The sequence below is a fragment of the Myxocyprinus asiaticus genome, chromosome 17 (assembly GCF_019703515.2).
Source record: "Myxocyprinus asiaticus isolate MX2 ecotype Aquarium Trade chromosome 17, UBuf_Myxa_2, whole genome shotgun sequence".
Taxonomy (NCBI): domain Eukaryota; kingdom Metazoa; phylum Chordata; class Actinopteri; order Cypriniformes; family Catostomidae; genus Myxocyprinus; species Myxocyprinus asiaticus.
The window spans coordinates 17,397,451-17,629,279 of NC_059360.1; the positions used below are offsets into that span (position 1 = coordinate 17,397,451).

General features: G+C 37.9%; 3 protein-coding genes across 5 annotated transcripts; 1 reads left to right on the forward strand and 2 right to left on the reverse strand.

Annotated features, from left to right (window-relative positions):
- Positions 1 to 6,363: 6,363 nt before the first annotated feature.
- Positions 6,364 to 7,267, reverse strand: nkx2.9 (NK2 transcription factor related, locus 9 (Drosophila)). Its single transcript, XM_051722309.1, has 2 exons — positions 7,129 to 7,267; positions 6,364 to 6,890 (listed from the first exon to the last, which is right to left on the reverse strand). Exons 1-2 carry the CDS (start codon positions 7,265 to 7,267, stop codon positions 6,364 to 6,366), a joined length of 666 nt encoding a protein of 221 aa, XP_051578269.1.
- Positions 7,268 to 50,912: 43,645 nt separating this feature from the next.
- On the forward strand, positions 50,913 to 60,236 carry LOC127455546 (paired box protein Pax-9-like). The gene is made up of 4 exons (XM_051723533.1): positions 50,913 to 51,104; positions 51,671 to 52,303; positions 55,239 to 55,378; positions 59,144 to 60,236. Exons 1-4 carry the CDS (start codon positions 51,101 to 51,103, stop codon positions 59,396 to 59,398), a joined length of 1,032 nt encoding a protein of 343 aa, XP_051579493.1. The 5' UTR covers positions 50,913 to 51,100; the 3' UTR covers positions 59,399 to 60,236.
- Positions 60,237 to 64,068: 3,832 nt separating this feature from the next.
- On the reverse strand, positions 64,069 to 218,141 carry LOC127455045 (mitochondrial 2-oxodicarboxylate carrier-like). 3 transcript variants are annotated; one of them, XM_051722599.1, is made up of 12 exons: positions 218,019 to 218,141; positions 217,717 to 217,797; positions 111,208 to 111,256; positions 92,234 to 92,317; positions 79,100 to 79,166; positions 78,135 to 78,194; positions 73,628 to 73,735; positions 73,336 to 73,500; positions 69,292 to 69,473; positions 65,153 to 65,205; positions 64,962 to 65,057; positions 64,069 to 64,754 (listed from the first exon to the last, which is right to left on the reverse strand). In XM_051722599.1, exons 2-11 carry the CDS (start codon positions 217,781 to 217,783, stop codon positions 64,996 to 64,998), a joined length of 897 nt encoding a protein of 298 aa, XP_051578559.1. In that variant the 5' UTR covers positions 217,784 to 217,797; positions 218,019 to 218,141; the 3' UTR covers positions 64,069 to 64,754; positions 64,962 to 64,995. The 3 variants fall into 3 exon arrangements, with proteins under 3 accessions (XP_051578559.1, XP_051578558.1, XP_051578560.1); XM_051722598.1 differs by having other exon boundaries at positions 64,069 to 65,057; XM_051722600.1 differs by lacking the exon at positions 78,135 to 78,194 and having other exon boundaries at positions 64,069 to 65,057.
- Between the last annotated feature and the right edge of the window lie 13,688 nt (positions 218,142 to 231,829).

Below are 231,829 nucleotides of genomic sequence, written 5' to 3' on the forward strand. Positions count from 1 at the left end.
CAATCCCAGAACAACAGCAAAGGACCTTGTGAAGATGCTTTACTGTGGATCTATATCCACAGTAAAACGAGTCCTATATCAACATAACCTGAAAGGCTGCTCAGCAAGGAAGAATCCACTGCTCAAAAACCGCCATAAAAAAGCCAGACAGCACATAGGGACAAAGATTTTACTTTTTGGAGAAATCTCCTCTGGTCTGATGAAACAAAAATGTTTTACTGTTTGTCCATAATGACCACCGTTATGTTTGGAGGAAAAAAGGGTGAGGTTTGCAAGCTGAAGAACACCATCCAAACCGTGAAGCATGGGGGAGGCAGCATCATGTTGTGGGGGTGCTTTGCTGCAGGAGGGACTGGTGCACTTCACAAAATAGATGGCATTATGAGGAAGGAAAATTATGTGGATATATTGAAGCAAAATCTCAAGACATCAGCCAGGAAGTTAAAGCTTGGTCGCAAATGGGTCTTCCAAATGGACAATGATTCCAAGCATTCCTCCAAATTTGTGGCAAAATGGCTTAAGGACAACAAAGTCAAAGTATTGGAGTGGCCATCACAAAGCCCTGACCTCAATCCAATAGACATTTTGTGGGCAGAACTGAAAAATCGTGTGCGAGCAAGGAGGCCTACAAACCTGACTCAGTTACACCAGTTCTGTCTGGAGGAATGGGCCAAAATTCCAGCAACTTATTGTGAGAAGCTTGTGGAAGGCTACCCCTGTATTTGGCTAAGGTGTATGTAAACATGAAGATTGGGTTACATTTGTTTATGGAGTTTTGAGACCTTTTTCATGTCCTCTGAGAGGAAAACAGATCAAAAAGAGGAGCAGATCAGAAAAGGGGGCTTCATACTAAAATATGATCAAATATACTTATCAGAGGGAATTAGAAATACAGACCTGTCTCTAATATAAGCTTGATACAAATTCTCAATGTAATCTCAAATGTTGATTACATTCTTTCTCTGTTCAATGGCAGCTACTGCCTTGCACTGCAGGCCTTTAACCACATTGTATCACCGGAACAAATTAAGTTTTGCATGTCTATTTTAAACAGAATACACAAACCAAAGCACCTCAGAATAATTAGCCTATAATACCTACATTGCAGACAATTTCAAAATGTCCCAAATTTAAAGCTAATGGTAACTAAAGGTGAACTAATGTGGAGATTTGAACCAAAAACTCAGTACTCTCTTTCCAATAGAAATGTTTTTTTCACCATAGAATATAGCTTCGCCTACCAAAGAAATATATTAAGAGGAAAAAAATATTTATTTTAACTGTGAATGAGTAAGAAATTACACAGTTATTGTTAGACACATCTTAAATACTCACGAAATTAGAAGGACCCGCGTCGAAAGTTACCGAATGGCGGCAGAAATATGTATATATATATATATATATATATAACAGTGGTGTGAAAAAGTGTTTGCACCCTTCCTGATTTCTTATTTTTTTGCATGTTTGTCACACTTAAATGTTTCAGATCATCAAACAAGTTTAAATATTAGTCAAAGATAACACAAGTAAACACAAAATGCAGTTTTTAAATGAAGGTTGTTATTATTAAGGGAAAACAAAATCCAAACCTACATGGCCCTGTGTGAAAAAGTGTTTGCCCCACCTGTTAAAACATAACTTAACTGTGGTTTATCACACCTGAGTTCAATTTCTCTAGCCACACCCAGGCATGATTACTGCCACACCTGTTCTCAATCAAGAAATCACTTAAATTGGACCTGCCTGACAAAGTGAAGTAGACCAAGAGATCTTCAAAAGCTAGACATCATGCCGAGATCCAAAGAAATTCAGGAACAAATGAGAAAGAAAGTAATTGAGATCTATCAGTCTGGAAAAGGTTATAAAGCCATTTCTAAAGCTTTGGGACTCCAGAGAACCACAGTGAGAGCCATTACCCACAAATGGCGAAAACATGGAACAGTGGTGAACCTTCCCAGGAGTGGCCGGCCGACCAAAATTACCCCAAGAGCGCAGCGACGACTCATCCAAGAGGTCACAAAAGACCCCACAACAACATCCAAAGAACTGCAGGCCTCACTTGCCTCAGTTAAGGTCAGTGTTCATGACTCCACCATAAGAAAGAGACTGGGCAAAAATGGCCTGCATGGCAGAGTTCCAAGATGAAAATCACTGCTGAGCAAAAAGAACATAAAGGCTTGTCTCATTTTTGCCAGAAAACATCTTGATGATCCCCAAGACTTTTGGGAAAATACTCTGTGGACTGACGAGACAAAAGTTGAACTTTGTGGAAGGTGTGTGTCCCATTACATCTGGCGTAAAAGTAACACTGCATTTCAGAAAAAGAACATCATACCAACAGTAAAATATGGTGTTGGTAGTGTGATGGTCTGGGGCTGTTTTGCTGCTTCAGGATCTGGAAGAATTGCTGTGATAAATGGAACCATGAATTCTGCTGTCTACCAAAAAATCCTGAAGGAGAATGTCCGGCCATCTGTTCGTGACCTCAAGCTGAAGCGAACTTGGGTTCTGCAGCAGGACAATGATCCAAAACACACCAGCAAGTCCACCTCTGAATGGCTGAAGAAAAACAAAATGAAGACTTTGGAGTGGCCTAGTCAAAGTCCTGACCTGAATCCTATTGAGATGCTGTGGCATGACCTTAAAAAGGCAGTTCATGCTCGAAAACCCTCCAATGTGGCTGAATTACAACAATTCTGCAAAGATGAGTGGGCTAAAATTCCTCCACAGCCCTGTAAAAGACTCATCGCAAGTTATCGCAAACGCTTGATTGCAGTTGTTGCTGCTAAGGGTGGCCCAACCAGTTATTAGGTTTAGGGGGCAATCACTTTTTCACACAGGGCCATGTAGGTTTGGATTTTGTTTTCCCTTAATAATAACAACCCTCATTTAAAAACTGCATTTTGTGTTTACTTGTGTTATCTTTGACTAATATTTAAACTTGTTTGATGATCTGAAACATTTAAGTGTGACAAACATGCAAAAAAATAAGAAATCAGGAAGGGGGCAAACACTTTTTCACACCACTGTATGTATGTGTATATATATATATTTATTTATTTATTTATTTATTTTATTTATTTATTTTTTTGGCGGCAGAAAGTTCCGGTTGCACAGCTATAGGTAAGTTACAACTTAGCCAGTTATAGGCCTACATAAGTTACAACTTAGCCAGTTATAGGCCTACATAAGTTACAACTTAGCCAGTTATAGGCCTACATAAGTTACAACTTAGCCTAGTTGTAAATACTCACGAAATTAGAAGGACCCGCGTCGAAAGTTACCGAATGTCGGCAGAAATATTTATTTATTTATTTATTTATTTATTGGCAGCAGAAAGTTCCTGTTGCACCAGCTATACGTAAATTACAACTTAGCCTATTAAAAAAAAAAAAAAAAAGACATCTGGTTATAAATGTATAATATTTTAATTGACCTAAAATGAGTGATTTATGGTCATCCAATCAATGTCCATGAGCACTTTTTTGAGTGGACTTTTAGATAAGGATGCTTTTGGGTAACGCGTCATATAGAGATTATTACTTTTGTGTATACTAAAGTTATACTAAGTGTTTCGGAAACCCAGCTTTATTTTGATAAAATAATCTTAAATGCTGCAAACTGGAAACCCAGCCGTAATCCTACTATGCCGAGTAGTCTACTTAGAAAAAGCATGCTTAATAATGATAACAATAATCCATCGTAGCTAATTCATTTCTAGTCTCATTTAGCCCACTATATTAATCATATCCCGAAGAAACATTTTGCAGGCTGTCATCCTATTCAAACTTTCACTTGAGCCAGATTATTTAATATAACTTTCCATAACAGTCTTATTTGACATACTAAAACAATTCAGTATAGTCCTACATTTTTTTTTTTTTTTTTTTTTTTTTTTTTACAGAGGAATTCCTGAAAGGCCTTTCCGTTAATGTTTCATCGATGCACATGTTTTTTCCTAAAACAAGAAAATAATGCTACACAGAAAACAATAACTGCATATGCGGAATTGTTGCGTTTTAGGAGGACTACTACTTTATAAGAAGTTGCTTTGGTCAATTCTCGCCATTAACCTCTAAAAGTCTGTCTTTGTCACTCCCCAAACCCAACGACTTTAAAAACTCCATTGTCCTGTTAAAGCCCATAAATTTGTCACCCGGGACTGATTAAACATCACGAGAATTGAGAGGCTGCAGATTTTGTCTAGGTCCCATTGGTAACCACACAATGCTCCTTTCAGAAGACGACACAAAAAGTGTTTAAGGGAAGATGTAGCAGAGACAGCGCTTCGGTCAGTCCCCTCCATATGTAGTACAAGGTGGCCTAAAGAGGGGACAAAAGACCAGGTGACAAAGATGATACTAACTGGGTCGCAGGAATAATTGGGATATGCTTGGTGTCGAGAAAGCATGAGAAACACGCCTATAACATTAATACCGCAGCAATGATCACTCTCTTTTAAAATAAATAACGGAGCATGCAGTGAGTCATAGGCTACGTAAAAAATAAATAAATAAATAAATAAAGTAAATTGGTTACCGTTAAATATACAAATTGTCATATATTTAAAAAGACAATACTGTAGTTTTACGGTCAAATTTATTTTAAAAAAAAATTAATGTAAAAAGTATGATTTCACGTATGAGTAACGGTAAAAATGTATCTTATGTTTAACAAGATAGTACATGTACTTTTTACGGTAAATTATTAAAATTATTTTTTAAAATTACGGTAAAAAATTGTAATCGTGCGTTCCCAGAATTCCCTACGTGACCCATTACATTTCATTATATTTTATGGGAATAGTTATGTTTCTTCTTATTTTATCAGTTATATACTTTGGTGTGTTCTGTGTTATATTTGATGTAGTTTAGTTAATGTGTATTACATTATTTTAATTTCACTTTAAATTGCTCCTGGAAGGGCCACTATTGATGAATTTCATGTTATCATGTGCTCTTTTGTAATTACTATGGTGATAAACAATACATTATAAAGTTAAAAGCAGATTTGTTCAGTTTCAGAAGGTTTATATATTAAGTGTATCATTTAATAATATAAACGATGGTACTGCACTGTAAAATACACCGTAAAACAACAGTTATAAACTGTAAAATACACCGTAAAACAACAGTTATAAACTGTAAAATTTACAGGTTGTTCTGTAAAGTTGTTTACATTTTTACTGTATTTTTTACATAATTATTCTGGCAACCAGAGCTGCCAATTTGTATTTTTTAAATTTTTTTTTAATTTTATTTATTTATTTTTGTGATTAAAAACAACGGGATTTGTGTGTGTGTGTGTGTGTGTGTGTGTGTGTGTGTGTGTGTGTGTGGTAAAAACAACGGTATTTTTATTTATTTATTTATTTATTTATTTATTTTTACCATTTATTACAAAACCCTGGACGCTGTTTGGTAAGTTGTTTTTTTTTTTTTTTTTGGGTGTATGTTTTTTTTCTTTTCTTTATTCACGTATGCTTGATATAAATAAATGCTTGAAACACGGTATAGAAATGATCACTAAATAGAGGAAAATTAATGTGTGAGTTTCAAATTTAACAGGCGAGATTCAGCATCCATTTTCATCCTTGCATCTTATATTTCGTTCTTAATGTTTTAAATTACGTCGAGTCTCAAATTAGGTTTCTTTCGTTAAACTGGTAATTTGGTCTGTCCGTTGGGTGAAAGTGAAGGTCTTAACATTACCAAAGCCACTCATCTCTTGCTGCGCGCTAATTCTCATACCTCTTTCAGTCCGATGTGAGATCTTTTAAAAAACTGATAAAAATGACTTCATATGGCCATAAGAATGAAAAAGTTTCAAATCTTTTCCATTAAAGGATTCACGTGTAGCCTAATATCTGTAACAATCATTTGTAGGCTACTGACAATTAAACAGAACAATAAATTGCAAAGAGAAATGTTTATTCTCAGCACTTTTTTGGTAACAATACACAAAGAACGAAAACTTTCCTGGTTCTAAAATGATGCCATGTCATCAAAATTATAACACTAAATTATTCACTTTTTTATCTGTATATATAAACTTTTGTTTCAGAACAATACAAGTAAAAACGCACTATCTAGGCAATTATAAACAGCAGTAGTAATACACATACATTTTTTTTTTTTTTTTTTTGCAAAGCGCGTCTGATCAAAACATTAAAACTAGATCATATAATATGTGCAAACAGCATTTATTATCAACGCTGAAAGTTTACTCTAATAAACCTAACACCTTATATAATAATAATAATAAAAAAAAAAAACAAATGTAATATTCTTCCAATTTAAGATGAAAATGCGCCGTCCTGTGGGGTAAGTCCATATAATAGTTCGTGTGGTCCTCTGTAAAATCTCACCAAACACAAAAGTGGTGACGGGAGGCAGTTGTGTTGGCAAAGTGCTGCTGGTATGTGGGGAAAAGCGCAAAGGGTCTCTGCTGTTGTAAAGACTGAAAACCTTGAACCCCGATAAATGAGGATGGCACTGTTGGTGGAACGATGCAGCTTCCATTTTCTGCATCAATAGTACAGCTCTGATACGGTTTGCCATCCCGGACTAGAATCGGCACCACAACTCTGCGCAACACTGGAGGCTGACTGAGGTCCTGAGAGCACTCTATCCGCGCTCTCTTCATTTTGTATCTGTGGTTTTGAAACCAGATCTTCACCTGCGTTGGCGTGAGATACAGCAGGTGCGCAAGCTGCTCTCGCTCTGGAGCGGACAGGTAACGCTGCTGACGGAAGCGCCTTTCCAACTCAAAAGTCTGAGCCTTGGAGAATAACACGCGACGCTTCTTCCTCTTTTCATGTTCTGTATCCACGGAGAGCACATCCGGCCCGGTGGAGTTTGGTGAAGCCTCAAGGTTGCTCTCGTCTGACGCTAAAGAAACATAATGATGGAGATAATGAGCCTTTATCCAACCCAACCCACCAACGTGTATGCGCTATACATTTACCAAATATTTCAACAGAAAATCTGTCCAATGTGATGGTAAAATTGAGATTTGTGCTTCTTTTATGTTGGGAAATGAATAACAGCATGGACATTTTAAATGTTTCACCTGACTGATAATCTGTTCTTAAGCTGAATTGGAACAGGCTATTTTTTAACTACTTACATATGCAATGACCTCTGTCTTGTTCAGTCCAGACGGAGAATGAGTCAACTGGAGAATGATGGGAGATGCTATCGGTGTCATTTTCTGGCAAATCCAAAATACTTCTCACGGTGAAACTGAACTTGTTAGAAATAGCCATTTGTAGCGCTTGGTTGCTTTTAAATCCAGTAACGATTCAAAGTCTTGAAGAGCTATCCTCGGTTGCGCAGCGTTGAAGTGATGTGTGAGATTTCACACCAGACGCGACTCCAAGTGACAATGTGTACACTGATGTCGCAGTGTTTATATAAACAGCACTTGGTCGTTGCTTTGAGGCCTCTCCTCCTTATGGGTGCTAAGTACCTCAATGACTCCAGTACTTAAATCCCTGTAATGGTAGGTGTGAACTCGGCAAATAATGGCCCGTTACTTTCACAATGACGCAGGGTAACACTCTTCATCATTACTGATTCGTCCGAATTCGTGAAAAGTGGGAGACAGATAATGGTAATTGTTGAGGCTGAATCACGTCTTGGGTGGCAAGTGACAACAAGAGCCCCCCTTCTTTCCCCCGCTCAAATAACATATCGGATATTTGCATACAAAGTGATCCATTAGCGTCCAAGAGTTGGTTTTCCTAATTCGTTTATTGGCATATTGTCGTTTATAATGCAGGTGTTGGACACAAACACAGGCTAAATGTCCACTCTGTCGAGGGGGTGATATTTCATTATAATTCAAGAAAGCTAGTTCGATGGGCTCAAGAGTAGACTACATGCTTTTTAGTAGCCTATGCGACTGTAAAGGCAAAACAATGTGCATTGCTAGACATTTTCGATTAGAAATTTAAATGAAACCCCAGCTTTGTCCACGGATCCATGCATTCGATGTTACGCTATAATATTCCTCTTTTTGCCCTATCAGTTATAGCCTAACCACTGCAACCCGAATAAGTTAGCAGAACTCCAAAAATGGAGGTAATCAGTTTAATCAAATTTTTTAAGTTAATAAATTAAAAGTTTAAATAAGCAGAACTGTACGATTTTGTACCACTCGTGCGTGTTGATTGCTCTTTAACTTGAAATATTTAGTAAGCCAACTCATACATTTTGATGGCAATTAAAACGTAACTCTTTAGCTGAACTTATAATTAACAAGTCATCTCAACTTAAATTCTTCAGAGGAAACCTAGCTAGTACAGTGAACGCTTGCATGTTGAATGCGTGTTGAGTGGCAACACTATGCTTTGATTGCTCAATGATTAAAGCAGTATAGAATTTTTTAAAAACTTGTACCTGTCCTTAAGCTCAAGCTCCACTATTCACCATAATAGTAACCCCCAACACTTAAACATAACAGAAACTCTTCTAAATAACACAACAAAACATTAAACACTAACAAGTCTCCCCCTTTACATTCATCTTGCACAAACACACTTCATATTACACTTTATTTTAACATTTACCCTCTCCGTGGAGTGTCATGCAAAGAGACAAGTTTATTAAACTTAAAACAATAAAACAATTCAGTTTTCTTTAAAGGTGTCAGTTTCGTGAACTCAAAAGAAAGAGAAAGTTGTAAATACTCATCAAGGTAAATTGAATTATTTTGGGTGAATTCATTTTTCCACCTATTCAAAACAATGAATTATTTTGAGCATTAGGTTATACCAGGTAGTTTTACAATAGCCTATATCTTAGGAAATATCGCAAAACCCGAAATAAGATGAAGAATTAACTTTAATTGGAAAGGGGTCCAGAAATGAAGGCCACAGTAATATTTCTATATGGGCTCGCACCCTGGACCTCACCAACCAGCAAAGTGCATGGAGCATCCCATTGGGTTCAGAGACTGTCTCGTCTTGAAGCGGCTCTGGATGGCTGCATAGACAGTCCCTCCCTAACAGAGTGGGTATCCGTTCTCGTCTAGTCATCCTGGGTGGTCGATCGAAAAAAGGAACACAAACACATGCCAACCAGCGACCGGGAACAAAAGAGGGAAATGTAGCCCCGCGTCCGAGACCCGTTGGAAGCATTTGTTTCAGTCAAGATTTTGCATTTGTTCAGTCCTGAAATAATGCTTGATTGACGCCCCAACACAATGTCCTTTAACTTTCTCAAATAAATCCGTGCTTGTTCCTAGTTGTCATGGTTTTGAATAGGGTCGAACGGGATCCGGGCAACTATCTACTGCTGCACGTCTACTACTGCCTATTTAATAGGGCCTACTGAATTATTAGTTTTGCGTTTCCAAACGGAATCAACATAATGTCAGGTTGTCTCCCAATGGCTTGCGTTTAATTAAATACTTTAAGGAACAAATCAATATTTAATTACTCTAAATCACTATTTGAAATATAACAACTCCCCGATTGCAAACTCTTCCGTATCCAGAATATTACAGTAACAATGACGAAACAAAATTTCGGAATGCCTGATTTTTAAAATAGCTTTTATAGGCAAGTGTCTGATTACATTCAATAACTGAAATCATGTTATACGTTTTCAGATGGTATGAAATTGATGCACGCACTCTAATCCACATATCACTGTTAAACTGTATAAAGAAAAGGAACATGTTTGCCAAGCTCTTTGAATTTAAGCACACGCTCTCATAGAATAAATATAGCCCTGTGTAGGTACACAGTTAAGTTTCTAATGACCTCTCGTATCTCCTTAATCTATTAGACACCCACACAGAAGCATGCTTCAGGAAAAGTGTGCACTCTCAAATCTCCAAGAGCTCTCTAGTGTCAAATATTTACCCTTGCTCTTTGACTTCTCAAACCCAAGGAGACACACGATAAAGGAAATCAGAGAATAATCTACAGAAATAAATGTTGCTCCTTGAAGTAGCCTACAACGCATTTTAAAATTTACAAAAATGTATGAAATACAATTATAGCTGGTGCAAATAGGTATTAGAGCTTGATCTACTGGTCGGATTTAAACTTATAATATTACATATACTTTTTCAAGTATGTAAAAAAAAACCCAGCATCCTGAACAGTGCATGTTCCTTTTGAAGAAAAAAAAAAAAAAAAAAAAAGAAAGAAAAGAAGAAGCTGGTTGCACTCAAGTGTATGTCCTTTACGTTTATATTTAATAAAGTAATTAATTAATTATTTAAAGTGTTTAATAAAGGTATATTATGTTTAAAAATACTCATGTAACATGTAACACCAAAACCATGTTTTAGACAACACAAGTATGTATTTAGATGCTTAAACCACACTTATAATATTTGATATGATATTTGGTTTTAAATATATAAACCAAATATTGGTATAAATATATAACCCAAGTGTCATCTATTCTAGCAAGCAAAGTAAATATGTTTGTTAGGTTTTAAGTGAAGCATATGCTGTTCAAAGTTAAGACAAACTTGGAATAAAGTGGAAAATGTCTATAGGGCACCTTCATGAATTTTAGGGTAACTGACTAATCTCCACTAAGAAGAAAAGTGAAGTGAAAAGAGAAACACGCTCAGGAATGCGAACATACAATTACCTTACAGAGCACAGGGCAAAGGTCAAAAGTTCTAAGATACACAAATTAACTGAATAAACCATGGCACTTAAACATGTAATCAATTATGCTCGTGTAGAACACAGAAGTAGGCCTAATGTATAATACACACCCGTGTCCACAAGGCTTTCGAGGAATGGCAATTTTTAAAGTAGTTCAATATGACAATGTTGAACTGATGTTTTTTTTTTTTTTTACTTTATTTTACGCCATAAATCAGATCCTCAAAGAAATAGATTAGGGAGAAGATAACGTTGAAAATCACGCTCTTAAGATCACAGTAATGTAGTATTTAGCTTGTAAACATTCCTAATCCCCTCCTGTAAACATTTTGCGGAAAAAAAAAAAGAAAAGAAAAAATAAATCTCGATTTGAAATTTAAATGAACCCCCAGCTGTTTCTATTTAACCTTGCATCCATGCATTACACCTTTATATTTCTTTTTATGCTTTTTAATAGCAGGTACTGTTATTTGTTGTCTCGGCCTAAGCACGCGATAGAAGGGGGCTGTTCAAACTGAACGTGTTTTTGCGTCCGCTCGCGCTGTTTTTCAATCGTTTTCCATGTAAACATTTGCTAGATGGATGTCTTTTGACATATAATGTTTATATATATATATATATATATATATATATATATATATATATATATATATATATATATATATATATATATATATATTTTTTTTTTTTTCTAAATTATCCAAAAAATATATAATGCTACTGGGGAAAGCCAGTTACGCATTTGTTGCGGCCAAAGCCATATTTATACACCCTTAGTACTTTGTTTTATTCTATTTGATCTTATTCTGTTTAATTTTAATATTCTGTTGTATTGTTGTTATAATTTTTATTAGGCTAATTTATTGGTTGGGTTAGAGTCATGTAGAGATGCTGGAAGAATTGTGAGCTAAGCAGCCACTTAAAGCCACACTATGTAAGATGCTTTGGTTAAAAATGAACAAATTGCCTTTATTGATCAAAACAATGTCCTTACATTACCCCGATTCACTACTGTAAGCCTATAAACATGATTTGTATTTTGAGCAGTCAGGTTCGATTTGGCATGAAATCGCTGGCTTATGACCTTCATCCTTGCGTCATTACGTCATGTCCACACACACAGAAGTAGTGCCAGCTGTCTCATGTTCTGGCTGGAGAATCTAACTACACTGTTCAGTTCAGTTCAGTAACACTCAAACAGTTCAGGACAGCATCGTTGCAGTCTAGATGGATGTTTATATGTTATAAATTTGGCAAAGTTGTTTATCTGCTATATTGCTTGGATCTAGTAGGATTGTTGAAGCTTATATTGCTTGTCATGCTTTTATGAATCAAACATTACTCGTGTGTTAACCGATCGCGATGTATCTAGTGATGTTACTGTGACATGTTAAAAATGTATGACTTCTGTAATTGACTTCTTGTAATTGTTATATAGTATATTTAAGTATGTTATTTTTACATTTAATAAAGTATTTTTTTATCCCCATCATTATTGAATCCTCATTTTATGTTTTTAGTTCACAGTGTTGTGCATTACTGAGGAGGTTCCACTGTTCTCTTTTTAAAAGTGATTTGAGTGTAGTGTCAGAAAAGCGATTTAAGTGTAAAATTCATTCAAACATGTAATTTTTTAAAATTTAATTATAATTGTATTTATTTATCACACATTATACATTTGCACATTTACAGTGAATTTCTTTTTTTCACATATCCCAGTTAAGCTGGGGTCAGAGTGCAGGGTCAGCCATGGTACGGCGCCCCTGGAGCAGACTGGGTCAAGGGCCTTGCTCAAGGGCCCAACAGTGGCATCTTGGCAGTACTGGGGCTTATGTAAATAATAATGTAAATAAGAGTGTTGTTTACCTTCATCAAAGCAAGTAATATTTCCGTTTCAAATGTTTAATCATATAACATAATATCACCATGAAAACAGCATGTTATGACTCCAGCTCCAGTCATGATCTCACACACAGGTGGTGTCCAGGTAAACTCAAATTGGGAGATTCATCCGCCAGAAGAGCAGTGCCAGAACATGACTGACGTAATGTATTCTTCCGCAAATTGCTTGCAATTTTAAGTTTCAACCACAGATGTCGCTAGAGAGCACAAATTTACCTTGTGCAGCTTTAAAGTTTACATGTTGTTATTGACGGTATGCTAAATATTTTTCCCGAACTAATGGATAGATTTAAAGAGGTAAAGATTGCCTATTTTAATTATTTTCCCCCCTCAGAAACCATTTTATTCCTATAGTCTATTTAAGAATCGATCACTTTTCGACTACATGTGTGTTATTTGAACATGACGAACTATTTAAGGTTGTCAGAGGTCGCTTTGACAACGGAAAAACAAGTGAGTATGGGTTGCAATGTACACCGGAAATGTCATGATGCACCTGTAACAGTCTCTTCCTCAGAGGACAAACGCAACAAATGTCAATATATGAGGGCAAAGCCTATTGTTTCAGCCTTTAAACGAGATTCATTATCTTTCATAATGTGCATTAAAGCTGCATGAAAAGACACCCCTCATGTTTATTTATTGCAATGTTCTGCAAGTTTGTAATGAGGTACTAATATTTATATTGTAAGCATTTGCATTTTGTGCTATGCTTTATTAAATGTGTTTAAAGTCAGAATACCATTAGTCTGTACATCTACATATTTTGCATAAGTGCAGAGGCCTAATTCATAAAATGCACACCTTGTCTTAATGTTGATAAATACCACGTTTTACTGTAGGCCTGCACAATTATTTGAAATAAAATCGACATATCTCTATATGGTCTCTTGCAATTCAACCACAAAAGATTGCAATTTAATGTGTTTTTCCAACCCGATCTCATGAAAAGTTGTACACAGTTTACGAGTTGGCTATTTGGTATGGTCTTGCATGATGTTGTTTGCATAAACTCATAGGACTTCATCACGTGCAAATTCCCGGATGTCTAATGCGGAATTAAGCGTGAGTTCTGAGGCGTTAAGGACATAGTTATTAATATTATGCCCTAACCCAAACCCCTTATCTAAACTTAACCGATCAGTAGAGTGTGTAAACATGATAGGACGCTGTTGTGTGTGACAGAAGCAAGTAATTGTCGCCTATTAGATGGAAACGATGTCCAGCGACATCATTGGCTGTAGTGAAATCCGTAGGAATTAAAACGAGTGCAGTTGCACATTATCAGACGTACGAATCCTGACGATTTCGCTGTGAGTGTGTGTTGCATTTTTCAGGGTTTCATGACCCTTTAAAGTGTGAATCTTTAGACCATCGGGGGGCCCCAATGAGCTGAAGATACTGCAAATTTTTATGCCAGTTACAGAGAAATGTGGAACACTTGTTTCGCAGTTGTTATTGATTATTAATTGCCAAATAATAAGAAATAATGCTGCATAATGAGACACACAACTTCAAGGTGAGGGAAAAATGCAGAATGTAAATCAGCAAGATAAACAAAATGCATGTAAAAACCACAGGAGGAAAGATTTGTCCATACTTTGTCAATGAGTCTTGAAGGTCCTGACTTTAAAGCCATTTATGTACTTGCCCATATATCTACAGTGCAATGTGATAAGCACAGGTAAGATCATGGATGGCTCCTCATTACTGTGGTTCAGTTAATGTAAACTTAAAAAAAATTCCAAGTTGCAATATTACCAAATCCCAGGAATGACCCAAATAGTCTTTCTAAAAAAATAAATTATAGTAGGCCTATTTGTTATGGAACAGTGTTGTTGCTTTTCCTCATCAGTGCTGTTAATAATTTCTGGGCTGTCTAGATGTTGGACAGGTTTAACGTCTTCTGCTTTAAACTGTCAGTAGAAAATTCTCTGTTGAATTCAGATGGATCGCATAAGTTTTGTGATATGAGCTGCGATATTGAGAGAAGCTTACTCATTCGCTCTGAGCTATCTTATCTCTGGAGCTTGCATGCGCATTTGTGCTGAACAATTTAACTTGTTCTCTGTATAAAGTACCCTGTTACTATTTTACAGTGTAAGAATCTGCTCCAAATGATTCAGTCTGTGCAGGCCTGGCACCACAAGGGGGCAAAAGGAGGCATTGCCCCCTTAGATCTGATTTGTGCCCCATCAGTTTTAGTTTTGCATTCATAGTCTACATAAACAGTCATTTACACTCTTAAAAATAAAGGTGCCAGGAAGAACCAAATAGGGTGTTTTGCATAGTTGCCATAGAAGCACCTTTTTTGGTTCCACAAAGAACCTTTCAGTGACTGGTTATTTGAAGAACCATCTTTTCCAAAGGTTCTTTGTGGAACCACTCATAAAAGGGTTATTTATGACCCCAACTGATCCATTACATACAGCATATGTGTAATAATGATGCTTGTCTTTTGTCACCTGTGGGCTTCCTTATTTTGTGGGCTGGGCAAAACAATCCATGTAAACAACACAGCCTGTAAAATGTGAATTAACGTTATGAGGGCGGGGTTTTGACAATCTAACCGCAAAAAAAGTGAAATATTCACCTTATGCTCCAGAGAAACTAGCGTGTAGCCATCTTGTAAATTTTGTCTTTGAACTTACAGTCTAGCGTTTTCTAGATAACTATTGTGTTGATATCAAAATGTAATTAGCTAGCAAAGTAAATTTACGGGATATGGAGATGCCAAAAGTTATCATGAGTATTTTAAAGTGTTCAGGGGATGTCATAGCAACAGGAAGCAGAGTGGGCAAACTTTAAAACAAGAGAACTTCATTAATAAATACACAAGATCCTACCTTCACGCTGTGAACGTACTGATATGCCTCTGTGCTCATGAAAAACCAAGAGACAACACAAAGTTGTGCAGATTTTTTGAGTGTTAAACCGGGATGGGAAGGGGTGCCAGTGTATTCATTTACACACACACTCACACATAGGCTATACATATGAAAGTGTACGTTTTATTTTATTTTCTGTTTACAACCATTTTAATCATTCTTAAGCCTATTAATAATGTTGGGTGACAAATACATTTTAAAAGTACAAATATAATTTTCCTTTAATGTTATGAACTTGCATGTGAAATAATACGAGCCGTCACTGTTTGAAATTAAAACAACTACACATTTTAATACAAATTATTAACAAGTTGAAACCTAAAAATAAAGTAGAATTACATGTATAACAATAAAACGAATGAAAAAGTACAATGTTTCATAGCTGTCTTAATATGATCTGCAGGTCCATTTCACCTCCGTGAGTGTCAGAAAAACACATTTACAGTAACAGCAAAACACCTCATGAGCATTTTCACATAGTAGAGGGGTGATGTAGACTCAAACCATCAACTCCTGGTGAAAAATACTTTCTGTGCTCTCACATATAATGCATTTTGATCAACTCTTCGCAGTAGCTTTAATGCAATCCGGATATTAAGAGACAAAACACGGAAGCGCGGCGCAAGGCACAGGTATAGCACAGAGGACATGTTGATGTGGCGCAGGTGGCAGTCCAAAGCTGTGAATCTAGTCACTGTGCACACAAAAGTTATGAAGGTTTTTGTACTTCTTCAAGAATGAACAACATGACGTTGATGAGTTTGCAGATTAGCATATGAAACTTGTGCAACTGCTCAAATTGAATGATTGGAAATGGTGACATTTATTGTGCAATCTCTCTTTATTGAATAGGCTTCATTCAGAATCAGAATCAGCTTTATTGCCAAGTATGCTTACACATACAATGAATTCGTCTTGGTGACAGAAGCTTCCAGTGCATAAACAATACAACAACAAGACGTAGATAATAAAAAAATAGAATAAAAATAAAAAGCGAATAGAAAATATAAGAATATATAGAAATACACAATAAAACAAATATATATATATATATATATATATATATATATATATATATATATATATATATATATATATATATATATGTACTTATGTACAAATACAAATCTGTTATATACAGGTAGTGCAAGGGAATGTAATGGCAGAAGATAAATATAAATAGACTAAGCTGTGTATTGCACATAATCATTGCTCAGTGGGACCGTTTTATCTGTTCATGAGATGGATGGCCTGATGGAAAAAACTGTTCTTGTGCCTGACGGTTCTGGTGCTCAGTGCTCTGTAGCGCTGGCCAGAAGGCAACAGTTCAAAAAGGTAGTGGGCAGGGTGAGTGGGGTCCAGTGGGATTTTTTCCAGCCCTTTTTCCTCACTCTGGAAGTGTACAGTTCTTGAAGGGAGAGCAGGGGGCAACCAATAATCCTCTCAGCAGTCTGAACTGACTACTTTGTAGTCTTCTGATGTCCGATTTCGTAGCTGAACCAAACCAGACAGTTATTGAAGAGCAGAGGACAGACTGAATGACTGCTGAGTAGAACTGTGTCAGCAGGGGCTGTGGCAGGTTGAACTTCCTAAACTGGTGAAGGAAGTAAAACCTCTGCTGGGCCTTTTTCACAATTTTCAGAGTCTATGTGGGTCTCCCACTTCAGGTCCTGTGAGATGGTAGTGCCCAGGGACCTGAATGACTCCACTGCTGCCACAGTGCTGTTTAGAATGGTGAGGGGGGTCAGTGTTGGGGTATTCCTCCTAAAGCCCACTATCATCTCCACCGTTTTGAGCATGTTCAGTTCAAGGTTGTTTTGACTGCACCAGACAGCCAGCTGTTCAACCTCCCTTCTGTATGCAGACTCATCGTCATCTTGGATGAGGCTGATGACTGTAATGTTGTCTGCAAACTTCAGGAGCTTGACAGAGTGGTCCTTGGCAGTGAAGCCATTTGTGTACAGGGAGAAGATTAGTGGGGAGAGTACGGCACCAGTGCTGATTGTACATGTGCTGGAAGTGAATTTCCCCAGTCTCACTAGCTGCTGCCTGTCTGTCAGAATGCTGGTGATCCACTGACAGATAGAGGTGGGAACAAAGAGTTGGTTTAATTTAGTCCGGATAATAGCTGGGACGATGGTGTTAAAAGCCGAACTGAAGTCCACAAAAAGGATCCTTGCATATGTCCTTGGTCTGTTGAGATGTTGCAGGATATGATGCAATCCCATGTTGACTGCATCATCCACAGACCTGTTTACTCAATAAGCAAATTGAAAGGGATCCAGAAAGGGTCCAATGATGTCCTTCAGGTGGGCCAACACCAGCTGTCAATTCAAGCGGTCAAACCTCAAAAAAACCTACTTGTAACTGAAAACACTTTGTGTAGGCTATATGAAAGACTATGATGTATCATCTAGTCATGGCTAAAGTAAATACTCTATATCCTTTGATAACGATTTGGGTTGAATTTAATGGAAAACGATGGGAATGGCGCTTCGTGGCACTGCAGAATTCTTTGTGGTGTTATCAATCCCATTGTTTACAAACATTGCAGCGCATGTGCAGTAAGTGGTAGCAGAAAGCTGACAAACTGTTGTGTTAGATTCAGTAATCGCTAAAAAATAATATAGAATAAAATTAGCCTTCATGGTCAAAGCTAGCTAGGTTTGGGTACACTATAGCTAGTAAAATCGATTATATGAAAGTACGACACAAAGCCATAATAAATACAGAAATATTCTTAGCTATACTATTATTATAATGATATGAGTTAATAACATACCTGTAATAAAATGTTCATTGAAAAGCCTTGAGTTGAAAAAGATTTCCTCAGTTCAGTCAGCTCTGTTGATGGAATCCGATAAAAGTGAAGCCAACAATGCAGCATGACATCTTTTTGACAGCCAACAGCACTGGTTCTGTCTGTGACGTAGGCGGTGACATTGCCGAAGTACTGGTCTATCCACAATATTTTCAATGAGTCCACTGTATATGGACAGGTGGGCAGAATTAATGGTTGGGTAGCAGAGAAAAGAACTGCTGTCAATGGGTATTTCGCTGATATCAAGCTGAAAACTGCGCAAAAAAGTGTTTGGCAAATTGTTGGCACTGCAGCACTACATATGGCATAAAAAGGGCGCTGCATACCAACATGAAAACATCATCCCAACGTTGAAGTACGGTGGAGAAAGCATCATGATTTGGGGTTGATTTGCTGCTTCTGGGACTGGACCGCTTGCCATCATCGTGGGAAAAATTAATTCCCAAGTTTATCAAGATATCCTACAGGATAATGTCAGGGTGGCTGTGCGCTAGCTGAAGCTCAGTAGAAGTCTGGTGATGCAGCAGGACAATGACCCTAAACATCGAAGTAAATCCACTACAGAAAGGTTTCAAAAAAAGAAATTCCACCTTTTGAAGTGGTCCAGTCAGAGCCCAGACCTTAACCCAATAGAGATGCTGTGGATTGACCTCATGAGAGAAAACCAGCTAATTCCAAAGGGTTCACATACTTTTTGTTTACACTGTATATTTCTATTAAATTCTATAAATATATATATATAAAGACATATCTGTTTCCCCACAAAAAATGTAATACAAACTTAAAAAGATATTTAAAAACATGACAATTTCCAAATGTAGGTCCTTTTAAAATATGCACAAATTACTTCCTGATTTGATGCAGCACAGAGAAGAATGAACAATGTTGGGCAAGCTAATCAAAAAATTTAGATAGCTCAGCTACTACCAACTGCTCTACAGAACAATTAGCAAAGCTGAATGCTGCACTATAAACTACACAAGAAAAGTAGCTTAATACATTCAGGATTCATATTATAAATATTATATATTAAAAGTAAAAACTTGTGTGTGTGTGTATACTGTACACTAAACGATACTTTGGGGACAAATTTGGGATGTCCTCATTTGTAAAAAGGATATATAAATTAAGTAAATAGTATTTTGTATTATTTATTTATTTTTAAATGCAGAAAGTTTTTGGTTAGGTTAGGGTGTGGGTTAGATTAGTCTAGGTAATATGAGCTATACATTTGAACACTTGTATAATTAGCTGTATATACTATTACTGTTTATGTGTGTGTGTGTGTGTGTGTTTGTGTGTCAGTGAAGAAAGTGGGGAGTGTTTAAAACACTGACTAGAAGCAAAGCACATTCTATCAAAGACAAAGCATCTCTAAAATACATACAGGTGCATCTCAATAAATTAGAATGTCGTGGAAAAGTTCATTTATTTCAGTAATTCAACTCAAATTGTGAAACTCGTGTATTAAATAAATTCAATGCACACAGACTGAAATAGTTTAAGTCTTTGGTTCTTTTAATTGTGACGATTTTGGCTCACATTTAACAAAAACCCACCAATTCACGATCTCAAAAAATTAGAATACATCATAAGACCAATAAAAAAAACATTTTTAGTGAATTGTTGGCCTTCTGGAAAGTATGTTCATTTACTGTATATGTACTCAATACTTGGTAGGGGCTCCTTTTGCTTTAATTACTGCCTCAATTCGGCGTGGCATGGAGGTGATCAGTTTGTGGCACTGCTGAGGTGGTATGGAAGCCCAGGTTTCTTTGACAGTGGCCTTCAGCTCATCTGCATGTTTTGGTCTCTTGTTTCTCATTTTCCTTTTGACAATACCCCATAGATTCTCTATGGGGTTCAGGTCTGGTGAGTTTGCTGGCCAGTCAAGCACACCAACACCATGGTCATTTAACCAACTTTTGGTGCTTTTGGCAGTGTGGGCAGGTGCCAAATCCTGCTGGAAAATGAAATCAGCATCTTTAAAAAGATGGTCAGCACAAGGAAGCATGAAGTGCTCCAAAATTTCTTGGTAAACGGGTGCAGTGACTTTGGTTTTCAAAAAACACAATGGACCAACACCAGCAGATGACATTGCACCCCAAATCATCACAGACTGTGGAAACTTAACACTGGACTTCAAGCAACTTGGGCTATGAGCTTCTCCACCCTTCCTCCAGACTCTAGGACCTTGGTTTCCAAATGAAATACAAAACTTGCTCTCATCTGAAAAGAGGACTTTGGACCACTGGGCAACAGTCCAGTTCTTCTTCTCCTTAGCCCAGGTAAGACACCTCTGACATTGTCTGTGGTTCAGGAGTGGCTTAACAAGAGGAATACGACAACTGTAGCCAAATTCCTTGACATGTCTGTGTCTTGATGCCTTGACCCCAGCCTCAGTCCATTCCTTGTGAAGTTCACTCAAATTCTTGAATCGATTTTGCTTGACAATCATAAGGCTGCGGTTCTCTTGGTTGGTTGTGCATCTTTTTCTTCAACACTTTTTCCTTCCACTCAACTTTCTGTTAACATGCTTGGATACAGCACTCTGTGAACAGCCAGCTTCTTTGGCAATGAATGTTTGTGGCTTACCCTCCTTGTGAAGGGTGTCAATGATTGTTCTCTGGACAACTGTCAGATCAGCAGTCTTCCCCATGATTGTGTAGCCTAGTGAACCAAACTGAGAGACGATTTTGAAGGCTCAGGAAACCTTTGCAGGTGTTTTGAGTTGATTAGCTGATTGGCATGTCACCATATTCTAATTTTTTGAGATAGTGAATTGGTGGGTTTTTGTTAAATGTGAGCCAAAATCATCACAATTAAAAGAACCAAAGACTTAAACTACTTCAGTCTGTGTGCATTGAATTTATTTAATACACGAGTTTCACAATTTGAGTTGAATTACTGAAATAAATGAACTTTTCCACGACATTCTAATTTATTGAGATGCACCTGTATGTCACAGCTTTGGTTTAAGTTCCTCAAAATTACCTTTAAATGATTATGGTAACACCATTGTACTTTTGGTATGTATAAGGTGCTGGATGATTAACATATTATCATGTACCATTATATTTACAGGTAATTTAAAGAACAGAATGGTACTGCCATGTGTAGGGCTTTACTGGTTGTTTAGATCAGTGTTATTATCAGAAATAATTAATAATTATTTATTTAGTTATTAATTAATATTTAAATTAATTAATTGAATCTAACTCATTAAAACCTCATATGGGGCTCCAGTAAATGTAGTGTGCTACGTTTAGGAGCAAGTTTGGTTATTAGCAATAATTAATAATTATCAAAGATAATTATTAATTATTAAAATCAATAGAACATTGATGAGAATCAATGTTAGCTTTTTTAATCCTTTGAATCAACAATTATCAAAGATAATCGTTAATTGTTAACATCGATGAAACATTAATTAAAATTAACACTAGCTTATTGATCATTCAAATTCAACAATCATCAAAGATAATTATCAATTATCAAAAATCAGCAGAATATTAATAAGGATTAACATCGATGGGGCACCACCCTGGAATCAGGGACTAATAACCAGATAGCATAACAGTCTCAATATTAGATTGTTTTCTTAGGAAAATTGACATCCGAAGAATATCGATTTTCGGGAAAAAACAATGAATGAAGGCTTGAATCCAAGCACTGACATCCCGTCAGCATCACACAGGTGTATGCAAAACAAACCAAAACACTTCTCGATGTAATATAACAAAGTTTATTTATGCAGTAATATTAATTAATAATTAATACAATGCAGTCAATAAACTTCCGACTTACAAATACAAACTAAACAGTGATATGATTAGATATGGAAATCAAAATAATCCTATAACACATGAGGGTGTGTGTGTGAAAGTGTGTGTGTGTGTAAGGAGGGACGTGCACAAAATGGCGGACGTGACTCTCGTGGAGAGTATGTCACGTGAGACTTCCGGCCAGGGAATATGACCGCGAATGTGGGCGGAGAGAAACCAGTCAGTGGTAGCTTAGGGACAAAGCTGAACTTTATCACGAAGCTATCTACTAGCCAAAAATGTGTGCCAGAATGTTTGTGAGGGGTCGCGCGTGTGTGTGTGTGTGTGTGTGGTTAGTATGACAGAGAGAGAGAGAGAAAATTAAGTGACAGCCCCAAAGCCGATTTCGCGATCGTGGGAGAGAAAGCAGCTGTTAGTTTATCACTCAGAGACGCGGTGGACGGTTCGTAAAAGTCCCGCGTTCTTTGATTCTTTAATGGATAAACTCAGTTTGCTGGTCTCACCCGCAATGGTGAAAATGCACAACAGTCCAATTTGGTTGGACCACAATACAGCAAATCAAATTCGTGATAATTAATACCCTGAGTATTAATAATGAGCGGACATGGCGGTCCGTAAACTGTACAAGCAAAAACCTTGAAACACAAGAATAACACACTATAATATTCTATCTCTGCCCAGACGTAAACCTCTTACTTGAATCGCATGAGGATGCAGGTGGAATGTGTGTTCATCCGTCATTTAACTCAGACTCGGTTCCTCGAGGCTTGGTGGTACGGCTGCTGATTCTCGGCGGGCTGGCAGAGAAATCAGAAACGTCGACTTGATTGAAGATGGAAGAGAAATCTTTTATTTCTTCACTTCTGCAGGCAAACGGATGAAGATGCGGATTGCTCGGCAGTCTCCTTCGGATCCGTTAGAGTTTTCGGTTGAACACAGAGTAATCTCAACTCATCCAGCGAGATGGAGATTGTATGGCCACAGTTTCAAGTCGGACGTTACTTCCTTGTGCCACGAGACTGCACCTGAGAGCAGCGATGAGCTGTGTCTACCCACGGCGAGCAAAGTTACTGGAAGCAAATCCTGGAAGCATTTCAGAGGTATTTCTACTCCTGATGATGTCATGGTTGGGGTGCGTTCTGTCGTGTGCCTCACCCAATAGGAGTTGAGAGTTCGATCCTTTAGTGAGCAAGGCTTCATGGGATTTGTAGTCTGTTTTGGACTCCCTTTGTTTGATTTTGGCGTGGTTTTTATCAGTAAGATTTACGACTTGGTATGTGGGGGCCGGAGTTAGGTTTTACGACTGTGTTAGGCCTGCCTTTGTCTTCTATCTGACTACATGAGGCCCAACACATGCATGTGCAACTTTTTTACTTTCGTATATGGTTAATGTTTCATATTCTTTTGGTAAAAATTTTAATTATCTGCAATACAGAATCATTCACAAACTGCACATGCAGGGGTTGAAATAAATAAGACATTTTTTCATCATTGAAAAAATGGACAACTGAAATTTATCCTTTCACACAAGAACTGTCAACATTTTATCTTGTGGAGTGAACATTCATACATGTTGAGATATGCACATCAGTTAAATTGTGATTGGTGAATACTTGAACTGAGTTTTTGAAATCCATGAGTTGACAATTTGAAACTTGAACAGAAGGAAACCTTTTCTTTGTGATTTACAAATGTTAGCTACAATGTTGTTTTACAGTTTATTTAATTCATTTTATAATTCTTTGTATGTGAAGAAAGAAAAGTGTCCCTGGTGAGGTTTGGTTTCAAAATAAGAGTTTAAATCTTGGTGGTACAACTAGAACAACGGTTAGCTAACAGTGCATTTAATATAAGATTAATTAATAAATCTCAAACAGTCTAATCTAAGAGATAACATTAAACTATAATAACACTTAAATTTAACTTAAACCAAAACGACTAAAGTGTGTAAACTGAAACTTGTAAAGCTCATAGATAAAGTGTAAACATTAAGGAATTTCACTTACCTGTAAATCAAACCTTCTTTACCTAAGAAAAAGATAAATCAGTTATTCATTGCTGTGAAAGAATTGAACATTATAGAACATTTGTTGTTTTTTTCTCATTGTTATTTATTTATTTTTATTTATTTATTTCTCAAACTCCAAAACATTTTCTTATCTTTTCAACCATCAACCCCTGTGTCCGTGTGCTTTTTCCCACCTTTATTTTGTTGGTCTCTCTCTCCAAAGCCAAGTTTAAATCTTCTGAAGCCTGGTCCTAAGCGCAAATCAAACCGTGTTACATAGCCATTGCTTATGTGAGGCAAGGGTTACAAAAAAAAAAAAAAAAAGAAAGGTGATGAAGGGGTGTGCAGAAATAAGAGCAGCTTTGGTCAGGAGGAGAAAGTGGAAAGGAGAGAAACCAGCACACTCCTGAGAGTATAAAAACATGTGCACACTGAAATAAAAAAATAAACATTTGAAAGTTGTTGGTATTCATTACAATATTGGCATTTGACATAAAATGTTGGATATTGTATCTCACTATCTCAAAGATTCAAAGCCACAGAGCTGTAGAAGCAAAAATGAATTAATCTCATTTATCTCTATAAAAATTATTAAAACATTATTTACATTATTTTTTTTTTTTTTTTTTTTTTAAACAACACATTGGAATAGTTGTTTCACTTATATAAATATAAATAATATTTAATGAATACTTATAGCACACATTTGTACATTTATAACACAATGTACACAATTTTAGTGTCTGAAAATAAGCTTTTATGTAGCAACTATCGTATAAACTATCGATTTTTTATGTCTGCCTGTGTATTTAGTAATTCACTTCATGAAGCACTTCTCTCATAACCAGTGTACAATCTTTTATCATCTGACTTCAGTGCAGTTTAACATCTCTTTCTCTACTCCTATCAGTGTGTCCAGGGGCCTTTAGGAGCTACTGGTATTCAGAGGCTGCAATGTTTACAACAATCGAGTCAACTTCAGCCATACCAACTTCCATAACATGGAAAAAGATGACACTGACCACCACTATTTCATGAATCTCCTTTCATTTAGTGCACCATGTACATTTTTGATATATAATAAATATTATCTCTTTTTTCTTATTTTTTATATATATTTTTTTTGCAAATAAAAGTTTTAATTTAATTCTTTATACGTATTACAACTTCTAAAACAAATTTGTTCCATATGTGATCATTTATATACAACTGATGAGCCAAAACATTATGACCACTTGCCTAATATGCTGTTGGTCCTCCGTGTGCCGCCAAAACAGCGCCGACCTGCCGAGGCATGGACTCTACAAAACCCCTGAAGGTGTCCTGTGGTATCTGGCACCAAGACATTAGCAGCAGATCCTTCAAGTCCTGTAAGTTGCGAGGTGGAGCTGCCGTGGATCAGACTTTTTGGCCCAGCACATCCCACAATCGGATTGAGATCTGGGGAATTTGGAGGCCAGGGCAACACCTTGAACTCTTAATCATGTTCCTCAAACCATTCCCGAACAATGTGTGCAGTGTGGCAGGGCACATTATCCTGCTGAAAGAGGCCACTGCCATCAGGGAATACCATTGCCATGAAGGGGTGTACCTGGTCTGCAACGATGTTTAGGTAGTTGGCACATGTCAAATGATGTCCACATGAATGGCCGGACCCAGGGTTTCCCAGCAGAACATTGCCCAGAGCAGTGATTTTGATATAATGGTGCAGGGGTGGAGCTAGTCTCCAGTTACTGCCAATAGGAATACTCATCACTGCTCTCTAATATCATTGGCTCTCCAGTACTGTGCAAAAAAAAAAAAAAAAGAAAGAAAAAAGAAAAATATAGATTATTTATTCATTACATTTTTCTTATATTTTCTATATGAAAGTATATATTTCTGAAATAATCCATTCCAAATTATGAATTAACATAATATCTTCATTATTAACTGTGTGCTATTATAGCCATTAGTAACCTAACCAAATTGTGCCTTGCACAATTTTTTTCATTCACAATTTTTATAGGCACAGTGGAGAATTTTTCTTTCATGAGACTTTTTTGTTGTTATTGCACATTGTTATTTTTGCATGCACACTTTTTACATTTTTATAGGAACAGCGGAAAATTGGAGACTGTATTTGCTTGGTGACAGAGTGGATAGAGATAGAGGGAGAACTGAATCAGGGCATCTTCTTTCTCATGGGACATTAGACAAAGGAGATTAGAGTGGCTAAAAGATGACAAAGGAGATTAGAGTGGCTAAAAGAAGCTATTCTGAAAAGCTGAAAAACAAGTTCTCAGCTAACGGTCCTGCATTAGTGTGGAGAGGCCTGAAGGACATTACCACCTACAAGACACCATCCCCCAACTCTGTAAGGAATCAACAACTGGCTGATGATCTGAATGTGTTTTACTGTAGATTTGAAAAGCCCAGTCTCACACCCCACACCCGCTCCAACCTTCACATCACACAAACATTTACACCTCCTGCAACCCCCCTGCTCCCCTCTCCTGGCTACTCAACCTGCACTTAGGATCTGTGAAGAGGATGTGTGCCGGGTCTTCCAGAAACAGACAACAAGGAAAGTACAAGTCCCAGATGGTGTTTCACCCACTTATCTAAAATCCTGTGCTGACCAGATGGCCCCCATCTTCACACAGATCTTCAACAGATCACTGGAGCAGTGTGAAGTTCCCTGCTGCTTCAAATGCTCCACTATCACCCCATCCCAAAGAAAGACAAAATCACAGGATTTAATGACTACAGACCCATTGCTCTGACATCTGTGGTCATGAGGTTATTTGAGAGACTGGTGTTAGCCCACCTGAAGGACATCACTGGACCCTTTCTGTATCCTCTGCAGTTTGCTTATCGTGCTAACAGATCTGTGGATGATGCAGTCAATATGGGACTGTATTACATAGTTCAACATCTAGACAGACTAGGGACATATGCAAGGATCCTTTTTGTGGACTTCAGTTTGGCTTTTAACACCAACAACCCCACTCTCCTATGGACTAAATTAACACAGCTCTCTGTTTCCAAATCTATCTGTCAGTGGATCACCAGCTTTCTGACAGACAGGCAGCAGCTAGTGAGAATGGGAAAATTCACCTCCAGCACATGTACAGTCAGCACTGGGACCCCCCAGGGAGGTGTACTCTCCCCACTATTTTTCTCCCTCTACACAAATGACTGCACTGCCAAGGTCCCCTCTGTTAAGCTCCTTAAGTTCGCAGACAACACTACTGTCATTGGCCTCATCCAAGATGACAATAAGTCTGCATCCAGAAGGGAAGTGGAACAGCTGGCTGTCTGGTGCAGTCAAAACAACCTAGAGCTGAACACACTCAAAACAGTGGAGATGATAGTGGACTTTAGGAGGAACACCCTAGCATTAGCCCCGCTCACCATTCTAAAGAGCACTGTGGCTGAAGTGGAGTCATTCAGGTTCCTGGGCATTACCATCTCACAGTACCTGAAGTGGGAGACCCACATAGACTCGATTTAAAAAAAGGCCCAGTAGAGGTTATACTTCCTTCACCAGCCACAGGAACTGCTGATACAGTTCTACTCAGCAGTCATTGAGTCTGCCCTCTACACTTCTATAACAGTCTTGTTTGGTTCAGCTACTAAGTCAGATATCAAAAGACTTCAAAGGATAGTTCGGACTGCTGAGAGGATTATTGGCGCTCCCCTACCCACCCTGCTAGAACTGTACACATCCAGAGTAATGAAAAGGGCTGGTAAAATCACTCTTGACCCCATTCACCCAGCACACTTCCTTTTCGAACTGTTGCCCTCTGGCACAGGAACAGTTTTTCCCTCAGGCCATCCACCTCATGAACAGTTAAAACTGCCCCAAAATACTTTCCTTTTTGTCAACACAACCTTGTGCAATATTCAATCCATCCATTCCTACATATATCTATAATTCATTTATATCTTTTAACATATCCTACCTCTTCTTCAATTCATTACCTCACCTGCACATAACTGTATATCTGTATATAAAATATTTGAACAATATTATTGCTCTATTGTATATATCTCTATTTATTTATCTGTTATCTTATTTTTTATTTTTATGTCACTATATGTATATATGTTTAAATGTATATGTTTGGATGTATGTATATATGGTTCTCTTTGCACTGGAAACTTCTGTCATCATGACAAATTCCTTGTGTATAAGCATACTTGGCAATAAAGCTCATTCTGATTCTGATTAAACCAAAGATGGTCAAGTATTTTTTCCAAAGGAAGCTGCTTTTTTGGATTGAACTGCATGCAGGAACATATCATATCAAACAGCTCTGGTCATCTTTGGTCCAGACATTAGTATATATCCAGTCCAGTTCATATATATCTGGGAAACAGCCACACACCATCCTAAACAGCATGATCCCCAGTGACTGTACAGTTGTTGTTTTGCCATGGTACATATTGTTGATGTTCACCTCAGGGGGGCAGTATGCATTTGTGCCACAAAACCTCTTGTAGTGGAACCACCGCAATGGAATCTATCAATCTGACTTTCATGGTGTCATTGCTGACCAGCAGATTTTGGAGTGATGGAACATGCCAGTTAGTGCCCACGCAAGAACTGCTTGCCGCATTACAAAATGTGCTGTTTCCTTATTTATGCTTCCTCCTTTGCAGTGTACAAACTGAAACATGTTTTTGCATAAGGATACATTTTACATTACATTTATGCATTTGGCAGATGCTTTTATCCAAAGTGACTTACAGTGTACTTACAGTGCATCCAGAATAGTATTCACAGTGCTTCACTTTTTCCACATTTTGTTATGTTACAGCCTTATTCCAAAATGGATTAAAGTCATTATTTTCCTCAAAATTCTACAAACAATACCCCATAATGACAACATGAAAGAAGTTTGTTTGAAATCTTTGCAAATTTATTAAAAATAAAAAAAAACGGAAAAAAATCACATGTACATAAGTATTCACAGCCTTTGCCATGACACTCAAAATTGAGCTCAGGTGTATCCTGTTTCCACTGATCATCCTTGAGATGTTTCTACAACTTGACTGGAGTCCACCTGTGGTAAATTCAGTTGATTGGACATGATTTGGAAAGGCACACACCTGTCTATATAAGGTCCCATAGTTAATGGTGCATGTCAGAGCACAAACCAAGCCATGAAGTCCAAGGAATTGTCTGTAGACCTCCGAGACAGGATTGTATCGAGACACAGATCTGGAGAAGGGTACAGAAAACTTTCTGCAGCATTGAAGGTCCCAATGAGTACAGTGGCCTCCATCATCCGTAAATGGAAGAAGTTTGGAACCACCAGGACTCTTCCTAGAGCTGGCCGCCCAGCCAAACTGAGTGATTGGGGGAGAAGGGCCTTAGTCAGGGAGGTGACCAAGAACCCGATGGTCACTCTGACAGAGCTCCAGCGTTTCTCTGTGGAGAGAGGAGAACCTTCCAGAAGAACAACCATCTCTGCAGCACTCCACCAATCAGGCTTGTATGGTAAAGTGGCCAGACAGAAGCCACTCCTGGGTAAAAGGCACATGACAGCCCACCTGGAGTTTGCCAAAAGACACCTGAAGGACTCTCAGACCATGAGAAACAAAGATTGAACTCTTTGGCCTGAATGGCAAGCGTCATGTCTGGAGGAAACCAGGCACCACTCATCACCTGGCCAATACCATCCCTACAGTGAAGCATGGTGGTGGCAGCATCATGCTGTGGGGATGTTTTTCAGGGGCAGGAATTGGAAGACTAGTCAGGATCGAGGGAAAGATGAATGCAGCAATGTACAGAGACATCCTTGATGAAAACCTGCTCCAGAGCGCTCTGGACCTCAGACTGGGGCGAAGGTTCATCTTCCAACAGGACAACGACCCTAAGCACACAGCCAAGATAACAAAGGAGTGGCTATGGGACAACTCTGTGAATGTCCTTGAGTGGCCCAGCCAGAGCCCAGACTTGAACCCGATTGAACATCTCTGGAGAGATCTGAAAATGGCTGAGCACCGACGCTCCCCATCCAACCTGATGGAGCTTGAGAGGTCCTGCAAAGAAGAATGGGAGAAACTGCCCAAAAATAGGTGTGCCAAGCTTGTAGTATCATACTCAAAAAGACTTGAGGCTGTAATTGGTGCCAAAGGTGCTTCAACAAAGTATTGAGCAAAGGCTGTGAATACTTATGTACATGTGATTTTTTTTTCATTTTTTATTTTTAATAAATTTGCAAAGATTTCAAACAAACTTCTTTCATGTTGTCATTATGGGGTATTGTTTGTAGAATTTTTAGGAAAATAATGAATTTAATCCATTTTGGAATAAGGCTGTAACATTACAGGGACAATCCTCCTGGAGCAACCTGGAGTTAAGTGCCTTGCTCAAGGACACAATGGTGATGGCTGTGGGGACTGAACCAGCAACCTTTATGATTACCAGTTATGTGCTTTAGCCCACTATGCCACCACCACTCCATAAAGATATTGAGTGCTACCTCTGCAGGAAAGGGGTCGTGATGGCCAAGAATGTGAATGTATTTCATTCCTTTCATCTTGATGACAAATTTCAATGCCACTTGCAGGCCATCCGATAAATGATGTTCTTCAAACACACTGATCCAAATCCACCTTGACCCAACATTTTCCCAATTTTGTGATGACTCGTGACACTCTCTTACTTCTTCCCTTTGAGGCAATTTGTTCAGTTTTCTTTCATGATCACTGGCCGTTGTTTCTAGAGGAGGTTCAGCTACCTGCTCTTGCTGTGTGAGGTGCTCTTGCTTTCTATCTGTGGCGAGTGGACTTCATGAGCTGTGTGCAAATTATCTTTCTGATCTTTTTTCTGAGATGAGTGGACATTGTTTCATTTCCCTCATCCACTTTCTCTACCAGACCTGAACTGTTCCCTTCTCTGCCCTGATTCTATAAACTTTCTTCTTCATTTGCTCCCTCTTTGCTTGCCCTTTTCTCAGGTCTGTGTCAAAAAAGGCGCCACCAGAACTTCTTTTTAATTCTGCAAATATTTCAGCTTGGAATCAATTGATACAAAGTATGGGAGAAAATATTAGCGTTATGTGCTATCTGTTTTTATTAGCCTATTATTAACTTCATACTTTTTATAGAAAGTATGATTAAAGTGTGCAAATCTCCTATTGGCATACACATTTTGCAATTAGAATTTTGAGGAATATTTTTAAAAGTTAGTAAAAAGGTTTAATATAGCAATAAGTTACAATAGGGCGTGCGTTACAATAAAATAAAATAAAATAAAATAAAATAAAATAAAAGAATGAAATATAATTAAAACAATACCCGTGGTACAATAAAGCAGCCTTTTAAAAATAAATAAATAAATAAATAAATAAATAAACACTCAATTTACCAGAAGTGTTCAATCGTATTTCTCTATCAGCATAATAATGATGTAAATAACACTAATAATACTAATAATAATGCAGAACAGTTCTCATTTATTTGCTTGCTTTTTATAAAATTTTGTTAAACATAATTGTAAAATAATTATAAAATAATTTGCAATTATTATAAACATATTTAGTTTCATCTAACTCATTTAGTTCTTTAGCTTATTACATGGGGAGGGTTGGGCATCCACGGGAATGAGCGATTTTAGGCCAACCATGTTAATAAAAGCAATAGCCTGCGCATCAATTTCATCAATTTATGTAAATTAACTTTTACCAACTGTTTTTGATATCAGCGGGACAATCAGACATTTTTTTCTATGCTTGGTGTTTGTTCAGTCGCTGTCCATTTCCAGAGGTGCTGAAATGCGTGCGTTTGATCGGCTTCTTTACGCTCTCTTTTCTTCATATTTGCTGAAAACTGGTTGCAGTAAGCTTTTTCATCTTAATTTTAAACAAATGTGATCTATGTAGTAATTCTCTTTTTATTCCTGTTATTTCAGTCTGAATCTTCCTCTAAATCACAAACATTTTACACTTCCATCCTCCCTAGAGGCTATCCTACACTCTAGTCAGTATCGGATCCTGTAGATTGTGTAAGGCACCTTGCAGGATAACTTGGCGCTTATGCTTCTCACTCCTTTTTCTCTGAATCTAAGCATAGCTAAGCTAAACCTGTCTGTCACAGATCACTCAAAAGACAGGGGTTTCCCAACTTTTTCCATTCCAGGACCCACCTAGAGAGGTATAATCTACAGTATCTCGAGACCAACCAAATTGTTTTAGAGTAAAATATGAGAATTCACATATGTTCTGTTTTAGTTTACATTCTTTATTTTCCTTGTCATAAGTAATACATTGGGTATTACATATTCCATTGCATATTCCATATTAAATTGAATTACATTACCATAAGGCTTAAGCTAAGTGTGTAACCTACAGAAAAAGTGCAAATAAGCGCTCAGCAGTCTAATTGCTATGCTGGGGGTTGTGTGAGCTGTTGGGGAGTTTGCTGTTTGCATCTAATTGTAAGTATATTAATGCCTCTTTTTTTATCTCTTTTTACAGGATATATTTAGGCTAGCCTATACAGTTAGAAGCACTAAAACAGCTTATTTCTTATCGCTTATACTTCCATATTTATTTATGCATATACATTTAGCAGACAATTTTATCCAAAGCATCTTACAAATGAGGAATACAACAAGCAATTTGTCATACAAAAGTCAATATCTGCAGTATCACAATGTAAAGTTCCAATATTAGATGGAGTGGTGTAAGCTAGAGAAGAATTAAATAGATTAACTAATTGCAAGTGGAAAACAATATTAATATATTATATTATTATGGCTGTTTTTTGACATGGACATTTTTGTCCTTGAATGACCTCAGAGTAACTTTTTTTATTGACGCACAAGGGTTAAGAATTCACAGTAAGCCATCTCTTGATATCTAAGGCAAATATGGCTAGTTTGCTGAATAGACATATTAGAACAAGAGAAAAACTATGTCCATAATTAGTGTAAAATTCATGGAGGTCCAGACTTTCAACCCCTTCATTCTACATTGTACTTGCCCTTATAAATGTTTAGCATACCATTGTTCTTTCATTGCTTAACTGTGGCTTTTGTAACAATGCGGTCATAACGACATGGCTTCTCATTACCGTAGAGAGGTCAATGTAGCTTGTCTTTCTAAAACAAATATATAAACCTTAGTATTTATTATGAAAAAAACCAAAAGCCTAAACACATTTAGAAACTTTAACCACGTACATAATAAAGAAGAATAATAGTAATGACATCTAATTCATTACTAGAGATTTCCCCTAATAGATTTAATATGAAATTATAAATTTTGTGTCACTGTTCCTACAGTAAAAACATAATAAATTAAAGGATGAAGCCTTGTCATTGATGTTATTACACTCCTCTTTACCATGTCAGTGCTGTTTATAATGTAGGGGCTATGTAGCAGTTTCAGAGGTTTGACTTGCTCCATAGTTCAACCACAACACTCACCTATATGGGCAAGCGGGGCAGTGCACCCCACCAAAATATTTATCCACTTAAAAACATAGATTCGTACTATAAATTGCCAATAATGTCATTCTTTAACTCGTAAATGTGTTCAAAATGCTGAGACGTGTATTTAAAAGCAGGCCGGTTACAAGTTTTATTCTATTTCTAGGTCATACTGTTGTCGAAACATCCCTTACACTTTGTACAAGCATATGGGGCAAAGAATCTGCTGCCCACCAGAGCTCAACAACGCCCCTCCCATTTTCCAGTGGAATTCTGTGGTTAATTATGGAAATGCAACAAGCCCTAACTGACAACCATTGTGACAGAAATTAGTCTCGACCCCACCTATAGGCTATCTGGGGTCAGGACACGCTACTGGTAATTGATTTTGCAGATACTGATCTAAAGCCAGCATCACACTAGCCGATTTTTCCAGTAGGTGAGAGACAGACAGTGCATTATCGTCCTCCAGCGGGAGGTCGTTAATCTCCTTACTGAGTTAATGGTTCCAACAACTGGAAAAGCACATCAAAAAATTATTCTGTCACTGGGCCGGGCACTTGTTTTCTCATCAAGTGTAAATAGTAACTTAAGTAACTAATAAATCAGAAAGCAGAGACTCAATAGGTCGGTTTTAATTGAATGTAATTTCTTTACTCACTGAAAGATGCATATGGACTTACACTTTCTACGGCAAGCCCCAGAGAACAAATAAACAAATCACAACCATTCACAAGGTACAGTTACTCCATGAATTACATCATAAATCACTCTATCACAAATGATTATGCTCAAGGTACTAAAGTTTCAAGGTATTAAAATCGATTTATTAAATGTGGGTTTTTTTTTCCTAAGAAATTGTTTTAAATTATGAAATCCCAGGTGCAGTTTATAGTGCAACCAAAATCCCAATAATTACCTGAAAAAAAAAAAAAGAAAGAAGATTTGGTGCATAACGCGGGACTTTTAACCATAAGACCGGAGTCTCACCAGATAAAGGGTTTTTATATAAATTTACATTCACCAGATGACTTTTTTAATTATTATTCACCAGATATGAAGTTGGAGATGTGATGCACTGATGAGGCACATTTCCTCAGATTTTTCTGTGCATGCATCAAATTTGATACCAATGATTATTTAATCAAAATAACAAAATATGCATTAAATTGAGGATATAAATATGGATGAATATTGCCAATGGAGACAGATTTAAACACAGCAAATCACCATGAGGTGTCAGTGATTGTTTATATTTTACTTCCAGAGGCTGCAGCTGTACTGCACAACCATCCAGCGAAATAAACAATCTGTGAAATAGCGGTGTTCATTTTTTATAATAACCGATAGTTCAAAAAGTAGCTATTGGCACCGATTAATGAGCAAAAATGATTATCGCTGGACCACCACAATATTAAGTGAAGGCTGGTTAAAACGTTATTCCAGAGCTCTGGCTATCCTATCTCCAGTGTTGGGTAAGTTACTCAAAATAGTTCTCTACATATTACTAAATACAGTACTTTTCTAAAATTGCAATCAGAATACTGACTTTACTGATTACTTGATCAAAAAGTAATCACATTACATATTACTTTTAAAGGTGTGCTCAGTAGGGGCCTAATTCTTTCTTTATTAAAAACATTATACACTTTAAAAAATGTATTGCAATTTTGAATTATATGTGTAAAATCATGACCGTTAACACACTCTCGCGGCGAAATCATCAGGATTCGTATGACTTTTCTAAATTTGGCTAATTCGTATGATATCGTGCAACTGCACTCGTTTGAATTCCTACGACTTTCACTACAGCCAATGACGTCGCTGGACATTGTTTCCATCTAATATGCGACAATTACTTGCTTCTGTCACACACAACAGTGTCCTATCATGTTTACACACTCTACTGATTGGTTAAGTTTAGATAAGGGGTTTGGATAAGGGCATAATATTAATAAGCATGTCCTTAACGCCTCGTGCGTGGAACTCACGCTTACTTCCGCATTAGACATCCGAGAATTTGCACGTGATGAAGTCGTACGAGCTCATGCGAACAACATTGTGCGAGACCATACAAAATAGCCAACTCGTAAATTATGTACGACTTTTTATAAGATCGATGAAGACTCCAGTCATATCAGTAACCTTATGAAAGCTTTTAAATCTACATGGAGAGGGTCTCCTCATGGGGAGAGCCATGTTATGATCTTATGACCAGCCAAATACTACTGGCTTAATCTCAGTAACCGCCCTGTTATTGGACAATTTCACTCATGGATTAAATTAATCATGGCTGACTGTGAATAGTGAATTTCTACAATGGCATTGTTAACTGAAAACCTCTGAGTATGAATAATGCTGCATCCATGCCCTTAGGTGTCAGAGTCTAAGATGACATGCATAAAAATTTACTAAGAGCACCTTTAAACTACTTTCTAAACCACTTTTCACAGAAAAACTTGTTTTTCTGCACAACAAATTCAAAATAATGTCTTTATTTCCTTCTCTTTCATTGTTAGGTGGCGCACACCCTTCAGCTGTCACAGAAACACAAACCGATGTACATATTCACATAACACATTTTTTTAATGTATTCTACATAAATAATATTTTAGAAATGTGTAACCCAAGTAATTAAAAGTAATTAGCTTAAAGTCAGTAACTGTAATATGATTACAAAAAATGTAAATGTAATACACTACACTACTTTTTGTAAAAAAAAAAAAAAAAAAAAAAAAAAAAAAGGAATAAGATTACAGTTAATTAATTAATTACTTTGTAATTAGATTACACTCAACACAGCCTATCTCTGGAGCACATTTGTGTGCATTGCAGTAGATCACGAAAAAACAAACTCAATCGTGCCACGCAGATGTGCGTCTCATGTTGGAATCGCAATTAAAGTTCTCTCATCATTTATTCACCCTCATGCCATCCCAGATGACTTTCTTTCTTCTATTGAACACAAATGAAGATTTTAAGAAAAAATATTTCTGCATTGTAGGTCCATACAATGCAAGTGAATGGTGGCCAGGACTTTTAAGTTCCACAAAGCATATAAAGGCAGCATGAAAGTAATCCATAAGACTCCAGTGGTTAAATCTATATCTTCAGAAGTGAAATTATACTGTAGGTGTGGTTAAGAAAAAGATCAATATTTAAGTCATTTTTTACAATAAATCTCCACTTTCACATTCTTCTTCTTTTGTTTTTGCCTATTAACATTCTTTGTGAATATCGCCACCTACTGAGCAGGAAGAATTTATAGTAAAAAAGGACTTAAATATTGATGTTTCTCACCCACACCTATCGTATCGCTTCTGAAGAAACATATTTAACCACTGGAGTCATATGAATTTCTTTTATGCTGCCTTTATATGTTTTTTGGACCTTCAAATTTCTGGTCACCATTCACTTGTATTGTATGGACCTACAGAGCTGAGATATTCTTCTAAAAATCTTGTGTTCAGCAGAAGAAAGAAAGTCATAAACATCTGGGATGGCATGAAAGTGAGTAAATTTTCGTTTTGGGGTGAACTATACCTTTAACACTTAAAGCACAGAACTCAAATTGAATATTATCCATGGCCTGAAAAGCCCCAAAATTAGAGTCTCACACTATGTTTTATTTATTTTTCATTGAATTATGTTGTCTTGTTTTTTGGCATGAGATTTACAGTATTTGCCAAATGTCTAAGTTAATTACTTGCCAAAGACCTCATCATTGAGATGAATGGGAACGCTAACGGATTGATCACTCTGTGTATGACAGCCCTTATTTCTAGCAACTATCCTGTTGATGATCTTTCATGTCCAAGACAGCATTCAGGGAAACATTTTTAAATATAAAATACAATTCTTCATTTTAAACTTGTAATAGCCCTCCAAAAATCATCTGATATAATTAAATATTTGTGATTTAAATGTTGCTTGCCAAATTTATTTAGCTACTACTGAATGGCTGTCAATGGAAAAAGCTGCTTATTGGCAGCAGAATGTTGTAGTTACATCCTGTTCTAGCAGAAGAATTGGTTTGAACAACAACTAAACCTATTGACCATGTCAGCATGCTTTTATGATTTGCTGATTAGGTGTTTGCATTAACATGTATGTGTTTAGATGTACAGGTGTACACGTTTTGTCTAGTCAGCATTGTCCAGTTAGACTACTCATCTAGTATTGAAGATTCTGTGCGTGTATGTGAGTGTGAAGTGGCCCAGAAAATTACGTATGAATACTTACTCTACTCAGCTCCACCACCCGGGTGCCCAATGTCCTAAGCAGTGGATTCTGATCTTGAGCCGGGTTTGCCTCACCTCAACTGGACACTCCCCACTTCTGCAGTGTTCCTGTGTTTTCTCTGCCACTTTTTACATTAACTGTTCAATAAACTTTCACTAAGTGCTTTCCGCATTTGGGTCCTCATCTGTTCCGTGACAGCATGTTCACACTTTTCAAGCAAAACATTTGACAAAAATAAGCTTGTTAGGTTTTAATGATAAAAGTAGAGATAAACTGTTTAAAATTAAGACAATTTGATCATTTAAGATCACTGTTTAAGTGTTATAGTATTTAGCTTGCAATACTTCCCTTCACAAAAGTTCTTGACAATTTCAGGGCATAGAATCAACAAGTTTCTGTAAAAACTGTGGTAAAAGTTTCCTCCAAGTTTCCAAAGCTTTCAGTTCACCCACACTAAAACATCTATGATCATCCCATAGGTGGTGGTTTAGGTCTGGGGTCAGGGAGGGTAATTCTAGGACCTTTTTTGTGAAGTATTCTTTCAACAGGCATGCTTTGGATTGCTATCCTGATGAAAAATCCTCTTAAGTCTCTTAAATAATTTCTTTGCTTATTACTGCAAGTTTGCATCCAGTATTCCTCTGTACACTTTAAACTTTATGATTCCATCTCTGAACACAAGCTCACCGACACCACTATAAGAGAAACAGCCCCAGAATTTGACATTTACACCTCTGTACTTTACAGTGTCCTTACTCTACCATCAGATCCATGCATGTTAAATTTGAACTAATCTGAAAATAAGACAGTTCTCCAAAAGCTACTGTCTTTCTGTGCATGTTCTTTTGTGAGTTTCATCCTGAGTTTCTTTAAGCTAATGAATGATTTTTGCTGCATTACTCTCCCTTTGTACCCATAAACATTGATCCTGTTTCGAATTGTCTGTGAACTAAGTTGTATCTGGTAATTCTCATTGATGTCCTAGGTAATCCTTGATGCTTTTTCTTGCCTATTTCTCATGATTTTACTCACAATTATCCTATCCAATCTGCTTGCTGCCTTTACTGTTCTCATTCACATGTCCTTCATCTTTTAACTTTTTTACAATATATCCAACTTTGTATAATGTAAGATTGAGTTTTTTATTCATCTGGTTATACACCGTTTAGCCACAACATTAAAACCACCTGCTTAATATTGTGTAGGTCTCCCTCGTGCTGCCAAAACAGTGCCAACCCCCATCTCAGAGTACCATTCTGAGATGTTGTTCTTCTCACTACAGTTGTACAGAGTGGTTATCTGAGTTGCCGTAGACTTTGTCAGTTCAAACCAGTCTGACCATTCTCTGTTGACCTCTCTCATTAACAAGGCGTTTCCATCCACAGAACTGCCACATCACTGGATGTTTTTTGTTTTTGGCACCATTCGGAGTAAATTCTAGAAACTCTTGTGTGTGAAAATCCCAGGAGATCAGCAGTTACAGAAATACTCAAACCAGCACGTCTGGCACCAACAATCATCCGTGCGATTATCTAATCAGCCAATCGTGTGGCAGCAGTGCAGTGCATAAAATCATGTAGATGCGGGTCAGGAGCTTCAGTTAATGTTCACATCAACCAACAGAATGGGCAAAAAATGTGATCTCAATGATTTGGACCATGGCATGATTGCTGGTGCCAGATGGGCTGGTTTGAGTCGTTGAGTGCTTCTCATTTCTAAAACTGTGCATCATTGTTTCCTTTCCTTGTTTTTCTTTCTTTGCATCTTAGCTCCTCCCTATTAAAACGTGAAAAAGAGACAACAAAATTTACAGAACAAAATTTAGAACCATGTGATATTTTACTTTTCTTTTGAAAACCCATATATTTAAAAAAAAATGTGAAATACGTCCTTATAAAAGTTTATATTCACAAAGCAAGAGTATACTACATTTTGCACAAAACATTTTGAACTTCTAAAGCTTTTCAAATTCACTGATTGCCAATTTATTTATTTTACTTATTTTTGTTATATTTTGTTTATTTTATTCCATTTATTCTAATATGTTTTTATAATTAGTTTTATTAAATACAGATTTCTGCAGTTTTTTACTTCTTCTTCATATTCTCTGGACTGCTTTATTTGCCTACTCTGTTATATTACACATTGTTACTGATCCAAACACAAATAAAGTTTAAAGAATCGAAGCAAGGTATATTTATATGCCCTTGCTTACTGTCAAAGCGCAGTCTCTGGCAGTTGCATTATCATGGTTTGCTCGGTCTGCTGTCATGTTCTTGAAACTTGATTAATCAATAAATTCTAACAAATCTTAATAAAGCAAGACACATTGAAGTATGTGACATTTATGGTTCATTTAAACTGCAAAAGGCAAAACGTGAATTAAAACTCTTGTGCCAAATGTGAAGGGGTGATTCCCATCAAATTTATCTCTGACCATTTCTTCATCCAGTTTTCTCTCACTCTCCTTTCCTATTTACCTCTCGCTCCACCTAAGGACTCCTTCCACTGCAACCTTCACTCTCTCTCACCCACTCACTTCTCTTCCATAGTCTCTGCATCCCTTCCTTTCACTAATCATTTAACTTCACTTGATTTAAATGAAGCTACAAATGCTCTTTGCTCAACATCATTGCTTGGACCCCTCCTCTTCTCGATATACACAACATCACTCGGACCGATCACTGAGGCACATGGCTTTTCCTACCACTGCTACACAGATGATACGCAGCTCTACCTGTTATTCCAGCCTGATGACCCTACTGTCTCAGCTTGTATCTCTACCTGCCTCTTGGACATTTTGGCCTTCCGCTCATCCTTGCCAAAACAGAACTCCTCATGATCCCAGCCAACCCATCTGTTGACCACAACCTCACTATTCATCTTGGTTCAACTACACTAACACCAACCAGAACAGCTTGGGACATGGGAGTGGTGGTAGATGACCAGCTTAACTTCACTGCCCACTACAACATCAGGAAAATCAGACCTTTTCTGTCTGAATATGCTGCACAGCTCCTGGTCTAAGCTCTGGTCATATCAAGACTGGACACCTGTAATGCTTTGTTGGCTTGCCTCCCAGCTAAAATAATTAAGCCACTGCAGATAGTCCAGAATGCAGCAGCGCATCTGGTCTTCAATCAGCCAAAAAGGGCTCATGTCACCCCACTCTTGATTTCACTTCACTGGCTACCTATAGCTGTCCACATCAAATTCAAGGCTTTGACTCTGGCCTTCAGGACAGTCAATGGAACTGCGTCCTATTACTTCAATTCACTTCTCCAGGTCTATGCTACAACTTGCTCTCTGCGGTCTATGAATGAGCAGCGCCTGGTGGTCCCATCACAAAAAGGCTCAAAGTCTATTTCACGATCGTTCACTTTCTCTGTTCTACTGTGGTGGAATGAGCTTCCAAACTTCACACAATCTGCTGATACCATCTCAACATTCAAGAACCAGCTGAAAACACATCTGCCAATCACACTTGACCAATCACACTAATTGCACTTACTATTGAACTTAACTTGCACTTCCAAAAAAAATATGTATATATATATATATATATATATATATATATATATATATATATATATATATATATACTGTATGTACTCCTGTCTCTTTCTTCTGCATTAGCACCTATACTTCTCCAGCCACGTTGAGAGCACTGTAGATATTTTTGAACTTTGTATGACAAATTGCTTGCAATGTTCCTCATTTGTAAGTCACTTTGTATAAAAGTGTCTGCTAAATGACTAGATGTAATGTAAATTCAGGACAAATGTAAGAATTTAAGACTCCTGCATAGGACACCAGTGCATCCTCACTAATAGCTCCACTGCCAGTGTCCTCTCTCCTCATTCTTTGCCATTTCGCAGTGCATTTAGAGAACTGATATGTCATTTTTTATTGTGGACTTTAGTCCATTTCTCATGTCATGCAATATTCAGTTCCCCCTATAGAATCCTGTCCCCCTTTGGACACCAATGCGATTTCATTGGCTGAAAAAAAGTTGTTTTGAGTATTCTATTCGGTGCCTGATCAGAAATCCTACAATTTGCTTGAAGATTTATGTAATCTTAATCAGGAAAATACATCAGTCAGTGCTGTGTAAGCTATATATGGCATTTCCAAAGCAACAATTGGTCAAATTAAATGTTTCTCTTCGTGTTTTCAGTTGGCATGCTAACTGATTAGCCTGTGTAGCTAACATTCCATCCCTATATGGTTCAATTATCATACTAAGCTAACATATCCAGCATAATGTATTTTGCATAATTCTATAAATGGTATATGGTAAATGGAGACTGACTGTATTTAAGTGATCAGCTATAACAGTCATTTGTAACACACACTTCTGAGCAGACATTACAACAACTTTGGAAGGGGAACAGGATTCCATAGGGGGAATAAATATTGCATGACACCAGTGAGGTGATATAGATATTGCATATTACATTTACATCTGGAAATAGTGAAACAGCAAGCTTTTGTATCGTAATGGTCCACCTTAACAAGGGGAGTCAGGTTAACACAAATTGCGATATTTAAAAAACGACTAGTGGATTAAATATGCGAGCATGTAGGGCGATAAGAAATAAATAAATAAATACATTTTCCAGTACCACTGGTGACTGGCCTCACCAGTGGTACTTTGATGGCATATTGTCATTGTGACACAACGGTGGCACAGATGAAAGTCAGACAAAATATCAAATCGGCATGCACTGCATCAAGCCAGGCACCGGCATGCATAAAGTCAAACACACCAAACTTACTGGCCACTTTATTAGGTACACCTAAGGAGGTCTTTAACATCTGGAGAGAGTTATCCTTTAGCATTCCCATAGTTGATATGCTGACAATGCTGATATGCTGAAGGTACCACAAAATGTGCACCGTTCCAAGCCCTAAGTTAAACATGACAGCATATATGTTTAATTCACGTATATTGGGCCACTTTTTGACAGTCATCTCATTGCATAAAACAAACAAACAAAATAAAAGGCCAAAAAAAGGTCCAATTCATCAGAATGCTTTTTAGGCCAAATGGTGCCCTATGCAGTAAGAACAACACTCAACAGTAAAGCATCTGAAATTGATAACTGTTAACACACACACTTTCTACTATTTAAATTAAGATGAGTGTCTAAATTAAGGGTCTGATGAGTGATGTAAAGGGTCAAGTATTTTCAGCAGCTGTTCAGCTGTATTTTAACAGGCTTCATTGGACAACTAAGGCGGAGAAGCCTAAATAAGCCCACAGCACAATTTTGGTTTCACTGGCTCCCACTGTACGTGACACTGACGTCCTCAATGGGAATATGTATCCAAAACTTTTATTTTTTTATTATCGCTCAACATAGGCAGAGTTATGCTGAACATGTGCCATGCACATAGTGGCTCATGTCCTTGTCTTCTCATCCCTGTACTCGCAAAACTTAAACAGCAGGAGGAGCTACTTTCCTATCAAAACGGGTACAGGCACTTGGTCATTTCCTTTTCTCAAGCAGAAGTTGTGTGGAACCACATTAAATAATCTTGAGATTGCATTTGAAAGTTTTCCTACCCAACGCATATCATGATAGGAAATAGGCCTACGACTGATGTTTTACTAGGTTATGCCATCTAATTTTTTTTTAAAGAATGTCAAAATTAGACAATACATTGCTGATAAGCTAAATGAACTTCTGAATGAATATTTCATTCAAAATTATTTTGATATTCACAAATTAAAGAGAAATGGGAAGTATTAAAATAATTATTTGTATTAGTTTAAGTATAACATTTTCAACCTAACACCCACCATAAACTCAACAGCACTTGAATTAAACAGTTTTTTTTTATGTCTGTGCACAATTTGTCGCCATTAAAGCTTGTTAACTCTTTTATGGAAATGAAAACCTAAATGTTGGCTTTTATATTCAAAAACTACAGTAGGTTATTTTAATGAAATCTGTAATGAAGTCAAGGTGACGAAACTTTAGAGCTTCTGATGTGATCGAAGCTTCAAACTTTGTTCAAATGTTGTTGGTTTTGTCCCTCTTAATACTAAACTGGCCCTAAACACCCACCTTTCACCTGTAATAGTCCTCATTACGGCCAGACTGAATTTACAGGTGTAGTCACCCTTTTAGAGGTGTAAACTTGCAAAACAGTTAATGGTGTCAATGCCATTTGGAACATAAAGGTAATGGTCATTAATTGATCCTTTTAAACTGTAAATAATAAATGCCGAGTAATCTAAAACAGACTTTCGTAAAAAATTATATAAAATAGAAACAATACAGTCAGTCAACTTCTATAAAATATCTATCTATCTATCTATCCGTCCATCCAGCCATCCATGCCAAATTTACTTCAAACCTTTTTACCTGTACCTATGATAGATATAGTTTTAATCCATGACATATTAAAAAAACAGAACAGTATTATTACTGCTTAAAGTGGTTCACTCAAAAATTATTTCATTAACTCACCCTTATGCCATCCCAGATGTGTATGACTTTCTTTCTTCAGCAGAACACAAATTAAGATTTTTAGAAGAATATTTTAGATCTGTAGATCCATACAATGCAAGTGAATTGTGGCCAGAACTTTGAAGGTCCAGAAAGCATTTAAAGGCAGCATAACAGTAATCCATACGACTCCAGTGGTTAAATCCATATCTTCAGAAGTGATATGATAAGTGTCTGTGAGAACTATTAATCTCCACTTTCATTTTTTTTATTTTTCTTCATTTGTTTTCGCATTCTTCGTGCAATCTACTTTTGGAGGAGAATTTATAGCAAAAAAAAAAAAAAAAAAGGACTTAAATATTGATCTGTTTCTCATCCACACCTATCATTTACAAGACACGGATTGAACCACTGGAATCTTATGGATTAGTTTTATGCTGCCTTTATGTGCTTTTTGGGGCTTCAAAATTTGGTCTCCATTCACCTGCATTGTATGGACCTTCAGAGCCAAGATTTTCTTCTAAAAATCTTCGTTTGTGTTCTGCTGAAGAAAGAAAGTCAGACACATCTGGGATGGCATAAGGGTGACTAAATGACGAGAGAATTTTCTTTTGAGGGGTAATATTAGGCCACTTTAAATAACTGCACAACTCAAAATACAAGCTTATGTATTGTTAAAGCTTGTATTTTGAGTTGCTTCATATATGATTCCTTTATATCTTTATGCAATAAGGTGTGCGTTTAGTCGTGTCCTTTCAAAGGAACACATTCAGTAAGGCATTTAAATGTACTTGTAAGATGACATTTCTTTCTCTAATCGGGATCAGTCCATCATAACGTTCCTCTTGATGCACGCTCACAAGTATTACACTGGCGCAGGAACAGAACTGTAGCTAAATCAAACTCAAAGACTCAGAAGTTTGATGATTCCGCAAAAGCGAATTCTGTTTTACTTTCATCCAAATAAAAATGTCCCAAAACAGAATAGACATTCAGACCCTAATGAAGGAATTCATCTGCTCTATGGGCAACTCCAGAGCGCAAGCCCACTTTCAGTGTACTGTAAGGTACAGGCACAATTATTTATTTATTTATGTATGTATGTATGTATTTATTATCGCCGTACATGCTCGCTTATTTCATCCACTAGTCGTTTTTTAAATATCGCAATTTGTGTCAACCTGACTTCCCTTGTTAAGGTGGACAATTACGTTACAAAAGCTTGCCGTTTCACTATTTCCTGATGTAAATGTAATATACAATATCTATTGAAATATACCAGTGTGCGTGCTGATATGTTTCCTCTGCTTCGTGGTGTTTTGGCGTGTTTTATATATGACATTTTAGCACCAGCGCTCCTGTGCTTATCACATGCTATAAGCTATAGAAGAAACGACCCAATACACAAAAACAGGGCCCACTTTTCCTATCTAAAAACTAATACCACGGTTGGTTTAACAAATAACTCTTTCTCTCCAGAGACTTTTGCATTATTAGGCATCTTTTTCCCCATCGTAGATCCCGAAGCCTATTTTGATTTATGCTGTAACATTTGATTGATAATCAATGAACAGTTAAAAACAACAAACAATTATTCTGGAGTAGGAAACGATTAGGCTGAATGTGGTAGATGTTGTAATACTGATAAACAGGAACTAACCTGTGAACAGATATTACAATAATGATTGATTATCGGGTACGCAATACTGCATATTAATGATTGCGCAACCAATTCATAGAGCTCAGTGGGGATGCATGAAGTCTCTTTCTTTAAAATCACATTTAAATGTATATTGGCAATTTAAAAATGTAATAATAACACTACTAGCTATTTGTCTGTTGCTATATTTTCCTCCTGAAAAATATGATCTATTTCGAACATTCATCCATCCATACTGGACATCATTCAATCAATCCCATTTATTTTCCTGATGTGTGGACCACTAAACGCAACTGTTGCCGCATTATAGTGTATAAAGGACATAAATCTGTATTCCATTATTAATAATCGCGCAGAATTTATGAACCAATTAATCGGAATTTATATCGACACAAGTAAAAGGTTTGCAGAATCATTCTCACAGCAAAGTACAGAAATAGTTTTACGAAATTGAATTTTGATTGGGAAAATCTTATACACTATAGCCTAAACTCTTCTTTGGTCTTTATACAATTTTAAAGCGTTTTTTAAACTACATTCCTAGAGGAATGGATTTTCAGTGAATTGACTAACCCCAAATATCATATCACTTTTAGAAAATACAACGAAAACTGAATTGATATTTTAATATGCTGTTTGTAATGAACGAACACACACACACACACACACACACACATATATATGATTCATTTGAACAAAGCAAGTGATTATGATTCCGCAATATTCTTGTCTATTTCTTTGAACTGTAACTTTATATTCATGATTGCAACTCATGACTTCCTTCAGCAATGTCTCTGGCATTGGACACGTTTCTGTGCATGCTCACATTTGGATGATTAATAGATCCCCCTCTTCGTCCAATATCGCATTTCAAAAGACCAAGTTACTGTACTAAACATGGTTCTATAATAATTACAAAGAATTTTCAAAGAAATGAACATGCTAAATCACTTTTGTCTTTGGCTAAATTAATCAGTTCACATGGCAATTTTTTTTTTTAGGCTGTCTTAAAACCTCTTTTCATGTTTTTACAGAGATTCTGTACAGTTCTGTAAATAGAACTGCTTATTTAGACAAACTCCACAGGAGAAAAGAGGATGACAGTGAGTCGAACCTCTTCAGCTTGATTTTTTTTAAGGCCTATGCCAACGGATAAATGGCAAAGACTATATTTATCACAAAAAAAAAAAAAAAAAAAAAAAAAAAAAGTGTCTTGTTCCCTCAGGTAATCTTTTAACAAGGGATCTTGTCGCTCATATGATTTCCCGAAGTATGCTACATACTGCAGTTCACTCCTCGATTGGGCATGTTTGATGATGAAATATCAGCGCATCATGACCCCCCACCGTCCGCTGCATCCATGATTAATGACATCGGCTGACTCTAAAGAACACAGAGAAGAGGAAATGACTGAGATCATTTCCGCATTCACTGTTCTCTTAATTTCAAGAAATTCTCTGAGCGTGCTTTTCAAGAAGAGACAAACTACTCTTAATGTACAAAGTCATTACTACGAGAGGGTCAGATGCATTCAGGATGAAAGGCTAATAAGCGCACGGCAATCGAGATGTGTATAATGAGTCAAAATAAACTTGACATCCCTCTCAGGCAATGTGTATTTACGTCGTAGCCTATGTGCAACCAGGTTTGAAGATTAGTCGAATTATTTGAACTTTTCTACGCGTTAACTGTGCAGTGTCTTTAACTTTTATTGAGCAATTTAGTTTTTTTTTTTACAACAATAATAGCAAACAATAACAATAATAAGCTAATATGTAATAATAATAATGATATGTATGTAAACTTAGGCCTATTATTGTTTTTTTTATTATTATTATTATTATTATTATTATTATTATTACTGGCATAAGCCTAATATTTAAAGCCACGTTTATATTTGTTGATCACATTTTGATTTTTTTAGCAATTATTATTTAGATGTATAGACTACGGATAATAAGAATTCTGCGCTCCATAATAGGATATGTTCCGGTCTTAATGATCTAATTATGATGGTTGAAAAGGCGGTTTGATGAATTTCTCTAGCGAGGAAAGATATTAATCCAGCTGTTTAAGGACCAGCTGTGAAGGATATTTATACGAATCTCTAAATCGCAGAACAACGAATCTAAATTTGTAATACTGTAAGCAGCTAAACGTGTTTATTTAGTCCGGCTATTTGATCAAACTGGGATGTGTCAAAAAGAATATACACGATTATTTGTATGAAAGTTATTTATGCAGTATTTCATATATAAAACAGATATCATCCTCGAAATACGGAAACACACATTAGAAACACGTAGACTTTGGCTATATAATTTATTACTAAGGATGCAGTCAGTTGCGTCATCCAGAGCTTACTTAAAACACATGACTTAATAAACTGGCTTGATGCAAATCATGTCATGTTTGTAATTTTAAGTCTTAAAAAGACACGGCATGGGATGTCATTAATAAACAATGTTACTCCACAATCAGTGCACCAATCTGACTGACCAGACACAAAAGGCAGAAAAAAATCAGCGTGATCTAGTGAGTAATGGATTTCATGTCACCTGTATGTAGACTGCGTACTCTTATTCGAGACACACAGCTTTATCCGCTATCTTCACGCATATACAGCCATGTTCTGTATGAGGTAGAACACATTTATTCAAGCTTACTGTGCCTAATAAATTAGCAACTCTACAACAGCTTACAAATAACAACTGCTGGCAGGAATTGTTCATTTTATGTTATTCTTATCATAAAATATAAATGCAATAAAATAAAAAAATAAACAGCTCTCAAACTGGTTAATAGTTTTTCTATTAGGCTCTTATACGCTATCAAGTATCCTATTCAAATGCCAGCTATCAGTTTATTTCTTATTCTAAAATAAAGCAAAATAAATTCTAAATAGTCTCTACCTACGTGCATGTTTAAATACAACTGAGTCATTTCTTATGCATCTACTCGTGTATTATTATCATTGCTATTATTACGAAAGAATACATATTTATATTTTTGATTTCTAATGTCTATTTCCAAAAGCTCATGATACCCTGCACACACTTAAGAGCGCAAATATCATGTGAATCTCTCCCACGACAAGGCTAAAAGTGACTGCCTTTCACATCAGCCTTCACACCTCATTAACACATTCCTTTCTCTATCTTTCAGTGGTCAGTTAGTGCGCTAAATTTATGCTCTGTCTCTTCAATAACAGCAAAAGACGCAAGAGAACTTTCAATCCCACTAACATACTATTCCTTCATTAACATACGCTTAAAGATATTCAGCTAATCCATAGAGAGGGTACTCTAGGTGTGCCTGAGGCATCGGCTCTTCGCCCTTTCTATATGCATCTCTAGAGACATTGGCACAGCATGCGATCAGTTTTAAATCATTTTCTTTCGAGGTCTCCGTCTCCATCATTCGGCTAGAAAGGGAGAGAAAAAAGCCATACAAGCATGCCAAATCCATGGTGTTTACTGTGAAAGAATTTAATCCAAAAGTAAGCGTTTTATTTGAGTATGCAAATGTTTTGAATCTCCCTGCATGCGTGGACTTTTTTAGGCACATTGGTAGGTGGTTTAAGGTAGGCCTATCTCAACGAATGGGAATCATTTTTGAGACTTTTCAGTGATACAGAAGAGCGGTGCCTCAACAATCAGACGGATGGAAAAATCCTGCCTTAGTGTAGGTAAATGCTTAGCAAAAATGTTATAGGAACACTATAAATGAATTTCTGTTTGGGACAACACTGCACGCGCACGAACCATGCACATGATCTAACGCTAATTCGGTTCTTTATACATCCACATTTTGTGAAGCGGATTGAGATAACTCTACGAGATCCGAACTAAGTAGAAAGTGAAGCATCCTGCACATTTTTGATAGAAATACTCTGAAAAGTAAAGCAAACGATGATAATGGAAAAAAGGAAACAATAATACAAATAACTTGCCAGTATCTTTGCAATGGCTATCAGTCTGTTCAAACAAGGATGAGCGTTCATACACATACATACATTAGAAAATACACACAGGAAAAAAAAAGAAAGAAACTTTATCAAATATGCATTGGCCTATATTTCTTTCAGACATACTGTAAGACCAATAATGCACAGCCCACATTTAGTGGCATACAGCAACCACAACATCTAACATACACCAGACTATTTTGTTTACACTTTACAAAAAATAAGTCATCTCAATTGCAAAGCAGACTTCATTGATCCATGTTTGGCTGTCATTGAATTATAGGCTAATCTAACAAAAGCATAGCCTATCTCATTCAATGGCCTCATAACTTCTGGACTGTCCACTAAATATGACGTATCTCGCACGAATAAATTCATTGTGGCAGAAAAGTTAACGTCTTATGACAGGTCATACACAATAACTTTTGGGATATGTAAAATAAATATCAACACTTGAGTGTTGCGGTATTTTGTAAAATATCAAAGCTTTATATCACCTTAAAATAACACTGGGACAGTTCCATAGGCCTTTTATTATTATTATTATTATTGTTATTATTATTATTATTTTCCCAGATCGAAAACATCAAGTGCAACCATGAGTTCTAGAACTTTACAGCAAAATAAAAATGCATCTGTAAATATATAGTTTATTATTATTATTATTATTATTATTATTATTATTATTATTACGTGAACTACTTAAAAAAAAAAAAAAAAAAAAAAATCAGAACCATTTCAAAATGCATTCTCAGGGCTCGTGATATAACAAAAATTAAATACCGATCAGCGATTTTCTCCCTGGACTAGTCGACGAAATAATTAGAAGTATGCTTATGAAACAAAATGACAATGCAATGTTGCAAAAAAACTTACCATTCTTAGATCTGGCTAAAAAGAAAAGCAACACTCGGGTAACCCTGTCCACTAGTTCAAAAGCGAGAGGGGAAGCTTAGGCCAGTGAGAACGCCTGTCATGTCAAACCTGTCAGCCAATGAAACATCAACATAGGAGAAACGCGCAGTTTGATTGGCTGACAGAATCTCGCCTTGGAGAGATGTGTGTAGGTCCAACCCATCATTTTCTGGGATTGAAATGTAAGCCTGTGCTCCCTGCCATCAGGAAACAGAAGGCGAATTTTCCTCTCTTGCAAGTAATCGGTATCGCAATAATCGCATCCGTCTCGGACGCTCAATTTTCATCCACATCGGCTTCGGCACAATAAAAACCTGCTAAACTGGACTCGGAACAGTTTAGAACAGGGCAACATTCTGAAGTTTCTTTTATCATCGGGAGGCTGAACGCAATGGGTAAGTTCTTCGATCCATATTTCATGCTTTTTCTCGTATAGGAATTGGCATGCATAGGCACTTTTGACAAAAACAAAAAAACAGAAACTGTTACAATACTTAGTCATGCATGTTTCAGATCTCGATTCAAACCGTCACATTGTCTGATGCTTTGATCGTCATTACGGGGGAATAGAAAAAGTTGCTATATAGGCTACTTTATTGGCGCTCTGAGAGTGGCACTTTGCCGCGAATAAGATTGATCTCTTCCAAAACTATTTAATGTGCAATTTCGTTTATCATGACCTATGTGTCAAAGAATGCATTACATTTTTGCGGAGTTTGTGGACTAAGGATGTTAAAAGTTTTTGTTCCCCTTATTGCATTGAACTGAACACAGACTTTGATTAAAAAACAAATATAAACAGACAAATCACAAGTTATCTTAAGGCATTGCCTGTCATGCGGACGAATGAAACATTTATCCATAACCTTAATGTGACGCATTTGATGGCCTAGTAAAAGCTGATGTTTTAATCGGTCTGTCTGTAATTATTATTATTTTTTTCTAAATATATCTACATCAGAGCCAGCCTTTGGGGAGGTGAACCAGCTAGGCGGTGTTTTTGTGAACGGAAGACCCCTGCCCAATGCCATCCGACTCAGGATAGTAGAGCTGGCCCAGCTGGGCATCAGGCCTTGCGACATCAGCAGGCAGCTCCGCGTTTCTCACGGCTGTGTAAGCAAGATTCTGGCCCGGTACAACGAGACCGGCTCGATACTTCCCGGCGCAATCGGCGGCAGCAAGCCAAGGGTCACGACCCCGACCGTAGTCAAGCACATTCGGACTTACAAGCAACGGGACCCTGGCATTTTCGCTTGGGAGATTCGAGACAGACTGCTCGCCGACGGTGTGTGTGATAAATTCAATCTGCCCTCTGTCAGCTCGATCAGTAGGATTCTCCGTAACAAGATCGGAAATCTGTCTCAACAGAACCAGTACGAGTCGACCAAACAGGGCCCTCATCACCAGCCACAACCCACCCTGCCATACAACCACCTGTACTCGTATCCTACTCCAATCGGAGCCACTGGGACTAAAGTACCAACTCCGCCTGGCATGCCCACTCTTCCTGGACACATGGCAATGCATAGGATATGGCCTTCCTCTCATTCTGTTACTGATATTCTGGGCATTCGGTCAATAACGGAGCAGCAAAGTAAGCACCGTCTCAGTTTTTGGTAATAGAAAGACACACGTGTTTGTGGGCATGCTGTTGGTCATGCGAAAAGGCACTGTTGGGTCTCAGGCCTATCAAAGTGTGTTTGAGATTGTGTGTATGTTTGTGTGAAACAAAGAAAATGAATGCAATAGAGGAAAAGTAATGGAAGGGCCAAATGGTATAGGCTATCAATATTAAGCTATTTCAAAAGTTCATAATGTTAGTTTGGACACTAGAATTTTGGACTAAACATTTGATTTATCATGTCTCAGCAGGTCAACAAGAGAAATAATAAAGCAAAAAGGAAACGATTTTTTTTAATTTTATTTATATATATATATTTTTTTTACAGCAGGTGGGATTCAGGGTTTTTTGCAGAAGCTCCACTAATTCAAACACTAATTTGCATTGAAACAGATGGTTTAAGGCTTTTAGTAATAATCGAGCAGGGGATGTGAAATATTTTGGAGAAGGAAGAGTATGAACAGCAGAGAATTTGGCATCAGGGAATTTGCACATGATGATGATGTCCTGCGAGTTTAGGCGAACAACATCGTGCGAGAATATACGAAATAGCCAACTCGTAAATTACGTACGACTTTTTATGAGATCGGGTTGTTTAACACCTTACAACACAATTTACTTGCAACTGAAGTAGGCCTTCACAGAAATGTTTTTGATGCAAAAAATCACTTGGAATTCACACCAAAATTTACAATTTAATAGCATTTTAGAACAAAAACATATGATTTCTCCCAAGCAATGGTGAAATCTGGTGAATATTAAATTCATCTCAGAAACTTTGCTCTATGGAAATGGATTTAAAAGACTAAAAGCAAAATCGGGTTGAAAGTCAGTTGCCCCTCCGTTCACTTTAAGTGTGCTCTGTACAGTAAAGCGTGAAGGCCGCAGCCGGTCCATATTTAACTGCAGTTCTTTGCCTTTTTTCAAAGGCTTTGTGGATAATAATGCTTCAAAACGCAGGGGAGGATACTGCATTTAAGAGGTTTTTATAAACCATTAACGCATTTCAAAATTATTAGCAGATGTTTACGGCAGCTTTTGAAAACCGAAATAAAGTATCATGTTGGCTCAGTTCAATAAGGTGTATTCTGCAACTATTTCACCATTCAAAAAGTGTTTTTTTTTTTTTTTTTTTTTTTTTTAAGTGCGCGCACACACACAATCTGCAAACACACTTTGAGGACGGTTTGACTGGCATAATGTGTGTCACTAACTTCTGGACAGTTTGTCATCATTTAGAGTCTAGTTACAACCAATAGGCCTCGTACAATTCGTATGCATTAGTCAAACTGTAAAGAATAAACTAAAACATGCCGGCGTTGTGGTGTATTCTTGCTTATTCGTTGTTAAAAAAATATAAAACAAAATAGATGGATTCCGCTGAAAAACGACTTTGTGGCCCTTACAACACCGGTGGGCTTGCTTTTCCAATTTCAAACTTTAGGAACCGTGTATAATATAATATCCATCATGCACAAAGGGGAAACGGTTAAAGTAAATCAAATTTGTCCTCAAAGGAAGACGCTTGGTAAATGTTCTTTATCATTAGCCTACACGAAGGCATCCATGATACTGTGAGCTTCATTTATAAACATGCGAACTTCATCATGATCTTAACCCTTGTGCGTCAATGTAAAAAAAGTTACTCAGAGGTCCTTAGAGGACAAAAATGTCCGCGTCAAAAAACTGCCATAATAATATTATATATTAATATTATGAGTTAATTTTTTTAACCAACAGCAGTCCTGACCATAACTACCAAATATTCCTTAATTTTCAGGATTTTAACCCTTTAAATGCCAGTTAGTTTCTATAATGCCACTGTTGTTTTTTATGAAAAAAAAAAAAAACATAAAATGAATTATTTTCCATATACTAATTGCTAAGGGGATTTTTGGGGATGATCACAGTCTGGGATATGACAATGATTAGCAGCAACACTGATTCTGATGCATTTTTATTTTTTGTGCAGTGTTAGACACAGGACCTTAGAGGACAAAAATGCCTGCATCAAATTTTATATATTAATATTATTTTCCACTTTCACTAAGATTTTTTAACCAACATCAGTCCTGATCATAACTACCAAATATTCATTCATTTCAGGATTTTAACCCTTTGAATGCCAGTTTGTTTACACAATGCCGCTGTTGTTGTTTTTTACACACACATTTCTCAATACACGCATGCAAAACACACTCTGACATCCACACCAACACACCCACACAATTTTAGCTGCATTATTTATTCAATTGGCCTGCAGTGCTCTATAATACAGCAAACAGAAAATATGAAAAAAGCATGTATTTACTCCATAGGCTAAACATGAGAAAAATGGCACCATATGAAGGAAAATATAAAAACTTTAAATTTTGAAGCCAAGGCTCCAGAATGAAAGCATAATATCATAGAATTCTTGATTTTATGCTTTAATGGCACTGGGAGCAAATATTGCAGTTTTAATGGGTTTCAATGGGGACATTTTTGTCCTGAAGGTCCTGAGTGTAACTATTTTGTGTACACAGTGTATTATAGATGTATTATAGGAACTGAGGTTGAAATATCAAAATTCCCCGCAAAATACACACCTTTGGCAAAATGTATGCCGTTGGCGTTAACACAGCCAAAATTATCGAAAAAACAAAAATGAAAAAGACAAAAATGTCCCCAAGGTCGCACAAGGGTTAACATACTTACCAAAAATGTGCCTAATCCGTTTTTACAATACATAATGCACACGTTGGGGTTATATCTAGACGTGCAACACCAGTATTGAGTGAGTCTGGTGAGTTTGAGATAGTTGGAAGTGCAGACGGCTTTACAGAATAAGTTCTTCTGCTGTGGCAGTCCTGTACCCCACGCTTGTCCTATCTGACTCCAGTCTTCCATGTCTCTGTTTTGCCCCCAGTTAGTGACAGTCCGTCCTTTCCCAGCGCCAAACTAGAAGAATGGAGCGCTAATAACAGGAGTAATTTTTCGCCAGGGAGTTCTACACTAGTCAATGGCGTGGATAAACCTCACTTAAAACCTGAAGCAAAATACACACAGGTAAAGAAGCCTCATATGTTATCAGTGAGAAAGAATCAAAACCAATTCTGGAAGCAGCAGAAATGTTTAAAAGAAAACCTGATTCAGCCAATTAGTTGTCATTGTCAGGAATAGAGGAAATCCATATTTTTGGCAATTCCATGTGTGTGTGTGTGTGTGTGTGTTGGACAAATTATGCCCGTACATGTTTCAATAAGTGTCTCTTTGGCGTGACCGGCAGGGCCTTGTGCAAAGAGTGTGAGCCACTGCGCTTAAACATTTTGCTTTCATTTTAAAGTGTAGGCTTCAACTTTAACATCACAAATTTCTCTATTTTTAATACGAACGACAACATTTACTTGGGTGCGTTTTCGCACAGAGCTGTTGATGTGATGCTGTGCCTCCCGGAGGCTTTTTTTTTTTTTTTTTTTTTTTTAAGAAGCAAAGGTTAGGTATATAAAACCCACGAATATAAATGTGTTTGCATATTTAAATATTTCTATTTAGTGAAAACAGAATTCTGCGAAATACAGAAGTACAATGTAATACATGTTTTGATCCTTATGCATCGTTTCACGTTAATAAACATCTAAACTATTTATATATTTTTGCTCGGGCTCTTTTCTGATAAGGAAACTTTTGTAAAAGCTCTAGCCGTATTGAACTATGACTTTACTTGTCATAAACTTTTTATTTTTTATTTTATATATATATATATATATATATATATATATATATATATATATATATATATATATGTGTGTGTGTGTGTGTGTGTGTTATGTATTTATATTTATAACATATTTATAACACATTTAATTTTCCGTCAGAAACATATGCAAAATGAGCATATACCACGAAGAAAAATTGAATCAACGAATTATATTTTTCATTATTACTATTATTAATTTTAATAATAATAAAACTTAAAAAAATAACTTTTATAAAACTTTAAAATAATAATAAAAAATATGCTTAATTGTTGTACAGCTAAGTTTTAAACTGTAGTTTACTTGAATATTTTGATTATGTGCTCATTAACTTATATATATATATACATGTTCTACTAAGTCTTAAAAACAGGATATATATATATATATATATGTACCTGTCCATTTGCAGCTTGAAGCTAAAACAATATTGAGACATTTTTCTTAAATCGTGGTTAGCCTATACATTTGTCTTAAACACGTAGATTATTAAATAATTTTAGTTGGCCCAGTCTATTATTTAACAGAACCCAGAACCTGCAGCTTTTTGGAAATCAGTACGAAGAAAGATCCATCAACCCCGAGGGCAAATCCTTATTATTTACTATGATTAATAATGAAAAAATGAACTCGAACTGAATTAGTATAAGGTTGATTACACTATTAAAGTCAAGATTACTTCAGAATACATTATGCTGATTTTAAGTTATATTTAAGTCAACTTTATGCTCTGCTTAAACAACTTTCCATCTCAAGTTGACCAAACTGAACATTTTAAGGAAGCACGAACACTTACAGTTTAAGTTGAACAGTGATTTGATAGAGACTATTATGAGCTTCATTATTAGATTGGCTCGTGGCTGGTTGTGCTACACTGACATGTGAAGACAAAAGTTCTCCTATTAGTCGAGAATCTCGTGTACAAGTGTTTGGTTTCTGGTGCGCGCGGTTGTGTTGCAGTTGAATGAGACTGGAGAGAGCTCGCGGATAACGCGCGTGCCATCCGGCTCACACGTTCAAATTATTTATCCGTGCGCTGCTGGGCAGCAACAAACACAATGACTAATCGTTTATTGTGCGGTCTAAGAGGTTTATGCATCGTGGAATACGATGGAATAAATCTTTATTACCAACGCTGAAACATTGCTTTGGCGTGTATTCTGCGTGTTCTGACTGAAAACGTAAAAATGAGTGCTTGAAACAGGTTGTCTAAGAAATGAAGATTGAAACCTTCAAAAAGATGATGAATAGCATTGACTGCTGAGTGTTTGAGTCTGTCATCTTGGATAAATGATCAGCTATCACGAGTCAGACTGCATTACGCAATTGCTAACTGAGGATAGCAAATAGACAAAGCCTCTGAGACAGAAAAAACGCAAATGTTTAATTAACAGCCAAGAGGAGTCATTGATAAATGCTTTGTAATTCACACGATTTTAATGAGCATAGGCCTACAACAATATTCCTTAAGAGAACTGCACTTTTACAGTGAATTCAGGTTGGTTAATACCGAAATAATCACTAAGTTATTGCATTATTGTTCCAGTCTCATTTCCAAGAACAACCTAAATTGATCCTGAGTTCATAAAATTATATATAGTTGACTGTACATGTGCTTAACCTCTGCGTTTTGTGAAGTTGAGCATAACGTTACAGAATAAAGCTAAGTGTAATATGTTTATTATTTGACACACGGACCATTAACATATACTATAGATAGAAAAGCGACTTCATCATTTAGAGATAAAGGGGGCTGACTGAAACATCAAGTTCACTTTCCATAAAGTAAAAATAAATAAATAAATAAATAAATAAATAAATAATATATATGTATATAATGTCGGAGGAAAACAAAAATAAAATGATCTGTTCATTATACAAACAGAGCATAAAATTTACGATTAAAGAATTCAATGTTGTGGCATAAATCAGACGATTTCTTCTAGATTTCGTAATATTTTCTGTTTTGTGACGAAAATAAGCTGTCATAACACTAGACTACTATTTTTTTATTTTTTCAGCTGCTCGGTGAAATTGTGCTGGTGTTATCAGGAAATATGAAGATTTATTTGAAAATAGTTTAGCAAGCATTTCATTCTACATTTAATGTAATAAAGAACAACAGAGCAGTAACTTTGGTGCTTCAGTTCAATACATTTCTTTTAATTTTATTTTTTATTTTTTTGTATATTGCATAAATAAGACACATAGGCTACTTTCTAATATGCGCAGGATTTTTGAAATTTTAGGTCAAGATAAAAAAATGTTGAGCTCGGTAAAAGACACACTGTTAACGGTCTGTAAAAGTAGCTACATCAGATAATGTGCATTTTGACGCCACAAAAATAAACTAATACTAAAAATAGCCGTCTAGACTGCCAGAATATTCATCGATAGGACTTTGTCACATTTTTAGCAAGTACCCGCTGGTAAATGTGTGAAGTATGGACAACTTCCCTTTAAATTATTTAAACTCTTCATCAGTCCTTCATCAGTGACCAAATAAGATGAAGGGACATCTGAATGCTTTTCTTTATTCCGGTATTATCCTTAAAAGTTTCATTTTTATCTCATTTGAGTTTTTTTATTAGCATTTTCTCTATGTTCTTTACTATGTATTTAATCAATTCAATTTTACTGAATAATACTTGTAAGCTATGTATCTGAGGGCTAGGGGTCAAACATGTCATAATGAGTGAATAAATCCTAAACTCTGAAACAAAAGGGATTTCATCTGTATAGTCAGAGACCACCATGCATCCAGGTGAATTCCTCCTTCTGAACTGACATTGACATTCAGCCAAAGAGTTACAGCATCCATGCGCATGCATTTCTCTTGATATTGCTTTTCCGTTTTTGACAAAATTGTTAATATCTGGTCCTTTTTTCCCTCGTTTACGACATCTCTGTTCACAGACTGTCCAAGAAAGTCCAGGTTTCCAGCTCCATCTTTTTTATATTTGTATTCTTGCCCGCTGCTCTCTTATCCTCACTATCAGGATAACTTTATCTCTTCGGCCACCTGTGTTTTATCTACTCAAGCACAAGTCTTACACACATTACTCTCTATTTTCAGATGCCGAATGGATTGCCCACAGTGAACAGTTATGTCACAGCTCCCAGCATCCATCCTTACCACCCTCCCACCCAAGTGTCACCCTACATGGGGTACAGCGGCACCACGTCGGCCTATGTGACCGGCCCCACATGGCAGCCGCCCAATGGCAGTGCTCTCTCTCCCCACAGCTGTGACATCACCGCCCCACTAGCCTTCAAGAGCATGGCTGCCATGCGAGACTCTTTCCATCCTGTAATGGCCTCTGCTCTGTGAGTTTTGAAGGAGCGTGTGGGGTCAAAGAGAGACAGCAAAAGAACAGAATGACAGAAAGAGAGAGATGGGGAAACACACGGCAATACGGACTTCAGACCGACTCTCTCTGGATGGACTAATGTTACTAATGTATGCCTTTACAATATTTATGAAAGACTTGTCAGACGAGCCATGTACCATTCTGAATGCCCGTGATCTCCTGCTCCGTATCAGCATCGCCCACTTGTCTGCACAGGAAAAAAAAAGAGATTAAGAGTGAGAAAATGCAAAAGCTATCCTCTCTGATCTGAACCAAGCAAAGGATTAAGTAGTAAAGAACGTCAGATGCTTTATGGTGTTCAGTACACTAGCCTGAGTTCAATGTTGGTGCTTCTCTCAGTGAATATATTGTTCTTGTATGTTTTCAAGAAAATGAGTCAAATATAAATGGTTGAATAAGCAATCTCATGTAAAACAACTGACCAGTTTGCATTTACTGTTTTTCAGGGTGTTATAAATTGCTAATGTCTAGATGTTCCGCTTTGTTTCTTTTTTTATTGTCGTTTTTTTTTTAATCACTTTTTTTTTTTGTCTTTTTGGATACCAGTTTCACTTCACTAATAATGTATGCCAGAGCTCTTGGGAAAAGTTATTACGTTTATTTATTAGACGGTAAGTTACGTTGAATGAAGTGCAATTGATACAGATATGGGGAGAAGAGGCAACATGTGGGACATTGATGCACATTCGGAAAACAGGAGCATTCATTCATGCAACATTAATTATCAGTGAAGCTGCACACTTCCAGACATTGCACAATGAAATTGAATGTATCTTATTAAAAGAGACATGTGTAAAAGCCTTGTTCAGTATAATTTTATTTTGTTTTAATTTTTACCCCATTTCTTTTTTTTTTTTTACCTTAAAGTGATCTAAATGTGGTCAGTGATAATTCCATTGCAGTCCTTGATGATACTATTAATACTATGAGTGCCTCTACTACTACTACAACTAAAATGAATAAACAACTGTATATAGATTATAAATGAAAAAAAAATAGATTTTAAAATATTGTATCTTTATAAAAAAATATTCTTTAACTAAATAATCTTACTGTAGCCCATATAATATTTTATATCCTTAACTATAGCTCATCAAAATTGTATTACTTTAAAGATAATGATTTGCTATAAACTGTAGTTATTAATTATGCAGAACAAACTGTTCAGTCAGTATCATTTCTATGCGATATAGAAATTACAGCAGTGTTCACTGTTGCTCTCGATTTTTTACTGAACGACATCATATCATCAACTTAAACGACCTTGGTCTTTTTCCCCCCGCAAAACTTGAATATTGCCAAAACTCCGATTATGGTTTTGAATCAAATGGTCTCTGGTTTTACAACAACTTAGAACTGGACAAACAATGTGTCTTTTCACTTCTTTATCAGACCTCTACACAAATGAATACTATTCATGAAGGATGGTAACAAAAATGTCCCTATTTATTTGCTTTTGATGAATTTGAAGAGAGCTCTATTTGATTTTCTTTAACTTGAATGCGTCTTGAATATACCAGGCTAGGAAAAATACACATTTACACAAACACGTGCATTGACATGAATGCGCACACACCATTGTAAGCCCTTTCACTCAGGTGTTTCATGAATGCAGACACATTCCTGGGGCCTTTTGCTTCTGAGCTTTGTCTAAAGCCAGAGTTGATGTGTAATGATAAGCTTAAGACAGAAAGAAAAATCTTATATCACTATGGACTGCAACTGCTTGAACACACACTGCCTCTTTTTGTTGGTGCACTAAAAGGGAAAAAAAAGGCAAAGACACCACATTGTCACCATTATGCAGTATTAAAAAGTGACTTATACTGAACAAAATGCCTTTTCATTCATTAACCCAACTATACAGAAACACACACCACCTTCACACACTCTCTGTCCCCCTAATGTTACGATATACGCAGTCCCCACATGTTGCAGTGCAAACAGTCCTGCTGGCACTGCTGTTGATTTGACTTGGAAAACACTTTCACCCCAACCCAGTGGTCACGGACCGTTGCTTTGGGATCGAGGTGCTCTTTTCAGCACATTTAAACCACCAAAAAAAGGCAGACACAAACCACCACATACAGAGTGCATTACATGTCACAGTCCACCCCTCAAACTCCGCAGACCCTATTCTACTCAAATGAAGAGCTTTGAATGCCATTTACCTATGCGCTGACAGCACTGATACGGACGTTGGCTTTACTGACATTACAGATGCATTTACTGGACACACATATCACAGCCATGCATTAATGCATTTAATACAGGGTCAACAGACGTAAACACACTTAGAAAACAAAGACAAACACACCAGCCTTTTTGAGAAATCTACACGGCCATGGTGCACTTCTGTTAGAAGATGTAGCATATGATTTGTTTGGCGAACGTGGTCTATGGTCCATCCCAGAAGCATATGTGTTTGTGGTAAATAGTATCTGTGCCCCCCCCCCAAAAAAGGCACAAAAAATACTGATTAATCTATTTTCACTTTGATCTTTGTGGAAAATGTTTAAAACAACATGGAAAAAGTATATTTTTTTTTTAAAGAGAGCACCGCACGCACGAAAAGTTATGACAGCAGGAAACATGACAAACACCTTAATCTTTCTTAAAGCCACCATTGAAACAGGGAGGAAAGTGAAAACACACTTGCTCACGCGCATACATCTGTTTAGAATTAATTCCTATGGAAAGTCAAGTCAAATGTCACATGGTTATCTTTAGCTGACTGTGTGCAATCAGGCTGAAGACAGGAGCGTGGAGCATGGTTACACTGCACAGGGACTGCGTGTGGACTGACCGAGGTGCTAGCTTGATTTTAAAGGGCAGCTGACCATAAGCAGACCGTTTTCCCTGGTGTATTAGGACAGTATGTTTTAAACACACAAAGTTAAGGTCTAACTGAATGTGGATCTGGCTGTTCGACACTATGCCGCTGGCTTGAAGGAATGTTCTGGGTTCAATACAAGTTAAGCTCAATCGATAGCATTTGTGGCATAATGTTGCTTACCACAAAAATGTATTTAGACTTGTCTGTTGTCTCTTAAACAAAAATCAAGCTTACAGTTAAGCACTTACAGTACAATGGAAGTGAATGGGGCCAGTTCATAAACTTTAAAACACACACTGTTTCATAAGGATATCCTCAACATATAAACATTACATTCTTTACATGATTTTAGTGTGATCAAATCAGGGATTTACTGATGTTATGACATTTACCAGATTACCAGTGTTATATCGTCATGACAACAAAGTTGTAATATTGGATATAACTTTACACAGGTAAGGTTAGTAAGTGATTTTATCACACTAAAATCATATTAAAACAAATAATGTTTACTTTTCGTGGCAATACGTTTGAAACTTTGTGTATTTGAATGTTTATATGTAGGCCCCATTCACTTCCATTGTAAGTGCAATCACTGTAACAGTGTAATTTTTACAATTAACAAGGGACAAGTCGAAATTATATTTTGTGGTAATCGACATTATGCTTCAAATGCTGTTGACTGAGCTTAAAATGTATTGGACCCGTAATATTCCTTTAACAAGTACCATAGGGGAAGCCCCAACATTTACATTCATAACAAAGAAAGGTCAAACACAAAAAAGGGAGAGAAAGGTTAAAAGATTGTATAACAAAAGACAATTCTTATTAATCAGATATAATGCTTCATGTGACTTGAAAGAGGACTTTTTAGTGGAAAACAATGAGTGCAGTCTGAAAATGTGTCTGGCGAAGCTTTTGAGAAACTTTAAAAGGCTGTTGAAAGGATTGACAGGGTACGACCAATCAAGAGTTAATGCAGAGGCTGAGAGGCTGAGGTGCTATGACAACCCAGACTGACATATGCACACTGGATTCCAGCATTAAACAGAGTGTCTGAGTCTCAGTCTCTGTGCATAACAAGATGGGTATAACAAACACCTTCGCTGTATCTTTTGAACAAAAACTAATGCGATTAGTAACTCATCTGTCACCTTTAATCAATGAAGTGAGATAAAACATGACCTTTAAAGAGAAAAAGGGACCATGCGAGGGGAAAAATGCACACTGGTCAGGGTGGAATGCAAAAGGTGATTGTCATATTGTTTAAAGTCATCCAACGGGTTGTCTTAAACCTCTGAGCAATAAAGAGCTGAAAGAATAGGTGAACAAAAGTTGAACACAGCACAGTGTTCATATTTTTATTATGAGATCATAGAGAGGCAGTCCTGACTGTTTATATTTTATTTGCATTTTTCAGTTTCATTATTTCAAGTTGTGCTGAGCTTTGTTGAATCACCCTGCAGAGTTTGGTACGGAGGGAGAAAAACAATTAACTTAAATAAAAATAAAAATCAGGTGACTCATCATCGGAAGTGATTAAAACCACAGAGATTCCACCTCCTTCTCAACTGCAATTTGTTATTATTAATAACAAAGAATTACAATCCAGTCCAGAATAACAAGTTACAACTCCCCAACATTATGATGATTTCAGTGTTGCAACATTTCAATAGTGATTTTACACTGAGAAAGTGTTATTTCTGAGGGCACCAAAACAATTCCATAAGTTCCTCAATTTATCATGGATTAGTAGCATTTATAAGTACATTACAAACATGATTAAATGTAAAATTTTGGGGTACTTATAATTGCTTTATTTTCTTATAATTGCTGTTTTACAGTTATTATTTTTTTCTTCACAAAACAATTTTGGATTCCCCAAATTAAGAGTAGATTTGAATGCCCATAATGTGATATATACACTGTAAATAAATAAAAGATAATTTGTACTTTTTTCAACATTACTTCGCCTGGTTATCTATTTTTTTTTTCTTCATTTATTAAATCTAATTACATACATCAAATAAAAAACAAATCATGAAAAAGACATTTCCAACACCTGTCATTTTCTTAACGTGACATCTTGATATAAATATAGTTGTCTCTGAATTTGAATTATCAACACTGCTAAAGCTATTGAGACATGAGACCTAAAGCTGTTTAGATTCAAGACCTTGAGAGGATGAGATATTGTAGTCTCACAATGGAAAGTCACGTATGAATATAAAAACATATCTGATAAAGTAACAGTCCCGAGATGGCCTTCTAAAGATACAGTAGACGCTTTTCTTCGGGCTCAGTGTAATTTTTGTGCTGCTTGATCAGAATTTTGTTTTTAAGTTCAAAACGACATGCTGAATCTATTTTGTACTCTATTATCTCTTTGGGTGTGGAGCACTGCAATGGTTAGTATTAAATATGCAGGCATGTGGACAGGTAACTCTCTCAGATATTTCTCAGTAGTTGTGTTCTGACACCTGTAAACAAAAAGTTGGAACATCAAACGGATTCAAGAAGGTGACTGTGCTGTTGCAATGTGACAACGGTGGGAAATCTAGTTAATTACAGGACATGTTTGAAGATGCAGATGAAAACTGAGGTTAAGCTAAGTGGAACCGAAAGTGATTGTTAAATGCAATAGTTGCATTAGTGATGATACAACCAGAGAAGGCTGTAGTACAGACCCCTGCGACATGGTTGGTGAAGAGGTGTCGATTTTCACCAGTTCTTTTGCAGCCAGCCAGATACATATTCATAAACCAGCAACATGACTGCGCCTCCTATATTCAGGAAGTAAATATGAGTCTTTCAGTCTACTGGCATGAATAACTGACATATGTGAATATAGGAAGGTTCTTTAATTATTTCATGTTACCTGGTCCAAGTCTCATAATCTTGGGAATCAGTCCTTTGTATAAGGCAAGATATCTGCAGAAAAAAAAAGATGGGCATTAGTTACATTTATAAGAACAAGTAGTAGTTTTAAAGGAATTGTTCTAAAGTTTGAATAAGCACAAGCACAAATGAGATATGAGAGCCATAAATAACGACTGAGTGTGAATGATAATGAATTTCAGTCTTTTCCTCACACAAAGCTATTGTATGGCTTCAGAAGACTTGGAATAACAAGTCGAGAGGACTAGAGTTCTTTTAAAATGCTATTTTGGAACTTGTTCACTGTATGCTTTTGTTGTATGAAAAAAGCAGCATGAACATTCTTCAAAACACTGGCGTAGACACAGGTGGGCCGGTGTCACCCATTGGGCATTCACCCAATTACTGTCTTAAGCCCCTGTTCCACCAAAAGCTTGCTGGACTCGAACCATGAAGTGCTAACGTCAGAAGTTGTTGGGCTGGATAATGTTGGCATCAAAACTTTCAAAACAACAGCAGCTCAAAAAACATTATAACAAAGCTATTTACACTGTAAACATCTGTTGTGGTGATGAGACGTGCATTCAGTTGATGGGCATCCTGCATCGTGCAGCGGCTCCAACCACTTTATTTTCTAATAAAATATTTGTAACAAATGTCAACCTGTTTATCAAAACCAGATTGAGTTGACATAAGATGCAGAATTAAATAACTTTGGATGTTAAAATGCTCTCAAAACTCCTAAAACTCTACAAACATTCACTTTATTTTTTAAGATAAAATAATGTTAATTCCAAACACATGTATGAACTGATTATGAATTTTATTATAACTGTTATTCATTGCATCAAAATCAGCTCATGACAGCATAAATAAGCTACTCTGAAATAAATTATTTAGAATGACAAAATATGTTCTCAAACAAATTTGTTCCTGTATGACTAAAATAAAATTATATTATTTCCAAATATCATATGCATGAATTTATTGCTATGAAATGTCATAACTTGGGGAAACAGTCAAAGGCGTAGATAGCTCCTATGGCAGCAGCATTATCTCTCCTCCACTTTAAAGTTGCAACGCTGTGACACGATCAGAGAAAAAAAGTAATTTTATTTACAGTAAACCACAGCGGAGACATACAGTAGATAAAAATGACAGAAATGGGTATTGTCACTGTCATTTTCATCCTTCAAAAGACACGCCAGCAAATTGTGCTGGGAAAAACTCAAAAAAACTGGTCCATTCTATGGAAAAAATTGTCCATTCAGTTTTTTACATTTTCAAAAATCGCCATAATTAATAAATAACTGTTCTCAGCCACAAGGCCTCCTAACATTCCATATGTTACGAATGTAAAATAAAAAATAAAAATGTCTGAATGTACTCAAAAATGAATATTGTTGATTGATCTTTTAATATTCTTAAAGAAGACAATGTTTAGAAGCTAAATAAAAAATTGTCTCCCCTGGAAACAATTAGCTAAACATTAAAAACGTAAAAAAAATAAAATGAAATAAATAAATAAATAAAATGTTTACAGATCTCATGCAATCAAAAACTTTATCTTGGCCCACCCACCCAAAAGTTTCTGGCTACGCTACTGCTTTAAAACATCTCATTTTGTGTTCTATAGAAGTCCTACTGGTTTGGAATGACATGAGGGTGAGTAAATGATTACAGAATAAAATTTTGGGGTGAACCTTTCCTTTAAGGTAGTGCTAAGTGATCTCTCTCTCTCTCTAGGTCGGACTGTCTATGATGCTGAAACAGGTATTGGCCACTAATAGCTGACCCTGTTGTGTACCTGCCCTAATGCATTCAAGCTGATTTCTGGCGGTCTCCCTGTCCCAGCCTCTGTCCTCTGCTTGTGCTGGTGTTAATAAGGCTTGAGCCACTTCCTCTCTGCCCCGCTGTCTGATTAGACTGACCCGCTGAGCGCCGTGCGCCTCGTTAGGACCAGCTTAACGACGTCTCCCATAGGGACCACTAATTAGCCAGGACTGTGTCGTGTTAGAGGGCCGGAGGGATGGGGTACCTCTCAGCACCCCTAAAACTAAAACAGCTTCAGTGTCTCTCGCTCTAACTCACATACACGCACACACACTCTATACCTTGCCCAAGATCAGGCCTGAATTCCTTGACTCTAATAAGGAACGAGTCGCGATTGCCTTTGTACAGAGTGAACGGGGCCAATCAAGACCATGAAGAGCAATAAAACTACTGATTCTCTTTCACAGCTTCCCCATGAGGCATGTCAAATCACAGAATGAAAGAGAAAGAGCGTGAGAGAGAGAGAGAGAGAGAGAGAGAGAGAGAGAGAGAGAGAGAGAGAGAGAGAGAGAGAGAATGTGGGCACTATTAGAGCCTCCGCTCTGAAACAAGCACTCACATAAGAATCAAAATGGTGTTTTCATATATTTTTATGTCCGAAACATCACTCTTATTGCATAAAACCTTGCTGAAATGCCACCTTGAGAAAAAAGTATTCTTTCTGTTATAATATGCTAAAACATTTCTAAAAAAAAAAAAAAAAAGAAGAAAAAAAAAATCATTAATGGACTCTTGTCACAGGCTGGTGATGCATTTCTGCCTTAAGTTAGCAGCGTAAATCCAGTGTAAATCAAACTTTTTTAGAATTAAATTTTTTATATTATTTAATTTAAATTTAGAAAAAATGTCTTAGTATTACTGTATATTATCCTGGGATTAACAACATAAAAAAAAAAAGTAAACACTGCTGCGAGGGGGTTTCAAATACAGCTGCTGAGGGAGTGACAGTAAATTTGGTATCTTTCTCTCTTCTGATTGCAGTAATCCACCAATTAAATTAAATCCAGAAATCAAATACTGCCCCTTAATAAATTTCTGACACTGGTATAAATGATCTATTTTAACAACTAACAGAAATGACCTACCCAAGGAAGCAATGTTCATGAGGAGTAGTGCATGAGCCAAATGTCAGTACTCTTTTGGGGGGTAAATATAATATATTTGGATAGTTAATGCATAGCATTTTTTAATCAACATCAATATTTTAGGTTAAAATGTTTATAAAGGGAAAGTGTATATTTTGGGTGCTTTGGTAACCATTAATTTTAAGTTTTTCACTATTTGCAATCTTCTTTTTTTTGTTGCCTTGATTTAAATAATCCTGCAGTGTGACACACACATTTAAAAAAAAAAAATTGTCCTCCCCTTTTCTCGCCGATTTGGCATGCCCAATTCCCAATGCGCTCTAGGTCCTTTTGGTGGCGTAGTGACTTGCCTCATTCCGGATGGCGGAGGATGAATCTCAGTTGCCTCCGCGTCTGAGACAGTCAATCCGCACATCTTATCACGTGGCTTGTTGAGCGCGTTACCGCGGAAACCTAGCGGGTGTGGAGGCTTTACGCTATACTCCGTGGCATCCAGGCACAACTAACCACGCGCCCCACTGAGAGCGAGAACCACATTATAGCGACCATGAGGAGGTTACCCCAACGTGACTCTACCCACCCTAGCAACCGGGCCAATTGGTTGCTTATGAGACCTGGCTGGAGTCACTCAGCACGCTGACAAACACATTTTTACAAATATTACATTGATTAATATGAGGTCATAAAAACTGCATACATAATCATTCTAAAATAATTCTAAAAGTTAAAGAATTTAAAATAGTTTTTTATGGAGTATTGCATGACACCGTAGTCAACTTCCCAAAAGTATTTCATTTTAACTACACATGTCCCATTCATCTGCATTCAACAAGACCAGACTCAATAATACAGTCTTTTAATTCCAGTAAATGTATCCAGATTCAGTATAAATTAACAATGAAGTTTATATAAATCTGGACAAACTGACACAAACTACATTAAAGTGAGCTAGTTCTTAAATTTGTCTCATTCCTGCATGAATTGCAGCTAATAGTCAGGAACAAAAAGACTATATAATCACACAGACATTTAGAAGGTGCTAAAATTAGTTGGTTGTCAAAACCTGCCCTCTTGTCCCCCATGGGCAGAGGATAAACATAAAATGTTGTGTAATATTTCTTGTAGGTGAACCTCGTAGCAGTTCTGGTTGGTTTAATGCCTCTTGTCAGGTCTAATTTTGACACCTGTAGTTGTTATTGGATGGTGTGAACTCAGGCCTTACCCCTCCTCACGGTACACAAGGCCCATGGTCTGAAAGCAGCTGCAGTACTTGATCTCCCCTGGAACCGGCTGAGGACCCTGGATACGACTTTTAGCTACATCAAAAGGAATGTTCACACAGGACGAGACTGTTCCTGACACCAAACCGATAGCAAACTTCCTCATGAACTCCAGTCTAGGGTCCTGGCATAAGGAAAGAGAGCTACATTGAAAGAAGCAGATTTTAAAGACAGAGAGAGAGCGAGAGAGAGAGAGCTTTGCTGTAACTTGAGAACTATGTTGTGTTTGTTTATAGGACAAGTAATGGTGATCAACCCACAAATTTCTTGTATTTGACAAATGCACAAACAATGCTCTGCTTCAATACTTGCTAAATACTTAATGATGAAGTGTATAATTTCTGGATTACTTGCATCACCAAACAGAAATGAAAAATAATGTCTTCATCCACCACTAGCCAGAGAAACAGTCCCACCCCAATCTGATGGCACTGCATGAGCAAATGTTGCTGTATTGGCTGATCTGGATACTCAAACAAACTAAAGTACTGGCATCTGCATATTAAGCTGGGGTAGGAGAAAGTATTTAAACATTGAAAGAATAACATCACCTTTAACCTTAAAGACAAGTAAAATACAATAACTGTTTGATGACAGTTTTACAGGAAGAGCCATAATATTCAAAAATCGGAGATAACAGACTTGTTGATATGAAAACGCAAATTAATGAACATGGAGACAACGTAAAGCTGGTGAATAATAAGCTAATAAGGACAGATATGAAAATTGAGGTGGAGAAAGAGATAGTAATAGAGAGAGGGAGAGTAAAATTGTGAGCAATCATGTTAGCCTATATAGAAAACACATATGGAACACTTGAACCTGATTATTATATTTTGTACCTGAAATGCTTCAATATATTAGATGAAAAATGAACATGCAAAATTCATAAAAGTTTCCAAGTTTCTGGGATAAAAGCGCAGATCATTTTATGGTAGTGGGGTGCAGATAAGCGTTTCATGAGAAGAGCGAGGCTCAACAATTGGCTGAACTGGGTCACGTGACCAAGGGCAAATTTTGGGAGGGGATTTATAAACAGAGTTTATGTAGGTAGACTGGGAGGCATATGGGGACAATTTAGGTAATTGGGCTGTGACTCGACACTGGCATATTACTGTACCAAAAGAAGCCCAAACCAGTGCAGCTCTGACATCTAATTGGCCAGGATATTTTTTTACAAATGACAGCAACCCCACTGAAAGCAGCGGACACCCTGAACGACATGCTACATCAACAGCTAGACCTAAATGGTGCAGTACAGGGGAGGAGCATTGCTTTGCACAAACAGCGCTCTGGCTGATGTATACTTTCCACACTAAACACTCCCTTCAATACCACTACATTTGAAGCACACTTCTTCCCCTACCCTCATAAAGAGAAAGGAAATGTCAGTTTTAAAGCAAATTCTCCTTATTTCTTCTGTTAAATGGCTATTAAATGGTTTCAAAACCCTGAAGGAGAACAATTGGTCATCAAGATGAATCAAAGTGGAGCTTAATCCCTGCAGAATGACCAGCTGCTTTGAAAACATTGAGAAAAATGAGATGCTCCATCTAAAACCTCAAAGTCCAGCTCTGCTCTGCCAGACACTTTTCTCTTTTTTTTGTAACGGACAGTCAAATCAGGCTTGGTCAACTCAGCTCTTTCACATGATTGAGCACTGGAGGCTTCTAGCTTCTCAGCCAATGACAATCTTAGCACCAGATGAAGAAGGAATACCAATCCTCAAGTAAGACTTTAACTGTAACCCCCCCCCCCAACAAATACCTCAGTCTGCTTCCAATTAGTTCATTTGAGTTAATCTAATGCTCCAGTTTATACATGTGGAGCAGGCGTATGGTAACATTTCCATTAAACAAAATTAACTTTTGTTTGGGAGTTGAGCCCTGCCGGATGTGTAATTTGAACCTTTGAGGATGTGATGGAGAGAAAACAGCGAAGGTATTAGTGAGGTTTATCTTAGCACCTCCTCTCCTTCTCCTCCCTCCCTCTCTCTGGTAATGTGCATAGCTGATCCCCTACATTAATTTGCAATGTTACATGTTCACTCATCACTCAGTGGATACGTATTAAACATAAAACTCTGGATTTCATATTAGGTTGAGACTTAGGCTACCTCCTAATTGAAAAGGGTTTACAATAACTTTATAAGGTGGACATCACTGCCAATAGCAGAATGGTATATGTTCTGTTTATATCTCATAATTGCAGTAGGTGTTGTACCATGAAATTTGCACATTCCATGGTATGCAACTTGCATAAGGGCCTGTATGAATCATATCCAAGGATTATAAGATTGTATGTGAAGGAAAATTTTGCTTGAATGTTCAAATGAAACATTCACTCATTAATACAACATTTCTGTTAATATATTGTTCAGCCAAAACATCTAAATCATCTAAAACACTGCAACTACAAAACTATGAGAATGTGCAATATGATAGACAGGCAGAATGTGTCTTTTTTTTTGTTGCTGTTTACAGAGTCTAGAGCTATCACAGAGACTGGTGAGATAGCTACGGACACTTATTTCATTAATATCTTTCAGGGAGTAGTCAAATGTTTTGCATACCTTTCCAGGGAAAAATCACTTACAGCACCTTTAATACAGCATAAACACTGGTTGGAAGGGCGGAACATTTGCGATGTGCCGATGTGTCCACTCGGAGTCATTACACTGATGCACACACCACAAACACACACAGCAGTGATTCAGTGTCGGTGATAAAGTGATGGGGAAAGGAGCTCTTAATGCTATTTGTTGTACAAAACAAGTCTAGATGGAACTTGTGATGGAAATCAAGTATTTTTTCAGCCTAAGCAAGGCACATTTTAATTACCACAGAAGCACGCCAAGTCTTAACTATCACCAAAACGCAGAATGAGAAGTTTTTTCTGCAAGCGCTTTTCATGTGGATTTCAAAGCTGCGCTTGATGCTGGTGTTAACGCCCTGACTTGAATCATGAACACATAACAAAGTGGATAGCCACAGTCTGCTGGCTTATTAATATTGTGGAAAATGAGAGTTTCAGAGATTTAATGCCCATTGCAATGAATATGCAACCTATGTGGGGACTAGTTCTTTTAATTAGTCAAACTCCCACTTAGACTTTGGGAAATATTTAATGTTACTTGAATTGGTGCTATTTTAGTGCATTTCTATCTTTATACTGTCTTTGTTTGGAAAATGTTTTTAAAGCATTATATTGTTACACACTGTTTTGTTTTCTTTCCTAAGAAGGAAATAAAGGCATTTTGAAAGAAAAAGAAGTATATTAAGAGTCAAATTTCAGCACTTTCATAATATACAATTAATTACGATTAACTACAAAACATTATGCGATTAATCGCGATTAAAACATTTAATCGACCGACAGCACTAATATTGACACATTTTAGATACAAAATATAATAATCTTTAATTTTAATTGATCTGTTCCATATGTGTTTCTTTAAGACTGCACAGGATGAATGGCATCCCCTAAAATGTTATCAGAAATGCAGCAATGACATTTAATATATGTAAAATGTTTCTATATTATTTCAGCATTTTAGTAAATAAAAGTGTAAAGAATCACACATTACTATCACACTATTCATTCAAGTTATGTAATCCACATTTTTTCTACATGAATAAGTCAGAGGAAACATGGCCCATAGAGCAATATTGAATTTGTGCTTCAATGGGAGTCTATGGGAGCTTCATGAGCGCTATTTGCGTTGCACTGGAAACTATCTGATTATTTATTGGTCATTGGGCTTTCAATCAATCTACTTTTTGCCTAACTGGCCATTTTAATTATTGCAAAAACAGTTGGTCAATTATTCTTGTTATGTGTTTCCACTATTTGAGTAATAGCTTTTGGGAGCAACATTGTTGAAACACACACAAAAAAGATTTCAGTATCATTGAGTGACCTGTGCTTCCCCACTCTTGAAAAGCACCAGCCGCCACTGACATGATCATGTATCTGCCCCTGTTTACCTGACTAGCAGGTATGGCATCTTTAACATTGAAGTAGAAACCAAAGTAGATCATGTTGAAGATGCCATGCCGTCCCAGGGTGGAGGTGAGGCCCTTATTAAGCCCACGGAGCCCAAAGCCGTCTGCATTTATAATAGCGCGAGCCTGCGCAAACGTAGAGGGTTGCTGCATGGGGGAAAAGAGAAAAAGCTCCAACTTGAGGAACCACAAAATGAACAAAGACACGTGACATCAAAAAGGAAAAAAAAAGATTGCAATATCAGGACATAACTAAACGGCTGCAGCGTCTTACCACTTTGAATGAATCCCTGTTGGCTTGTAGGCTCACTTTCACTACTTCAAATGGATTTACAACCAGTGCCTCGGTTAGCCCTGACCCCAGGCCAGCCACAGAAAGAGCCTAGCAGATTGTGGCAGACAGAATTACATTACAAGAGAACGTGATATCACATGGCAAACGAGAAAGACAGAAAGACAAGTTAAAACAATAGACAAAGACAATAAAGTAAGCCACTTCATGTCTAATTCATAACAGACTTTGTTTCTTAGATGAGCAGTTGATGCTAAAAGTATGTCACAGAAAATACCATAACTCAGCATGAACAATGCTACTGTGACACTTAGCCTTTTAGAAACATGTTTGTCCAGACAGAGAGCTTGACTTTAACCCACAAATGAATGAAACAGCCACTGTCAATCATTTGTAGAGTGCAGAAAGGAAATGCAGACAGGACTGAAAGATGAATGAACCGGCTCAAAGAAAATGACTGGGACAAAGATGAATTACTTCATATGTTGCAATAACAACTCTACTGTATGACGGGGCAACATGGCAAGCCGAACAGACTTTAAAATCAAGTGCAGGATATACATTTTAGATATAAACAATTAAATTGTTTCTAGTTAAAATGGCGATTCTTTATATCAGGAATGGAAATGCTGCTAGTGAAAGTGCACATTTTGATATCAGTAATTATATTTGTGCTAGCAAATGTGTTAATTCTTGGTATAAAAATGACAATTACTTGCGTAAAGACACATTCTTGATATAAAAAATGGAACTTCATCTAGTTAAATAAAAATCTCGATGCATTTTCACTATTAGAATTTCACAATTATCTTTCACTCCTATTCAAAACGCAATTAGAGATATCTATAATAAATGTCTTCCAAGTTGAAATTTCCTTTTTACACTGTATCAGCAATGCACTTCATACTAGTAAAAATAATCATTTTTATATCAATAATTACATTGTTACTAGTGCAAATGTCCTTTCCTTTTATCAACAATTAAATTGCAACTAGCAAAAATGCTCATTTTTCATATCTGTAATTTGGTTTTAACTAGTACAAATGTTAATTTCTGGTATCTGTAATGTGATTGTAACTAGTAAGAAGGCCTTTTAAGATATCCGTAATTACATTCAAATTCATTGATATCTGAAATCTATTTCCAGATATCTGAAATACCAAAACTAACGTTAAAATACATTGAAAATATACTGAAAAAAAATGGGATGGTTTAAATTAAATTGTGGACATTGGTTCCACACAATGAAAATGAGTTTCTTTGATATTAAACTAAAATGTAGGATCTACTCAAATACTTTGTGTAGCGAAAATCTAAATGAACTGATTTAACCTAGCTTAACTTAAATTTGATCTGTTCAAATAACATTGAACCTTGCAGCTTCATGCTAGCTATCAATAAACACTTATTTTTTTGAGTGCATAATTTATTTAGTACTAGTTGGAATTCCAAATATACATATCAGCTATGTACTATTTCTCAGTAAAAATGATAATTTTTGGCATCAATAATTACATTATTAGTAGTACAAATGTAAATTTCCAACATCAACAATTGAATTAAAACTAGTAAAGCAAATGCAAATTGCATATATTGTTTTTTTTACTGTAACAAGTATGGTGCTCCTGAGAGTTTACAGATTCCCAATCAGTCATTATACTGATGATCCCTCAGTATTTGCTTCATGAGAAAAGCAATGCACACTGATCTTTCAGGGGTACTGTACCCAACCTTGATCTAACCATTAGCTTAACTCCTCTCCACAATGGTAACCTCCAAAAAAAATTCAACATAACAGAAACTCCTCTAAATCCCAACATAACAGAAAATGAAACACTAACAAGCTTCCGACTTGTATAATTTTGTGTAGAAATACATTAAAATAACATTTAATTTTAAAATTTACTCTCCAAATCCAGTCCCATGTAAAGCATGCTGGTAACTGGATTTCCCCTGCCCAGTTCTGCAATACACTGACGCAACAAATATTTTTCACATAGTCCCAACACAATTTGATTAACTGAACAGATGGATTGTACACAATGAAATTAAGTTGAAATCAAATGCTAAAGAATTGTGTTGCATTAGTTCATTTTAAATAAGTTAACTGAGCAAGTAGAAAAATCCTGTTGAGTTAACACCATCCGTTAGAAGACTGAATCCATTTGAACATTTCATAGCAATGTGATCATATTACTTTTTGATGACTGTGTTGAATATCACTTAGACTTTCTGCAATCTAATTATGTTGTCATCTCAAACATATATTAATTAAGCTGATTTCAAATGTACTGGTTTAGTGTTTTCAATAGAGCTGCTTTCCTTTTTTCAGTGCAGATATATATAAAAAAAAAATAAAAAAAAGCATTTTCCCTAGTTGCAATTCAATTGTTGATGTCTGAAATTGACATTTGTACTACTAACAATGTAATTACTGATACCAAATATGATCATTTTTACTGATAAATAGTACACAGCTGATATGTATATTTTGAATTCCAACTAGTACGAAATTAATTATAAAAAAAATGATAAATGTTTGCAGGTTGTTCAGTTTACTTAATTAGAATGAACTAAAGCAACACAATTCTAGAAAATTTTGCCACAACTTGATTTCATTGCATTCTATCCAATTAAATGAGTAAAATGTAAGTTTATTTAATCCATTTGAGTTTGGACTACATAAATACTTTTGTAGCACTGATGAAACTGGGCAGGGGATTTCCATTTCCTAGCATGCTTTGCATGGGACTGGATGGGGTGAACAAATGTTGAAATTAAGTGTAATTTTGAATAGGAGGAGATTTGTTAATGTTTATGGAGATAACCATTGTTTTGAAGAATGGCGTTTGTGCTAGGTTGAGGATGGACTTTCACTTTCATGTGATGATTGATTCAAGTGCTGTTTAGATCTATAAGCAGTTGCTTTTAAATTGACAGTGCAACAGTTTCACTGTCCTTATACTTGCTCACCTGGCATATACTAATGATTAATAAAATAAATTAAGTTGGACCAACATAAGAAAATTAATTAAATAAAACATTAGTAAATTTAGTTTGTTGAACCTAATAAAGTTTAGTTAAAACTACTATAGTACATTGATTTGACCTCATCCAACTAAATTACATTGGCTGAATAAAACTGACTTAATTTAAATGAAATTAAATTGCTTGTAAAAAGAAATTCTCAAATTCAATTAAGGGTACTGACTTCATTTTTTTCTGTCATTGTGTTTTGAATAAAAGTGAATGACAGATCATTGTGAAATTCTACTAGTGAAAAGTTTAACAAGATTTTTTTTATATATCAAGAATGTTTATTTCTGCAAGAATGAATAGTGCAAATGTAATTACTCATATAAAAAATGAGCACATTCATTGCAGATATCAAGAATTAGCATTTTAACTAGTCAAAATGTAATTGTTGATATTGATAATTCATAACCTCCACATAATTAAAAGTCTTTTCAGTTTGTCATAGGGGCTAATGCTTTCCAATTTTCATACAAACCAAAAAAGGAGCCTCATTTGGTTCAAACAGGCAAACTGTTTGGTAGAATTTTATCTTATGATTTGTGTCGCCCATTTCAAACACTTGACCTATATGTCAGCAGGCTTCAGGCCTACTTGAATGGTGACAGAGGAGATCTTCGAGTGTGTTTGCATTAGGTGAGCTGGGGATAGTACACACACACCCTCGATTAATACCTCTAAAATGTGTGTGTTAGTTGACTGCACTCGCAAATAATGTATTTTTGTGTGTGTCTGGGGCTGTTTGTATACGCGAAGCCATGTATACATACATGTGCATACAGTGGAAGAACGTGTGTGAGCCTCATTTCTTATTTTTAGGAATCCCTGAATTTCCCCTGCTTGTCAGAAAACAGACATCGCTTTAAACAGGCCTGCAGCGTGTTTACAAAGCCAGCCATCCACTCTTTCATTTTTTATTTGTGCTATTACTGTACACGTCTTCATTAATCATTCTGAGGCATTTCAGCTGGGGGGAGAGAAGGGGGTGGGGCAACAGCTCAAATATGCTCCTAAACTCATTTACGCCTGTTTAGACCATCTTACTTAATTTCCCTGCCTCACACACTCCATATATCACACTCCATAAAGTGCCCGCAGGCTCTGTAAAAATTGATGTCTCTAGTTAGAGTGGGTGGAGACAGGAGTGATTGATAAGGCAGGTGAATATTTTGCCTCTTCTGGCTGCACAAAGAGGCTCTGGATGTGAGATGTACTGCAGGGCTGAGCCGTTGGGCAAGGGACATCCGTCAAGACTGCCAACATACTGATAGACCTCTGTCAAAGTAATGGGCTATCTCTCACATGCCTCACCAAGCAGCATTCATCTCGATTACACCTCATTCCCGTTGCCAGTATGCAATGTAATGAGGAGAGTGCTGCGCTTGACTGTGAATGTGATTGTGTGTATAGTATCAGTGACCGTGTGTGTGTATCTAGCATGTATCAGATGACTTACCATTCCTGGCAATAATGGAGTAAAACTCAAGAGCTTCTTGTACTGCTCAAATGTGAAAAACTGCAGAAAAGATTAGGACAGGGTGTCAGTATTAGGAAGTGCTTTCAGACCTGATACACACACACGCACACACACGAGCATGCATGCACGCATGCACGCACGCACACACACACACACACACACACACACACACACACACACACACACACACACACACACACACAAGCTGAATGCTCACACCCTAAGCAAACACAGCTCAACTGTTGTAAATGAGGACACTACGCAAATATAAATACTACTGGTAAGATGCCATATCACCCTTTACTAATGTAAAGCTCTGCTCAAGCTTGACAGATATTAGATAACCATCCAGTAAGACTGATGGAGGCCAAGGCCTATAGAATACACAAAGCCTGTTTAGTAAGTTTGGATTAAAAGACGTGGAGCATTCAAGAAGACTCACGGATCTCGTTTATCATCAATGTTAAGGCAAACCGTTAAAGCATGTTGAGTCTTTCGAATAATCTAATTAAACCCCTTCCACATGTTTTTTGGATTAGGCAAAATTAGAAAGTGAGACATTATTTATGCTCAGCGTCTCCTCTCAGACACCTATGCTGAGTTGCCCGTAAACCAACGGTCTAAAGCCAGATACAGTCAGAGCTCATCTGAACTTAAGACTGTATATATGTACTGTTTATACATAATACTAAAGAGCGGCCGGTAGCAATCTCTGGCCATGTAGGTCAATATTGGGAGCTCTCAACAGCAAACACATGTGGCATGACGACAAACACAGAGAGGGGATGAGTGTTTTTGATCCTGCTGGCCAGGGCCGTTGTGTTGAGGACATACATACGTGGTCTGTGTGTGTGTTTACACTCGGCAGGCCAGGTTGCAAAGATCAGAGCATGTATGGTTTAAGTGAGGAGTTCGAACTTGGAGTCAAATGTGGTTCCTGTTACCTTCACTGCTCTCTTTGGAGTCTCGGCCAAAATGGGGGGAAGGATTCCTTTGTAGAAGCCATACAATCTGTTGAGGGAAAGCGATCAGTCATCGGATCTGAGCCACGTGATAATGAACAAAGATTTCAAGGACAAGCAACACATCTGAACATCTGAATGCCCAATCATGTATTGATGATCATTTACAGAGCTCAACAAAACAGCCATCTATCATTTTGACTTAATTTTGTGCACCAAAGAAACAAAAACTTGTTTGCATTTCACTGCAAGTTACATTCAAGAATAAATGTTTAGCAAGGCAATCTGCAAGCTAGGCCACAGGCTGAATGGGTGGGTTGCAAAAATAAGGATTAAATTAATCAGAGTTTAGAGCTTATTTAGGATTTGTTGATCTAGGTTATTTTAATTTGAGTTGGGTTGCACCACTTAATGTTGAACAGTGCTAAACAAATCAGTGAATAAAACTTATGGAACTTGATTATAAACTTCACCTACAATTAGTTTTGATTGTCCATGGGAATTCACAGTGCAAAAAAAAAAAAAGCAATAATGTTACTCTTTCACTTCCTTTTTGAGTGACAACCAGAAATGGCCTGGAATATAAGTGGCTTGTACAAGTAAAGGAATTTAAAAATGTAAATTTTCAACTGTCATTATTATCTGCTACTGAGACAGATTGTTGGCATAACAGGTTGACCAAGTAGGATGAGAAAATCTTGCAGCAGCGTGTATGCAGTTTGATTTTCACAAGCAATGATTAACAAATATTTGCTACATCAATTAATGAAATATGGAAGAATAATCTAAGGTAAATGGACATATAATGGATATTGCCATGTTAAATTAGGTCCATTTTCTTTTATTATAAATACTTCTTCTTGAAATTGATCATAAACTCAACAGGTTTGATCTAGTTCCTTATTTAATCTTTTTACTAGGACAATTAAATAAATGCTGCCACCAGCTGCAAGTTTAAAGTTAATCCCAAATTAAAATGTAAATCTGAATTTGAAATATTGGAACAACAAAATTAATGGTAAACTAGGTTTAATGTGAAATTAAAACCAGGATTAAAATGACAGTTAAAATGTTACCCTGGTTAATTTTAAACAAGGTTTAACATTTGATGCAATTGAGTTATTAGATACAACCTGGATAATCTAAGTTTAAAGGAGTAGTTCACTCAAAAATGAAAAATCTGTAATAATTTACTCTCATGTCGTTCCAAACCAACATAGCTTGGTTTTTTATATGGAACACAAAAGCAAAGTTTTAAGGAATTTCACACTCCATCTTTTCAATACAATGGTAGTGGACAGGGTCTCATTTTACATCTTAACAAAGACCCAAATGTATCATCAAAGCAGTTCAAGCAACTCATGCATCATATTCCAAGTCTTCTGAAACCATAAGATGGTTTTGGTGAGAAGTCATTTTTTTTTAGCAAAAACTTTGACATCTGTTGCACGTTCATGAGCGCAATGATAGAAGCTTGTTTACAGTGGCTCATGTTCAAGTACAAACTTGCACTGTTTTTAGCACTATACAGCACAAGTTCTCAAATAAGAACACAAGCCACTGTGAAATGGCTGAGACCAGAGAAAGCTTAATCCTTACTGGTGCAACCCACCTTGGGTATCAAAGTGGCTTAAGTAAATTACCAAGTGTCTTGAGTATATTACTTAGACATGACATGTTTGCAACCATTCCACTTCTTAATCAGTGAAGCCATACACAGGAACATTGAATCCTGCTTTTGTTGTGCCAGTTCTATGGAAATCCACCCCCTTCATCATACACTGAGCTCAAAACAGCTTCAGTTGCGCTGCACTATTGTTTCAAGGGTACCGTTTCTAAACTAAAACAGGTTGAACTGGTCCAAAAACACAAACAAGCACTTATATATGAAAAACAAAAGCTTTCAATGAAAAGAGCTACATTTTAAGGTTTTATTTGTCTAAAAAGTTTGAGACAATCAAAACATCTCTTGGCATTTCTGCCAAAACGGCAAGATTCTTCAGCTGCTACCATGCAATTAAGAATGAGTTCGCTGGAAAACGGAGCTGTGATGACAGAATCCTTTCAAAGAAAATAGCTTCAAGGGATACTAATCAAAATATAGAGCGTAAGTCGGAATTGCAAATAGACATGCAGTAACCCTTTTCATTGCTATGATAAGCAAATAAACCACACTTTTCAATTCATTATCGCCAACATCTTTTCTCATTTGAATATACATAGAAAGCTAAAATAAGTTTCGCCTGAATTAATCTAGATATTATTATATATAATATCATGGCAACTTGCATATCTGTCGCTGATACGGTTTCAACAGTGTAACGGCAAAAACTGTACATCAAACTTTTGATGAGTGGTTCTTTAGACAAAACATTGTGTGATAGTTTAATTTTTCATTTCAAATATCAGAGAGGACGTCATAGACGTTCACGGCCTGCTGAAGCAAACATCAAAATAAGTCTCCAGTCTGAATGCTTCAGCACACTCACACCACCCTCAAATGCAGACATGTGCACTCTGAAAATCAGACATTGTTTGGAGAGCACACGATACTTTACTGAAGCTGAAACCCGACTCTGTTTTGCTTTCTGTCAATCTAAAAGTCAGGACAAGCCCGAGCAAGAGAAACACCTGAGCTTTTATTTTAGTTCCTCATTCTCTCATTCAAAACCCTTCCAGTATGGTAAAGAGCTAACATTTACCTAGAACTGTGGCTGTAGTTTCGGTTTGCAAAACTATTATGTAGAAAACAAAAAGTTTGCTATTTGGTTTTTGGTTTGACTTGATTGGTTAGAAGGAATGATAACAAATGGTGATGCTTGAAATTGCCACGTCATCGATTTTGGATCTTTTGATCCTTTTGTAGAGTTGTACCACCTAAGCCTTACTTGCATACTTACTTGCATAGTTTGATGCCCAGATAATAACCATTTTTAATTTAAATAATTTGGACTTGGAAGCTAATCTCAAAACATGCAAAAAGTCAAGTCGTTTTTATTTGTATAGTGCTTTTCACAATACACATTATACAAAAGCAGCTTTATAAAGAAACAGATTAAGTACAGACATGACTATTATATACACTCACTGAGCACTTCATTGGGAACACTATGGTCCAAATAAAGTGCCCGACGTGGTCTTCTGCTGTTGTAGCCAATCAGCCTCAAGGTTCGACGTGTTGTGCATTCTGAAATGCTATTCTTCTCACTACAGTTGTACAGAATGGTTATCTGAGTTACCGTAGCCTTTCTGTAAGCTCAAACCAGTCTGGCGATTCTCCATTGACCTCTCTCATCAACAAGGCGTTTCCATCCGCAGAACTGCCGCTCACTGGATGTTTTTTGCTTTTGGCACCACTCTGAGTAAACTCTAGAGACTGTTGTGCGTGAAAATCCCAGGAGATCAGCAGTTACAGAAATACTCAAACCAGCCCATTTGGCACCAACAATCATGCCATGGTCCAAATCACTGACATCACATTTTTTCCCCCATTCTGATGGTTGATGTGAACATTAACTGAAGCCCCTGATCCGTATCTGCACAATTTTATGCACTGCACTGCTGCCACATGATTGGCTGATTAGATAATCACATTAATAATTAGGTGTACAGGTGTTCATAAAAGTGCTCAGTGAGTGTAGATGTTTATTAACAAACTCAAACAGAAACTTTCTGTAAAATGTAACCTTTGTTTACTTCGCCTGTCTGCTGATTTCATGAATTCAGTCCCAAAGGTATCTGATAACTAATGCTTTTCATGTAACATCCCATTGGTGTGTCTAATAGGATCCGATCCAACCCTCGGAGAGAATGAAAGCGACTTTTCAATATAACTTCAAGGGTGTATTGATACTGAACACACGTGTGTGTAAAGGGTGGACAGAGTGGCGTGACAGCCGCATGTGAACTCCTTTCAATTTATGGTGAAAACATGCCCCAGTAGTCAACAGAGATGTTCTTAGCTGATTTAGTTGGGGTGTAAATATTATTGTTTCTGCAAACAGAGATGAGGCGATTAGTGTGAACGCAAGGCCAATTTGCCCAAGCCGTGACCGCCACTCAGAAACCTCTAATTACGGCTAATTACTTCTACACATCTCATCGGATGACAAATAATCTCTATTTCAGCAACATCATGATGGGTCAGATGTCACAAGCTTCACTTGTCAGGCACTGGTGAAATGGCAACAGAGCAGCATTGTGTCGAATGAAAGTGTCTGGGAGTATCGAGAGTGGGATTGACAGCACTGGGCTTTTCTCAAAGCGGCAGGAGTGTCTGACCAAAACGGAAGCCCCCTCCCCTCACCCCACTTGCGGTGCATGCAAACGCTGGCCATATGCTTCCCGGGTGTGGTCAGTCTAAGAAACATCAGGTGGTGAGATAAAGCTCCAATTTGTTACACATACACTCAAGACCCCATTTGACTATGCCTGGTTTGACTATGCCTGAATACCAATTTGACTCTAAATGTAGGCACGCAGTTGGCCCTCATAAGCAAATGCTCGCACATTTAGATATGTGTGGGTCCAGCTGCCAGTGTTTGTAAAGGTGTGATTTGTCTTTAATTTACATAAAACCCCATTTCTCCCATTCAGCACACAGCCACATCCTTCAACATAACAAAAGGAGAGGAAGGAAATGGTACATTAACCAAATTGGATAATGGGGCAAAAATGTTTGATCCCTGTTATGGGACTGACCCTCAATGAATCATTGGCTGATGGAGAAACGTATGAGGAATTTTTATGCTTCGCTGTTTATCTCTTGTAAGAATATGCGTAAAATTGTAATCTTACACTGCTGAGAATGCGGCTTGCAGCGGAGGCCCAGGTGACTTTGAGACCTTCCTGTCCTGTCCCTTGTCAACAACCTGAATGCTTGATTTGCAAATATTGTCATTTGCTGCGTGAGGCTTTAACCTTGACATTGGTTTGGGATGCCGCATCGGCTCCAGGCTAGTAAATCAAGAAGTGAGAAGAAAAGAGGCAGAGCCGTTTCTTGTGCTTTTGTTGTTACAAATCAAACATGACAGAGTAGAGAAACACCAGTTAATCAGACATAATGAGAGATTTGCTTTAGTGATAATTGCTGAAAAATAGTTCGGCAACTGCAAAATCATTTTTATCAATTCATAAATGGCATCTGTGTTTTGCATTTTAAGAAAGAGAACATTTTAAACAAATGTACTTATACGTAGTCATTATTTAATTATTTGCTTTCAACTAAATTTGAAATTAAGGAACTGAAAGTAAATGGGTGCTGATTATTTCAGCCTTACAGATAAAGTAAGAAGTCCCTTCTTCACTTAAATAGACAATCCACTCATAACACTTTGTAATAGATACATTAGCTGTAGACTGGGAATTCTGGGAAATGGACTGTAAAGTGCACTGAAAAAAATTACTAGTAAGATTTACTTTTAGTACGATTTTTTAAATAAATCTTAATGGTATAAAACTAAGTAAAATCTACTTTTTGACATTATATTGGTTAAAGTGTGAGTAAATCTAACTTAAACATTTTTGCAAATTCAGTAACTTTTACTTACAAATGGGGCTGCACAATTAATTGAAATAAAATAGAAATTGCAATATGTCCTCGTGCGATTATTAAATTGCTAAGGGCTGCGATTTAGTTAAATAAGCTCGCTTCAAAGTTATTTGCGCTGCTCTGTCCAGTCTATATTAAGTTAGAACATAATATACAACATAATAACTTACATACAGTATAATAAATCTATATAAAATATTTAGAAACTATAATATAATGCATTATAAAATGAAATATAAGAAAATAATGAATACAAATAATTCACTGAAATGGTGACAAACTAACCAAAATGTTCACTTTAAGTTTAATTACACCAATGGGTTTTCAGTTCAACTTCAGTTTGACATTAAGCCTCGATCTTTAGGACTATCTTATATACAGTAGAGAATAGTTTGCATAAGCCCACTTGTTTTTAAGGCCTAGAATAAAGAGTACAATTTTATATTTTGTATTTATTAAATTATTTACCCAACCAACAGTATTTTTGACAGCAAAAACTAGGCAACAACTATGGTATTACCAACAGTGAAATTCAGTTAACAGGAACTACGTTTCCTTCCAAGTGTTATTTTGCGCCAAATGGTGTAGCGCATCAAAATGTTTACTGATATAGCTGATGGAAACGCAAATTATCCCTAATTTTTCACGTGTCAACATAATATTTTTCCGTTTAACTCTAGCGCATCTAGTCGATACTTCAAATGTGGTGAAATACTGGTTTAGAAACACTTTTTGTCAAGAAAATTAGCATTAACGCAAAAATGTTGTATCACATGACAGAATTTACCACTATCGTTAGCCTGTGTTAATTATGACAACAAGGTATACATCCTTGAAAGCCAATTTACTGTACGTGAAGCATTACTCACACTGTTTTGGATTGGTCTTAACGGCATACCTGCACAGATCCGATGCAACAAACACATCTGCGTCATGACATTTCCAGGGGTTCCAACACAAATATCTCGTATCATGCACCTGTCATCGACAAGTGCATGGAGAACAAATGAATGGCGACCCTTTGCGATTAATTTAATCGTGGTAGACATCCGTTCATTTATTAAAGTTGCTTTTCCACACCCTTCAAAATAATAGATGGCAGTCAAGTCAAGGAATTAGCCCATAATACAAAAAACATATCATTTCTGTGCACAAAGATGTTTTAAATAAAAAATAAATACACAATACTAGTAGAAAAGCATCAGTGTGCTTTTTTTGGAACACTAACATTGTTTAGCTTACTTTTGAAAAAATGCCGGCAAAATTCCCTGTATTAAATAAAATAAATTACCAAACGAATAAAAACATTAAATTAAAAAAAATAAATGACCAAACGAAAAAATAATACTGTTAGGCCTATATACTTGCCTTTTCTTTACACAAACTTAAATTAGCCTTACCCTGTTCGGTAGAAGAAAGAGTCGGCTGAATGACATTCTCAGAATGTTCTACACTTTTTCAAGTCTATAAACTATCAGAACTATTTGTCCAATGCTGAATTCACTTTCAGAAAACGAGCTTTTGAACATTTTAAAACGTTTAAATATTTTAAATCTAACCCTCTTTACCTTGGATCGCATTTGCTGAGCTTCTTCAGAAAATGTAAATTGCATTATGATGCTAAAATACATTTTAGATGACAGTCAAGTTCAGTTGGTCGTTAAAAGTTGCTGGACAAATATGCGGGACATAATGCAGTTGTGATGGCAATGCTTTAGATTAGATGATTGTTCAAAATAGCCTATTGAATATCAGGAATGTATCATATATAAACCTGATATTACACTGCATCAATTTTTCTTTAATAGCTGTGCACACAGCATATACACAATGATTGATGGTCCTTATACTAAGACTGAAAGTTTCCCCCACTACTTGGTGCAGATTGCCAGCTTGAACAGGGCATGACGATTCACTTTTGGGCTGGAACCGGTGGCAACCTGCAATAGGTGCAACATCAGGATCAATATTACAGTCCTATCAGAAGGGCAAATGTTCCCTTTTTATTGCAGTTCCTCATCTTCTGATTGTATTTATTTGTGAAAATAAAATGACAGTAAGCTGGCTAATTTCAATAAATTCTCTCAATACTCTCCCCATTTTACCAAAACTCCAGGGGAAAAATAATTAGGGACATCTGGGAGGCAAAAGGTAAACAATTAGCGACATACACACATTTCTGTATGGAAACGGCTTAAGGGCAGATTTTTTTTGCGATAAACCAAAACTTATGCGACAATGTGTTTTTTTAAGCATGGGGTCATCACGCACACCATATTTATCCATAAAAGACCATTTGAATGGAAACAGGGTGAAGACAGTAAATTTCGCAAACATTTGTTTTTATGCATTTTCACTTTGTCGATAACAAAATAGCGCAAAAAGTGGATGGAAACCAGATTAATGACACTGAGCAGAAAGCTTACATACTGTATAACCAGTTTTGACAGAGCTGCTGATAATAAGTTAAATGATCAGCATCGGACGATTAGATGAAAAGAAAATTGGAGATCGATATCATTTGTTAAAGTTCAAATTGGAGCATCCCCAATATTTAAGTTGACTGTGTTTCAAAAACTAATGATGATGATAAGTGGGCTGTGTCCCTATCACAAAACTGACAAAATACAAGTACACGGTGGATGGGTACAATTTGAATATCTAAGCGCTCTGTTGAAAGTGACAAATGATTTTATTAACTGTGGACTATGTGCCATTCTAGTTTTGCTAGATCTCAGTGCAGCATTTGACTCGACCGACCACATCATCCTTCTGAAGCGTTTACAACAGTGGGTTGCAATTCAGGGTAGTGTAATTAATTGGTTTGCCTCTTACCACAAAGATATGACTTTTTCAGTTGAGACTGGAAAATCTTCTGCATCTATTACCTGCAGAGTACCTCAAGGATCCATGTTAGGCCCTGCTCTATTTTCTTTATATATATTTCCTTTAGGTGCTATTTGTAACAAACACAACATCTCATATCAATGCTATGCAAATGACACTCGGCTGTATCTTCCGATAGAATCAAATGATGTCTCTGCCTTACAATCTTTGTTTGATTGACTTGAGGACATTAAAAGCTGGATGGCACCCCAATTTTCTCCAGTTAAACAAATCTAAGTCAGAAGTCCTAGTTTTTGGCCCTCCTAATTCCATTACAATGGTAACCAGTAATTTGGGACCTTTATCTTCAAACTTACACTCCCGAGATTCAGCTCTAAAATTTGATAGACAAACTCTGTTTTCAAAGGTAGCTTTTATCAACTTAGGACTATCGCTAAGTTAAAAACATTTCTAACTTTTAAAGATTTGGAGACTGTGATACCTGCTTTAATTTCTTTGAGACTTGTTTATTCTAATGGACTTTACTTGGGTGTTTCTCAAACCTCTTTGCCACGCCTTCAGCTGGTTCAAAACACTGCTGTTAGGCTTCTGACCGGTGCCAGAAAAAGAGATAGTATCTCTCCAGTGCTGGCTTCTTTCCACTGTCTTCCTGTCCAATACAGAATCCAGTTCAAAGTTTTAATGTTTGTTTACAAGGGCTTGCATGGTCTGGTTAATTAAGAGTTAATTTCTCTTCATCATTCCTCTAGACATTTACAGTGATAAAATAGTTTACAGTTAACTGTTCCCAGATCAAGATTAAAACTGAAGGGTGACTGAGCCTTTTCAGTTGCAGCACCAATGCTTTGGAATAAGTTGCCTTTACATATTAAGTCTGCTCCAACTCTTGATGATTTTAAATCACTTCTTAAAACACACTTGTTTGTTTTAGCATTTCATACTTTGCAAGTGTAACATTATTACTTTTACTGTTTTGTGTATTGTTTTTATCACTTTTTGTAAATGATCTGTTCTGGTATTCTTGTAATGCACACCTTACTTTTTAACTAGTTTAATTGTGCAGCACTTTGACCAACAGTTGTTGTTTTTAAATGTGTTATATAAATAAATGACACTGACTGAATATGAAGAAGACAGTGTTTTTTCTTTGTTTCACGGTTTATTATATATTTGTTTTTGGGTGAATTAAAAAAAAGGTCACAGTTTGGTTCTTTTTAAGAAGACTCAAGTGTGAAAACCCCAGTAGCCTTTTGGCAGTTGAACATGTGAAAAACATGACCATTTTATTCGCATCATATTCGGAGTTCAAATTGCAATCGCAATATTTTTCTAAATAATCGCAATTTGAATTTTTGTCCAAATCATGCAGCCCTACTTACAAATATGATATACATAGTACTTAAATGAACTCAGTAAAAAAAACAAACAAAAAAAAAACAACAACATCTCATTAGAACACATCACGTTTTGAATTTTCCTTTCAAACATATGTTTAATCATACACTACATGACATTCAGAAGCCTAAAACAGGGAAACTTAATCCATGCTACGTAGTCTATGAGACAACATACAGAGCTGCACGTGCAGACCTCAACAATTGGTGCACAAAACATCATGATGGTGACAAACAACAGATTTTGAGTTGAAAATTAACTTAAGACTACACAAAACAAGAAGTTACCAAACGTAACAACAAAATTAACAATATAAACGCTTTAAGTAAAACTGGCAAACTGTGAAACCATGCAAGCCCAGTGCATACTGGAAACACCAGCTTCAAAAAGTTAAGTACATTTTACTTATTTTATTTACCAGTGAAATTTACTTAAATTAGCCAATAAATACAACAAGATTTTTTACTTTAGGATTAACAGATGATGACAAATGTAAAAATAACAAACAATTATAAATAGAATTTACTTATAAGCTCGAGCACTCATTTTTACGCTTGAATTTAGAATTTACTTAAATTTTTCAAGTTCACACTTTAATTATTCAATGTAGAAAGTACTTAAATCTTTTCTGCTATATTTACTTAACCACAAAATATATTTCTTTCAGTGTGGGAGATCCAGGATACTAATAGAAAATAACTTGAGGTATAATTTTGGTTCAATAGGTCTGCAAATCTTGTTTTATGCTTATTTATGTTGCTCTTCTGCATAAGTCACACAGATCTGTCTTCTCATTCAACAGTAGATTTGTTTATGTTCTGTCATTAATCTCATAACTACTGTACGTTTCATTCAATGAAAGTGGCATTTCATGATATGAAACTTGTATAAGGTAAATACAGGCCTGTATGTAAATGCATGTATTGTTAAAAACATTAGGCTTCCTTGTATGTTTATAGAAAACAGCATTCATATAACATCGTTATTTGGATAATGGTTGACAAAACATGTACATCAAAAAAGATGAATTTACTAAGACTTTTGTGTTGGTGTTTTTGATTGACATTTCATGAAGAACATATAAGAATCCTTTTCAATTTTAATATTTCTTTTTTTTTTTCTTTTTTTTTTATACAGGACTGAATCAAGACTTGTTTGCTAACTGAGCTCTGACAGACAGCAGACAGGCTACCATTGTACAATGACATCACATCTTGTCAATTAGGAGTTTTACTTAAAGGGATAGGTTCACCAAAAAATTACAATTCTGTCATTTACACACTCATGTTATTCCAAATCGGTATATTTTCTTTCTTCAATGGAATACAAAAGGAGATGTAAGGGAGAATTTTAGGGATTGATACTTTTAGTCACCATTCACTTTTGTTACATATCTGTTCATTTCATTGATTACTTTAAATTTTTGGATAAACTAACCCTTTAACCTTTTTTTTCTTCGATTAAAAAAAAAACAAACAAACATATGGCACCAGGAACAGACATACACAAACTCACTTACAAAATAAGACCAAAATAAACTGTTAATTTCAGCTCTCACTGGATCAGGATTGGTGCCTACGCCACTTACCTGCTGCTCAAAACGCCAGAAAAAATGGTCCTATAAATTGTTAAACAATACACATACTGTGAAATAATTATGAAAAATCAAGCCATTTATATAAGGGATCTAAAACAGTTAGTGTTTTCCCTCTATGATGATTCACACATGCTACATCATAACACAGGAGCATTTTCATAACATCATTTCAAACCGACTCAGAGCCAATTCACAGATGGATCTCTTGCTCTGAACTAATTGGTGTGTGGAAGTCGAGGAGCTCGGGTTTCTACCACACAGGAGGAGGACCGTACCAAAAAAAGGACCAAGAGCAAAAGTGAATTGCTGGCCCATAGAGCAAGAGTGTGTTTATTTTCAATAATAATTTCACAACAGTGACTCCTACCACCATTTGTGTAAATTAAAACTAAGTGGTTCCGCCTGGGGCTGATCATACTACAGCTACTGGCTACTGTGTGGTGATTCCAGTCACATCACAATCAGAGCGAGGGTGATAATTGGTTTGGAGAAAAGAAGAGCTGTAATCTGCAGGGAAGGGCTGTGGGATACAGCTGATGACAGCTCAGCAGAGACGAAAAGTAAGTTGGTAAAGCTGGTGAAGGATCTCACAGTGGTGGACTGTCACACATGAGCGAGAGCCGCAGGGTCAGTGTCACCCGGGGCCTCACGCGCACATATATTCTCACACCTTGCAATGGATCCGCTTTAGATCCACTGTAAAGCTGTCATCTTGCAATAAACAGACCTTTAAATCTGCACACTGTCTAGGATCTGAAACACGTTGCAGAGTTGTTTGCATGTCTTTGTGTGTCGGAGGGAGGTGAGGAAGAAAAAAGCAAGAAGGAATATAAGAGACCAAATCAGTGGCAGAATGATAAAGACAATGATAATAACAAACATTTATTAATAATGAAAAAAAATATATATATATTATTTAATTTTAACTTATTTAAAATGTATTTCATTTTGTGCCTTTTTAAAACTCAAGGCAACATTTATTCATTTATTTAACATTTTAATTTACTTTATTAAGGCTGTTTTTAAACAAAAGCAATAAATACAAAGAAAACAGGACAACAAAATAAAACAAAACCGAAAAACTTCAAAACAGCAATTTGCATGTCTATGTATGTGTCGGAGAGGAGGAAGAGAAAAGCGATAAAATGAGAATGAAAGAGGACAGATCAGTGGGGGATAGAAAAAAAGAGAAGGAGAGACAGAAAGAGATAAATCTTAGCCTCAACCACGCTGCGTCAGCTAGCATGGCACACATTGTGCCAGTGACTGCCAAATGCATAAAATAAACCTATGACTTCACTTGCTTGCCCTGCATGGACATACAATACACTGCATATTCCATGGCAAGTAGGATTAAATTTTGTGATTTTTGTACAACAAGTTTCCTAAAGCTTTAAACATTTTCTGCCACCAGATGCATGTTGTTGTTACAATGCATTCGCTACACACAACAGAAATCAGTGCCTGTTTTACACTAAATACAACACCTAAAACAGTAGATGACATGAGAACAGAAAGAAAAGAGAAACCCATAGTAGTAAAAGTTAACGACAAGGTGAAATAAAACTTGCGACATACATCATATAAAAACATATACAAAATATGCAGACGAGCACTCAAAGAAAATTTAAAACTTTTTGTTAAAGTTTTAATTCTAATGTTTTTAATTAGCTTTTTTCTGAATAGTATAGGGAACTGCAATTTATTAAATTTAATTTTAACTTACCCCTCATTGCGAAATATGGTTCTGAAACAATCTCCAAGGCCTTTATAACTAGTTGGATCACCCCTCCCTCTCTGGATTTGAAACCTAAAAAATGAAATAATGATAATAGTCATTTTTCACAATTTTAGTAATGTTTCGCAATTATAGTTAAAAGACTTGATTCACCAAAAAACACTATTTTACAAAATTCTTGATTATTAAACCAACTTTTCCAACCACTAAGCTAATACAGAACTGGATAATATACAATTGGTTAATAATTCCTTATATTATCAATAATCCATCCAAAATATGATAATGAAGTAATTTTTATTACTGTAAAATTAAATGAACAGATCTCTTAAAATCAATGAAGCTTTCAGTCATTTTAATTTCTTTTTTAATGACAACAATGCTTAGTACCAATTTACCATTGTTTTACTGTATTACAATAACTGTAATATCTTTCGTGGTTATCATGGTATTTTTTGGAAGGTATATGTTCATACAGTTTGTGAAAATTCTTATGAATGGAATATTTTAAATACATATGGATGAACTAAAGAAATCACAAGTCCAGAATTGCACATGACCTTAATGATATCACAAGCCTTTTAAATTCAAACTTGTCATTGAGGAATTTTACCACTGTGTTAATGAGTCATGCTCTTCTAACTCTATAAAAACAGCCAATTCATTACATGTGAAGTATGGTTGCACATCCCACTTGACAAAAATAAATAAAAATTTAATCAGCCAACATCGACCCTACACTGATCTATATTTTTCAACATAAATAATTGTGAGAGATCATAGAGCATGACCAACATATGCTAACAATTATCTGCAGTCAAGAAAAAATGTGGGACATTTGCTGATCTGTGCAAAAAAAGCCTTTCTGTTCTCCGGCCTTTACCTCAAGGCTGCACTGACTTGCCCGGTCCCTCTAGCACAGCGGAGAAGTCAAACATTTACTTAACCCATCCTTCCCAATTAACACGGCATCTCCCGTAGCCAGGCCTTCTAGCTGCTAACTCTGCCGCTTACATGCTAGTAACCTGTAAAAAACAGTTCTGCAGTTCTGTGTAAATGTTTAATACGATACAACTGGTTAAGAGATGTTTTTGTAGTGACCAGCATGCTAGTAACTTCCTAATAAAGGGAATCCTGCACTGCGTAAATGTTTAACGTGGTATCATTGCTGAGTACAAGTTTGGGGAAAAGGTTTTACTGCTTCCCCCTCCCAATGGTAAATGCAACATTGATGTGTTAGCACTAAGAAGTGGACAAAACAACTGAAGGACCTTTGGAACTTTGACACCACACGTATTATTATTGGTTTATAGTCCTACATACCAGGAAATTTTACAGTTGACCAGGCTGGGTATCTTTTTGGGCACTGGAAGACGATAAATAAAGCAACCTTTGGCCTCAGAGTGTAAAAAGATGAACCCAGAGCAAGCTCTGAGAGGAAGACACAGAATGAGAAAGATTCTCCTCATATGGCTTTGACTGCCAGGTCAGGAGGTCAGCAGTAAGTCATCCAGGAGGGTGCCTGATGGGGCCATAAAAGTGCCCTGGTTCCATCGGATGAGGGGTTTACTGAGGTGAGCAGCCTTTCATATCGTCAACAGATTAACATCTTAGAGGGGTGTCCCCAGCATCCAATTTTGTAGATTCCCAAATAGCTTGTAACTCGTGCCTAAGAACCAGTTAAAATAGGATCATAAACGAATGTCCAACACCATATTAAAGAGACAGAAGAAAAAAGGTACTCCGAAACGGCAGGCAGTCAAGTAAGGGGGAATGTAGGGATGGGGGCACAGAACTAAAAGATTTAAGACCAGTGTAGCTTGTAAACAAATTTAAATCGGCCTTAATTAAAGGCACATGAGAGCAAGGTAAAGGAACCAAGGCGGCTTGTCCAACAATCGCCCGAGTGTCCATGTTCAGTGGTACTTTGGGATGGCCCAACCCGCACTAACCCAGAGGTGGCAGGACCATAGTCCACTCTCAGTTGCCTGACTCCACTGCTGACCTTGGGGTCACCTCATTTCCTCATGCCCCTTGCCTACCCTGCCATAAAAGACTTGGACCCAACAGCACGGCCCAGGGAGTAGAGGATAATGGGGAAGACGTGAAGAGCTCTTGGCAGTAGAAGATGCCTAGGGACTCTCAGAAAGCATTTCCATGTTGCTCTCTCACACTGAAAAAAGCTGAGAAGAAAACGCAGAGGCCATGGACACGAAAAGATCTGTACATAAGGTGTGCTTTTTTATCTTAATAAGGATTCCCTTATCCAAAAGTTCAGGAGAGCCCCTTTAGGCAGATATGAACCTGAGAAAAGTAGGTGAGGGCTGATTCAGCTGGCCTTGAAGCCAAGCTCCCGGTCGTAAAGTCAACAAACAGAGGAACTGGGGAAAGCCCAAGGGTTTTGTTAAAGAATCCCTTTCAAACTAAACCCAGAAAGAAAAGATATACTTACAGGTGATGATATCTGTGAGTTCATCAAAAACCACCACTAACCTCCAGTACCCCGTTTTTATAGGACCAGAGCGCCATCATGAACGGCAAGGTGAGGGTGAAGGTAAGGCCAAAGTGGAGCTTCTATGGGTTAAATAAGCACCAGGGGGTAAATAACCCTACCATCTCCATCTGACCCAGTAACTCCATGTAAAAGAGCTAACTCTGAGCACTCATACAGGAAGGTTAATGAAACTAAAGAGCAGGAGAAAACCTCCTCTTTGTATTTTTATAGACAGGAGTGAAGTTCTTCAGGGCCAGGCCGAGTGCTTGGGCCTTGTCCCTTCTCAGACCCCATATGTAATGGGCCAGCACCAGGTCCGACAGGGGGGGCTGTGCCCCTCTGGAAGACAAGCTGATGGGTAGAGGCCTAATAATGATGGTATTAAAAAAAGCCCTGTAGGAAGGGCGGGAGGCTACTAGGTTGATCAAAAGGCTTGAGTTTGATGGGCTTGCCTTTAAAGGGGCAGGCCAAACTTCTAAAAAAGGTCTCTTAATTTCCCCTTGTTAATATGGGGGGTATTCCCCCATAGTGCAGAGTGGGAATTGCATTATTTTATTTATGACTAGAAAATCAATGTCATGATAAACAAGATCCGATGAGTGAAAAACCATCCCGCAAGTACTGCGTATGCACCATTTATAGCTTTTGCAGTACTTTCTTTCTTGTTATTGGACTTGAGACAGGAAAAATTGGCACTTGGCATTCGAAGTTGGCCGTCTAAAGTTTCCAGTCTGTAACATAATTAATCAAAGATTGCATGGTATATGTAAAGGCAATTATAATGAAGAAGAAATATTGAGAATGAATATTCACAAGATTTATTTGAATTGTAAATTATACAGTAACTCTTTACAATAAGGTTGTTTTCGTTAACATTAGTTAGCGCAATTGCTAATGAACAATACCAGTACAGCATGTATTAATCTTGGTTAACGTTAATTTTTACATATACTAATACATTTTTTACATTCAAAGCTGTATTTGATAACATGAGTTAAAGGAATATTCCAGGTTCAATAGAAGTTAAGCTTAATCGACAGCATTTGTGGCATAATATTGATTACTACAATACATTTTTCTTTAAAAAAGCACAAATCTGGGTTTCAGTGAGACAAAGCGAATGGGGCCAATCCATAAACTTCAAAATACTCATTATTTCAAAAGTATAGCCACAAAACATAAACAATATGTACATGTTAACATGATATTATTGTGCTAAAATCACTTACTAACCTTTTCTCTGTAAAGTTAGTCAATTTTACAACTTCACATTTCTGCCTTTAAACCGTCCAAAAAACCACCCCATTCACTTCAATTGTAAGTGCTTTACTGTAACCTCGATTTTTGCATTTTATTTAAGAAAAGCAGGGACGAATGGAAATAATTTTTTGTGGTAATCAACATTATGCCACAAATGCTGTTGATTGAGCTTAACTTGTACTGAACCCGGAAAAATTCATTTAATCAACTGAATTATTTACCAGTGTATTTAGTTATGGTCATTGTCATGGTATTTATTGATTTTAATTCTCAGGCTATCTTTAATCCTTGGCAACATTAACAATCATTAATATGCTTTCCAACACCTTTATCAAGAGCTAAACTGAAAAGTAAAATTAGAAGCGAAGCATGCACATGAGCAAGGTTTCTTTGACACTCTATCAGCGGTACATAAGAGAATCCAGAAGGCAGCATTAAAAGGAAATCTCTTTTTTACAGCCAGACAGTTAATTTTAATGAGCAGGATCATAAAGATGGCAGACGTCCATTGCATTGGTGCATGAGGTTAAACCTCTCTAACCTAAATGCTCCAACATGGCAGATGCCTACATCCAATCAAACTCAGAGCAGAAGCGGACCAATCATTTTTAAGATAAGACCTCCATAAACATGCTACACATAAATATTAAGTATTATTGCATTACTACAGTAATCTTATTGGATTGTACATAACTGAATTGTACGCAAGCAAAATATCACTGATGCTTGAGTGCCATGGTGGATATAAATGCAAAACTAATGAAATGTGAAGCTTTTGGAAAACCACAGGAAAAATATCTCTCTTAAAACTGCCTTGATTCACAGCAGACATGCGTAGCTGCTTTCCACTGTTCTGATGTCTGTTCAGGCAGAGTATTACCGCTGGGTACATGGCTTGAAGTGGCCCATAAAGCTAAGCCTTCGGAGGCAAAAAGAGAAAGTCCAGGAGAAGATGGAAGATGGGGCAAAGGGGAATTGATAAAGTCGTGGCGCTTGTGACACTGCAGGCTTCCAGGTCTCGGTCTGGGTTTGGACAGCTTGGGTTTCAGTGGCACCACAGGCCCCACTGTGACTTGGGGTAATGAAGCTGTCCAAGGGGGGTGTGTGGGGTGATGTCCTCCCTCAAGAGGATCTGTGGGACAAGGTTTAACCCCACAAACCTCAGGTTGGGCCTCAGGTTGCCAACCTCTGGCTGACCTCTCTTGAAAACATAGAAAACTTTGTGTCTCGCTTTGCCAGGACAGTCCTAGCACATCTGAAACATCTACACATAAAAAACAGCTCTGATCAGTGCAGTTATTTAAGAAATAGTTCACCCGAAAATGAAAATTATGTCGTTACAAACTTCCAAAAAAAAAAAAAGCCAAAAGCCAAAATGACAAATTTTTCCATAAAAGATAAAGGAGACATTTTTAAGTATGTACTGGGTTCTCTTTTCCATGCAATTACAATGAATGGGAAGTGTGGCCTTCAAGCCACAAGGAAGACACAAAAGTGTTCCATTTGACTCATGCACTATTTTACAAATATTCTCAATTAATATGGTAGCTTTGGGTCAGTGAGTTGAATGAAAACAGGATCAATCTAATTCGTGAGCATATAATTCGGAATGGATTTGTAAATCAGATCAACCAATTGAAAAGATCTGACACAAAACAACAATTTGTTCATAAATCGGATATCGCTACTTCTCTCATGAACATGCCAAAGAGAGTTAGGGTGGATATTAAGATTTTCAGTGAATCAAATTACATTTTGGTCTGTTTATCTGTTGGTCTGTTTTGGTCATGCTATCAAATGACTTCAGAAAACTTTCAATATACTGTAATGCACTAGTATACAGACTACTTATATGAAACTTTTATGGTGCATGAACAAGAGCAACCAGTCCATTCTTCAAAATTTCTCCTGTGGTTGTTCACAGAAGAAAGAAAGACATGGGCATGCAAATGAGTAAATTATGAATCCTGCAATATTTTGAGTGAACTCTTCCAAAGATTGCAAAAAGGGTTGATGATAAAATTGTCTTAATCAACAAACATTGTTGAGATAGTCATTTCAGATTAGGATAGTCAGGATAGTCCTGCTCAGTTCAGCATATTTACAGCTGCTTTTGAAGTAAGGAAATGGCTGGCTCAGGATAGTGGAAACTCCTTAGACAGCAGGAGACTGGCAGGCTGTTAAACTGGCGGCCAGGACAGTGCAGAGTGTGGTCATCAATACTCTACTTGTTGGTTTTTCAGTGAGAAACATGAGTCCCTGAATTACAACTCTCCATTTGCAATTTTCTCACCCCCTGCCTGGTAGGAACATGACTGCTGCAAAACTAAAATGTGAAGGAGTGGGTCACAGATGCTGTGAGGCGTCTGACAGACACTGGAGACAAATGAGTTTTTATCAGGCACTTTACTGCTTCTCTAAAACGGGTCATTGCAGCACACTGGGACATTTTTGCTTTATTTAGTATGTTTGTAATGTAATGCATTTGGCTGTTTTTGACACCTCCTTTCAGCAAAACCCGGTCATAATGTGCAATGGCAGTCACATTAGCAGGAGGTCACACAGCCAGTACAAGGCCTATAACTTTTTATTTTCTAAATGCTGTTGTCACACTTGAAATAGATTTCTGAAGAAAATGTGAGATGCTTGTCCATGCAAAACCAAACGCAACAATGTTAGGGTGTTGTGGGTGGTTTCCTTACTGGTCCAAGTCAAAAGAGCCCACCCCAAAGTCCGTATGACTCTGGTCCCTAAATATGGATTGGGTCCATCCTTCAACCTCCTGAGACCCGAGTGTGACTGCTGTGTGCATTTTCCATTTCCCTTTTGATTTATAACTAGTAGCACATAATGAACATAAAAAATAATAAATAAATAAAAATTAAAAAAAATTCTAGACCAAATAGTTTTCCTAAAAACTGATGTTAAAGAGCACCTATTATGGTTTTTCAAATATTACCTTTCATGTAGTGTGTTATATAGCTGTTTGTGAATGTAAGAAAGTCTGCAAAGTTTCAAAAATCAAAGTGCACAAAATATGGAGTTATTGACAACCAAAAGAAAGAACCGATTCTGAACACCTGAAACGAGTCGTTAGTAATTCCAGACTTACTTCCTAACCTACGTAATTTGGTAACAAAAAACCCGTCTCTGGTCTGTTTACATGTACAGCCAGTGCACGCTGTTAGCCTGTTAGCCTCTGTTAACCGGCTAACTCGCGTTATTGTCAAACTACATATAAACTTACCACTGAGAAACATCCTGTTCTCGTCGTGCTTGCGATGGTGTTTTGGGTTGATCTTTCGATGTATCACTATTGGACTCGGGCTCAAATTGGTAAGGTAAAACAGATATTTTATCAGACGTAGCTGAAACTCGGATATGGTAGTGGGCTTTTCCTTTCCGACACGTGCTGTAAGCGGTAGACCAATCACAACAGACTGGGACATTTGACCAATCAGAGCAGAGTAGGCTCTCTGAAAGGAGGAGTTTAGAATGAATCTTTTAGAACAGATCATTGAAGGAGTCGTTTTTGACACTGGGAAAAAAGGTAATGCTGCAATTTAAATTATGAGCAAATTAAAGTGTTTTTTGACCTTGGATGCATGTAAATCTATTGTATGAAACCTTTAAAACTAAATTAGGCACATTTAAAAATCATAATAGGTGCACTTTAACATATGTGGACAGCAGGACTAAGTTGCGAAATTGTAAATAATACCAAGCTATAAAAAGTCAGATTTTTATAATGTTTGGAGTGGAGTGTTGATTATTCATGTTTTTGAGACATTACAGACATTACATCAGAAATTAGCAAACATTTCAAAGTAATGGCCAGCATCATCCAATCACTGCCAACCATGTTTAAATAAAATTATACATTATAAATTCTGAATCTATATACTGATTATCATTGTCCCATGTCTGCCAAACATGTTGAGTGGTCCAAACATCATCTGCAGCCTGAAACTGAACTGTTGGTCGGATATTAAGAGTGAATGCACTTCGCTGCATAGGAAAGCTATAGGATGCTCCCTTGCTCCCTATTTAAAGAATGACTTAACCTCCAGTGTGCTGTCTGTCTGCACTGGTCTCAGAACAGTTCAAATACAGCTTATTTATATCCTACTCCATATAAAGCCTCTGAAAGCAACATTTTTCAGCTTTTGGATGAACCTATTGATTCTCAATGTGATAATGCACAGTAAATATAGGGATAAAATGGGCTAAAGTACGCTACGCTGATGACACGCAACTCTACTAGTCTTTCCACCCCAACGACACCACAGTGACTGCTCGAATTTCTGCATGCCTGGCAGACATCTCGGCCTGGATGAAGGAGCACCACCTGCAACTCAACCCAGCCAAGACTGAACTCCTTGTCTTTCCAGCCAACCCTGCTGTTGAACACAACATCACCGTGCAGCTGGGTGCAACTACAGCAACACCTTCCAAATCAGTCTAGGGGTAACCTTTGACAAAAACTAAATTTCACAGACCACATCTCAAAGAGCGCAAGATCATGTAGATTTACACTCTACAATATCAGGAAGATAAGACCCTTGCTCTCTGAACATGCAACACAACTGCTTGTTCAGTCACTTGTCATAACTAGACTGAACTACTGTAATGCTCTCATTGCAGATGTAACGATACCAGTGTTTCTGCAGTACCGGTAGTACCGAGCACCGACTCTGTCTGGCACCAGCACGCAATATGACTGACACACAACAGCTTTAAAATACTCACTTTTAGCGCATGCTCTGTTCCTCCTTTTACACTGAAATGGACAATGATATGTCCTAGTGTGATTTATTCAACCACTGAATGCTGCAATCTTAGTGTGGATGAGCTGCGTAATTTAAATGATTGTTTAAATCCAACCGCTCAAACTCTGGAAACTCCACAGACATTGAGAATCATTTGTGTTGTTTGAGATGACAAAGGAGAGAACTTATCCACTGTGAACCACAAGTAAACTACATATTTATATAATTAAATCACAGCATTTGCGCTTTAATCTCAACTCAAACTTTATATCGCATTTAAAACAACAGAGCTGACCAAAGTGCTTCACAGTGTCCTGAACTGTTTATCTGGAAAAGTGAAGCTTCCGGCAAAAAACACGTCATAATAAAAGCACAATTCAAAATAACAGCTAGATGCTTGAAATTGAAGAAATTAAATACAAAATTCAATAAAAATATATTACAAATGTATAGTAAACTGTAATATTCTCTGTTACAACAACAATAATAATAATAATAATAATAACAATAATTAATACATTTATCACAAGCAAGACAGCTGGTGAATAAAGGTTTGGCAAAAAAATGCATTATGTTAAAAAGTTATATTTTCACTTATTAAATGTTTTAAGAATTAATTGAATAGACACCGTTTTGATGATTAAATTAAATGAAACTTTAAAACATAAAAAAAAAATTTTATTAAAAAAAAAAAAAAAAAAAAATGTATGTTCAATAGCACATTATCATATTAGCATATTTTTACTGTGGTATCAAAATTGGTATTGAGAACCATGAAATTTCACTGGTATAGGTACTGACTACTGAAATTTTGTTACCATGACAACACGAATCACAACTATCAGTATCAGCAGATAAGGTCAAGCAAGGCCAAGGAATGGACATTCTTGGACTCGAGTACTTATTATTTTATATGATACCAGAACTCAGGGCATTATACATACAGTCATCATGTCTTTATTTTTATGCGATTTAGTCTTTGCTGATTACCTCAAAACATTATTATAGTTACTATTTATCCTACCCATCCAGAATGAATAATACTAAAGACTCATGACACCTGATTCTCCAGAGATCAGTTTTTAAGTATAGCACTCACATTGCTCTCTGTTCACCCTGCTGAAGATGTTGGCCAAAACATGTCAGTGGTAAGCCACTAATATAAGAGCTTTTTAATTCCCTTTCTAAACCACAAATAGTAGTGCTTGGAGTTATTTGGAACTAGCTTTAGATTTTCCCTTTGTAATGAAACATGCCACAACCCAATATGTTCTATTAAGAGTTTTTTTTCCATTGAAATTGCAAGTAATTACTGTCTGTCACCAATATGATTGGTGTACTGACTTCCTAAGCACGGACAGCTACAATCGGATACCTGTGCGCATTTTACTCCATCGGGGCCGCCAGCAAGGGCAGGGTGGGATTAAGTAATCACTGGAGCACAGCTGAGCGGCATGCTGCTTTACTGGGCCGGATCAGCTCTCGGGCCTCAGAGCTTTGAGCCCTGCTGTTTAAAGGCTGGTTGAGGGATTCCATGAAGAGTGCACCAGGGTTCAGCCAGCAGTCGGGGGTGGAAGCCTGTGGGCTCCTCTCACACTGTCACCCAGTCCTGACAGGGCAGGACGTCATCTGTCACTGCCCTCGTCAAACAGCCCCTTCTAGCCCCCCTCAGAGAAGCTCCCTTTCAAGCGTGCTGGGATCTGACGAAGGTTGTGTCATCATAACGACCGCCGTGAGGTAACCCCAGGTTTTTTTTAATCACCTACTGGTGGGGGGAACGTAGATAAGCGTGTGTGGAGTGATGGCCAAAGAGCCAAGATGTAGATCACTCAGCATGGACAGACACAGAGACACAGGCTGTGTGCTTGCTTTTGTGCCAGTAACATTCACTTCTCTGAAATTGAATATTTAAAATACTTGACCTTCTTGCCAAGTGTTATTTTTATTTTAAATACAGTGGAGTTCAAAAGTCTCAGTCTATATTGAAAATCTATGATTTAAAATCTAATTTAAACCTGGAAATAAACAAAGTTGAAGGATTAATAAATAAAAAATAAATTAATTAAAAAAAAGAAATAATCATGACAAATGAATAAGAAATATTTGAGATTCCTTCTAGGTCACTAATCAAAGCAAATGTCATTGACCATGTTATTTAATTTGTACGAAAAGTCCAACATGATTTCATGTATTCTTATGTAAAGTGTGGTTTTAGCACACATACAGAACATTTCGTAAGTTTAACAGACATTTAAATGTACAATATTGATGTATTGACAGCACCTTAAATGTGATAATTTTACACACAAACAACTTTAGAGACATACAAATGTTACAAATCCTTATCAGTTAAATTAGTGGCAGATAATATTTGCAACCCTATTTAAATACTTACATACAGCACTGCAGTGTTTATTGTGTTTATTTAGAGTCCCTAACCCTAACACTACACCAACTCCTACCCCTAAACCTAACCTTCTATAACAAATATTAACCATGGTTTTGTGCATCTGCTGTGTGCTTGCTGGTCTGCTGATGCCTTTAACACTTTAAAGCACTGTTACCATGTCAACAACTGCGTCTCCCGCTGAAAGCGTTTAAATGCGCTCCTCCCACTGGGCCCCATGGGAGTTGTAGGCCCCTGGGCTTCAGTGACTTTCCCAAAAGGAATGATACAATCTACACAAGAGTGATGTTGAGCCGTGGGAGAAAGCCATTAGCCCTCTCGCCTGAACGAGGAAGGGAAACTGTGCTATCGACAGACCCTGCCAATTCCCCGGATATCAAATCCTTCTCTCAACTCTCCAACCTTCACCCTGACCAAATCACTGCTATGAAATCAACCATTATTTTCATTTTTATTCATAATTCTAAGCAGTGTCAAAGGAAATATTAAAAGAGGAGATAGGACACATGATGGGAAAAAGAGTAGGACAAAAGTTGGATTTGAACCCGTGTCGCTGGCACGAAAAAGCACATTCATATAGTCATTACATCCTATGCCACAGATGCTACAATAATACAGCAGTTTGTCATAAATTTCTTTGTTAACACCAGACTAATGGAGTGCAAATAGATACACTGTGTGGCAAATGCAACCTGGTGCAAATAGTCGCTCTGTATTTATAATTAATGAGATTAATTAAATGTTCAGTGCCATCACTTTTATTTAATGCAGTTGACACACTTATCAAATGGTTTCTTTTTGTTCGGTGTAATTTCTGGTGCCGTATTCCACCTGTCTCAAAAGATTATATACTTTAACCAAGACTAAACTTTAAAATGTTAATGTGCAATCATTTAATCCTTACTTAATAAATTGTATTTTGTTTGCCGTGGAACACAAAAGGATTTTTCAACATATGCTGCTTAAAAAAAAGACCATAAAATAAGGGCTGTCAACGGTCCTGTATTAGCCTGGAACATCTCGTATTGGCCAAAATTAAGTCCCGTATTTAAGAGGCAAAAAGCTTGAAGGGAACCCCTGAAGCAAACAAGATGCTCTTAGGAACATTCTTAGATACTGGGATAACATAGATCATCAGGTTTTGTACAAACTTGAGTCCATGCCAGCTCGAGTGCATCTCAATTAAAGCAAAAGGGGGACATACCAACTACAAAGGAATTCTCTAATTCTTGTTAATTTTTTCAATTAAACTTTTCACTCAAATTGTTATACTGATAATATAATTTGTAACAAAAATAATAACTAGAAAAATGCCAAAAGAAGCATTTTCACAAGGGAATGTTTGAGGATTATGAATTAAACTGCAATGTGCATTTTAAGGTAGTCACTTAAAATCATTTTCCAAAAAAAAAAAAAAAAAAAAAAAAAAAAGACAAAGCTTGTAGTTGGGGTTTTGGGGCGTGTTTGGGGTGGGGTGAAGCGATGTAACCGGAGCCCTTCAACAAGAGTAATGTAAGCTCATTCCTGGTCTCTAATGAGTGCAGCAGGGCGGCCGGCATGCTGATCAGAGTCAGATGGGGTGCCTCGAGCAGCTGCCCCCTGCTGAAAGTGCCGCCTGACACCCTTTGTTACCTCCAAGTGAGCTGAGACCAGCCCATGAACCATGTAACTAGGTGGTTTCCAGGTTAATGAAAAGCTGTAACTCCAGTCTCACTGTCTCCTCAGAAGTCTAACTAACCCGCGAAACCCCCTACCCACACCCCAGTCCAGCAAGCCCCCCTTTGAAAAAAACAGCGACATTCTGACCTAGAAATGAGCCTTGTTGAACGTGAGCGCATATGAGACACACATAGACCTGTCCGCTTTTAAGAGACATTTATTTGAGAAGGCTTGCTCTCGTCTGAAAATACGGCAGTGGCTTATGATGGTGAGAGGAGGTGAGACACATAATTTTAAGTTCAGCTGGAAGTGCTTGTTCCTGAATATAAACACATATGAAGAATGGTAGTAAGACTTTAAAGTAAACATTGATTTAACCTTACAAACAATCATGGCCTTGAAATACATCCTCTTAACGTTCTCTTAATCTACTGCCAGATGTTTGTTTGCGAGTTTGTGTATGTGTGTCTGAGAGCCGTGGCCCCCTCAGCCATCTAATTGGTCTCCACCTCTCCATGGTTCCAGCACCCTCATTTGAACAGGGTAAATATGTACTTCTAAGTATACATTTTGTCAGGTTACCCTCAGCAAAAAGCCTTTGATTCCACTAAGGCGGCTTGTTGAAGAGAGCAAGAAACAGAGAAAGAGAGAGAGTGAAAAAAAAAATGCTTCACTCCAGTTGGCATCCAATTTGGAGCAACAGACATTAAAGCGGCAGCCAGTCGCTAATAGGAGCCATTCCTGCAACTAGCGTCAGAAAGGAGGTGTGCTTGGAATTAGAGCTTCAGCAGCCCTCTGAGACCTATGCTAATAGATTTCAGCTCTACTAACCCTTCACTCGCCCAATTAGCTTGCTTTAGTGTGACTGAAAAAGCCGAAAGTGTGTGTGTGGGGGGGGGGGTTGACCCAAACAAGTGTGTCCAACTATTTTTTTTTTTTCGTTTTTAAAGAAAACATTAGGGATTGAAAGTACTTACTGCCATGATGTTAGGGAGTTCTGGTTGCCATGAAAACCAATGAAAGATAATGACAGCCACACTCACATAGTATACAGAGTTGGCCTGATGCACTCTCACAAACCCGCACACAACAAATAAATAAAACTACTGCTCTTTACACACGACTTTTACCACTTCTTGAGGAGGAGCATTACAAAGAAAATAGAGAGTGCACTTTTAACCCTGACCCTGTGAGGAGAGAGTGGCCTAACCTGTAATAAACCTCTAACCCAAGCACTGGATCCTAAATCACTCATCAGGTCTCTGGAGTATCAAATATCGCCTCATACAAACGTACACGCACAGCCGCAAACAAACGTATGCAAATAGACACCAAGAAACACAAACACCCCACTCTGACAACTACACTTCCTCCTCAGAGTACAAATATATCATTATCATTTCAGAAAATTTACTGAAAAATGGTAGCATAAAATGTGAAATTTCAGAGTGTGTGAGCGAGGGGTGTAAGTCACAGAGGCAGAGGTCTTGGCAGGGCACCCAGAAGCTGTAAAGGTTTAGCACCAGCCCACAACCTGTTTACTTCATACTGAGCAGATCTACTGTGAGGGCCCTGATCCCACACCATTGCACACACTCTTTCCTTTTCTCTTCCCCTACTTTCTCTCGTTCTTTCTACATACTAGGGGTTATAGAGACTAGTTGATAAGCTATGCATATAGCATGACACATGTCAGCCTCTTGCATAACAGTGAAATAGAAAGCAACAGATAAATTCCTATCTCTGAATATTGTCAGTTGAGCTTGCTTGAAATTAATGTTGATTAAACCAAAGAATTAGCTGTTCCCAGCAAAAAGCAGAAATGAATTAGCTGTTCCAAACTTTTATACTTAAACAATACCCTGTCAAAACAGTTAGCTGTTTTAAATATACGAGAACTTACATAGTCATCTTAATATTATAAAAAATATATATATATTTTTTTTAAAAAGTGCAGAGGTTGCATCTAATGAGGAATTAACCAGTGTGGTGTAAGAACATTTTAAAAATTGTGTACAAGAATCCTGTAGAAGGGATTCTATATTTGAATATGAATTGAAACCTGTGTAAAAGAGAAATGTTAATTAATTATTGTGTGTATATATTATATATATATATATATATATATATATATATATATATATATATATATATATATATATATATACACATACACACACACACACACACACACTACCGGTCAAAAGTTTTGAAACACTTGACTGAAATGTTTCTCATGATCTTAAAAATCTTTTAAAAATTTTGATCTGAAGGCGTATGCTTAAATGTTTGAAATTTATTTTGCAAACAAAAATATAATTGTGCCACTATATTAATTTATTTCATTATAAAACAAAAATTAAATTATTATTATTTTTTTTTTTAATTGATGACTTGGACCAAATAATAAAGAAAAGCAGCCACTAAGTGCCCAGCATATAGATGGGAACTCCTTCAATACTGTTTAAAAAGCATCCCAGGGTGATACCTCAAGAAGTTGGTTGAGAAAATGTCAAGAGTACATTTCTGAAAATTCTAGGCAAAGGGTGACTACTTTGAAGATGCTAAAATATAACACAGTTTTGATTTATTTTGGATTTTGTTTAGTCACAACATAATTCCCATAGTTCCATTTGTTACTCCATAGTTTTGATGACTTTACTATTATTCTAAAATGTGAAATAAAAAATTATAATAAAGAATGAGTAAGTGTTTCAAAACTTTTGACCAGTAGTGTGTGTGTGTGTGTGTGTGTGTGTGTGTGTGTGTGTATATATATATATATATATATATATATATATATATATATATATATATATATATATATACACACACAGTATAATTAATTGTTTCAAGTTATTAATGTCCTGACTATACATTGTGATCAGTTGAATGTCACTTTGGTGAATACAAAAGTACCAATTTCTTTCCATAAGAGCAAAATCTGTACATTATTCCACTCTTTAGGCCGCCAGTGTATATATATATAAATATATATATAAAAAAAAATTATATTCAGATAAGTAAAATGCATCACATTATTGTGGCAGAGGAGTTAAGCATTGATAAGATAATTCAAAAAGTGGCTTTAGAATCCAATGTATTTATTTGCATATTATTGAACACTGGCCTACATTTCACAGCAATCCATTTTGTAATTGAATTTGTCAATCAGTCCGAGATTTATTATGAGGGCTTGTATTGAACTGCACAGGAATATTCCTCATAACAGTCCGGGGACATGATTAATTGCATAAATTTTTTTAACATGTTATTTTTAATATTAAATTGCACTGTATTAGTGCATTAAATCGACAGCCCTAATATATATACTGTATATACACTAGCAGCCAAAAGTTTGGAATAATGTACAGATTTTGCTCTTATGGAAAGAAATTGGTACTTTTATTCACCAAAGTGGCATTCAACTGATCACAATGTATAGTCAGGACAATAATAACGTGAAAAATTACTATTACAATTAAAAAAAAAAAAAACATTCAGAACTTCTTAAACTACTTCAAAGAGTTCTCATCAAAAAATCCTCCACATGCAGCAATGACAGCTTTGCAGATCCTTGGCATTCTAGCTGTCAGTTTGTCCAGATACTCAGGTGACATTTCACCCCACACTTCCTGTAGCACTTGCCATAGATGTGGCTGTCTTGTCGGGCACTTCTCACACACCTTACATTCTAGCTGATCCCACAAAAGCTCCATGAGGTTAAGATCCATAACACTCTTTTCCAATTATCTGTTGTCCAGTGTCTGTGTTTCTTTGCCCACTCTAACCTTTTCTTTTTGTTTTTCTGTTTCAAAAATTGATTTTCTTTTACAATTCTTCCCATAAAGGCCTGCACCCCTGAGTCTTCTCTTTACTGTTGTATATGAAACTTGTGTTGAGTGGGTACAATTCAATGAAGCTGTCAGCTGAGGACATGCGAGGTGTCTATTTCTCAAACTAGAGACTCTGATGTACTTATCCTCTTGTTTAGTTGTATATCTGGGCCTTCCACATCTCTTTCTGTCCTTGTTAGAGCCAGTTGTCCTTTGTCTTTGAAGACTGTAGTGTACACCTTTGTATGAAATCTTCAGTTTTTTGGCAATTTCAAGCATTGTATAGCCTTCATTCCTCAAAACAATGATTGACTGATGAGTTTCTAGAGAAAGCGGTTTCTTTTTTGCCATTTTTGACCTAATATTGACCTTAAGACATGCCAGTCTATTGCATACTGTGGCAACTCAAAAACAAACACAAAGACAATGTTAAGCTTAATTTAATGAACCAAATAGCTTTCAACTGTGTTTGATATAATGGCAAGTGATTTTCTAGTACCAAATTAGCAATTTAGCATGATTACTCAAGGATAAGGTATTGGAGTGATGGATGCTGGAAATGGGGCCTGTCTAGATTTGATCAAAAATGACTTTTTTCAAATAGTGATGGTGCTGATTTTTTTACATCAGTAATGTCCTGACTATACTTTGTGATCAGTTGAATGCCACTTTGGTGAATTAAATACCAATTTCCTTCCGAAACAGCAAAATCTGTACATTATTCCAAACTTTATGCCACCAGTGTATATATATATTAGGAATGTGACCGAAGCTGAATACCTTATTCGGAAAGGCACGAATCACTTATTCAATTCAATCACTTATTAAGAAGTGGAAAATTTGGGTATCTTTTGATACCAAGCCAAGGTCAGGTAGACCAAGAAAGATTTCAGCCATAACTGCCAGAAGAATTGTTCGGGATACAAAGAAAAACCCACAGGTAACCTCAGGAGAAATACAGGCTGCTCTGGAAAAAGATGGTGTGGTTGTTTCAAGGAGCACAATACGACGATACTTGAACAAAAATGAGCTGCATGTTTGAGTTGCCAGAATGAAGCCTTTACTGCGCCAATGCCACAAAAAAGCCGGGTTACAATATGCCTGACAACACCTTGACATGACTCACAGCTTCTGGTACACTGTAATTTGGAGTGTTGAGACCAAAATAGAGCTTTATGATCACAACCATAAGCTCTATGTTTGGAGAGGGGTCAACAAGGCCTATTGTGAAAAGAATACCATCCCCTCTGTGAAGCATGGTGGTGGCTCACTGATGTTTTGGGGGTGTGTGAGCTCTAAAGGCACGGGGAATCTTGTGAAAATTGATGGCAAGATGAATGCAGCATGTTATCAGAAAATACTGGCAGACAATTTGCATTCTTCTGCACGAAAGCTGCGTATGGGACGCTCTTGGACTTTCCAGCACAACTATGACCCTAAGCACAAGGCCAAGTTGACCCTCCAGTGGTTACAGCAGAAAAAGGTGAAGGTTCTGGAGTGGCCATCACAGTCTCCTGACCTTAATATCATCGAGCCACTCTGGGGAGATCTCAAACGTGCGGTTCATGCAAGACGACCAAAGACTTTGCCAAGACATTTTGCCAAGACAAATGGGCAGCTATACCAACTGCAAGAATTTGGGGCCTTATAGACAACTATTACAAAAGACTGCACGCTGTCATTGATGCTAAAGGGGGCAATACACAGTATTAAGAACTAAGGGTATGCAGACTTTTGAACAGGGTTCATTTCATTTTTTTCTCTGTTGCCGTGTTTTGTTTTATGATTGTGTCATTCTGTTATAACCTACAGTTGAATATGAATCCCATAAGAAATAAAAGAAATGTGTTTTGCCTGCTCACTCATATTTTCTTTAAAAATGGTACATATATTACCAATTCTCCAAGGGTATTCAAACTTTTGAGCACAACTGTATATATATATAGAAATTTGGAATTACGAGAATGTTGAAGTTAAACTGAAGAGCTTTGCATTCCTAAGCCAAGTGTTGTCCACAGGCTGACAGAAGCTATAAGCGAGTGGAACATTTGCACCATTCTTGACAACACTAACAGCATCAATGGAGATATGCAAGCTTGCGTTTGTCACCCACATCATCTCAACTGTGTGGGGCACATTCTGGCAGCTGATGGCGTGTCCTTTAAAAGGGGAACATTAATTCACCAGCTAGTCAACTAGTGTTGTGTCCTGTGACATACTATCTTTTGCATGATACAAAGATTCTGCATTGCTTGGTATACAAATCTCTTTCACTTTTAGAACCCCATGCATCAAAAGAAAGGGTAGGATTAAATGAAATAATGAGGTAATTATGTGAGCAATTTGAGAACATTAAAAAGCATTACGTAAACATTGTGGAGAAATTAGTAAATGATGCATTTCATTTTCCACAGAAAAATTTCAGCTACTGCCTTGAGCGCACACAGAGTGGAACACAGGCCTTGCCAGCACTGAATTAAGAAAAATAGAGAATGGGAATGTAAAAGAGAAAGAATTGCATGATAAATTGTATTTACCTGGTCTTCACAACATCCAGAGGGTGCATCAAGCAAATCTCCACCAGACCTATGGAAGACAAACACCATAAGTAATTACATGTCTGTCTCACTGCTCTGTTAAAACTCCAGTAAATCAGTCACTGAAATGAGACATGAGTACAACTAATATCTTGCAATTCATTCACAGGCCATTAAGCTTTCATTACCAAATGCCAAGCTTTCTTTATTTCTCTTTCACTCTCTCGTCATATTTCACTGAGCTGTTTAAGTAATATTTTGGTTTAATTGGATTCAAATCTGGTATTTAACTTATTCATTCAGACCATTCTACCCTTATGGCGTTGTGTAGTGACTTTAGCTGCATAATCATTCCTAATACAGCTTAATTTCCTCAAAACACAGCACTTGAAAGAACTGCAGGATCCTGCCAAGCGCAAAGTCTCCCGAGACTGAAACGTGCAGCCTAATCCACAAATATTTCACCACGTTAGAAATGAGACATATTATACACCATGATCCATACATTTTGTAAATACAAATAAAAGTCACAGATGTCTGCAAACCACGTGTGTGCATGATTTCATTCTCTGTCGGACTGAATGCGATATTTGTGCTTCTGTCTTCGGTAAACGGAGGGTTTTCCCCTAAAAAATTCCTATGTAACAGACCCCCAAACTCGCATCCGACAGGAGCTGCTTGGCCAGCCGCCACCTTTGTCACTCTGATCTTGTTTTTGCCTTCTTGCCATTCTACTGCAGCTGACAAGCGTGCGGTAAGGGATCTGGCAACAAAATGGCCTCCATGCAGAGAAGTAGGAAATTGTGCTCGCCTGGCCTGCAAGTCATTACCATCATCCATTTTATTCTGTTCCAATGTGATGATGGACTTAAAATCCCAAAGCATTTTGAATCCTATTTTAACTGGACCAGCCCATAGAGACACTGCCGTAATGGCCCATTTAATGCCAGGATTCTGTATGTGCTCAGGCCATGTCTGAGGGGGTTGAGCGGTGTATAAAATGCCGAATAATAGTGATTTCACACTACAAAACGCAGTGGATACTTCGGCTCTGTTGTTACCATGCAGATCATGTTCCATGAGGTGATTAGTTGGTGTCTGTGATTAACAGTTGAAACCGTATCTGTTGGGCCACAAAATATATTAACAGTTAACAGCAAGATTTAATGTCTGTTCTGCGCTAAACAGTACATGACAGGAAGGCGTAGACAATGTTTTTGTTCAAGGTAGCTGTAAACACACTGATACGACTCTTCAAAAACAGACTGAGGAAGTACTACGTAAGTGAGATGAGTGTGATCTGTCTCAATGAGAATGTAGATGAGGTATTTTTGCACAATTATATGTCAGCGAAGCGATTCTCAGCTCCTTTTTGCTGTTTAATTTAACGGCTTCCTTCACAGATTCCTCAATGTGTACACAGCTGCTGAGAAGTACAGTCCTATTCTAATTTCCTCCATTAAATGTATTGTCCAAAAACAAGACATTGCCTCCTTGGAGATTTTTCAGGAAAGTAATTACCATGAGAAATACCAGAGAGGAATTACAGTCCACCATTGTGACTTAATCTAGACATCGCTACACTGGCAGATTAGAGGGCAACTATCATAAAGCAAAAGATACAAAGTTGTTAAAAGAGTGTGAGTCTTTTTAACTGAGGATGTAGCACAAATTAATCAATTCTACTCTTCTTAAACAGTATCTTTGTCTTGTTTTCCAGTAAAAATCAAAACAGTCTTAAATCAAGATACATTTCCTTGAGGAAAAACAAAAACAAAAAAGCCATTCCCAATAGGTAAGAAAAATAAACTTGTTTCCCTTTGAATTTTGTTTATTTTTCTTACCCCACTGGCAATTCGTTTTTGTATGCTTGTTTTAAGCATGAGCCTCACTAAATTGTGTTATATTTCTCTGAAAAAAGCAACATGATCACACGGGAAGTCAGGATGTTGCTTCTGAATGTTCCAGTGCACTGACATCAGCCCCATTTTTGCATCGGTTCAAGCATGTTTACCTTCTGTGGCGCGATCTATGTTAACCACGGGGTTGACTCCGATTCCTGTCTCGCATTGAAATCAGTAATCGCATTCTCATAATCAGTGACCAGTGCAATTCAGGGGTTCCATTTTTCTTCTAAGAATACATTTTTACTCCATTGACGGTAAGGTTTGAGGAGGAATGCATATTAAAAATATGCATTCCTCTTCACTATATTACATCCTTTAAAGCAAAAGACAACTCACTTTTGGCGCCCCCCTGCGGGCATTTCACCCAGAAACTGGAGCTTGCATGAGAACTTATGTTTAAAACCCTTCTCGTTTCGGACACTAGGGACACAGCTCCAAATTTCTATAAGCACAGACAGAGTTTAGCTCAAGAAAAGTCAACCTACTATTTATGAATTGACTGTGACTTCAGTTTGAATAAAAAAATACTTAAAAGCTTAAGAGTAATTTTTGCGCCAAAAGCTTCACCAAACTAAATTGCAAAAATAATGACGGTCCCCTGTCTGCCATCGGTCAGTTAAAAAGATAGCCCACCACAAACTCACACTATTGGTTGAGACAATGTTTTGTCGGCCTAGTCAGGATGCTCAAACAAACTAAGCCATGTTTTAATAGAACCACCAAGCCACCGTGTTTATGCCTTTCAGGGAATCTAAACCTAAAAATGTTTACTTATAGTTGTCTTTGCATATTAAGCTGGATAGGAGAAAGTATTTTAAAATCGAAAACATTACACACTTCGGCTTTAATATCTTCCGTAATTTTGCTTCTTATGTAAATGTATCTTATTTTCAGGATTTTTAATTTGTTTTTCACTGGAAATCAAGACAGAAATACTGGAAAATCCTTCAGAAAATAATTTTTTGTAGTGTAGCAGTAGGACAGGGTGAAGTGCTGTGGTTCATCTCATGTCCTACTGATTTCAGCTGGTGGGAAGCTATATCGGGAGGGGGAAAACGAGGAAAAAGTGGGCAAATTTGGTATGTCATTGTCTCCCTGTCTCTCAAGGCAATATTACGCAGTAACGTTTATCATTAATTAATCATGGCTGCTAGGACATCACAGGGGAAAATAATGTTACACACTCGGGAGACACATGTTTTCCATTTCAGGGCTCTACCCATCCAGAAGAAATAAAAGAGAAGGAGGCCTGGGAGAGCCATCTCAGCACAGCTGGAGGAATCCACCCACCTATACGAACTTCATTCAATCATAGAGTTGCTTACAGTATGTGTTGTGGTATGTTAAGGGACATTTCCTTTGAATGTGCCATATCACTTGATAAAGAGGTGAAAAATGAAACACTCTCATAACCGTGACTGCATTATGCCCAGGGAATACAGAGCAATCCTGAATTCAAAGATTACAGACTGAAACATGCATTCCTGGAAGCTTATTGAGATTTCACCAAGTCAGACATCTTCCTTGTCAACATCCTTGTTGGTCCTGGAATGACATGCTTATCAACCAATCAGATTTCCAGGTAAGGGTTGGTCTTAAGGCTGGGTTTGGGCATTCTTATCAACCTATCATTTCCCACTGATTTTAAGTCAAGAGAGCATTTGTGAGAAGGTCTAGAGATACCTGGATTTGTATAACTCGAGTCTGAAGGAATATAAAGACAACTTTATGGGTCTAAACTCCTGAAGAAAAAAATCCAGTGTCTCATGCATGTGCCAAACGCCTGTGTATGCGTGCATAGTATGGCGTATACTTTGACAGGCTTGCTTTCGACTGTATGCAGACGCTGAGCATTCACGTCAAAATGGAAGTATACCTAGGGCTTTAAGGTTGGAATTAGGGTTATAGTTAGGGTTAGGGATAGGGTTGGGGTTAGGTCTATGTTTGGCAGGAATGATGTTTCAGGACTATGGAGTGGGACATGGTCATGTGTCTGTCACTGGGGAGATGCGGTAAGGGCCATCAGCTGGTGATTGTTAACACCAAACACTTGTGTCTCATTACAGTGACGACGGAGACGGGTTCCTCCACCATGGCCCCGAAAGCAGTGATGAAGCCACAGCTGCTGCTCCCAAAGCTGGGCCCCCAGGACGAGCCAGAGGCATTCCTGAGTTTCTTTGAACAGTCGGCCACCGCCTGCGGCTGGCCGCGAACCCAATGGACCCTCCACCTGCTGCCGCTGCTTTCTGAGGAGGCCTAGCTCGCAGAGCAGCAAGTACCAGCTGAGGACCACCTGGACTACATCAAGCTGAAGACTGCTGTCCTGCAATGGGTTGGCCGCAGCCCCGAACAACATCGTCAGCGGTACCGTTCCTTCACCCTGAATGACGCCGGCCGACCGTTCCTGTTTGCCCAGCAGATCCGTGATGCCTGCTGAAGATGGGTGCTGGCCAAGGAAGGCCGCGGCGTGGAAGATGTCATCGAGCTGATGGTGCTGGAGCAGCTAACCGTTCGCATGCCCAGAAGAACCGCGGAATGGGTCCAGTGCCATCGCACCACGTCAGTGGATGACGCTGTCCAGCTGGCCAAAGCCCACATGGCGGCCTATCTGGAGCCGGTGAGCAGCAGTCCAACTCTCTCTTTCTCTCTCTCTCTCTCTCTCTCTCTCTCTCTTTCGCTTCTCCTCTTGTCCCTCCCTCTCCTCGCTCTCACCCTATACCCGCTCCCCGGAAACGGGGAGTGGTTCCACCCAAACCAGCACCCCGCCTTCAAGGGCTGCACTACGCGCCGGCCCCCTACCCCTCTCCGTTGAGGTTGATGTCTCTGCTGCCACGAGTGCAGCTGGGAAGCCTGGGCTGGTCTGTCAGAGTTGCTGGGAACCGAGACACGTCCAAACCCGGTGTCCAGTAAGGGAGGCGGAGACGTGGATACGGGTACCCGACACACCACAGACTGCCCCTGATCGACCAGGGATGTACCGTATACTGGTAAAAATTAAGGGGCGTAGAGTGGAGGCCGCAGATAATTCTGGCCAGGATTTAAAAGATTATTAAAAGCGTTATGTGTGGATGGTCCTGCAAACCAAAATCTCAGTGTGTGTCGTGTGACGTGATGGCTGAGGAGGCGGAGCCGGGGACGACCACATCTGCTCAGTGTCAGGATGACACAGGAGGGGAATCCTCCGGCGTTCCTATCCTTAGGGAATTCCCGGAGGGGGATTTCCCTCTAGAGCAGTCACGTGACAAACCCTTAGGCACGCCTTTGACCAAGCGAGAATAATCAATTGCCAGCTGCTCCAGCCTGATGTCTCCCTCACATATCCATATTTTTCAATTATTAGGGACCGGTTGTATCGAGTGACGCAGGACACTCAAACCCATGAAAATACAGTTCCTGTATGGTTGTCAGCCCCGCGGGGTGCTTGACGTCATACAGGAGGCGTGGGAGGACGGACCTTCCCAAAGCAAAAATTAAATTCAATATGTCCTTGATCTTCAAGCAAAGCTACACACACTGGGTCAGTTGTCACAACAAAATTTGCTCCAAGCTCAAGAGACACAAAGCCGGCTCTATAATAGGGGTGCTCAGCTATGGGAATTTGCACTGGGAGACAAAGTACTTGTATTACTCCCCACATCGAGCTCAAAATTACTCGCCAAGTGGCAAGGACCCTTTGAGGTTACACGGCGAGTCTGGGATTATGAGGTTAAACGAACGGATAGAGGTGGAGCACGTCAAATTTACCACCTCAACCTCCTTAAATTATGGAGAGAGGCAGTCCCTGTGTCCATGGCGATGGTAGTTCCGGAGAGGGCAGAGCTCGGTCTGGAGTTGAAGTTCAAAGCCAATCCATTCACCCCGGTCCCTTGTGGAGACAACCTCTCACCATCCCAGCTCACGGAGGTGGCCAAGTTTCAAAATGTATTAGTGGATGTGTTGTCTGCTCTTCCCCCGGCCGTACTAACCTCATACAACACCATATCGAGACCCCACCAGGAATGGTTGTGCGTAGTCGGCCATACCGCATACCCGAACATAAGAAAAAGGTGATTCGGGACGAATTAGAGGCAATGCTCAAAATGGGGTTAATAGAAGAATCGCACAGTGATTGGGCCAGCCCGGTTGTTCTTGTACCTAAGAGTGATGGGTCAGTCCGGTTCTGTGTTGATTCAACGCCTAAATTTGAAGCGTACTCAATGCCCCTAATTGACGAGCTGCTCGATTGGTTGGGTGCAGCTCAATTTTACTCGACACTGGATTTAACAAAGGGATATTGGCAGATCCCCTTAACTCCAATATCCCAAGAAAAACTGCCTTTTCCACACCGTTCGGATTACACCAATTAGTCACTCTTCCGTTTGGTTTGTTCGGGGCTCCTGCCACGTTCCAGCACCTAATGGATAAGATCCTCTGGCCACACGCCGCAAATGCCGCTGCCTACTTGGATGACATTATCATATACAGTAAGGATTGGCAGAAGTATATGCAGCATCTAAGAACCATACTGAGGTCGCTGAGGCAGGCAGGACTCACAGCAAACCCGAAAAAGTGCGCAATTGGGCAGGTGGAAGTATGGTATCTGGGCTTCCACTTGGGTTATGGGCAGGTATGACCCCAAATTGATAAAGCTGCAGTGATAGCGCCCTGCCCATGTCCCAAGTCCAAAAAGTAGGTGAGACAGTTTATGGGGCTGGCTGGCTATTACAGAAGGTTTGTGCCTATTTTTTCTGATGTCTGAGGTACAAGGACCAATATAAGAAGCTGATCCAGGAGAATGTCCAACATGCAAAATCACAGTTACAGTTGAGGTAAATAGTTGCTTTTCCACCATCGGGCCTGTGCGAACCAGGGCTACCAACTGGTCACCCGAGACCAATAGCTTTGGACCTTGAGCTGCGAGACCAAAATCAATCTGCATTACCCATCGGGCCAATAGCATTGCCCTAAAACCTGCCCTTAAGGCAACATCACACACCCTGCACACCATTTCACATGCAAGAGGGAAACTCAAGTTGAGATATCAGACTCTGGAGACAAGCCAGCCCTCGAAATGAACACACATTTGTACTGTGCCCGCAATTTGTTTTTTAATTTCCAGAACTTGTACCGTTGTGCACTGAATACACAACTGGGCAAGTTCGGCGACAATATACTTAATAAAGTTTTCATTTAGGCAGATGTGATCAGCCCAAATGTTCAGAAGAACCCTGATTTCGTCTACTGGTCAGTAGTGACAATTTGCCATTATCCATTGATTTATTGAGGTAAGCTGGTGGCTAGATATGAAAAATTGGGAAATGTGTCTCTTGCTGCTGAAACCTCTGACCTGACTCAACGAAACTCTGCCTTTGACATTGACCCCACCTCAATACCCAATGGGCCTTTTTTGGCCCAAGGGTAATCTGGGGGCCAAAGACCATTGGCTGTTTGCCCCGAGGAGGCAGTATGAAACCCCGGAAGAGACACTTGGAACGTAACTGGCCCTGGCATGCACTAACATGCCCACTTTTGGCCCGATAGTGGAAATGCGACTAATACAATGTGAAGGAAGCCTGTATCTGTTTGAACCCTGTTGCCGCTAAGGGCTGTATATGAGGGGCTCATAGAGGGTCATAGGTAGGAAGCAGCGAGAGGCTGAGAAAGCCTGTCACTCATTTAAGTCTAATGAACTCCATGTTTGGGGGGAAAAAAGAACACCCTAATTAAGCAGTTGTCGTCTTAGTTAACAGAGAGGGGAAAATGCACGAACAAGGTGTGAAGGGCAAAGAATAAATTACAGCCATTATTGGCATGTTTCATGAGAATGGATGTGAGCAAAAAACAAACAAATATAAAGACAAAGAGAGGGTGGGGGGCTAGAGATGGATACACTGAAAAGGGAAAGTGAGACATTTCCTTCACACCGCTATGCAGGTAATTAAAACCCTTAAAGTGGATGCAAGCTGTGCTCTTGAAATGAGAGAGGCCCTGAGCTTCAGCCACACTATTAGAGGAAATGACATGATGATGTTGTTGGCCAAGAAGTTATTGGCTGAGATGGGGAACATGATGGAAACAAGATCATTTTTGTAGATTGGACAACAATCACACAGCTCCGCTCAGCAAGTTTCTCTGTGTTAATACAATGCAAGGTTCAGCAATGTTGTTGAGCAACCTTACCACCACCACTAATATCTACCTAAAATAACAATGCAAATGCTGACCTTTATACATCACCACAGAATCAATACAAACTGTTGGCTGCAACAACAACTAAGTTTGAAGTCCGACGACAACCTTATCTAATAAATTGTGTCACTCATAGTCCATCAAGAGAAGCATAGACTAAGAGTCTGCTACTCCAAAAATCTCAGGTTTTCCCATCCAAATGTTGAGTTGCACCCTGGGATTTCTGAGACTATCAGCACATGCTACTGTTTGATCATGTCTCTCAAGTGAAGTGGAGATAGCGTGGAAAAATAGAAACTCTCTCTGCCTCTCTGAAATATATCTCTGTAATATTATCATTAAGCAAAAGTGTAGGGAGAAATTGACCTGCCATCTGGTTGGTGTTTTAGGCTTAGTTCCGCCTGAGTGAGTGACAGATCATTGAGTTCCATTATTTGGCGTGTCTTTTGTCTCTGAATCACAATAGCACTGACAGTTTCTGTCATCCGTGGCTTCTACATCTGCAGTTACATGTGAGCAAACAGCCACACACACTGCAACAAATTGGCAAGGCGAGGCAAATGCCCTCAAGACTTACTCACTCGATGTCACAAAACCTCACTCGGCAACAAAGAAAGCAAGCATCTTTTCGATTTTAGCAATCATGACATCATCTATATTGACAAGAAGCATGTGTATTATGTTTTAAATATTTAACATGCATAGAAATTTTGGCATAAGTTTCTACTGAACGCAGGAGAGGGAAGATAATATAGGAAGTCATTTAAGCCAAAAGAATAGAATTAAACAGAATGCTCACACTGTGAATTTGACGACAGTGGGTCTAAAGTTTTGCTGCTGAAATCGGTCGGTGCTGATCAAAAATCAAATCACTGCCCCCAATGGACAAAGTTGGAAGTGTTGTTTAACGTATGGGCTCTTGTGAGTTTCTAGGTGAAATGTCCACAGAGTGGCACCAAAACGAGTTGCATTTTTAATTGTTAATGATGTAATATTGTCAACAGGAATGCATATTTTATCAACTGTATCCCCTAACCCAAACCCCAACCCTAAACCTAACAATCAGTGAAGTAACATTTTTATTTTAGAGCAAGAATGCTACCTCTGAATGCCACTTACCATTGATTATGTGTACACGATTACTTCCTGGTTTCCACAGGACCAGATTATGTGTCTCCGAGGTTGCTCTTGTCTGAATTGATGCAAAAATGTCTGATGGGAGATGCCATTTGTCAGTAATTTGGCTGATGAGGATGACTTCAGGGTACGTGAACTTTCGGAAGCAACACATCGATTTCTAATGTGATCACGTTGAATTAAAAAACCAAACTTGCTAATGTGTGGGACATGGAACACAGGTTTTCTGTATCTATGTTGTGGTATTGTTGTACTACGTGTTGCCTCAGACATCGATCATTTGTTGGGAAACCAGGTATTGTGCTTCCACAGAGTTAAGAGTAAGATAAAGACAGTCGATACACATCTTAGAAGATACCACATTGACTCAAGAGACCAGGCAACTGTTCGGTGTGTATTTATAATAGTCTGATATCTTCCCTGATAGGAGTCCATACATCACCACAGTTGAGATTGCTATCTGCAGTTGGTCTTGGCTCGGGCAAGAACCTCACTCTTGCTCCCACGCAAAAGTGAGAAAGGAAAATAGCACAGTGACAGTAAATAATTGCTCAATGTGCACAGGTGTCATCAATCATCCCGAGACAGAGACTTAGCAAAAAGATTTCCCAAAAGTCTCTGAGTAAAGGTTAGTGTAGACGTCATGAGAGGGTATGGAGGTTCACATCAAGTGCAGTGTCGCAAAGGCTGGTTGTCTGCAGCCAGCTGCAGTTGTTACCAAGGCTAACTACCATTATTAGTGTTACTAGTCTAACAGCTGCTAGCATTGCCTCCAGCTACTTGGGTTAAAGTCACACTTGAGTTACTTCAAACCATGCAGAAATTATTCTTGGTCCTGTCTACTTAGAGTGAGTGAGATAACAACCACAACATCTTGTATTGGACATTCACATATCTTAGTAATTAAGGAAAGTGCTAATTGCTTCCTTGTTGTTACATTGTCAGTGTGAATGGCCATGCATGACACACTGGAAATGTCACATTGTCCAGCCATTCATGAACTAGCAGTGCTGGTTTTGATGGATCGCTACCCACTACACTCCTCAAAACATTTTTTTACCAAATCATTTTAAAAAACGTTTCTTCTGTGCGCACATAAATCTTGTTGACAACAATATTATGACACCTCACAAACAACTGTATAGGCTGAACCTTTTCTCCTGAGAGGCTTATGCACGGTCTTTATAGGTGTTATATCCCGAGTCTGTGATCTGGGAGTTGCATATCAGGCATGTCTTTTTATGTCAATCCACAGCAGCGCCGTTTGGCTGCGTTCCTGATTCCACCAGTAGCTAATTGAGCACACCCTTATCATTGGTGACACCTCCACACTAAACTTCATGAATAAGGCTGCTAAAAACACACAGACACAGGAATGCTAAACATACAGGCAGTATGACCATACTGCACCATTTGTCATCCTGAGTAACAATGAACATCTGATTAGCCATCAGAAGCTCAACACCTCACACCTGCATCAGGTTCCACTTCTGGTTGACCGAGGAAAAACACCATAGTACAGGAACTAGGTGAAGTGTGAGCAATGTAGATAACATGCTCACTAGAATCTGTTTCTATGCATATACATACAGAAGTGTGCATGAGAGACAGAAACATTCATAGATAGTAGTCATTTGATTCTAATCCTGTAAAATGATAATTGTCATATAAAAACATGATCACTGCAAAGAAAGTTATATAATAGATGGTTCCAGTCCTGGATACTGACTGGTTAATACAGTGCTCCAGCTGTTCTAAAATACATAATATCAGAATCAGAATGAGCTTTACTGCCAAGTATGCTTACACATACAAGGAATTTGTCTTGGTGACAGAAGCTTCCAGTGCACAAACAATACAACAACAAGAGAGATAATAATAAAAAAAAATTGAATAAAAATAAAAAGTGAATAGAAATATAAGTATATATAGAAATACACAATAAGACTATATATATATATATATATATATATATATATATATATATGTGTGTGTGTGTTATACATACACTGGCGGCCAAAAGTTTGGAATAATGTACAGATTTTGCTGTTTCGGAAGGAAATAGGTACTTTAATTCACAAAGTGGCATTTAACTGATCACAAAGTATAGTCAGGACATTACTGATGTAAAAAAAAAAACAGCACCATCACTATTTGAAAAAAGTAATTTTCGATCAAATCTAGACAGGCCCCATTTGCAGCTGCCATCACTCCTACACCTTATCCTTGAGTAATCATGCTAAATTGCTAATTTGGTTCTAGAAAATCACTTGCCATTATATCAAACACAGTTGAAAGCTATTTGTTTCATGAAGTGAAGCTTAACATCGTCTTTGTGTTTGTTTTTGAGTTGCCACAGTATGCAATAGACTGGCATGTCTTAAGGTCAATATTAGGTCAAAAATGGCAAAAAAGCAACAGCTTTCTCTAGAAACTTGCCAGTCAATCATTGTTTTGAGGAATGAAGGCTATACAATGCTTGAAACAGCCAAAAAACTGAAGATTTCATACAAAGGTGTACACTACATTCTTTAAAGACAAAGAAAAACTGGCTCTTACAAGGACAGAAAGAGATGTGGAAGGCCCAGATATATAAACATATATATATATATAAACTAAACAAGAGGATAAGTACATCAGAATTTCTAGTTTGAGAAATAGACACCTCACATGTCCTCAGCTGACAGCTTCATTGAATTCTACCCACTCAACACCAGTTTCATGTACAACAGTAAAGAGAAGACTCAGGGGTGCAGGCCTTATGGGAAGAATTGCAAAGAAAAAGCCACTTTTGAAACAGAAAAACAAAAAGAAAAGGTTAGAGTGGGCAAAGAAACACAGACATTGGACAACAGATAATTGGAAAAGAATGTTATGGATCTTAACCCCATTGAGCTTTTGTGGGATCAGCTAGACTGTAAGGTGCGTGAGGAGTGCCCGACAAGACAGCCACATCTATAGCAAGTGCTACAGGAAGCGTGGGGTGAAATGTCACCTGAGTGACATGCCAAGGATCTGTAAAGCTGTCATTGTTGCACGTGGAGGATTTTTTGATGAGAACTCTTTGAATTAGTTTAAGAATTTTCAAATTGCAATAGTAATTTTTCACGTTAGTAATGTCCTGACTATACATTGTGATCAGTTGAATGCCACTTTGGTGAATAAAAGTACAATTTCTTTCCATAAGAGCAAAATCTGTACATTATTCCAAACTTTTGGCCACCAGTGTATGTACAAATACAAATCTGTTACATATACAGCTATGATGCAACACACCTGTTCATTTACTGTGTATATCACTGCAACATGAATAGAGGCCAGGCCAACTCTTAACCTCAGTTGGTTAATATATGTCATGTCAGGGACTATATCTTCTGGCAGAAGGATGGCACTTAATGAATTTGATCACTTAAGATGTAGTTCACCCAAAAATTCTGTCAATATCTACTCACCCTCTTGTTGTTCCAGACTTGACTTTCTTTCTTCTGTGGCACAAAAAAGGAGATTTTAGGCAGAATTACAGTCTAAGTCACCATTTACTTTCATTGTATGGGTAAAAAAAAGATGTACTGAAAGTGAATGGTGACTGAGGCTCATTCTGCCTAACATCTCCTTTTGTGTTCCACAATAGAAAAAAGTCATATGGGTTTGTAACTACATGAGAAATTATGATAGAATTAAAATTTTTGGGTGAACTATCCCTTTAATAATGTTTTAATTAATACTTTAGTATATAACCATTTTATTAAAGCAATAAAGCATGCAATGCTGTTCTTTATAGTGAATATAGTCAAAATGGAGAAGTTGCAAGCACTCCACTTCATGTCAAGCCTAACAACGCCCCTTTGCTGTGATTATATTCACAATACAGCATAGCTTCTCCTACCTCATTGCTTAATAATAACTTTATTTGGAGGAGCAAAGCATAAAAATTTTATTTCAGGAGTAAAAGCTCATGTACTGTACATCACTGACTGGATATTAAAAGTGAATTAAAACAAAATGAGAAAATTAAACAGTAATCAAACAAAACCAAAGGGAGAAAGACTATCCATTAAAAAAAAAAAAAAAAAAAAAAAAAAAAACACAAGCATTAAGTTAGTCACACAGGCACTTACATATAATAAAAAGACATTTAAACTATTTAAATATGGTGACATATTTGTCATCAGATGGGGTGTTTACTGGAAGGAAGAATGAAGAGTATGAAGGAAAGACAGGAGGAATGAAAAACAAATAAGCTAACTAGAGTCATTTTTCTTCAAACATCTTGATCATTCACTCCCTTGAGTGAGAGTAATTCTGGCCTTGCAAAGCTCTGTGGGTTCATGAGTAAAAACAAGGGAAGTCATCTTTAGTATCAAAGGGGATTTTGAATGTGAAGTTTCTATCTAGCTGAACACTATATATATATATATATATATATATATATATATATATATATATATATATTGGCAGGTCAAGAAACATTTCTCAGTACAGCCTATTCTACAATCTTCCTGCAGGAATTGCATTATGCCCTATGTTTACTCAAACCATCGGACTTAAGAGGCATGTTGGTAACTTGCATGATAAAAATTCACTGCTTTCTTTAAAAAGTTCTCTATTTATATAGCCTGCTTTATTCCACATTTGGATTTGTGTAAAAAAAATAAATTAAAAAAATAAATAAAAAAAAAACACCAAAGAGTACGATGGTATTTTCATATTGTTTTGTATATGGTACCAAGTTAAAGCTTGTACATATATGGATATGGTAACAATGTGATAATCATTCAGTATGGTAAATATCAAAGTCCCATTGTGTTCTTAAACAATGTCCCATGATAGATAGTGCTTCCAGGGTAGAGTATAAATTTAACGTGCTCTATGGTAAAGGATGTGTTCTATTGTAAGGGCACAGAAGTAATGTTTTAAATATGAAAATTTGTTTTGAGTTCAAATCTAAGCACCTTGCACCAAGAGGACACAAGTTAAATACAAAAATACACAACTACACCAACTATCAAAACACAGTGCTCTTTTGAAGTTATTGTTAATAAGTTCTACAATAACATGACCTTGCATGATCCTGAATTTACGTAGTGCACTTGTCACTCGTTCTTACAGCTAGAAAATACCTGAGATCAAATTTCACAAAACACAGACGATAAGATTTGTATCAAAGGATGCAAATACCACTGACTGCATATAAGCACGTGAGGTACAGAAGAAAGGTTGGCCAGGTTAGATGCAAATTCTGCATTAACTGGTGCTGACAAGGATACTCGAGATACATTGGGTACATTTAGGTTGTCTATTCTTTGGAAAAGTTTTAAGCAAATAAGAGAGCCACCAAGTTCTTGCTAAAACTAAATACAGCTACAGTTAATAGTCCTATTTGTGGCAAAGGATACAGTTCAGTTCAAACTCCACCTGTCGAGCTAGCTTAGCAAGTTAGCAATAACAAATTAACTCTAAACCTAGCTGTAACCTTTGTAGCTCAATGATTTTGTTCAACGATCATCGTAGCCTTGCAGATGAACAGCTACTATTGTTTAGTGAACTCTAACACCTGAATAAGTTAGAACAACAAAGCACTATATAAATGCGAAAACTCTACCCCATTTACATTAATATTTCCACGGAATATACACGGATGGAGCCGTTGAAGTCAATGCACCGTTTCCACAAACTAACCCAGTCAGTTTCATGACGCTTTTGTGCGCTTGAACGGTTTGTCTGTGTTTTTAAGCTAATTTAGTGTTTTTCATGTTGGTTGGGCATGCAGTTGGAGACCTACCTCAAAGAACATGCTTATTTAATGCAAGATTGCATACTGCTCAACACGTTTCAGCCAAATCCTCAATTATAAAGGAACAATGCTGTTTTAAAAAAAATTACATAAAATAAAATTATAGCTTAACTTGGATAATGCAACTAATTATTGTAAATAGAAGTGTTTAACTGCAAAAAAAGAAAAAAAAAAAGAATTAAATGTATTAATTAATAATAAAATAAATAGCAGATGAGCGCCTGGTGCACTGTACTGCTGTGTAAAGGCAAAATACAGTAAGCATATATGTAAAAATGTAGTTATGCAGGAAATTTTCTCTTAGACTATGATCTGTCCTGGCTCAACTATGCTCAGATAAAAAACAAATTGCAGCAAGTACAAAATCCACACTGAAACAGGGCAAACCACATTTCTTACAGTTGTTTGGGGTAATACAAAGGCAGGCTGAAGTATCAGCATTTTTGAGGTCATGCATCAAATCATTAGTCATGGCTTTGATGCAAAAAAATTACTCCATGTACATATCTATTCAGTGCATTACCAAGCAGGGTCATCACTAGTGGAGGCCCAGGGGGCCCACAAAAACTCCAGTAGTTGTGCTATAAGCCCCTACACTATGATTAAATGACAGCTTGTTTGCCTAATAGTTAAACAAAAAAAACTACAAAAACATGCAATATTAGTGAAATAAGTCTCCAATTCAATGTCACCCATCTCCCCTCCCTAAAAAATGGTTTAGTCCAAATGTCCCACTAAGACAACAACAATAGTGTCAACAGAAAGAGAAAACAACTATCTGCCCTTGGCTGGATAACTTTAGAAGCTTTAAGTATAATTCTTATTTTATTAATTACCATTTGTCTTGAATAATTGCTTAAAACAATGTTAAGAAATTATTGAAGGCTAAATGTCATTGGTTTGATGTAATATTTATATAAAAAAAGTGTATACAAATACAGTGGCATGCAAAAGTCTGGGTACCCCTGATCAAAATTTCTGTTACTGTGAATAGCTAAGCGAGCAAAAGATGGCCTGATTTCCAAAAGGCTTAAAGTTAAAGATGAAACATTTCTTTAATATTTTAAGCAATTTTACTTTTTTATATTCATCTTTTACAGTTTCAAAATAACAAAAAAGCAAAAGGGCCCAAAGCAAAAGTTTGGGCACCTTGCATGATCAGTACTTAGTAACACCCCCTGGCAAGTATTTTGTAGCCAGCTAAGTGTCTTTCAATTTTTGTTTGGGGGATTTTCACCGATACTTCCTTGCAAAAGGCTTCTAATTCTGTGAGATTCTTGGGCCGTCTTGAATGCACTGCTCTTTTGAGGTCAATCCACAGATTTTCTATGATGTTTAGGTCGGGGGACTGTGAGGGCCATGGCATAACCTTCAGCTTGCGCCTCTTGAGGTAGTCCATTGTGGATTTTGAGGTGTGTTTAGGATCATTATCCTGTTGTAGAAGCAATCCTCTTTTCATCTTCAGCTTTTTTACAGATGGTGTGATGTTTGCTTCCAGAATTTGCTGGTATTTAATTTAATCCATTCTTTCCTCTACCAGTGAAATGTTCCGCTGTGCCACTGGCATCAACACAAGCCCAAAGCATAATCGATCCACCCCCGTGCTTAACAGTTGGAGAGGTGTTCTTTTCATGAAATTCTGCACCCTTTTTTCTCCAAACATACCTTTGTTCATTGCGGCTAAAAAGTTATATTTTAACTTCATCAGTCTGCAGGACTTGTTTCCAAAATGCATCAGGCTTGTTTAGATGTTCATTTGCAAACTTCTGACGCTGAAATTTGTGGTGAGGATGCAGGAAAGGTTTTCTTCTCATGACTCTTTCGTGAAGGTCATATTTGTGCAGGTGTCGCTGCACCGTAGAACAGTGCACCACTACTCCAGAGTCTGCTAAATCTTCCTTAAGGTCTTTTGCAGTTAAACAGGGGTTTTGATTTGCCTTTCTAGCAAACCTACGAGGAGTTCTCTCTGAAAGTTTTCTTGGTCTTCCAGACCTCAACTTGAACTCCACCATTCCTGTTAACTGCCATTTTTTAATTACATTACAAACCGAGGAAACGGCTACCTGAAAACGCTTTGCTATCTTCTTATAGCCTTCTCCTGCTTTGTGGGCATCAATTATTTTAATTTTCAGAGTGCTAGGCACCTGCTTAGAGGAGCCCATGGCTGCTGATTGTTGGGACAAGATTTGAGGAGTCAGAGTATGTATAAAGCTTTGAAATTTGCATCACCTGGCCTATCCAAACGATGATTGTGAACAAGCCATAGTCTTAATTAAGGTAAAAGTTATCTGAGAGCTCAAATCTCTTGGGGTGCCCAAACTTTTGCATGGTGCTCCTTTCCTTTTTTTCACTCTAAAATTGTACAAAATAAAAATACACTAATATTGCTTAAAATGTTGAAAAGAATGTTTCATCTTTAACTTTATGCCTTTTGGAGATCAGTTCATCTTCTACTCACTTAACTATTCACAGCAACAGAAATTATGACCAGGGGTGCCCAAACTTTTGCATGCCACTGTATACAATACTGTTTAGTATCAAAAAGCTTGCAAATTCACTGAAATTGGTAATGAATACTAAAATTGTGGTATTAGTCTGAAGACTTTTTAGGATGGTTGATGATCAGCTGTTATATTACAAATAAAATAATAATAAAAAAAAAATAAAAAAAATACAGTACTTTCTAGTTCAGTTGGACATCAAAGACATCAAAGTGACTTAGTCAGCAAAAAGGTCCAGCATTTGGATTTTGGTTCAGCCCAGGTGTAATGAGGTAGCCTTGTTATAAGTGCAAAATCATGTGAAACATATGCATAACTAATTTGTACAATGCAGTGTTAGCTATTTAACATTTAGAAAAATGTGCAATTTTCACTAATAAATATATCCAAAAGTAGGGAGTGCTACCAGAGCTGGGTAGTAACACACTACATTTACTCCATTACATTTTCTTGAGTAACTTTTTGGAGAAAATGTACTTTTAAGAGTAGATTTAATGGTGAGTACTTTTTACTCTTACTCAAGTGAAATTCTAATAAAAAATGTTTTATTCTTCATTACAATGAGGGATGTTACTGTTGATACATTACTGGTTTTAACCCAATAAGTGTTAATAAATGCATAATTTGAGAGATTTTTGAATGGGACTTTTATGGCACCGGAACTTTACACTGGCACTCTGTCACTCGACTCAAGTTACATTTACATTTATGCATTTGGCAGATGCTTTTATCCAAAGCGACTTACAGTGCACTTATTACAGGGACAATCCCCCTGGAGCAACCTGGAGTTAGGTGCCTTGCTCAAGGACACAATGGTGGTGGCAGTGGGGATTGAACCAGCAACCTACCAGTTATGTGCTTTTGCCCACTACGCCACCACCACTCTAGTTCATCACTACAGCAACAGCAGTCAGCTCTCAAAACAAACACTTTCTTTATTTCAAACAGAGAAAATGAAGAGTTACGTTTATGCACTGCCTTCATTCAACACCAAAACAAGCGGGAATTTCAGCATACTGAATTACAGATTCAAATAAGAAAACACATTGTGGTAAGTTGTGGTGATAATGATAATACAGGCTTGTTTGTTATGGTAATGATCAGTTTCAGCATGATTCTGTACCTACGGGTTCTTTTGACCTCAGTTTTTAATTACACATTTTCTTATATCAGTGCTGCAATACATCAGTGAATATAAATCCCTGTTACAAACCATCTACAATGGACGCGAGCGATGTCACGTCACAACGGCATTAGACAGTGTCTTTGATTATAATGGGAGCAATTTGTTTTTGTCACATCGTGCCGCTCGTGTCTGATGTAGACAGAACGTCATTTTGCTCTGCTGATTGCGGGCTTGATAATGCAGCACAAGCATACAGCCATATGCGTTACAAAGCATGCGTGATGTGTTTTTCTTAATGACAACAGAGAACAAGCTCTGAACTAAAATAAGCCTAAGCGCGCTTCTAAACTCAGAAATAAGGTGCAACAACTTTTTATTGCACAAAACTAATGATCAAAATTATTTTGTCAGTGTATATACCGTAAGCTACAGAATATACTGAACTAAGAATCCATGCAGGACTTAAAAAGTTGTGAAATAGCGACATTAGGCGTGAATAATGCATGATCTTGCATTGATTCATAACTAAGAATATACAATATTATAAATAATAATATAACTGAGCCTGTGAGACATGTAGTTTTACCTGAAATAATTGCTAAATAGGAACGTTTCCAAGCTTTTCTTCTAATTTTCAAACCCAATCTGTCAAGCATCCTTAAAGTGATAGTTCACCCATAAATTATCATCATTTAGACTCACTCTCGTTGTTCCAAACCTTTGTGTCTTCGTCTTCTCTGGAACCAAAAACAAGGTGTTAGGCAGAATGTTAGGGACTAACAAATGGAAGTGAATGGTGACTGAGGCTAAAATTCTGTCTAATATCTCCTTAATTGTGTTCATTGTGTCCAAGTCATCCTGGTTTAGAACATGAGGGTGAAAAAAATGATATTATAATTTTAATTTTTAAACCATCACTGTAACAGTGGGTATAAAGGATGACATAGGTACATGATTCATGCACGCAAGGTGTTGAAATTAATAATCAGATCTTTGCAATGTAACTAGTTACTCACTACTTGAGTAATCTTTTAATTCGATACTTTCTTACTCTTACTCAAGTAATTATTAACTTTTACTGCTACTTGAATAATACATTTTTAAAAGACTTATTTTTACTTGAGTACAGTTATTGGCTACTCTACCCACCTCTGAGTGCTACTAAAGTGGGAACTAAAGTTAAGGTTCTCTAGGGTCAAGGGTTCAAATTAGTCCAATAAAACAGAAAATAAGCATGGCACTCATATTACATTAAAAAGCTTTTATTATTCCATGGCTGTAGACAACTTCATGAGTATTACATGTTTTGTCTACAGTGTGATATTTTTAATGTAATAATAATGCTATAGTTATCATGCTTTTTAAAAGCAAATTTCACTGTTCAAGAATTACTTTCTATTTTATATTCCCAAAAAATTGGGACAGTATGAAAATTTTTAATAAAAACAAACATTTAAATGTACAGTAATTTCAAATCAGATTGCAACACACCCCAAAAAAGCTGGGACAGTTGAGTGTTTACCACTGTGAAACATCACAATGTCTTCTAATAACACTTATAAAGCATTTAGGCACTGAAGACACAAGTTTGTTAAGTTTAAAAAGTAGAATTTTCCCCCATTCATCCATTATGCAGGTCTTCAGCTGCATAATTGTATGAGGTCTTCATTGCCGTATTGTGTGCTTCATAATGCACCACACATTCTCAATTGGAGATGGCCAGGACTGCAGGCAGGCCAATCTAGCACCCGCACTCTCTGCTTATTCGGCCAGTATGTGGTTTGAAGTTGTCCTGCTGAAAATGTCGGGACGTCCCTGGAAAAGACGGTGCTGGATGGCAGTATATGCCTCTCCAAAATTTGTAGATATCTGTCTGCATTAATGGTGCCCTCAAATATGTGCGAGTTGCCCATGCCATGGGCAATGACATACCCCTGGCCCATACAGACACTGGCTTTTGGACCTGACGCTGGTAACAGCGTGGATGGTCTTTTTCCTCTTTGGCCTGGATAACACAATGGCTGTATTTCTCCAAAACTATTTGAAATGTGGACTCATCAGACCAAAAAACCCGGTTCCACTGTTCTACTTTCCATCTAAGATGAGACCGAGCCCAGAGAAGTCAGCAGCTCTTCTGGACAGTGTTGATGTAGGGCTTCTGCTTTGCATAGTAAAGTCTTAACTTGCGTCTGTGGATGCAGCGGCGTATGGTGTTGACTAACAAAGGTTTACTAAAGTAATCCCAAGCCCATGTTCATGATATCCATTACAGATGAATGATGTATTTTAAGACAGTGACGCTTGAAGGATCAGAGATCACGCGCATTCAGAAGTGGTTTTCATCTTGCCCTTTACGCACCGAGATTTGACCAGATTTCTTGAATCTTTTAACTATATTACGCACTGTAGAGGGTGAAATGCCCAAAATCCTCCCAATTTGTCTTTGGGGATTATTGTTCTCAAAGTGATGGATTATTTGATGAAGCATCTGTTGGCAAATTGACAAGTCTCGAATGATCCTTGCTCTTGAAGGACTAGGCAGTTTTTGGAGGCTCCTTATATACTATGACACGATTGCCTCACCTGTTTAACATCTCCTGTTTCACATTGCCTTATTTTAACTCGTCAAATTGTTATTAGTCTTAAATTGCCCGTTTTTGGAGCATGTTGCAATCATCTGATTTGAAATTACAATGCAATTCACAAAGTAAAATATCATATAATGTGTATTTGTAGCGTTTTCAATATAGCAAAGGGTGAATATAATTTAAAAATCACTACTTTTTGTTTTTATTAGCATTTTTCATACTGTACCAACTTTTTGGGAATTGGGGTTGTATATTTAAAATAGGCTATATTCATTTCTGAACCAAAATCTTCATTATTTGAAGATGATAGCTAGACAGACAGACAGACAGACAGACATACATACTTTATATTCCTATATGTAGGTAAGTTACATAGCACTCTTCGTGGGGTGTAGGATATGGGTGGTGGGGACTGGGGCCCACATCAATATTCTTTCAGGGGGCCCAGAATTCCGTAGCTACAGCTGTTACCAAGTGAGTATGTACTCGGCTGGACAATAAAACAACTTCGAAACCATTTTTCTCAGTTTAAGTGTTTGCATAGTTACTGTATTTTGCCTTTGTGGGGAAGTTTGCAGTCACACTGAGCCCTATATTATCAGTGACAGTGACATTAGTGTGTGTGTGTGTATATACATAGACAATTTCTCATGTCAATCACCCCAGAGGATGAGCTGTGTCATTACTGTCACCTAGTGGACAGTCATGAGTGAGTGAAAGTGGAGGAGAGAGGGACAGAGACACACATGATTTATGATGGTGTACAAATAAACAGACCCAGGGCTTGCTATATTTTGCAGAGCAAACTGCCATCTTCACACACCATCAAAACCCGAGAGGTGAAAGTGTTTTGGTAGTTGCGTGAGAGAGGCATGGGTGGAGATGAAATGAGAGACTAAATGAGTATGAGAGGAGAATTCATGTTTTTCAGTAAATCCTCTGTGCTCTCTAAGGATTGACCTCAGCATTTCTTCTTATAAACTAACATAGCTCATCATGCATCTATTTCAAACACAATTTACGGAACAATTTCTCAAAATGACTGGAAAAAATTCCAAAAGCATGAAAGAGTGTTTTAGTCTGTGTTATTTGAACCATCACTGTTCACAAAAAAATCAAGTACATACTGAGAATATCAGAGCTGGAGATGACATGTGACATCTTCAAACTCATTCACCTTATATGACCTGGACCGTGGCTCCAGAAAGCTTTGTCCACTGCTTCAGAAAAGCTCACCTATAGTCCATAACAGCTGATAATGAACCCAATTATGGGCCAGGAACGGCAATAATAGAGTTTTAGTGGGGCAGTAAATTCTTTAATTACCTGTAAACACCCTGTTTCTCTTTGGACAAGTGCAGGAATAGGGTTCCTAAATCTGCACGGAACAGAGGCGCCACTGGGGAGAACTTATGTGAGTGAGGACTCATCACTGCCGTGCAATCACTGTAGATTGTGAGGGTTTTAGAGCTCGCCTTATCCTCTGCAAATTATGGCGTGAAAAAAAATCAACCGAGGAACAGCGTCAGAGATTTACTAGTTTTCTCAGTAAAATTGCCACCAAAAGTGACAAAAATACCCCAGATATTTTAAATGTGGGGCAAACATTTTTGCTATAGTGCATTCTTTTTTATTCATTTTGAAATATATGTTTACTAATATTCCATTCTAGGCATCTAGTTATGGGTAAAGATGCCTATTTGCTCTAGTAGAGGTGTCTGTTGTTGAAAGTTGTGGTTTTTGATAATAGAACACTTTCTATGAAGCCCATCTTTATAATGCATTGTAAAAAAATTATAATGCATATGTAATGTCTCACAATACACATTATAACATGTCATAACTTCTCATAAATAACTGTAACCACAATTATAATACATCATAACACAAGCAACATCCAATTTTATCTACAGAAGTTATAAAGTATTATATATATTTGTAATATATATTTGTAATGTACATAATAGGTATGCTTTAAGCAAAGTGACAATAGCAATGATTTCTTATAAACATCCATAAGATATTTTTAAGTGGTTATAAGACATTACAAGACATGCTGGAAGTTATATTCATTACACATGCACAAAATACAAAATGACACACAATGTAAATATTGAGATATTATGAAAAACACTTTTCACAAAGTTACAAGTTTAAACTATATCAGAAACTCTCTCAACATGTTGTTGTATGCTGATCACACATGTAGCCAATCTTCTTGCGTGTAAACACACCCAAGAATAAAGAAAAAAATTAAACTGATTCTATAGTGGAATCTATGCAATAAACTACTGTTTGTGCATCTTGTTTGGAGACTTTATAAATAACTTCCTTTATATATATTTGATATGTAATGTATTGTATGTTACAATTTTTTATAAGAAGATATTGCTTTTGTAACTTAAACCAGGCAAAGACCACCTAAAATATGATCACATCATAAAGCCTATTGACTGTTTATACTATACTTGTGTTATAATGCATTATACTCTAAAGTATATCTATGAATAGGGGAAGTCTTATAATGTATTATAACTGTAGTTATAATTATTTATGAGAAGTTATAACTTATTATAAGGTGTATTATGAGACATTATCAACCTTTACACCATTACCTTTCCAATTAATTATAAATATGGGTTTCATAGAAAGTTTTACCAAAAAATCAACTCTGAATTTAATAGAAAAACAGGGATTACATCCAAATATACTGTAAGGATAGATGGTTGAGAGCTGTATAATCTAACATAGCAACCAGTCAAAATTTTAAAATACACTCACTGAGCAATTTATTAAGAACACCCTTACACCTACTTATTCATGTGATTATCTAATCAGCCAATCGTGTGGCAGCAGTGCAGTGTATAAAATCATGCAGATACGGGTCAAGAGCTTCAGTTAATGTTCACATCAACCATCAGAATGGGGAAAAAAATGTGATCTCAGTGATTTCGACCGTGGCATGATTGTTGGTGCCAGACGGGCTGTTTTGAGTATTTCTATCACTTATAATCTCCTGGGATTTTCACACACAACAGTCTCTAGAATGTACTCAGAATGGTGCCAAAAACAAAAAACATCCAGTGAGCGGCAGTTCTGTGGATAGAAACACCTTGTTGATGAGAGAGGTCAACAGAGAATGGCCAGACTGGTTCGAGCTGACAGAAAGGCTACGGTAACTCAGATAACCACTCTGTACAATTGTAGTGAGAAGAATAGCATCTCAGAATGCACAACACGTCGAACCTTGAGGCGGATAGGCTACAACAGCAGAAGACCACGTCAGGCACTTTATTAGGACCAAAGTATATTCATTGTATTTATAATGTACAGCCTATTGTGTTTTGTATGTGATGTTGATTTGAAGTAATAGCCATAATTATTCAGATTGAGAATTTATTTCCATTTCCAATAATTGATTCAGTAGTTTTTGAAGTATTTGACATAAATGGATGGCATGCTATTTGTTTTATATTGTATGCCCAATAAAAATGTCCCAATGGGCACATACTGCCCCATAAAGGAATATTTCATCCAAAAATAGTGCACCTACCTCCACATAACACATCATATGAATAATAGACACAGATCTGTCCAACATTTAAATCTAAAATATTCTTTACTGTAAAGTTCTTTAATAACATTAGCAATCTTAAAAGGATAGTTCACCCAAAAATGACATTTCTGTCCACTTTCATGTTGTCCTAAATTTGTATTTCTTTCTCTCAAGGAACACAAAGGGAGATGTAAGGAAGAATGTTTGGGGAATCACAATTAACTTTCATTGTGTGAAATAAAAGATGCAATAGAAGTACATGGTAACTGGGGCTGTCAGTCCCTTACATGCTGGCTGACATGTCCTTTTGTGTTTCTATGGAAAAGAGCAGTGTTAATATTGTTAAAAATTTCTCATTTCGTACTCCACGGAAGAATGAAAGTCAAATGGGTTTGGCACAACGTGACAATGCATAAAAGACCGATTTCTCCTTTTTGGGTAAACTTACCCTTTAAACAAAAAGTTAATTTCTGACATTAAACTGTCCCTTGCGTGGTAGTGCAGAATGGGTCAAACTGCACTTCAAACTGTCTTGAAAACAGCCACATGCCTGCAAGGTGCACTGTCAGATCAGAGAATGATGGGAAAGAACAATGGAAATTCTTCAGGAATTATATGATCTTGGCTTTCCCCAGGTGGACTTTTGAGGAAACTATGAAAATATTCAGGGAAATAAAGATCTCTTACAAACACGCTCATGCAATTGAAAATTAAATATATCTACCCAGCACAGCTGATCATTATACAAGCTAGAACTGCCAAGATATGTGTGCATCTACAATGTAGTGATTAAGAGCGTGTGTATGTTATTATGGTAGCATTGTGCTGGGCCCCCATGTGTCCCCTCCCCAGGTTTAGCGTGAGAGACTGAAGCAGGAAGGCATTACTGAAGTGTAAACGCACTCAGCCAGCACTAGCCAAATACAAGAGAAACATGTTTCACTACCCGGCCTCAGAGAGAAAGAAAAAGAGAGAGAAACGGTTATATACACACACACACACACACACACACACACACACACACACACACACACATTAAGGATCATTAAACTGTAAGGATCTACACAAGTCTGTTTTACAAAGTACAGACACACACACACAGTTACAAAACCTAGTGAGCTGCTTACCAAGACAGCATTTTGAGGCATAGCCTAAGTGTGCTCCAAACACGAAGTTTGTTTCAAAAGGTAGGTAACTTACTTATGCTGCCTCCTAAAATACCTTCTTTTGGCCAAATTCTAAGGCAGCACTGCATATTTCCTTCACAGAGCAGGCAATCCCAAAATGCACTGCAATAAGCTCAGCAAAAAAATGAATTCAATATGTTGTCGAAAAAATGGTCAACTGCATATAAACTTACATTTCATTAAAATGCTGAAAAGTATCCATAAAAATAGTTTTGTGTAATTAAAGGATTATTTTACCTAATATGTATTTTTATTCTTATTAGAGAATCATCATCTTAGCAACATGCTTAGTAACAAAATCCGAAATCAATTTGAGTCAAGTCTCGAGTTTAAGAGCAGTATTTGTGTTAATGTTTGGACTGCATTCCAGTTGTGTGAGAGTCATTTGAGTTGTGTTCCTTCTGTGAGTGCTATTTGAGTTGCATTCCTGTTGCTTCAGCATGATTTGAGTTGCGTTGTTGTTGCGTAAGCGCTATTTGAGTTGTGTTATTGTTTACATGAGCGCTATTTGAGTTGTGTTCTAGTTGCGTGATTGCTATTTGAGTTTCGTTCCAGATGCGTGAGTGTGATTTGAGTTGTGTTCCAGTTGCAAGAGCGCTGAGTTGCGTTATTGTTGCGTGAGTGCTATTTGAAATGTTCCAGTTGTGTGAGCGCTATTTGGTTGTATTCCAGGCGCGTGAGCACTATGTGTTGCATTCCAGATGAGTGAGCGCTATTTGACTTGCATTCCAGATGCGTGAGCGCTATTTGAGTTGCGTTCTAGTTGAGTGATCACTATTTGAGCTGCGTTCCAGATGCGTGTCTGTTATTTGATTTGTGTTCCAGTTGCATAAGCACTATTTGAGTTGCGTTGTTGAGTGAGCTCAATTTCAGTCACGCTTCAGTTGTGTGAGCGCTATTTGGGTTGCGTTCCAATTGCATGAGCACCATTCCAGTTGTATTCCAATTAAGTGAGCGCAATTTGAGTTGCATTCCAGATGCGTGAGCACTATTTGAGTTGCATTCCTATGTGAGCACTATTTGAGTTGTGTTCCTATTGCTTGAACCATATTTGAGTTGGGTTCCTGTTGCGTAAGTGCTATTTGAGTTGCGTTATTTTTGCGTAATCACTATTTGAGTTGCGTTCCAGTTGCGTGAGTGCTACTTGAGTTGTGTTCCTGTTGTGTAAGCGCTACTTGAGTTACTTTGTTGTATGAGCACAATTTGAATTGCGTTCCAGTTGCATGAGCGCTATTTGAGTTGTATTCCAGTTGCACAAGCACTATTTGAGTTGTGTTCTAGTTGCATGAGAGCTATCTGAGTTGCATTCAAGATGCACGAGCGCTATTTGAGTTGTGTTCCAATTGCATGAGCGCTAGTTGCATTCCAGATGTGTGAGCGCTATTTGACTTGTATTCCAGATGCGTGAGTGCTATTTGAGTTGCGTTCCATTTGCACAAGCACTATTTGAGATGCGTTCCAGATGCATAACTGTTATTTGATTTGTGTTCCAGTTGTATGAGCACTATCTGAGTTGCATTATTTTTGCACGAGCTCAATTTCAGTCGCGTTTCAGTTGTGTGAATGTTATTTTGGTTGGGTTCCAGTTGCGTGAGCACTATTCCAGTTGTATTCCAATTACAGTGCTGTGGAAAATTATTTGCTGCCATCCAATTTGTGGAACATCATGGTGTATTTTGGCAAAATTCAGACAAGCCTTAATGTTCTTCTGGGTTAGCAGTGGTTTTCGCCTCGGCACTCTTCCATGGATGGCATTTTTGACCAGTGTTTTTCTGATAGTGGAGTCATGAACAGTGACCTTTATTGATGAGAGAGAGTCCTGCAGTTCCTTGGATGTTGTCCTTGGCTTTTTTTGTGACTTCCTGGATGAGTTGTCACTGGAGGAATTTTGAAAGGTCAGCCACTTCTGGGAAGGTTCACTACTGTGCCAAGTTTTCTCCATTTGGAGATAATGGCTCTCACTCTGGTTCTTTGAAATAGCTTTGTAACCCTTCATAGACTGATGTATTTCAATCACCTTTTTCCTCCTCATTCCTGGAATTTCTTTTGACCTTGGCATAATGTGCTACTGGGTGAGACCTTTTAGCCAAATTCATGCTGCTGAAGAAGTTCTATGAAGGTGCTGATTTGATTGAACAGGGCTGGCAGTAATCAGGCCTGGGTGTGTCTAGTCCAGCTGAACTCCATTATGAATGCAGTTTCATAGATTTGGGGATTTAGTAACTAAGGGTAAATACTTTTTCACACAGGCCCAGTTGGTATTGGATAACTTTTTTGTTTCAATAAATAACATTATCATTTAAAACTGTATTTTGTGTTTACTCAGATTGCCCTTGTTTTATGTTAGATTTTGTTTGAATTTTTGAAACAATTTAGTATGAGAACTATTTGAGTTATGTTCCAGTTGCGTGAGCGCTATTTGAGTTGTGTTACTGTTGTATAAGCGCTACTTGAGTTGCTTTATTGTCGTGTGAGCAGTATTTGAATTGCGTTCCAGCTGAGTAAGTGCTATTTGAGTTGTATTCCAATTGCTTTGGCACTATTTGAGCTGTATTCCAGTTGCGTGAGAGCTATCTGAATTGCATTCCAGATGCACGAGCGCTATTTGAGCGCTAGTTGCATTCCAGGTGAGCGAGTGCTATTTGAGTTGTGTTTCAGTTGCATGAGCACAAGTTGGTTTCCAGATGAGAGAGTGTTATTTGAGATGTGTTGAGTTGACTTGCATTCCAGATGGTTTAGCACTATTTGAGTTGTGTTCCAGTTGTGTGATCGCTATTTGAGTTGCATTTCAGATGCGGAAGCGTTATTTGATTTGCGCTCCAGCTGCGCAAGCACTATCTGATTTGCGTTATTGTTGCTCAAGCACTATTTAAGTTGCTTTCCGGTTGCACGAGTGCTACTTGAGTTGCGTTATTGTTGTGTGAGAACTATTTGAATTGCGTTCCAGTTGCGTGTGCTCTATTTGAGTTGTATTCCAGTAGCGTGAGAGCTATTTAAGTTGCATTCCAGATATGCGAGCACTATTTAAGTTGTGTTCCAGTTGCGTGAGTGCTAGTGCATTCCAGCTGTGTTGAGCTGACTTGTATTCCAGACGCTTTAGCACTATTTGAGTAGTGTTCCAATTCCATGATTGCAATTTGAGTTGCGTTTCAGTTGCGTGAGCATTAATTGATTTGCGTTGCAGTTGCATGTGCACTATTTGAGTTGCGTTATTTTTGTGTGAGCACTATTTGTGTTGGATTCCAGATGCGCGAGCGCTATTTTAGTTGCTATTGTCCTGTGAGCGCTATGATGGTGTTCCAGTTGCATGATCGCCATTTGCATTCTAGTTGAGCGAGTGCTATTTGAGTTGTGTTCCAGTTGTGTGAGCGCTATCAGGGTTGCGTTCCAGTTGCCTGAGCACTATTTGAGTTGCGTTCCAGTTGTGTGAGCATAATTTAAGTTGCATTCCAGTTGTGTTAGTGCTATGAGTTGCGTTCCAGTTGCGCATCGCAATTTGAGTTGTGTTCCAGTTGCGTGAGCGCTATTATAGTTCTATTTGTGTTCCACATTTCACTTATGACATTTCATAATGATCTGGATGCTGTCTCAGAAGGCAGCTGCCTATGTAGGCAGCAAGGCAGCTCACTAGGTTTTGCAACAGAGCAGACTCTTTCTTTTCAAATGTTACAAATAAGTGGTGCTGGCCAGCTGTGGTGGTGATTTGGGTCTGATGAGTGTGATTATGTTACATACTGCGGTGGTTTGATGCAGTAATTATGTAATCAGCCGTGTGGCCCGGCCCTTTGTGTGTCCAAACAATTGTGAGATACAATTCATGGAGAGACAAACATGAGAGAGAGAGAGAGAGAGAGAGAGAGAGAGAGAGAGAGAGAGAGAGAGAGAGAGAGAGAGAGAGTGATTTATTGTCATTATTGGAATCAGTGTAATTAATTGCTGTGAGCTTTGGAGGGAGTGCCCTGTGCGATCCGATGACATGGCATTCCTGACAGTAGCTGGCACCAGGTACGTGGAATCACTCCATGCGCTCCTCTTGCCATGTGCACAGGAAAAAATAACTCATCATCGTAATCCATGGTTCACTTGTACAGTATGTGCACAAAATCACACACATATACCCTGAGACAAATACACATTCACTGAACATGCATTAAAATGACAAGGAATAGAAACATAATCCTGAAGTTTTCTCCTACCACAGCCACAATAATATTTAATATCAATTTAAACTAAAAGTACAGCTTCCTTTCAAACTGTATCATTACTGCTGAGCAGCAGTATTCAAGGGACAAAAAAAATTTTTTTTTTAAAAAATACTATAACCACTAATGAAATTCAAAATCACGCATGAAAACAAGCACCGTAACTCCATAATTGAAGGGTCAGGATCCTAATACTGGACACCCTCCAAGATGGGCCGATTATGCACCGGGTTTTTTTCTTCCAGCAATTTGTCAAGGGATTCAAAAAATATTTCAAACTGTCAGAGTGAAATTGTTCATGAGCTTGTGGTATTAAAGCAGAGCAGTAAAGCAAGCAGTGGGTTGAGATAAGAAAAGCTAAGATGGGATGTACAGAGTGAATAGATGATTGCTTTTACACATACTGAAGAATGATCGTAATTAGACTTTTGGACAGAACACACAGGGGCTCAGAATAAGTGAGTGGCTTAGTACATTGAAAGTGGTCTCATAGTTTAGCTGCAACTGTGTTGACTAGAGATGCCTTTAAAGAGAAAGCTCACCCTAAAAAATTAAAATTCTGTCATCATTTACTCACCCTTATGTCGTATACAAACCAGTATAACTTTCTGTTTCCATGGAATACAAAAGGAGAAATTCTGAACAATGTTCACACTGCTCATTTCCATACAATGAAAGCATATAGTGACCCCAACTGTCAATGTCAAGCTCCAAAAAGGAAAAAAAAAATTGTCTCATATAATCATGTTACTGTGCCTACAATTTTGCAAAATGAATTTTAAGTGACACTTAAAATTCGTAACACTTTCCTGGTGAAATGTACATTGGATGCACTACAACAACGATTACTCGAGTAACATCGCAGATTATCAGTCCATAAACACTTTTCGGCATGTTCTTCATGCAATGCTATCTTCTAACACCTAAACAATTTTACTATAGTGCTTGACTTGTAAGGCAAAATTTTTAACCTTTGTATTACAAAACTAAATACATTTACAAGCTTGTTCGAGCACGATCAAATTGCACGGTAGCTCAACTGAAAATAGAGCGGTACACTTGCGATACAAAAGACCAGGGTAACTGATAGAGTCCTGAAGAGTATGCAAGTCAACAAGTGCCATAGAGCCAAAAATGTCATAGAAGCATAGAAGTCATAGAAGCATTTTTTCATGTCACATTAGCTTTTTATGACACTATCGGTTAGTTTTAGGTTAAGGTTTAGGTAAGAGAGGTCAGTTTTGTTTATTTAAAACTTGATAGAGCATTAATATTAAAAACTATAAGAGCTATTCCTTTAAGGATGGAGAGAAACTTGGCCTCTAAAACCAGTGAATGGTGGCCTGCACTAGTTAATGATGAAAAGTGAGATCAGTGAACATTCTTCTATATGTGACTGTGCAGTTTTTGAGACCTGGACAGAGGCAGAGAGAGAAAGAGACTGTTTGAACTCTCTCTCTGCCCCTGGCAGATGTGGACAATGAACTCTTGACACAGCCAAAGCCACTTTATGTTCAACATGTGTATTTGTTACTGTCTCTGGCAGTCAGGCTCAATGTATGTGTGAGTGGAAGATGAGCGTAGCAGCAGGATATGTGGCAATCTGGGAGGTTGTTCGTAATGACACACAAGGGACAGATTAACTTCCTGTCTGTCAGAATTCCATCAGAGAACAGCTGATTTACGGCCTCCACTGACCAGACTGCCTGCCCTATACCCAAAGCACACACACGTTTTTCTAGCTAATTAAATAAGGAGCAGTGATTTCTAATGTTTCTATATAAAGCTAATTATAATGACTAACCCAAACTGTACCCATAACTGTAAAAAAATTAAAAAATAAAAAATAAATACAAATACATACAGTACATTACTATTGTGTTAAATAATTTTTATAAATGATACAAATGAAGAATTTATATAAAAAATAATAAAACATATTTATTTATTTTACAAATAAATCCACAACATATCAGTTTTTTTCAGAATTAGCTTACTTTTGGGTAGCCAAAAACTGTACTCAAGTAAAAGTACAATTACTTAAAATAAATAAATAAATACAATTCTTAAGTAAAAGTACTAACATAAATAATTACCTGAGTAAGAATAAGTATCCAATTAAAAGAGTACTCAAGCAGTGAGTAACTCGTTACTTTCACAAATGACATAATAGACGTTTACTCTCCTATATTCCATTACATAATACACATTTAACATGTATTACAGAATTCTTATTATTATTAATGGAAATTCTGTCATCATTCACCATCATGTTGTTCCAAACCCATATGACTTTCTTCCATGCAACACAATAAGGAGATTTTAGACAGAATGTTTGCCTGAGTCACTATTTACTTTCAGTGAATGTTTTTTTTTTCTCCATATTTTGAAAGTGAATGGTGAGCGAGACTGTCAGTCCCTAACATTCTAACATATTTTGTGTTCCACATAATACAAAGGGTCACATGGGTTTGGAACAAAATGAGGGTAGGGAAATTATGACAGAATATTAAATTATGGCTGAGCTATCACTTTAAAGGGATAGTTCACCCAAAAATTTAAATTCTCTGAACAATTACTCACCCTCATACCATCCCAGAGGTGTATGACATCCTTTCTTCTGCAGAACACAAATTAAGATTTTTAGAAGAATATTTTAGCTCTGTAGGCCAAAATTTTGATGCTCCAAAAAGCACATAAAGGCAGCATAAAAGTAATTTACAAGACTCCAGTAGTTAAATCCATATATTCAGAAGTGATAATGATAGGTGTGGGTGAGAAAGAGATCAATATTTGTCATTTTTTGCTAGACATTCTTCTCCCTGCCCAGCACGTGACGATTTGCAGAGAAGAATGTGAAGGTGATCTGTTACTCTGTTTCTCATCCACACCTATCACATCACTTCTGAAGATACTGATTTAACCACTGGAGTCTTATGGATTACTTTTATACTGACTTATGTGATTTTGTTTAGCTTTAAATTGTTGCCACCCATTCACTTGCATTGTATGGACCTACAGAGCTGAGAAATTCTTCTAAAAATCTTCATTTGAGTTCAGCAGATGAAAGAAAGTCATACACATCTGGGGTGGCATGAAGGTGAGAAAATAATTTTTGGGTGAACTATCCCTTTAAGGGCTCTTGTCAGATCTGGATGAATTTGTCAATAAGAAGAGAGGTTTGGAGACATTTCTAGTAATTATTACGGTGAAAACGTCCCACAAGGACATTATATATAATGCTGAAATATAAACCAAAGCAAGATCATGCTTTATTAATGCCTACTTTCGCTATTTCATAGCTTTTAAAATCCTGTGTGGATTCTTATTTCAGTGCAGTTACAGTTTTCAGTGTTGAAAGAATTTAGATAATTAATTCTGTACAGCAGGACCGCCACTCTCTAAATGCATATACGCAGCCTGTGTAGGGCACCAACCCCAGTCGTGGAACACTCGCTGTGTCTGAAACCGCCCCCTATCCACTATATAGTGCACTATTTCAAGTGTCCGCCATTTTGTAGGAGTGCCTGAATTCTGAGTGAGCCACTCTTTCCCTACTTTTGTTCACTCATTATTACACACAATGCATTCTAATTTCAAGTGTACATTTGATGTAAACTCGACAACGGTTAATTGCCCACAATCCACCACGTGGAAGACGTACGAGCTGGGAGTTTACTGCTTTCTTCACTCCTGCAATGTTTTATTTCATGCTGAATGTATTAAATTATTTTGAAAAATCATTACTTGATTAAAATAACATAACATATAATGGTAAAACATAAAGATACATTTTAAAATGTACTCTTTATTTGATAAAATGTTTACTCTTTATATTAACACACAGTATATATTAATAATGGCAAACAGAATGAAGATTTATTGTATTAATATATTATTAAGAATAACAAGGCCCAAGTATTTTAAAATGTGATGTGTGACGTTGTTTCTGTGACAGCCCCAGAGCTCCGACACTCGGTGTATACATCAGCGTCCGAATTCACTCATTTCGTTCACTTACTGCTGAGATATAGTGCACTAACTGCCCTTAACTATATAGGAAATAGTGAATGAGTGAAAGATTTCGGACACAGCCACTCTTTTCGCCATACGATCGTTTCACACCCGCACATCTCTCAAGCGCGTGCCTCGCGCCCCTCACTGTGCACGTGAAGAAATGCTGTCTGTTCATGCTCCAGTTGTCAATCACACGAATGGCAGAGCAAAAGGCATTTACACTTAACTTGGATGTTTACATGGATTTATACAGTTAATCCGCCCGAATTAGTTCCAATAGTTTCCAGTGAATACTGCTCAGGACATGCGGGACGCGGGACAAAGCGCACTGATATATTGCTGCACAGATTTAAAAATGTACACTTAAAAACTGATGTCATAAGAGCCCAGTTACATTATCACCCTGAAAATGACCATCTCATTACAGAGAAAAGCCCGCATTAGGATTAGAGCCAAAATTTACCTCAGCGTGCTGCCTTAAATTGAAGCTGAGATTTTAATCTTGATATATCAGCTTGTCTTGGTGTTAAATGAAAGTACTGCATGACGAAACTATTCTTTTTTTCACTGTGCGGAGTGAAGAAAGTGTTTCACTTTGAAGAGTTTGATGCTGCAGCAGTGATTGAGTGACAGTCTGTCACAGCGGCTCAGCACACACAGCTGTGTGAACTTCCACTCTCGTAAAAGTCCCATTCAATAATCTCTCAATAAATTACACATTAATTAAAATTATACCCAGCAATGTAACGACAGGAACGCCACCCATTGTAAAGAAGTAAAAGTAAAAAAATTTCATTAGAAATTTACTTGGGTGAGAGTAAAAAGTACCCACTTTTAAACCTACTCTAAAAGTTATTTTTTTATTTTTTTTTTTCAAAAAGTTACTCAAATAAATGTAACTGAGTAAATGTAGCAGGTTACTACCGGCCTCTGCCTCAAAGTACATACACACACTGCCAGATACACACTCTCCTGACGACAGGGCCCCTGTGTGTGTGTGTGTGTGTGTGTGTGTGTGTGTGTGTGTGTATATATATATATATATATATATAAACTTATGATGCAACTTACAGCCATCTAATAGTACCAGTGCTAGTTTTGCACAGGAAAAAAAATTTTTTTGTATTTTTCTTAAGTTGTTAAAATGAAAATTATCCGTAAATACTCCACATACTACAGTAGCTAAAAATCTCTATATGGGACATGCAAGACATGCATTTGTATATGTCCAGGATGTCATACATGGCAGCTGAAAATGGTCCAAAACATATGTTTATATTGTTGATCAAATAATAAATAAGCACACTAAAATAAAATGTAATTCACTGCATCTTTATTTAACATTTTTATATAATTCTACACTGCCTGGCCAAAAACAAAGTTGCATACTCTAAAGTTTCATTGGGCTGCCTTTAGCTTTGATTACAGCGCGCATTTGTCGTGGCATTGTTTCGACAACCTTATGCATCATCACAACAATTATTTCCAACCAGTGTTGCATTAATTTTTGGTTGAGATCTTGTATTGATGACGGAAGAGTCTAACCACTCCGTAAAGTCTTCTCCAGCACATCCCAAATACTTTCAATGGGGTTATGGTCAGGACTCTGTGGTGGCCAGTTCATGTGTGAAAATGATTCCTCATGCTCCCTGAACCACTCTTTCACAATTTGAGCCCGATGAATCTTGGCATTGTCATCCTGGAATATGCCCAGCCTTCAGGGAAGAAAAAAAATCCATTGATGGGATAACCTGGTCATTCAGTACATTCAGGTATTCAGCTGACTTCATTTTACTGCCTCATAATGTTGCTGAGCCTAGACATGAGCAATTGAAGCAACCCCAGATCATAACACTGTCTCCAGAGGCGTGTACAGTGGGCACTATGCATGATGGGTGCATCACTTCATGCACTTCCCTTCTTACCCTGACGCGCCCATCGCTTTGGAATAGGGTAAATCTGGACTCATCAGACCACATTACCTATTTCCATTGCTCCACAGTCCAATCTTTATGCTCTCAAGCAAACTGAAGTCGTTTTTTCCGATTAGCCTCACTAACAAGTGGCTTTTTTGTGGCCACACAGCTGTTTAGTCCCAATCCTGTAAGTATGTGGAAATGCTCTTACTTTCACTATTAAACATAGTCGTGAATTCTACTGTCAATTTTTTACGATGTGACTTCAAGCGTTTTAGCGATCATTTAATTTTCCCAACCACATTTCTTCCGTGAAGCTGATGGTTCACCACTATCCTACGAGGTTTTAATAATGCGTTGGAGAGTTCTTAACCCAATTCCAGTGATTTCAGCTTTCATCTCCTTAGTTGTTTTCTTTGTTTGATGCAGGCCAATAATTTGAATTTCTGAAACACAGTAACATCATTTCCACGACCACGGGATATGTCTTCCGACATGTTAAAGAAATGAGAAGTTACACACTGCATCAGTTAGTGTTAAAAGAATTGTTGCCAGCTGAAACATATTAATCACTGCAATAATGATCCAATCATAGGCTCTTAAGTATCTGCTTATTTAAATCCAAAACGACAATTTTTTTTTTTTTTTGTGGCCAGGCAGTGTATTTAAAACAAATATGATCTGACATATTTTTCTCTTTTCAAACTTGATAAAAATCAAGAAAAATAACATCCAAGAAAGATATATGATAAAGAGGCGAGATTGTTATTCTTCTTATTATTTACCATTTCATAAAAAAGCAGAATTTTTGTTGCATGTGTTGTGGGGCTTTTCCCCATAGCAAACGCTTAAAATATAGTTTATAGACATTCTCCCTCAGCCAGTCTAATAGCAATTCTCAAATCAATCTCTTTGTCAGCAGAGTCAAATACAGTGTGCCCAGTCCCAAAACATGAAAGTAAAAGCATTAATTAACACTGCAACACAACAAAAAGGAAAATCCTAAGAAACGAAATAGAAAACGAATAAATCAGAAACATTAAAACATTATTAATGCACTGCCATTGACTCTACTGTAAACTGATGTATTTTGAATATGCAATATATTTTGATTGTTGTGTTTTTGTTTCCAGGTTACTGTCAATATCCAGCTTACATTCTTACATTCCAGAAGTTTTATATCTGTTTTTATCAAAATGTATATACTTTTGGGCAATACTTTACATTAATGTTCCCTTTGTTAAGTGTTTATAAAGGGCTTCACTAATGACTAATAATTTATTTACAAATGCATTATTAATCATTGATATGCAGTTATAACAACATGAAAAAAGGGAGACTTTAATGCAATACCTGCCAAATAGTGGGCATTTTAACTTATATGTTGTAAATGCTTAAAAAATATTCTAATTTATACTTACATTATTTAAAAAACCAAATACCCTAATTCATTATTTGTCCAAAATTATCTGCAAAAATAGACTATTATAGTGAGTATTTATGTAATTTTACTAAAGTCCACTTTGTGTTATATTCATAACTGTAATGTCTTGATTCTTGACTTTTGTTGTCACTTTCCTCATTATGTTGATGTAAGAAAAATGGTGCTATTTCAAGTGGTGTCCCGAATGACCTAGTCCTAGTTCCCTAAAATCCTCTGCAAAAACACTTTTCAGGTCTCCATGCTTGTAAAGCATATATATAATAATGCCTGATGACCATTAAACCATACTGAACTTAATGTACAGAAGTTTCTAATGCTGGCAGCAGCTTAAAGGAGTATTCCGGGTTCAATGCAATTTTAGCTCAATAGACAGCATTTGTGGCATAATACTGATTACCACAAAAATGTATTCATCCCTCTTTTTCTTAAAAAAAGCAAAAATCTGGGTTCCAGTGAGGCACTTACTATGGAAGTGAATGGGGGCCAATCTGTAAACGTTAAAATACTCACTATTTCAAAAGTATAGGCACAAGAAGTTAACAATATGCGTGTTAACATGATTTTAGTGTGATAAAATCACTTACCTTTTTTGTGCCATGATGATGTTGTGTCAACAAACCCTAAAATGACTATAAAAAATATAATTTAAACAACTTTACAGCTCAATCAATACATAAGTTTTCACAGAAAAATTAATGTATATGCTTTTATAAAATTATAAGCTATAAAATTATAAGCTCTGCCTTTAATCCCTCCAAAAATTGGCCCCATTCACTTCCATTTTAAGTGCCTCACTGTAACCTCGATTTTTGCTTTTAAGGAGGGAAGAATCTAAATACTTTTTTTGTGGTAATCAACATTATGCCACAAATGCTGTCAATTGATCTTAAGTTGTATTGAACTCTGAATTTTCCTTTAATAATGCTTCGTATGTGTGCACCTTTTAAATAGGTGTTTTATAGGTTACTAATGTTGAATAAGTGATATTAATCATTTATAACATGGATGGTAAAATGGCACACTAGTTGGCAGGAAAAGTGAAAGTTTTACTTCATGAAAGTCATCCTTTTTATGCTTGTTGTTATAACCGCATATCATTGATCATCATGATATATAATGCCTTTGTAAACTAATTATTAGTCGTGAATGAACCCCTTTACAAACCCTAAACAAAGGGAACATCAGTGTAAAGTGTCACCAACTTATGCATGTTTTGGGTACGATTTTTACGTCCATTTTGACCGTAAGAAATAAAAAAATTTAAATTTTTTTTAAAAAAAATCCTAATGGAAGTTTGTCTTGATTATATTTTAATTTGTTTAGTGTGTCAACTTAAATTAATTAGGCCTAATACATATTACAAAATCATAATTGTGCTAATTTTTTACGGTGGTATATTATATATAAAAACAATATTAATAAACTTAATTTGAGGCTTGATTTCACTAGACTAATATTTGTAAATTAGTCTGACATATTTTTTTTTTAGAGTAAATATGTCAGTTTTACATATTCATATACCATATAACTGTTTCAGACTCAAAAAAGAAAGGCTTTAACACAAAAAAAAAAAAAAATAATATATATATATATATATATATATATATATATATATATATATATATATATATATACACTATTCTCTGTAGCCAAATGTATGTGCAAATTATATAACTTCCATGTTTTGTTCTCTATACATGTCCACAGCAAAGTTATTGCTGAGTTGTGAAACTTCCAGACTCATACTTTAGATTTCTGTGCATTCTACACTGGCAGCATAACTTGCAAATTAGCTGAAGTTGCAGTGGGCAGCTGCCCCATCCCCAAGAGGAGAGGAGAACAGAGCGGCCCTCTCTCTGCAGTCACCTGAGCTCATTATGCTGAAAGCACTCACAGGCCAAACAGTCACACTGGTTGATGTGAGGAAATGGCAGTGTGATTAATGTGGCCTAAATTGAGCTGCGTATGCCGAGTCCCCCGTCCCAGTTAAACCATTCGCTGGCCATCAGCCTCAAACCGCCACACTGTACCCATGCATCACACACACACACACACACACACACACCTGGCCACATCACACAGGCAGACGTGGTCCCATGCCACAGCCAAAATTTTCCCGTTTGTAATGAATGCATCTGACATGGGAGAGCCCGAGAAATAAAAAGCGCATTTCACAGGATGATTAAAGGAGGAATGCTTTTGTTTTGTTTGTGCTATTACATGATAGACATATCAAAAGGTTGCAGAGTGCCTGTAGCTCATGGGCCATCACGTAAAAAGCTATATAATGCCAGCTAGCACACAGCCTGTGCACACACACCACACACACACACACACACACACACACACACACACACACACACACACACACACACACATATATATCATACATGAAACAGCAGGGAAATGCAAGTGAGAGAGAGAGAAAGAGGCCCCCGGTACCTGCCTATATAGTCTTCTCTCTCCAAATGTTTATTTTGGACCAGACTGGTGGCCAACTGGTTGCAATTGACCCTCTACAGGGACGAGTTAGTGAGCGAACATGAAACTTTTCCTTTAGGGAGAGAGAAGGAGGGGAAAGCCACACACATACTGCGTACTCAGACAGGCAAATGTACATGCAAATGAGGACACGGTCACCCAAAAAAAAAAAAAAATAAATAACACAAAAAAAAAAAAAACATACAATAAATTAAATAAATAACAGGGAAGAAATGGAGACAGGGTCCTCATTTTACTACCAAAGTAACACTACTATATGAGAGATTACAGATTAAGATGGATTAACATCAACATGAACGGATCAAATTGTATGCACCCTTCATATTTGAATATAAAATAATATTTCAGCATATACTGTATATACTCTGTAAATGTTGTAAGAGTTTAACAGGAAGAACTGTTTAAGTTATCACACGTATTTTGCCAGCATGCCTTAACAAAACTGAGAGGGAATGACCAAAAGGGAACATAAAGTCCACACATAGTAAACAGCACTCGATGCAGTGAAATCACAGTAACCTGCAGTAAACACATACTACTATAATATATTTGAAAATGTAGCAGTCAATGAAAGGTTGGTGCAAATACCATAGGAACTAGAGATTTCAGTCATTTGAATTACTCTGTTTCACTCCTGAAATTCAGAGTGTGGTTCTGATAATATTGTATGATAAACTGCTTGTGCTTCTTGTCTCATCTTTACGTCTCTTCGTATAAAAGTGTCTGCTGAATGATAAAATATCATGTAAATTAAAATGAGTAAGCTAAATCATTTAAATTGGAGAAACTCAAGGAATGTTCCAGAAGAAATACAATGTAAGATCTATCAACAGTATCTATGGCCTGCCGCTGATTACCCCAGAAAATGTATTTTGACTTCAATTTTTTCAGTTTAAATGCAGGCCTAGCAGGCAATCATTCCAAAAGATTTTAAAGCAGAATTGTGAAGCTAATAATTTTTAAAACACAAATTTTTTTTTTTGTTATTTCAGCTGTTAATTTCTCTAAACCTGTAAAGTTGTCAATATCATTACTTTGAGGTGTGATGAATGAACTCCTACCAATGTTACTCCTGTGCATAGAGTTTGCCATGATAAAGTATTGCCAGATAGTAATGTCACATTCCCTCCATTGTATCCTTGTGCATATCATGCGAAAGTTACCCCGACAGGTTCACATGATCATGGCATGAGTTTGACTCGATATATTGTTACTTTACACAGTCAAGGTTGGTAAACGAATCTATCAGTCCAATGCACAATCATGACCATCAAAAAACCCAAACAGGGTCAATTGTTTGGTATAATTGCAAAGAAAACATTTACATTTTTAAAAATGATTTAGATTATGATAAATTATGAGACTCTCAGCCTAAGAAACTGCTGAAAAAAAAAAAAAAAAAAATAGAGCCAAATATTTACTATTTCTTATTTTCTGATTTGGCATATATCTCTGGGTGGAAATAAGGTAGCTCCGAAAAACTGCTTTTTGTTTTGATCCCAATCATGTCAACTGTGAGTAAAATTTTGTTTTGATACGACAAAGCAATCAAAAGTTATAGCATTACAAAAATTTTTATATTAAAAGAAAATGTCTCCAAGTGTCCAAAAGCCTCTCCAAACAAACAAAGCATAATTTACATATGAAATAATTACATATGCAAATACAACAATGACTAAAGGTACTGTATGCTCTCTCTTCAAAGCATGAAGGCATGAGTAACGAGATCTCATTCAGTTCCATTCTGTGTCATTTGAGTCATCATTGAGTCTGTGTCATGTACTTGGCACCATCTCCTGATGGCCATATGTAATTAGAGTAAACGATCCTCTCTGCTCATATTTGGATGACTTCCACCTCTGGTTGCAGCCATCTGAATCCTAATGCGATTGGTTAAGCGTTCCATGACGATGGACAACATACCACATAATTTTCGATGAAGCCATTTGATCTAGGAAAACGAAAGTGTTTTTAGCCAGATAGCACATTATGTGCAGTGAGCACATTGTGCTTTGTGTGGATTATCTAATGATCTATGCATCCGATTATGTTGAGCTCGTTTTAACAGGAATCCCCTCCTCAAAGTAATGGTATGTTTTTTGTTCTGTTTATTTTTTGTTCATTTATAAGTGAAAACGTAGCTTATGAGCAACACCTGTTTACACGCAACATGCATGTCCAAGACATATACATAGGTATTACTCACTATATTTTTTCTCTGAGTAAAATAAATAGGATGGTTGTATTTTACTCTTTGAGAGCTTTCCAGCAACGTGACACATGGCTATTTGATCAGTTTGATGTTTTTACCGATTCCAATAATTTGTACAGTGCCTACATGCATTGTAAAGTACAGCTTCCAAGCTTTTAAACGATACTATTTCTTTGTCGATTAAAACTGTAGTTATTTATATTTTGATCATTATTTTTCTCAGCGGGCCCGCCGATCCGAGCTTAAAGGGTTAAAGGGATAGTTCACCCAAAAATGACAATTGTCATCATTTACTCACCCTCATGATGTTCCAAATCCGTACAACACTCTTTCTTCTGTGTAGATGTTAAACAGAATGACAGCCTCAGCTACCAATCACTTTCATTGTATGGAGGAAAAAAAAAAGAATGGTGCCTAAAGCAGTCAGACCCAAACATTCTGCCTAACATCTCTTTTTGTGTTGCACAGAAGAAGGTCATATGGGTTTGGAACAACACAAGGGTGAGTAAATGTTTTTGTGGTGAACTCTCTCTTTAATATTTTAAAGACAATTTCAAGTTAATTGTGGACTTAAATGTTGGACAGATCAATGCCCATCACTATTGCAATGTGTTATATGGGGGTTGGGGGGGCATGTTTTGCATGTATAACTAGAATTAGAGTTTTGCCCCCAAGCTCAGCCACTCAATACCCACAGCCTGAGTTTACAGTCTGAGAAACAGAGAGAGAGAGAGAGAGAGAGAAAGAGAGTGAGAGAATGAGAGGCTGAGAGCAGGGCTGGCCCTGTAGACTAAATAAAATCTCTTAATCCTCATAAACTGCTCCATATGAGCATTACATCCCTGACTCCACACGGGACTCCTCTGCGAATGGAACTCATTTTAGGGTTAAAACATTACCAGCGCTGCTCCTCTCCCTTCCCAGGAATGAGCTGACTGCCCTTCACTCCCTCCCCCACCCTGACGACAGAATACGCTTATGATGAAAAATGTCCAGGAGGATGTAAATGTTGGGGTTGGAAAAATGCAGAGTTTGCAGTTTGTGAATTCAAGGATATCAGTGCTGCGGTGCGATATTTGCATTGGCTGCTGGGAAAACTGCACTTTTGCCATAGTGGAGTGAACTGAATTAACATAATTATCTTTGAATCCACAGGTAGAAACGGTAAAGCAAGTATAAATCGGGTTTAAATGCAACCAAATCCATTTGAGCAAAAGGCAGCAGGAAGACTCAAACAGGAAGTTTGCATGTGACTGCAGGGTTCTCATTCATTCATCAACTGTCACACAAATGAATTGTATGGGAGAGAGAGGCATATGTATGTGTGCCCGGTCTGGCCTCACATGCGGCAACCCAGCAGCCAACAGTAAAGTGGCATGTCTAGTCACTGGAACACAGCGCCCACCCACAACTGACTATTTTCGAAGCTCAACCCCTCATGCTTACAGTTGCTTGCACAGACAAGCTTCATAGAACATCCCATAGAAATGAGTTGGAGATTTCTGTGAAGAATATGATTATCAGAAGAAGAAAAAAACTCATAAAGTGCTAAACTTTTATGGATATAATTCTGGTAACACTATTTTAGGGATCAGAAATTAGACAGTAATTCATGACTAATAATTACACTTGTAAGTGACTAGTTATGGACTTGTTTGGCATTATCAAGTATTTAATAAGCCTTTATTGGCTGATTTCTTATTCTTGCATAATAGCCCCTTTTACATTTGCTTTAGTCAAAACAATTATTTTATTAGCTAAAAACAAAACATCAGTAGCTAGTATGATGCAAATTACATCCTTTATAGGTTGTCAGTACTCAAAAGTGCTTAAAAGTATAAAATACATGTAGAATGCATATAGTATTTCAACAAAGCAGGGAAAGTTAGGGTTAGGGGTTAGTGTAGGGCGTCTGTGTGACTAAATAAACATGTTGATGCCCCTATACTGTATGGTAGTATTTAATTAGGGGTGAAAATAGCATCTAACACGTAGTGCAAATATGATGCTTTTTGAGACAAAAGTCTCTGCCTTCTATATTTATTTTATACTATAAGCTGCACATTCACACATTGTAATGAGAACATATAAAGGATGTATTTTTCACCTTAGCTATTGGTATCTTTTGTTTTTACCTAATAAGTTAATAAGTTCATTGTTAAAAAAAAGAAATGTAAAGAGGCTATTAGGCAAGGATAAGAAATCAGCGAACAAAGGCTTAATAAATACATTATAATTCTAAACAAGTCCGTAACTAATCCCTTACGAGTCCAATTATTAGTCATTAATTACTGTGTTATTTCTGATCCCTAAAATAAAGTGTTACCGTAATTCTTATTTGTGCTGGAATGAGGTATGACCAGGATCAGAAATTAACAACTGCCTATGGCTAAAAAAAATTAAATAAAAAAAAAAAAAAAAAAAAATCCCCCATTTCTTAGGTCAGTTATCTAACTTTTGAGATATTTCATAATATTATATTATGAGCATAAATAGTAAAGACATTTAGTATCAGTTTAGTAATGTTATCTTGTACATTATTTATAGCTACTTTTGTATTTGATGCTGATTTAATGGTAACACTTTACAATAAGGTTCGATTTGTTAAAGCGTACCTTCATGTAGTGTGTTATATAGCTGTTTGTGAATGTAAAAAAGTCTGCAAAGTTTCAAAAATCAAAGTGCACGACAAATGGAGTTATTGACTCCCAAAGAACGAACCGATTCTGAATACCTGAAACCAGTTGTTAGTAATTCCAGACTTACTTCCTGTACTAACCTACCTAATTTGGTAACAAAAAACCTGCCTCAGGTCTTCATTGGCTGCTCGTGAACAGCTTTGACCCACCCTCAAACACTACACTAGGTAGACAAATCACAATAGACCAATCAGAGCAGAGTAGGCTCTCTGAAAGGAGGAGTTTAGAATTAATCCTTTAGATTAGTTTTTGACACTGGTTAAAAAAGATAATGCTGCAATTTAAATTATGAGCAAATTAAAGTGTTTTTTGACCTTGGATGCATGTAAATCTATTGTATGAAACCTTTAAAACAAAATTAGGCACGTTTAAAAACCATAATAGGTGCACTTTAACATTAGTAATCCATTAGATATCATGAACTATGAAAAATTATATTTTACAGAATTTAATATTAATTTAATATATTAATCTTCAATAATTGATCAAAAACACTACAGTCAAAACACTATTGTTAATTGTTTGTTCATGTTAGTTCATAATCCATTAACTAATGTTAACATACAACTAATACTAAAATGTATTATTATATATAGAAATGAACATGAACCAAAACGAATAAATACTGAATAAGTATTCTTCTTTGTTAGTTCATGTTAACTATTGTGTACTAAACTAATACATTTTTTATAATAAAATAAAAATAACTACTGCAGTTCAGATTTTTACTTGCCCTATCCGAGTTATTTTTATTTTATTACATTTTATTTTATTATAAAAATCCTAACTGTTGAGCCCTGGTTTCTAAAAACATATTCATTATTGTATTCTGACCTGTGCAGTTACAATCACCTCTATTATGACCTGAATTAATATGTAAATGAATTAACATTATTAAGACGTTATAAAGTTAATTTACCTGTGAGCAAGTATAGGTGTCCTTATTGATGTAATACATGTTCATTTGGGAATAAGTGCTGACATGTAAAAAATAACTGATGACGGACTGTTGAATTATAAAAAAAATAATGCACACCCGAGGTATGCATTATTTTTCAATAATTCAACAGGCCAGAGTCAATTATTCCGCTTATACCACAGTTACCACACCTTAATACATTGTTCAATGTTTTATATCAAGACATTTTCTGGTTTTCATCCGTAAAACGCTCGTGAGTGGAACTACTTTTCCGCCACAGATTCAGCATATTGTTTTGATACAGCTCGAGCCTCCGTTGCTAGTTCGAAAATGTCACTTTAGAACTAGCAACGGAGGATTGCAATGCTTGCGCTGCTTTACTGGAGCACCTACTGAAGTAACAAGGTAGTGCGTTTGTGTGTTTGTATGTGTGTGCACGCATGAGTGAAAGGGAGAGAAAGAAAACAGGGATTGTGTGTTGGATTACCTGTTTATGGCTCTCCTCAGCAGATCGCTTCAAATCATCAAGATGTAACGTTAAGTATACCTCTCAGTGTAGCTATTCTTGTATATAGCTTTCCAGTTGCTTCACAACTGTTTTATTAAGTCACGAGGGTCCGTTGACATCAAGGCTCTCTGCCCCGCTCACAAGTATGTGTATGTATGTATGTGTGTGTGTGTGTGTCTGTGTGTGAGAGGGGGAGGCGGAGCACGGTGGTGCTTAAATTTCACAGATAATAAAAGTTATTTCAGATTAAATAGAAACTGTTGTATTGACAGTTTACACCAAGGCTCTGTTTGTTGGTCGTGACTCAAATCTCTGTGCGTGTGTGTTTTTGTATGTGTGCGCGTGTGCATGCATGTGCATATGTCAGTGTGGGTGGGACAAGAGAGAGAGAGAGGTTTGTTTGTTGGTCGTGACTTGAGTCTCTATGTGTGTGAATTCGTATGCATGTGTGTCAGCATGCGTGTGTGTGTCACTATGAGACAAGAGCGAAAGACAGAGAGAGGGGGGAGCGTGAGATCGCTTTTCAACTGAAATTGAAATAAATGTAGGATATTATAGACACTGTTTTTCATGCTTATCTGATGTACTTAGCCAATGTCTTTGTTTTAATTTGTTATTTTGTTGTGGTAGCCTGTACAGCAATTTGAAATGACTGAAATAATTTGGCGAAGTGATATGGAACCGTTATGCGGTCAAGACCTGGAACTACTTTATAGCTGTGCGTTTACTGAAAAATAATCACACCTTAGAATATTCGTCAACCAATCAGAATCAAGCATTCAACAGCCCCATGGTATAAGTAGTTTTACACAAATTTGACAGAAATTACTAAAAACATGGTACAAGTTTTAAACTATCCAAACAAACAGGATTTCCACAGACTTACATTAGAAAAGTTCAAGTGCTTGTCTGACAATATGACGGACAACAACAAAAGTTGCTAAATTAGGACTGGTCGGTAACATTTGTAAGGCGGGACTTAGCTAGCAGACAATTGACAGACTGCATACTGAGTGAAAAGCATACGTACACGTGTGTTTGTGCTCTTGAAAGCAAGAAATGGAGAGTAATGGAGAAAGAGATGGTGAGGGTGAAAGAGTGAGATGGAATGAGTGACTAACAGAAAACGAATTTAAGACTGAAACTCTCTTTAAATCGGCATGTGTGAACCGTTCAGGTAAGTCCGTCAGACACAGGAAATGTATTAACATTGACCACAGTTTACTCTGTTAACCACACTAAGGCCCTGTGGGACATGCCTGCAGGGCAGCGTCTGTTTACATACACAAAAAAACACATGCGCGCACACACACCAGAGCACTGTCCAACTTCTCATACATTTATTACTGTCACTTTTTATTGATATAAACATCCATACACCATCAATTAACACCCAAATAAACTGCTGCTGTGCATATGACAGGTCGTAAACAATTATTTGTGGAACATTGCTGTCAAATATATGCTCTGTGTGAGTTAATATTTCAGTGCAAAGAGAACGCAGTGAGCACACAGTCTGACTAGTTTCCCCACTAAAGGATTCAGGCCTATGCAAACATCATTCACCACAGCAACATTCCTCTGCAGTTTAAAGAGGTGAGGGCACAGTTTGAGTTACTGTATGAGTCTTAGTTTATTTACAGATCAGGTGGTTCTCACCGTCAATTATTTTATGACAAGTAGTCAATGAAATGTAATCATTAGACCACCAAGCAAAAAAGGACAAATATATACATGAGAAAATAAGACTGATCATTTCCTAATAATTTTATTTATGTATTATTTTATTTTTGTTTAGGGCTGCCTCAAATTTAAAGATGCACATTTTAAGTAAAAAGTACAAAATAAATAAAAAATAGCATGTGTTATCAGTTATGAGACATATCAGAACCAATGGTGTTTGGTGTCTTGACATGCTAAGACTGAATATGCGCATACACTAATGAGATACGAAGGGGAAGCTAAAAGAAAGGGTAAGATTTACAGTGAATAACAACAACAAATTCCATCTCACAAAATTTCACACAAAGCCAGGGGCGATTTTAGGATTTCAATCTTAGGGGGGCTCTGCTCCCTATGACAGTATAATATGTTTATATTTGAGGTATTCCACTCTGATTTGTTCATTTTGGCATAATTATTTCCAAAATTAGATTTTTGTAAATCACACTTTTACACCAGTAGGTGGCAGCAAATGAACGTCTTTTATGTGTTTTGAGTGAGTCATCAAACTTAGGCTGTCAATTTGAAATTCGAAATTCGTCGAATTTAGGATAAAATGCACATTTGAATACTAAAATAGCATTCGAATTTTGGATGTGTGCCAATCACTGATGATGACTTACATTCTTGGGCTAAAACAGGCGCAGTCAACAAATAAAACAGAATGTGCGTGTCTCAGGACGTTTTAAAGGCTGAATTTCCTTTTAAATTGACACAGCATCTAAAAAATGTATCGTTACGGCACAAGATGCTGAAGAAATACACGGCGTAACAGTCAAAGACGTCCGTCTAGTGCATACTTGCATAGAAAAAGACGGACACATTCGAAGTGAACGGCCCCCAGCGGTGGAGGTCTTTGCCGGTTGTGTCTTGACTAGGGTTGCAATGGAATGAGATTTTCACGGTACGATAACCGTCTAAGAAAATATCACGGTTTCACAGTACACGTTATTACACAATTATTATCATCAGTTACAATGACCCTTAAAAGGAGTGAAAATAGAAGGGGTTTTTTTTTTTTTTTTTGGTTGAACCAATGCTTTATTATAATTGAAACTTGAAACCATTTATTTATTTATTTATTTTTTATTGATGTGTAAAAAAAGTCTCCCTTTTGAAAATAAATAAAATAAATAGAATAAATAAGAAAGCTAACAGAATTATAATAATAAACCGGATTATAAACATGATAAAAAAAATAGCATGTAACTATAACATGTTATATATCTAAAGCATGTTAGTTTACATGTTAGCATAGCATGCTAAATTAACTATTAAATGAAAAATAACATCAGCTGTGTGAGCATTTAATGTCCAATGATTATTAACAATTAAAATATACTGTAGGTGCACAACAGCGCAGCCAGACTGCTCCTGTCTGTACCTTTAACTCAGTGGTTCTCAACTGGTTTTGTTTAAAACGTAACCTGTATTTAATGTATCCTGGGTCACATTTCCTTTTATGTTGCATAGTTTTGTTCATGGTTTTCAAGTACAAGGACATGCATCAACTGACATTATTTTTGTTGTTGATGTCAACAACAAAAGCGACAGGAAGTTTTCTCTCCCCCCTTTTAAAAATTTAAGAGCATATTTACTTATATGAGCCCATTATTATCTCGTTTGTTTCCTAATTTCAAACATAATTCAAACTGAACATACATATTACACAGGAGGAAAGGCTCCTCATTACCATGGTTAGGTCAGTGTAGCTAGTCTTAAATAATAGTAATAATAATAACAAATTATAGTATTTATGAAAAAATAAATACTAGCTGAAACACATCTTGAAACTTTAACTACAACTGCCACTGTTGATATAAAATGAGGTCTAATAGATTCTATCTTTAGATTATTTCATGAGAAACTATAACATTTTCTCAAAATATAAGTTACTTTTACTCATGTAAAATTGTAAAATTTTGTAAAGGTAAAGATGTGTAATTATTTTACATTTTTGGCGCATAGCACAGTGTTGCTCTTTTCCTCCTCAGTGCTGTTTGGCAAGTCAGGGCTGCCTACTGTTTGAGAGGTTCAACTTGACTTCCTCCGTAATGCTTTAGACTAGAAAATTCTCACTAGAATTGAAATTGGTCACATCAGTTTTGAGGTCTGTGCTCCGCAATATCGAGGGAAGCCTGGTTTTTGCAACCGCGCACGTCAGAGAGCAGAGCAGATCATTAGCGCCAGCTGGTTCTGTTACACTCGTGCGAAAGTGCAGATGAGAAGCCTTTAGCTGATTGTGAGATTATCATTAAATCTGCCTCAGCCGTCCTAAATTGGTTATCACTTGGACGGCCGCCGAAATATCTTCAATGGAAGAACCATGTTATTGTTCTTTCCCTGCTGTCCGCGACCCAGTCCGAATAGACCTGCGACCCACTTTTGTGTCGCGACCCACCAGTTGAGAAACACTGCTTTAACTCAAACACACTGACTTATGTCAGACCCCCTCGCCTCGCTTCTCTCTGACATTTTCTCCGCTGTATGTGTGTGTGTGGCGCAAGTTGACGAGTCTGACAGGCAGTCGAGGAGGAAAGGAGATGCGCATGCGCAGGTGAGATTCTCCATCCAGTTACATTTTTTTCTCAATACCGTAGATAAGCAAATGTACATGGTATGATAACCGTCGATTTTCATACCGTGGTATACCGTGAAACCGGTATACTGCTGCAACCCTAGTCTTGACTAAGCCTTTCTCTGTTATCAGCATCTCGCTGCATAAGCATTAGGTACATACATACTAGAGCCTGACCGATATGGGATTTTTGAGAACAATACCGATTTTAGAGGGAGAAAATTCCCTGATTACCGATATGGTGGCCGATATAGCTAATTTTTGAGAAGTTAGCCGAGCCGAGTTAAGAGATAAACAGCGGCAGCAGTGTTACACCGTATTCTGCTATACAAGTTCAGGGGAAACTTTCAATGGTGGAAAACCAGACTTTTAAATATTATATTTTGTAAATGCAATGACTGGAATTGTTCGGTTGAAGGGGGTAACAAACTGCGAATCCTGAACAAAACAGTTTGGTGAATACATGTTTACACCATAGCTTCCACTCAGCTGACAAGCAATGAAAGTAGCTACGTGGTTAGTTAGTTAGCTATAAGCTCGTTGTCACAGAGAGTAAAATATGGACGTTGTTTATTTAATTTCCAGCATTGTGTCTCACCAACGAGGTAAAAACATAGCGTGAAATCAACACTCAACAGACACAATCCACCACCGCACCGTTGTCTGCTGAGCTGCAAAAAGATGCTCTGACAAACTATAGCTGGCTAACATAGCAAAAAGATGTGATAAACATGAGTAACATGGTTGTCAGGGAAAGGGTTAACATTATATTAGTTATACTGAAAAGGGAAAATGATGAGGTCATTGTTTATTAACTTTCCAGTATGTATTTCACAAACTAGTTAGCAACTTACCGTGAAGACACACCGCTGAACTCCACACCGCTTAACTCCACCCTGTCTGCATAACCACAGTCACCAGAACAATGTCAGCTCAGCTCTGTAAACAGTGGAGTCGGAGCGCGCTCTGCTGGACAAACTACGTTATGACACCAATTCTGAGGCATTCTTTTCTGCATTATATTTTCTGAAAAAAAGTTTTCAGATCTGCGCATATCGGTAAACATATACATATAATATCGGCCGACTGATAAATCGGCCAGGCACTAATACATACAACTGTATTTAATGAAAAATACTGTGGTACCACCGGTATTATGAAGCCTGAGTCCGTGGTAATACTATGGCACCGATATGTGCAACACTTAGAACCGTCTGCTGAAGAGTTTCTTTTCTCATTTTACTTTACTTAATATTTGGGAATATGAACTGGCTAAATCTTTTGACTTTCCTTAACGCACAATTGTTAACAGTCAGACATGTTCTTTGCCATTAACACGGTGCTGATTGGTCTAAATTTGTTGTGCCTTCTTGTGGACTTAGGAGACAATGTCAATTTAAATCTTAGATGTCTTGTAGATTTTTTCCCCCTTCCTGAAATAACGTCTTTAAAATTGGAACATTACTCGAATTTTGGTAATATTTCAGTGAAAAAATAAAATTTAATTCTCAGCCATGTTGACAGCCCTACATCTAACCATTGATGAAGCATCAAGTCGTTCACAACCGAAATTGAAAGTCTATTAATACTTTATTACAATTTTAGTGTCTACAGATCTACTAAGAGAATTCGTGTTCAAGCATCATACGTGTTTTCCCCACAAATGACAACAAAGCATATCTATCATTTTGTGAACTGTTGTGCATGCCTATCAAGCTACACAAAAAAGACAACAGTATTAGCCTAAAAATAATTATACATTTCAATTACATCCTGATGTCATTGTAATGTCATCAGTCAGTTTAACTCATAATTCATCTTTTTACTCCTTGTTAAACGAGATTACCTAAATAAACCAACAACATGCCTCCATTTCTCCTTTAGTCCATCAACAGATACTGATCCTCGTTTATGAATCGTCTAATTGAAACTCAAATGACTCATTTAGTGGAGTATTTGTTCAGTGTCAAAACATTTATATGCTCCTTTACAGCCAGCACTCTTGGTTCACGCTATAGTAAGTCTTTACAGGTGGGAAAAGCCACCAAAGCAGTCTTGCATTTTCTGCTGTTTAAAGAGCTCACAAAGGGCGATCACACATTTGCATGCTTATTGCAAAGTCACAAATTTCAGGGGGACGGCTGACATAAAATTTAGGGGGGCTGAAGCCCTCCTAAATAGGGTCTTGCAACACCTTTGCACAAAGCTATCGTATGGAATATAGCACACAAATCATATATACTACTTATATGGTGCTTTATGGTGAAAGAAAGCCATATGGGTTTGGATTGACATGAGGGTGATAAAATGTTGTGGTGAACCTTTCCTTTAAGGAAAGATTCACTCCTAAAGAAATTAATAGTACTTCCAAAATATTTTTCAAAAAGACAAACAATCACATAAGCTATTTTATTCTACATGGGGCAGGTCACAGAATCTGGTCCCACGGAGACCAGAAAGTAATCGTGTTCAAATCATCAATGATGAGCACAATTCAGAGGTTGTACTTTCCCTGTAAGAATATATTTGAACTCCACTGATGTTTAGGTTCAGGGTTGAGGTTTGGGTTATGGCATATGGTTGTTAAAATATGCATTCCTGTTGATTTGTATTAAATCATTAACAACCAGTCTTCATTTTTACAAAGTTTTTTTGTTTTAATCATAGTTTCAGTTTTTTGACTATGAATACATTTCGTCTTGTCATATTCATTAATTTTAGTCAGTTTTACTGACTTAAATGGCACATAATGTGCAAAATGACAAAGCGCAAGTCAGACTGTAACAGATATTTAGAAAAATGTATAAACATTTATTTAAACGTATGAAAGATATAGAAAAGACAGATATAAAAGATACATACAAAATAGCTACAAATGTCCTTGATGTGAAAACATGACCTCCTGAAATAATGAATATACTGAAGTATAAGGTACTTTTCAAGTTATGATTAAATAAGTTTCAAGTGTCAAGTGTTCTGAATTCTTCCTACTTTAGTGACTGTTATTCATTTTTCCACGTTTTAGCCAGTTTTGGACATTGCATTGCATGTAGTGCATTTTTTACGGCAAAACAGCACAGTCAAGGCATTCTAACTAGCATGTAACTTAGTTCAAGTTCACCTGTTCAATTGCTTCATTGTCTGTGCAGATGTAAGTTGTAATATTACATACTGTATATGTTGTAAATATAGTGATTCATCTCATGTATAAACAGGATGGGTTTGAGTGAGGTAATTAACTTGATTGTAAAGCAGTTAATTTAGCTCGCATTCAACTCTTTCTGTTCACGCAGCTCAAGTGGGGAAATCCCCATCATATTCGATAATTGGATGAGCCTATGTGAATAAATTTTTTTCTAGATGTTTCTTCTTCTAAACACAGAAGTTTCTTCTGTTTGTGCCATATTATTATCTTGCAGTATTATTTTGTCTCGTCATACTTTTGTCAACAGTACGTTTTATTTCATATCATTTTCTTCATAATTTATAATTGTAATAATTTTTTGTCTCATGTTGGTTATGTTTAGTCTAAACTAAATTAACAACTAAAAACATCTTACTTTGCAAATCGCTTTTTGCGCCAGTCTGTGGCCATTTCACCCAGAAACTGGAGCTATTATGTGCCCGTACGCTCAACAACACTTCCAGCTTCGGCCACTGGGAGCAGTGGTTCGAATTTCGGTTAGCACAGACCGATTTCAGCTAAAGAACTTTCTACCTACTGTCGCCGAATTCACAGTGGGATCAGTCTGAAAACATTTCATGGTGCTCCTTTAAGGAGCAATAACTTGTTTCATTTTATAATAAGGTAACACTTAAACAACATAACACATTCAATAAAAGTAATATCATAAAAAGGATCAAGATGATGCTAATGAGACAAGCTGGGACAAGATAACAAATTAAATGATTAACAACTACTAATGTCCTGCAGGATGCTCCCCCATCTGTGTTCCCTTGCACTGTGCTCTGACAACTCTCTCTCAGTCTGGAGCAGAAGCCCTTCCTCTCTCCCCCTCTTTCTTCTCTTTCCAGGAACTGCGTCTCTTCCATGGCTGGAAGCTTGTAATTTGTAACAGGCGACTTGGCGGGTTGAGAAGCCCTCATCTTATCTGGACAGGGGATCACTAGCAAATCATATCAGAGAAAAGGCCTGTTTAAATATAGCTCTAATTACCGCAATTATTTGTTGCCATCTCTTTTTTCTCCCTTCCTCTAGGCCTTGCGCAAGTATGTTTTTTTTTTTTCCCTTTCTCTTCCATGCTTTTTAAAAAACGAGTGTCCTTTCTTTTGGAGCACTTCCTTCTTTTCGTATTCAGTAAATCCTAGCTTGTGGTGTGGGCTTGGGGGGTGGGGGGGGGGGCTGACAGTTGCATGACAAGGAATGTTTCCCTTTGTAAGAGCCTACTTCCTCCTCGCTCAGTTTTAGCCTAATTGAAACGTTTCCTATTGGGCTCAATCAAGAGGGCAATTACCTAATTATTCGCTTATGCCTTGCTTGGTCCTGTATGCTCCAATGATGGAGAGAGTGAGAAAGAGAGAGAGATGTGTGTATATGTACTAGATATAGAGGTATATGTACTAGCCTGCCTTTTTATTGAATTCAGTACTTGTCTTTTCCCTCTTTTTCCCATTTCTTCCTTCACTGAAGGAATTTCTAGGTAATAACGTGTTATTACCCACATTTTTTTAAAACAGCCGAGTCAGCATTTCACTTCTAGTTATAACAACCCTTAATAATCTTGTAGAATATTTTAAGAAAAAAATTGGACATTAGATTGGTGTAAAATGTATGTTTGCGTGCGTGAGCGTGTGTGTGTGTGTGTGTGTGGGGGGGGGGGGGGTATGAAAAAGTGTTATCAAAGAGATTTTACGTTTTTGAAAGCAGTTGAGCCAGCATTTCAGGTTTAGTTGCGCTGTTTCCATCCTTTTAAAAAAGAAAATATGTAGTCAAATGCTGTAAACTAAAAATGGGGCATATGAATTGCCTTTTTAAAGAAGCAGACATTAAATGTCGGGGCAGGGGCTCATATGGAGAAGTATTATCAAAACGATTTTATGTTTTTGAAAGCAGTGGAGTCTACATTTCACTCTTCCTCTCAATATGTAGTGTTGTGCTTTAAATGAAAAAGTGCACAGATGAAGTGGTGTTATGATATGAGAGGGGGAGGCTCTACTGTAGCCGAAAGAAGGCGTTTTATGGGCTCATAAGGAAAAGTATTATCAAAGAGGGAGAGAGGGAGAGGAAATACAACGGGGAGGCATTAACGGATCTGGAATGTTCTATCCCGTCTAAACCTTCCTCCAACACATTTAATAATTAGACAGCTCATAAAACATACATTTATCATGTATAAAGACATTTTCTCACTTCCCTTTAGGCTAGGCGAGACCCAAGAAGAAGAAAAAATTGTTTTGAACCATAACAAACATGTCCACTCAAGTGATGATCCAATCAATCAATCATATAAAAAAAAGCCAATCTCTGGAGTGGGGGAAACATTTCATTTTTCCATCATAAAATATAAAATAAATATTCCAAAGCCATGTATAGATAATGTAAACATATCAGCCTGTAAGGAAGCTGTATGTTCTCAGCTTCCCCCTCCTTTCCCATCACCGGGACCCACCTGAGCTCCAAAAGGTCATCGCTTCAACAAGTGTGGGCTGTTGAGGTCTTAAATCAATCATTTAAATCTATGGCTAAATCAGCGAGCTGTCTGGGTTTAAGCACACATGCCGTAGCTTAATTCACCCGAGCGAAGGAGCTCAGCGGCCGTATTTCAGCCAACATGTGCGCCACTGTTGTCTAAACAAGCGCTGCGAGGCAGGCTGCAGAGGAGGAAGCTTGCTGCAGGACATGAAAAGCAGTTAAGAGAACGTCCATGCGGACATGTGCAACAGATACGCAAACACACACACTAACACGGGATGCAGAGAAGACTGGAAGTACTTGGCTTGAGGTCATGGAAATGGGTTATAATGCAGCCTTTCACTGGGGAAAATGAGAGGACCTGCTTTCCTCACATACAAGTACACTCATACATACAATGGTCAGCATATCCATACACACATACACACACGTAGGAATGATGGAATGCTCTCACACAGACTGGGTGGGCCGCTTGACTAGTGAACCCTGGGATGAGAGTTAGGGAGTTAACGAATTAGTCCTTCATTTACACACTCACACACAAACACACACACACAATACAAAGGTTTGGGAATACCTACTTGTTCTTTATTATAATTATTATCCACATTTTAGAATAATAATAGTCAAAACTATAAAATAACACTTTAATTATCAAACTATAGACACCCTTTGCCTAGATTGCAGCTCTGCACACTCTTGTCAATCTCTTAACCAACTTTATAAGGTATTTACCTGAGATGCAGTATTGAAGGAGTTCCCATGTAATGTATGCTGGGTACTTGTTGGCTGCTTTTCCTGGAATATACTTTCCGATTCATAAATAATAATAATAATAATAATAATAATAAATAAATAAATAAATAAATAAATATAAACATAAAATAAAAATACTTTTAATTAATTAAATATTTTTTGAATGTATATTTGGCTACAAAACAAATGGCAAGCATTTAAACATAAGCCTTTAGATTAAAAGGTTTTTAAGATCATGAGAAACATCAATTCATTCAAATGTGTCCTACAGTAACTTCTGACTGGTACTGTACACACATGGAAATATTTAGAGACACAATCAACTGGCAAGCATATTCATGACATCAACTTCAAAAAGGGTCTCCTTTAAATATAGTGGGAGATTCTGACCGAGAGAATTAGATTAAATAAAAATTTATGTAAATAAAAACTTGACAACTGTCTGATTTACCACGTGCCTCCTGATGCAGATTTTCCAGTCAGATAAACCACAATTCACACCACAGCATATCATGTGTGTGTGTGTGTGTGCACGCATCCATATTGGCCACTGACTAAATGTTTAAAGTCAGGAAAAAGTGAGAAAGCGAGGGAACAGATCATGGAATAGAGAGATGAGAGAGAGACAGACAGAAGAATCACCCAGGTGGTCTTGTGTACTGTGGCCGCTGGGCAGCATTCTGATGTGAGGGGGGGAACTTGAAACCCATGCAAATGTGATCACTCCCATTCCCACTGATTGGGACGGCCGCGTATGATTAAATATAATTGCAAAAAAACCTCTTCCAAATGCCTCGGCTTTTTAAAAAAAAAAAATGGGAAGGAAGGATTTAGAAGCAATTCTTTGTCTTTGAAAGAGAGTGGGGCGAGCTAGTGGGTGTGTGTGGTGGTGGTGGTGGTGGGGGGGGGGGGGGGGCTTTATGAGGTTAAATGTGTGTGTGTGTGTGTGCGTGTGTGTGTGATTGTGCTCTGTAGTATGCGTGTGAGAGGGACAGGGCTGTTTTCATTGTTGTTTTAGAGAGCTGGTTGCTACATGCAGGGAATGGGAAGAGAGGGGAATATTTGCTGGCAGAAGTTCTTCAAGGTTCAGAAGCCGCTTGTCACGCCGGTGATGATTGATGGCTCAGGCGGAACGCTTAAGTCAACAGTGCATGAGCACGTCCAGGCCGTCCCGAGCGCATGAAACCACACCGAGGCTCCACTCAGCACCCATTTAGAGGTCAGCAGTCTCTGAGGAATGACAGCTCAGCCCTCACCATTATCTTATCAAAAACACCTCACATGGTAGAGGCTGAGCCACTGTATGCTGGAGAATGAGGTCTAATATTGTGTCTACACTGCAAGCAAGTGACACAGTGCAGCAGAATTAGAACACTCCCATTAAAATCGATGAAGCTGCAAAGTTGCGCACTTGCAGTGTAGACTGAAGCAGTACGACGGGCATTTACACGGACAGTGATTAAACTGTTGGAGATCGCCAAGTCCTTGCAATGTTGGTAACTAGTAGGCATTCCTACTCGAATGCAGCTGTATCATGAGACAGATCATGTAAGCTCTACTGTCTGCACTCAATGGTAGTTGCCTTATCATATTGTTGGGAATTTTCGATTCTACTGAATTCAGCTCAGCTTGGTCACATTGCCAACAGCTGCTGTCCCTCATGTTTTCTTAAAGAACAATTCACCCAAAAATGTTAATTGCCACAATGTACTTATCTTAATGTCATTCTAAACTAATAAGACTTTCTTTCTTATGCAGTACACAAAAGTTGATTAAATGAATATCCCAGTCTGTCTTTTCAATACAATGGCAGTTGATAATGACTCACTTCAGTCCATGTGACTTGTGACTATGAGAGAAGCTCATTCACAGTGTAACTAAAAAAGTGGCTGCTATAAAATGGATATTTCAGAATCTAAATTCTTATTGGAATTGCCATGTTTATAGCCAATAGCCAATATACACACACCTGTGACTTTGTCAAATTGCTACTTTCCTTGACTAAACTGTAAACAGCCAACAATCAGCATTCCACTGGGAACTTTTTAGGTTGGAATGACATTAGGGTGAGTAAATCATAACAAAATTCTTCTTTTGGTAAACTATTCCTTTAAATTGGCAACCTTAAAATCAAATATTTTTTTCACTGTCAACCATTGTCAGTGTGAACACCCCTTTATAATTGACAAATCTGTAAAGTCACACACTTGCAGTGTAGAATAAAGCTATAAACTGTTACCTCCTTAAGAGATTTAAAATTACTGTAAAGCACAACCTCCTTTTGCTTTTATACAATGGCAGCAACACCAATGTAAATAAAAGACACCAGATTTTTAATAATTCATTTAATTAATTATAATAATCAAAATTAACATTTCTTCCATCAAGTAACATTGTTCACTAACCAAACTGTAGACTGTTTACAGTTGTCAAGAACCACTGCAATGTTGCGCATTAATAAAGAATTCCACTGATGTGGTCACAAGTGTGTGTATTCTGGCTACTATAAAACAGATAGTTCAGACTCTAAATTCTGATTGGATGAGCCACATTTGAAGTCAATAAACAATAAACACACACCAGTGACTACAAAAGTTGCTACATTGCTTGACAACTGTAAACAACTTACAGTTAAACTATTAAACTATATGGCGGTTCAAACCATCCTATACTATACTATAATATACTATTCTTGGTGGAGTAATTGTTTATTCCGATTATTATTTTAATACATTTAACTATTTATTGCACAATGTTGTTTTTATTTTATTGATACCCTTTTTTATAAACCTTAGTTTATTATAACAGGAGCTCTCTAGTTATCACATTGTGTTGCTCACTGTCAATGTAGACATGTTGTCAGAATTACACATGGATGTCAGATGATCGAGAAAAGAATGAGACGGAGACAGAGAGTATGTGTATGTGTGTAAGTGTGTGGGGGATGTTCCTCTCCCATTAGTCGAGCATTAACGGGTGTGAGAGACGATTTAGGGGGTCCGGGGTCACTGAGAGGGGGAAGCAGGTGTCCCTAACTGATCTATGTGCAGTTCCACTTCAACACCTAGTCATTAAACGGACACGCACACACATGTATCTTCCCCCTAACTCAACTTACGTGTTTTATGTTCTGCCTCGAAGACCTTGCCATATCTCTTCCTGTTTTTAGAATGAGAAACTTTAACAAATATGAATAACTATAATAAGCACCTAAAATAACAAAACTAAAGAGGGTAGAGGAAGAGTCTCACATGTTCATTTAAGTAGGGAAAAACTGCACAGCTTAATTATAGCAGTGGGGGGGGCAGGGTGGGGGGGGGGGTGTGTGTGCAGTGCTCAAGTATCTTTGTGTTTAAAGTCAACATGAAACGGCACCCCTATTTTACTTGCGTGATGTAAAACATTTCTAAGAGAAACAGGATATTCCACTAGCAAAAAAAAAAAAAAAAAAAAAAAAAAAAATGTAGGGCAGGACTTGATTTTATCCATCAGGAAATGATTGGATCATGAAAAGTGGTCTCTCAACCGTGTCCAAACTGGACTACTTGCACAACCGCTTCCGTGTTCTACTAAGTGCAGCTCAGGCGTTTCCGGTTACGCCTAGATGCAGAGTTCTATTAATAGCAAGGCAGATTATTACCTTTTAGGGCCGTCAGTTGATTAAAACAATAAATCATGTTTTTTGAGTTAATGTGACGGATCTAAAATGTATAATTTGATGAATTTTGCTCTTAAAATGTATCATTTAAAAAATAAAAACCAGATGTTGCAAAACCCAGCTCCTAAATAATAAATCAAACAAGCTGCAGCAATCTGGTCATCTCAATGCATGTTTCATTCATTAATGATATTTCATACCTGTTGCGCTCAAACGATACATTCCAACATACGATTGCAAATGACTTTGGTTAAATTTCCTAGGATGGTTGATTTATAAATAAATTAGCCATTCTCTTACTCTGACCAGGCTTTAAAAATCACCCAGAACAGAATGAAGCAGTTTTAATGTCAAAATGAATAAATACTGTACATTAACTGTGCCAAAATATATTTAATGGCATTACACAAATGTAATTCATTTTAAATGTATAACTCATTTATAAAGTTTATATATTTTGCAGCTCTTCTACTTATGCGTTTACATTTCAATATATAGCATTATATTTATCCATGAAACAATGACACAAAATGGAGATTAAAACATACATACATTTTATAAAAACAGGGTGATGCATGTGTTCGTCAGGTCTCTCTCTCTCTCCTCCACAACACATGGAGCACTGTTTTAAGCATGTGCTCTAGTTGTTTCATTCAAAGAGCTCTGGTGCTGACACCCTTTGAAAGGCAACATGGTCTAAGCATACCCGGGCCTTTATCAGTCTCCTTCAACCTTCTGTCATTTGTGGTTGAAGCTGATCTGTGGTTAGATGTCTGCTATAGACGAAAAATGGTGAAATGAGTTCATTGCTTTCTCAGATCAGCTTGTGCTGAATTATAGCTTTGAAAATTGTTATTCCTCTGAAAATATCCATACTTTAAAATCTTCATCCGAATACTCATTTGTGTTGAGTTCTGGGAACTAGGCAACTACAGCACATTGTAAACACAAAAAAACTGAAACTTGCGAGCCTTTTTGCTACACCTGCCGATGATGAGTGAATTGAGAAAATTTACCAGCCATGAAACGATATTTTGTATTATTTTTATATAAAAAAAAAAAAAAAAAAAAAAGTTATTTCATATTTGCGACAAAACAACACAGGTCAATGTGCCAATCACAGTATCATATATGAAATGAGCCTCTGTCTCTCGGTGAAATCACACCAGTCATAAAAAGGTGAAGACACATGTTGGTTCTGTTTCTCATATTTTTGTTTTGGTGACTTCATGCAAGAAATATTCCAGAGAGAGGAAAAAAAAGAAAAACTTTGGGAATCCTAGATAAACTTCAGATGATAACCCTTCCACTGTGGTAAAAGTTGTTAAAAGACATGTAAATCACAACAAATGTTTTCTGCTTAGCAAGCGGTTTGATTTGAATCGCGCACTTCACTTACATTATTAAAGGTCAGATTATGATTCTTACAATTAGACCTAAATCATTTAATACGTTGCAGCGCCTTTTTAATTATTTACTTGCCAAAATAAGAGGTATTGGTGATGTCAACTTAAGGACAGTAACTTTAAAAGGACACTTTAAACGTGGAGCAAGTACAGTAATATCATTGTGAGGAAAGATTACAAATAACTTTTTTCTTGAAATAATGTGCAGAATTAGACCTGGAACATGTATTAAGAAAGTAAAATGTCAATTTTGATTTCATGTTGACTTTAATCAACTTGCAGGAATTTCATTATATTCTGGAGGCCAACAACTTCTCATTTGGTTTAGTTTTCATAAAACACTGAAAGGACTATGAGGTCTTTTGTGCGACTTAACAGAGGAGTTTAGAAAGCAGAATAAGGAATCCAGAAGAGGATGGAAAATGTATAGAACTATATCTTTATGATCTGTCCTGTAATCTTGATGGTTGACAACACTTCACAACATGTCACCAGTGCTTCATTCCAAGCGGTCTAAACATTTTATGGACACCTTAACAACTCTGATCTCTTATCAATCACAGAACCATAGAGATCAACAGGAGGAATTAAAATGCATAGACGCAAATCTAAGCGGAGACTAAACTCCACGTTCCCATGAGCCTGTATTTAAACAACGTAAAATTCAATTCACTAGATTTAATTTGGAAATGTGGCCCATCTGCAGAGTAACATACATTGTAATACGCACAAACGAGTGGAAATAGCTCTCTCTCCACACCAAACAGTGAGAGAGAGAGAGAGAGAGAGAGAGAGAGAGAGAGAGAGAGAGAGAGAGAGAGAGAAAGTAGAGGCAATGTTGCGGTCTCTGACATTTTCATCAGTATGTTTGTCTTCCCCTCCAAATGAATGGCAGATGCTGTGAGAAGCTGTGAGCAACAGCGTGGCCTTTCTGAATGGCCTTTAGATGAAGGCAGGAGAGAGAACACACACATACACTCTGTCCCTCACACACACGCATACAGAAACACACAGATTTATGTTCCTGATATCTTATTGCTGCAATCTCCAGTTGATTAAGAGCAGACCAGGCTGCTAAGCAGCGAGTACGCTGAGATAAGCCGTGCAGGGCGGAAGAACTCAGACTCCTGAGTCGAGGCAAAACGCTGGAGGTCTTGGCTTTAGCGGTGTGGCATGGTGAAGAATGCCGCCACAGGGACCTTTTTAAATCTGGCCAAGGAGAGAATCTCTGCCTTGCAATTATCACTACAGAACATCACAGTAAAGACAAGAGCTTGGCATGTCACTACACACAGATTTTATGCATTGCTGGGGGCTAGTCCAGGAAGGACTAAAGAAATGAGTGCTTGGGAAGTATTCTGAATTGCAAGGGCTGACAGTATCACCACTGTAGGGTGTAGGAATAATTTAAAAAGGAGGGAGGGGGAGACACATTGAAGGGGTCTTATCATTTATTAATTTTTTTCCCAAGAATTGTAATAATATTCATTAAATTTTTGGAGCCAAACACAGTAATTTTGTTTTAATTGCCCTTTATCACCCGTTAAACAGCAACCTGGTCTCATAGAATCAATACTATACCTACATTTTGGTGGTTCGTCGTACGCATCACATTCACACAAATCACAAGTAAAACGGCAGACTAATAGTCCATAAACACGTGCTTTTCGACCTGTTCCTCACACAAAGCTATCTTATCAAATGAAAACACTTTTACTATAGTGCCTGACTTGTAAGGCAATACATTTTAACGTCAAATTGCGCGGTAGCTCAACTGATAGAGCGCTGCACTTGCAAAGCAAAGGACGACAGTACAAGTCCTGAAAAGCACTCGAGTCGACACATGAGCCGAAAGTGTCATAGAAGCATCATTTTACATTTTGATAATACTGTATGTCACCACAGTCATGTAATTTTCATGAGATCAGGCTGTTAAATGGGACATTTTTTGTAGCTGTGCATTTAAGATTCCAATAGTATGTAAATTGGAAGAAAATGCAGAGCAGCAGGTGCTAAACAGCTGGAAAACTGCACAAGATTTGGCAGAATTTCCGACATTTTATTTGAATTATTAGTTCTTCTGGTGTTTAATATGCACTCTTTTAGCACTTTATTAGGAACACGATGATCCTAATAAAGTGCCTGATGTGGTCTTCTTCTGTTGTAGTCCATCCGCCTCAAGGATCGATGTGTTGTGCATTCTGAGATGCTATTCTGCTCACTAAAATTGTACAGAGAGGTTATCTGAGTTACTGTAGCCTTTTTGTCAGCTCGAAGCAGTCTGGCCATTCTCCATTGACCTCTCTCATCAACAAGGTGTTTCCGTCCGCAGAAATGCTGCTCACTGAATGTTTTTTGTTTTTGGCACCACTCTGAGTAAACTTTAGAGACTGTTGTACGTGAAAATCCCAGGAGATCTGCAGTTACAGAAATACTCAAACCAGCCCGTCTGGCACCAACAATCATGCCACGGTCCAAATCACTGAGATCAAATTTTTGCCCCATTCTGATGGTTGATGTGAAAATTAACAGAAGCTCCTGACCCGTATCTGCACAATTTTATGCACTGCACTGCTGGCACACGATTGGCTGATTAGATAATAGCATGAATAATTAGGTGTACAGGTGTTCCTAATAAAGTGCTCAGTGAGTGTAAGAATAATTGTATATTTCCTACTTCCTTGTCACCAGCTTGTGACGGAGCGGGACAATTTTCATTGTCATTGACATGTAATGTGGATGGTCATTTGTTCATGTCTTCAAATGTTTTCATCTGTCGGAAGTCAGAAAGTTTCATAAGTATAGAACAAGCCGTCTTGGCAGCTTAGTAAAAACAAAAAGGTAAAAAGCTTAATAAATTGCTTTTTTGTTTTTGTTTTTTTACTGGGGAGGAATTATTGTTTATGTTTTCATAGTATAATGAACTTTTATCTCCAAAGATCACACTGTGAATTCGGCAACAGGAGGTTGAAAGTTCTGTTGCTGGCATCAGTCTGTGCTTCTGGAAATTTGAAACCACTGCCTCTAGTGGACGAAGCTGGAAGTGTTGTTGAGGTGTTCTATGATGGCGGCAAAAGCGAGTTGTAATTTTAGTTGTAAACGACGTCATACAGTCAACAGGAATGCATGTTTTATTAACCATACACCCTAACCCAAATCCCAACCCTAAACCTAACTGTCGGTTGAATAAAATTTTTAGAGTAAAAAATGCAACCTCAGCATCGCACTCACCATTGTTTATGTGAACACAGAGATTGCGCACACAATGGGGAAAGGTTAACAGGTTTGAATTGATGCAAAAATGTCAGATGGGAATGTTGACTGTCAGTAATTCGGCTGAACGGCATCGATTTGAGGGTACATGAACATTCTGAAGCAGCTTGTCATTTTCCTCATGTTGAAGTAATGCAATAAATGCAGAACTTTATAAAAGTACATATCTGCAGTTTACAGATAATATCCAAGAGTTCTGTACTGTAGTCTTAATTCTGTTTAGTTCTGAAAAAGATCCACACCAATTTTTAAGGCATGATATGTGAAATGTAAAATAATGCAATAAGTCAATCAATGCATGTATGTGTAAGACCAAATGTGCCGAGCAATTTCATGTGAAGCAGACCCATGAGTCTTAATAAGCTATTTTCTTTTCTGACCCTCATCTTCATCTTCATCTCCCTCTCATTTCTCCTTCCTGTGGCTCTCCTCACAGCCGGGAATGTGTTTTTCCCAGCTGCAGCCCGTGGTCTGATTGCCTTTGATTTGGGTTAAGTGATTATTACCCCCCTGTGGTATGGGAGGTGATGCTCGCACAGGCTGAAAACAAACCCTCTTTCTCTGCTTCAAACAAATGCAGTCAAATAACGCAACCAACTGAAATTTTTACCTTGCCAATACTATGTTGAACCTGTTACTATTTCTTGGCTACTGCGATATTTGACAATGTTACAGATGGAAGATGTTTGCCTTATCTTACAGGAAATGAAAGCATATACCAGTCAAAAGTTTGGACACATCTGACTGAATTTTTGCTTCTCATGATCTTAAAGGATGTTTGATCTAAAGGTTTATACTTAAATGCTTAAAATTAGTTTTTCGACAAATATGCCAATACATTAATTTCTTCAAAAAAACAAAATTATTTTGAACTTTTTTTTGTAAATGGATGAGTTAGAGGGAAAAGTGAAGGAAAAGCAGTCAACAAGTGTCCACCATCCATAGGATCTATTTCAATAGTGTTTAAAGAGCATCCCCATTGGATACCTCATGCAGTTGGTTGAGAGAATAGCAAAACTGTGCAAAGTTGTTATCAATGCAAAGGGTTGCTACTTTAAAGATATTTTTGGTTTGTTTAACATTTTTGGTAATTCCCATACTTCTACTTGTGTTATTTCATACTTTTGATGACTTTACAATTATTGTAAAATATGGGAAAATATACAGTAATAATGTAGAGTGAATAGGTGTGTCTACATTTTTAACAGGCACTGTGGAAAACATTTTGTCAAATAAAAAAAATGTGTGATAATGATTTGAAAAACAGTGCTTTAGGTTATTGCACAATTTTAAGCTATTTTTACAAAATAAAGGTACCTTAGATACAAGTATTATGAGAACATTTGGTGAGCATGTAAAATCTTTAGTTGAATGATCATTAATGAACTGTTTACAGTGAAACCAGTCTTTGCCAAAGTAATTACATTTTTTGAAAGCGGAAGAAAATCTGCACACTTTTATTAACATGCAGTAGAGTAAACAGAATCAAGACCTGAAGATTATTAAATATTCACTTCAAATTAAATCTTCAAGAAAGAAGATTGCCTGCAGATGCTTTTGTATTTTCCTTTCTTTATCGTTGCAAAACAAATGTATTTGTGGGAAAGTGTCGCAAACCTCTGACCATGACCGCACAGCACATCTGTGAATGTGTGCATGTGTGTGTCTTTATTCATGTCTGCAGGCATGATAAGCCTGAGAGATTGCAGCCTGTGACAGACTTGTAATGCATAGCAAGCATGACTGCCACCAAAGCCACTCTTACAGAGCCAGTTACATTGAGAGAGGTGGGTAAATCAGTTATTTACGACCATGAGTTAAACTGTCTCTCACTGTGTAATTCTTAATTTTTTACTGCAGGCTGGGTGAACACAGTGCATGTTGTGTTATTCTTCCATCCTCCACACCATAGATAAACTGAGCAGATTTAAAGAGTACATTTCATCACTTCCACCGGGACTTATGTAAGAAACACCTTGACTTCAGCCCAACAGTGTCACCTGTAAAGATACAACACAGACCACTGGAACCCAATAAACTCATTTTCTGCACAAATGCAAGAGGATGGGTGGTATCTTCACTTGACAAATCTCGCTTCGATATAGACATAAATTAACTTGCATGAACTCAGGGGGAATTATTCTGGTGGTGGCTAAGGTCACACAAACCAACTTCTTAAATAATTTACAGTGTAGTCAATACAAAAATATTGATGTGCGTGTGACAGAAATAAATAGGTTTTATGTAAATTGAGGCATTGCAATGCATTAACTGTGACCTTAACAGCAAAAAAAAAAAAAAAAAAATCTTCCTACAGTAAATCAATAAAAAATCATTCATTTGCGTACTTAAAAAAATGTAATAAATTAATACATTCATTTCCTTACCTTAATTGACCCAAATCGGAAATAGTACAGTAATAGATTTAAATAATTTCATCAAGGCGTCCTTTTCTGATTTGGAGGGGAAAATGATGAACTACATATTATATCCAACAGATTTTAAAGTTAAAGCACAGCATAGCTCATCCTGCCTTCATAAACAAAGTACACGTACATTAGTGTGTTCAGAAAAAAACATCTTATTACATAACTTTGTCTTTGCTTTGATAACAGCAGAGGAGACTTGCTTTGTTTTGTTAGTTCATATTTTGTTAATTAATTCCACGGTTCTGAAGACCAATCCTATTTTCTGTTTTACTTTACTAATGGCATTTGACAAATCACAGTTATTCAGTCATGATATTTAATTTATTTTATCTTTTAAAGATTGTCCTTTGTAATTTACCGAAGTTAGATTATAAAGTCGCAATCTATTTCAATATATGAAATGCAAGCCATACATTTTTAATATTAATATTAAATAACTAATTTGTAATCATTTCAATTGACATTTTAGAAATGGAATAAGCATAATGTATCTTTGTTAACATCACAAGCATGGGTCTCTGAAAATCAGACTGAAAGTCTATTGTCATATTAATTATGTCAGACTCACACAAACCAAACACATACAACATAAAACACAAAACATCCGTACCACCCTCTGTAGATAAAAACATAAACATTCTCCCTGAGATAAATTGTATATGCACTATGTACACACTCTCAAAACAACAAAATCCTTTGCAGTGTTTTTTGCAAATGCAATGGTGAAATAATTTAAAAATATTTCAAATGAATTATCCTTATTATCATCATCACCAATATTATTATTAATATTATTATTAGTGGTCAACCGATATGGGTTTTTTTAATGGCCGATGCTGATATCCAGAGAGAAGGGTGGCTGATATGCCAATACAATGCCAATATATCATACAATTTAATACAGTAAATAACAAACATAAAATTGCTATAAAAATATATAAACTCTTATTAACACTATATTTACTCAATTTCACACAAAACTAAAAAGTAATATTGTATTTTAGTAGATAGCAGTTTCTTCATATTTCTGTTTAGTCATCAAATTTTAGTAATTTATTTGCACATGAAGAAACTGTTAATATATAAGGAAGAAGAAAATAACAGTACACACAGTAGTCTAGCAACCACTGATGGCATGTCCATGTTAGAAATTGCATTTTCTCAAAAAATACAGAATAAACCAATTGTACATACAGTGCATAGAGAATAAGACATTTACTTATAGCACACGTGAAGCGCTTTTACCTTGGGCTGCATCCGAAAACGTAGGCAGCTGACTTACTGCCTAATCAGTTAATGGCTAAACTGACATCTGTTTTGAATGAATGGAACTCTTAAGGAAACTGGTCTCCGAACAGTTTGAAAAGCACCTTATTTTCATCCTACCTCCGTATACAGCCTCCGGAGGCAGCATTTTCCTGGTTTCAGACGCAGCCTTGAAGTTGCACTCACGCGCTCGTGCGGATCCAGCAATCTCCTGACAGTTTAAACGGCCTGGATCACCTGCTTGGACTGACATGGAGTGACCGTCATGATTTATGAATCAGAGGAACTTTTGATCCTGATCCTGAAGTTTTTAATTCTGGCTGATAGAATACGCGCTTCAGAGGAAGATTTTAGATGAGCGTTTGATGGGAAGAAAATGCTGGATTTTCGTGAGGTTTGTGAATTACATCTGCTTTATCATTAGAAAAGAAAGTTAAAGTTGACAGGGAACTGTTGAGGAGTGACTGTTAGAATTACGTGTTTTAGAGGTAAGTAAATGAGTGCTCCACAGGATGCTGGATCTGCTCAAGTTGTGTGAGGTTAGGTCATTACATCTGTTTAAACGAGATATGTGCATATTTGCAGACGGTATATGATATTTGTTTTATTGATATTTGCCTTTTTATCATTAGACAAACAGTTAAAAGTTACAGAACTGTGGATGAGAGAGAGGGAGAATGAAACAGGCGAGCACTTTATCATTATGAGCTCAAACGTGTCTGCCATGGCTCTGATATGCAGATCATTTAAATGACACGGTGTTGCACATCGGTCTATTATTGTAGTAACACGTTACTACAATAATAGACCGATGTGCAACACAGTGTCACTGGCATGTAACAACAAAACAAAAAAAACATGACTGGTTGTTTACATGTCTCAGTTGCTTCACATGCAAACAGGCGATTCTCGGCGTCCTCAAGAAACAAATCGGCCAAACAGGAAAATTTATCGTCCGTTGCGTTAATTAAAAAAGTCAGAATATCGGCCGACGGCGATATATCGGTCGACCACTAATTATTATTATTATCATCATCACCATTATTATTATTGCTATTATTATCATCATCATTATTAATAAACAATGCAGTGGGAAGGCAGCGGGTAAATAGTATTTTCTAATGGTGTCTCATTGCACACCTGTTTAACCAGAACAAACAGCATTACAAATTATTTTCCACACTGGCAATGAAGAGCTCTCTTCTGTCTTTCTGGCTCACTTATGATTCTCAAAATAAGACTAGTCAAAAGAGAAAACATCAGCTGGGGAAAGTGTGCAAGACCACCAGGGCAACTTTCTCTCCCCTTGTATTTGTTTAAACTTTCACAGTTTGGCTCAGGTTCTCCTGGGCCATCCTTCACTCTTTGTTTTCTGCTTCTTCACACCTAAAACCAGAGGGCAGCGGAAGCCTCTTCCTATAGCTGACCCCCCCTAAGCCAAGGTTCACTCCAGGTCCTCAGTCATGTCAGGATCCTGAACCCTCCCTGGCTTCACCAGCACAGTTCAGAGAAGGATTGTTAAGGGATAGGGATGTGCAAAACTACATATTTTCAAAATTGAGTATTCGGTTTGTTACCTGAACAACTAGTCAATTAATCCATTTTAAGGAATAAATAGGCTGGTCCGAACCTGGTCGGATTCATCAGTAACACTTTACAATAACGTTCCATTAGTTAACAACATACATAACAGTCTTGCAATTCATTAAAATATCAAAATTACTCATTTTAATTCATATATTGAATTTTTTGGTAGGTATTTCCACAGGGATTCTTGCAGTGTCGTACAGTATGTGCGTCTGTCGTAATTAATCAATTAACCCCCCGCCGGTATGAATAACTAATTATGTCAGACGCATGTACTGTACAACACCGCAAGAATCCCTGCGGAAGTACCTACCAAAAATGGTATATGATGATATTTTAATTAAATGCAAGACAAGAGTAAGATGTTACGCTCAATAATAGGCTTTAGTGGTCACCATGGCTTAGATGCATAATGTATGGTAGAGCTACTGTATAAATACGACATAGCTCGAATTGTGTATTGTCATATGCCTTTAAGAAACAAAAATTCTTATCGTTATCATTTATAAACATGGCTTGCTATTTAAAGATACTGAGGGAGGGTCGCTCGTCACGAGCACAGAATAATAAATGGACAAAGATATTTTTTCCACATCGCATCCATGTAATAAATTTACAACTGTTTGATAGTGAGCTAACATGTAGTGTTAGATAAATACCGGCAAAACTATGTGCATATTAACTGCGCACATATTAAGCTCTGGCAATGGTTGAGTTCTAAGATAAAAGATAATTTAACGTTAGTAATTTAGGTATACCAACAATCATAAATCAAAGAATTCGAACACTGTTTTACAGCATTTATTAATCTTGGTTAATGTTAATTCCAACATATAGTAATACATTTTTTAAATCAAAAGTTGTATAATCTATAGGGGGCCTGGATAGCTCAGCGAGTACTGACGCTGACTACCACCCCTGGAGTCGTTAGTTCGAATCCAGGGCGTGCTGAGTGACTCCAGCCTGGTCTCCTAAGCAACCAAATTGACCCAGTTGCTAGGGAGGGTAGAGTCACATGGGGTAACCTCCTTGTGGTTGCTATAATGTAGTTCTCGCTCTCTGCTCGTGGCGAGTTGTGCGTGGATGCCGCGGAGAATAGCGTGAAGCCTCCACGCGCGCTACGTCTCTGCGAAAACGCGCTCAACAAACCACATGATAAGATGCGCGGATTGACGGTCTCGGACGCAGAGGCAACTGAGATTCATCCTCTGCCACCCGGATTGAGGCGAGTCACTCTGCCACCACGAGGACTTAAAGCACATTGGGAATTGGGCATTCCAAATTGGGGAGAAAAGGGGAGAAAGAAAGAAAATTTTTTTTTTATATTCTAACACTAATAATGAACAATTTTATTTTTATTAACTAACATTAACAAAGATTAATACATGCTGTAAACAATATATTGTTCATTGTTAGTTCAAGGAATGGAACCTTATTGTACAGTTTTACCGATTCATCTCTTAAAAGTTTGACTACATTTAACTTAATCCAACTTAAAAAAAGTGACGTGACACAATGACCAAAGATATCTGTCTGAATGAAATTGGCTGAAGCAGGAGTGCTTTACAGGAGATAAATGTAAAGATGTAGCCTTCCCAGGAGGATTTTATCAAGCAAACACTCTAACAGCTAAAGCACAATAAGCGAATTAAAATACTGCCACTAAAAGTATAAAAACTAAAAATTAAGAAATAATCTTGCTTCGATAGTTGGCCCAGTCAAACATTATGACACATCCCTAGTAAGGGTAGAACAGGACTACTTAACTTCGGTCCTGGAGTGCCAACATCAGTTTAGCTCCAACCCTAATTTAACACTCCTGAACAAGCTAATCACAGTCTTCAGTATTACTCGAAAATTGCAGGCAGGTGTGTTTGATTAGGGTCGGGACTAAACTCTGCAGGACGATGGCCCTCTAGGGCCGGAGTTGAACAGCACTGGGGTAGAGTTTGGGCTGTGGACAGACTGATCACACTGTGAATTCAGTAACAGTATGTCAGAAGTTTTGCTGCTGAAATCACTCTGTGCTTACCAAATTTTGAATCACTGGCTTTAGTGGCTGAAGCTGGAAGTGTGATTAAACTTATAGGCATGTGTGAGCTCCAGATTCCAGGTGAAATGTCCACAGAGTGGCACCAAAAGAGAGTTGGACATTTAGTTCTAAATAAAAACAAAACAAAACACAAAACACTTATTTTATTAACTCTACACCCTTACTCTAAATCTAACCATCAGTGAGGGTAAAATTTTTATTTGAGAGCAAGAATGCAACCTTAGAATACTGCTCACTATTGTTCATGTGAATGTGATTACTTCCTGGTTCCCATGGGACCATAACCCATGTCTTGGACTTGCTCACGTGACATACTATCAGAAGCGCTAGAGGAATATCTGTTCACATTTGAATTGAGGCAAAAATGTCTGACGGGGAGGGTGCTTGTCAGTAATTTGCCTGAACAGGGTCGATTTCAGGGTACATGAACTTACAGAAGCAACATGTCGATTTCCCATGTGACCAGGAACATCCATCTGCCTTGGGCCTCTGTTCTTCTGCCTGGCAGCACCACTACAGGTCTGCAGGCTGGAAAAAGGATAGTATGGGAAAGAAAAGGAGCTGTGGAAAAGACTTGAGAGATGGATGAGCTTGCAGGGTGGCCGATGCATCTGGAGTCCTAATGCCACGGCGCAAGGGGAGGCAATGAGCAGTGCTGGCCACTGAAGAGTAAACATAGGCTGTTGTTTTATCTTCCCTTGCGATTCCCCCACCAGTCGTTTACACTGGGCAATAAATGGATTTCACTCAAAACATATTTGGGACATGATATCATCAGCCACTGGTAAGGAAAAGCGCTTTTAATGGCGCTTAGTGTCAAAACACAGGCCTGTGCCCACATGTGTGGGGTAAGATTCTCCCTCTCTCACTTGGTTTCTCTGTCTTTGGCTCTCTCTGGTCTTCCATTCACACACTGCAATCTCATTCCAGTGTGTGGGCCCAAGAGCAGATGGTTGGAAGTGAAGGTGAGCGCTGGATCGGCCGGTCTGGGCTCACGGCTCAAAACTCAGGCAGCTTTTATGATCTGTGTTCACTTTCCTCCAGTAAAATTCACACCAGAGCCTTTCCAGTGGAGCAGCATCACCGGCCATCCAGCCAATGATAACAGACTGACTCGTGTGGAGAAGCAATCTAAACACATAAGGAGAAGCTCTCTGCTGCAGAAATGCCTGCAGGCCCCTTTTCTCAATGTCATTTCTTTCCAGGGGCCTTTCAAAGCTTGGCTTCACCTTGCACTCAAGGAACCCCTCTAGATTACCACTAATGACTTACAGAACAAATTAGAGGTGTTTGCTAAGGCAAGCATCACTATTACTATAGTTCATACAAAGATTTGGAGAAAGCCCTAACTTTATGTATTAAACTTTGGTGTTAATGGTCCCGCACCATTTGTGAATGATGCCTAAAATTTTGTGATCAGACTTAGGAGTTTGCCTGACAGATGATCTATGGGTGAAAAAATCCCATAGACTTACATTGAAAAAGGGACCAGATGTTTTGGGACTTGTGGGTGGGCTCTTTTGACTTATAAGTACCCACCTAGCAACCACCCAGAACTCCAAAGCAACCACCAAGAACACCTTAGCATCGTGGTGGTGAGTTTTTTGCAGGCAAGCACTACTCATTTTTCCTTTATATTATGTACAGATCTAGACATATTAAATGATTCCACAATGTCTTTTGGATGAGGCCTGTTTCATCGAGGTAGGTTTTGACAATTAGAGAGACTGTTTGAGAAGACAAAGAAATGAAGGAAACATGAAAACAATAACCTTTGGCACAGATGCCCTCAGTTCAAAAGAAAGAATTCACCTAAACGTTAACATCGACCACAAAAGATACACAAAGACAGGGAAAGGGAAGAGCTTACCTCGCTTTAGGCCTATACCAGCCCCTTATACAAACACAAACAGAGGCTCACAATAAACACAGAAAAGATGGAATGCTATTCAAGTAGGGTCATGAAGGGATGAATAAGGATCAGAAGCAACATCCATGTATATATTATGATGGGGTTTGAAGGCATCTTGACTGCCTTGAAAACCAGCAGGAAGTGACAATGACAGTGAGGTCTCTTTCTCAACCGACATCTGTTTCATTCCCATGCCACAACAAATTACCAGACTACAAGCACTGAGCTGACCCAAAGCTCGCCCACAGAGTCGCATCAGAAAAACACACTAGTGTGTACCGTTTCCTCCTTATTCAAAGTAATATGAGTGATTTGCCTTGCAAAATCAAAAGCAAGTGCACATGAAATTAATTTGGACTTCAAAAAAACAGTGGAGAGGCCAACCAACCCGGTCTCATGACATGTCGTAATAGTACAAGATGGCAAATTCATAAGAAATCGTACAACTTGTCTTGTACAAAAACATATGTACAGCCATTTAATGCCCTAGAGAGAATTAACCAGCTAACAATGTTATACAAAATTTTCCTGAGTTGTCATGAGACTGTTTTGTGCCAACGGCCCCTTCGGATTAAAAACACTTTATGACACTTTGAGTGACTTGCTTCATTGAATCAAGCCCTGTCACTGCATACACTGTATACTGTGTACTGTCTATACCAGTGATACTAAGGGCACAGAGCAAATCCGGCCCCTCAAGAGGTTATAAGTCACCTGCCGTTGAACAGTAACTCTTCATAAAGAATTATTATTCATCCATTTTCCACTAAAGAGATCTGGTACTTTTATATGGTGTGAGTTCCATTCACCCAGGAAGCCAGGGGGCGCTCACACGAATATCTCGTTCAAAATATGGTCATAGAATAAGAAAGTGCTTGGATTGCAAATTGCCCAGGAAAATGATGATTTGACTGATGATACATGTAGTAAATAAACAGATGATTAAGAAAATACACTGTTTTTCTATATTTTCTATATTTATTTTTAGGTTTATTGACAGTTCTGGAGCTGTCGTGGCAGTAGAGCTGCACAGATGTGCTTTCTGTCTGATTCTATGAATGGAATCCATGTGAAATCAGTAAGAGCATCTGTTAAAACAACTCAATTATAATTAGAAGATATATGCAGTAAATAATGTGTAATTTGTAATGTTTATTCTTCATTTGTGGCACTAATGCTATACACAGCCATAATCACTTGACATGGTCTTGGAAAATTTTTATAATACTAAGAGTTTTAAAGGTATCATTCTCAAATTTGGTATAGAACATTATCACAATTGTGGCTTTAGCTCCATTGTGTCTCTATGCATCAACAAGGTGTGTCATATTATTTCATAAAAACATGTTATGAAAATAAATCGATCACTTAGACATTAATTTAAGCTTTTCCAACCAAGTGTCCACTTTTAAAAGACACCACAGTTATGCCTGTCATACAAAGGAGTGATGAACTACAGCTACAAATTTTAATGTGTGCATTTGTGTGTAAATAATACTTACAAATATACAATTTAAAGGGATAGTTCACCCAAAAATGAAAATACTCTTATCATTTACTCACCCTCATGCCATCCCAGATGTTTAAGACTTTCTTTCTTCTGCAGAACGCAAAAATGCTTTTTAGAAGAATATCTCTGTAGGTCCATACAATGCAAGTGAACGGTGACCAAAACTTTACAAAAATTAACCATGATTTTACTACAGTAACCATAGTATCTCCATTGTATTTTGTAGTCAAATCATAGTAACCACAAAATTAAACATGGTTACTATATAAATACCATATTACTGTAATAACATCATTAATTGCATCAAATATATGGTTTCCACCAAAAACATGGTTACTACAATATAACTATATTAAAACTTCCTTTATATAAATTTTGTTATGTGTTAAAGAAAATATTAAGAGAGGAGACAGGAAACAGAATGGGAAAAAGAGTATGATGAACGCGGAATCGAACCCGTGTCGACAAGGCACAGCCTCACTGGCATTACACCCCACGCCACTGAAGCGACACTCAATGCAGTCTGTTGTTAATTTCTATGTTTCCAATAGACTATTGGGGTGCAAATATCCGTGCTATGTGGCAAGTATTATTTACACCTGGGTGCAAATAGTCACTCCGTAAAAGTAATCCATCAGACTCCAGTGGTTTAATCAATGTCTTCTGAAGTGATCCAGTTGATTTTGGGTGAGAACAGACCAAATATAACTTTTTTTCCACTATAAATCTTGACATCAGCAGTCTCCTTGACAACTAGGATCTAAAGCTCGATTACACTGTAATTGAGTTTGAAATCATGATTGTGCCTAGAACCTGCAATGGCAAGATGTACAGTAAAAAATGTGTTACATATTGGGCTGTTCTCACCCAAAACACTAAGATCACTTCAAAAGATGTACTGTATGAAACCAATGGAGTCATCTGGATTACTTTTATGCTGCATTTATGTGCTATTTGTAGCTTCAAAGTATTGGTCACCATTCACTTGCATTGTATGGACCTACAGAGCTGAGATATTCTTTTAAAAATGTTGTGTCTGTGTATGTGAGAATTTTCATTTTTGGGTGAACTATTCCTTTAACACTGACTTGTTTTGGAAAAAGAACAATTCTGATTGTTTTGATAAAAGTGAGGTTATATGGTGACCAAATAAGTTAAGTATACTAGGTTTTAACAGGTCATTTTATTCACTGGCCCATGAGCTTTGTAATTTGAATATCCCTGGTCTATATTATCTATTGTGTATATTGTGTGTACTGTGTATAATGTATATTGAGTATATTGTATAGTATATTGTCTATACTCTGAAGTAAATATTGTTACGGACCTCCTGCACTACTCTAAAATATTTATCCCATTTACACCACCCCCAAAACATTACACAGTACAAAACATACTTCATATTTACTGTATTGTTTAATGTCCATATTTATTAAAACTAGTTTTTAGTGCTTGTCTGTATTTGTGTTACATGTTCTGTTACATGTTTTGCACCATGGCTCTATATGTCACTGTATTACATTTCCTTCATAACCACATACAGTAGGAGTGAAATGACAATAAACCTATTTTGACTTGGACATTTTTTTTTCAAAGTGGTGATGATAGTCTTTGTTGGTAAAAGAGGAAAGAGGTTGGCCTTACATTTTTGCCTTAATTACTCAATGCTGGGATCAGGGATTCTCAGAGACCATGCGTTCAGTTCCTGTGGTGTCGCTTTGAGAAATTCAGGATTTATCGGTTTAACTGATCTCTCTTGGATACACGAACACACACAGACAGCCATCCACGTTGAAGACCACAGTGGTGCTGGCGTGTGCAGGGGGCGGCGTCTGCCATGGCCTTGAATGGCTCTGTCTGCATCAGTGCAAAACTGGTCCTGACAGAGCTGTGCTGGAGGAAAGACGGCTCTGCCCCTCCCTCACTCTGTTGCTCTAGGAGATGCTATCATTCCTCCCGCAGACTAGATTTCTTGGGTGACTTCAAAGCTTGTTCACTAAGTGTTTAGAAGAATGCAATGGAAACAGGAAAATAATGTTCTGATTTCTGTAAACTTTATAACATCTGCTTTTGCTTAGAGTCACTGCAGCGCTGAAAGGCGCCTCCTCTCCGCTCTTTGCTCGGGACATTTTTTCCCACAGTTTAAAAAGCACCTCACACGCTGTGCAAAATCAAAGAATGGTGGAGCAAGAAGCAGGAACAAACTCAAATGTAAAAAAAAAAAAAAAAAAAAAAAAAAATGCAAAAAGGAAAACAAAAAGGGAAGCACAAGATGTCAAAGAACATTGTTTTTTTTTTTTTTTTTTTGTGGCAGCTGAGGATTTGATTAAAGGCAGGTTAATTGAATGGATTGATCATTATTTGTACCCTACTTAATCCTCAAGAGAGATTGCAGATAAATGCAAATAAAAATAAGGATCATAATCTGTTTATGTCTTGAGTAATCTCAGATCAAAACAGCCTTCATAAAACTCATGTGGAAACACTTAAAAAGAAAAAAAAAAAAAAAAAAACTTATGCAAACATCTGTGTACATTTGCATTGTCAGTGCTCATACAAAATGAGGATGTACAGGTACAACTGCAAACAACCACACACATACACTCACAAGACTTCCTTATGTGTGCCGCAAGGGCAAGTACCTCTGGCATGCAAAAAAGTCCCATTGCAATTTGTAGGTCGGTCTCCGCTTGCTTAAAGGGTAGCATGACAAGACTCCTATGTATACACACTACATCCGATTCATAAGCCGGAGGGCTTCTTCTTCTTTCCCTAACTCAATCATGCTCAGGTTTCACTCTCGCCCATCCGAACACACTCACTTCCTCCTCCTGACCTCCCCAATCCTGGCCGAACCCTACAGCCTAACATATGCTTTAAAGACTGCAGACATTTGTCCCACAAAATATTTGATACATATATTGACAGATAGATTATATGATAATCTAACTGTGAGTCCTTGGCCTGTGTATCGATATTCAAAGCAGTAAGTTCGTCCTACAAAACAAACATTTACAGGCTGTAACTCACTAGTAGCTCAACACAGTCACAGACAGTAACTTGAAATTACAATATTTCTGACTCCACTTAAAGGTCACATCATACTCACATCACGTATGCTAACCACTATGCCATGGCTCTAACTTGCTACCTCTTAGGTAGCAAAGAAATTGTCTTACACTTGCAATGTAATCAGTCCTCTGTTAAAAGCACACCATTTATTTAGTCAAAAGTTGCATAACTAGGGACAGTGCTAACTGGGGCTGAGTACTGATACAGATTTCCCAGAGCTCTTAATTAGTTTCGATTCCTTTTCGATTTGCTTCTGATTCATTTGGGTATATTTCAGTTTTAATGTCCATTCTGCTTATTGAAAGAAATTCTCTCAGCTAATGCTGTTTATTTTACAGTGGACTTCCTAACTTAGTACATTATGTAAATATTACATAAATGCAATTTTATCATTAGTCTTATCATTTTGGTTACATTTTAGCTTTTTAACAAATTACACATTTTCCATCAATAAATATGTCTTGAAATTGCATATATTGTATTACATCCAACATTATTTTTAAATACTCACTGAACACTTTATTAGGAACACCTGTAAACCTACTTATTCATTCAATTATCTAATCAGCCAATCGTGTGGCAGTAGTGCAGTGCATAAAATTGTGCAGATACGAGTCAGGAGCTTCAGTTAATGTTCAAATCAACCTTCAGAATGGGGAAAAATTTGATCTTAGTGATTTCGACAATGGTATGATTGTTGGTGCCAGACGGGCTGGTTTGAGTATTTCTGTAACTGCTGATCTCCTGGGATTTTACTCAGTCTCTAGAGATTACTCAGAATCATGCCAAATACAAAAGACATCCAGTGAGTGGCAGTTCTGCAGTCCAAAACGCCTTGTTGATGAGAGAGGTCAACGAAGAATGGCCAGACTGGTTCGATCTGACAGAACAGCTTAAGTAATTCAGATAACCACTCTGTACAATTGTAGTTAGCAGAATAGCATCTCAGAACGCACAACTCGTCGAACCTTGAGGTGGATGGACTACAACAGCAGAAGACAACGTTTTCCAAATAAAGTGCTCAGTGAGTGAATGTTTATTGTTTACATGCATGGTTTGAAGTATTTAAAAGTATTTACATTGATATGTAGAATAAAAGCTAAAACGGTACTGTTTCTTTAGGAATAGCAGCTGTTAAGCGAGTGTCACAGAAGTGCTTTGGTAAAGCACATGTTAATGAGAGAAGAGTTGCACGACTTTGTTTCTGCATCTGTGCTTTAGTTTCTTAGTTTGCTGTTTTAGATCAAAAACTGACTCTAAAGAACAGAAAGAGAATTAAGAGAGACATTATTTAATGACAAATACATTGTGTGGATCCCGTCTTGAAACACACATTACATGGAACAAGTCAAACCAAAATTTTTCTCTCAATCAGAGACATTTTTAGTTGCATAGCACAAAATTTGGCTGCATATTTGTGTGATTTCCTTACATTGTAGAGTGTTGCTCATAAAGTAAAAGATTAATCTTGGGATTTTAAGAATCGATATCAGGATCATTCAAATCAAGATTACGATTAATCAGAAAATCTATATTTTTAACCAGCCCTAGTGCTAACCCCCTTCATTTTAGCTACGGGCTAGCTAAGTAATGATTTTCCAGAACAGTTTGAGTGCACCTTTCTGAAGTTGAAGCCATTTTGAGCATTTTCTGTTCATAACTCATCCCATCCCCTACACCCTGTCATAATGCTGTTTTTTGCAGATGACATTGCTCTGTGGTAATGTACATGTTTGAGGTTAATCGCTAACACATGTCCTGTGTTTCTACACAAACATTTGCGAGGGTGCGTTATAAACAAAGCTCTGCTCCATCTTTCTCGAGGGCGATCTGGCTTAGGGGGTCAAGCGTGTTGAATGGTGCCAGGTTCTGTCTGTACGCAATATAACACAGATCCGATGTGAAGCTGGGGGTACGAGTGTGGTCGTCACATGTCTTCGTTTAGCATAACGTTACAGTAAAGAGGAAGTAAACCTACACACCCATACAGTGAGAAGCACGCCAATCTGAGTGGAGGTCATTAGCGTGGCTGTCAGGGGCACGTGTGGATGGGGTGAGTGATTAGGGGTCTTGGCCTTCTGGGCAATACTTTGCAGGTCTAAGGGTTTGAAAAAGTCATTTCCTCACTTTCCTGCTTCAGGAAAAACAGCAGACCAAAGAAAATAAATGTAGGGGGAAAAGGGGAGAAAACAAATTAAGGTGAGTGCTGAGAGTGTGCCACTGGCAAAGTATGGGTGAAATTAAGAAACGGGACAGGCAGATGGAGGGATAGGCATAGAAATAGAACATCTGAAGATTGGCAATGCTACTAAGGAAGTAATACTTTAGGCATTCAAAATGTTCATAATCAAGTTTTTGAAGGATTTTGCATATTAACATACATTATGCAATATTTTTTAGTATTTGCTTTATCGAGTCCTTTAGTTTTGGTCCAGAACATAATTTTTAATTAAACACAGTAACACATCCTGTGTGAACGCCCCCTTAGGAAGCTGCTTAGACAGCCATTAAAGACAAAGTGTCTCATACTGCATATTGTCCTATATGATAGAAAGCAAAAAAACTAAAAATAATACGAATTTTGCAGGTGCTATTGAAATTGATACAGACATTAAGTAAATATGATTTACACAATCCAATTTCTAGAGCTTTAACAATAGCTGCCACACTCCTTGCTAGCTGTTGAAAGAGTCTGCCCATGCCTACTCTTTGGGGAAATCAACAGAGCTAATGCTCCGCTAACTGCTCATTCATTCAGTAAACATTCATTTTATAGTCCGTTAGACTCGGAGTGTGTCTGTCAATAGAGATCTAGAAAGATGTTGAAGAGAGATGAAGTTATTGTGACATCTCCCATCACTTCTGCCCAGCCCAGTCCGTCCCCAGCCCTCCCTGTCCTTAGTGTCTCAGACTCTGACTTCCTGTTCCTGCCTCTCGGTACAATGATAAATGGCTGCAAGCTCCATTCAATTATGCAGCGAGTGCGAAGAGACAGGAACAATGGGAGCTGGCCTATGCAGCGCAGCACAGGCCCGCTGCATTCTTAGCAACAATTTAGCCTAATTAGCATCAACTCCAGCCCCATCCATCATACTCCTCAAGAAACATAAACAAACTGTCAGCTCTAGCGTAACAAACAGATCGCCCAGCTACTTAACACAAATTATTCTTACATGAAACGCCGCTTCTCAGGCAACCTTCCCCCCTCCAGGCCATCTGGGGGAATGAAGGGCTATTAAAATTGAAGACATATGTTCCAGTCAAGTTCAACTCCCTAGATTGTTGCGGCTGATGTGGTGACAGTTCGCCTAGGCATATGGGGGAAGAGGGGTTGGGGTGGAGTTGTCTGTTGCAGGAGTTAAGGTTTTGGATAAGGATGATGGGTTTGGAACAGGTGTGTTGGGATTCAATCAATCAAAGGTTTGAGAACATTATCATTGCTTTTTAAAGATTTGAGCTGCAATTGCAAGCTTTCAAATTCTCTGGTTGACATTTTTGAAAATGCTGAGAGTGCTGGGAAATAATAAAACTATTGCTATTTTTTCCTCGTAACATTTGGCAGTCATCATTATCTGGGCATGGACGCCTACCAACCTATAAAAGTCAGGCATGAAATAGAGGGATCAGTATTATTCTTTTTTTTCACCATTCTGTAATTTATAGGACAGTTCTTGTTGATGTTTCTGAAAGAAGCAAGACTATGACTGACTGTTTGGTTGGAGACAATTATTCCAGCAATTGTCATTTCAGTGCAGGTAATAGCACAATACTAATGTACTAATATTCACTTCACTTAAAAATGAGTGCAAACAAACAAAATAATCACCACTTAAAGGAGTCAGAAACTGCTTTATCATGTTCAGCTAGAAAGATTTAACCTAATCCAAACATAAAACATGATTTGATCGAAGCATTCTTGGAGAAAAAATATATAATATATATACACCGATCAGCCACAACATTAAAACCACCTGCCTAATATTGTGTAGGTCCCCCTCGGGCTGCCAAAACAGCACCAACCCACATCTCAGAATGGCATTCTGAGATACTATTCTTCTCACCTCAATTGTACAGAGTGGTTATCTGAGTTACCGTAGACTTTGTCAGTTCAAACCAGTCTGGCCATTCTCTGTTGACCTCTCTCATCAACAAGGCATTTCCATCCACAGAACTGCCACTCACTGGATGTTTTTTGTTTTTGGCACCATTCTGAGTAAATTCTTGAGACTGTTGTGCGTGAAAATCCCAGGAGATCAGCAGTTACAGAAATACTCAAACCAGCCCATCTGGCACCAACAATCACCCATGCGATTATCTAATCAGCCAATCGTGTGGCAGCAGTGCAGTGCATACAATCATGCAGATATGGATCAGAAGCTTCAATTCATGTTCACATCAACCATCAGAATGGGGAAAAAATGTGATCTCAGAGATTTGGACCGTGACATGATTGTTGGTGATTGTTTGTGTTGAAAAGAATAGCATCTCAGAAATTTATTCTGAGATGTGGGTTGGTGCTGTTTTGGCGGCACAAGGGGGACCTACACAATATTACGCAGGTGGTTTTATTGTTGTGGCTGATCGGTGTATACAGTATATATATTCAAACATGCCTTCATGTTTTCATTAAACTTCAATTTTTTTGTTCTCATCTCGGCTTTCACAATCAGTCTGGGGAACTGCTAGTAAACTAAACTAAACTAATTAACACTAATGAATTTAGGGTAAACATTTCTGACTGAACCAAATGTCTCTGAAACAATCAGAATAAAATGAGCAGTCCAACTCAACTGTGTAGAACTTAAGTTAAACCAGGTAGCAGACTAGTTGGGAAGTGTCAAGTAGAGCCCGGTTTTAACACCATGCAGAGCTCTCCAAATTTGTCACTTTTCCATTTCCTTTTTGATGTTATGCAGCATGTGAAATGCTTCACAAATTAACTAAGAAGCTTGGCCTTGTTGTTTTTAGGAGAGCGATGGCAAACCTCACTCATCTCGGCTTAAAGAGACTGCGCTAACTCAAGAGTGACAAATACACATTCGCCCCTCCCCAAACCTAAGAAAACTAAACAAAAATGCTATAGAACCAAACAAAAATGACAGAGTGCTGTTCATTTTTCTTTTCCTCTTAAATTGCCTTTTTTCCACATTAAACATACAACTGCGAAGAGGAAAAACGTGGGATTCCTTGCCAAGGTGACAGAGGCAGCTTATTCTAAACAAGTTGATTCACTGACAACGCCAGGATGATGTCATCTGCTGTTTCCTCATTAGTAATTCCTGGGTCAGGGCCAAAACTAATTTTCATTCATTTGTGAGGGCAAATACGAGTCTTGTTTTTTTCCCCTCACTCTTCTCAACTTTTCAAAGTGCACTCAGATTAGTGCAACATGAAATACCAGAGTAGGAGAAAATAATATGGACCTCTAGCATGACTAATAAATGGACTGCGTCTACCATTTAGGCAGCTCAGTGCCTGAGACAGAATGACGTTTGATTTACCCACACGCAAAACACTCATTTTACTCTCATTTTTCCCACACCACTCCATTTTTTTCCATTTTCAAAGACAGGTCTTTCAGCTCTGCCCCTAGTGATGATGGATATCACTTATGAGCTGCTCAGCTTCTGGTTTATAAAGCTTAAACTTATTCAGACTGTTACAGCTGGTCCGCTTTAAATCAGGTGTGTGACCTAATGGGGAGTTGGGATAGAACACATTTCCACATTTTCGGTGATCAGTTCACGTTTTCTAGCTCTTGGCCTCCCCTGGACTAGTGTTCCATGTTAGTGAATTGCGATTTTTTTAAACCTTGCTCTAACTTTTAAGTTTGTATATTAACTTAAGGGTTTATGAGACCTTCAGCATAACACACTCTCATGACAAAACACCACTGGGGTGACTTTTTGCCTGTACCACCAAAACATTACTCGTGGTTTATATTTTAAATGTCACTATGATGCAAAATGTTTTGAAAATGCTGTCATCATTTTCTCATTGCTTTATCATTTTTTTTTTTTGTTTTTTGTTTTTTTGCCATGGAACACAAAAGGAGTTTTCAGATTGTCTGAGTTGCGGCTCAAAAAATGAGAAAAGCATAATAAAAATGATCATAAAAGTTATCATCTATTCATGTGCTGCATTCCAGGTCTTCTGATGCTGTTTGATGAACAGTTCTAAATGTCTTTATTTAATGATCAGCGTTCCCATCTGCCGTAACGGTCAGATTTCGACTCACACTCATAAATATTCAAAAATTCAGCTCTAATGTCAGTGATGTAAAATGCCATTGGTTCTCTGTTGATTTCAAAACTCTTATGTTTGGATGTATAAATTTGAACGAAATGTGAGGGAGGGAGGGAGGGAGATTTTCAGTGATTAATACCTTAAAGGAATAGTTCACCCAAAAATGATAATTATCTCATCCTTTACTCACCCTTATGCAGTCTCAAACTTGTATATCTTACTTCTGTGGAACACAAACAAAGATATTTTGATGGAGATGATGTGGATATATCTATACAATGCAAGTCAATGGGGTCCAACACTTTCAAGCTCCAAAATGAACAATGGCAGCAAAATGATAATCCATACGACTCCAGGGGTTTAATCCATGTTTTCTGAAGCAGTACAGTCGGTTTTGGGTTAGAAACAGAAAAATGTAGCGACATTTTTTCACTATAAATCTTGACATCAGTAGTCTTCTTGGTGCGATCATGATCTGAAGCTTGATTACACTTCCTCGCACTTGACGCATGCACAGAGCGCGTGTCCAGTGCATGTACATGAGCAAAGCGCTAGAAGTGTTGGTCCCCATTGACGTGCATTTTATGGATTTATTCAAATCATATCTCCATCTAAATATCTTAGTTTGTGTTCTGCAGAAGAATGTCATACAAGTTTGAGACAACATAAAAGCCTGTTCACACCAAGAACGATAACCATAACCATAAAGTTGTAAAAATCGGTCCACACCTTAACTATAACAACACTGAGGAAAGATATCGTTGGGATCACTTTGAGTGCTTTTTTCCAGCTGATGAATGATAAAAATACTGACAGCCAATCAAATTCCATCCAACTTTAAAGGACTTGAGACGCAACATGCTCTCATCTTCAGAATAACACATTCCAGCACCGGACCGGCACTTATTACACACATGAACAAAATGGTATCTCCTGCTCAAGAACCGGCAATGTTTCTTCTGCATTATTCTTCGGTATTAATGGAGATGAGATAATGAAAAGCTAACACTGTCTGGTAGCATAAAATTACCTCAGGTATCCAGTGCTAATGTTGACAACAATGTCTTGTCTACTTTGAAGTTATATCTGTCTATTTTTCTTTTGGTTTCTTTGCAAAACGCAGAGTAGCTGGTCATCTACACCCATTTTCTTGACCGTATACATAACTTCAGTGTATGCTTAGAATAAGCAGAAAGTTATCATCTGTTGGTGTGGACGCTAATATTGTTATCATTATAGTTAGCGTTATAGTTATTATTCTTGGTGTGAACGGGTCTTAATGGTGGATACATGAGAGGAGAGAATTATAATTTTTAAATGAACTATTCCTTTAAGTTTCACTTTTTTCCTCACAGGACCTTGAATGCAGCATAAATCGTTTATAATACCTTTTATAGAGCATTTTTTTTGTTTTTTTTTTTGGTAAAAACGTCACAATGATGACACCTTAGACTGCCCGATTCAGCATACCTAATTTAATTTCAACCTTCTCAGAGCAAAATACATGTTCAATAAAGCTTTTAAACTATAAGAATCAAGCAATTTCAACCACTCAATATACACTCACCAAGCACTTTATTAGGAACACCTGTACACCTACGTATTCATGCGATTTTCTAATCAGCCAATCGTGTGGCAGCAGTGCAATGCATAAATTCATGCAGATACAGGTCAGGAGCTTCAGTTAATTTTCACAACAACCATCATAATGGGGAAAAAATGTGATCTCAGTGATTTGGACCGTGGCATGATTGTTGGTGCCAAACGGGCTGGTTTGAGTATTTCTGTAACTGCTGATCTCCTGGGATTTTCACACACAACAGTCTCTAGAGTTTACTCAGAATGATGCCAAAAACGAAAAACATCCAGTGAGTGGCAGTTCTTCAGACGGAAACTCCTTGTTGATGAGAGAGGTCAACGAAGAATGGCCAGACTGGTTGGAGCTAACTGAACTGATTGAACGACTGATTATAATAAATCAGTAAGCCACTTGAGGCTATGCATAACTAAGGAGTGTTGTTAGGCACAACACAATTTGATCTGTGGTAAAATCACTAATTCATGACCTTGAATGGTTTATTGCTTTTATAATAAAAACATTTAATAATAATTGCATGCATTAATAAGAATGACAATAAATAGTGATTTTCTGCCAGTTTATTACCCTAATGGATTATTATGGTTGTCAAGCAACTTAGCGGTATTAAAATTCAACTTATGTGTATTAACAGGTGTTAAAACATGGCTCATCAAATCAGATTTTAGAGCCATAATTTTCCATTTTATGATGATATTTTACACCATAGTGATTTCAGATTAAAATTATCCATAATATTATTTCTAGTGCTGGACACATGAGGTTGCAAAGAATGTAAAGTTTAAGCACATTACTGACAACATCATTTATGATTGATTTTGGTAAAGGAGAGAAGGGCTCTGAAATTCAGGTGCTGCTCATCTGGCAGAGTTCTCAGAGAAAGAAAACAAACCCTGATTCACTTTTCCGTAAGCTGGCCCAAAACTGCAGCTCAGCACCAGGATGTTTGGCTAACAAAATGACTTTGCCGCTCCTGCAGCCATTCTGCCTAATTGCCCCCGGGACGATTACTGTGTGCCTCTCTTGAGCCATTTGGCAAAAATTTAAAGCCATCATGTACCTGTGGGTTATATTATATATTTTTCATATTTATGAGTTAGGATTGTCATAAGATCATTATTGCACTATAAGAAACTGCAATGCATAATGCCCAGTATTTTTTTTAGGATCTACACAAATATCATAAATGTAATTTAATCTGAGAGTGGGTGGGTTGGAAAAAATTACCAAACAAAACATTTCCCTAAGCAATGAAAACACAAACAGACCCACAAAAACGGTGGCGACCTGCACATAATCACAGTAAGACATTTCCTCTACAGCAGGCATTGCCATTAACTCACTGCCATTTATAAACACAGAGGGGGACAAACAGCGAAAGCACAGGCAATGTCAGCCCGTATCGGGCTGGATATGAGCTGATAAATTGGTGGCTGCGGAAAAAGTGCCCCTTGGGCTCCATCCATTCAGCCGACTGAGGCAGAAAGCGCCATTTTCAAAAGCACCTCAGAGCTTGGCCATGCATGACAGAGCCTGACACCAGAACCATACTGGATTCCGCTCTACATGGGTGGCAATGGGCTCCCAGGGAGGAGCAAGTGCTTACAGAGGAGATATATCTCCCATCTCATCTGCTCCACTTTTACCCTCATACTTACACACACCTGCTGAGCCATCAGATTATGAACATTACATGCCACAAAAATACAGGGTGAGCACCTATACAATATGCTGCTTACATAATGTTTATATCATTTTATCTTTTTAGACCCATCAAATTATACAGTGGCCACAAAAAGTATAATGACACTTATGTAAAAACAAAACCACAATACAAATGTGTGTGCCGAAAATGTTTTCCGTAGTCATATTCTGCATAATGTTAATGGCCCTTTATTATTGATACAGAGGCCCTAAAAAGTATTTAGATAATTAAAGCTTGCATACAATCTATACATCTGTTTTAAAACAAATGATGCTAGAACTTTTCTTATAACAAATTTCCAATTTTCTTTTTACATTTTTATAATTTCTATTTTTGCATTTACATTGAACCAACTGGTCTCAAAGTCATTTTTACTGGCTGCATGAAGTCAAATGCCCTCAAGTTCACCCTGGTGTCCTAACAGAGTAACCAAAGGTATAGTTCATCACATTAACTGTGGATATGTTCCACTAATGTTTGACATACAGAAAGTGTCCAAATACTTTTGCTTAATGTGAAACAGTATATCTGTTATTCACCGTTTTATCATTTAAATCCTACCCTAATGTATTTTTATGTTTGTTTATTTATTTAATTAATTAATTTATTTTTTTGCTTAAAAATAGCTATTTTTCTTTAAAATAAATTCCCCTTGGTATGATATTTTTATTTAATGCAACAATAATTGTAATCTAATCTAATGCAATTCCATACATTCATTTTGAACAGGATTGCATTTTGGACACTAAGAGATTTTACCCAAAAATGAAAATTATCTCATCATTTACTCAACCTCATGCTAATATCTCAGCTCTGTAGGTCCATATAATGCAAGTGAATGGTGACCTTTTCATTGCAGTCTGTAGGTACGATCATGATTTCAAGCTCGATTACACTTCCTTGCGCTTAACGCATGTGTAGAGCGCTAGATGGCACAATAGGAAGGAGACTGCTGTCAAGATGTACAGTGAAAAAGGAGTTATATTTTGGTCTATTCTCACCCAAAATCAACTGGATCGCTTTAAAATACATAGATTAAACCACTGGAGTCTTATGGATTCTTTTATGCTGCCTTTGAGCTTTTTGGACCTTCAAAGTTTGGTCATCATTAACTTGCATTGTATGAACCTACAGAGCTGAGATATTCTTCAAAAATCTTTGTGTTCAGCAGAAGAAAGTCAAACATCTGGGATGGCATGAGGGTGAATAAATAAGCAAAGGGTTAATTCATACAAAATTAAATTGTCATATACTCACTGGCTCAATTGACTGTCAGTCCCTAACATTCTGGATAACATCTCCTTTTGTATTCCACAGAAGAAAGAACTTAATATGGATTTGGAACAGCATAAGGGTGAGTAAATGATGACAGAATTTTAATTTTTGTGTGAAATATCTGTTTAAGTGTTGAAATGGGGCCACTGTGTCTTTGAATAAAGTGCCATAAACATCAGAAGGAATGTGACTGTTTTATACAGCCAAAAATTCACACACGTGTATTTGGTTGTTCATAAGCATATGATTTTAATCCACAACCCTCGCAGTCTCATCTGTGCAGACAACAGAGCAACCAGTGTGTTCTTCCAGAGCGCTTTTCTGCAGAAAGCATCTTGTAATATCTCAGAGTCCACTGCCGCCTCAACGCTGCCACAATCGGTAGACTGATAGCTTAACCTTTCCACCATACTGCACTTCAAAATGAGCAGAGAGCCCCAGGATCCCTCAGAATGTGTGGTCTCCTCTCTGCACCATTGATTTCTGCATGCATGTTTCATTCTGTACAGCTAGACACTGCTCAAGGACAGAGAGATGCTTTTTCACTTGCTTATAATCTCACTTATTTCTCTACCAAACATCCAGCGAGTTGGTTTGACGTTGGTCGAACATGTTCTCAAGACTTCAGTTCCTGGAAAAAAATGTACTGGTCAGCCATGTCAGATTGCGGTTAGGATGACCAGTACCACCTGCCATGGTGTTGCCCAACTGTTAGAAAGTGATGGGCAAATGACAGATCGGAGTGCTTTTGGTATGCTAGCTAAGGCACTGGCTGGTAGCCATTCCTCTTGTGGGAAAGTAAATCAATGTTTTTTAATCACATCATATAAAGTCCAGAAGGGACTTTGAAGTCCTCTTATTCTGAGACTCATTCTGAATAAGGCAAAAGCCATCATAGCAATCAAAGCAGGAAAACAAGGACACAAAAAAACAGGAAGTCATGATTTCATCATTTTTTGAGGTGATGGAAAATTCATATGACACCACCAAAAAATCAGTCCACTGGATTGCAAGGAAAATTACATACAGTATGTGGATTTTTCCAAACCACTTCTGTTCATCTACAGTTGTACACAAATAGTTTCCATCTCAGGACTTTCCTTACATCTTTTACAATACTCCTACATAATTATAACTAAATAAAACCTTTCTTCTACTATAAAGAGCTTAAACTTTTAAGCGTGTTCTGTTGTGCAAGCTTTGCAAAACCTCCATACTGAACGTCATCCCTTGAAAGATTTATAAAGTTTGGAAAGGAGCAAAGCCAGGGTGTGAAGCTTCAAAATAGCTCTCTACTGCCACCTATATTGGCGCTCAAGTAACTGCAAGCATGTCGACTGACAAACACTCCATAAGGACAGAAAAGAGGGGGCGTCAAATCAGTAGAGCGAAGTAATTACTATAATATTATGACAGCCTAAGATTTAGAAGCTGACCAAAATTTGAGTGGACATGGTTATCCGGGTACGATGCAGCCTTTTTCAAAAAAGCTGGAAAGAAAAATACTCATCAAAGTCAGTAGATAATCACGGATCAGATCAATCTAAAACAACTCTGGCGATACAATTGTTTGGTTATAAAAAGCTGCTCTTGCCAAATCTTCTACTGGATTTGGATTCTGTCAATCACTCCAGGAAATTTTATGAACCAATCAGCATCAAAACTGTGCCATAATCCCCTCCCATTTCCCTGCCAGTGCCCACCCTGTGCCACTCAGTAACATGAGGAACAGGAATTCAAGACATAAAACTGGGGCACTTTTCCATGACCCAACATAATTTTTTATATCTTTATTCCATTATATAATTGCCCTTATTTCAAACATAATAATGGAAACTGCTTCATTTCTCCGCCCGTCCCTTCTCGTTCCCTCTCGATTGTGACATCTGTGTCTGTCTTGATTTTATTGAATGAAGCGCTCCTTTTGAAAGGATAATAAACGTGTAAACAAATTCAAAACAAGCCTTTCCCCTCAGCTTTGGTTCTCATTATCAAATTGTGTGGCTGCCCTTGCCAATGTCCCCCTCCTAGGCAATGTCATCCTTTTACCACTCAAGATCAGCCATAATCAAAAGTGTCTATAAATCTGAGCTTCTCTAATTAAGGTCTCCTCACCAAATGCACAAGCGGGAGACCGGGCACAGATCTCTCCCTAAGAGACTCAAATTGGTTCCCAAGCACAACAAATCACATTATGATTTCAGCTCTTGCCCAAGCACAGTTCATCTTGAGTTAGTTAACTCAGTGGAAAGTGCTGTGTCCCTGCTACAAAACTGGTAGTGAAAAGTAAGTGGCACTCTAAAAAAGCCTGCATTCCCAGTGCAAAAAGACCTGCTGTCACTGAGGTAGCACCACACACAGCACTTAGAAAACTATGTAAAGCAGACCATGCTTTTTCTTTTTTAAATAAATTGATTCTTCTGTGTGATGCAGTGTCTTTTTTCAGTTGCTGAAGTATTGACACTTGCCTTTCTTACAAATCACTTTATACTTGCAAGTAATTTTGGCTTTAAAATGGCCAAAAGGAAACATTTCTGTCTAAGTTTGAGGTTTTGAGCTGTTGTTAGAAAGGTTTGATTGTAAAGTCTGTCAGAAGTGTTCAGCAATGAGAAGTGCTAGAGAAAGCATATGCTAAAACTTAATCTGAACAATATCTTAATAAACTGTGAGAATGACTAGGGTGTCAATATCATTGCATAAGTGGAGGATTCTTGGTTGAACAAAGTTAAGGGAATACAGAATTTACATAGAAATATTAATTTATAACATTATAAATGTATTTACTGTAATTATTGATAAATTTAAAGCATCCTTAGTGATAGTCAGAACATTACTGATGTAAAAACAGCACCATCAAAGATCCAAGCGAGTGTAAGAGTTACCGTCCAATTTCCCTGATCCAGCTTGATGTAAAAATATTGTCAAAATCCTGGCTAACCGATTAAGTTATGATATCTCTTATACATATAGATCAGTTGGGGTTTATTCGGGGCCACAGCTCTTCTGATAACATTAGGCGTTTCAATATCATGTGGTCAGTGGTGAATGATCAGACTCCGGTCACTGCCATCTCACTTGATGCCGAAAAGGACTTTGATATGGTAGAATGGGATTATCATTTTAAGATTTTGGAAATATACAGGTTCAGGAAGACTTTTATTGGATGGATTAAGTTACTTTATAGACATCCAGTAGCGGCTGTATAAACAAATTGATTAATTTCAGATTATTTTACTCTGGATAGGGGCACCCGGCAGGATTGCCCTCTTTCCCCATTATTGTTCTGTCTTGCCTTGGAGCCATTAGCAGCTACGATAAGAAAGGAGGATGATTTTCCAGGGGTGGTGGCGGGAGGTATGGCACATAAGCTTTTGCTTTATGCAAATTATATTTTATTATTCGTTTCCAACCCCATTAGATCTATGCCTTACCTTCACAGAATTATTAATACCTGAGAATAAGTTCTCAGGTTACAGAGTCAATTGGTCTAAATCTGAAGCTCTGACAGCGTACTGCCCAGTAACAGCCTTCCAGCCGGGCACCTTCCAGTGGCCCAAACAGGGCATTAAGTATTTGGGCATTTTATTCCCACCAAATTTGTGTGATTTATTTAGAGTTAATTTTGACCCCTTAATAAAAAGGTTTTCGAGTGATGTGAGCAGGTGGGATGCATTACATTTATCTATGATTGGGAAGGTTAATGTTATTAAAATGAATTGTATTCCAAAATCCAACTACCTGCTACAGTCTCTCCATGTAGATGTCCCTCTTTCTTATTTCAAGCAATTTGATAGCATAGCGAAGTCCTTCATTTGGAACGGTAAGCATCCTAGATTACATTTTAATAAGTTGCATAGGCCGATGGACAAAGGTGGGCCAAGCCTACCCAAGATTTATTTTTATCATTATGCATTTGTTCTCAGACATTTGGCTCATTGGTCGCTTCCACCTGAGTGAGCCCCTCCCTGGTTTTGTATTGAACGGTAAGTTCTTGCCCCTATTTCGCCATTGCAAAGCCTATCAAACTAATCGGAGAAGTTACACCCCGTTATCTCGCATTTGCACTCAGTATGGGCAAAAGTGTCCAGAATGTTTAATTCGGACATTTGTTTAAATGTTGCCTCAAGCATATGGCTGAACCCTAAATTATGTATTGATAAGTCCTCTTTCTGCTGGTCAGAGTGGATTGTGAGGGGGGTTACTACACTCTGTGACCTATATGAGAGCGGAGTGTTGAGATCTTTTGAATATTTGGTTCAACATTTTGGGATTCCAAGATATCAGTTATTTAGGTATTTACAGCTGCGCAACCTGCTCTATACTATTTTTGGGAGTAGCATACACCCCTCTAAAGCGGCAGATACTCTGGGAGTGGTGATTACTGCTTTTGGAAAAGGTTATGAGGCATCAGTGTATTACTCCCTGCTAATTCAGAGTCTGGGGGACAGAGCTTTAACTTCTATCAAGAGATTATGGGAGAAAGATTTATACTTGGCATTGGAGGCAGGAGTGTGGGCTAGGATTTAAAAAAACATCAAATCTGCATCTAGAGATGAAAGGGTGCGCCTTATGCAATTCAAGATTATACATGGATTCTATTGGACCCCCTCTAGATTGTATAGGCTCAGTCTTAAAGACACAACCACCTGCTGGCAATGCCAATCGGAGGATGGAGACACGGCCCATGTTTTTTGGTGGTGTGTTGAGATCCATGGGTTTTGGATGAAGGTTCAGAGTTTTTTGTGTGACGTGTTGGGCATTCGGATTTCGTTTTGCCCCAGACTCTGTGTTTTGGGCAATGGGGAGGTCATCGACCAGTGTGATGGATGCCAAACAGAATGTTTTGAGGGGATGGAAGTCGGCTGGAGCACCCCTTTTCAGGAGTGGTGCACGGAGATGGGGAGGGTGTATGAAGATATGGTATTTAGTAGACAGGGTAATTTGGATTTGTTTGTTGGGACATGGGGCAAGTGGTTGGTGTTCTTGGAGAGCTCTAGGGGAGAGGTAGCAGAGAGAGAGGTTTAGATGTAGATGTTTGTATGTAGATGTTTAGATGTAGATGTTGTAGATGTCTACATCTAGAGGTTTAGATGTAGATGTGTGTGATTATTATTATATATATATGTTTTTTTTTTTTTTTTTTGTATATGCTCATGTGACCACGGGAGTGTTTGTTGGGGGTCGGGGTGGGGTCGGGGTAGTGGTGGGGATTAAATGTTAAATGTTTGATTCCATGTATATATATAGTTCTCGTGTTTTCTGTGTGAATCAATAAAAATGTTAATCACAAAACCACCTGCCTAATATTATGTAGGTCCCCTTCGTGCCACCAAAACAGCGCCAACCCGCATTTCAGAATAGCATTCATTCACAATTGTACAGAGTAGCTATCTGAATTACTGTAGGCTTTGTCAGTTCAAACCAGTCTGGCCACTCTCTGTTGACCTCTCTCATCAAGGCGTTTCCATCACAGAACTACCACTCACTGGATGTATTTTTTTTGTTGTTGTTTTTTGTTTTTTTGCACCATTCTAAATAACTACTAGAGATTGTTGCATGTGAAAATCCCAGGAGATCAACAGTTACAGAAATACTCAAACCAGCCCGTCTGGCAACAGCATTCATTCATGCAATTATCTAATCAGCCAATCGTGTGGCAGCAGTGAAGTAGGGCTGCAACTAACGATTATTTTGATAATCGATTAATCTAACGATTATTAGAACGTTTAATCGACTATTCTGCAATAATTGCAACGATTAACCATTAGCAATTAAGCGATTATTCAGTTTGTGCCCCGACTTAAAAGGTTGTAGTAAATGTGCTTACTAACAATAAAGAGGACAAAATCATCTTTTAAAAATACCTCTAAATGACATTCACTGAATTAAAGGGAAAAAATACTTTTAAGTTTAATTCAGTAAAAAAATTCATTGCAAAAAAATCCTATTGTTATCAAGTGTTTTTGTCTTGTTTTCCATTTAAAATTGTCCTTAAAACAAGATAAATCCTTAAAACAAGATACGTTTACTTGAGAAGCAACATAAGATGTTTAGACTTGCTTTAAGAGAATGTATCTTAAATACAAGTTTATTTGGTATATTAGTGTATTTTTTTCATTTGGTTATACTTCTGCAAGTGCAGTAAAGACAAAATATACTTATATTCAAGATCTATTCTCTAAAAGCAAAGTAAAATGTACTTTAGCTGCTAAAGTAAATGTACGTTGTTTTAAAGGATTTTTAGATATTTATATTGGAAAACATGCCAAAACAAAAACAAATCAAAAACGTATTTTGTTGCAGCGTATAATGGGCCAAAGACTACCTCTCTCACCTTTCTGTTCACTTCATTCCATCTTTAACTCACAAAAAAACAAACTCTCTTATTAATAAAGCTGTGTATTGGCAATTTTCTTCACGATAAGAAATGCACAGTGACGCATATATTGTGATTCAATAAGTCGCGAGCCATCACGTTATATTCTAGCTGCATCAAGCGTGCACGCTCGAGGGATGAGCATCCCTGCGACAAGAGTGTGCATCAGCCGGGTGCAGTTTAAATCTCTCCCCCTTAGATCAGGTCACTTCATGCAACTCATAGAAGAGGCGCTGACCACACAGAGAAATGCCAGTTTCGGAGTTTGTAGTTATTTACATGAACTGCTTCATATTATTTGAAATTTAATAAAGCTATAATGCACTAAATGTAACTGCATTAATGATGCAACAAAAGGATGTTTTCTTTAAAGACGCTCGACACGCAGGTTTTGCTTCAGCGGAGCGGCAGCTCCAGCTCCACAACAAGAGCGCTTCTGTATTTACTTATTTTGTATTTTTGTATTATTATTCCCTCATACTTTGCGATCTATATCAGCTGTTTGCAAAGTTTAGAGTGCATCTGGACTGTGAGCTGTGTAATTCTTCCTCTCCTCAGTCAGGCGCGAACTGCAGTGCTGCTCTCGCGTGTCATCATTAGAGTTTAATGTGATCACGTTACGTTAAATGAGATCAAATCACTATTCGACAACCAAAATTTGTCTACAATTTTTTATTGTTTACTCCGAATGGTGCCAAAAAAAAAAATCCAGTGAGCGGCAGTTCTGCAGATGGAAATCCCTTGTTGATGAGAGAGGTGGACAGAGAATGGCCAGACTGGTTCGAACTGACAAAGTCTACAGTAACTCAGATAACTGCTCTGTACAACTGTGTTGAGAAGAACTTGTCAATGCAATTTGGTGCTGTTTTGGCGGCACGAGGGGGACCTACACAAAATTAGGCAGGTGTTTTTACTGCTGTGGCTGATCGGTGTATATGTACACACACACACACGTGCGTGCACATGCATGTACACCGTACTGTACTTACTCAGACAGGCTAACCCTAAATCAAGTATTCTATCCCTAGAGCATTTTTTGCTGTTGTTGTTTTTGACAGTATGACTTATGTTTATTTATATATATAATTCTAATTATAATTCATGCATTTTGTCTGAATAAAATCACCAGGTTTGTAATTTTTATTTTTTTAAATCTAGTTTCTCCAATTAGATTCAGTTAAAAAGATATTACTTGTTCATTAGATCTGTGATGTTTTTTTACTTTAAAGTCCTCCGAGCTGTTTAGTTATCCTTTAAACGAGACAGCAGACCCGCTAAAAACAGCAACTCTGGGCAGAGATTCACCAAAGGTTTCCAGACAATATAAATTTGAAACGGGACAGCATTTTTTCTTTCAAGCCAAGCAAAGTCTTTTGCCACGGTAAAGTCTTAGAAAATTACAGCACAGTAGATTGAGAAACAATTAAAAATGTAAAGTGAATTTAAACAGCAAGATGAAGAGATGAGACGTTAAAAGTCTTTAGGAGATTATTTTTAGCCAATGCTTTATGGAAACATTTTAATACAAGACTTTTTGATTATTACAATGTTGTGGTAACTCAATCAAAAGCTCTTGCCCAGCCAAAGGATCTCTCAGCATTCTGAGCTAATTACAAGGTCAGACAACAGCCAGCTGGACACGAATTCAAGAAAAAGTGAATGCTGCTTACACGCAAAAACATGTATACACACACACAGTATCATCTACCATGCAGTTTCATTTTCCTACTGGGTCATTCAAACTATGGCCCTTGACTACTTAGACTAAGTGCTCAATTAAGCATAGCTTGTTAGTCAGTTTCCTTTCCAGCTATGTTATTGCTGCCATGTGCTCTATTATGGTACTGTATGTGATACAGTGTGTTTGTCTAGTATGACTGTAAGCATCTTCCTAGATTTGATTCTGTGGAAGTCTTTGACATTGTAGTGACTTTTTCCCTTGATTACATTTTTGTGTTTTCATGTTGTCAGACCACTAGATTTTATGCTTTATGTGAGGGATTGTGGGAAAGGTTTGAAGAATATGAAACTTAAAGTCAACAGGAAATGGCTTTCGCAACCCATTTTACTTCCGTAGTGTGATGTGTTTCTGAGAGAAACAAAATATTTAACAAGGAAAGAAAATGTAGGACGCTAAGTGATTTTATCAAAAGGGAATTAATAGGATCATGAAAAGTGGGCATTAAATGTTTCCAACTGATAACACTTCTTTTGAAAAATCTTTCATTATTTTCTATATTGCTGCAACCTCTAATACATATATGTTAACAGCTTTAAACTACAGCATTAATTGTTGACATGATTTCAGAAGGGCTGCATTATCTACAACAGTGGCCCAAAACAAAGCCTAAATAACAACTGTTCAACATTACTTCTTGCCTCGGTGAAGTCAGCCAAAAGGAAAGAAGCGTTTCAAAGGTAGAGCAACTTATTAAATTTTTATGAAACATTAAAAAGTCTTAACTTTTTTCATTTGGAATAATGTGCACACGATGTATCGGCCAAACATCGGCCGATAAGAGCAATTATCGGACATCACGCGTATTTAAGGTAGAGTACAAGGTTTATCTGATCAGAATTTTCTCTTTCAGAGCTACAATATCATCTAGATTCGTAGTCTGTATACCAATCTTCGATTCGTTGTCAGATTTGTACACCCTCACAGTGGGTGGATCGTTTGTCTGCTCCCTGTGTTGCTCTGACGAAAAGCCTTCCTTGACGCTTCGCCCTTGGGTCTGCACATATTAGTAAGTGGATTCTTTTTTTTGCTCCCTTTGTGTCGATTCGAAACGGTTTTCTCTCGGCTCGCTTTCGTTCTGAAAGAAGAGGCCGGTCCCCTCTCCTCCCACCATATTCCTTCTGCAACTCCCAAGGGACCGCACGAGGGAGGCGATATGATCTGCGCACGGCGCACATTATACAATCACGTTTGGCGGAGTTTATGATCAGAGGGGTGCTATGTCACTAACATTATCCGTGCTAGGCATGCAGTGCTCGTTGAGATTTATCATGTTCATTGTGAGCAAGATATTCAAACGCTTTGCTCCCAGCTTTTTTCTGAGAACGCTGACGCTGGTCCCCTCGTCTCTCTATATCTAGCAAGGATGGGATAGAGAGTGCGTAGAATTTCAGAATGGTTGTCACCGGCTTGAGCCTACGTGTGACGAGGAGGAGGGCGTGGCCGGGCCGAAACGATGGGCACCCGGCGCTGAATCAGCCCAATCAGCGGAAGAGGGATAAAGAGGAGCCAGGGATGCCAGCTCGGGATAGAGACACACACGTGGCCACTGTGTGTGTGCGTTTATGTTTGTTTAAATTCAGTTCTGTCATTAAAGTTTACGTTGATTGCTCAGCCGGTTCCCACCTCCTCCTTGCCCATCCTTACCCGTTACATCGGTGCTGAAACCGGCGGGAAGGAGGAGGGATGCACTGTCGTGGAGTCCTCGCGTCTGCCAAGGGAGGAGCCGCGGCCATCCGCCAAGGGACGGAGGAGTCGCTGCCAGCTGCCGGGTGTCAGAGGAACCTCTGTCGTCCGCCAGGAAGGGGAGGAGCCATTCCATCCACCAGGGGTCATAGAACTCGCTGCCGTCCGCCAGGGGAGGAGCGTGGCCGGATCATAATGATGGACGCCCGGCACTGAATCAGCCCAATCAGCAGAAGAGAGAGATAAAGAGGAGCCGGGGACACCAGATAGAGAGAGAGCCGCTGTGTGTGTGTGTGTGTGTTTAAATTCAGTTCTGTCATTAAAGTTTACGTTGATTGCTCAGCTAGTTACTGCCGCCTCCTTGCCCATTCTTTACACGTTACACTACGTTTCTCCTCTTCTCCATCTTCAGGGGCCTCGCCTGTTCTCTTGTGATTAACAGCTTGCTCTGGTGCGCTGCAATCATTCATGGTGGTTTTTATGTCAGGGATATTTTGTCACTGGGCTTCATTAATGGGACATGTACGCGCTCAGGTGAGGCGCTTACCATAATTTCCACCCCTTGGGCAGGGAAATAGGACAAAGCGGCCTCCGAGATTGCGATGCTTGAAGTTTCTTGCTTGAGCCTTACTACTTGGCTGCTCACATTAGGGGTCGCCACAGCGGACCATCCGTGATCTGCATATTTGACTTGGCACAGGTTTTACACCGGATTGCTTGAGCCTTACAAAAAAAATAAAAATAAATAAAAATGGGTGAATGGTGTTCACCATGTTGGTGGACTTGACGTTCTCCATATTCAGTGATAGGTCTTTGGTGCTGTCACTTTTCAGTGCTTATTGAACAAGTTTCTTGTTTGAAGAAGAGCCAGGAAACAGATAGTGTCATATCCTTTTAAACGCAGGGCGTTTTTATGTCTTTTTGAATTATTGTTGGCGAAATGCCAGGAGATTGCCACTGTCTCAACATAGAGAATTAGGCTCCATGTCACCTAACAGCCATCTTGCTTTCCTTGCTGTGATGAGCCGGGACACAGGTCATTTTGATGCCTGTTGCCAGAAAACGGCCATGTCGCAGCGCAGAGCACTATTCTGGATGTTAGATACTTGAATTAGACACTTGCGAAGTCTCCGTTCAAGATGGTCACTCCAGAGTACTTCCTCTGGACTGTTTTATGTTGGCCGACCTGAAAGACGCATATATTCAGGTTCACATAGCCCCTTGCCACAGGAAGGGATTCACCTTCAATCCCCTCAATGGGATTCACGTTCTTGTTCGGTCGCATCCAATCTTGAACTTGTCATGCCAGTTCATCCTCTGGTGCGAGAGACATCCCCTGTTTATTTGCTGGTCACCATTTGCAGATCTGCTTTGGAGACTTCATCCTCAGAGAGTTCTGATGTTATGGAATCTGCTGTGGAAAGCTGAGGCAGACCTGTTTTCCTCCCCAGAGGCCACACATTGTCGCCTACGGTACTCCCTGACTCCTGCTTCGCTGGGCCTGGATGCCCTATCTCACAAATGGCCAGCGGCACGCAAGTATGTGTTCCCTCCTGTTCACTTGCTTCACCAAATTTTGTCCAAATACAGGAAGACAAGGAAACTGTGCTGTTGGTTACGGCGGAATGGCAAACTTTCGGGAGATGGTAAAGCTGTTGGATGACCCCTGTGGAGGATTCCACCATGCAGACCATACTCCACTTTCTGCAGGAGCGTTTGGACACGGGTCTCACCCCATCTACACTTAAAGTGTATGTCACTGCTATGGCGACCGGACATGACCACCTGGGTAGTTCATCAGTAGGCAGACATAAATTGGTCATAAACCTTTTACGTGGTGCAAGGTGGCTGAGACCTCCTTGCCCCGTCACTGTCCCTGTTTTGGATTCAGCGTTGTGTTAAAGGTGCTCACGAGTCCCCAGTTCGAGCCACTAGATACAGTAAGCTTATGCATACTCTCATTGAAGACTATGCTGCTTCTCATGTTGGCTTCAGTAAAACATGTCGGGGACCTTCAAGCATTGTCAGTCGGTGACTCTTGTTTAGAGTTTGGACCGGGCTTGTCAAAAGCCCCTCTCAAACCCAGGAAAGGCTGCATCCCAATATTTTGACCACTCCCTTCAGGGCTCAGGTTATCATCCTTCAAGCTTTCTCCCCTCCTCCATTCGCTTCGGACGAGGCAAAGAAGCTGCACACACACTCTGCCTGTAAATACATTGATTGTACAGATCATCTCTTTGTTGTTACAGATCAGCACTTTGTATGTGCCGCAGGCCGTTCAAAAGGTTTGTCCGTTTCCAAACAAACAAATTCCAAGACATGCAGTCTTATAGGAGGCTGCTTTAGCTAAAAAGGGACAAGCTTCATTATTCATAATTCAGTTTGTGTGAGGTAAGAACATTAAAAAAATTCAATCTTAATTTAATGTGAGCCAGAAAGGAGGCTATTCAGAATTCAGTGTATGTGAGTTTAGAATGTGTTTTTTGTTTCAGTATTTTGTTTATAGCTGAGACCAGTACTCTGAAACATTTTTTTCGAAGTTGTGTAATTAATTATCAGTGATTTGAAACAAGGTAGCATACAAAAAGCACATCCACCAATCTCTCTATCAGAAGATATTGTTCAAAATATTTGGATATCTATATCGGGACACAAATTTTGAATCAGTGCATCCCTATTATAAATAAAGTAAATAGGGTCAATTTTGATTTCATGTCTACTCTATAGGCAGAGATAACACCCTCACATTAAAAATGCCACAATTTCTTTACCAAGAAAATGCACCTCTTCTCTTCAAATATTTTTAAAATATATTTCAAAATGAGTAAATTTGCTTGACATACACAATATTCCCCAACAGCACATTTTTAAATACTAAAAACAATGTAATGTTTTATCAAAAATGGATGTGGTTTGCATTAACATCAATTATGTATTTATGATTTGGTAATACACCATATTGTATTTGTTGTTGCCAATTCAAAGCCATCTTTTCCCTCTGCTCCGATGGGCTCCGAATGACTCTTTAATAATTTCCCCCGGAAAATGAGAGCAAGCACTGGCCCAGGGACAGCCTCCCATGTCGAACAATCATAATCACGCAACTCTAACCATAACACTGCAATTATCCTTATTGCTTACAGCAACACAACATGCATGATGGATGGAATATGCATGTGTATGTGTGTTTGTGTGTGCAGTCTACAGTAGAGACGTCTCCCATGTATGTCCCCATTTGTCCCAGCTCCTCTGCTCAGTTTAGTGTGCAACATTCATAAATCATGTCATTAAGATAGCGTCGGCGGTCCCTGGCTGGCTCATACATTACTCCAGCAGACTAAACTTCATCCGTTCAAGAGAGAGGCCCCCCAATCTGACACACAGCTGATTCAACAGTGACAATCCACATCACATGCAAACAGTAGTTCAACAGTAGTTTTTATCGCTTCCCTACTTCGGATGTAGACATATGGATCAGAGGGGGCAGTATTTTATCACCGGTGCAGCTACATCAGATTGCATGCATTTGATCACATGATATTAAGAGTAATTATGTGGTTGGTCCCGGGTTCTAGCGCATGTACCTGTGGGAGGTATATGATCTGTTTGCAGAGTCTAAGCTCCTTGCTGCATATGTTACAATTATACTACATGCCTGGTTGCAGTCAACTGATTTCTTGTGACATTATGGTCCTGCACATTTCCTCCAGCGGTAATTAGTTATAGCAGTCAATAAATCTCCTCTGTTTGTTTTTGTAATGTTTATTATGGTTTAATTTCGGGGGGTGGGGGTGGGGGGGATTTAGCCCCAAATTTAAACATCGAAGAGCAGATACTACAAACACAGTCATCTTTTCTTATCTGATACTAGACGATTGCTTAACTGCAAAATTATCGTTAGAGCTTGAATGAAAACGTGCATTTCATAGAATTACTTACTATGTCCAGTTTTGTTTGTGTGTGTGTGTGTGTGTGGAGTACAAGATGGTTATTGGGAGGCATAGAGAAGCATCCTCCAAAATCAACATTACTTCAAACATGAGGTCATCTAAACATCTGTCCACAACATGTCCAAGTGGAGCTCAATCAAAGGCCTGTTGAAGCATGTACAATTGTCTCTGGAAAAAAATATTAGGCCTAATTCAGCTCTGATTGTAGTGGCCAATCGTGAGCTGGAGTGGAAACATGTAGTTTGCGGCATACATCTAATGTCAGCGAATAGTCCTCCCAGGGTGCCCCTCTCATTTGCCTTTATTTATTTATGCTTCTTTTCACTCTTTTCTTGTTCTTCCCGATTGAGGCTGTGAATTTATTTGTTCGATGCTGCCTAAACTTTATTTCACAGTTTCAAACCAATTAAAGCGTTTTAAATGAGGGTCTGTTGCGGAGGGGTGGACTGAGTTTAATTATACTTAGCCTGTCTGTCTTTGCCCGTCACACTCCATTTGCAGTCGGCGGATACTTTTACACAGAAACTAATCATAACTAAAACATTTTTGTGTAAATCTTACCAAATTACTCTGCATAAAAGGGGCAGGGAGAGGAAATGAATACTAAAAACACTTAAGGTAACATCTGACCATTTTTTCAGACCTTCTGGCTAAAACCAAGATAAATGAAGAAAAGAAAATAAGTTTCCATTAAGAAAATTTATAAAAGAACCTTTTTTTTTTTTTTTTTTTTTTTTTTTTTAGTGGAGCAAATGCAAAGTTTGCAATATCCTGCTGAATTCATTTGGGCCCATTTTTCACAACTCTATTTACTGTATATCGTCTAATGAGTCAGCTAATGGATGCAGAATTTCCTAAATTCCTGAATAAAAAGCATGTTAGTAAATATTATCGTATTTCTAAAAAAGTCATGCAACCCATCAAGAAACTGAGCCTGATTTAACACAGATACCTGATGAACAAAGAGGCAATACATCTGAAGGACAAAGTAAACATTTCTATAATTTAAAAAGTTAAACACCCGTCATTCTTCCAGTTGATTATTGTTTTTCTCTCTTCACTTTTTGTCTTTTTGACGCAAAAGTTTGAGAAATTATTTAAACTGTAGATTTATAACAGATGGGTAAAGGATGATGGCAACATTTACAAAAGAAAACCAACAAACATACCAAGTCTAATTAAAGAGCACCAAAGATGCTTTAAAAGTTTCTTCAATAGAAATTCTTCTACCATGTCAGCTACAATGCTACCCCCTTGTGGTAAACGACTTAACATGTTAAGACTTTCTCAATGTAATTACAGTATGTGTAGTCTACAAACTGAACAATTGCAGGCTATAACACACACCATAGGCCCCAATTTCTCACTATATGAATGAATGGAAAGGCTGTGAAATAAAACGAGTCCTGGTAGGATATATAAAATATAAAACGCACAGCAGTGACATTAACTCTTTGTGTTTAGTTTGAGAAAACTAAACTATTCCAAGCCTAGAAGAAGCCAATTGAATACCTGTGACCAGGTCACACATAAACCTCCACAGCCTAGTTAACAGGCTGCTGGAGGGTGAAAGAAAGAAAGATAGAAAGAAAGAAAGAAAGAAAGACGTTAAGATTGTTTAATACATAAAGCCTTTATGTGCAATGATTGTGGCAGTTAAATTGCCTGACATAAGCAGTACAAACTCTTAACTTTATGCAAATGCTTGAGTTCTAGCCAGTAAAATTATTCCATAGTTAGGGTCATTTCAGTACCGTGAATTTGATCACCATATTTCTGTAAACATGAAGCAGCAGACTGATATTCATGGCACAGAAAGTGGAGTGAAGTGCTACCACAACAGACCCTGCTCATCAAAGATGTGGGCATTTTGACTAGCTCAGAACACATAATGAAGCCCTGCGCAAAAATAAAAATTACAGTAAAAAGCAGTTGGCATTGCTGCATTTTACAAATGCAGACATTAAGGAGGCGTTCACACACGACACGTTCTTGCGTCCGCTATTTTTTATTTCATAGTCCTACAGAATGTGCGTTTTTTTTTTTTTTTTTTGTACCCTGAGTTGCAAGAGAATGCGTTTTGTTCGCTTTGCTCCTTCTAGCTGTTTTAGAACGCAGCAAGACGTCCTGTGTGAATGCCCCCCAAAAACATTCATCATTTTATTTAGCCAACAAAGGTAAAAACAAAGAAAAACAATAGGCTAATCCTCTTCTTCAATGCTATTCGAGTCCGTTTTCTACAAACATACATGAATTTTCCACGCACGATTTATAAACTCAAATGAAGTAGGCTATAATCTATAAACTTAAGCAATCTTTTAATGCCATAATTTAATTGTTTTACACTTAAAGACATTTGGAAAGAAGAACTACAAATGAACTGTTTACAAACGGAACTACTGAAGTGCTCGTGTGTAACCCGCGTCCAATTCCTAATAGTGAGTGAGACATCCGGTTGTTGAAGGACTCTTTCAATCTTTCAAATCTTTAACAGCAACATTTCTTTCCTTTATCCAGCCAAAGACATGAGAACATTTGACAAATGACACGTTAAAGCAGCTTTGAATGTTTGCTAACCGGTGTTAAATGTTTAACAGCAGCGCGCGAAGCTACAGAGTTTGTAAACAAAACTTTGTGGATTGTGTGAAAGAGAAATTATTTTTAATTGCGCGTCTTACCTGCTGATCCACCTGCAATGATTTGATGAGACGCCTCTCTCAGTAAACTCTGCTTTTTAGACATCATTTCTTTTTCTGGGTCTGTTTGGGGAAAACAAGCCGTTAAAGCACCGCTGGCATAACAAGTTCTCTGGGCACCTTTTTAAAAGATTACTTAAACTTATTTTGTGATTTATTATTATTATGTATTACTTTGTACTCAAGGAAATAGTTCAAACTGATAATGTCTATTTTTAGTTCAAACGTGGACATAGTAATATGATATGTGCTGCGGACTAAAGGTGTCTCTTTTTAACCCTTACTTTAGGATGGTATTTTCAGTTAAAATTGTTTATTGTTGTCCCTCTCTTTGAGGAGATTCAGCGCACGTGAACGCGGAGCACTTCGACGCTGATCCGACTGACACGCGGCGTGCTGGCGAGAGCTGAAACAACAGAGGGCGGGATTCGTGTCCGCGCGCGCTCCCAAGCAATGGGGTTTAATTTTAACTCTGAATGAAGTGTACAGACTGGGGTCATAGTCACAGGCCAAATGCTAGCATTTTCTGTCCTCCGAGGCTTACAGACTAAAAAGCACAATGAATAAGCTATTGCTTGTTTGCTGTGGTCTGTAATTAAGTAGGCCTATTTGGGCACTAATGCTACACTTAAAAATTTATGAATTTTATTGGATCATATATAAAAACCAAATGGCATCTGCAAACATTATGGTAGACCCTTTGCTCCAAACTAATTAAATGTGTTTCAGTTATTTTTGCACTTAATTTTAACCATGGTAATTTTAGTGCATGAAGACCGTTCCCCTCAAGTTCACACAGGTGTCTATGGCGTCATTTTTATATCACCAGAACCTGAATTTGAAAAAGCCTCCGACTTCATGATCTTGAAAAAAGACTGGGTGTAATTTGTTGTTATCGAAGATTTTTGCTGTTAATTTTAAATATTTGAAAATATTTTGTGTGAATTCACCTAAAAAAAAAATTCAGGTTGTGAAATTCAATGTTTTATTATTCAAGGTGTGGATTTCAGATCATGAAATTCAGGTCTCAATATTCAGGTTGTTGAGAAATTCAGGTGGCAAAATTCGAGGATGACATCCAGGAATGCAAGGAAGAGCAAACGAGCGTTGATGTAATCCATCTCTCTCTTGGACAATTGAAACAGCTCAAAAAAAGTCATTTTAAACAACTGTGACAACAACACTGTGAAAACACAAAAAGGTATACTTTGGGGATACTTATTATAATGTTTCATTAATGTGTTTTGAAGAAAAGATCAACTTAATCAGTAAATTGGATCCTTCACCTAACAGCAAGTTTCATCAAGAACTTATTTCATAATGATATGGGCAAATGACATTTACCAGTGGAAACAAATAATCAAACTACCACTTTTTAACTGCAAGTCTGCAAAAAAAATTAAATAATCTGTAGTCAAGAAGTATTAAATAATAAATCTACAAATAAAAAGATATATTTCTATACATCTGTTAAACAGTTGTGAGATCAAAAATGATTGAACATTTATATAACTATATATATATATATATACACACACACACACACACACACACACCAATTAGCGACAACATTAAAACCACCTGCCTAATTTTGTGTAGGCCCCCCTCATGCTGCCAAAACAGCCCCAACCCAGATCTCAGAATAACTTTCTGAGATTATATTCTTCTCACCACAATTGTACAGAGCGGTTATCTGAGTTACCGTAGACTTTGTAAATTCAAACTAGTGATGGGATGATCGGATAATTTTACTGACTTGAATCTTTGAGTCTCGTTCAGCAAAAAATGAACAAATCTTTATTCAAGTAATTTCGTTCATTTGAGCAGAATTAATTAAAATGTTACATTTTCAGTAGCCAAATCCCAATAAGGGAAAACTGATAATGCAGCCAAAGACAAATTATGAGAAACAGGATTGATTAGTTCACCTCTGCAATCTTCATGTATGTGTCGTTCGTTCTTTTGTCACGTGACAGCCATATTTGCATAGCATATACGGCTGTCACGTGACAAAAGAACGAACGACTCGGACCAAAAGAGTTGAAAGGTGAACTAATCATTTCTGTTTCTATGCGGTTTTCACTTAAACGAACGGAGGTTGCACGGCCAACACAAAATGAACAAATCACTCTCTGAGACTACTCGTTCTTCTGAGTCACATAAAAGATTCATTCAAAATGAACGAATCGTTCATGAACAACCCATCACTAGTTTGAACCAGTCTGGCCATTCTCTGTTGACCTCTCTCATCAACAAGGCATTTCTGTCCACAGAACTGCCGCTCACCGGATGTTTTTTGTTTTTGGCACCATTCTGAGTAAATTCTAGAGACTGTTGTGCGTGAAAATCCCAGTAGATCAGCAGTTACAGAAATACTCAAACCAGCCCATCTGGCACCAACAATCATGCCACGGTCGAAATCACTGAGATCACGTTTTTTTCCCCATTCTGATGGTTGATGTGAACATTAACTGAAGCTCCTGACCTGTATCTGAATGATTTTATGCATTACACTGCACCCACACGATAGGCTGATTAGATAATCGTATGGATGATTGTTGGTGCCAGACGGGCTGGTTTGAGTATTTCTGTAACTGCTGATCTCCTGAGATTTTCACGCACAACAGTCTCTAGAATTTACTCTGAATGGTGCCAAAAACAAAAAACATCCAGTGGTGGCAGTTCTGTGGACACAAGTGCCTTGTTGATGAGTGAGGTCAACAGAGGATGGCCAGACTGGTTTGAACTGACAAAGTCTACGGTAACTCAGATAACCACTCTGTACAACTGAGGTCAGAAGAATAGTATCTCAGAATGCTATTCTGAGATGCGGGTTGGTGCTGTTTTGGCAGCCCGAGGTGGACCTACACAATATTAGGCAGGTGGTTTTAATGTTGTGGCTGATGTGTATGTATGTATAAATATATGTTAAATTAATTTATCTGCCTTCAGAGAACAACAGCGTGTGTTTAATCATTACATCCAAGGTAATATGAATCAGTATATAGCTACCTCTTTTTGTTACTGTAAATAAGTAAAATAATACAGACCTATGGCTGACTGAAACAACAGCCACCTTTACCTGTTTTGTAAGTGTGTGTTGCATGTCTTGGCTGTTTAATAATATTTATTATATTTATTATAATTATATTTCACTTTCTCTTGCACATTTGTACTAGTGCTGAATGAAAATATAGTGAACTTCGAATGTACAACACACATTCTCTTCCTAATTGTTTACATTACCGGGCTGGATTGCTTGAGTTAGCATGCCATCTCGCTTTTTATCAAAATTCTGGATAGGCTAACCTCATATGTATTACATATGTAGACTACTGATGATTTCTCAGTGTCTTATATATTATTTTTATTTTCAGGCAGACCACGTACCTTCATGATAATACAAATCTGGGCTCCATCTATATACTTTAGAGTAGGGTTCTGTAATATGTGCATTTGCATTGTACCCCTTACTAAAATTAGACAGCAGTATTCCATTATAGTTTCTTTTGTTTTGCATGTAATGCATGCGTGAAAGATCAAAAGTGATCATTACACAAGTCATTTAACCTTAAATGTCAGTCTTTTTCTTCCTCACATTTTCTTTTAATTATTAACAATCACACACACACACACACACACACACACACACACACACAAAACATAATAATAATAATACAGAGGCCTATAAATTATTCTTTCATTTCCTGTAGCTATTATTAATCAGGTATTATATTAATTTCCTATACACTCAATTTGTGCATATACCAAAAAAAAAAAATAATTCACAGTAATGCATGAGCATATTGATCTGTTACATTTGACATCACTGTTTGATCACACTGCCTTTGTGACCAAAATTCCATTTACTTCCAGACAGTGTGCTGCACTGTGGGATGCGAAAACAGCGTACACATTTTTTGTTTCTATTTATAAATCTTGAAAGTGTTACTGCTGTTTACTTACCAGAGCCAACATTTTTTATTTTTTTATTAAAATTGTATATTTCAGGTGACACAGCTTCATTTCACCCAAGTCAAGCAGCGATGAAGGGGGAGAATAGAGATATAACACTTGTATGTTTCTGCTTTATTTATACATTTCAGTTATCTGTGTATCAAATACAGTTTATATGTTCATATGTTCATTCGTGTATATAAGTTCATAACACCCAGACTATAGTATGTCATGACTGTAACACATTATAATAATAATAATAAAAAAGCACTATAATGTAAATCAATTTACAATATATTTTTCCATCACTTTTCCAAGAGAGAGATGGATTACATCAACGCTCGTTTGCTCTTCCTTGCATTTCCGGATGTCATCCTCGAATTTTGCCACCTGAATTTCTCAACCCGTATTCAGCAACCTGAATATTGAGATCTGAATTTCACAACCTGAAATTCACACCTTGAATAATAAAAACGTGAATTTCACAACCTGAATTTTTTTGAGGTGTATTCACACAAAATATTTTAAAATATTAAAAATTAACAGCAACATTTTTTTCAAGATCATGTATTTGGAGGCTTTTTCAAATTCAAGTTCTGGTGATATAAAAATGATGCCATAGGTGTCCTGCAGAGTAATATACACTTGTTATTGCTCATCACTTTAACTATGGACATATTCAACTAAGTTTGGCAACCAGAAAGTGTCCAAATACTTAGTCTTCATTTTAACAAGTAGTCCTATATCTATGTTTTATAATAAAACCTAACTTCTTTTTGTGAAATGTTTTGCTTGAAAACTGCTTGTGCAATCTTTCTTTAAATTAAATGCTACTTGGTTGGATATTTTATGTAATGCAATGACATTAATACATTTTACATACATTATTAAGTATGTCTTAAGTGTCCACTTTTTGGGCCAGGGGCATTTCAACATTTGAAAACAAATGTTTATATACGCTTGAATATGCGGCCCCCACAGCTGTCAGCTTATACAAGGCCCCCTTAATAGGGCCCTGTGACTATAAGGACCCCCAGCCCACTTTTAGGACCCTTTTGCCTTCATGTTTCTAATAAATAAATAAAAAATTTGAGCCACTCTTTAAAAATGTGAACTTTGAATTTTCTGACTATTATTTCATACTTTAGGTTTTATAGGGTTAAACTTTATGCTTTGTATGAAAAGTGCTGTCGAATAAAAACATTTATTATACTATGAATTGCTATAACTGCATTTCTCCCCAATATTACTGGATAATAAAATAGCTGGGCTTAGGTGGTTGGGAAAAGAAGATATTGATATTTTATTTTGTGTGGTACAAAAGTACTGACCTAGAAACAAAGTTTGTCAAGACAAAATATAATGTTGGTTTGACAAGACCTTGTCTGAAAGTTTAAAGTAGTTTTAAATGCTTGAAGTTGGAAATTTGTACAGGTCTTTCAGTAAGATAAAGAAAGAAAGATAGAAAGAAAGAAAGAAAGAGCATCTTAAAGCACTTGTGTGACTGCTGAAGTTTGAAATTATGAACATTCAAAAACAGACTCTTAGATCATTTAAGAATTCTGTTAATATAATCTACTCTTTTCTGACTTACATGATGGATTTTGGCCCTTCGAAGCTCTCACAATGGAGGGTAAAGTCTTTAAAGGAAATAGGGTGTAGGCATGATCACTTCTGAATGGAATGCACCTCATCATTCAGATGAGTTATAAAAGATATAGCAGTGTGAGCCAGAACTGCCCAAACTCTTTGCCAAGTTTCACCAAACTCATATGTACATGCTGTAAGAGTCTATTTGTTCAGTTCTTTATATTTAAAGTGTTTGATGAAATTAAAATATGTCATAATGTATTATTGCCCCTTTAAATTAATGCATGTTTACACATTTATTACACATTTTGTTACATTTTGTTTTTTGTATGCATAATTTGTAGTATTTACAAGTATTTACATTGAGTTTACAATGTGTATAACAAACGTTAAAATGCGACTGTCTATTTAATGACTGCATTGCAAAGGACCCCACTTTCAAGCTCCTGAAGATTGCAGATGACACCACGGTCAACGGCCTCATCCGCTAGGGTGACGGGTCTGCATACAGAGGTTGTACTTTCTTCCTCCCCATAGTGCAATAATGTTAATGCATATCTCATGTACATATGTAAATTCACATTTAATTCAATAACTGTACACATCCCTACCTTGCATATACATTACCATTTGCACATGTACATACACCATTCTTTGTCCTTTTATTTGTATGTCTCTTTATACTCTTACCTTGTTTTATATTCTGTGTCTCACTGTAATATTCTGTGTGCACTTATTTCTCCTATCACCAAAAAAATAAATAAAAAATTCCTTGTGTACATGAGAGCATTTGGCAGTAAAGCTCATTCTGATTCTGATTAAGAACAGTGGCTGTTCAGCAAACCTGTTTTGGCTGAGCAGTTTCTTTACCACGACCACAATCAAATAAATTGACAGCGTCGATCTCAATTTTGAAAGATAATTGGACCGAGGGGGCCCCAAAAGAAAACTGGCCCCGGGGCCCTTGCTAGTCATAATCCACCCCTGGGGTCACTGTATTTTCAGGTGCCAATGAGGACATTATAAAATATGTATATTAGGTTTTTAAAGGTTTTAATTAGTATAGGCTATTTGTGGTTGATCACCATCAAGCGATTAGCTGTCTAAATCAATGCTCCATCATTTCACAAACAATGCAAGTCAGTTATTAATTAAGTTATTAATTGAAATACTACTTGGAAAGGATAGGTGCATGATAAAGCTAAATTGTACTTTAAATTGTGCTCAAACTGGAACTGATGAACAAGCACCTGCATAGGCCTTCTCTACAACATACTGTAATTTAACACAAATTTAACTTATGAAGCTCCTGGTTTAGTTTCTGTTAAGAAATTTTATCAGGACAACAGGAGAGAAAGTCACTCAAAAATGTCATATTGACCTGTTTCAGTGCCACCATATTTGTGACCATCAGCAGGAGAAAACAATGGCGGTGAATGGAAAAACACCTGTAAAATGAAATCAAGAAAAACCTCAAAAATGCTTTTGATCCATGCCAAGTCTGAGGTCTGCACAAATACAGCAAAATTTGAATTTCGTGGACATAAAAATATATTTTATCCACAATTCATCTCCATACAGCAGCAAGTGTAATGTGTGAACGGTGAGTGCACACATCTACCGGTACATCACCATAAACATCTCTTATTCAGAAGTTATAGATGTTTGTGTTGTTTTCTGCTCTAATTTGGTCAAAATATTACAAAACGTCTGAGATAAATGTAAGAGCTGCTTTTAACTGAGGCATATTATTGTATTAGAATAATATGTTTACATTGTAGTCTGGTGGTTTGAATAAAGTCTGTGCTTCATGATATTATGATGTGTTGTTTACTGACTAACATTAGTATATACACATTAAATATTTACAAAATTTTCACATTATAGCTTTTTTATTCATTACAGCGTGTTACAATAATCACATACCTTGATACAGTCTGGATGTTATCAGAATCAGAATGAGCTTTATTGCCAAGTGTTCTAACGAACACAAGGAATTTTTCTGGTGATAGGAGAAACAAGTGCATACAGAACATTACAGTGAGACACAGAATATAAAACAAGGTAAGAGTATAAATAGACATACAAATAATAGGACTTAGAATGGTGTATGTACATGTGCAAGTGGTAATGTATATGCAAGGTAGGGATGTGTACAGTTATTGAATTAAATGTAAATTTACATATGTACATGAGTGTGGCGGAGGGGACATAGTCAAGCGTCCATCTGGAGAGAGAGAAAGCGGTAAGGGCACTTGCACCTGAGCTAGATTATGTTTAACACTTGTTTCCAATTCCAGTGAGCATGGGGAGAGCGGCATATAAGTAGCCACGCCACCAGCAGAGAGAGAGAGAGAGAATCTGGCACAAGGAAGGCCACGGTGCTCCTGAAGCTGTTGCGTTCATTCTGTTGTATTTGTTAAGCTGATGTGTTTCAGTAACTACGTGCCTGTAAAAGCTAATGTGTTTAAGTGACTATGTGCCTGTGAAGTTGATTAGTTTGTGAAGTTGAAAAGCATTGAAGTGGCCGATTAAAAGTCTTACCTGAGCCTGGAGAAACCCGCTACCCTGTGTTCTCCTTCCCTTCTGCTGTGAAGTTTGTTACACTGGTGCTAAAACCCGGGAGCCTGAAGTACGCCCCATGGAGTCCTTGCAGTTGGCCGAGATCCTCAAGTCCCTCGCCGGCCTACACCAGACGCACCAACAATCCCTGCTTGAGCTTCGTCAAGACCAAGACCGCCAGTTCTTTGAGATCCTACGAGCTCAAGCAGAGGACCGGCATGCGATTCGGAGCTGGCAGTGAGATCAGTGGGCAGCCCGGCTCCTCCCATTGCTGTCCGGGGAAGCCCAGCATGCTGCACAACAACTGCCGGTGGCTAACCTCCTGGCCTACAAAGACCTGAGGAAGTCCATCCTGCAGCGGGTTGGCTGTAGTCCAGAGCAGTACCAGCAGCTCTTCTGGTCCATGAAGCTGGAGAAGACCGGCCGCCCCTTTGCTTTCACCCAATGGCTCCGAGACGCCTGTCGGAAATGGCTGCTGGCAGGGGATCGTGACGTTGCAGGAGTTGTTGACCAGGTGGTGCTGGAGCAGCTAATCCATCAACTGACAAGAGGAACGGTGGAGTGGGTCCAGTGCCGGCGTCGCTGGAGGAAGCTGTCCGACTGGCGGAGGACCATTTGGCGGCATACCAGAGGGCGGAAGATCCCTCCCACTCTCTCTCCCCCTCCCCTATGTTTTCCCCGATCTCTTCCCCCTCCCCTCTTCTCTCTCACTCTGCTCTCTCCCCAGAGCCCATTCCTGCCCCACGGAAGCGAGGAGTCCCACCACCGAAGCCAGTTCCCCGCGCGCTGAGTTTCCCACAGCATCAACAGTGCCCCACCGCTCTCCTCCTCAGGTGGAAGTGTCCTCCGACGCAGGTGCGGGCGTGGTGCCTGGGCCGGTCTGCTGGAGTTCCGGGACACTTCCGGGATCAATGCCCTGTGATGGAGCTAAGGATGGTGGTCCAGATCCCCGACACTCCGCAGGCTGCCCCCGATCAGGCTGGAGCGTACCGGATACCGGTAAGAGTCAAAGGGGGTACTCACCAAGCATTAGTGGACACGGGTTGTAATCAAACCACTATCCACCAACGCTTGGTTCAACACGAGGCTTTGGGCACAGCTAAAATGGTGAGGGTGAAGTGTGTGCATGGGGATATTCACAACTACCCTGTGGTGACCCTTGTGATCAAATTCCAGGGAACAAAACATAGAGTGGAGGCCGCGGTTAGTTCCTGCCTCAACCATCTGCTGATTTTGGGGACTAATTGGCCTGAATTTAGAAATGTATTAAAGGGAATATGCGCGGATGGGTCCTGCACAAAAGCAATGACATGTGAGATGTGCGATGCTCTGGCAGGGGAGGCGGAGCCAGGGCTGTCTTCGTCTGCTCCACGTCAGGATGACGTGAGGGGGGGAGAGGCTGCAGCCCCTCCCGTCCTCAGGGGATTTCCCGAAGGGGATTTCCCTTTGGAGCAGTCACGAGATGATACCCTCAAGCACGCCTTTGACCAAGTGAGAGTGATCGATGGTCAACAACTCCAGCCGGGTGTCACCCTTTCATATCCTTATTTCGAAATTATAAACAAGCAGTTGTATAGAGTGACACAGGATGCTCAAACAAAGGAAGATACAGCCCAGCTCTTAGTACCACAGAGCCGTCGGGAAATGGTGTTCCAGGCGGCTCATTATAATCCCTTGGTGGGTCATCTAGGGGAAAGAAAAACACTGAACCCAATTTTATAATAGCCCTTTTTTATTGGCCGGGCATTGGCGGCGATGTCCACAGGTGGTGTTCGGCATGCCGCGAATGCCAGCTGGTGAATCCACCAGCCACCCCAAAAGCACCATTGCACCCTCTTCCGCTGATCGAGGTCCCCTTCGAGAGAATTGGAATGGACCTCGTCGGGCCATTAGAGCGGTCAGCATGCGGACATCGCTTTGTATTGGTCCTAGTGGACTATGCAAAGTGATATCTGGAAGCAGTGCCTCTGCGCAACATCTCAGCACGCAGTGTTGCGGAGGGACTCTTCAAAATAATCTCCCGGGTGGCGATTCCGAAAGAAATCCTCACCGATCAGGGCACAACATTTATGTCATGGACACTAAGCGAGCTTTACAAATTATTGGGCATTAAATCAATCCACACCAGCATGTTTTCCCCTCTACCGGGTCATACGAACCTCATCCGGCACCACATCGAGACCGAGCCGGGGTGGTGGTATGTAGCCACCCCTATCGATTGCCCGAGCACAAAAAGAAAATTGTCCGGGAAGAATTGGATGCAATGCTCGATATGGGGGTAATAGAGGAATCCCAAAGTGATTGGTCCAGCTCGGTTGTTCTAGTTCCTAAGAACGATGGGTCTGTACGGTTCTGTGTGAATTATAGAAAAGTCAACACAGTGTCTAAATTTGATGCATACCCAATGCCTCACGTTGATGAGTTGCTCGATCGGTTGGGCACTGCCCGATTTTATTTGACACTGGATTTGACAAAGGGTTATTGGCAGATCCCCTTGACACCAATTTCCCGTGAAAAATCAGCCTTCTCCACGGCGTTTGGATTATACCAATTTGTGATGCTTCTGTTCGGTTTGTTTGGAGCCCTGGCTACGTTAAGCGTCTCATGGACCGAATCCGAATATGCTGCTGCCTACTTAGATGACATCATCATTTACAGCAAAGATTGGCAGCGGCACATGCAGCATCTGAGATCGCTAAGATGAGTGGGACTCACAGCCAACCCCAAGAACCACTTGGACCACAGGCAGGTGCGTCAACAAATTGACAAGACTGCGGCGATTGTGGCCTGCCCGAAGCCCAAGACCAAAAAGAGGGTGAGACAGTTTCTGGGGCTGGCTGGCTATTATAGGAGATTCATGCCTAATTATTCAGATGTCACCAGCCCGTTGACTGATCTCACTATAAAGGGAGTTCCAGATTCGGTCCAGTGGACGAAGCAGTGTCAACAGGTGTTCATGCAGGTTAAAGCCGCACTTTGCGGGGGGCCGCTTTTACATTCACCTGATTTCTCTCTCCCTTTTGTCTTGCAGACGGACGCTTCAGACAGAGGGCTGGGGGCCATGCTCTCGCAGGTGGTGGAGGGGGAGGAGCGCCCGGTGCTGTACATTAGCCTCAAGTTCTCGCTGAGGGAGACTAAGTACAGCACCATAGAAAAGGATTGTCTTGCCATCAAGTTGGCGGTCCTCACTCTCACCAATTTCCCGTGAAAAAACAGCCTTCTCCACGCCGTTTGGATTATACCAATTTGTGATGCTTCCGTTCAGTTTGTTTGGAGCCCCGGCTAAGTTAAGCGTCTCATGGACCGAATCTGAATACGCTGCTGCCTGCTTAGATGACATCATCATTTACAGCAATGATTGGCAGCGGCACATGCAGCATCTGAGATCGCTGAGACAAGCGGGACTCACAGCCAACCCCACAGCTGTACATTAGCCTCAAGCTCTCGCTGAGGGAGACTAAGTACTGCACCGTAGAAAAGGATTGTCTCGCCATCAAGTGGGCGGTCCTCACTCTCCGGTACTACCTGTTGGGGTGGGCCTTCACCCTCTGCTCGGATCACGCCCCACTCCAATGGCTCCACCGCATGAAGGATACCAACGCGCGGATCACCCGGTGGTATCTGGCTCTCCATCCTTTTAAATTTAAGGTCCACAGACCGGAGCGCAGATGGCTGTTGCCAACTTCCTTTCCAGAAATGGAGGGGGAGTGGTAGACAGGCCGGATGTCTCCCCGGCCTGAGTCGGGTGGTGGGGAAATGTGGCAGCGGAGGCGTGGTCAAGCATCTGTCCAGAGAGAGATAAATTGGTAAGGGCAATTGCACCTTAGCTAGATTATGTTTTACACCTGTTTCTAATTCCAGTGAGCATGGAGAGAGCGGCATATAAGCAGCCACACCACCAGCAGAGAGAGAGAGAGAGAGTCTTGCACAAGGAAGGCCACAGTGCTCCTGAAGCTGTTGCGTTCATTCTGTTGTATTTATTAAGCTGATGTGTTTAAGTAACTATGTGCCTGTAAAAGCTAATGTGTTTAAGTGACTACGTCCCTGTGAAACTGATGAGTTTGTGAAGTTGAAAAGCACTGAAGTGGCCGATTAAAAGTCTTACCTGAGCCTGGAGAAACCCGCTTCCCTGTGTTCTGCTTCCTTTCTGCTGTGAAGTTTGTTACAATGAGATATGTATTTACATTATTGCACTATGGGGGAGGCAGTTTTATTGTTTATGATGGTAAAAACTGTTCTTGTGCCTGGATGTCCTGGCATTCAGTGCTCTGTAGCACCAGCCCGAGGGTAACAGTTCAAAAAGGGAGTGGGAAGGGTGTGTGGGGTCCAGAGTGATTCTCCCTGCACATTTCCTCACTCTGGAGACGTACAGGTCTTGGAGGGTGGGCAGGGGGGCACCAATAATCCTCTCAGCAGTCATGACTGTCCGTTGTTTCGTTCTGTCTGATTTGGTGGCTGAACCAAACCAGACAGTTATAGATGTACACAGGACAGACTCAATGACGGCCGAGTAGAACTGTGTCAGCAGCTCCTGTGGCAGGTTGAACTTCCTCAGCTGGTGAAGGAAGTACAACCTCTGCTGAGCCTTCTTCACAATGGAGTCTATGTGGGTGTCCCACTTCAGGTCCTGAGAGATGGTAGAGCCCAGGATCCTGAATGACTCCACTACTGCCACAGTGCTGTTCAGGATGGTGAGGGGTGTCCACTATCATCTTCACTATTTTGAGCGTGCTCAGCTCATGGTTGTTGTGACTGCACCAGAAAGCCAGTTGATCAACCTCCCGTCTGTATGCAGACTCGTCACTGTCGCAGATGAGGCCGATGACCGTGGTGTCATCTGCAAACTTCAGGAGGTTGACAGTGGAGTCTTTTGCAGTGCAGTCATTCGTGTACAGGGAGAAGAGCAGTGGAGAGAGAACGCATCCCTGAGGAGCACCAGTGCTAATAGTGAGGGTCCCGGACGTGAGTTTCCCCAGTCTCACTAGCTGCTGCCTATCTGTCAGAAAGCTGGTGATCCATCGACAGACTGGGGTGGGAACGGAGAGCTGGGTCAGTTTGGTTGAGAGAAGATCCGGCATGATGGTATTGAAGTCTGAACTGAAGTCCACAAATAGGACCCTTGCATAAGTCCCAGGTCTGTCAAGGTGTTGTAGGATATAATGCAGTCCCATATTGACAGCATCATCCTCAGACGACGCCATCACCACCACCTTCCATCTGGCCCTCACCCACCTGGACAAAAAGAAAACATAAGTTCGAATGCTGTTCATAGACTTCAGTTCAGCATTCAACACAATCGTTCCTAAGCACCTGATTGGAAAGCTGAACCTGCTGGGCCTGAACACCTCCCTCTGAAACTGGATCCTGGACTTCCTGACTGGGAGACCTCAGTCACTCCGGATTGGGAGCAGCATCTCCACCACCACCACACTGAGCACTGGGGCCCCCCAGGGCTGTGTGCTCAGTCCACTGGTGTTCATTCAAGCAATGCACAGCTTGAATCACATCATCAAGTTCGCCGATGGTGTGTCTCATCAGCAAGAATGACGAGTCAGCATAGAGAGAGGAGGTGCAGCGGCTAACGGACTGGTGCATAGCCAACAACCTGTCTATGAATGTGGACAAAACAATAGAGATGGTTGTTGACTTCAGGAAAACATGGAGCGACCCTCTCCGCTGAACATCGACGGCTCCTCGTGGAGATCGTCAAGAGCACCAAATTCACCAATTCACAAACCTCACCTGGTCCCTCAACACCAGCTCCATAACCAAGAAAGCCCCGCAGCGTCTCTACTTTCTGCGAAGGCTGAGAAAAGCCCATCTCCCACCACCCATCCTTACCACATTCTACAGAGGGACTATCGAGAGCATCCTGAGCAGCTGCATCACTGCCTGGTTTGGAAATTACACCGTTTCGGATCGCAAGACCCTGCAGAGTATAGTGAGGACAACTGAGAAGATCATTGGGTTCTCCCTTCCCTCGATC

Coding starts and splice junctions, on each gene's coding strand:
- LOC127455546 (XM_051723533.1), top strand. Junction 52,304..55,238: donor GTCAATAACGGAGCAGCAAA/GTAAGCACCGTC, acceptor TTTTGCCCCCAG/TTAGTGACAGTCCGTCCTTT. Junction 55,379..59,143: donor CTGAAGCAAAATACACACAG/GTAAAGAAGCCT, acceptor CTCTATTTTCAG/ATGCCGAATGGATTGCCCAC.
- nkx2.9 (XM_051722309.1), bottom strand. CDS start 7,267: ATGGCTATTTCTAACAAGTTCAGTTTCACCGTGAGAAGTATTTTGGAT. Junction 6,891..7,128: donor AGACAGAGGTCATTGCATAT/GTAAGTAGTTAA, acceptor ATGTTTCTTTAG/CGTCAGACGAGAGCAACCTT.
- LOC127455045 (XM_051722599.1), bottom strand. CDS start 217,783: ATGATGTCTAAAAAGCAGAGTTTACTGAGAGAGGCGTCTCATCAAATC. Junction 73,736..78,134: donor CTCCATTATTGCCAGGAATG/GTAAGTCATCTG, acceptor ACAATCTGCTAG/GCTCTTTCTGTGGCTGGCCT. Junction 69,474..73,335: donor ATGCCATACCTGCTAGTCAG/GTAAACAGGGGC, acceptor TCCTTATGCCAG/GACCCTAGACTGGAGTTCAT.